The sequence below is a fragment of the Diceros bicornis genome, chromosome 27 (genome assembly GCF_020826845.1).
Source record: "Diceros bicornis minor isolate mBicDic1 chromosome 27, mDicBic1.mat.cur, whole genome shotgun sequence".
Taxonomy (NCBI): Eukaryota; Metazoa; Chordata; class Mammalia; order Perissodactyla; family Rhinocerotidae; genus Diceros; species Diceros bicornis.
This window is the reverse complement of record NC_080766.1, coordinates 7,247,440-7,535,797: the sequence shown is the minus strand read 5'-3', so window position 1 is coordinate 7,535,797 and position 288,358 is coordinate 7,247,440. Positions and strand designations below refer to the sequence as shown.

Genomic DNA, 288,358 nt, shown 5'->3' with positions numbered 1-288,358 from the left:
CTTGTTTTTCAAATTATTACTTCTTTAGAAGTCCTTGAGGGATACAAGATACATGTTTTTCCAGGAAGTTGACTACCTGTTATGTGTAAGCACTGGTCTAGCAGCAAGGAACATAAAGGGCTTCGGTATCTGACACTTTCTCATTTCCCATTACCTGATTATAGAATATAAGAACACACACTGACATTTTCATGAATTTTAAAATACGTATATTGTTATTTTATTTTCCTTGTTAGAGGCTTTGGCCATTGATCAGAACTAGCATTATGATAGTGTCATCTAGTGGTTCCAGTGCCAGGTTGAGGTGTTCTGTGGAGGTGTTCTTTTCCTTTCAGTGGGTGAATTTCACCTGATCAAGCATGCTATGGATGTTATGCATCCGTATCTTTCTACATATGTTAACTTTTCCTGGGACCTTGTATTGAAAGCCACCATAATGAAATATTCTCAGTAGGTGACTGAATATAAGGATCTTGTTGTATTTGCTAAGAAGCACATGATAAACCCTTAAGAAATAGATGATAAATTAAGTTGAATTGATATTTTTACATTAACTATCAATGACTTAAATTATAAATTTTATTTTCATTGCAGTTTTTATTGATAGTATTCTAGACAGTAATTATTTAGGAGCAGGAATAAAAACATAACCTGAGACATCATGAAAAATATGTTTGCAAAACAGATCCTTTGCAACAATGGTAGTTTCTCTCAGCAGCAGTTATGGCATGTCTGAAATCTTCTATTTGAAATTTTATCTTTCTCACATTAAAAATTACTCAACTACTGGTATAATTTTAGTGTTTCAGTGGGCAATCCTGCGACCCCCCTGACCCACAGACAGAGGCAGGCTACAGAACACGGATAAAACTGCAGATGGAGGCTTTCCGGAGCACTGCTCCAGTCCCAGCCCCGTCATTCTACGATCTGTTTTCTTTAAAAGAGAATATATTTTCATCTGCCGTTTTTCTCCTCCGACTAGTTGTTATATCCATACTTCACTGGTTTAGTTCTTTCTACTTTGTGAATGCATTTTTCTTTTTCTGAGTCTACAAATTTCTGCAAAGTTATGGCCTGAGCAGCTCGCATTACCCTCTGAGTGGTTTATGTAAATAATAATAAAACCCTCCGGAGCTTCATCCCTGTTCCCGGTGGTCTCCCACTGACCTCTGTTCAGCTTGAAAAGGCTCTGCCTGTGGCTGATTTTTTTTCCCTTCCCGCTGGCAATGTCCAGCCTACTGTGCTGCTTCATCTGATTTCTTGACTCTTTCTTGACTTAAGAATTAATTATTGAAATGTATCAGATGCACTCTGAAAATGTCAGTGTATTTGGTTGGATTTACTAAGAAGCACAGCTTTTCAGCCAACATGATATTGGAACTGAATTTCAAGTAGTGCCTTTCTCCACACATCCTTTTCATGGGCAACACAAAAACATAATGCAGATGATCTATACCATCTCTGAAAAGGTCTGTGTGGTAGAAGGCCATTTGTCTCTATCACTTTAAAGCAGAATGTTTACCTTGCATTTTAGTGCCTTTTTTCTTATTGAAACTTTAACAAACTCTTTGTATAGAACTACAAGAGACTCACAGAAGCTGTCCATCTATCCTCCTGCCTCCAAGCCAGCCTGTGGCTAATTTAGTCTGTCCAATTCAGATAGTTATTGATCCTGGTATAAAAGGAATTCACAACCTCCCTTGTATTTAGTGGAATGTTCTACAAGTCTTATTCTCACAAAGTCAGACACAGGAATTCATACACTGAATAGCACAACGAGGCAGCATGAGAGTAGAAGCAATTTAAACACAAAGATTAAAATCATCTGAAAAGAGATTCAAAAGCATTTATTAAAACATTCCAGGTATGAGTTTGAGAACAATTTAAGAAGAGAAGAGATGCTTTAAGACACAGGACATAATTTTTAAAAAATATTAATACAATAATATTTTTAAATAACTTAAATTCCGTACTTAACTCATTAACTGGTAAACCAGTTATGAGGCATCTACTGTAGGCCAAGATCTGTTTGGGTGCTTCCATTTCATTGGTGTAGACATCCAACAAAAGAGATGACATCCCTATTCTCACAGAGCCTATATCCTCATGGGGGAAGACAAACAACAATGTAGCAAAACAAGGAAACACTGTAGTTAACCTTTGAGGGTGATTAGTACTATGAGGAAAACACAGAGAATGGGGTTGGGACATGCCTGGAGGTGGGGGGATTGCTTTTACAATGAAGTAGTCAGGGTAAGGCCCTATTGAGAAAGAGACGTTTAGACAAACTGACAGTGGTGAGGGAGCAGGCCATGAGAACCTGGGGGGAAGAGTACTATGAGTGAGGAATAAGCCCAGGGCTGAAGGCCTGAGGCAGGAGTGTACTTGCATGCTAAAGAAAGAGCAAGGGGTCAGGAGTGGGTGGAGGCCACTGAGGCAGGAAAGAAAGGAAGTCAGAGGTGGGGAGGCGTCAGATGAATTCATGGGTAACAGGACCTGGTTGCACAGGGCCTTGTAGGCCATCTCATGGACTCAGCTTTTCCACTGAGTGCAGTGAGAAAGCACTGGAGGATTTCCAGCAGAGGATTGACATGATCGGCTTTATGCATTTAAAAGATAATTCTGGCTGCTGTATTGGGGAGTGCAGATGTTAATGTAATATTACAAGAAAGATAATGGTGGCTTTTATCATGTGCTAGCATGGAGTTGGTGAGAAGAAATTGCATTTGATTTGAAAGAATAGCCAGTGGAATTTTCTGATAGTTTGGAGGCAGAATGCAAGGGAAAGAACAGTCAAGGGTGTCCACAAGCCTTTAGCTTATGCCACGGGAGGAATGTCCTTCCCATTAACTGAGATGAGGAAGACTACAAGAAATAATGTACAAGTATATCTGGAACGGTTGCTAGTTTATATCCTATCTCCCCAGCTTAAGTAAATAGCTAATTGATGTATATTACAGACATCATTCATAGCTATCTATGTATATGTATAATGCAATATATATATAATATTCATGATATTATACAACTGCATAATATGAATAATCCAAAATATTTCCCAACTCATGGGGAAATTTATGTTTTTTCCTTCCTACCTGCCCCCATCATATAAGGTGCTTCAATAAACAAATTTTAGATGTGTTGTTGTACTCTGACTCTTTTATTTCTGTGGGATGAGTACCCAGAAGTTAGGCTGCTAGGTTAAATGACACAGTGATTTGTAAAATTTTCTTTTACCTTACTCCAGATTACTTCCATATAAGATTCACATTATTACCAATACAAATTCACAAATACAAGAGTTTCTACTTCCCTGAATCTTAGCCAGCATCAGATATAATCACTTTAGAAAAAGTATTTTGTCCAACTTGATAGCTAAATATTATTACATTCTTGCTTCTGAAATCTTCTTGACTAGTTGATATAATTATTTAACTGGAATTCCTCTATGCACTTCTGAACTTTCTGAAAATAAAGAGTGGTTATTCAACATATTCTTCTCTTAAATAAATATTTTAAATATCCCTTTTTTTCCCCAAAGTTATTTCAGAAAGACAATATCATTTGATAGAGTTCTGAGAACTTAGTAGGTACATTTTTTTTCTAATTTAATTTAATATAATCTTTAAAACTGATGTCAGAGAGTTTTATATTCAAAGATTAAGAAATTGAACTATAGGGGCCGGCCCGGTGGCGCAAGCGGTTGGGTGCGCGCGCTCCGCTGCTGCGGCCCGGGGTTCGCTGGTTCGGATCCTGGGCGCGCACCGACGCACTGCTTTGGCAAGCCATGCTGTGGCGGCGTCCCATATAAAGTGGAGGAGGATGGGCACGGATGTTAGCCCAGGGCCGTCTTCCTCGGCGAAAAAAAGAGGAGGATTGGCGGATGTTAGCACAGGGCTGATCTCCTCACAAAAAAAAAAAAAAAAAAAAGAAATTGAACTATAAATTATTTATCTGCTCAATTATACATTTATTGCTGCTTGACACTAGCTGATTTTGTGTTACACAGGATTAGCTGTAATAACAAATGATGGAAAATTTATATAAATTATTTTACATGAAAGTAATCCTGAGTGTGAAATAAAATTGGATAGTCAAATAGTTTCTTTCTGAGATTCCTCCATTGTTAATCTTTGTTTCTTTCACTTATTTTTCTTTCTCCATTTCTCCATGTTCTGTTTATTTTTCTGTTGGAATCAAAGCCCACCCCCAAGTTTACCCTGCCTGGCTCCAACACAACGAAATGATCACAACATTCACTGTCAATTAGCAAATACAGGGGATGTGTGTCAGGAAAATACAATGATCAAATGAAATAAACTTCCTGAATTATTAGTACTTTTTTCCAAGCACAAGATATTTTTATTTTAACCACTTTGATGGAAAACTTCCCCAAATTGTAACTAGGACATCATTACCAACACAGATCATTTCATGGCAATCCAGTGGCACCATCAGAGGCAACAGAGGTGGAAATTGCTTGGGTTTCTTGACAGGTATTACAGCTATTTAGAATTCCTTTCTGCTTATTTCCAGTTTCTAGAAATATACCAGTTGATAATTAGGATTATTTTATTATATAAATAAAACTGATGGATATTTGCGGGAACCCTGTGTCTTGTTCTCTAGCTCCTCATGTAAAACAAAGTATTTTAGAAGTGAAAATAAGGAGAATTCTTATCGTAACATCATGATTCTAATCATAAAGACAAGAGTACAATGTAACTTGAATTTTTCTAAATTCAACAAAATATCATTTTGTGCTCTCCTTTTGCCATGTGCCTTCCCTCCCCCTTCACACCCCCTTCATTCTCTCCCTTTCCCCATCTCTGCATTTTCCTCACCCCTCTCAGGCCTGTGGTTCCATCCTGCAGCTCTGAGCAGGCAGGGACCACAGAAACTCCGAAGGGCTGCTTGTCGCAGCCCCAGGAGCTGCTCAGGCAGAATTGCTCAAGGATCCCTCAGAACCATCTGAAGCTTCTGTTTCTTCTTGTGACTCAGAGGGTGACCAGCCCCCTGACTTCCAATCTCTATCCTACTCACAGAATTTTCTCCTGTGGATGTGTCCTATCTCCTCACTCCATTTCTATCATGTTTCTTTCCAAATCTTTTTTTTTTTTTTTTTTTGGTGAGGAAGATTAGCCAGATTAGCCCTGAGCTAACATCTGCCAATCCTGCTCTTTTTGCTGAAGAAGATTGGCCCTGGGTTAACATCTGTGCCCATCTTCCTCTACTTTATATGGGTCACTGCCACAGCATGGCCTGACAAGCAGTGCATCGGTGCGCACCCAGGACCCGAACCTGCGAACCCCGGGCCACTGAAGTGGAGCGTGCAAACTTTACTGTTATGCCACCAGGCCAGCTCCCTAAATCTTTTTTTTAAATACAAATTTTTTCTCCTAAGGCCTAGACTTTTAAAATCTGAAAACCAGGAAAACTTCATTTTTCTCTAATTTTTGAACAGGTATTTTTCCTTTATTGTGATACTGAATAGCCTAACTACTGCCTGATTTAGGAGGGTGGGGCAGGGTGAAGAGGAGACCTAAGTGGATCAGAAAATACAAGAAAGAAATGTAATAATATTTTGAAACTATGCCACCATATTACAATGACTACCAGAAGTACTACAAACAACATCCTATACCTGACCCTCAAATGTTTACCAAGCATTTTCACTTAGATTTAAAAAATTATCCTTTAGTCAACGTTGTGAGATAGTAGCTTTATAGATGAGGAATGTGCGACTAAAAAATATTACGTAATTTTAGGATCATTTATGAATAAATAGTTAATACATTCCTGAAACCCAAATCTTTATATTGCATGACAAATACTTTTCTACTTCATACTTCTTTAAATGTTTGTATATTAGTAGAAATGAATTGTCCTTCCTCCATTTAAAACGGAAGGAGAATATGACACTTGTAGGAAATAGTGAGATTGATAAGTGCTGGAGAAAGTGAAGGCGACATCAGTGGAAAGGAGAGGATGAGGGTCATAGGATTAACCCCAAACTTTTAGTCTTCTGTGATGTTCTAGTGCCTTAAAACTGAAACAAAGGATATTAAATACATATGGTGGCAGCAGTGCAATAAAAAATATAACTCAATGGTCCCAGATGTGATATGCAGACTTTTTCATTGTTTTAAATACAATGAAAACTTTGCAAATTTATGAAGACTTTGGACCCTGTTAGTTCCACAAATATTTAACCACTGTCTTGAGATCATCAAAATTGCTAGCATAATCAGTTTCTTGTTTGTTTTTATATATTACCTATTATGAGGAAAAGTTTTCTAATAGGTTATGTACTCTAGGATGACATTCTATGGAAAGGACAGGTAGTGTGGGCCCAGTGTAAAGAGGCACAGCAATGGATATATTAAAAAGCTGATATAAATGAGTTTCCTCCTTAAGATGTAATAGCATTTGAATTAAGGGAATATTATTAATTTTTAACATTTTGCTATAATATTGAATATCTTTTCAATGTGTTTTTAAAAATTCATGTATATGAAATTGTTTTATAAATTGAGAACTTTTTTTTCTTTTTCTGTTGAAGCATAACTCCATAAGTGGAAAAAGAGAACTCTTTTTGTAGATTTTTTTCTGTATGAAACTTTCAGGAATATTCCTTTTCTACACATCAAAGCCTTTCTCTTGTCATACCGCTCTTAATACGTCTCAATATTGTTAGCTTGTAAAATAAAAGCACTAAAAATCTCATTTATATTCTTCTTATAATCAACTTTATCTCACTTATGTCTAGACAACCATTAAAAAAACTAAGCACACAGCATTGCCAAAAGAAACTGAAGCAGACAAAATAGCCTAAATTGTCCTTGTCTCTCCTTTCTAGTCAATTTGTTTCTCTACCCAGGTTTCTGATGGGTATCTGTGTTTGTGCAGAACTCCGACTGTATCTACTCCAGCTGAATGCTCCCTTATCTGAGTCTAATAATATCAGGGCTCTAGATGCAAATGGGATGGAGAAGACCAGGGGAGAGAGAGATTGTGTGAGTCATACCCCATGTGGCTCAGTTTCACTTTGTCTGACAAGCCTTCCCTGCCCGGGACTCACTCTTTCCACAGCTGCTCTCCTCCCATCCCATCTGGGGGCTGTTCCTATATGTGGGGCAATGTACGTGCCTCTCTCATAACACTGCCACCCTTCATTGTCTTTATTTACGGGTCCCCTTATCGTCATCAACTGTAAGAACTTTATAGTCCCTAATACAGTGCCTGGTAATCCATAGGTGTTCACTGTATGTCTCTTGAATAAATGAATTATGAAAACATTCAAGCCATGCGCCTGGATGAAGGCAGGCAGCCCAAGATGTGCTGTAAATATAAGACCAAGAATAACAATACTGAAAATAACAGTGAACTCTAACTGAGCACTTACTAAGTGCAGAGGCTTTTCAACCATTATCTCGTTTCATCTTTGTTACAATCCTAGAAGAAATAGAATTGTATGGGCTTCATTGTTATGAAAATAATTTGCATGATAATTATTTTTCTGATATCTCCACTTTCCTAGTATAACTTATTTTTTTCCTACTTATCTCCACATTATTAAATGCTTTGATGAAGTGCAGGTCAATTTTGTTACATATTGCCAATCTAAAAAGAGGGTATTACCTGTTCTAAAATAGACACAGTTTAGGATATATCTGTATCTTAGAACAGTTGTGGTACATTACATAGAAAAAGTGCTAGCAGGACGGTCTGTGCAGTAGGTAAAAGGACGGACGTGTTTTGTGTATTTATGCCGTGTGACTACGCACAGGGGAGAAGACGCACGTGGTAGCAAAACCACTGTCACTAAGCCGAGAATATTGTCATTTGCAGATGTCCAGGAATCCATTTGGGATTGAAATAAATTAAATATGTCTACCTGATTTTACCATTCTTTTTTTCCATTTCAAGTCTAATATTTACTTCTTCTTAAATCATTTTTGTTTGTTTGCTTAGTTAGAAGGATTAGAGATACATTTGCTATAAATTTTTTATTGTTGTTGCTATTGTTTGTTTGCTCTCTTTATGGTGTTAGTTTCTTTTGCTTTAGTAATATATAACTGTTCTGTTTTCTGTTTGCTAATGATGAGGAGTCAAGTGCAAACCTGTTCCTTTAAGGTGATAGGATTTTTCCCATGTGTGACTCTTGTTATTCTCCGTTAGATATGAACATTGAGAACCATTATAAGCCCTCCTCTGAGAAGTCTGTTGAACTATCTGAAGATACTTTTTCTATTCCATTTCCACTTAATATCAAAAGTTCAACCTTGATCATACATTTTCATTTTGCTGAAAATGTCTAGTAATTTTCTTGCCAACTCCACATCATTTGGGACGTGTTTTCATCTTGAATGAGTTTATTTTGATGCCCAGTTAGCATTTTCTGAAATGTGAATGGTGTTTTCTCTGCTACTTAATTTTCTGAGGTCATCCCCCAACCTTTCTAAAATTTCCTATTTATCTTTCTGTCTTTAATCCTGCATTTGGCAACTTGGGAACAAAGCTAAATTTTTAGAGCTCGCAGGAGTGAACACCAAACACTCTTCCTCTTGATTTCTTGCCATGTTTGAAATGTCTGTGATTCACTGAAGAATACTGTGAGTTACAGCACCAGGCATTATGGGAAATATATCTAATATTTAATTTTTATGTTCTTTAAATACACGTGAAATACATATGGAAAATAAGATGAGAAAAGCATTTTTATTATCTCCTTTTCCAGTGGTAAGAAAAACTAAATTCTTTAGTTGGACAGTTTTATAGTTTAATAAAGCAATTTTATTAAACCCATTTTAAGGTTTTATTAAGCTATTTTACGAAAGAAAAAATGTCAAATGCCATGGTGCAAGATAATTAGAATTTCGGACTTCTGATGTTGCTCTGACACTGAAAGAAAAAATTTGAAGTTTATTTTATCAACTAATTCACTAAGCTAGGCTCCTCCATGCTCCAGTGTGCCTGTCCATGGGGGCACAAATAGAACTTCAAATGTGACACTATTTACCATATCTTATAATTTAGTAAGCTTCATAAGAACTTGATTCATGAAAAGTAAACACTCATAACTCTCTTTCTTAGAAGACTCATTAGAAAATTAGATATAAGTATTGGATATGGAATTCAGAGAAGAGAGGAATTCAATATTAACTAAAATAAATGCAATAGATCTTTTTAAAAAGTAATTAACCAGGAGTCTTTAGAACAGGAATGAGAGAATGTAGGTTTAAGTTGGAGCTGATAAAGCCTGGGGAGTCATCAGCTGAGGAGAAACCCTAGAGCTGAGGCAAGACAAGGACAGTGGCAGTCGTCAAGGAAGGGCATCTAACCCTTACCCTCACCCTGACCCCTCACCCCTAACCCTGACCCTCACACTAACCCCAACCCCTAACCCTCACCTTAACCCCTAACCCTCACCCTCACCCTAACCCCTACCCCTCACCCTAACCCCAAACCCTCACCCTAACCCTAACCCCTAACCCCTAACCCCTACCCCTCACCCTCACCATCACCCCTAACCCTCACCCTCACCCTAACCCCAACCCCTAACCCTCACCCTAACCCCAACCCCTAACCCTCATCCTCAACCTAACACCAACCCCTAGCCCTCACCCTAACCCAAACCCCTAACCCTCATCCTCACCCTAACACCAACCCCTAACACCCTCACCCTCACCCTAACCCCTAACCCTCACCCTCACCCTAACACCAACCCCTAACCCTTACCCTCACCCTAACACCAACCCCTAACCCTCACCCTAACCCCAACCCCTAACCCTCACCCTAACCCCTAACCCTCACCCTCACCCTAACCTCAACCCCTAACCCTCACCCTCAACCCTAATCCTAACCTCTAACCCTAACCTTAACCCTAACCCTAGTCTATGAGTCTCAAACACATTGAGGCAGTATGTTTGAGGAGGAAAAGAAATGCGTGTGCCTGATCATAAGTGAAACAGTTGTAAATTGAGCTTCATTTTTCCAATGGAAAATATTTTTCAAATGTTTTCACGATTTTGAACAAACTCTTAAAGATGATCTTGGCATAGTTAAATGTCATCTTACAGTATTTATTTATAAATTTAATAATACACATATTTAAATTAGTAGATTTTATAAAATCCATAAATTGAGAAATGGTACTTTATTTCTATTCTCATATTTCATGGAATTTTTCTTGGTTTTGTGTTTTTTTGAGGAAGATTTGCCCTCAGCTAACATCTGTGCTAGTCTTCCTCCACTTTTTGTATGTGAGATGCCACCACAGCATGACTTGATAGGCTGTGTATAGGGGTGTGCCCAGGATCTGAACCCGCGAATCCCGGGCCACTGAAGCAGAGCGTGCAAACTTAACCACTAGGCCACCAGGCCGGCCCCTTCGTGGATGTTTTATTCAAAGTTCTCACATGTATCTTTGTCATCAGAGTCTTGCCGTCACCAGAGCCACTGGCGTCACTTAACATGATTTTCCCAGAGCACATCTTCACATCTATTTAAGTTGTTTGAGATATGGCAGCACTTTTCGATTTGAGGCAGGCATTGGACATTTTAGTGCAAGCCTCACATATCCATTTACTATTCAAAATCTACACAAGGTAACCACTTAATATATTTCTTAAAGGATCTTTTAAAAACTTGACAGCCAACTCTTGCAATTATGAAGGCATATGTTATGACTAAGTCCATGTTAAATTCTGTTTGCTTTTATTGCTATGTTTGTAAAGATTCTATCAGGTGGCTTTTAGAAGTATTCAGAACTAGCACTAATCAAGGTCATTTGGTAAATGTGTAGAGTCTTTATAAGGACTAACATCTAGAGTAACTTTTCTCAGAAATAATTTTTAGATGGAATAAATCCCTCAGGGTCCCAGCAAGAAACATTCAACTTAAGATAATTTGAAGAGATTTTAACAAAGAAACTATTAACAAAAGAGTGGGCAGGGTATAGGAAAATCACAAGGTACAGTGCACCACCCCCTGGTTGGTAACCAGGAAGTAATTACCAAACTTCAGCCTGAAGATGCAAGAGGAGATGATGATTTCCAAGATAGGAAAGGCAGAGCAGTGCAGAGAGGTCCACTTTCAAAGGCGAGACCGAGGCAGCTTGATGGGACCCTACAGGAAGTGAGATTCTGACCTCTCTCTCCTTCTGTCCTCTGATCTCCTAAAAGGGGTCTGCACTTGCCTAACTTAAGCAGAAGCCAGAGCAAGAAAATCTATCCTGTAGGTCAGCCTCCCAGGGCAGAAGCTGGAGGAGAAGGGTAGAGTGTGGCACGTGGATCTGGACAGGCAAATGGAAGATATCGCAGGGAACGTTTTAGTCCCTGTCCTGTCCTGTCCTCTCCTCTTCTTATTTTACACATGTACACATATACACACATGTGTGTGGATGTCTGTGTGATAACAAACTAACAGGCTTTTCCAAAATCCATCGACATGAGGCATTTAGATTCTAGTTATATTAAAGGGTTAAACTTTTGAATTGTCAGCCAGGAAGAGGGAAGGCAAAGGGTTATCTGGAGAGAAGAGCATCCACTCTTACACCTCCTGTCTCATAAAGCCACTTTCAAGTCTCACTGCCAACTCCAAACACTAATAACCAGATCGCCCCATGTGTGTGAAAGGAAAAGAGCCCTGGATTTTTTATTCCGCAGGTAAATAAAGAAGTTTCATTATGCAAATATAGAGTTGAGGTCACAAAAAGAATTTTCTAGAAAGAATTTAATCATTCCATCATTGAATGTAAATAATAATCTGGAGAACACTGGCCAACTAAGGTGGATAAAGGAAAAGAATACCTAAAACAGAGGCTGAAAAACAAACCAAACTGAAAAAATGCTTAGTAGACTTTTTGGGATTGCCTGTGGTACCTGGGTAGGTACAAATAAAAGATGTGCCCAGAGATATTTTTGTCATGCAGCTGCAAAGGTAGGCAAGTTGGCTTCCTATGATTGATGATATTGTTTTTCCTTTTAATATGACAGAATTTGGTAAAAAACAAAAACAAAACAAAACAACTGTGCTCCCAGGGGTATTAGGAGCTGTGCTACATACAGCAGATGTATGGTGTGTATACAATATTCAAACCCATGAAACACTTTTCACATGCTGTGGCATTATTGGAAAGTGGTAAGACAGTCTGGGCTTTGGGTGAGGCAAGAAAAAGGGCACATATAAAGGGATGCTGGAGGAGACAAAAGGAGGAAGGAGGAAGGGGAAGGAAATGCAAGACAGAATAATTATGAGAAGGTGATTTTTGAGAAAGAAGAGCGTATAAAAGTAGAAACAGAAAAAAAATTGTGATTGGAAGGAGAAATAGGCAAAAAGCAGGACCCCTGAAATGCCACGTATAATTCTTTTTTTTTTTTTGTGAGGAAGATCAGCCCTGAGCTAACATCTATTGCCAATCCTCCTCCTTCTTTTCCCCCAAAGCCCCAATAGATAGTTGCATGTCATAGTTACACATCCTTCTAGTTGCTGTATGTGGGACGTGGCCTCAGCATGGCCGGAGAAGCGGTGTGTCGGTGCGCGCCCAGGATCCGAACCCAGGCCACCAGCAGCAGAGCCAGGGCACTTAACCACTAAGCCACGGGGCCGGCCCCACCACATATAATTCTAATGAGAGACAGTGGCATTTTTTCCTTTCATAACAGCCAATGGCTTAACAGGCACACACACACGTACATACACACACACTCTGTGTACCTGTTGGCATGATATAAAAAGTCTGACTCTTTCTAGACTACCTGCCCAGTGTTGCTCTCTGCCACCTCAGTGGAGGTGATCTAGGCTAGCAGGTAACAACCTGAGCAGAGAAAGTAGGAACTAGAACAGGTGAGTACAAAGTGTGAGGTAGGGGCAGTGAAATCATGAGGCATGCATGGGGGCAGCACCCACAGCCCAGAGCTTCGTTAGATACCATCTCCCATGGGAGTCGGTCCTACAAAGCTAGTTGAACAGTCTTTGATTTATCCTCTATGAAACCTTTTATACATTTTCATATGTTTTCCATATAGATCATTATCCATATAAGCCAAGCAACCTTGGGTCTTCACTTCCTTGTATTTGCCAGTCTGAGCATTTATTCCACTTGATCACTAAGTAATACAAATCAATTTCTCCCACTAAAGACAAAAAATATTCATGCCACTTGTTGAGGATGGCAAAGCAGACATTATTCAAGGTGGGCCTGGTAATCGGTGTAGGGACCACTGCAATGGAGCCTTTCAGTGGAGAAGACATATTGAACTCTTCCCCACTTACGCACAGGGAAGTGGGAATTTACATCCAAGGAGCAGGGTGGAGGTCAATGAAAGGAAAATTATGAAGAGGAAATATCAGAGGTAAGAGGGGATTCTGCTGAGGATTCTTGCCAAAGGCAGAACTGAATGAGCAGACACCACCTGGGGGATGGTGGAGGATGAGTATCTCGATTAGATATTGAGGGTGAGATATGGAGGATGAGAGATTCTGGCTAAACAGACTTAGCAGGATTCTTGCAAAAATTGGGCAATGCAGAGAACAACACAGAAGTCCAAAAGCAGTGCATGCGACCCTGAGTAGAGTTTGGTCAAGGAGAGAATTTTTGTCATCCAGAACAAGTTTTGTAAGAATGCAAAAACAAAACAACAACAACAAAATGTTACTGATAGTTGTCAATTTTTCTCAATAAAATGAACATTATTATCATCATGTCTTTCTAAATGTTTTTAAAAAGAGAAACTAACAGTTCAACAAAATTTTAAAAATATCGTTACAGGGCATTGACATTTTTTAAATAGTATGCAATTCAAAAGGGATCTTGGCTTATAGAAAGTTAAAATAGAAATACCCTTAGGAGAAAACACATGGCTGTAAATTAACAGTAAGTTATGAATGGTGAAGATTCACATTCTTTTTAGTTCCAAGCGACAGAGAGCCCAACTCTAACCGGTTAACTGTATGCGGCATTTTCAGCACCAATTCTCTGACACCAACTGGGTCCTACACTTTAACTCAGTTCTGACACTAACCATCTGGACTTAGCACAGATGCACAAGACACGGCTCAGTCCCACAAGACTGTCCCCGCTTCAGATGCCAGGCGAAAGTCTCAGGTACCCCCAAGTTACCCAGACTTCTGCCTGGCTGACTATAACCTTGGGGGCTCCCAAGACCCCCTGTCAGGTTAGAAAATTTGCTAGAATGAGTCACAGGACTCAGGAAAGCACTATACTCATGATTACAGTTTTATTATAAAGGTTACAACTCAAGAACAGCCAAATGAAAGAGATGCATAAAAAAAGGTGGGCAGTGGGTGGGCACAGAGCTTTCGTTCCTGCTTCTGACTTGCCATCATCCCAGCACATTGATGTGTTCACCCACACGGAAGCCCCCTGAACCTCTTTGTCCAAGAGTTTTTATTGTGACTTCATTACTTAGGCACGATTGATTAAATCATAGCCATGTGACTGAACTCCATCTCATGCTCTCCTCTCCTCCCTGGAGGTTGTGGGGTGGATGAAAGTTCCAGCCCTCTAATCTCTTGGACAGCACCTCCCTTGAAACTATCTAAGGGCCCACCGTAAGTGACTCTATTAGCATAAACTCAAGCATGGTTGAAAAGGGGCTTATTATGAATAACAAAAGACATGCATATCACTCAGGAAATTCCAAAGGTTTTTGAAGTTCTTGTGCCAGTATCCTGGAACAAAGACCAAATATATATTTTTTATTATACCACAGTATAAAAAGGGATTTTTTGGTTTAGATATCTGGAAAGTCCGAGGCGAAGCTGGCTTTAGACATGATTGGATGCAAGCGTTCAAGTAACATCCTCCTTATATCTCTTTCTTATCAACTGTGGCTTCACTTTCTTCTAACTTGGCTTTATTCTTAGGTGATCTTTGACCAGAGTGGACAGTGATGGATTCTAATAGTTCCAGATCTTCTTTATCTACTCATGTAGATGAATATCTACTTGTTTATCTACTCATTGACTCTCCCAGCGTCAGAATGAGAAAAAGACTTTGTGTGTGTGTTTGTATCAGTCCCTGAAAGCAGACAGTGACCAGTTTGAGTCATGTATCTGTTCTAGACTAATCACCATTTCAGAGGAATTGGGTACTTGGAGTAGCTGGTATGAGTCTTGTGTTCACCTTTATGATGAAGGAGTAGAACCAAATGATTGGCTGTTGCCACCCTCAACCCACCTGGCTGGAAGAAAGTCAGTTCCTGAAAGTAAAAGATGCTAGGCAGAACGGAAAGTAGTACATGTCTACTTCAAGCCTTTTGGAGGTATTTCCCTGAAGCATCGTTTTTAATGAAGAAGAGAAGGTAATATAAAGACACCGAGCATGATATACAACTTGAGGCAATTAAAGAAACAGAGTAAAGCCTGAAGTGTTAGAGTTAATCATTAAATATTAGTGAGAATAAATATTTCAGCAAATCTCTCTTATAGTTATTTTTATTAAAAGCCACAAAAAGTATGTTTTATTGCCTCTAACAGTCTTCCTCTGTCCAGAAATTTTTAAATGTGTTTGCAGAAATAAACTCAGGACGCGAAGTATCCAGTCACTCCAACTTCAAGATGAAGTTAATGTTGTGATTTTAAACTTTGCTTTAAAATTAGAAAATTAATTTCCCTCAACCCTTAAAAGGAATTGTTAATATATCACAATAATTGAACAAATTGAGAATTCTGTTTCAACTCAGCATGAGGTGTTTCTTGTTTATAAGTTTATTTTTAAGGATTTTTGAAGGAGTTGATTAATTTCAATAAAATCTGATGACTTGCTAAAAAGGCAGAAAGATGAATCTTTCCACAGGTCCTGCAATTTCTTATTTTGAAATGACATACATTTAATGGCTTTAAATGATTGGGTTTTCTTTTTCCTTTAAAAATAGATTTCCATGAAATTTGTTTAATAAGTGGAAAACAGAAAAGTATGTTATTACACTCATTATGGTTTGCCAATAAGAAACCATAAGTAATTTCTAAATGACAAGATTGTTATAGTAGATGATACATAATGATTGAAGACATTACTTATTGAATAGACATATAATTAGGTTATTCAACTACATTGGTCACAGTAGTTTTACTTCATATTGTATTTAAGCCAAGAATGATATTTGTAAAAAAAGATCTTGTGGTAATTGCTTGATATTGACATTATATGTTTTACATTTATTTTTCAGATATATAGACACCATATTAAATATGAAAACTATTTCTCAGACTGATGTCAAGTAATTGGTCTTCTTTCAAATTATTTCAGCATACATATTAGGATTATATTACTAATTTTTTAGTCTTCTCTTATTGTGATCCAATTAAACAATGTTGAATAGTCCTCTGTGATGGAAAATGGATTACCGTTTTATTTTCACTCTTTAACTCTATGATTTTAAGAACTCTTGATAGGGTTATTCCCTAAAGTTGAATATGTAAGATAGAGAAAAATTTTCTATAACTGAATCTCCTGCACAGTAGAAAGAGTAGAATAGCATGGTTTCAATAAAAGTATTATTTGAATTTTTGGCACAGAGAAGTAGACATTTCAGATAACTCATTGACGTCTATTTGGGTTGTCCGAGCTCAGGAGAGGAAGATTATCTTAAGTGGAAATTGCTGAATATTGTCTGTTTATGGCCTCAAAAAATATTAATGTTAAGTAAAGGAAAGTCTCCACTAATAAAATTTGCCATGTCCTTGGATTTAAATACCATAATGACAATTAGAAGAAAAAATTAACATGTGTAATGTACTTGGAAGATTATAGAAAAATAGAAAAGGGACTAAAGAAGAGTTTGGCTTGTAGATGCATATTTGCTCATCTTTTTATTGATTCATACATTCGTATACTTTTATTGAACACCTACTATATGAAGAGCAAATTGTGTTACATTCTCAGGTTATAGAAGTAAAGAAACACGGTTCGTATATTTCAGAAGCTTACAACTGAAGAGGCACAAAGACATAATTCCAAGAAAATGTGATAAATTTTAGGTATTTATTGTCACTGGATATTATGGGAATATAAGTGGAGGCATTTTTCATAAACTGGAGTAAGAGCTTGAATAGGAGGAGTGACAAAGGCTAAGTTTTGAAAGCTTAATAGAAATTGAGCCAGATGCTGAAGGGAAGGGCTAAAGCATGCAAATGCATTGATTGGGAAGGGTCATGGTATAGATCCTGGGGACTTGAAGTTTTTTATGGCGTAAGAGTATGGTACAGAGAATGGAGTGATGGGAAATGAAGCAGGGGAGTAGAGTGAGAGATGATTCAGATACCAAAGGAGGATTCTGAATTTAATTTTTATGATTCATTGAAGAATCTTTAATTAGTAAGTGACTTATTCAGATTTATGTTTTAAACAATTTTCTAGGTAGTAGTATAGAGGATTGCTTTCTCCTAGGCCAACTGAATTTAGTAACTAAGTGGAAGTTTTATAGATTTCACCAGGGTATGGAAAGGATATAAACTACCACAGACCAACAGATGGAAAAGTGTAAAGTTGGGTTGCTTTATTTGTTTTTTAATTACTCCAGATATATTATTGGCTTGGCAGTGCTCACTTAAAGACAAAAGGAGGTAGAAAAACAATAATGGGCAAGGATATATATAAACTGAGAAGGGTTTTGTTGGTAGCAGAGTTCAATAAATTAGCACTAGGTTGGTGCTGTCACATAATTTGCTGGTAGGAGCACAATAGAGCAGCTTGTAAGAACAGATGAGCCAGGGCACAAATAAAGCAATGAACATAAATCAGAGAAACTTAATGTAGCATTGGACATCTAGATGGCGGTCAGTGAGCGGATCATTATTACCATACTGCCAGGCACAGAGGAAACTCAAAAAATATTTGTTGATGGTAATTATAAACTCAAAAAAAACATGACTAGCATTTTTGCCCCAATTTAGACCATCTTTGCCCAGAAAACATTTAGATCTTCATTATAATTAGTCAAAAATGCCTTGCTGAGAAATATTTTCACCATTATCTGGACCTTAAGATATTTTTAAATATTATGTATTTCTTTCTAAAACAGAGGCAAATTTATTTACACATTGTATTCCATTTCCAGTAGAATGTCTCATCTGTGCGTGTTTCTGATGATTCAATATTTAGTTTGGTTTTATTTGAAACAGAGGTTTAAGTATATAATCCATTAAATTTTAAGGCAAATACAACTAAATATGACTGAGATTTTCAATGTAGCAGTAATCTCACCCTGCATTAATCTCTTTGACTATTATACAGATCTTCTTTGACTTACCATGGAGTTATGTCCCAATAAACCCATCTAAATTGAAAATATCATAAGTCAAAATGCATTTAATACACCTAACCTACGAAACATCATAGCTTAGTCTGGCCTGTCTTAAACATGCTCAGAACACTTCCATTAGCCTACAGTTGGGCAAAATCATCTACACGAAGGCTATTTTATAATAAAGTATTGAATATCTCATGTAATTTATTGAATATTATACTGAAAATGAAAAACAGAATAGTTGTTTGGGTGAAGAAATGTTCTAAGTGTATCAGTTGTTCACCCTCGTGATCACAGGGCTGACTGGGAGCTACGGCTCAGCTGCCCTGCTCAGCATCATGAAAGAGGATCGTACCACATATCACTAGCCTGGGAAAATAGCTAAATTCAAAATATGTTTCCTACTAAATGCATACCGCTTTCACACCATCATAAAGTCAAAAAGTCATTAGTCAAACCATGGTTAAGTAGAAGACCCTCTATATTGCCAATTTTATTTGAACTTGTCAGTGTCACGTTGATTTCTCATCTTTTTGTGTGCTGAAAGTCTCAGTGTTCTTGCTCGACTGTTGAAAAGCTTGCCTACATGTTTCTTTATTTTGCCAGGAAGAAAGAAAAATTATAAATATTATTTTTAATGCGTGGTCCTGAGCATCAGAAAAGGTGGAGTGGGACACAAAACCTAACATAAATTTATTCACTTCTGGTATACTACTCAAACCTAATCAAGTTCACTTCCTTAACAGGAATTAGAGAACACTATCGCACATGTAGCTCAGGCTATTGTTTGGGACAGATTGTCATTCTCTGTTCAGATTCTCATTTACTGTTTGAGCTGGGACTCAAACGGAAGCTGATTTCATTTTTTTTTTAAATTACATCAGTATACAATAAATGTTTTGACTTTGATCTTTCTTTTTGTTGTTGTTAGAAATTTTTACCTGAATATAAACAGCACTGTTTGAATTTCTCTGTTAGAGCTGTTCACTCCTGCCTAGTTCTCTTCTGCGTTGTTCCAATTATCCCCAAATACATTCATTTAAAGCATTTAAAATTCAAGCGGGGAAAGAAAGGCAACAAAACATTAAAATACTTTCACTTATGACAAAATACAACATAAATATAACACAATTCCACACAACATAATAAAATAACTTATGCCGTTTTATAAGCAATCAAGATCACTCCTACCAGGGCATTAAAAACACTGTTCTCTAGAATTTGTCTGCTTTCAATACCATCATTGTACTGTGGGGGAAGAAAATAATTTTCCCTGTATCCTTCTACGTCCTTGGCTGAGACACCCCTGTAATGAAAAGACAGATCAACAGGAGATAAAGAAAAGTTTGATTACATGTATGCCTTCTATACACATGGGAGAGACCCAGAAAAACTGAGTAACTCTCTGAAATGGCCCAGGCCACCACCTTAAGTCCCATCTCCAGCAAAGAGAAAAGCAGATGCTGTGAGGGGGAGGCAGTCACAGGAGATGACCTGGAAAAGCACAGTAAACAAGGGTGAGGTTGTTATGCAGATTTAAGTTGTTGCTTTTCCCATTTATAGAGTTTCTAGGATTTAGAGTCATCCTTCTCTTCCTGGCGCAGAGAGGGAGGCATCCTTACACATGGAGATTTCCCTTATAAATGTAAATGTGTTTTACACAAAAGTAACTTCCACTCGGTTTTCAGAGATTCTCCTGTGTCTGCTGTTTTATAAAAATACTCAGCCTAAAATAATCCGTATGCCAAAGTGACGTATTGTGGGGGCAAATTCTGCTCCTCTTCAGCAGATGGCAGCGGCAGCTTTTCTTTTAAGCGTGGCACAAGGGAAGGAGAAGCAGGAAACAGGAGGGGTCTATATCCTGTTTATTCCTAAGTTGCCGCATAGCACTTCTGCTTACATTCCATTGCTCATGACTTAGTTACATGGCTATACCTCGCTGCAAGAGAATCTGGAGCATAGTCTTTATTCTGGAAGTCACATGCCTGATAAAACTGGGGAAGGAGAGCGGTTACTGGGAAATGATTAACAGTCTCGACCACACTTGGGGATGTTAAGTTGTGTCCTCTCTCTATTTTGATGTTCACTTGCTGGTTTAAACAACAGAATTACAAACTCTTTTTCCATGAACTTTCTCCAAATTCTATTATAAATATTTTCTACGAAAATAAAAAATTTATTGTAGTAAATAAATGCACATGGTAAATATATATACTTGAAAAATAACACACAAATTTTTAAGAAAGAGACCCAAGTACTACTTTTCTTAGTGTTTTACCATTCTATAAAATATTAGAAAGACCTTTTGTGGTCTCTATTTGAGTGTTTTTATAATTTCATTTTTATAAATGAAATATCCATATATAATGTCAAACTTGCTAGAAATACAAAGTTTTCTGAATTCTCACTGCCCTGAAAGAAATGCTTTTCTAAAAATAAAATGTACATGTTGGGAGAATGTTCAAATCAATGTGCTATTGCTACGTTCAAAATTCCATTACTGTTAATGAGATTTGCAGGCATAACTTGCACAGCAAGTTATTCTGAAATTTTTCCCAGCTGTGTCCTTGAAAGATGGATACTTCTTTCTTTTTTTAAAGAAAATCATTTTATTGGAGCAGTTGCTTTTCAGTTTATCCATTTGTGTGTTGATGGCATTTATTCTTCACAAAATGTTGGACTTATATGTAAAGGAAAAAATAGGGTATTTGTCCACTACACTTGTGTGAGTCACAAACAACTCACTGACATGAACTTTAGCACTTAGCATAGTGCTGGTGTGAAACTGCTGCATAATTCATTATAAAAGAACACGAAGCACTCAGAAGTCAGTGTTCATTCAGCGATGTGGTGCAGTGTCAGTAGCACAAGGAAACATGCCTGTTTTATACATAATTTACACAAGGCAGCTGATAAGTATTACCATTTGTGGTAGAGTTATTTTGATCCCTTTATAGTTGTTTAGAAATGATTTAAAAATAATACATTAGGAGAAATTATATTAAAACCAATTTTCTCAGCATATTTTATTTTCTGTTTTGTGTACATATCCTTGGAAGACAATTAATAGTGATTAAATCCAGATCTCTAAAAAAATTTTATTTAAAAAATAGATAGGGGCCAGCCGGGTGGTGTAGCAGTTAAGTTCACGTGCTCCACTTCAGCGGCCAGGGTTTCGCAGGTTTGGATCCGGGTCACAGACCTACGCACTGCATATCAAGCCATGCTGTGGCAGGCATCCCACATATAAAGTAGAGGAAGATGGGCACGGTTGTTAAAGTCCAGGGCCAATCGTCCTCAGCAAAAAAGAGGAGGATTGGCAACAGATTTTAGCTCCGGGCTAATCTTCCACACCAAAAAAAAAAAAAAAGATAACATAGTCACATAATTCAGAAAACAAAACTGTAAAAGGGTATACACCCTTTAAAAATTGTTAACATGATTTTTATCTCATCACCTCTTACTTATACCTCACAGACTTGCTCCTCCCTAAGAAATAGAAAATTGATTTATATCATGCACAAGTCCTACAGGCAGTATTTTATATTATTAGAACTAATGCCTTTGGCCATTTGCTTTAGTTTGATTTTCCACAAGGCAGGAGAGGAAGTGCATATCAGGATCACCTGCAGACACATTTGCAAAACACACCCCACTACCAGCACCACCTCTCCAAATGCTGCCTCACTGAGCCACCAATTGTTATCATTGATTGGACTTTTTGTGTTCCTCTGTTTGGGACATAAATAGAGATGGAAACCCCTTTTTTAGAAACTCTAAAACACATGTATGTTACCCCTTTTTAAACATAATTACCAGTTTCTTTAGAGGAAAAAAATATGTAATTATCTGCCACGTATTGGTAGGGAAACACCCTAAATATACACAGTTAATCCCATGAATAAAAACTGTCGATACAGAATAAAAACTTACAGAGAAGGACGTTAACAGTAACAGGCTAATGAGATCAATCATCAGAAAAAGAGTAGTCACATTCTTGTCTGTTTATAGCATCAGTGAGCTGTCTTCCCTACAGATCCAGCTTATACTACCTATGAATTTTGCCCTCAAAGAGCTTACAATATTTAATGCTTTTGTGATGGACATCTAAAAATAAGTCAGACAATGAACATGCTCAGTAACCTATTTCATATGGCCAGAGAAGAATCTGGGAATGGTTATTCATTAAATAAATATTAGATAAAAGCAATGCAATAAGAATTAGAAAGTCATATATCCAGATAGAAAGGATCAATAAAATTTGCCTATTGTCCTAGGTGAGGTTCCCCAGGAAAAGACTGAGAGTGATTTGCATGTAAAGAAAGCAGGATTGGTCGGAAGTCAAAGTTGTGATGCAGTCACAGCGAAGGTCTCAGCGACCCCTCCAGGTCTGTGGAGCTGGGATGACTCATGAAAGTTGTCTCTCCTGAGGTACCACATGCTCTCAGGGGAGTGTGACACTGGTGACTTCGGTTTCTTCGGCTGAAGACAATTCTGGGAGAACGGCTCAGCTGAGAGTCATGCAGCTGCTGGGGAATGAGTGCCACAGCGAGAGGTGGGATGTGGGTGGTGCTGGTGCCCTTCCACATCCATTCTCCCTAATTTGCTTCAGATAGTGAGTTGCGAATGGATAACCTGAGCTTTGAAAAATTACTAACTGGAAGGAGGAAGACTTCTTGATTTGGATTGAGAAGATTATTCACATAAATAGGGCATAATTTTAAACTAACGCTGGGAGTCCCTGACGCAGGTAAGTGAACCAGGGCACAAGTAACGGGTGGTGGAAGAGGCTACGTCGTAGCGCAGTAGGAAACCCCCATTTCGTACAGGAAGGTTTGTGACACATGAAGGAAAGAAACCTGTTAATAGTGACATCATATTCCTCCTCGAGGCCCTTCACCATTTGGCACTAACCTCTCTTCTCCAATGTTACTTCTTTCGGCACAACTCCTAATTTGTTTCTTAAGTATTCACTATTTCCTGGAAAGAACACTAATTTCACAAATGTGAGAAGTTTCTCCAGCTGCTATCCCACCTCCCCTTGTCCATTTCAAGTCCTCCTGTCCTTAAAGCCCTATCTCAGTCCCCATGTTCCCCCAGGCCTTCCCTAGTTCCCTCCCTCCCTGGAACTCTCTCCTAGATGTTCCCGGTAATTCATTGCATGTTTTCTTTCCTCCCCTCCCCTCTCTCTTCCTCATGCCCTCTCTTTTCCTCTCCCTCTCTCTCTCTCGATTTTAACTTTACCATTCACATTTTTGTTCTTTCTACTTTTAGCATAAAAGCATAAATAATATACTATGTACATTTATACACTATATATATATATATACATACACATACTCACTATGTACAGTGTAGAAATGTATATAGCATATTATTTATTATATTGTAAACTATTCCTATACTTTGGTATTTATTTTTTTCCCATTTATCATAGTATCTTATGAGATTTATTAATATTAACACATTTAGATATGTTCATTTTAACAGCAATATAGCATAATATATGAATGAACTAGATTTTATTTATCAATATCTCCAATGATGGTTCTTTGAGTTATTTCTGATTTTTCATTACAAGAAAGCTATAATACATATCCCTAGATATTATTGACATGTGTTTGTTAGAGCTCCCTAACAAGAATATGAGTTCCTCGAAGGAATGAATACTTCTAATTCCCTATGATTTCCAGCACAGAGCTGACTGTGTGATTGTAATATCCTGCTGACAGATTGGATGGAGAGCAATGGCCTCAGATCTAGAAGCAGGAGCTTCTGTCCTACATGTAAAGAAGACTATTAAGCAAGCAGTGATCCCAGCTATGTTTTTTTGGTCTCATATACTAACTACTCATCATACAGGTTTTATCAACTAGGATTGTGTTGCTTTCTTCTTTATTTATGTAAGACTCACCCTGAGTCATTTCATTTAACTGCCGTATATCCATTTACTGATATATACACAATACTCAAGTTGTTTGAAAATAATGTCATCTTCTCCTATACAAATGTGGCTTTATATCAATTTCCTTTCTAGTGGCTCTTCGGTAGAAGTGCATGATTTATTGCCATCTTGCCAATTTATTCTGAGTGAGTCAACTGTGCCTTCTTAGAAACATTTCTTACAGCTATTTAAGTAGGTCAGTGATCTGGCCATCTCTCATTTGACCACTGCACAACTCCACCCTGGCCGGCCTGCTTTAAACACTGTCCTCCTCTAATCAGTTGCCAATTTGCAGATGCCAAGATGATCCTTTCCTCCCATAGCTTTGACTGTGACTCTTGTCTCATCTCTTTCTTCCTATAACGTCAAAATGCAGACATCAGGCTAGAGAATGGTAGCTTCTATCCCAAAACTTTTCATCAAAGAGCTTTACTTTTGTTTTCCCTGTCCACACCTGCCTCCTCATCACTAGGACTGCCTGGCAATCTTCCTCATCACATACCTTTTTACAATTGTCCTACTTTGCTTCCCTTTCTTTTTGATGCATTCTCTGGCTTAGCTTGCAAGAACTCTGTCCTCCTTTATTATATTCTTAATAGGCATTTTCTACGATTATGTAATTTATGAGATAAGAGAGAAATAAGAAAAAGAAGGAAGAAAAGAATCTCACCATCTAGGGATGTCTACTATTATCATGTTAGCATGTTTCTTTTCTTCTTTCTGAGTTACATTTAAAAAATCAGTCTCAACTGTATACTTAATTTGCATCATTTCTTTTCCTAGTATATCATGAACATTTTCCATATACTAAAAATACTTTTGAGCAGCATTTTTGCAGAAGGAAAAAACAGTACATGGAGATACACTATAAATAGAATATTCTACTCCATTCTAAAATATAAGTAAAAATGAAATAAGTAATGTGACTGAAAAATTCAGATAATCATTTAAAAGGAATTACTGATTATTAGTAACAAATGGAGTCATTGAGAGATAGGATATTTAAATCTATAAATACAAAAACATCGTGAAGGAACATGCTCTGTACAAGGAATGAGCGGATAAAGCATTCAGTAAGGAGCTGGATGGGAGCTTCATAGGAAGAAGCAAACAGGAATAATTGTAAATGCACAGGGTTGAGACAGACACGTCATGTTACAAGTCGTCTTTAGTACCAGGAAGTATTTGTTGTTACATAACCAAACCTAAAATTAGCATTTGAAAGACTTGACAAGGAATGTTTTCTTATGTGACATGCTTATTCATTCCAAATTCCTTATTCCTTAAGAGAGGTGTCATGTACTAGGAGTAGGGTCATCTCCAGAAAGGAATGTGAAAATGGCTGTTGTTCCTCTTAAAGAATTTGCAAGCCCTAAATGATTAATAGCAATTCCTTACATTTGTATAACAAAAGTTTTGTAAGTTCACTTTCATATTAATTATCTCCTTTTATGCTCAAAACAAAGTTGTGAAGCAGATATTATAATTATTCTATTTATAAATGGATAAACCAAGGTCAGAGAGGTTAAGTGATTTACTGAAGGTGGTACTGTTAGCAAAGGGTATCCAAACCTAGCCTTCTGATTCATCTTGGGTTTTTTTTTTTAAGTTATGTTTTTCTAATCATGTTAGGGAAGTGGACTTGGGTAAGGATGACAGAGAATGTCATCTTTTTATAACACAGAGACTTCAACCTTAAATCCTTAATATGTATTCCCTTCTTGATTGTTTGGTATATGCCCCAGTATGTAGGAAATAATACGTTTTCTAAGCTTTTACAAAGGAACAACTTTAGTGGATATAAAACATCTTCTCTGACTTACAGCTATTATTACTCTGATGTCCTCTGGCAATTACCACTGATTAGAGGTCATAATCCTGCTTCTTTTAAAAATTACCTACTTGGATGCTTCTAGGATTTTAAAATATATTCTTAAAATATTAAACATTTTTAGCATCTGCCTAAATGAGGTTTCATTAATATTGTCTATGAGGTGGTAGGGACATTCAATCTTCACGTAAAGCACATTTTTATTTCAAGATTTATTTTTAATCATCACAGCCCCAATTATGCTTAATTCTCCCTTAGATGCTCCTGAGGTTGTGTCCCAGCCCCATCTACCGTGTCTATCATTTTCTTTCCCTCTATTTTAATTTAGTTGTCATAGTATCTCTCCTGTCTCGGGAGCTTTCAATTTTTCCTCTAATCCCTTTATTTTGGTATCAAGATGCTCTGGATTACCTCCAATTCAGATTTTAGTTGTCCAGTTCCTTTTTAAAAGTTCCTTGCATTTATTTCTTATGTTCTTTCTTATATTCCTTTCATTATGTTTTTGATTTTTCATATAACCCTATTCATCATTCTTCTCTCATTTCATTGAGGCCATATTCCTTGTGTCCAGCAGAGTGTATTACTAAGAAATTGTCATTTATAGATGAGTTACTATGCATGGCAAGGCCCCACCAATATTTGTGTTTTGTTCACTCATCTGTGAATGAGGAAATTTTATCCAATAACTGTGCTTCCAACAGAGTACTCAGATTTTCTTTGATTCCACTTTCTTTCAGCATGAATATTGGATGAATATCCCTTATATACAAACTGGAGGGGAAAAGATGTGCATAGTTTCTGAACCAATTCATGGTGTCAAACTAGCATACAACTACCATAGACCTATTAGATTAAGATGCAGTCTTCTTCAATTCTCATGACCTTTTGGCCTGATACTCTGAACATAGGAAGTACATAAAGAATGATAATACTCAATAATCACAAGGGCAATTCCTGCATTAATTGTGTTTATTTTAATTTAAAACGTTGGCATTTCCATCCTGATTCTGCAGGCAACTGCCAATTTCCCACGTAACCAGCTGTATCATGTACATAGAGCATATATATTATAGGTGTGGTAAACTTACAAGTTATTGTCCAAAAAAGGAGAATCTGAGAGTGAAAGGGGGCTCTGTTAATAATCATGCCAGGGCACCAACATGTCCTAGGATTATCCCGGCAACTGGGAAGTATGGTCACCCTAATCCCAGGGTGTTCAGATGGATGTGGAAGAAGATGTACTGATTCAAGAATGAGGCAGCTGGAGTTCTGCTCGTGTTCTGCTCCTTGAAATGGCAGCCACCATCTAGTAGGAGGATGGACACTAGGACTTCAGAGCGGCACACACCTTGCACTTTTGGAGCAAAGAACAGACTCTTGCAGAAGTTCCAATTCTGTGATTCTGAGAGTTTACTCTTGTAATTACATAAAAGAGGGAAACAAACAATTCGTTATCTCAGTTCAGTTCTCTTGGCCTTGTAATTCACAGATATTTTCCTGAAATTCTTGCGATATATTGATGATTCCCATTGTTCAGTTTTGTCATGAGTTTTCATTTTTTTCTGTGTCTCTAAAATTATTTTGAGTGCTGGGAGAAAGTGAGTTGAGCAAGATTTAATTTAAATTTCTGTTCCTATTTCATACAAACTGATAATACGTGTCCTTATCAGTACATTAAAATGTACTCAACATTCTCGCTTTATGTCTTTACGTATTACATCTAACAAATATATGTTCAATATTTTTCCATCATCTTTTCTATAGATTAGCAACTTCTACAGAGTATGGAACAACAAATGGATTCAATAAATATTTATATTGAATATCTACTAGAGTATCATATTTTTTAACTTGCTTGGAATATATTTAACACTTTACCCCAACAAATAGGTATCAAACATTTTGCTGCTGGTAACAAAAAGTAAGCTCCATATAGTGAAAATTTTGTAATTATCATATTTAATTCTGTTAGTAACCACCTTAAAGCTTAATCTAGCGTTTTAAATATATTATCTGATTTACCTGGGTGTACTCTTAACTTCTGAATGGCTGACTGTGCTAATACTGAGCAAGAGCCCATAGGGCACCGCTCCCAATGTATAAATAACCTGGATGGCTGCTTTGAAGGCATTTAGTGAAAAGATAAAGTCTGCTTAAGCAAAAGAGGTTTTAAAATGTAAGATCCTGTCTTCATGCTCATGATCTAGCACTAAGTGATATATTTAGTTGCACGCTATATGCAGCCATGCCTATTGTTATTGATAAGAAGGAATAGAAGTTACAGAGTAGCCAGAATATTAGTGCATATTTAATTCATGAACTTTTCTGTCACTAAATTTCTTGCGGCAGGGTGGACTATTGTGATCTCTTATTCTATCGCCCAATGTCTAGTCTTCTCTGCAGTAGATGTCAGTTCTACCCGGGAGAGAGGTACCACCTCCAACCATGACCTTGTAGCACCTCCACTTCCCCCAAAAGTCATGTGACATTACAGAAACAGTTTGAATTTTTTAAAATTTCACAAGCACAAAAAAGCCTTTGGCCACATTGAGAAGCAGGTTGGAGGAAGAGAGACCCATGTGCCTTTCCTTCTTCATCCCTATGCCCTGCAGGAAGTCTCACCAAAGACAAAGCATAGGGCACGCCGGAAGAAGAGCTGTGCTGTTTGAGGAGTGGTCAGAACAGATGGTATTTTAGCATCCTAAACTGATATATGTTATTTAGACTTTCACATCTGGTTCTTTTAATAGTTTTATACAACAAAAGAAGTACAGTCTTGTATTTGTTGATTTTGTTGCTTATATTATAATTTATTATCGCCCAGAGGATCATGTGTCTTCTCGTTTTCAGTTCTTCTTTCTTATGGCTTCTATGATAATTCATCAATTAAGTCTCATATTCATTCATTTGCTGTAAGCTCGTTAACAAGTGGTTTTCAGGTAATATGAATATTTATTTAAAATATATTTTATCACTGAGGCAAATAAATCCCTTTCATGTGTAATTTAAACCATTAAAGCATCATTTTTGACAAGTGGAACATAAGATGAGAGTAGTTTAAATATTTTATTATTATACCCACCAACTGGTTTCATTCAGGCACACAAAAGAAAAATTGCATTTGTGGTTTGCTTTTCTTTTTCTCCAACTGGGAGCAGCTAGTATTTAGCAAATCTTCTTGACTAGGTTGAGAAACATACACAATAACAATCACTACTAAAATCTAACATGCATATTATAAAATTATATCTTAATTCCTAAATTGGAAATTATTTCTGGATATCTACATGCTACTGATGGAATATTTATAGGTAAAGAATCTTCCAGTTTCCATATATATGTATATAGAAATATGTATACATATATATCTATATAGAAATATAGATATATAAAATTTTTTTTCTCGTCCAGATAATCCTAGGCCATACAATTTATTATCCTATAAAAGTTATATAAAAATATCTTATTAAGGAAATGCTGTGCTTTCCATGCTTAGTTTGTTCGTCTATGTATTTTAGATACTAATTTGATATTTCACATGTTAAGAAGAAATGCTTCTTTTTCATTTTAATAGAAGATAATGCTTGTTTTTGTCTCATTTTATCTTATAAGTCAAAAATGCAGTATTTTATTATATCTACGTTGCAGTGCCCAGACTTCAATGAAAAGAAAATAGAAAAAAAGTAGCAATTAACTTTGTTCGCTATTTTGCTGCTAGAACGTAAAATATTGATAGCTCAATTAAAAATATGAGTTCAAATGAAATGTGCTTGCTCACTGCGAATTTATATGCAACTCATAAAAAACAGCTTTTCTGCAGGGGCTTTCAGTGGGAGGTTGCAGAAAGAGGATATTGGACTGGGAAGCAGGAGACCTGGTTCCTCTGACAACTCTTCCAGTAACTGGCTGTGTCATGGTGGCCATCACTTCACCTCTGGAGGCCTCAGTGTTCTTACCAGGAACATGACAAAGTAAAATTGCACTATCTTTAAATGCCACTTCTAAACAAAAAACTCAATTCCATGTGCTTATTTGGGAAGGTGGCTAAAATTTCAACTATCTTCACACTGTCGTATAAACCACTAAAACTGAAGCACAACTACCAACATATCCAAACATAATGATTTTATATGATAGTAAGGTGAAACATGAAGATTGCTTTATGATTGTTGTTCTAGAAATATATGAAAGTCCTAGCCAGATAAAAGTGACAAGGGATGGCAGCTAATGGGAAACATAAAACCATTGAACTGTAACATCTGGAGTATCCCTTCTAATTCTGTTTTCCTCTAAATGAGGTCATTTTCTTTTTGTTGATACCCTCATTTAAGGCCAGCAAATGGTTTTCCACTCTTCTAAATACAGACATGTTTTTCCACATACTTTGATAATTTTCTGCACAGCAAGAGGAGACATACAATGTTCTTAACTTTTGTATTTAGCAATGCAATGATGTAGTGTTTGGACTTCATGCTCTGTGATAGATTTCATCTACAATGTGTTCCTCTATGGCTCTGCTAACCCCTTTCTCATGTGGAGTGAGACAACCCTCTTATTTTTATGAATTAGAAAACAATAATTCTTCTAGCAAAGCTGTGTGAACCCTGGAAGTGAGCACTTTATCAATCTAAATTAGACCATAAGCATTTTGTTCAGTGAAGCATAGGCTACAGTTCATTGGTTCAGTAACATTAAATAATTATCATGTTAGAATAACAGCACTTCTTGAACTTCTTAAACTCATTGGTCAATCCAAGAATCAATCCATATCTCATTTCAGAGAAGTGGAATAAAAATTAATGTTCCTATGGATGCACTAGCAGAATATGTATTTGCTACCTTAAGTTTGAATGAACGGAAAAGATCCTTAAGGAATATTGTAGAATCCAGTATTTTCGTACTGTCTGGATGGGGGAATCATAGCTTGTTTATAAAACACTTAAGTTGCTTGAGTATAATATATATCTTTCCAATGTTATACTATACTTAACGTTATTAATCTGGCCTCAGGTTTTGAGTATAAACTTACATGTTACACTTTAAACATTGTTGATATATTTGAAGGAAATGTTTAGGAGAAATGAAAAGAGCTAGGTGAGAGTGAACAAAGGAATTCAAAAAAGCTCTCCCTTTGCAGGTAAATATTCAAAAAGATATGGAGGACAGGCCAGAAATTTGTGGCATGCTGACAGAGTTATTTCTGAAAAGCATTTTTTTCCAAAATGAAATATCTGTCTTTATGTTCCATATATCTAGATAGCTGATCTATAATGAGCTGAAGAAGAGATTTTGATCTTTCCTAAGAGTATTTTGTCAATGATCAGAAAGAACTGGTTCCATTTCTTTCCAAGTTGAACCAGAATGTCACAAATCAGGAAAGGTGAAGTTTTTCAGCAAAATGGGTAGTAAATGCATTGAACATTTACAAGCTGGTATAACATTGTATCTTTCTTTTTTTTTTTTTTTTGGTGTATGTGTAAAATGTATTGATAAAAGGATCTCTGCACCTCTGACACTATTGGAGGCAAATGGAAATATCATGGGGAGAGAGCCAAGTTGAGGTTAGCAGGATTATTCCTACCCAAAGCATTTATGAGACATAAAACAAGTTGGACCAGTTTTAAAACTGTGAGATAAGACACTCACATGCATTCATATGGAAAAAGAGAACTTGCATGGTGTTAACTGATCTTTCTGTTTTCATTAAAGCTCTTTCCAATCATTTTTAGTTTTGAAATTTTTGCGTATGAATATTGAAAGTTTCTTTGACTTACTTAATTCTATACTTAAGTGTATGTATATGGAAAGTATGTATAATTGTCTTTGTCTCATATGTCTATGTTTGTCTAAGCAGAATTTATGGACTACCTAAGTTCTTGAATATAAGCCATGAATGAAGATACAGACTGCTTTTCAGAAACAAAGTACATCTGTATATTTCTAACTCAGTTTCACTTCCTTTGGCCCTGGTGACCAATAACAAATATATAGTTCACTACAGAGTTCCAAAGTGCTCGTTAATAATTAGTCATCATTAGAGAATATTAACCTACCTTTTTTTCCAGCATCCAGGGGACTGGCCTCCAGGGTTAACTGAGTTTAGAGGAGGAGGAGGATACTTATTCGGACCTCAAAATACAAAATGCTATTGAGGGTCAACAAGCATCTGTCCGTATTTCACTTCTATCTTGGTCTAGTCTAGAGGCCAGATTTTGGGTTTTCCCTCACCTTTGCTGAGAGCAGTCTTTCATGTTCAGCAATTCAGGTCTCCTTCTGATCTGTTTTCATTTCCAGTTTTCTTCATTTCTTCACTCCAAATCCTCATCTTCCTTTTTGTTTCCAGCTAAAAATGTGCTCTTTTTGTTGGATGAGTGGTTTGATAAATATATTAATTAGGTAATGCTAGCTGCTATAACAAGTAAACCCCAGATTGTATGATGGTTTGAACATATTTGAGGTTTTTTTTTTCTTGTTCACTTATTGGTCTGAGGTGAGTGTTCCTGATCTGTGCTGTGCTCCACCTCAAAGAAACTCAGGGAAACAGGTTAAGGAGGGCTTTGTCATCTTCTAAAAAAAAAAAAAAAGCCCTTAGATTGCCATCCCTGTCAGCTGGAAGGGGAGGAAAATACAGCAGAGTGCTGTGGGACTTTTTAGTGGGTCAAGCCTACAAAATAAACAATCCCTTCCACTCACAATCCTTTGTGACTTCACGATGTGGTTAGACTTAATTGAAAAGTAAGATGGGCAAAGCAGTCTGGCTGTGAGGAAAAGAAAGGGAGAAAAAACATTTTCATGAATAGCAGCTGCACTTCAAAAGAAATTTGACACTAAAGGCTGCTTTTAGTCCATTTTACCCTGCTACAAAAACACCTATATCCCCAAATCTATCTTTTCAGATGAGAGAAATATTCACCTAAAAAATCTTTTACTTGTGTCAATATTCGAATATATCAATATTTTTTAACTTTACTGGTCAAATATGCACATGTATTAATCACTTACTTAGGATTTACTTAGTTGGATTATCACTTTTCTATCCAATGGTAATGCTTTCAGGCACATTGATGTCTGAGATTTGATCAATTACATAGGATATTGTTCAGAGAAAGACTGGAGATTGCTGCTTATTGGTTTAATGTCCTTGATTTTCCCATACTTTAAGTTGCTTGAGGGCTAGGGTCCATTTCACTCTTAATCATTCCTGATACCTAGTATTAAGAATAATGCATTGTTCATGGTAAGTACTAAAATAATATCTAGAAATATGTGTTGAATGAATAAAAAAGACTAAAAGTTCATGAGATGGTGTAATTTCTTTTAAGTAATAACTATATTATTAACTTCAATAGACTGGATATTTCTTTTTTAAAGGGAAGACGTTATACCTAGCCAGAAAAGCATAAAATTAGTTTTTGAGGCTGATACTTCTGTTTGGAAAGTTATCCCATAGTCGTGGAACTTGCCTTTGACTTCCCTTAGTAGATAGCTTTTGCACTTTCATTGGATTCTTTTCTTGTGTTTTTCAGCCTCACACCACTGTTTCCTCTACATCTTTTACTTTCTCCAAATAGGAATTTTATGTCTCTATCTGAAAACTTACCAGAGTCTGAGAACAAACATGATAGACACTGTCTATCAACAAACAAATGTATGGTCTCCTACTTTAGATGGACAAGAGAAAATATTATTCATTTGATTTCATATGCATATGGATGTTTTAAATTTAATGTGAGTAGCCTAAAGACATTTTATACATCATTATTCATGGTGGAATTTCTTGTCGAGAAAGAAGCAATTAATAACAGAAAGGCAATTATTTTCAGCAGTTTAAAGAGGAAGATTCTGTGAACATTTATATATGGTAGTGCAGTCACTATATGCACAACAGGATACACAAAGATGCATTTTAATGCAAAGATATTCAAGAAGTGGTTTTCATTTTTAAAAATAATTCTGTGGTATATTTTATTTAATGCCCATTCTTTATTTACTTCAGTTGCAAAAAATATTATCCTCATGAAACATTTTTATCAGTCTTTTGCAACAGACAGATTAATACGTCTTTTATACCGAGAAAAGCTCTGGAATTAGAAAAGTTGAAGTTTTTTTAAGGCTTAATTTTTTATCTTTATTTTCTTGAAAGATGATGAAGTCCGCCATCCTAATAGATCACCTGATTTAAGTCAAATATAACAGCATGTGGCACAGTTGCTCTGGATAACATTGGTGACTGTTGTTAGGATTGGGAAGACTATGAAAACATTGGGAAAGAAGCAGAGTTGTATAGTGTATATATAATAGCCAATAGGCCCACCAGGCTCAGTGTGATAAATCTTCATAATACTCAAAAATGATTTAAGAAGTTTCCATTCAATTTTTATGCATATGTAGCTAAATTATTACCAAGCAATTGAATCTAGAAACTACGCATACATACACACACAAAATTATATATATGTATATACACACACGTAAACATACAGCCATAATGATGAAGCTAAGTCCTTCACTATAGAAATTTGATGTGATTTTCATAAACTTACATCAAAAATAAGGTATAAACAAACTCAAATTTAGAAATAGGTAGAATGTTTAGCAGACATATACTTAAGGAGACATCTATGTAGAAAAGTAAGGAAACTTAGTGTCAAATATTAAGACCCAAGCCTTTAAATGCTCATTCACTTGGATTGTTTAGTAAACTTTACAATTATTTCAAATCTTAAAAAGGAGTACATTTGCATTTCTGCAAAACAATTAGAATTATCCTGTTTAAAAGCTTTTTGCCCTATAATCATATAATGGCATTACTACTGTTATCATTGGTTCTATTAATGCAGGAATTGGTAATATATTGGTACCTGGCTCAGGTCTTGAAGATATAGTTCAAGAATTTGCACAGCATTCAACAGATTGTGATGACTATATTGTAGCTTTATAAACCTGAAAAATAAAATTCATTTGGAATGCCTTATTAAGATAGCCATTTTTATTCAGAATTTTATAAACTGCTTTTTCCGTTTGTCCATGCTGACTTCTGTTTTTTAGCTCTTAGATAGTTTTGCTTCCTCCAAGTTCAGCTCTGTAAAATAGATTTCGTGCTACACCAGGTGAATTTGTGTATTACAAGATTACTAGAGGTTGATTTTCCATTATTTCAGTTACATACAATCTGATACAATAAACTTACTCACTGACACGCAAAACGAATTATACTCTCATTTATGAGAAAACTATGCTCCAACACACTGTTGCTATTCAGATAAATCCATTCACGTCTACATGTTATTAGGTACTAAATTACCTTTAAAATAATTCAGTAATTTAAAAAGTAGAAGATTTTTATTAAAGGATTTTTAGAGCAAAAGGAGAAATGTAATTTTGTACAGGCAACCATTTCTAACATGAATTCGCTGATCTAGAAAATTACTTTAATGCACATATCAATATATAAGCCAGTTGCTTATATTTCAGCAATTTAAAAAAAATCTATGATTTCTTTTTTTGTGTATAATAAAAATGCATAAGAACTTTTTATAGTAAAATAATAATTATGCATTCATTATTATTATCCCAGTAAAATAAAGTTTTAATTAATAACTTTTTAATTAATTAAAAATTAATAAAAATTAAAAATGGGAAAATAGTCATTCATTCTAGGTTTAGTATAGTCTTCCTATATTGAGAAAAATTAAATGTGTTGATAGAAAAATACGTCTTTAACTTTTTTATGATAAAAGAGACTTGGTAGCCCTTTAATTTAAGAATTGAAAATAAGTACATTGCAAATCTTAAGAATACGAGAGAGAGAGAGCTAGCATGAGCAAATTCTATTTTATTAAAAACCTCTACTTAGATGTCTCAAATTCATGTATACTACTGAACTCATATCATCATTTTCATTTTTAGTATTGTAAAACTCCATGCCTGCCATAATGTTCGGCATACAGTGGACACTGAAATAAATTGTTTTTGAATAGAAAATTATTTAATGTAAAATCTAGTTTGAAATTCCCATCTTGCCATGCCTTAGTTATTTACTTTTAGACATATTACTTGTCTTTATTTATATTGTTGATGACAATAATATACACTTTGAGATTATTTCTGCTCTTTAATTATAAAGGATTATATTTTTGTGCATTAGAGAAATGTAATATTTCTACAAAAGTGGTAAGGCATTTTTAACAAAATATTTGATTTCTCATATCTTAAATAAATAAACACTCATGGTAATTGTTCTTACTTACCAATCATGCTGATTATATCTATTTAACCAAAGATGCCCATGTTGAATGAGAATTATGAATCCCTTATAACTTTAGTTATATGGTAAGTATTTGAAAAACAGGATGTATCTCTGATATGCCTGGAAGTTCTGCTAAATAATACAACTTGATGTGATATGGTCCTTGAATCAGAATTTAATTCATTCCTGTTTGTTTATTCCTCTAGTATAAATCAGGTTATACATTATTTATTCATGTTTCCTTTTAAACCATCTCAAATTCATTGCTTATTATATTTCCAAAATGTACATAAATATGCATATATTTCTGTCTCTTACTTTCATCTACTTATGCAAATTTTTCATTTTGTATTTCAGCATTATCATTTTCATGAATACATTCTTTATGACATTCCTTTCGTGGCATTCCAGTGCATCTAGTTGCATAGAGCATATTTGCTATATTTTAAACTCACGTTTTCCTGGTTGGCTCTTCTCCTCTCATCAGTCCCATATTCTTTGCTATTCTTTTTACCTTCTTACCCTTGCTCATTTCAGTACGCCTGACAAAGTGAAATTCAATTTATGAAGAGTTTTCCCACAATTTACGTTATTTAGTATAAGTGTGTAAACTCAATGTTCAGTAAGAATACTTTATATCAAATTGTCTAACTTATGGGCAAACCAGTTTATAAAATAGCTTTTTTTTCTTTTTTTGTGAGGAAGATCAGCCCTGAGCTAACATCCATGCCAATCCTCCTCTTTTTTTGCTGAGGAAGACTGTCCCTGGGCTAACATCCATGCCCATCTTCCTCCACTTTGTATGGGACGCCGCCACAGTGTGGCTTGACAAGCGGTGTGTTGGCGCTCACCCAGGATCCGAACCTGAGCCGCCAGCTGCGGAGTGAGCACTTAACCACTATGCCACGGGGCCGGCCCCTAGAACAGCTTTTTAAGTGTCCCAGTTCAGAGCAGCAATAGAAGCCAGTCCAGAGGAACAATCTTTGCAATGCAAACTTTAAAATCAAAGTGGATGAACTCACCAATGTTACATCCTACCTCATTTAATATGCATATGTTGTACTTACGTACATAGGAATGCATGTTCCTATCATATATGTAAAGGAAATAGTACAACAGGCAGGTTAGCAATGATTGGACTGGTGAAGATGTAAAAGACAAAGTAACATCTGGTGGGCCAATGGCATTTTATCAACATACTATAAAGAGAAAAAGAAATATGTCTTGGGCTTCCACAGCACTTAGGAATTAATAATAATTTCAAAATAAAGACTAAGATTATTTAAGAGAAATCTGCAATGTGAGGTGAGGTGAGGTGAGTATTATTACCCTCATAATATTTTGTATTTTTATTTTAATGTAAGTTCTGTTATTGCTGCCATTAAAAAAAATAACAGTGTGACCATTAGTCCAACACATTGATTGCAGGAGGACTGTGCTGACTGGACATGTAACAATAATGCTACTGAACTAAAAATAGGGCATCTGTTTTAAGGCACCTTTTCTGAAGTAGGAAAATCCTGGTGCTGGGTACTCCCATTCTTAACAATCTGCCTGGGATCAAAGCAAAAGTCTGTGGAATAATTATCCGTAGAACAGACAGATGTCAACTGAGTCCCAATGAAGGTTATGCAGCATTATTGCTACTAAGTTATATGAGGAAGTAAACAATAAAACAACAAAAATCTCCCTCAAGTTCTATACTCTCTTTTGTCTTTTGTTAAATCTTGTTGTCAAGTTTCCTGAAAAGTGTTGGTTACACTCAACATCTTTATCTGATCACCTCTCATTCACTTCCTGAAATACTACACTCTGCTTTCTCTTTTCATTTTTTCAATTAATCTCTCCATAGCAAAGCTCGTAAAGACATTGGTGATCAGTCCCCTTGGACACGTTTATAAACTTAGTTTTCTGCAACATTTGAGGTATGAGAATCTCTTTCATTCTTAAATTTTTTTTTGCTTTGGGATCTACCACTCTCTCTCCAATAATCAACAACTTTAATCTCCTCCACAACCAATAGCTGCTGTTTTGTTCATGTTACCCTATATCTGTTCCCTGGGGCGGTCTCTTTCTACCTTGGCTCTGGGCTTGAGTCTGTGACTTGTTTTGGCCAATGGGACAACAACAAACTTAAAGCAAAAAGACACTTGGAAAGTGCTTGCTCTTTGGGCTGTACTCTTGGTACCCAAGCACCATGAAGTCAAGCCCAGTCACTGCCTGCCACGCCAGCTGACAGCCTGACTGTCCCCAGAAGCAGAGGCCCCCAAGCAGATGACCAGCAACTGACCATAGATGTCCTGGGGAGCACAGCCAAAATCAGAACTGCCCAGTGGAGCCCAGTACAAATTGTCGCTTCACAGAACTGTGAATTACAAAATGGTTGTTGATATCAGCCAATATGTTTTGGCGTGTTTTGCTAAACAGAAAAATTTAACAAATGCACTGCTTTTCCTTTTGTATCTAGATCTTAGTAAGTGGCCCCCTCATCTATTCCGTCATCTCTCTGGAGACTCAAGGTCATTTTCAATTGTTTTCATTCCATTCTGTCCTTCATCTGATTGGTCTTTAAGTCTTTTTTTTTTAATAATTTTATTTATTTATTTATTTTTTCCCCCCAAAGCCCCAGTAAATAGTTGTATGTCATAGCTGCACATCCTTCTAGTTGCTGTATGTGGGACGCGGCCTCAGCATGGCCGGAGAAGCGGTGCATCGGTGCGCGCCGGGATCAGAACCCGGGCCGCCAACAGCGGAGCGCGTGCACTTAACCGCTAAGCCACGGGGCCGGCCCATGGTCTTTAAGTCTTGCTGCTATTTTTAAACCTCAAATTATTTTAATACTAAAATAATTGCATATTTTATTAACAATATATATTTGTGATTATTTGACATATGCTAGAATTACTACGTCAGTAATTAGAGGTAGAATGATTTGTTCATTTTGGAATGTGGATTTAAACACCTCTCCCTCCATTAGGTTTTATATTCCACTGTCTCTTTCATAACACACAGTATTTCTGATTGTCTTATATGGTGCCGGTATGAGCCTATTGTTAATTCTTTTATTTTATTTGTTATCTAATTAATTCTGAGTTTTCTGAAAGGTTTCTGTAGTCTTCTTTTTAAAAGATAATATAGAGAATAAAAAGATATTCTATTTGTTGAGGTTTTTTTTTTCATTATAAAAACCAAAAGTTGTGTCTGTGGTTGTTTCACTGAGATGTAAAATCTCCAACATCTCGATTCTTTGTTTAACCAAAGACTGTTTGCACAGCTTGCAAAGAATACTTTTGTAGGAAATTAAATCTCTATAGTACCTCTGTCTCATGGCCATGTTTGCCAGCTTTCTAGACCAGAATTTCTATTCCAATTCACAAAGCTAAATAATACCCACAAAATCCTTGAAGGAATTTAAAATTAAGTTTCTAACAATTAGAATACAAGAGGGAAAAACTGGTAAATGCTTGGCACTGGAAATTTATATGAATGAACGTCTTTTCTAATCACACCCATCATAAGTGCTATGCACAGGAAGCATTTTAAAATATTGCCAACGTTTTTTTAGCTACTTATGCTTTGCTACTTCACTGGAAATGACGTGCCCTTTCTAAAGTAATCATGGAAACAAATGGAATCAAGGCTTCTGCCGAGCAGCCACTGGATATAGCTTTTGGAGTTGATTGAATGTGTTCTAGGACATTGTTAATGCTGACCTGCCTGAAACAACTCCTATCAATTCCTATGCTATGTAGGATGCTTAGGCATTTTGTTATTTCTTTTCATTTGCATTTAATGTGCTTTACTCATAGTAGGTGTTCAATAAATAATGTTAGAATAAATGAAAATTAGCAAACATTAAGTTATTTCTTTATTCAAATTTGTGCTCTAACTTTTTTATCGCTTTGTCAGCAGGAAATATGTCCTGTTGTGCTATAATAAATGGGTGAAATCCATAGTTTCAGAGTCTAGGAAACACGGTTCACCTCTTTTAAAAACATTGTCTCCCTTTAAATTAGTGTGTTGGTTAGAGGAGAAAACCTGTGTGGAGGCAATATAGAATATAGAATTCTAAAATATCGAGTTTGAAAATAGGTGATAAAAATCTAAATCTTACAAAATTGGATGTGCACTCCATTGGGTCAGTGTAATTGAGGGTGGGGAGAAAGAGGGAGAGATGAGGGACAGATACAGGAACTTAACCAGACTGCATTCTTCAGAAAGTATACTTAAAATTCAACTCAACAAGAATGATATTCAAAGAAGAGTGCTAAGCTTAACTCTTTAATTATTTTTTCCTTGGAAATTTTTATCAAAACTGGGCCTGTTATTGCTACTTTTTCACATCAGATCAATAAAACATAAATTAAGTCTAGAAAACTGCAGGGTGATGATTAAGTGGTTTTTCCATTCATTTAAGAAAAAATTTATTAGAAATAAACAATTTTCCTACTTTATATTTTCAAATTATTATTTTTTTTTTGGATTATATCTTGAAACAACTAGCATACACAAGGATGAGATTTATGTGTTTAGGATAAATGCTGTTATATAAGAACAGAAGGGCTTATAGGGGTTTGGTTAAATGGAGTAGCAAAAGCACAAAAATAAGCCATTGAAAAATGGCTTAATAGTCAATTCAAACCACTGATGACCACTATTTATGGATAAGAGTGTACCCTACTTTCTCACCAACCTTCTGCTTCCTATTTGGCATGCATCCACATTTCTGCTGTGTTAACATTTGCTCCTGGGAGGAGATGAAGAAAAAAAGGTTCATAAGGTTTCCATTGGCCCAGATAGTAGAAACATCTGCTGGATTCATGAGCAGCTTGCTGGCCCAAATCAGCAGAGAGAGCTGATGGTTATCAACCCCGCCATATGAGTCGATATTTCCTGTGCCCTGGGCTACACAAGCTTAATCAAGAGAAAATAAGGAAGCACATTAGGTGTCAAAATTCCCTCATTAGATAAGCATTATATATTTTTAAAGTAACTATCATGGCATTATAAATTGAGTTTAGGACTAATAAAATTCAAATTCTAACAAATAGCAGAGTTTATTGGATTATTTTATCATTAATTAGATAACTTTGAGTAATGATGGATTCCATGCATTTGGAACTTTGCTTAAAGAGATTTGACCCTTAAACTTGAAGCATTGGTTATTGCTGTTCATGGCAAGAAAAAGTTTGTCGGAAAAATATGTACCACTTTTCTTTCATAAGGTCATCTTTGTAGGTAATTTTAAGATTAGCTGGTCAATGATTTCAGTAGTGAGAGTTGGGATGTAGTCCTAAATGTGAACTTACTTAATGATTTGTTGCTAAATATAATTATTGATTTTTAACACACACACATATATTTGCCATTTCAAAAGTAGTTGCATTCAAAAGTGTATACTTTCCTGTGTTGCTGCCAATACTCCAAACGCTTGGAATATTTTTGCAATTGCCCTCTGAGTCTGTGGCTCATCCTATTCAGTGCCCTAAATTTGAAAAATCTGTACCTTCCAAGAATTTATTAAAATTTTTGAAAAACACAACCCTCGATAGATATCAAAATTTGAGCAATGAGATGTATCAGCTATTATTAATAATCTATATCAGAGTAGTATATAAATTTTATTTATATACAATATACATTGTATATAAAGATATCTATCTATCTAAATCTACCTATATCTATCTATCATCTATCTACCTATCTATCTATCAACATAGTACACATCTTTGGTTTCAGATCTATCAAAGCATATTAAGACTAGGATTTTGAAATGAACACCTGTTGTCCAAATTGTAGATAGAATTCAAGAAATATGTCATAATCTATTTAGTTCCAATCTGATATGGAAAGGAAACAAGACAAGAACAGTTTTGAGCATAAATAATGTGACTACTCTACTCTTCTTGGAAGAGCCTTTACTCTGCAGATAGACTATGTAGAAATGTTACTTTTTGTTTAACTGATATTATAGTTGCAACGCCCACTGCGCCAAAGCAGCAGCACAATTCTTGGTTTCATATATAGGATAATACCCATTAGACATAACAGGCTTGATCCAATATCAAGTTTACCTAAGGGTCACAAGACAAGTGATATGCAAGGATGTCCACAACTAGCAGAGGCCTTGTGACTCCCTGAAATGCTTCTGAATGTGGGCAGTCGCTCCTTACCCAAGACTAGGCTGAGTTGGTATGGGTACCTCACCTCAGAGAAGCCTCCGGCTCTGGGGTCCGTTCAGCTTTTTGCCTTCCTAGTCACACAGCTTTCTCAGACTTGTGTCATCAGTTCCCATTTTCTGGTACAACTACATCTAATCAACACTGATAACTTATTATTCAGTAAATAATCTCGATGATGAAATACAGGTGCTTAGTCTAGTACATAACAACCTCCCCAGTTCTCATTTACTTTGGATCCAGTATACACGTAGGAATTCTTCAAATAGCAAAGATGATTCAACCAACAGTCAACTTTTTAGGATTTCCTGAGACTAGAGAAAAGACCAAGAGCCAGCTGCTAACCTTTTCTTTCCAACACTGTAGTGAAGAGACCATCGGCTTTGCTACAGATATATTTTTTTTCCAGTTATCATTTTGTGACCATCTCTCCAGAACAAGCATTCTTCAAATTTAAGGAATCAGACGAGGTATGTTTTAATTTCACCTGAATTTATTTTATTGAAGTTTAATTTTAATAATGTCCATGAAAAACACTCCAATTCATTATAATTTTCTAATTAAGAGATTAAAAATGTAGTAACCTCAAAAAAGGATCTGAGAAGATGGTATTAATTCCTTCTCTGCCTTGTCAGAAGTATAATTCTTTGAGCTGACTTATCTGTACAAATCTATACAAAGTATCAAATTTCATTTTAATATTTTCGCACAGCAGTTTCCACTTGCTCTCATAGGGCATTGTTCTCCTGGATCTAACGTGGCACTACAAAGGACTTGAACATCAAAGCACGTAAACATGGACAAGATGGGTGAAATCAACATTAATGAAATCTTTGTGCGTTCAGAAATGATCAAACAGTGAAAAACACATCCCATTAACCGCTGTGTTATTCAAAAGGGAGCTTGTTTCTTAGGGAATATTCCAAGTTGATTCATAAGGTACTAGATATTGATCAACACTTAAATAATTAAGGTAATATTTTGAACACATGTTCATGTGTTCAAAAATTTGTGCCCACTATGGCCAAAGCAATTTCTTATGCCTGTTAGAGAACGAAAAGTGATGCATGTTTCTGCCTCTGCTGTCAAGGATTTCCCACATGTCTCAGGTTCATATACCAATGGTTACCTTGGGCATAAAAATTCTGTTATTGGGAAAGAAAACACTTATTTCTATGACATTAGTCAAAGGAGGAATCGTTTTATAAAGTTTACAAAATGTGCTCTTATACAGGGGAAAAACTCAAATGTTTTGTTACCTCACTTTTGTGAACTCATTTATTTGAAAGCATAGTATTGTTATCCACTCAGGGAAATATATCTTTGAAAAAGAAAACTGTTTTAAACTCAATGTTTACATCCACAGGTACGTTCACCAGCAATCCTTTCCTTTCTCCCAGATAACTACTGCAGTTTTAAAAACAAGCAACAAAATGGAAGTCCTCCATTAGTAATAGCAAGGGACTTCCCAAGGCAACGACATTTTAGAGTGGAAGTAAGGGATAAATTGTCTATCAAGGAGTAAGAGGTATATGGGAATACAGGTAACAATCTTGTTTTAGTACAAGCTCAAGTCAGTAAAATATGGGTTTCCATTTACTAGAAGGTTATTTACAGTGTAAAATAAAATTACCAAGAGATTAGCTGCCTTTATAAATAAATTATTCCATGATTTAATGGGTTCTTTGATATTTTCTCAATAAGGTTCTTGATTGTAAACATAATTTCTATAGTGATTCAACTCTGAGATTAAAAATTTTTGGTTTAGAGATAATTATTAATTAGCAGAAAAATAGTATCTTCTGAGAATGTACATTGTGTCTCGTTGCTTCCTTCAGTGCCTTGCCATTGGCACTGGAATAATGCCGTTGGCATGTGGAATAAATGTAAGCTCCTTATTATGACATAAATGCCCTGCATGATTCCGCCTTGACCTTGTTTTCTACCCTGTTTTGGGCCATCCCATCCTTTGCTTCTCGTGCTCCAGACTCATTGGATTGTTTTCAGTTCCTTCAAGACCCAACCACTTTCCTGCCTCTGGCTCAGGACTTTGACATCAGCTGATTTGCTTTTTGGAATACTGGCCCTCTGTCCAACATTCTTGTCCTCTGGCAATTTTTAAATGACTAGTTATTTCTCCCCATTTAGGTTTCAGCTGAAATGTCACCCCTCTCTGAGCCAGGCCTTTCCTTTATATATGTGTGTTTTCTTGTTTTACTGCCTGTCTTCAGGCTGTAAATTCTAAAGATAGGACTTGACATCATCTTTAGCTTGTTCACAGTTGTAACCCCAGCACCTACCATGTGAAGTACATTTTAGGCATAAAACATATATTTGTTGAATAAATTAATGTCATGGAAGTATATTTTATAGGCGAAATTCATTATAAATGTGAAAGATAAGTTTCAGAAAGTATTATTAACATTATATATGTCTAAATATATAGTTCATATACTTAACATACTGATTATACTTTATTAAATGGCATACGATTGATATTTTTTCTTACATGTATCTTGTAACTATGTCATCTTAAAATTTCTTATTACATCTCATAATCAAAAGAGTTATAAGCCAGACAGACATCTATGTTGCTCTTTTATGTGAATATCTCTATTCAATGCACCAATGCAATTATTTAAATTTTCTGCAGAAAATAACACATGAAAAGAGTATTAATGTATAGGCAACTTGAATAATAGTCAACATAATTTTATGCTTGCAGAGTATGCATATATACGGCATAATCCAAAAAAAAGATGTTACCAAAATATGTCTAGGACTTTCAAGTCAAATCATTAACTAGCAACAAAGTATTAGGCAATTAATAATTTGAGTCAGCATACATAATTTTTTCATTTGGAATTAGGGAAAATCAGCATGAAAATCAGATTGAAGTCCTAATATCTTCTCAATTTGTAACTTTCCTCATTAGCTTTATTTTACTAGTTGTATTTCGTATATTTGAAACAATTGTATATTTGAAATTAGGATTTAATGATACTTGCTTTATTTTCTTACTTTTTTTAATTTAGTTTGCTCCTAGAAATTTTATTAGGAATTTTAATTTTCCTTGAGGTTATTAAATATTTTAAAATGTTTTACCATTCAATATTGTTACTTTCTTTAAATATATTGACCTTCTAAACCTACTAGAAGAAACAGAAAATATATGTTTCACTATACCACTTTTTAGTCTTGGTTGAAGTTTTTCCGAGGGACTTCAATTTTAAACAGTTATGTCCCACCCAGTCCATTTTTTGCCTCCAGAAGATTAATTATTGTACGCTCAGCACTATATTCCTCACCCTGTCTTCGGAAGAGTCCGACCATCTGTGTGTTCCTTTCCAGAATATTTCCTCCAGGTTGACATCTCAATTTAGAATTTAGTTACGTGATTGAGCTTCACTGTGAACCAGACTGTGATTGCGGTCATAAATTTCTTTTTTCTGGAAGGCTGCCTCTCCAATATTCATCAGTTAGCAAGTAAAGCTAGTCAGTTCTAGGTCTTGTTCATTCACCCTGAAAACAGTATTCTAGAAAAATATAATGACTTTATGCACACATGATAATTACCATGTAAGCCTGTTTTGTAGTTACAGAAACAGTTTTAAAATCCTCTTATTCTTTTATAACGCCTTATAAGACATACAGTTTTCTTGTCATATAAAAATTCTTTCCTTTGCTTTTTATTCTTCTGTGTTACAATACTTGAAGATCTATTTGTATAGGAAGAAAAGTAGCCTTGTGAATATAAATGTGAATAATTCATCAAATTTACTTTTTCCTTGAAAAATTATATGATCTCATTCAATAAACTATTGTTTTGAATTCTTGAGAAAACTCAAAACACTTTAGAGTATGAATGAAATATAGATTAATGAAAACAAAGTATTTTTAATGTTTTTATTTCAAAAATCTATTTTAGTCGTAAAGCTAGATATATTTATATTTAATCTAGTTCACTAAGTCCATGGTACAGTAACAACTTTTTATTTATTATGAATTTTAGCAGAGTAATAAGCAGAAAAACTAAGCTAAGAATGAAAGATAAGCTAAATAAGCTAAGAATGAAAAAACTGATTTTGTGCAGATACGGGGTTAAAAAAATGTTGGGAATATTTTTTGAAATCAGATAATGTTTTAAAATGTGCTAAAGCAATACAACCACTAAGCAAGAACATAAAGCAGCCACAAAACAACATTTCCTAGGGTTTTATAAATATTCTCTGAAGCTTAGAATTGTGTAAATTAAGAAAAATACAAATTTTGTGATATGGCTGAGTAATATAAAATTGATGGAAGAAATGGGGAAATCTACTTTATGCAGAAAGAATATCTGTGCCGGGAACATTTATAATATAGAAGGCTGAGGTATACAATCGCACAAAAAACATTTTTGAAATGGACGGGAAGGCACTGATATTATTTTTCACCTACATTACAAATTTCTCCAGGGCCAGCGCTGATCCTGATAAGCAAGAATTAACTCTAATTATAAATCCTGTCACAGACACAGCAAATGGTAACTAGTTTTGATACAGCGTTAGTTAACTGGGTCGCCTACTCACAGTCACTGTGTAGGTCAATTGGAGACAATCCAATAGTTATCCCCTATCCAATAGGTCCCCTGGTCTGCTATGAGTGTCCAGGAAAACCTGTTATCACATTCTGGAAAAGAGAAAGAGAGGTGAAATTTCTACAGGAGAATTATCATTCTCTGGGTCAGGAGCTGTGGGAGCCACTGTAAATCTGAAAGAGCCTTTTGTCATGGATCAGAAGCCAACAAAGGACTAGGGCCAAGCTTTCGGTACACAGTTTCTGCTCCAGGAGATGGGAGAAGAATGGGTCTTTCACAAGGACCATAGTGAACACTAGGGGCTGGTCTACAGGATTGTAACTGCTGAAGCTGATAGTTTGGCACTGTTACACTCTGATATCAGCAGGAGAAAGCCCTTCCAACCTTTCCTGGCCTTGCAAGACCCACTGCCCGCCAGCTTTCCTTCTTCCCTGCCTTGGTCTGGCAGTTGAAATGGAACACAGGTCTCCAAAGTGCTTCCTGTCTCTATGGAAACTGGCAAGCAGCACTAGACTGATGGCCATGCTCCGTGGTGGCAGGGCAGAGGGGTGGCACAGAAGGTGGATACCAGGTGTTGTATTCTAAAAGGCAAGCTGAGTCATGAAAGGATGAAGTAGAATCAAAGAAAAATAAATTATATGTGGCAGCCTAAGAAAACAAGTAACTAAGTTTTTCAGACAAACTCAAAAGCAATGAAATGATGGGGAAAAACGACTACAGCATTCTAAGTATTTGAAAGAACAGAAGGGCATTCCAAAAGTGGAAACATTTTGCACTTAGTTATCAGTCTTAATTTTTTCTCCAATTTCCTTTCTTACATGATAGAGAATTCCTCACACTTCTCTTGAGAATTATAAGCTTGCATTAATGACATTTGTGCTTTTCAATCCAATAGGCTTTAGTATGCAATATGTGTTTCAGTCCACACAACTACTGAGCCACAACTTTCACATTAGAAGGTTCTTTGTTTAGAATGCCTTCAGTAATTTAGTGGAAGTAATAGCATGCTGTGTGTGCATTTAGATATATTTTTAGACTCTAATTTAAGCAACAAGAATGATCTTGAACTTTCTAAGATGCAGGTTCTTTGTATAAATACCCCAAACCAGTTGATGGAACAGATGAGAGAGAGAAGGAGAGAGAGAGAGATGCACAAAGCTGAGAACAGTTGAGGGGAAGACCCTCAAGAATAAATAGTAGGCTACCTTTGTATTTCATTTAACAATGAGTTGCCTATTTCTGTAATTTCCTATTGAGATTTGTATTTAAGAAACTTTAACTTATTTTATATCTACTGATCCATTTGGCATCTGTGCTTTTCATAACGAAAATATGAGAACCTTAATATAAGACCAGTATTTTGCATTTTAAATGAGGTTCTTGAGAGGGCAAAAAAAAAATTTAAAAACAAACCAGAACATTATGTACGCCATTTGATTCAGGTGCCAATAACTCTGTTGAATTAAATAATTTTGTAGACTAAGTTGACATTTTCACAAAGTATAAATATATTAAAAGGAAGGGTCAAAACTCATGGCATTGTTTATCTCATGAGAAGTTTACACCTTCTTATTGAAAAACTGTATATTAAATTCTCTTCACATTTTGTTTTTATTTGTTCTCCTCCACTATTTTTAAATCTGGTTCTTCCTTTGAGAAAGTTTTGCTCATTTTCAGAAAGAAAAAATAATGAGGGTCTTCAATTCCTTTTAAATAGCCCACAAAATTTGATCATTTACCCTGAAAAATCACAGACTGTAACTCACTCCCTCTCAGATGTGCAAAGCCTTAACCTCTGCCTGTCTGTCTACACATATCTCAGGTGATTATTCCTCTTAGTAAGTAAGCACTCATGCACAGTATGCACTGATCCACTGTTGTGGTCCTCACTTAATCTTTAGCACAAGAAGAGAGACGCAGAAAACCAATGCCTTCACTCATCCATTCAGGAGATAGCAAGGCTTGAATGACACCGTTTTTGGAAGCAGAGCCACGCTTTGGGACCAGTGATTAAACATGCATCTTCTCTGGTCTGCTTTCTTTCAACAATACTGCTGGCTTCAAAGATCTCTCTTCACTGTTTTACTTTTGCCTCTGTATGCTAATGGCACGTCACAGCCTGTCACCAAGGTCAGGTGGTCATAATCTTAGAATTTGCTTCTTTATGTCCTGTGTGACAGCGTGCTAGGTTCTGGGTGGTCAGATAGTGAAGCCATGCATGAATGTGTGAAAGAGGGACAACTCTTAACTAACTGAGGTCAACAGGAGTCAAGACTCAGTTCACTTGATTTTGAACTTAGTAATACCTAATCTAGACAAGGAAAGGTTTGAAACGTTCTTTCCCTAAGTACAGGACAGACAGAAATATTGAAAGAATAATGGCAGCTGCTTGGTCTGCTATTTAAAGACAGGGTCAGGAGAGCCATCTTTTCAGAATACTGAATAATTGCTCTTCATTAAAACGTCTTTCACAGCAATAAATTAACAAATTTTCTTTATATAACTACTGAAACTAACCTAAATACTTTTCAACCACTGATGTTAGTTAGAGAGAAATAAATTCAGCAGCCTAAGAAAAACTAGCGGTTCAAGATCATTGTCCACAGACTACAGAAAAAGGGAATATTTTGAAGAAGTTTTATTGGAGGAATAGTGGGTGGAAGGGAAAAAAGACTGTTGGAAAAATGATTTGAGGAAAAAGGGAAAAAAAAGATTGGGGAAGAGACTCAAAATGTGAAGAAATAACTACACTGTATTGGAAAGAGTTAATTGGTTTTCAGGTGAAAAAACTTATTTATGCTAAAAATGTAAGCAACAGCCTTAACAAGAGGCATCAAGAGGGGCTTTTTCAGTGGTGGGCTATAAATGTTTAACTGGGTCTGTGGAGAAAAACATTGACTGGAGGTGTTTGCCAATTTCGGTGGTGAAAATACTCCCACTGTGGTCAATTTCAAGCTCCCACCGCATGTCACTGAGCACGAAGTGAGAGGAGTTGTACTTAGTTGACTCTCAGTAGCTGGTGTGTGCTAGCTCTAGCACATCACTGCTTTTCCTTGCATTTAAAATGTTTCTTTACTTCTTAAAAATAGATGTAAAAGGTCGAAATGCACCTTTGAAATGTCTGACTGCAAGCTGTGTGCTTCTTTTATAACAGTTATTCAGTCAGAGTTAAGTTCACTTTATTTTCAGAGCAGCTCTGTGGTTAAGCACTTGAGGTCTGAAGACAGAGTGCAAGAGTTCAAACCCGGCTACTACACTTCCCAGTGATGTGACTGTGGGCATGTTATTTTAGGTCTCTTTGCATTGGTTGCATGTCAAGGTGGAGACAATGACAAAATTGGCGTGAGGATTAAATCATTGATAAAGGAAATGCACTTAGCATCATGCTTAGCACATCGTGAATGCTCAGTTAAGGCTGGCCGGCTTTTCATATATTTACCACTGGCTTAGTAATGTTGAGGGATGAGATAATGTAGGAATGGTCCTACTTAAAACGGTTGTTGATGCATGGGAAGTTGGACCAGGAAAGGAAGGTAAAATACTTTCAATCACAGAAGTCTATCTACCTAAGAGGGCTTAGGTAGGGTTATTATATTTAATATTCAAGAAAAGTTGTATTCTATGTTTTCTTTCCCCTTCTGGGGTATAAATTTAGCACAGTTCTGTCTTTTTGTGTCCCATTTTGGGGGCTAACAACGGTGCCAGATATGTCTGTTCTAGATCACCATCTGTTATATCTTCTCACACACACTCCCCATGTATTTCAAGTAGAATTAAAAAAAAAATCTTAAGACAATAAACTAATATATCTTTAGGCTCTCACAATTTAATTTTTCCATATTTTTTTTCTTGGTGAAGAATTAATCTCTACTTCTGCCCCTCCATTTTGGCTATGAACAAATGCAGCAGACTTGAGTTACTCTGGTCATTCTGCTGTTACAATTTCCCCTACAAATGCCAGTCACTGTTCTAAGAAGATGCTTCATTTTTGCAATGAGCACCTAGTAAGAGCCCCAATCCACAATACAGAATGTTAAGCAACATAGCTGATTCGAAGATAAGTAAGATGTTCTCATTTCCTGACTTTTAATTAGCTTAGAAACAAGTAAGGGAGACTGCTATTTTTACAAATAATAAAAGGAAGTAAATACAAGAAGAGGAGGAGGAAAATGATGGACATATGTTGCCTGGAAAAATAACCAACTTCTAAGATTCCAAATTGAAATTTTTATTTTCTTTAAATTTCATCATAAACTTGTTTGAGTAGAATGACTCCTCTGCAATCAAGGAGGGTGATGAGTTTAGCCAGAGGAAGGATCATTTTTAAATAAATGATATGACCAATGCATTTTCAAAATCCTTGTAGATAGTAAATGAATACTATACCACATCAAAACCACCTTCTCCCTTGCCATCATACTCTCTCCTATTTTCTGATTACTTTGCAGTCTCCTTAGCAAGTTTCTCTTCCTCTCTGCATCTTTCAGATGTTGATTCGCACAAGGCAAGACATGTAGTAGGTCCTCCAAAATATTTGTTTGATGGATGCATTGAGGATGAATCCTTAATTTGGTAGCATACAAATTGTGCTAATTGGGAAAACTAGTAATTTCTTTGGAAAGACTCTCTGAGATTGAATTAAATGATAACCTTGAGCCACCAGGAGTTAAAAGAGAAAAGTAGCAGCTAAGTTGATGTTCTCTCCAGGTTATAACCAGAAGTAAAAGGCAATTCAAAGCTTTGAGAAGAAGTTTGACTGCCTACAACACTGGCTTTCAAATTGATTTTGGAAACCACATATCCTAAGGGTATTTAGGATTAGTAAATTCTCCACATGAGTTTGCTCTCTATAGGGAAAAGCCAAATTATTTGACTGCAGGGATTTTATGCCACAGGTCCTAGGGAATTAAAATCATCATATTTTAAATTCAGAATCCATGTGGGGAGAAGATGGAGGGAAGCTATCCTCATCTCCTGCCTGGAAGGACAAGGTGTAGGTGTGTTAGTGTATATAGAGTACTTGGCATGTAGAAGACCCTAACAAATATTAGTTTCTTTCTTCTATAGGCCAGTAAGAAAAGATCGAAATAATTATGAAAAGTAAGTTCCGAATAGGATAGGATATTTAAGGGCAGTTAATACTGACATCCTCTCTTATATGATGTCGATGTTATAACTGAAATTTATGAGGACATAGTTCAGCTAGATATGCAATTTAAGGTTTCGTTGTTAAAAGAGTTACTCATTGTTTTTCATTGTTGTCTAATTCACATTTAAACAAATAGTGATAAAGTTACTGTGACCCAGCAGCCTTTGTGGAAAAATAAGAATAAAATTTTGAAATTGCAGAACAAACTCCGAATGGTTCATTGACTTTGTTTCACCATGGAAAAATCACTTAACGTCCCAGTGTCAGTTTACCCACCTGTGAAGTGAGAAGGATAATATTTTCTTATGGAGATGTTTTGAAAATTATGTTGCAAATGTGGTGGATGAAATTGTTGCAAGCATCACTGCTCTTTTTCCACTTCTTCAAAGAAGCAGACAGTATTATTTATGTACCTGTTGATGGTCAAATTGTCATCTGGAATGAACTATGTATATTTATTAACAGTTCTGTGCTTTTTATTACTTAAAAATCCCCTCCTCCCCCAGATTGCTCAAATTATGCATTACTTCAATACCTGGGAAACCGAGCAAAGTATCTTAGAATTGTTCTGAGCTTTGTATTTATGAGCTGTTAATCCCATATCTCTGGTAATTATTCCTTCTTTCTGTTGTAGCTCATGTTTTCTCTGATGTGGTTTTTTGCCTCACCTCACTTTACAAGATTGATAGTTCTCCATGTTTCCCTGCTAGAGGTCACCTCTGAGCTGAAGGCAAAACACATCCCACTCTGGCTCCTGTTGACTTTCAAGTCAACTATCAAAGAATTTATTCCAGACATCTCCTAACCTCAATTTAAAAACTCCACCCTAAAGATTATAGGGAGACATACTGGGGAGTTGCCATAGTGACTCTAAGAGGTTGGCATTGAGGAGACAAAGCTACTGGTATCAGATTTTTAGACTTGATAGGCTTAATTATATAACGTTGTCATGAACCTCTGTGCTTGTGTCATTTAGGTCTGGAAGGAAATTTTCCCCTTCAGGCTCTTCTGTCTCTTATGGTGCCAATCAACAGGCTTCTTGGTAATAAGATTCTTTATGCCAATAGCTCCCGTATAACCTCAAGTGGTGCTTGTAGTAATGATAGAATCATTACAAAACTAAAGAAGAAAAGGGAAATATATTTCATGGGTGTGATTAAGTCATCATAATGTTCTTGCGTATGTAAATTATCCTTGACTTAATGAACTATCTTGCTCACATAATAGTATTTTAACCTGGCTCTAGAAAGTCATTTTTTACCTATGTTGATAATTGTTACCAGACTTGGCAGAGCTCATCTCCAGATCATCTTGCTTAGGTGAAATTTATGCATTATGTTTCTGTGTGCATGAATTTTGTTTTAACTATTGGAAGTGCTCTTATTAAGTAAAGTTATTACATGAATTACTTTAATAAATTAGTATGATACTTAGGAAGATAGAAAACTTGATTACATTCTAATAATATCCAAATTGACAAGGGTCATTTAAAAATGTTTTTTCTTGACATAAAAGAAATATATATTCATTGGAGAAAATCAGGAAACTATAGGAAGGAGTAAAGAAGGATATTCTCTCTGTCTCCTGGGTTAGCGTAATCACTTTAAGGTTTTGGTGGATATTCTACAAGGTGAACACTTTTTGAAGAACACTTACATTGTTTTCTCCAACACATTTTGTATTTCTAAAAACAGCTACATCTGCAAGAAACCCTGGTCAAATAGAATTCTTTTTTTATTTCTTTTATCAGAAATTGAATCTCAAGTTCTAGTATCCATATTTCGTAGACTTTATTCAAGATGATAAAAGCTATCAGGGAAATATTTTATGTGTTTCCTCTGCTGCTGTAGAGGATTCAATTCATCCCAAATTATTCCAGTGCCTTATCTTCAAAGATGACCAGGTCTAGCACCATATAATTAATGCAAGGCCAAGGGAAACTAATGATAATCTTGTTGCTATTTGAATGTAAATCTTTATGTGTGCCCAGGAATAAATGAAGGTTTTCTGGAACATGTCAGGGAGTATCAAGGAGTCCTAATGGTATGTTGAAACTGTTTCCTCCAATTAAGGATTTTCAATTATTTTTCTCTCTTTTTGTAATATACAGTTTTGCTGCTGTTGTTTGATTGGTTTAATTTTATTTGGAGTGAGAAGTTAAGTCTAGTGTAGCTCTTGGAAAGTTAATCATTTTATAACTTTCATTTAATCAACATTTTCTTTAATCCCCCTTTAGGCAGCCAAGGGCAGTTTCCACTAACACAGAATGTAACGGTCGTGGAAGGCGGAACTGCAATTTTGACCTGCAGGGTTGATCAAAATGATAACACCTCCCTCCAGTGGTCAAATCCAGCTCAACAGACACTGTACTTTGATGACAAGAAAGGTGAATACATTTTCTTTTAAATGTTTTAATCATATTCTGAAATATCCTAATTATAATGAATTTATTTTTCTGAGATGATTCAAATTACTCTTTTTGATTATCAAACTGCTGCTGCTTGTATTTAAACATGTTAAATATTAAATACTTTAGTTTGTAAGTCATAAACACTAAAATAACCTATGTCAACTTTTTAATAAAATAAACAGTTCTAATTCTGTTTCAAAAATAGTTTTATGCCTTCTCTGAACAATCATCTTCTCTCCAGATACCATATTCTTTCTTTCTTGTAGCTGCCTTGTGTATGGATTGAATATTTTTTCCTCACTCCTGGTAATATGATATTTTATTAAACTTAGTTTAATATGTTTAGAAGATGCTATTTGATTTTGGAAAGTTTTGCAATTTTATTCTCATGAATTGGGTTTGAAAGTGAGTATTGCAGAAATGATACCCATAATAAGTTCGAATAACTCCATGTTTCTAAAATAAACTGAAATTAAATAAGAAGCTGTATTTACTTCGAGTTGAGTTGGACGTCATTGAGTTACTGAGCTTTCTAACTGGATGAGCGATTTTGATTTAACTTTTTTAGAGAAGTAAGGCAATTCATATTATATAACTCAAGCAAACAACTAAAAAGGTACAGTGAATTTCTAAGCCTTCATCCATTGTTATAAACATTGGGGGGGGAAGTGAGTTCATGAACTGTAATAAAAATATGGAGCTGTTGCTTTAGTTTAAATTATATAGGATATAAATATCTATTTTTATATTAGCTATTCAGCATGATCCTAATATCTGGATTTCCTATGAATCTATATGGATAATAGTAAGATAATTTGAAATCAGCTCCATTTTAATAATTAAAGTGTAGTCAAAGTAGTCCAATAAATATGCCCCTTCCACCTAAAACATGAATTCACTGTATTTTGTGCATTATTATAGTTTTTCCTCTTTGATGTACTCTATATTTAACATTAAATCTTTAGTGTATTTTAAACTTTAATGTATGATGAAGGATTGATTAAAAATCTAATTCATTGATTTGACAAAGTTTTTTGAGAGTTACTTTGTACAAGGCATTAGAGTTAGAAAACAGACAGATAAAATCCCTGCCCCTATAGGCCATGCAGTATAGTAGGGAAGACAGGCAATGAACAAACTCATGAACAAAATATATTGTAGAGTATGTCGGTGGGGGACAAAATTTCTCCCCTCTCTCTCGCGCGAGAGAGAGATAACTGATATATAGATGATAGATGGATATTAAGAGAGAGACTTTAAGAAATTCGCTCAAGTGAATGTGGAGGCTGGCAAGTCTGAAATCTGCAGGGCAGACCAGCAGACTGGAGATCCAGGGAAGAGCCTATATTGCAGCTAAAGTCTGAAGGCAATCTGGAGGCAGAATCCCTTCTTCTTCAGGGGACTTCAGTCTTTTTCTCTTAAGGATGATTCTCTCTCTCTCTCTCTCTTTTTTTTTTATAGATATACTTTATTTATTTATTTTTTTGAGGAAGATTGGCCCTGCGCTAACATCTGTTGCCAATCTTCCTCTTCTTCTTTTTTCTCTCCAAAGTCTCAATACATAGTTGTATATCATAGTTGTAGAGTTGTAGCTCTTCTGTATGGGACACCGCCTCAGCATGGCTTGATGAGCAGTGAGTAGGTCTGCACCCAGGATCTGAACCTGCAAAGCTCAGGCCGCAGAAGCGGAACTCCGGAACTTAACCGCTATGCCACCGGCACGGCCCTTGGGATGATTCTCTCTTAACTGATTGAATGAAGCCCACCCACATTATGCAGGGTAATCTGCTTTACTCAAAGTCTACTGATTTAAATGTAATCTCATCTAAAAATACCTTCACAGCAACATCCAGACTGGTGTTTGACCAAATATCTGGGTCGTGGCCTAATTGGTTGACACAAAATTAACTATCACAGAGGGTTGGAATGCTGGCATTTCTGTTGAACTTTATGATTTGGAAAGAGCTTTCATTTACACTGTTTTATTTTGCTGTGTAGGAGACAAGTAGAACAGATATCACTAATGGCCACACTTTCATAGGAGCGTATGGGAGGAAAGGGTTAAAATCTCACATTTGTGTGAGACTTAAAGCCAATAATGTAACTCAAATATTGGTCAGACTTAAAGCCAATATTGTGATTCCATACTTATGTTTTGATTGTTTTGATTAGAGTGTTTGATGTGTAATCATCCACATTTCACAAGACTTCCAGTCACAGAGATTTTTCTTTTTGTACTTCGAGAATATTTTAGAGTCTGAAAATGGATTTTAAAACTTTCATCTGCTAAACATTCATTATAGCTTATTAATGTAATTTTAATCCTTATTAATATTATTGATTATTTAATGCTTGTGATAAGGGCTTTTTTATCCCACCATAGAAATTGTTAAACATACATTATGAGACTGTAAAGTATCGCTTTGCACTTTGAGAAATAACTAAGGAATATCTAATGTAATATTTTTAAGCCTTTTTAAAGAAAGGATATTATTCAAGAGTAAAATGCTAATTTTATGAATTAACTGCTTTAAAATTTCCCAAATAGAACCCACATAAACTATATTTGATGGCAGTGAAAGTTGTATAGTAGAAAATGAAGTTTGAAGACTTCTTTTGATTTCACTGGTTTCTAACACAAATATACCTAAATTTTATCATGCTAATATTATGTAAGCTTTATGTTTTGATCTTCAATTTCCTAATGCTTTTGGAGTAGAGAAGGCATATCTCCTAAAAAAATGTTCTATCGTTGACTTTTCCTCGCTCCTTCATTGTTGGAGGAGTTTGTTGTCGTTGTTGTTTTAAATCACGTGATCTATGTTGCTTTTCAGAGAATGAAGTTCTATTAGTTACAAAAATTAAATGCATAAGCAAAAAGCCACCACAGAAATTTAAAAACCTCTTTTTGCTTTTACTATTAATTGATTATAAGTATTTGTAAATAAACATTTAAAACATTTATGCCCGCATATAAGGTGACTCCAATTTTAAGGAAATCTCTCATTTCCCCAATGATATAATGCAAAAGAAAATATTCTGGGGAAAAAAAGACTTTTAGGAATGTTCATGGAATAATTAAGCATAGAGTTATACTATTTAATTTATCAATTTGTTTGTATGTACATATTTAAACTAAAATAAAAACATATGTTAATTTAGAAATATTGCTTTTTTCCACCCCTGCATTGATTAAATAATCTTGCTTAGCAGCACTTTTTTGAAAGTGTAAGATACTATCAATGAGAAATTTGTCTTAAGCAACAACTGTAAATTTTTATAACATTAGAACAATTTTTTGTTATACATTAATCCTGCAGGAGGATAACAATGATCTCCACTATGTAACAACTTACTGCACTGCTTTTTAAGGAGATCTTGGAGAGTCATGTTTACAGTGACATCTACAATTGTGAGGTCAAATCCTCAGGCAGAAAAACAAAATCTATATCAAATGTCTTTGCTTCCTTTTTTAGTGATTCCATAAGTTATCCTCTGTAGAACATCTAAAACTAGAATTGATTCAGGGTATTTCAAGCTAGTGCATCTTTCCTGTAGAAAATAGCAATTTGTAATATGAAGTTTGCAAAGAATTGGAAATAAGGAAACTCTTATTTTCTGAGGAATAATTATGGTGACAAAAACCCATCATGTTATATTTGGGATATTTAGCAATATATTCCTGCATCTTTACAAAATACCAAATACAACTGATCATGTGAATTACTGAAGTATGCATTTGCTTTATTTCATTTTTCCTTTCCCAATTGCTATAATAGTTTAGAGTTATGTTGAAAAAAGCCAGTGAGTGTGTGTGTGTGTGTGTGTGTGTGTATGTGTGTGCACGTGTAGTATAGCAGGTTTCTGTTTTTGATATTAGACTTTTTCTAACTCTATTGTGGTTCTAATTGTCAGTTGCAACAGAATAATGAAAAGTATTGAATAAAGAACCCCTTTCATGAGCGACAATCTAACATGTCTATTCCCTCACAAGTCATTGCTTGGGTTCTTGTGTGACGCTATAGTGGAAGGGATCCTTGACAGGGATGTCCGTCAAATGCAAGGGTTTGAAAACGAAAGCGTTTTTTGAAGATTCCGTATCACAGTTTTTCCCACACTGTCTTTTTGTCTGCATTTACCTGCCTAGCCCTCCTCAATCCTTAAGGCTTACGTCGAGCCAACAAACATGCTACATTGTGCTACAACAAACATGCTAACCCAGCTAAGCATGGGTTAGCATGACTAGAGAAACCTGTACGTGTTGCGCAAGTGACAACTGCTCAGGAGAACAATAGAGAAAACAAGTGGGTTGTCTGTGTCATTGATTGCACCAGCTTCTACAGGTAGCTAAGGTTTTATCCACAGCACTATTCTTATTTCTGTCTCAGATTATGTTGCCAGTTCTTGGGAGCTTTCCGAACAGAATCCTTCAAGGGTGTGCAGTATCACAGCGTTTTAATTGCGTCTGAAATGAGTATAAAATGCAGCTGAGGTTGAGAAGCTTTGGGTTAAAGCAAGTCAGTTCTCACAAGAGTTCTGTATTCCTAAACTTAGATTTCTGTACTGACCTAGGTTATTGAGAAGGAGGGAAAGAAGGGGGGGGAGGGGAGAGGAAGGAAGGAAGGAGAGAAAGCTGCCCAGAAGAACAGAACCAATGTTTCTCATTAACATTGCTGCTGCCACTATGAGCTCAGAGAGGCCTCAGTAGCCTTTCCTGCTACCTGGAGACTGTGAAGGTTGAACAAAGATCTCAGGATGGCAGCCCATTGGTCCAGTTAGAATTGGAAAAGCCTTTCTTGTTTACTTGGAATTGTTAGCTAAAGAAAAGCATGCAATGAATGAGCAGTTGATAATCAGCTAAAGGAGAATTAAGCTGAGCCTCTTTTCCTACAGGTTTTTGTCAGGGGGGTTAAATGTGAGTATTCAGGAATCTCTTCACAAGGATGATAGGTGTCTGGGGAGAACTGGCTAAAGTGAAACTAATATTGTAATATTTTTCATTCAGGAGAAATAAAGAAGAGGACAGCAAATTTGGGCTTTTGCTACCTTGAGCACATATAATGTGATCAGTAGCTTACCCCATTTACAAACAGAGAAATTGAGGATCAAACACTGGAGGAAATTTGTCCACAGACATTCAGCTAATGACTCGTAATGAAGGGATTTGAATCCAGTTGTCGCCTCTGTGTTAGTTTTAACCAGAATGCCCCTGAGACAAAGTTGTCTGGGCACCAGGTCACTTTAGTACAACCCAGTGGCCTCTGCCATTGATCTTGGCAGCTGCCTTTTAGTTAAAGAGCAGCAGTTCCTTTCAAACTGTTGAAGACGCACATGAAGTAAGACAGAGGGCTACATGTAGTCAGGACTGTCCAATACAATTTTCCATGATGATGATGACGTTCTATATCCGTGTCGAACAATTCTGTAGCTAGCAGCCACATGCAGATATTTATGTCAATTATAATTAAATAGAATTAAAAATTTAGTTTCTCAGTCAGGCTAGCCATATTTCAAGTACTCAATAGCCATGTGTGGCCAGTGGTTACTATTTTGGAAAGCATAGTTCTAGATGCTGATTGGCTCTGTAGGTGCCATAATAGACCTTGTCCAATGCCAGCGTTGGCTTAGATTTTCCAACTGAGAAAACCCTAGATCATCATAAAAACATGTATCGAATATTAAATAAATGAAATTTTGCTATTTATATTGCACAGCTTTAATGGGGATATTGTAGCATAAGGGACAAAGAGTCAGATCTGACTTCTGATCTTTCCTCTAACACCAACTAGCAGAGTAATAAAAGGGGTTCATTGACACCTCACCAAATCAGATGTTCTGGTGGTTGGATCAGAACTGCATTTTTAACAATTTCCCTATCTACTTTGTGTGCACCCGAAAACCAGAAATTATTAACTTATGAAGTAGATATTCAATTACAATTTGATTTCATTTCTGCATAGAAATGCATACAGAAGCCTTTTTCTATAACACTCAAGAACCTGCAAATCTAAAGAGAACATAAAAATTAAGAGGAAAATTTACAGGTTCTTGTGGGTCAGAGGGACCTAGAACAGATGTAGCTGAGGCAACATTCACTAGTTATGGCCCTCTTCTTTTTCTTTTTTCACAAATCTTACATCTGTTATAAATAGTAGGTAAGCATTTGGAATAGAGCAAGTATAGGGAGACAGAGAGAGTAGGGGGTAGAGTTTGTTGAAACACCCATGAATGCTGTGTTGTATGTGGCGATAGAAATTAAAAACTCAATTAGATCATTGCGTCTGTTTCTCTGCAGGTGTGGGGAAAAAACAATTGAAGTAGTACAATTTGATCACTTAATGTTCAGGGAAGAACACTTCAGTTGCTTCCTATTATTGACAAAAATACTTTGGACAAACATCTCCAGGAGCGCATAGTGTACACATTCAACAGACATCTCTGTGTGTGCTTGTATTTGTCTTTATATAAAAATGTAAAATACGTTACTTTTTTGTGATATTTCTCTTCATAGTAGTTTTGCTTTTTTGAATTATGTTTCAGTGATTCCCAAAAATTTCCTGGAGGAAATTTCATTCCTGAAGGAATGAAAATAAAATTTTATTAAGAGCATAGCCAAAAATTGCTGGTGTTAATTATCCAATTATTCTGCTGCTAATTTTACATTAATACTGGGGACAATGGGAGGGAAAGAACATGAATAAAGTGCCCAGAACAAGGAGCGATAAAGAGAAGAAAAATGAGATGAACCTGAAATGAAGGTACAGGTTCTCCTGCCCACCAATGCCACCTGACAGTGTGCATCCCCACAGCTGGGTTCAATCAGTGTGACAGGCTGTAAAATATTAAAGATTGACTCAGTAAAGCTAGTATTAAAGCAGCCAATAATACTCTTCTTTGTGCTTTCTTAAAAAAATTCAGATATCATGTCTAAGTTACAACAAAGACATGAAGTTAACGATGATAACTTGCAGTTACACAATACTCTGCAATTTTTAAATAACTTTCCACATGTTTACCTTTTCTCATTGGATTCACAACCCTGACAGTAGACATTCCCATTTTATATGTGAAGTAATTGAGGTTTGCAGATTCAAATAACTTGAGTGGTAAATGACAAAACCATGATGAGACCTGAGTTTTCTTAGCCTAATCACTTCGTGCTAGGTCATTCTGCTAAGGACTTTATTTTATTGCTTTTTGGATTTTTTGTTTTTTACTTCTCCTGTGGAAATTATCACTTCTTTTAGATCCAAAGTCACCTTCTCAATGATAGATCTCCTGAATACATCTTATCTCATATTTCAACCCCATCATACCACAATAATTTCATCTGTATTAGCAGATTTCCTAGCAAATGAATACATATTAAATGAGTATGAATCACGTTCCCATTAGGAAATAAGTGATTCACTTGAGTTACTGAAGAATGAACACACTATTTACAGATGTACAGACATAATAAAGAGAACTAGCCAAGATGATGCAGCATCCAGGAGCTAGCAACAGCAGGAAACTGTTGAAAGGGTGACTGAGGGAGCTAAAGCTACAGTTGTGGGAGAAGGCTTCTGGTTAGCTGCTGTGATTGGTTGGGAAGGAGAGGGATGTGGAAATGTGTAAATTGACTTCTCTTTCCTCCCGCCTCTGATCATTTGTCAATGCCTTCCATGGGCTGAGCCCAAATGGAAAGCATAGGTGGAGGAATCCTGGATAGTTTTCTCTCTCAGGTCAAAGAGCAGGGAGGAGAATACATCTGGAAAGATAAGCAGACAATAACCAGCACATCTTACCATGAGTAAACAGATATTTCTCCCTACCCAATTTTAAGTGAAGGTAATTTCCATTGAAAACCTTGTATCATTCTATGTTCACAACTACCTACAACTGGATTGCTTCTTTTTGGGAGAGGTAATTTGCAACAATGCAGCACTTTTCCAAAACATATTAATTTTTTCAATGTTCTATTCCTCAAATTTAATATATATGTTAAGCTGTGTGCTAATAGATTCCTTAAAGAAATAATTGGCTTTCACATAATCTGCTACTGATAAAGCCATTATTGGAAATTCTTATTAAGCATAAGCAAAATCTTGAGTTGTACATTATATAATTACTACCTTTATCTCTTTATGCTAGTGTGGTTTAAGTCCAGCAACTTGGTGGAAAACATAAAGATAATCATATACACTATACATGTTATTGGTTATATGGTAGGTTAAGCTGTAACAGCATCAAGATTGGAATTTGGACATTCAAAGCCACATGTATGTGCTGAATTATTTCAGCAAATTTTAATTTTTGGACATTTTAGAATTCAGCATAATTTCCATACTTGATATTCACTATTTCACTAATTTTACTACATTCACTAATATTTCTACTTTTTGCAATACTTTTTTTGTTATTATTTAAAAATAAAAGTGAAATTTATCACAAGTAAGTCAAGTCATGGTGCCTCTGTGAAAATGACCAACCTCCTAAATTAACCTCCTACTTATTGCACATTGCTGTTCAACAACATTTTTTAGCAAAACCCAACAAAGAGAAAAATTATTTCTCCAACTCTGAAATATTTTATTCTACTATCTGATGATTAACTTATGTATTTATTTAATTATTAATTCAATAAATATTTGCTGACCATCTACTCTGTAATTAATAGGCACTGTGTTGTTTGCAGTTATTTTAGCTCGTTGATTTTTGACAAGTCCATTCCATGTTGAAGAGAGCTACTTAAAAGAAAGCTCATCCTGATTGAAATTAGATTTCCTTTATCTTCTAAGCATGTATGTTTCTGGGCATATATTTTATAAGTATGTTTGTATGTTGGTAAAACATACAGAGTGAGCAATTATTGGAAGGATCTTAAACCATCTGGGGAATGCCACTTTCTATAGTGATGGCAGTAGAAGTGGGGTGATAGCTAGAGTCAGCCTAGATGGATAGTAACCACATTGTGCCATCTGTTTCCATCTCCCAAAACAATTACAAAAAATGCAAATAATGACCAAACAGATTCTGGGGAAATGCCTCAATATCTTTTGTGATGTTTCAGATCCTCAATTTTGGGAATTAATAGTTATTAAAGAAAGCAAGCTTCACTAAGTATCCTTAATCTATAAACATCTAAGCATATTGGATATTTAAAGGACTTCCAAGTCACAATTTCAGTTCAATTCTGTGAATATTTGTGAAATATTGCTATGTTACCAGGAATTATGCTGAGCGTTGGGACTACTAAAATAAGTAAAACGTCGATTTTGCCTTCAAATAGCAAGTTGTCATGTATCACCTATATATAGGAATGATGGAGGATATAGGGGAAAAGTATTGGGTCAAGCATTCTACAGGTAGGTAACTGTAATTCTACTTGTTGCATAATAAGCCTCATTGTAGAGGATACAAAATGCCCAAATAATTGATAAATATATCCTCCATGAACCTAGGAAAAAATAATTTGACTTGAAAATATGCATGACTGAAAACATACTTTTTTGATGAAATGAATTTCTTTATAGAAACAATTATAGCTAAACTATTATATACCATTTGTCAAATATGAGAGGTAACAGTGTACTGCACAGGGACCTGATTTCTGGGTGACATACTGATATAGTCTCTATGCCGAATAGCCTTTTAATTGGGATCAGCACAGAGACCATGGAGAATTTAAGATATTCTAACATTTTGAAATTAAGTTTCAAAATTATCATTATCATTAAAGTTCTTTGATGAGTGTAAGAAAATCTTAACAGTATCAAAAACTACTGTCCATAATGTATAAATTTAGTTCGATTTTTAATTACATAATTTTGATTCATACCAATATAATTTGATTTTAGATAAAACATAGTGTTTAAAGTTTTACTATTTAATTTTTGGTGTTTTAGCTCATTCTGTGTTTTTCTTAATAATTTACACCAGATTTTGAGAGAGTGATATCCCCACTTATGGTGACTCTATGTTGTAGAAATGGTGCTAATTTTTTCGAGTTTGAGGCTGATGAAAACTTAACCCTAGAACACTGACATAAATGTTATTCTCCTCAAAAATTTAGACTCCACTGCATTTCTCTGTTCTAGTTTCAAAATCCCAGGAGAGAGAAATGGATTGGTTCAGCTTATACCAGGTGCCTCCACTGTGCTTTGGGGCATAACTAGGGGTGTGTGGCCACTGAGCCAGGCAATCACTATGATTGACAGCTTCTACATTCAGTGAAGGTCCCATTCAGTAGTCTCAGTGTATAGAATCTATGCAGAGTGTTCTCTCCTGACAGAATAAGTTTTTATGAAAATAACTTTAACGTGAAATACAAAATGAATAAGAAACCTCTATTTCAAATATTATTACTTAGATACCCCTAATGAGTAGAGCTGTGTTCTTTAATCCCAAGGAGTTGTTTTTGTAAGTACACTTGGAAACATTGGTCTAAGTACCAAAGGGTAGAAATAAAAACACAGTCATTCATTAATGGCAATATTAATTTAAAAACTATTAAATTATGAATTTGTTTTGCTTAAAAATGTTAATGAATATGATCTAATTTTCAATTTATTTGCTTGGTTTTCTTCAAGTATTTTGGATATTTCTCATATTTATAAATACTGAGTGTTTTTCCTCCCCCATGCTTCTTCAGGTAACATTTCTCCACTATTCAAACAAAATAATACAATTTAGAAATACCTTTTCCTGAATAAATATTTTTAATGTATTGTTTTGTAATGTGTGAGTGTGAAGAGCTATAAATTAGTACCAGTACTCTACTTTTCTAAATTTATTATTTCTTTAGTCTCAGCAGGCTCTTGTGAGTGATCCTTAGAAACAACAGTGAATGAGCATTTTGCACCACTGTGAAATGTAGGAGGCAGCGTTATTTTAGTACCCAAGTGTGGGTGTTTGTAAGAATTAAGTCTCCTGGTTTGACGCCTATTTATATTGAGATTAGTGAATAGACTCAAGTACAAACGGAAAATGTGGAGGGGAAATGCTGAGTGACTGGTCTGCATGTTCTGTAATACTCACTTTCACATTTTAGAAAGAATGGTAGTAGTTCGAATCTAGACATAACGTATTGTGTTTGGATTTTCAAAGCCCCTTCAAAAACATATAGCCCACCTTTCTTTTAATGCTGAAAGTTGCATGCCATGAGATTGAAGGGGCTATTTCCTAAATAGTGAATTGTGATAAAAATATCTTTTAAGGACCAGTAAGTATGTTCTCCTGTAGAGATGATCACCCGTCTTTAGTCACTTATTTCTTAGTAACTTAAAATCCTACCGCATGATCTTTTGCAAACATTATAGATGAATTGGTTGGTGGAAGTTTATAGGCTTGGTAGCCAGGGCAGCTGCATTTGAATTCCAGTTCCACCATGGAATTGTGCTTGATTCGTGAACAACCTTGACCAATTATAGTCTGCCCTCCTTATCTGTGGTTTGGCATTGCGGATTCAACCAACTGAATTGAAAGACCTATGATGGTTGCATCTATACTGAACATGTGCAGATTTTTTTTTTCTTGTCATTATTCCCTAAACAATACAGTATAACAACTATTTACATAGGATTTACATTGTGTCAGGTATTATAAGTAATCTAGAGATGATTTAAAGTATGCGGGAGGATGTGCATAGGATGCAAATCTACTTTATATAAGGGACTTGAGCATCCTCGGATATTGGTATCCAGGGGGTCCTGGGACCAATCCTCCACAGATATGGAGGGACGACTGTGTGTAAGTCGGTCTCAGTTCCAGCCTGTATGCCTCTTGAGGCCCTGGTTGTGCGGGAGCACTTGCTGCTATGTCTGGGTTTGCAGGCTGAAACTCCTCTTAGAATTTGTTTTGAGATTTTTGAAATGTTGGAAAATCAATGCTGCAACATCAGACAAAATAAACAGCAAAACAAAAGTCTACCATTGCAGTCTTAAGCAGATTCTATCTAAGAAGAAGTTGAGGTCTTAAATACACCCTTTAGACTGAGAGTGACTATGAAAGGGTAAATACCTGAAACGGGCCTTTATTTATATATTTATTTATATATTTAGCCCCCCAGTTTCCTAGGTGCTCTAACTATGTTGAAGGTGAATATACAATGAAGGTTTCTAATTTGGAGGCTGAGTTGCTCCTGTAAAGGCTCTGGGGGAAAGGACCTGAGTTAGGGCGAGAGAACTTAAGAGGTGAAGGTGAGTTCTCTCCCTCCCCTTCCTGCCTCTCTTCTTTCCCGTTGAGGGATGGTGAGCTCTTGCGGTGTGAGATCTTCATAAAGAGATGTTGAGACTCTCCCACCTCAGAGCTGTCGCTGAGTCCACGTGACCAAGGGTGGCAAACGAGAAGGAAAGCCAGTCCTGGTGCCCCGATCCTGGCCGCTACTTTAACTGATTTCTTTGTCCCTTTCTATATGTTGACTGGATATCTAGCAGGTCAAAATGCACGTTTCTATTTTGTTTATTACCTCTCACTAAATACTTTTTTTTTTTTACTAGTTCGAACAGCGTTTTGAACGTCTTTGGGGATTCTCATTGGACTACCCTGTATTGTCCAAAAACAACTGTTCTTTTGCCCTCAGTAGCCACAGCTCTACTCTAGCCAGCCCTCATGATCTAGTGATTAAGATTTGGGGCTCTCACCACCATGGCCCAGGTTCATTTCCAGTCAGGGAACCATACCACCTGTCTGTCGGTTGTCATACTGTGGCAGCTGTGTGTGGCTGTGATGCTGAAAGCTGTGCCACCTGGTATTTCAAATACCAGCAGGATCACCCACGGTGGACAGGTTTCAGTGTAGCTTCCAGATCAAGACAGACTAGGAAGAAGGACCTGGCCACCCACTACCGAAAAAACTGGCCATGAAAACCCTATCAATAGTAGCAGAGTGTTGTCTGATACAGTGTCAGAAGGTGAGAGGATGGTGCCAAAAGACAGGGCAGGGTTCTGCTCTGCTGTCCACAGGCCGTACAATTGACTATATTAACCCGCTACCATCTATTTATGTCAGAGAAGGTGTCATGAAGGAAATTAATATAATTCTCAGTTTCTAAGGGATCCTAGGATTATAGATTCAAAATAGTGAGTGGACGTTTCATTTCATTACTATGTCTTTACAGTTTGACACCACATGCATCTTAGAGTAATTAAGATTCAGTCATTCGTTCAATAACGCTTACTGAGCTGCCTTTTACCAGGAGTTGTTATAGGCACTTTGGCTATAGCAGAGGACAATACAGGCAAAACTCTGGCCTCATTCAACTTACATTCAAGTTGGAGGGAGCTGACCATAAGTAAAATAAATAAGGAAATATATAGTATGTCCAAGGGTGATGAATTCTGTGAAAAAAAAAAATGAAGGAAAGGGAGAGAGGACGTGCCATTTTAAATGAGGCAGGAGAGAAAGCCTCATTGAGAAAGCGACATTGAAACAAAAACCCAAAAGAGGATAAAGAGCTGGAAGGGGGCTCTCTGCGAGGACAGTGAGCCAAGCAGGGGAGCGGCCTGGCGTGGGAGCTCCCACAGGCTTGAGGAAGAGCTCAGCCAGTGTGTGCAGACCAGAGGGAGGGAGGAGAGAAGGATGAGGATGGAAAGGCGGGAGCCTGAGGAGTGCGAGCAGGTGAGGCCTTGTCGCCATCGAAGCGTTCTGGCTTTTTCTCTGATGAAGGTGAGAAACCGTTGGAGGGTGTTGAGCAGAGGAGTGAGGTGATCTTATGAACATTTTATCTGTATCACTCTGGCTGTTATGGGGAGGACAGACTAGGAGGTGTGGTGAGGATCGGAAGCAGAGACCAGTTAGCAGACTATGCAATAATTCAGGCAAAAGATGAAGCTGGTTTGGACCAGAGAGATAGCAATGAAGGTGATGAGAAGTGAAATTCTGTGTTTTGAAAGTATTTTGACCAGCTGATGGAAAGAATGTGGGGTAGAAAAGCGAAATAGGAATCATGAATGGCTTAAAGTCTTTTTGTTTGAACACCTGAAATAATGGACTTGAAAAGGAAATGGGCAAGATTGCAAGGGGTGGGGGTGGTGACTATTTTGGGGAAGTTTTGGATTTGGCCTCGTCACATTGGAGCTTCGTAAACATTCAAGAGGGGGTTATATAATAGGAAATTGAGTATAAGAGTCTGGAATCCAGGGACTGATTCAAGTTAAAGACCTTAAACGTAGAGTGAGCATGTGTCACCAGACTGGACAGTATTACCAAGAGGATCTAGACAGAAGTGGTCCCAGGAATGAGCCCTGGAATCCACTGCTAACAGCAGGTTAAGGAGATGAGGAGGAAACAGCATTTGAATCATGCATTTAAACACTTTTTTCCTTAAAAAAATAAGTTTACAAAACAGCTTTCCATATATTCTGACATTGAGCCTACAGAATAATTCTGAAAAGCATGTAGTGATAGAACTAGAGGTTGGTTAATATTTTTCCCGCAATTTACAAGTTGCAAACATTCTGATTCTCATTTTTTGCCTTTGATGCTTATGAACTTTCTCATTTACATCCAAAAAATAAATCAAAGTTTTTGTGGTTCTCTGCACACAGCATGTTTCTTCACACTTATAAGTGTGTTAGATGAGGGTCTCTCTCCCAAGGGTGCCCTTTTCTGTCTTGTTCACCCTCAAAATCTTGTATAGCCAGGCAGGAAAACTTTGTCCTCTTTCCCAGGGAGATGGCAAGGTCAGGGAGAGGAGGTTCAGACTTCAGTGACCCTACTGGGGCTGTGGCCTCCACCAGAGGGCCATGGGAGTGGCAGGAGGTCAACCTCACATCTACCCTAGGCATCTATGCAAACTTCTAAGAACACCTCCAACTTATTATGGGACTGAGCCATGCGCTTCATACTCTTATGCCGTTTAAGTTCCCTCCTGGCAGTGAAGAAAACAAAGTGAGAACAAGAGCCACTGAGAACACAGCAAAAGCCTCTCTAAATCCTAGTCTTCCCTTAGCTAACCCGGCGTTCCTCCAGGAGGTGGAAAGGATGGGAGCTGCTTGTTTCTGTTGCATGCGGGGGAGTTGGGATGTACCCGTCACACTTTGTGTGAATATTATACTTGTAATTTTTTTGTTATTCTGCAATCAAAACTAGAACAAAAAGTTATGAAATAAATAGTAACTGTTCATATTAAAAACCTACATGCACACTTTGAATGAACATCATATATATCAATTATTTAAATTTTAATGTGACATATGTGCTTGCTTCTTGCTTGTTAATATATCTAATCTCTGTGTATTGACTACAGCATTTCTTGCTGGGAATAATGTATAATCTAAACTGTTTCCACGTCTTATATTAATAGCAGTCATAGTAGAGAAATAAATCTCAGACAATTATGTTGACAGGAATGGAGAAAAAATTTTGAACTAATTTCATCAATCTTAAGATATTCATTTTTAACTTTTATCTAAAATGAGGAAAGTTTTGCTCAAAATTTTTCAAAATTCAGCTTCAATCCTTCAGAAGTAGCTACTTCTAGTATTTATCCTGTAAAGTAAAGTTAAATACATTTTTTGATGAAAGAAATTGATTCAGGATCCATGCATTTCTATATGTGGATCTTTTTTGATGGAATATATAATTCAGAATGTCCTATCAGTATCATAAGATGATCTGTGATAACTTTTTGCAAATGTGCAGTGTCAAGGTCATCGTATATTTTACTGATAATTATACTTAAATTATGGATCATGTCATAAATAATTGTAGAAACTCTGTTCCTCCAAGCTTCTAACTTTTGCTTCACTCCTTGATCTTACCTGCCATTGCAAAACATGTTGCTTTCTTTCCTTGCAAGAAGTATTAAGATCATTGAAAACACCAAACATATCAGATAAATAAGGAAGGCTTGCTCTCTAACTTACATATTTAAAACTTGGGAAAGGATTGCTTTCTTTTCTTGTAGAAACAAGAGCTTTTTGGTGTTCAAACATTCTCAACAGAGGTTTTCACATCTATAGCTTTTGTACCTCAGTATGCAGTAAAGTTATTTATCAGCAACTTCTATATTATCCTATAAAAAAGAGAATAATCTTGCATTAAAGCATTAGCTTTAATGTAATTCACAATTTTTGCTACATTTCTAAGAATCCTGATCTTTTTATTGTGTAGCGAGACTTTGTTGATGAAGGAAGCAGCACAATGGTTTATGGTCTGCATTAGCCCCTTCATCCAAGTCCTCCAAAATGTGTCCCTGCCATTGTAGCTTGCCAGTGTACTTCTACAAAAAACTTGAGCTACAAACCAAATTTTCTGACACAGATCACACACTTAGAAGTCATGACAACGTCAAATTGCCATAAAAGTTTCTAAGCATTTTGTTCTTAGCTTCTGTAGTTATCTTGTTTCAGGTCAGTAATAAACAGTTTGTGACTGGCACTTTGGGAAGCACTGTTGTGTATGAAGTGAAGAAAACGCCTACTTTGCAGAGGTGTGGTTAAGAGTACCAATAATCTTGGAAAAGTGCCTATCAAATAGTAGGCATTTGATTTAAAAGAGCTATTAAACTGCATTATACAATTATACTCTATTTTAAGCTAACCTGTAGTTGCAGGAAGGGATACATAAAACACTCGAACTGAAAAAGTGGACAGTCTTATAGAGAAATGTATCTGTCTATCTATACCTATGATCTACATATACATATGTAAAGGTAGAAATATATAGTGATTATAATATGAGTATCTTCTGTAAGAAAAATCTAACAAGCTGCTAGAGAGTGGTGAGAGCATAGGCAGAAAAATTATATCAAATTAGGGAGATTAGAAAAACTCAAAACAAGAGATGGATTTTGAGATGGCCTAAAAAGATGGCAGAGCAAGTCACTGCGGTTTAAGAGAGCGCTGAAAGCTTTCTCTGCGTTGTGCTGCTATGCTCCTTTCCTGGCATGGTTTTTCCACATAGGACATTCTGGGGAAATAGTGGATAGTCTCTTTGCCTGAGAGTGCCTGAAAAGCGTTAACTCATATAGTACTCACAATGGAGGTACTGTTGTGTGCAATTTACGTGTAAGAATACTGAAGCAGAGACAAATTCAGCAACTTGCTTAAGTCTGAAATATGGGCGGTGGTGTAAGGATATAATCCTAGGCAGTCTGCCTCACTCACAGCCTATGCTCACAGACAGATTACAGTGCCCTCTCACAGGGAATAAAAGGGCGCTAAGGACGGAAAGATTGGAGTGAATTTATGTGGGGAAGATAACGGACAGAGGGTTTTTCCAACAAAACTCAAGATGGGCTCAGAGTACAAAGAGTGAGCTGTGAAAAGCGACTGAGGGAAGGAGGCAGGACGGTCCTGTGCACGGGGAGCATTAAGCTGTGCATGAGGAATTAGAGCTCCAAGTGGGGCAGGAAGGAAGAACGAAAACAGGGTAGAGTCTCATTTAATTCTTGGGTTAGATCTAAAGACATCAAAGGTGTAAATTAATTGTAAAGTTTAAGTAGTTTGAAAGTGCCTAAAATCGTCCCTGAATGTGAGCAGCAAGACCAGCTGAATGAAGAGCAGCTGTGATCCCTCAGATCTCCCCTCCACTCCTGGGTATTTGCTTGCTGAGTGGAGTGGCAGTCTTTCCCACACGGAACAAGGCCACGTAATTCACCTGAGAAGCAGTTAGGACCCAAAACTAGAGTGTGGGAAAAGAAAAGAAAAGGCAACTCTGAGTGACATTGAGAACTTTGACTTTATATTGGCGGTGAACTGGCTGAATGTGTAATTTAGGGGGAGGCATGGGTAGGAGTCAGGGATAACTCAGGTCTCAAACCTCTGTGAATGTGGTGCCCTAAACAGAAATAGGGACGTGAGGAGGAGGAGAGGAAGGTAATGAGGAAGGGTTAAGTTGAAAATAGGGAGAATAATGAATGTTTTTGAAAACTTTTGAAAGGAAGAGTAATTTGTATTGAAAATTATGATTTGCATACATGAATGCATGTATAATATAAACTGAAATCTACTTGGTTTGAGTGTTTGAGAACAATTTAAAACTGAGAACCGTTTATAGTAAAATTACCATGAGAATATGTAGTTGGATCACAGCAGAAAACACACGGCACCTTCAAAAGGTTCAAGTTAAGAGGGTTTGGTGAAGGTCCTGTTACAATGGTGTGGGAAGGCTTTAGGGAACCAACAAAAGGCTAATGACTCAGGGACCAACAGTGTGAGAAGCTATTACTGTCCCTAAACCTGAAATACCTAAGCTGTAACCAAAACATGCAGCCACTAGCAGAGCCCACAGGAACATCCGACCTTGCCCTTCTCCTACCCTGCAGTATCCAGCCATTGCCTTTCCCTGGCTGAACCTAGTTGTCAGCCAGAGGACAGAGGTGCTGGGGAAAGGCATCCCATAGGGGTCAGCTGCTCAGGCCATATACAGTGAAGGGGTGAAAATGGTGGAAGCAGACACAAGCACAAAGAGGAACAGAATTATTCACTGAATAATCTTAAAAAGGACTATCTGCAGGATTTGGAATATATGGTTTATTAACATTTTCTAAATGAACTTTATCTTTTTTCAAGTCGCTCTGTGCAGATACTTTGAAGTATAGGTTAGGTATTAAAGCTTAGTCTCAATTCTATAATGCTTTTTAGATTCATTTTTGTTACTGATGAGAAATGTGGATTGTACTCAAGATGATTTCGGGTATTAACTATTTTAATTAATAATTTCTATGTTTCACAATTCCAGTAATATATCTTTGCAAGTGAAATAACATAGCTAAGAGATTACTTTTGTAGTTGTATCAAGACAGTATAATTACTGACCTTTAGTGTTATCGCATATTTTTATAGAAATTCAGTGTAATTAAAAAAAAACCCTCATTCTGATATGACTAATTAATTATAAATATCCCAAGTATATTATCAATCACTTTACTTGGAGCATTATATAGTACCAATGAGTTAATCATGGCATATGTGTAATTGTTGGCAAGCCTAACTCTACTTTTGTATAAAGGTGCCCACTGTACTATTTAATGAACAAATGCACTTAGACTTAATTATTACTTTGCACTATACTTCTGTTAAAATAATGAAAAATCTCATGTTCATATTTAAATCATTAAAATCACGATAATGAAATGAATGGTTTTCCTGATTGTAGGGGTTTGGTAGTTTTTAATTCCAAACAATTTTTTGTATCACTTATTCTTTCATGATTAGCATAAATGCATATAATAGGGATACTTTTAATAGGCAAAAATTGTTAAAGAATTTGTGAACTGCTTCCTCTTTCTCTTAATTGCAAGTTGAAAAGATTCCCCCTACAGTTACCAAATGATAGTGGGGAAATAAAGGATAGGGGGCACAGAAAAATAAACAATTTTCTTTGAATTGAACCATAGGGAATTTCTGGAAGATTTACAACTATATCGGTTCATTGATTACTCAGATGGCAGAAAGATATTCTCAGTGTGCACTCCTTTATCCTAATGAAAAAGACTATTAACCCACCTCAAAATGTATATTAAAAGTTTTGTTTTGGTTAAATGGAGAGCTCTGTTTAACCCATTTGGAGAATTGGGCCTCAATTTGAAAATTAGCAATCATTTTTGAAGAAATATCACTGCAATTACAAATCAAGTGGAAGTAAGAATTCAGATAGCGTTGTTATATTCTGATTGCAAGATAAATGTAGTCAGGAGCTATTGAGTTCTTCGTAGTCCAGAGATTATGCAGGAAATTCTAATTTCACTAAGTTACCCACATTGACCCCCAAATGGAAGGTCACATAAGCAGGCTAGAAATTGCATCAAGGATGCTGAAAAGCACCATTAATACTGCCTCTTTCAATGACCTTAAAGCGAGCGTATTACGGAAACCACAGTAGATTCCTTTGAGATCATTCTTTTCATTGAATAAAATTGAACATTTAAGTAAATGAATAATCATTTTTGGACAGTATAATATGAAAATATATGACCATAAAAAGTTGATAGCCCTCCAGCAGTGCTTGTGGAAATCGTAGTCTCTTACAAATGATATAGTGGGTGGTGACTCAGTAGAAAATTATAATGGCTGCCTAAATTCTACTACATTTCATAAAATATGCATTTTTATTACTTCTTCAGGTGCATGTAGTAGTGCATATACCCTGCACTGTGTAGTGGGCTGTGTAGATCCAAGGAAATACTATATTTTCTCTAGTATCAAAAAATTTCTCCAAGAAATTATAAAATTTTCTTTAGAAATTCAAGTGATTCTCAGTAAATTAGGCAAGGAGCAGATTATTTTATTTATAGAAAGCTTAATTGTTTTCAATCTGTTTTATCACTTTAGAGATTCCTTTTGTTTTATTGCGTAGGAGTCAAATGAGAGGCTGCTAAAGGGACAATTGATTAGAGAGGTTCACTTGAAATGCTTCACAAGGAAAGTCTTCCTGAGGCTTATTTTAATATAAGTGGTTAGAAAGAATAGTGAATGCTTCCATTCTGTATTTTCTCCAAATACATTTAACCATATAAAGAAATCTCCCTACATTTCTACCGGGAAATTTTATAGTATTTAACCTCCAACCAGCTATAAAATCTCTACTTTATTAAGAAAACAAAAGTCCAAAAATAGAGTTGCTAAGATTGTCAAAGATTTCTTAAAGCAAAGGAAAAAAATCACGCATCTAGTATTTACTTACATTTTTCCATTTGACTTTGAGAAAAATTCTTATTATATACTCACAAGTCTTTTAATGTTCATAAATGTCATGCTGTCTGTCCTTAAGAATTGTAAATCTGGGAAAAGCAAGCTAAAAACAAATACTATCCTATATGCAAATCAAAGATTGCATGGAGTTTTTAATTGGTTAGAGTTTTTAATTACCTGGCCTTAAGAAAATTGGCTATAGCACAGCCAAAAAACTGTAAAACACAGTTTATAATATAGAAGTTAAAAGTCGTCAACTAATGAGGTGGATTTGGGGACATAAACAGAAAAATCCACTTTCTACTTCTTAATCACATTTCATATTGTGGGTTTGTGTTATTTTGATATACTAAAGTCTTCTAATCTTTCTGTGTTGGGCAACTATCTTTCTAGAAATAATGATATATTTTTGCTCATCAGTACTTACTCCTTATTCAGTCCTATGGTCCATCTTTTGAGTTTGGCTTGTAGTTACATCCCCAGAGGTGATAGAACGTGATGAATCTACTGGACACATGGGGAGCAGAATGCTTACGATAGTGGCCTGGTTTCCAGGGTTAAGTACTTCTTCCTCAGTTTTCTCCATTTCTCTTCGGGGAAGAGAAGGTCGTCCTTGGCTGTATAGTAGTGGAATTAACATTCACTGGGTGGTTTCTGTATATCACACACAGTGTTGCGTCTTCATGGGTTACATCTTATTCAATCTCCTCAACCTGAGGAGACAGAGGCCCAGAGACGTTAAGTAAATTGTTGACAGTTACAGAACTCATAACTGACACAGCTGAAACCTAACAATATTTGCCAAGCAATTAAAATGAACTAATTGGATACTCATACAGTGTGTATGTGGGAGAATGTTTGCACATGCAGGTGCATGTGTGTGAATGTTGAAATCACGGGTGTGATGCCTTCTTGGTCCCACTGAGATGACAGAAATCAAAATTAAAGACGTATTTAGCTTCTTGAAGGACATCAAACCTGCAATGGCCAAAAAAAAGGAAAAACTTTGCTCTGCCCACAGCCCTACTAGTTTTGTTGAGTTTGCCTTTTTCTTCCCCTCATATACTTGTGATTAATGTTTTGATAGATGTATTTTGATAGTTTTTAAAAAGCTTGACTTTAAAATTTGAAATGTGTGAGAGGTAGCTACTATGAGAACGGTTTCTGCTTCGTTTTTTTCTGACTTATTGGCCTTATTCTGTTAATCACTGTTTACTTTGAGCTGTAGGGAAATAATCAAAGATTGGCTGGAACTCGAGCTCACAGGCGCATTCTTCATTTTGGAAACTTCGAAAAGCTGTGCTAGGGACTGTGAACCTGTAGGCAAAGCAAAGCCACAAAAACTTAGTCTGAATTCTGAATGAATTTTGCTTCCCCTGTAAATCAAGTATATTTTAAAGAATTGTGATGTATTTTGTTAGTTTATTTTGATTGCTTTTCTTTCCTAAGGATCCTTATGTACTTTGTCTTTTATTACTTTTCTTAGTAAAGGAACTTGCAATTTAATTCCCAAATGGAATCTTAGAGACCTTGTTTGTAACTACAGCAAGCGTCAGATAGATGGATAGATGGATGGATGGATAGATAGACAGATAGAATTTCTTGCTTACACAAAACAAATTTTATATAGACTGATTCTACTAAATCATATTCTCCCTGGCATCAAATTCTAACTAGTGAATTTTCCCTTTACTAGGTTTATTTCTACTGAAAGTCATCATATTTCTAGTTAAGTCCTGGCTATAAAGCACTGCATGTGTTTAAAAACTCTCAATGGAAACAAATATTTTCCTACTACTGTCGTATGGGCTGATATTTTAAATATCATAATTGCCCACAAATGTCAGTTTTGAAAAAGAGTTTTAGTTTTGAGGTGCCAAATGGAGTAAAAACGATGTTATTGACTTGTGATGAAGGGACTGATGCACATTGATAGCATGTGATCTTTTTTTGTTTTGGGAGATCAGCCCTGTGCTAACATCCGCCAATCCTCCTCTTTATTTGCTAAGGAAGACTGGCCCTGGGCTAACATCCGTGCCCATCTTCCTCCATATATGGGACGCCGCCACAGCATGGCCTGACAAGCGGTGCATCAGTTCACGCCCGAGATCCGAACCCGAGAACCCCGGGGCCGCCGCAGCGGAGCGCACGCACTTAACCGCTTTCGCCGCCAGGCTGGCCCCTAGCATCTGACCTTTTATCATCACTTCTTTAAAGAGGGACAAAGAGAAAACTCCCTTTAAAAAGTGTGGTAACTTGCTAGTGAAGTGCATTTTCTCTCACTGTAGTGAGCTGAGAATAGGCAAAGAAAAAAAGCCCAGATGGCATGTTTGTGAAAATGACCATTTGCCACTGGGTAGAAAATAATGTATTCCAGTGAAAGGAAGAAGATATTGTGGTCACATACGGCTTCGGGTTCTGATCCTTTCTACCTTCTGCTGACTGCTAACAATAATTAGAAATTTTTAGCGGCAAACTGAGCAAGGCTCCGATCAGGTTCCTTCTTCAAGAGTCAATAGGGGAGGTCACGATTAATTTGTTGCTTTAAAATGTGGAAATTACTCTCCGTGTTTGAGAGCAGTATGTGGCACCCCTTAACTATATGATAAAAAGGGCCTTGAATTTCACTGTCCATGTGTGACATAAAGGATATCTGTTTGGAAAGATTTAATGGGCCTGGAATAGAGGGTAATAGAAACGGAATTGGAGTAATTTATGTTGTGCACTGAAGAAGATGGCTAGGGAAACTTCAAAGACGATCCCTCCTGCATGACTAAAACTGAATAGGCATTTTAAAGCTATCCTCCTTTTGCATGAAACTAAGTATCAATCTATTGACTCCAGAGTTTATATCTATAAAGATTTTGAAATGAGCACAGTGGCATTGATATAGCCGTGTTGCAGCAGGCCCACTGAAGCGAGGGGAGCGGTATAGCTCAGATAATACACAAACTTATTTCAGGTGACTTCTAATTAACCATTTGAGAAAGAAATTGAACTTACTGATCATGGTTGTCATCGGAGAGACTGTCTTCCTCAGCTCTAAAAATGAAGGTCTCATTTTCCATATGGAATCATTCCATATGGAGTGAATTAAAAAAGAAAAAAAAAAGAAAACGGTAACAGTCTACTACTCCTGGGTTGGTTAATAAGGGACATTTTATGGTCTGAGATATGATGAGGAATATGTACAAATCATATTTATTTAAAAATATTCCTTGTGCTCCAAACAAGACAAATTAAAATTAGCATAGCTAACTACATTAGGAGCTTCTATGTTTACTGAGTTGAAGTTGGGGATCTCTGTCATTCAGTGGAGTGAACCAAGGCCATGACGTGAGGGAAAATAAGCAGGCTAGCTGTTTAATGGAATTATATAGCAGTTTCCTGCTTCAGAAACAGAAACCCATCTAGGCATTTATAATAGTCTTAAGTGACTGAAATATTAAAAATAATGATCTTTCTCCTTTTGCCTAAAATTCCATTAGGAAAAGAAATTCAGCTACAGATAAATTCCACAAACTTAAAGAGGAATAATTTACCATGGTAGGTTTAAATTGTTAGAATCGGGTTGGAGCAAAGGGTGCATGGGAAGGAGAGACACTTTTGTACACAGTGTTTTTTGTTTTTGTTTTTATTTTGCCAAGTGTGTGTCAGGCCTTATCATCATTCTTTGGAACTGACTGACATGCTTCAGCAATCATTTTTGAGGTTCTATACACATGAGAATCTTGGACTAGAACAGGAAGCATTTCTTAAAAATATCTAAGTGAACTCTGACAAACAATATACTATTTAACTAAAAAGTGCTCTACTCTGTTGCTACTCTGCAGGCACATCACCTTAGAGTTTGTTTTTACCATATCACATAACTTCTGAAATTAAACTCTACTAGAAGGTAACCATTTCAATCAAAATGTGCTGGCACCTTTCATAATATTAGGAAATTATTTAACAGAGATATTGTGATATAGATTGAAGTAGATCATCTTCATGATAGCTAATTATTCATATAGTTCCTCCCTCTCTAGCACTCATGAGATGTATCTTACTGGTATAAGGCACACAAGTACCAATTCACTGAGGCATTGTTATTGGTATATAAATCAGATGAAATGTTTGGTCATTTAGATAATCTTCAAGTCATTTTTTTTTGACAACCATATTTTATAGTAACCTCATCTACATGCTCAATTCAAATTTCAAGTGCCTATCTCATTTATAGTGGCTGAGGAACTAGTAATGGAGCTAAATGGTCAATGTGGGAATCACATTGCACCATTTAATAGCTATGTGAATTTGAACAAGAGCCTTGAAGTTTCTGCATCTTTAAAAAGAGATAAAAATCAGGGCCAGCCCTGGTGGCCTAGTGGTTAAGTTCGGCACGCTCCACTTCAGTGGCTGGGTTCGGTTCCCTGGCGCAGACCTACACCACTTGTCTGCCAGTGGCCATGCTGTGGCAGCGGCTCACAGACAAAAAGAAGAAGATTGGCAGTGGATGTTAGCTCAGGGAGAGTCTTCCTCAGCAAAAAAAAAAAGATAGAAATCAAACTTATGTCGTGGATCAACACCAGCTACTTAATCTGCAGTTCTCAGTGGAAAATAAAAATGCATGGCTCCTTATTCAAAATTCGTGACCAGCTTCAACGTGGCAGTAGCAGAGCATTAAACCAAACTATGGACAGCAGAGCCTCAGGCCAAGCATGGAGCCCTTCGAAACAAAGAGGCCCTGTGCAACCCAGTTTGAAATTGTGAAAGTTAAGTGAGTTTGTAAAGGGAAATTATATTGACTACTGGCTAGCACATACTAAAAACTCAAAAGTTTTAACAAATATTTTCCACAAAAGTTTTGTGTAAGGTCCTCTGGCTATATTACGTTTTTCTGAAAAAGAACTTTAGCCTAATAATCTATATTTTGTTTTTGTTTTGAAATTTTGAAGTGATTGTAAGTAACAACAGAATGTTGCCTCTGAAAAGCCAGGTGGTCCAAGGAGGGTGCTCCTCACCCCAATGAGGGCGCTCCTCACCCCAAGGAGGGTGCTCTTCACCCCAAAGAGGGCGCAGAGTAGGGGCGCTGAGAGGGAGGACAGAACACCGTCACACTGCGGGATTGTCCTCGGAAGACCTGCAGGGGGAGCAACCTGCTCATGGGATGCTGGGTTAACGGGAGATGCTGGGTTAGACCAAGATTCTCACATGCAGGACTGTTTTGGGCACAAGCAATGGGAGCTCAAGTTGATACAGGGTCACAAAATAAGGATATATTGGTAATTCAACTGTGATAAGGATTGGGATCAAGTAAGGTCTTAGAATCAACTGCAATCTTGGACTTGAATGCCACTGCTCTCTTGTTCTTATGTCATTGCTTTTTTCTGCTTATTGCCTTCATGCTCTCTGAATAGAGAATGGCTTGTTAAATCTGAAAACAAACAACAAAAATCTCCCAATGGCTTGTGATGTTTACATCATTTGATTTCTGAGAACAGAGAGGGACTTTTTTTGTCTTTTTTTTTGCGAGGAAGATCAGGCCTGAGCTAACATCCATGCCAATCCTCCTCTTTTTGCTGAGGAAGACTGGCCCTGGGCTAACATCCGTGCCCATCTTCCTCCACTTTATATGGGACGCCGCCACAGCATGGCTTGACGAGCGGTGCATCGGTGCGCGCCTGGGATCCGAACCTGGGCCACCAGCAGCGGAGCGCGCACACTTAACCACTATGCCACGGGGCCAACCCACAGAGAGGGACTTTTGTTTCCCATTTTTGCTTTATGAAAAATGTTCAAGGAAAGAGGTACAATTCTATTGTATTTGGTCACCGAAATCCTGCACCCCAGACTGCTAAATTATGGTTGGGTTGGGTATGAGTGCTCACAAAGTACAGACATGGTCAATGAGAGCCGAACTGTGTCTAGAATAGGGCAACCCCACATAGCCTAATGGATAAGGTGTCTGATTCCAGAATAGGGCAACCATTGTGAAGGCAGACATGATAATTAAGCTCTAAAGAGAAACCATATCTTCTCTGGAGAAGAGAGAAATTAACCTAGGGATTTAAAATTGCAATTGAGTAAAAATTGGAAAAAAAAATATGTCAGAGCCTTGCTATCATAGCATAGAATAGAGGCGAGGAATGGGCTAAAGCAGAGCGTACAGTAATTAAATGTATCAGAAATTTCAAGATTTCTTATTAGAAACTTATTACTGTTGATAAATTGCTCTACTCTACTGTCAGTGACTCAATTTCTACTGTGCCTCGGTATCACCTAGGGGAGATTTAAAAATACAGATGTACAAGGCCGACCCCTTGAGATTCTGATTCAATGGGTTTGGAGCCTGGCTCCAGCAACAATATTTTAAAGTTCCCCCTGGTGTGTCCGATGTGCAGCCAAGATTGAAAATCACCAGGTATTTAACTAAATTACTCATTGGCTCTGTACAATATTTTTATATTTGTACAATATATGTGACACCAGTCAAAGATTTAAAAAATTATTTTTGCCCAGTTACAATAATAGAATGGGGATGGGGTTATGAGGGTGACTAAGGTGACTGGGATGGTACAAAGGTAAATAAACAATTATTTTCCTTAAGGGACTTATAGCCTACAGCTCAAAATGTAATTGAAAGGACCTTACAGCAAATCCACTTGGGGTGCTTGTTAAAATTTCAGATGCCTTGGACTTACCTGACCTACCGAATCAGAGTCTCTGAGGGTGGCCCCCAGAACATACGTTTCACCAAGCTCCTCTCTTGAATATATGTGCATGGAAGTTTAAGAGCCATGGTCTAGTGCCACATGCCTACTTCTCACAGCTACTCTTTCCTGAAGCAAACCCAGCAGACAAGATTGTAATACCCTAATTAGCATTACTGCTCGCCTGGCGACTATAACTCATTGTGTAGCATAGTGCCTGGGAGGAATACAAAAATCTGCTTTGATTTTTTCTTCCTGACTGGCTGCATCAACTCTTTATTTAATTATTAAAATAGTACCATTTCCTCTTCATTCAGTTAAAGATGACTATTCTGGATTATGTGGAAATTGGCATATTTATATACCCTTGTCCCTTTTGTAATATTTGCTATAATTATTCTAAGGAGCTATATGTTTTTCTTCTCTGCACTTAGGTCTTATGAAGAAAGGCTAATAATAAATAATAATAAACAATAAAAACATGTGTTTATTAGTTATTCTTTGCCTTTTTTCTGGTTTAGCCTTGGGACTATTGCTTTATACTAGCTATTCTGTCCCCCATGCTATGGAGCTCAATGAATGCACACCACAATTGACATACTTACCTTATGTACAAAAGTCAGCTTTCTACATAATTGACATTAACCGAGATAAAGACAAGGGAGACTGAAAGAGTAAAGGCAATCATATCTCATAGTCACAAACATGGAAGTCAAGGTCACTCATTTCACAATGAGAAGAAAAACATCAAAATCCTATGTCCTTACATTACTCATTAGGGAAAAATATTGAATTTTGTTACCATCTCTTAGATTAAGTAAATGTCTCTGTACTCTTTATATATCTCATGAGATAGTTCATCCAGTAAAAAAGAACTAGTTTTTCATTGCCATTTGAGACTTATAAGTGACTGGAAGTAGAAAACGGGGGACAATAAAGATAGCATCATTTCTTGCCATCTCTTATTTCTCATGGAGGCGTGTCATTAACTAAAATCAAGATTCTACTAGGAATTGTATGTTTCCAATTTCTCTTTATTTGTATATACCAGTGCATTCTATGTTTTAACCTTTTTCTGTAATTACTTGCATTTTATTTCACGTGTCCCTTTTTTGACAGCCATGTTTCTTTAGTTCAGTAAATGTTATCAAGCATTCTTTGACTGTTCCTATTGCATCAACTTTAATTAGCTTTTGATTACTATTAATTTCACAGCATTTTCCCTTTAATAAGTTGCATCAAAATGCTTTCATTTCTGTTGCAGCAAGTTTAATTAGTTTTTGAGCCTTGTTTCTGTTTTCCTTCCATTTTTAGAAAAAAAATGACACCCACTTTCTTTGTTTCTATGAGGATATCCATGACTTACAACTTGATGTTCACCAGAAGCCCTCACCTAAAGCTTACAATACAAAATTATGGTAAACTTGTAGCCTTTTCATTTGTATTAGGAATGCTCTCATGTACTTACCTACTTATAGTTGCTTTGATTATTTAAAAAAAATAGTATAATTTGATTTTCAAGTTTTAAAAGGGAAAAATAACTTATTTAAAACAACTCAAATTCTTGTTGGTCCATCAATTTGGTTAAAGAAACTGATTCTTTAACCAATTGATTCTTTAATTAAGAACCAAACTGATTCTTTAACACGTGAAACACTGATTTCACGTGTTACATGACACAAAATATCTGCATTCTCTTTTAAGAAATTTATTGTGCATTTTGTCTTGGAGAACAAAACTGTTACTTATAATATCCCTTAGGATAAAATGATACCCAAGCTACTTTTTGTAACCCTATAATAATGAGTTATAATTTTAAACATACTGGATATAGTCACTGTTTTTTAAATATGTATAAAATTATAATAATACATTATATGTTTATATCATATATAATTATTAACTCTTTGATATTAACTTATGTGACTTGAACTATGAACTGGGTCATCTGTGGGGATTTAAAACTTTTAATTACTTCTCATCAAAAAAATTATTAAATAAGAGCAAAACAACTGTGCATATAGTGCATATTATTATTGAGTGACAACCATTCAAATCTCAATGATTCTAAATTGGTTTGTAATATTCTATATTACAATCAATATTGTAATGATTGTAATAATAATATACTAATCAATATTATATAATTATTGGGGTTCAATGAAAGAATAGTAAATGCCCAATTAGAGAATTGATTAAATTGAATGTTATGTTATGCGCACTTGATAACATGAAACTTTTGAGAGAGAAAATTGACAATTGCAAAAATTGAGCATTACATGTAACGATGTAATTTGGCACATATTTTAATGTATTTTCCAGTGCCAGGCTAGAACTACATATGAGGGAGAAAGGAGAGTAATGGAGCAAACAAGAGGTACAGAGAAGAGAAGTGGCTGCCTGCTGAGTGTCATATGAATTTGGTGTACCTTGCTTAGGAAATAGGAACCCTGGCATTTGAAGGAGTTTAAAGTTCATCTTGACATACAATCTTTCTGATGTTACCTTCATTTCCATATCATTCTTCCAAATGCTCATTCAAACTTTGTTTGACTATCTCTGTTAGAGGAAACTTCCTACTTTCAAAGGCAGTTAGTCCGTACTGTCTTCAACCAGTCCTAAATATTGGTTTTAAGATAAAATCTGTCATGTTGTTGTTTTAGCCTTGGGTTCTAATTCTACCCAATCAATCCATATGGGTGGTAGTGGCAGGGGGCAGTGGTTACATCTAATGTTTTTAGTACGTCTTACATAATTAAGGTTCAGAACAACATGATATTTGTTTGGATGAACAGATTTTATTAGTAACTATATGACAATAAATATTTTATACAGCAATAGAAACACATGCTTACAAAATTTTTCCTTGTTTCGTATTTTGGCAGAGAATCATAGAATCTGTCACAGCTTCCTTCTATTGACCTTAAAATTACTCTCGTCTCTCTAATTTCATTGATATGCTTTTATTAAGAAGCCCTTATAATAGTATTAGAAAATTTTCAGGGTATGTAGTTTGTAAAATCACAGTTTCTGTCTTATAACTAATTTTAATGTATGTTTATTTTCTATAATAAACCCTTCTATCATGCACACATTACTGGTATGTTATGCCTTTTACATGTTTTTTTTAATTTAATTGCTTTAATGCATATATTTTCCAATCCTGCAGCTGCTGCAGAGGTTAAAAAAAGTCTACCAAGAAAACATTCACGATGAACCATCATGATTAGTGCCTCTGCCTATTGCTCCAGAGAAAAACAAATTAGGACTAGAAGGAAAATCTGTTCTGGGAAGTCCCACATTGCTGGTGTAATGACCTATCCCCACAAGAGGATTGAATAGAATAGATCCATTGTGACTTCCCAAATGATCATGGCTGGCAGCCTCTTGAGATGAGGAACAACAGCTGAAGCGATAGAGAAAATAAAATGTTCTGCTTGAATGTAAGCTATATTTGCCTGCTTTCTCCAAGTCTCTTTCAGGAAATGTTGCCCTTTCAGACCAGGACACCTGCTATTTTTTTGTCAAAGCTTTGTGGCAAAAACTAGACTTGGATCAATGAGATATATCTTCTTGAGTCAAATAATTTCCTGTTCATGGTCACTTAAATTCATCTCAGACCTAAATTTCTTTCAGAAACCTTTCCTAAAGACTAGGCACCATCACAGGTCTTCTTGGCAAGATTAGGAGGCAGGAAAGCCACATCTCCACACCCCTTCTTTTGTGAGACCCGACCGAGGGATTGAGGATGAAGGGAGGGTGTCACATATGTTTTAATTCAGTCTCTCGGCTGTTCGTTGACCTCATCCTTATGTCTCTCTCTCAGTTGTCATGATTATGCCTTTACCGTTAACTTCTTGCAGGAGGCAGGATTATGACTCACAAATGATTATAGAGTAATTCAGTAGACATCAGGTTCACAAATTATTAGAGTAGATACTGCACACAAAGTTATTTACCATTGTTCCCTACACGTTAAATAGCAGATTAAAAATATAAAAGAGACATATAATTGTGGTCATGAATTCACATAGCCACCAGTTACAGGTGCTACCTGTAAGAGTAAACATAGTGGCTAGTTGTGATTCTACACTAGTAGTACCTGAGGACCCTAGCAGAGGAGTTAGGAAGGGGAAACCACACAACCGTGATGGAATTTTCAGCGTCATCATGGCTCTGGGAAGCTGCAATGATGTTTAGATACACTAGAAGCATCTTTTAAAAAATACATTTTGGAAAAACATGGAATAATAACCAAATATGCTATTCTTACGTTATATTTAGATCATGTTTATAAAACTGAGAAGTCTTGTATTTTGTTTAGATAATTTATTTTGTTTTCTCAGCTGATATTAAGTACATGGAATCAAAATAATAGCAGAACCATTGCTCCAACTCTAAAGGTATCTTAAGTCATAGGATATGGTCTATTGTTCGCCCTCTCTGTCCTTTTATTCTTCAGTGTATATTTATAATAGGATATATGGTAATTCTTTATATTTTTGTCATTAAGCAAAAGGTTAATTAACACTTTAAAAACTAATCCTATGTTGTTTTATTATTTAAAATAAGATACAACACAAATGCTTTTTTTAAATAACAAATACTTATATGAGATTTTCTAACCATTCCATTATCTTAATTTTAAAAGATAGTAAGTATCTAGTTTGTCTCTCATCAGTTTAATAAATATCAGGAAAATATTCTCACAGGATTGGGGGAGAAGTGTTAACTAACTATATGCAAGATTATCATCAATAGACGTTTAGGCTGGCTTTTCTCCCAAGCCCAGCAGTGCATCTGAAGATCACCCTAACACTCCCAGTAAAAGACAAAAGCTCCAACTCCAGGAGGAACTCGAATGCAAATCTGCTCTATAACTTCCCCAAAATTAGGCTTGAGCAAGAGTTTCTATGAAAATCTTTTCACAAAATGGTTCAGGGGTGTGTGTGTGTGTGTGTGTGTGTGTGTGTGTGTGTGTGTATCGAGGGCAGTTAATAAAAAACAAACCTGACGTTCTTAATTTAGATATTAACAGTACTCCCCCCACCCCCAGGAAGTGCAGGGTGGTTAAGGACTGGTTCTGCCTCCGACCCTCCGGTCCAGCCCCAGCGCCACCTCGTCACAGCTGCATAACCTTGGACAGGGTACTGAGGCTTTGCAAACGTCAGTGTCCTCATCCCTCTAAAGTGGGTCATAATGTTAATATCTTCCTCATAATAGAGTTCTTGAGAGGAATATCTGAGCTAATCCAGGCATCAGGGATTTTTGAACCTCAAAGAAATTTTTCTCTGTATAACAGAATAATAGCCAATTACAAAAGATCACTGAATTTGTTACCCTGAAGAACAGGTTGTGGCTTGATAGGGTGAGTTTAGAGTTCTCTATCTATGTTTTGGTGTCTTTTGGCAAATATTTCCTTTTTTAGCTCTTATGGAGTAAAGAGAAACACATTTTTTCATTTTGAGCAAGATTGGCCCTGAGCTAAGATCTGTTGCCAATCTCCCTCTTTTTTTCTTTTTTCTCCCCAAAGTCCCCAGTACATAGTCCTATGTCCTAGTTGTAGGTCTTTCCAGTTCTTCTATGTGGGACACCACCTCAGCATGGCTCCATGAGCTGTGAGTAGGTCCGCACCCAGGATCCCAACCCAGAACCCTGGGCCGCCGAAGTGGAACGCGCGAACTTAACTGCTGCTCCACCAGGCGCCCCGAGAAACACATTTTAAAAAATAGAGTGAAAGCCATGAAAAATATAAAAGGCATATTTGTTGCTGTAGCTTTAAGGGGATTGAGATAGTCACAATAAAAACTCCTAAAATGATGAAGGAAAAAAAAGAAAATGAGAGGACAGAATTGAAAATGAGTGCAATTTTCTTTTCAATTGTACTTGGAACAATGTTAAGTAGAAGATTTTCTGAAGTAACTTTCAGCTCAATGAATAAATGATTCAAATCAGCATTTGTTTTCCGTATATTGCTATATATAAAATGACCATAGTCGAAAACAGATCTAAAATGTATACCTTTAATGCTGAGAGCTTAATCTCCTACTCATTCCTGATTTATTAGGATACGTGTATACTGTATGTAATGAGAGATGGTAAAACAAATCTTAAGTAACATAGTTACTTTCACATTGTGGTCAGAAATTTGGATGGCATCTTCAAGGCTCTTCAGGAAAGCCTTATTGGTGGTGGCTCTGAGACTTGGTTCTGTCTTGGAATCAGGCTTCGCTGGCGGCCCTGGACTCCAACTGACCTCTTACAGCTGTAGAGCCAAGGTCCTGGTGGGGGTGGGGGTGGGGTTGCCTGGGCGATACCAGGTCCTGCCTCTGGGTCACTGGAAAGGGGAAGAGTCCAAGGGAAGAAGGAAATCTCAGTCCCTCCTTCCTGTAGGAGAGGTCAGAGGAGGACAGAAAAGGCATTTGAATTCTGAAGCTTTCCTATTACGCCTGCATTATTTTATATTAGGTGTCAAACTTAAGAACACAAAGAGTCATAAGATAGAACGTTTTTACTAACAAAGATATTCCTACATTTTTAGTGAAAAAAATATGACTTTGGAATTTTTTCTAGCCTTGCATTTTAGTTTCTATTTATAAATGCTTAATTTAGAAAAGTCAACATTCATTCATTTACTTAATCATCCAACCAGTATAAAAGAAGCACCTACGAACAACAGAGTCATAGAGGAGCAATTGGGGACAAGTAGATTTTTTGTTGTTTTAATTTCTAATATTCCTATTTGGTACTCTCCAAGTTGGAGATGTCCGAAATACACGTGTTGGAAATTTAAGAAACAGGATGTTCAGGGAATATTTTGCCAAAAACACTGAATTTTGAGGGTATATAAGTGTTTGTAATTAAACAAAAATGAAAATTGAATTCAAGATTATGTGCCTACTTTTCTCTTTGGCCATTGTCACATTGCCTGGGTATGAAAACAAATATGGAACCCTACCAGGGTGAATTTAGGATTAGAATGAGATCTGCTTGGTTAATATGATTGTTCAATTTTGTTGCCACAGCCCTGTGAGTCAGAATATTATTTACAAGTCGTAGTGTATTCCGTATCAGCACCGTGGTCTTCAAGGGACCTGTTCATGTCACTTAGGGGAAAAAACAGTATGACAGCTTGTTAATAACTTCCACTCTGGCATACTAACTTAAACATGATAGGATTGTTCAAAATGGTGATTGTTTCTCCTATGAAGAATTTTTCTCATTACATATTAGCTAAGCCCTACCCCAAAGCATTGTCTAGACTGGCTAAGGTAGTTAGTAAAAACTAAATAGATCCATTAGGAAAAGAATTTATCTCAGATCATTCTTCAGTATAAATAGAAGCATGGATTTTCAGTGTAGGCTCCAACTGAATTACCAATAATTTTTATCTCAGTATTTGATATATTAACTGTCATTTCTAATCTTATAGGTCAGAAGTTTAGGGAGTGACTTAACAAAGATTTTGCTAATTTCCTCTATTACCATGTTTAAGAAATACATCTTTGGGTAGATGCATTTTATGTCTTTCTTAGTTTTATGCAATATTTAACTTTCAGCATACAATATTTCCAGAAGAAAACTGAAACATAAAAAAAGAAATGAAAAAAATTAAAAAACCTGAATTTCATTTCTCAGTGCATTTTTTGAGCTAATACCATTTAAGATAAATATATATATATATTTTTTTTTTTGTGAGAAAGACTGGCTCTGGGCTAAAATCCATTGCCAATCCTCCTCTTTTTGCTGAGGAAGATTAGCTCTGAGCTGACATCTGGGCCCATCTTCCTCCATTTTGTACATGGGAGGCCACCACAGCATGGCTTGATGAGTGATGCGTTGGTCCACGCCCGGGATCCAAACCCTCGAACCCCAGGCCTCCGAAGCAGAGCACGCAAATTTAACCACTACGCTACTGAGCTGGCCCTTAAGATAAATATTTTAATGGAATGAAATATCTTTATAATAGTATTATATCTTCTGGCAATCGTTAATTACAGACACCTTTATTAGTAGATGTTGGCTTTGCCTCAAGTCCTTAACTTGAGTTCTTAACTTGAGTCATAATGAAAAAAATGTAGTTAATCTTATTTAATTATTTTTTCTAAATAATGTTTTTAAACAATTTTTCCCCCAGATTGGAACCTGAATTTAAGAAATATACATAATAGAATAACTGGAAGAAAATATGAATACCTTTTTTTAAATTGTGTTTAATGGACAGCTTCATTTGCTTACTGTGTGCCAGGCACCGGTCTACTTCATTTAATCCTCATGAGCAACCTAGAAGTGAGGTCTTTTGTTAGCCTCTAGTACAGATGAGGACACTGAGCCTCAGAGCATTTAAATAACTTGACTAAATTCACACCATTGATAGTTGGCAGAGTCAAGATGTGAATCCAGGCAGTCTGTACCTCTCATATTCCATTTAGAGAAAATTATTGAGCCATAATCATATGGCTCAAATTGATGAAAGGGGACTAGAGAATGTGGTTTCTGCCCCCCAGAGACAATTCCACAGAATGGTCGAAGGAACTGCATTTTGGCAGGATGGCCAGCCATCTGTATCCCGTTGTATTACCTAAACACAAGCCAATGCTTATTTATATACAGGGGAATGCTATTGGTCGGTTCATTGATTAGAGTCAGTCTCATAGGGTTATGAGGGATCAGTAAGATTGTATGCTTTCCTAGAACTGTATTGTTCAACAACTGTATTGTTTTAATTCCTTTAAATCAAAATCAACATTCTTGTCTTGTAAAACATATCTTGAATTTCAAAATAACCTTCTCCCAAAAGATACTTTCAGTTTCAGAATTTGCCAACAGTCACACTGGTTTAATAGCGTGAGTGGAATATATATATAACACACTCAGAAATGAACTCTGCTAAAACAGCTTTCTCTATTTCTTCTCTGGTTAGCTCACCAGGAGCACCATGTTTTGAGTCTCACTCATCATGTGTAATCCACTCCAGTTTAGGTATCTATTTAGCACCAGGATTTCCAAACTAGGGAAATTATTTGTTTGTTCGTTTGTTTAGTTTTTTTTATGTAGAACATTATTGTGCCTGACTTTAATAGATGCGCCCTGAGGTAAGATGTGTCCAAATTTAGTACATACTAGACTCAAGAGAGTACAGTGAATTTAGGAGGTGCAGGACTTCTCAGAGACTTTGCTCTCAGATGCCTTTGCACACACAGAATCACCAGGAAGTGGATTTATCAGGCAGATGTTTCAGTCTGGGACACACTAATCCACAGGAACATAACTGAAAGTATTTTAAATTCAGGATGTTGTGGAGAATGGTAAGGATGACTGAATCTGTAATAAGGAAGGAAAACTTTGTATATTTTACTGTCCATTAACTCAGTGCTTCCCAAGTGTTTTCATGTCTTGGCGCAGATAGAAAATGACAATATTTATATGGCCAACAAGAGTAAACAGACAAGGCTACTTGTGGCTGGAAGCTATAGGTCCAGAGGCTCTACTTCTGGAGGGCTGAGGGGATTATTGTCACTGTGCTGGTTAGTCAAAGAAACCAAGGCAGACTCTTGAACAGTGTGGCCACGTGACTGCTCTCTGTCCTGGTCTACTCGAATGTCACTTTCCTGGCACGCAATGTGTCAGTCCCAGGATGCTTCACCCTGTGCCTTGAGTGTAACTGTGGTGTCTCTGAATTATTTTGATTTGCATAAAGTTCTTACTTATTGCATCTTCAAATGCTGAAAGTTCATTTTAAATACAAATTTTATCTTAGTGTCTTGAAAAAGCTTCATGAAGCAAAAATTCCTTTCAATATGTCCTGCAGAAATGTGGTTGCCTGCTGTGTAACATTAGGAATGGAGGATGATCACTCTGTCTCACTAAACTGAACCATGGTGACATTTCCTTGGATGCTGAGGCCTCTAGCACATTGCAGCAAAGGGAGGGGAATTGGAAATCCTTTGTGGGGAAGAGTCTTACTTCTAATTTGATCTAGTTGAAAGTAGTCCTGTCTTGTGTAAAAACTTGGGTATAAAGGCACTTCCAATGAAACCTTCAATATCCTTCCTGCCCTGTAAACTTTTTAATCATTTTATGCCCAATATTTTATAGAATATACTAAAACATTTTGATTATGTCTGTTTAAAATAAAATTATGCTTTGGATTATTTTGTGCAAGAAAATTCATAATTGAATGAGCTGTCTATTTCATGTTTAAATTTAGTGTCTGGAGGACAGTTGTGACATTCTGCAATTGTTTCTCGTGATTAATTGAAATAAGCGTAGGAAGGTGAAGATTCTTTCCAGCTGTGACTTCTCTGTTGGAGTCATCTTTCTTAAATTGCTAACTGTTGTTCTACTATTTGTCTTCTCATGTAAAATCATTTTACAAACAAGGGTGAAAGTTCAGCCACTTACCATGTCCGCAGGTTGTAAAATAATTCCTGTCTCTATTTAGGAACCAGAATAGTTTTCAGGACCAAATCTTGTATCGCTTTGTAAAATCCAAAGGAAACAAATATACTTCTATCCTATTAATCTATTTACTTTATCATTTTCCAAATTATAAATTTGAATTTCTACTGTAAGCACAGCTTAACGTAAATTTCCTGAAATCAGCATCCTGCTATCAAATATTTTGTCATACAGGAAAATGCAAATTTTAAGTTAGATATCAGAAACTAAGTACATATTAGCAATATATACAAAGATATTTAGATCTGACAAAAATAATATTAAAAATTAAGTCTGTATATACCTCTGACTATAGAACTTCCAAACCAACCATCTGGTTTGTATAAATCCATGTTTACTCAAAATGATGTTATAATTAGCATGAACTATTTCTAACGTAAGCTGTTTAGCCAGTTAAAAAGTAAAAATAAAACAAAACAAATGATTCTGAAAGAGTTGGAGTTTTTAAATCATTCAGTTGCTACCAGTAAAGTATATATTTCCTATAGCCAAACCTATTTGTTCATTTCCAATGTCATCCTATGACTGTAGATAGTTTCTACTATCACTTCACCTCTTTCTACTGTGCTTTTATTTATCTCTTTATCAGGATTAGGTTAATCTTCCTAAAATATTTTTTCAGATTATTTCAACTTCCTCTAAAATCTCCAAAGCCTCCTTATCAACTGTTTGATAAGTGCTTCATTCTACTTCTCCAGATTCTTTTTTTCTTTTTTAAATCATTCTAGGTCTGTTTCCCACCGTTTCTCAAATAGGACTCTCCTTTGCTCTGCTAGGCTTGGACACCACAGGCATGCTGCAGCTGCTTATGGTTCTTCCAGCTGCCCACCACTTGAACACCTCTCCTGTGTTTGTCTCTCAGACCTCATTCCTTTCCAACACCCAAGGTGTGGACTCCCTTCTTGAAGTCATGACTACTGTGAAGAACATTGGCACACGTTCTCTGAGGTGCTATGAGAGTAAAAACTTTGCATTTTTTGCTTTAACGCCTAATTTCAAATATTGATGGCCATTTTTTCACTGAAAACATGTTTATCGAGTGCTGTTATGTACCAGGTCGTGTTTTTGGAACTGAGTACACAATTGTAATCAAAACAGTAGAGTTCTCTCCTTTCAACATGTTTACAGTCCAGTGAAAGGACAAACAATAAATGCTCGCCAGAAACCCTCCCAAATAAACTATAATTATAAATTGTGAGAAGTGCTATGTTAACAAAGAAAGGACTAGGTGTGATGAAAAAGGATAACAGGAAAAAACTAATTTAGATTAAGGGAGAATTTGGTAAGGGCAAGGCTTTCTTAAGAAATTACATTTACCTAAGACCAGAAAGATAAGTAATACCTAAGCCTGGAGCAAGGGGCAGCAGACGGGGTAATGAGAACTAGACAGAATCAAAGAAGATTTTGGCAATAGAGTGTATAAAATCTATACAATTTGATGTATGTAGGAGACGAAGAATAAAGAGAAATCAAGGATTTTTAGATTGAGCAACTTAGGTGGATGGATTGCTCTCTAGTGAGATAATAAAGAATGAAGAAGAACAGATGTGTGTCAGGGTCAGGGGGAGAGGCGAGGTTGAATAAGTAGGTGGTTCATTTTAGTTGTTTCTTAAGTTTGAGATTCCTGTAATATATCTGCATGGAAAATTCATATAGACACACAGGTCTGGAGGTTTGAAGCTTATCTGCATTACTGCAATAGACTTCAAAATCACTGGTCTTTCTCTGCAGGTGTAATCTTTTTTTTTTATTTAATTTAATTTATTTATTTATTTATTTTATTGATGTTTTAATGGTTTCTAACATTGTGAAATTTTGGGTTGTACATTTTTGTTTGTCCATCACCATATATATTACTCCCTTCACCCCTTGTGCCCACCCCCCACTCCCCTCCCCCCACCCCCACTGCCCCTGGTAACCACAGTCCAGTTTTCTCTGTCCATGTGTTGGTTTATATTCCACATATGAGTGAGATCATACAGTGTTTGTCTTTCTCTTTCTGGCTTATTTCACTTAACATAATACGCTCCAGGCCCATCCATGTTGTTGCAAATGGGACGATTTTGTCTTTTTTTATGGCTGAGTAGTATTCCATTGTATATATATACCACATTTTCTTAATCCAATCGTCAGTCGAGGGACATTTAGGTTGCTTCCACTTCTTGGCTATGGTGAATAATGCTGCAATGAACATAGGGGTGCATAAGCCTCTTTGGATTGTTGATTTCAGGTGCGTTGGATAGATTCCCAGTAGTGGGATGGCTGGATCATAGGGCACCTCTATTTTTAATTCTTTGAGGAATCTCCATACCGTTTTCCATAGAGGCTGCACCAATTTGCATTCCCACCAGCTGTGTATGAGGGTTCCTGTTTCTCCACATCCTCTCCAACATTTGTTGTTTTTTGTCTCGGTGATTATAGCCATTCTAACGGGCGTGAGGTGGTATCTTAGTGTTGTTTTGATTTGCATTTCCCTGATGATTAGTGATGTTGAGCATCTTTTCATGTGCCTATTGGTCATCTGTATATCTTCCTTGGAGAAGTGTTTCTTCATTTCCTCTGCCCATTTTTTGATCAGGTTGTTTGTTTTTTTTGTTGTTCAGTTGTGTGAGTTCTTTATATATTATGGAGATCAACCCCTTATGAGATGTATGTTTTGCAAATATTCTCTCCCAACTGGTTGGTTGTCTGTTCATCTTGATTCTGGTTTCATTTGTCTTATAAAAGCTCTTTAATCTGATAAAGTCCCACTTGTTTATTTTTTCTTTAGTTTCCCTAGTCTGTGTAGGCATGTCATCCGAAAAGATTCCTTTAAAACCAATGTCAAATAGTGTGTTGCCTATATTTTCTTCTATGAGTTTTATAGTTTCAGGTCTCACCTTCAGGTCTTTGATCCATTTTGAGTTAATTTTTGTGAATGGCGATAGCACATGGTCCACTTTCATTCTTTTGCCTGTGGCTGTCCAGTTTTCCCAGCACCATTTATTGAAGAGACTTTCCTTTTTCCATTGCATTTTCTTAGCATCTTTGTCAAAAATTAGCTGTCCGTATATGTGTGGTTTTATTTCTGGGCTTTCAATTCTGTTGCATTGATCTGTGTGTCTGTTTTTGTACCAGTACCATGCTGTTTTGATTACTATTGCTTTGTAGTACGTTTTGAAGTCAGGGATTGTGATGCCTCCTGCTTTGTTCTTTTTATTTAGGATTTCTTTAGCTATTCGGGGTCTTTTGTTGCCCCATATAAATTTTAGTATTCTTTTTTCTATTTCCTGCAGGTGTAATCTTTTGATCTCCTGTAATGAGTTGGATTTCCATTTCTTCTGTCCAGAGTGCACCAAGTGCTCACTGTGTTTGTTTGCTGGTTAAGTATGCTATCTATATATTGGTTGGCCCTTCTAACCTGTTTTCTTGGAAATAAAATACTGTGCCTGTAAGAGCTCCAGGTACATAATAGGTGCTCAATAAGTGTTTGTTGCATGCAGGAACAAGGGAATAGATAAATGGATTAGAGACTTCAGTGAGACGTGCATATTTGTCTTTTCTCTCTCCAAAAGACTGATAGCTGGTTGCAAAGATCTTGTCTTAATCTTCTTTCAGATCCATTACCACGTGTAACATACTAATGGACACTAAGTAAATACTCATTGATTCATGGATATTCAAGGTAGATACATTGGTTCAGTTGAACAATTCCAGAATCTGTCTGCAAAAAAGTCATCTAATTTATTTTTTTCGTATTTCATAGGAAATACGTAGAGAACAAAAATGTATCAATATACAGGGATAGGTTGAGGATAATAGAAAAGTGAAGATAATACAAATCTAGAAACTGGCAATGTTAAGGCATAAAGACAAAGGGAAGAAGCTTGTAATAACTTCCTATGTCTAAAGTTGTATCTTGTGACATTTTGTTTCAGCTAAAATAATCTAATTACCATTCTAATTTGCACATAATTTGGATATAACTAAACACTTTGTGTTGTACTTATTTGTTTACAGATGATTTGCCCACTGGAAAGCTCTCTAGTAGACCTGGGACATGGCACACTGCAGTCAATCAATGCTTTTTTGCTGAATGAGTTATTGAATGCATGCTGTCAATAATTTTTCCTTTTCAACCTAAAAAGTTAGCAAAACTCCTGGATGGGGGTAAAAACTCTTTTGAAATCTCAACTGGGCCAGTGATTTTAATTTTAAACAATCTTTCTAAAAATAATGTCTTTCTCTGCCAGCATTGTCATTAGAACATTAACAGTAATTAAAACCATAAGTGGAAGTTCTAGATGACTGGGCAGCTGAAAAAGAGCAATTAAGCATCATAGGCAGGAAGGAATTTACATTTTCTGCATAATCAGTTGTATAGGTATTAAAAGAGGCATTGGACACCAAGGGGAGCAAAAAACAAACAAAAAAATAGAGAAAAAAGCCAAAAAAAAAAAAAAGAAATAATGATAATGAGTAGGACATTTATTTGTCTTAAATTATTTCCATTTTTTCATTTTTCAAAATACAAAATCCAAAATTAAGACAATTAAGCAAATATTATATCAAAGCCTTAATATTATTAGATTATAAAACATAAGCTAGATAATTCTCTTACCCTTGTGGCTTATGAAATTGCTAGAATGACTTGATTAAAATGGCCTCGATATGCATAGTTACTTTCCTTTTATCCCTCTTGTAAATATGTAATACACCCAAAATGAGAGAAAAGAAAAACAGAGTGAGTTACTTACAGAAATATGAAATATTTTTTCACTGCAACAAAATTAGAAAGTATGCAGTGAGATTGAAAGAAATAATACTCATACGATTATTTAAGAGAAATCATGAGAAAATATGCAGTAGTTTAATATTTAGATCTCTTTAATAGAAAATTTAAAAAGAAGGAAACATTAAAATAATAGGTAAATGCTTTTGGTAATCAAAATAATATAGTGCTTGAAATTCCAGTTTTATAAAACAACAGAATAGACTTTTCTGGGTCATTGCTCAAGGACTGACTTTTCCAGGATCCTCCTTTATATTTATATTTAGCTCAGGTTTAAATGCATAAATGTAAAAGATATCATTCTAAGCTCTGTGGTGACCATTAAAGACCTTACATCCTAGTGAGGGAGACAGATGCACACATGGTCAGCTGACTGCAGAAGTACCTAGTTTCTAGGATATAGTAGTACATGATGTTGTGTTACGGGATTTAAATTTGAAAAAAAGCTCTGCAGAAAATCTTTGCCTGTTTATTTACCCTAGTCGTTCTATAAGCAGGTAATTAGAGTTTCCTTCCAGATGCCATATTCCACAATCACTCTGAGAGTGCTTATAAAATAATGTATGTGTGTATCATGTCTCTAACTCAGATATCCACCTCTAGTTCTTGTTTTTTTACCCCTTAGCAGTGTGAATACATCTTAGTAACTCTCCACATTGGCCCAGAATATTCTACTTTATGAATACATTATGTAGAATTTACCAGATTTTTGTAGTAAGAGGGAGATATTTATATCTTACGCCCATGGGAAACTTTGTATCAGACTCCATCAAAATCCCTTCCTTTCCATGCTGCCAGGAAAGGTTTTCTCCTGATTTCCGGTCTACTCTCCCCTCCCTCAACCATATCCTCTCCTCCACTATCCGGAGCTGCACAGTTTGTCCCATTAATGACCCTCCCACCCCAGTCAACTTGCTGCCCAGCAATTAACAGGGCCTGCGATGTGCAGAGAACCCTCTTCCCCAGAACACAGCAAAATCACTGCCTATTGCTTCTCAAGCTGGCCATGGGCTCTCTTTCCTCAGCCCAAGCTGCTCCCCAAACTGCGTCTTGAAGATAACTGAACTGCCCTTCCAAGGAGTCTGACAAATAAAATATTCACATGTCATGCTGATAATGTTGCACTTCCCTTGTTACTTTAAAATTGCGTATTAAAATTCCAGAGGGCTCTGATTTGGTAATATATAGATTTCCAACCTTCCCTTTTTGACAGAATGAGGGATTTGGCAAAATTTGTCATTTTTTCTTTTGGTAAAGACTTCAAAGATTTTTAAAAATGTTCTCTATTTGTTTTTTTCATTTTTAAGAAGCATTTTAATCTTGAGTAGCCGTACACTACTTACAGGCTGATTCAGAGAGAGATCAGTGGAACACATTATATTAGTTATACTTATCCTTCAGTTTCCTCCTCCTCTTTTACAATTATTGGAATTGAAACATTTTACTTACAGTAATGGAAATTCTCTTCTCTTTGCTATAGTCTAGTGGTCATTGGCAGTGAGAAAATATAAAGCTTGTGTAGATCCACTTAAGTGGATGTTACAAAAACAGTATCTTTTTTTTTGTGAGGAAGATCAGCCCTGAGCTAACATCCGATGCTGATCCTCCTCTTTTTTTTTTTTTTTTTTTTTGCTGAGGAAGATTGGACCTGAGCTAACATTCGTGCCCATCTTCCTCTACTTTATATGGGATGCCGCCACAGAATGGCTTGACAAGCGGTGTTTCGGTGTGCCCCGAGGATTTGAACCTGGGAACCTTGGCCGCAGTGGAGCACATACACTTAACCGCCTGCACCACTGGGCCAGCCCCCACAGAAATAGTATCTTTCTTTCTCAATATAACTTTTTGGCCTACTATTGCATCAATATTTTAGGTTTATTCCTCTCAGAAATCTATGTTAATCTATTTTATGTCCAAATACACAGATGATAAACCACATACTCCATAATTACAATAAAGGAAAATAGCACACATTCAGTTGAATACTCTGTACTCTTTCATAAAAGCTTTATTGTGTTTTGGCCACTTTCTCTAAACCTGCTGTAAGCATGACTTATTAAACCTGAGATGATGGAACGCTTTCCCCATAGGAAAAGTTTACAAACTGTATGCTACCCATTGTTTCCTCAGGGTCATCATGGAATATTTAAGATTTTCTTTTCTTTTCTGGTCTATATCACTAAATCACTATCAGAAACATAATTGAGGATTACAGGCATCAACATATTATGTTTAATCATGAACTGTTTGGAGATAGCAAGCGCAAAACTTGAGATATTGATTTAGGTTTTGATATTGAATAATATATTGAAAAAAGCTCAACTTAATTAACTCTTGGAACTCTGTAATACAAAATGAAGAATTATCTAAATTTGTTAGTCTTCATTAGTATAGTAAAAAATAAAATTTTGTCTATAAATCACATTTAGGAACAATGAAGAGTCAATGTGTGAGAAATGAAGAAAACTTTTCCCCCGCTTTACGTTGGGCTGAGATGGGCAAGGCAGTGCCCTGGGGTAGACCACACCAGACATTTTTTGAAAGATGTTGAGGTCAGAGACAGAGTAAAATAAACAAGCCAAGAGGCCAGATGCCCAAGAGTCAAGATCCCTAAAGCAAGGTAGGAAACTCCGGGGCACCGAGGAGTAAGCAGGAAGATTCGGAGAACACTTGCAGCAGAGTGCTCAGTGCCTACTATAAACTGTCTCATTTTTTTCCTTTATAAATCCCAGGCTCACTTGTGTAGGTGTGCCTGGCTAATTTAAAGGAGCAAAAAGGACAAACTGAATGAGAAGATGCACTCTGTTCTTATAGCAATAGTCCCAGAAACTTAGAGCTTAAGCATTTTGACACCGTTTTTGGGAGAAGATCCTGGCATCATTGTTTTCTTTATTATTAAAATATTTTAAATTCAATTAAATTTAATTTTTTCCATCATCAGCAATGCAGATTAAAGGAGAGGAAACACCTTTGTTTCCTGACACTCGCACTGTCAGCCAAAACAACACAAAATGAAAGTCAAATTTTAGTTCCCTTTTTTGAGAATTGTGTTAATCTTATACATTAATTAGGAAAGTATTGTCATATTTATAATATTCATTCTTTCCATTGTGTTAATGAATTTTCCATTCAATACACTTTCCATTTCCATTTAACCCACTCATGTACTAAATTTTGAAAACATATCCTGTTCCTCAGTGCTATTTTTATTAACATTTGAGTAAATCTTTTGTATGCTATATCTTCAGTTGGTTTGAATTGTTATATTGTGAATCTGTTGACATCTGTATATTTATTATAAAGTGTAGAAACTTTGTTGAACTCTATATAAATTGTAAGAGTTTCAACATAGACACTGTTTACATACTTAGTAGTATATTCATTTATTCATTCAAAAGTATTTCTTGATTACTTATTATGTGCCTTGCACTCCTTTGGATGCAGGAGGTACAGAAGGGTGATAAGTTATGAAGTGAAAAGAATAAACTTATTTATTGATCCTACCATCAACTTTCAGTCCTAATCATTTTACTTAGTTTTGTGTTAGCAATGGAAAAAAATCTGACAACCCATTGATGGGAAATAAACATGTTTCAGTTGAAAAATGATAGTCTGGAGCCTCACAATGTCTCTGCCTTTAGCTATGAGGGGTCTAGTGTGTTTTTCTAGAAGTGAAATCCTCTGATAAGTTGTGATGGCATATGCTTAACTGCTAATGAATAGAACCTCTGTGTCATGATATTGCAGTTGGTGAAATATGTTAAAGGAAAGATTGTTCATTAACCCCTGAGGAATTATAACTTTTGTTTATTCAATTATATTACATTTACTACCATTTTCTTGTTATAAAATGCTATCTGAACATCCATTATCATTCAGACATAAGCAATTTAGTAAGAACGCTAATGGGCTTAAATTAGTAAAAGTTGATGGCTTTCTAAAGTAAACTAACATTACAGAATTACTTTTCCAAAACATATAAAGCAGTTTTGTTAGAGCACATAACAGAAAAAAAATGAATAAAACTGTATTCAACTCACATATTTCATTCACATATTTTACTTGTATACTGCCCTGAGGAAGCCCAGATGGCTGGAATGTTGGCAGGTTTCTGCACCTGCAATGATAATAAACTACTCAGTTAGTACCTGAAGTACGTGAGTCGAATGCAGTTACACTTGACTGTGCAACTGGCTAGGCAACAGTTTATATTGCATTTTATAGGGTTGGCAAATGCGTCTTGCTGGATTTTGCTGAGTTCACCTTTAGCAATAGGATGGCAAAGTCCAGTAGAGCACCTTCACGCTGACACATTAATCACGTGCCAACGCCTGGCGTGGAGTGGATTATTACTGCTATACCATATAGAAAAAAACAACTAAATGGGCTATTTGATAGGTTAATAAACAAGAGTATGCTCCCGCTGCACCAAAGGAACGAGCTTAACTCAGTGTTAGTTACAGTTTTTATCAAATACCTGTGAACAAGAAGAACGTATTGGAAGGACTTGGCCCAAAACTTTCCATTTTGCAGCATTTTTAATGTAAAATGGAACCTAGTCATTGTATTACAGTTGAGAAGGATAGAAATGATGAAAAAGCAGTAAGCATCACTGACAATCCCGTCACTGACACAACCTCTCTCGGCATTTCAGTGTTTTTCTTGTTACATGTAAACATCACTGGGAATATATATAGGTTATAATGTGTTTTTCTGAGTAACATAAACATTTTCCTATGTCGTTAAACATTCCTGCAAATTCCTCTGACTAGGAATCGTCCTCTACCCCCAAACACTTTCGCCTCGTTGCCTCGTAGTCTTCTTTCTCTGCGTCTAAGTTCAGTCATCGCTGTCTCAGGAGTGCTCCTCCTCACTTCCCTTGCTGGAGCGGTTCCCCGTGTTAAATACCCTCACGGCACCTCACACATTGTCTTTGTACTTCTTATGCCAATTTTTATATTATTCCTATTCGTGTGAGTTTTTAAAAAAAAATCAGTGGGATTTTGGCTGGAATTGTGTTAAAATTATAAATTAATTAGGAAAGTATTGTCATATTTGCAATATTCACTCTTTCCATTCCATAAATAAATTTTCCATTCAATTCTCTTTCCATTTCCATTTAATCTACTCATATATTAAATTTAAAAAACATATCCTATTGCTAAGAGCCATTTTTATTAATATTTCAGTGGATCTTTTATCTGTTATATTTTGAGCTGGTTTGGATTGTTATGTTATGAATCTATTTACATCTATATATTTATTATGAAAGGTATAAATTTGGTTGAACTCTATATAATTTTAAGAGTTTCAATATATACTCTTGGACACTATTTACATTCTTAGTAGTAAATTCTTTCCTTCATTCAAAAATATTCTTGATTACTTATTGTTTGTCATGCACTTTTCTGAATGCAGGAGGTACATAAGGGAACAAAAATAACAAAAATCTTGGCTTGCATGGAGGTTACAGATTAGTGAAGATGTCAGATAATAAGGTAAATAAGTAATGTTTATATTATGTTATATGGTGTATGTTCCACGGAGAAAATAAAGCAGGAAAGAGGAATACATAATTTGGGGGGAATCAGATGGTCGGGAACTTCCTAAAGGAAGTGAGGGAACTTGTTTTGTGGATATCAGGGGAGAAGGCCGTACAGAACAGGACAGTGAGTGCAAAGCTCTCAGATGGGAACCTCTTCTTGGAACAGCAGCAAGACCAGTGTGGCTGAAACAGAGTGAGCAAGAGGGAGAGTAGTGTAATAGAAGATCACCGAAGTAACGGCAGGAGGGAGGCAGACTGTGTAGGGCCCGGTGGACACTGTAAGAATTTTGGGTTTTACTCTGAGTAGGATGGGAGGCCATTGGAAGGTTCTGAGCATAAGAATGACATGAGCTAATTTGGGCAGGATCACTCTGGCTGCTGTGTTAAGAATAGACTATAGGGAGTGTATTAGTCAGGGTTCTGTAGCAACAGGAGATATATACATATATATAAAAGAGATATATACATGTGTAAAATGAGATTTATTATAAGAAATTGGCTTCTGCGATTATGGAGGCTGAGAAATCCCAAGCTGGAGACCCAGAAAAGCTAGTGGTATAGTTTAAAGTCCTGACAACCAGGAAGCCAGTGATGTAGATTCCAGTCAGAGTCTGAAGGCCTGAGAACCAGGAGCGCTGAGGGTAAGAAAAGATCAGTGTCCAGCTCAAATAGTCAAGCAGAGAGCAAATTTCACCAATTCAAATGCTAATCTCTTCTGGACACACCCTCACAGACACACCCCGAAATGTTTAACCAGTTGTAGCATCCTGTAGCCCAGTCAAGTTGACACATAAAACTCACCATCATAGGGGGTAACCACAAGGATCAGTTAGGAGTCTCAGTAATCCAGGTGAGAGATGTCTGTGGCTTGAACTAGGGTGTTAGCAGTAGAGGTGGTAAGAAGTGGTGACTTCCTGATATAATTGGAAATAGAGCTAAAAGCATATGCTGATACTCGGATGTGGGATGTGAGCAAAAGAGAGGAGTTGAGCATGATTTCATGGTTTATGGCCTAAGCAAGGACGGAGTTGATTTAAATGAGATGAGGAAGTTTCTGGAGAAGTGTGGAGAGGAAGACCAAGAATTCTGTTTTGAACATGTGAAATTGGAAACACCTATTAGCATTCAACTGGAGATGTGGAGTGGGCAGTTGTATATATATCCTCTGGAGTTAGGGAATAGGTACAGGCTGCAGATATAAATTCTTGAAGAAATGGTTGTATATTCTTAAACATAGTAGGCTAGATTTCACTCATTAGATGTTTGTCCACGGTGGTGGTAATAAGAGAAATTCAACTTAACAAATATTTGTCAAGTGCTGAAATATAAAGATGAATAACAAACATGGTCCCTGCCCTTATCCATCTTTAAATATATTGGGGTGGATAGACCATTTAGCATTTGTTATAGTTTATATTTCTTCTAATAAGTGAGAATAATTCAAAGCTGATAATATCATAAATAAGTCAAATATAACTTGAAACAAATTTAATATAACATATCCTAGTACATTATTAAAAACATAGACGTTCAACTTCACCCCTCACCCCACTTTGACACTCTTTCCATCTGTCTGTTCAGTCTGTTCCATGCTCCACAAGAGCGATAATTTGTACTAATAAATAGCGTGAGGAAAAAATTAATTCTATAAGTTATTCATTGCTTGTCAGAGCTATTTTCAGTTTGGTCAGAGAAACAACTTTGATCATGATCTTGTGTATTTTAATCTCAAACTTTTCTTTAGCTGATGATGTTTCATGTTATTTCAGTGACTGCTTTTACTATTTTTATTTAGCAGTCAGAGACTAATGATTGTGGTCCTCACAATTAGGATATATCTTATTTTCCTTGTAATTACTTCACTGCTATTTATTTCTGAGTACTCATCAAGGAAATACAAGTTTATAATTACATAATAAAAGCAATACACAAAGTCTACCTAATTAGATAATTCTAAACTCTTGGCATCTTATATTTTGTATACTTTCCATGGGACACTGAAGTTAAAAACTTAGAGAAAGTTTTTGAGCCATGATAATTGAAATATATTTCCAGAACATTTCCAAGCTTGTGCCAACAGAGTCTACATAGTGGGCAATGGTGACAATATTAGTTTCCAAAATGAAATAATATAAATTTATACTAATTTTTATTTTATCTAGAATAATCATAGTAACTCACTTTTTTTTGCAATTTGTAATTATTACTTTCAGTTAATCTGTTAATTGTCACATATGAGCGATACAAGATTTTAACTTGATAGAAAGTAGATAGGAGCCACTTGATATCAAACTACTCTTTACAGATTATTTTGACTAGAAGATGAAATGCAAAATATTTAATTAACATATTTGAACTTGATTTGGTTTTTCAATAAATGAGAACCAATTTTCTCCTCTTTGTCTGCCTTTTTTTCTTACATATTTTTAACTGAGGCAAAATATTTATTATTTTATGTTGAAAATTGATCTTAGTTTATTGAAAGAATACATTCCATGTTGAACAAAAGAAATGTCTTTCAGAGGAGCCAGAAATCAAGAATAAATTATTTTTGATGACGAATTTAATTTCTAAAATACTTTTTATTTCATTGGAAATATTTTAAAAATACAAAAAAAGTATAGTGAATCATATAACAAACATCAGTGTTCGCCCTATCCAGCATCATAAAAATTGTGTCATTTTGCAATATTTGTTTCCAATTTTATATAAGATAATAAAACATCACAAAAAGAAGTCCCCTGTTTCCTCAGTCCTAGTCATGTTATTTTCATTCTCTCACAGAAATAGTCAACGCCCTTAATTTGGTGCTTATTATTTTCTTATGTGTTTTATATTGTTGCTACATATGTGTGTATCAATAAGCTATATTACTTTGCATCTTTCAAACATTGTAAGTAAAATCACATTGTATGTATCTTCCTGAAACTTGACTTTCTCAATTAGTGATGTTTTTGATATTTATCCACATTAATTCAGTGTTTACAGTCATTTATTTTCACTGCTGTGTACTATTCCTTTATAGAAAAATACCATAAGTTATGTACCAATTTTGTATCCATAGAAATTTTACATTTGTAAACAGTATTATAAGACATGTTCTTGTACACGTGAGAAGAATTTCTATAGCATATCTACTCGTATTTTAGAATGGCTGAGTTAAAGTGAGAATGTCTTCAACTTTTCTAGATATTCACCAGTTGTTCTCTAAAGTGTTTATACCAATTTATACTCCTACTAGCAAAGTATAAGAATCCCATGATTCCATACCTTTGTCATTGCTTGCTTATACTGTCAAACATTTAAATTATTGCCAATCCCAAAAATGTGAAATAGTTTACATTTTTTTGACTACAAACAAGTTTGACTATTTTTTTTACAAATCTTGGTTATTCTATTTGTCACTCTTGCCTGTTCATATTCTTTGCTCAGTTTTTTTTTTTTTTTTTGGTAAGATTGTTTGTCTTTTTCTGATGCATTTGTTTTTATGTGTCCTGGATACTAATCCTTTGTCAGTGATATGTTTTGATAGTATCTTATCTAGTTTGTACCTTGTCATTTATCATTTTTTTATTCAGTTTTGTTGAAATATAATTGGCATGTTATTGTCAGTGCCTCCAGTGGATTCTGATTCCCAGCTTCCCTGTGTACAGCAGAGTGGACCCTGCCCGGTGTTTTTGTTTTTGCGCCATTCTCTCACCTTACAGCACTGTATTAGACAATGTTGTGCTGCTAATCATAGTTTTCATGGCCAATTATTTCAAAGTGGGTGGCCAGGTCCTTCTTCCTAGTCTGTCTAATCTGGAAGCTGAAACTTGTCCACTATGGGTGACCCTGCTGGTATTTGAAATACCGGTGGCATAGCTTTCAGTGGCATAGCAACATGAAGCCACCACAGTATGACAACCAACAGGTGATTGGTGTCATTCCCTGACCAGGAAATGAACCTGGGCCATGGTGGTGAGAGCACCGAATCTTAACCACAGACCACCAACAATTAGCATACGACTGCCATTTATCATTTTTAATGTGTCTTTGCTTGAACTGAGGTTGTACATTTTAATGTAGTCAAATTTAGCAGTGGTCTCCTCTGGTTTGTGCTTTTGTATTTTGTTTAAGAAAAGTGTTTCTATTTTGAAGTTATAAAGATATATTCTACATTTTCTTCGAGAAAACTGTTTACCTGTAGACATTTTATTATTTATTTGTTTATACATAAATTACTTATGGGCACATCCTCTGCGTTAGGTGCTATTCTAGGTACTTAGGATACATCTGTGAATGTAAGAAAGATTCTGCCCTTTTAGAGCTTGAATTCTATTGGGTGGAGACAGAAAATGAGAGATAAGCAATTGAAAATAATGCTAAAGAAAAAAAATAGAACAGGGAAAGAGAATATGAAATGATAGGGAAGGGTTGAAATTTTGGAAATGGTGGCCAGAGAGGGCCTCACTGAATAGGTGCAATGTGAGTCAAGACTGGAGGGAGAGAAGGAGTTAACCATTTCCGGGGGGAGAGCTTCTAAGTGCGAGAGAAGGCCAAGTGGCTGCAGAATGAACAAAGATAAAGTAGCAAGAGAGTGGACAGTAGACAAATCATGAGGGCCTTGAAGATCAGAATAGGGCTTCTCATTTTACTCTCTGTGAAACGGGAATCACTGAAGGGTTGTGAACAAAAGAGTAACGTACTCTGACATGTTATAATAGGATCACTCGGGATGCTTTGTTGAGAATAGACTGAAGGGGGAGGGTAGAAGCAGAGATATGTGTTTCGTAATCCAGGTAAGATGTCAGGTTGGCTTGGTCTGTGGTGAAAACCACAGAGGGGGCGAGAGGTGGTGAATTCGGGACACATTTTGAATATAAAGCTGCCAGCATTTGCTGATAGATTTGATAGCTGGTAGGTGAAAAATAGAGGCATAAGAACAACTCAAAAATTTCTTTTGCCAGAGCAACTAGATGACTGGAGTTCTTAACTGAGATGTGAAGACTAAAGGAGCTGTTTTGGGGAGGAAAGGCTATCAAGAACTCTGCTTTAGACGTGTTAGTTCTGAGCAGCTTTTTTGGCATGCAGTAGACATGTCAAGTCAGTTAAATATATAGGTCATAAATTCAAGGAAAAGGTCCAGTCTGGAGTTATAAATATGGGAGTTGTCAGTATATGGATGGCATTGAAGGCATGAGACAAGATGTAATTATTTTATATGCAGATTAGAGGCATGAATAGGGGAGTAGACTGAATCCTCTTTAACTCAAGTGTGGTCTTCCCAGGAGAAGATATTGAGGTAAATAAGAGATGAGGAGGTTGCAAATGTGGCCCTAGGGACCCAAAACAGCACTTGATAATACATATTTGCTGAGTAAATAAATTTAAAAACTGACCATGAAATCCAAGCTGAATAAGATAGGAAGAGGGGCATGAAGAGACTGGGTAACAGTGCGAGTGTGATAGGATGAAAGGATTTAAGTTTCTGCTTAGATTAAAGGGGTCCCAGAGGATTCACTGGAGAAATGAGAGCTGGTGATCAGAAAGCAAATGTGTGGAAAATACAGATGAGCTGCACATGTAGCTTATGATAAAGTGAAGAGCACATCCACAGAGAGGGGCTGACGGAGGGTGGAGGATGAGACCTTCAGAGGGGAGGAAGTCAAGGAACGATGAGCATGATGCAATGATCCTCCACATGAAAGTTAAAATCACTAGTTCCCTTCCAATCCAAGATTTATATTAATAAATTTAATTTTATAAAATAGTTTAGTGTATCTTTTAAGATAATTATACGTTTTTCTTCCTTTATTTTTGTTGGTATGGCAAAATACATTGTTTTGTTTTTCTACATTTATGAACATCTTGCATTATTGGAATAAACTCAAATCAGAAGGATGTATCATCTCTTATATATACCAAAAATTCAGTTTGCTAAATATCATGTTTATTATTCTATGCATTTATGTTCATGAAAGATTAGCTTATACCTTTCCCTTTTAACGTATTTCTTCAGTTTTGGGAAAGTTTCAGCAATAATCTGTTCAAATAATACTGTTCCACCATTTAGTTTTTCTGGATATACTACAGTATTAGACATACGTTGGGGGCTCTCTGGTTGTTCAACTGCTGTCATTTATCTATATATGAATATAATAATATATAATCTAATATATAATAAATATATATCTTTGTCTTTTTGAGCTATTTGCCACTGAATCCCTCAAAAACAGCTACAAATTTGATAATTCTATTTTTAATTTCAGTGACTGTATTTTCTAACAATATTTAAAGTTACTTCTTCTCATGTTGACCTATGTCTTTTTTTTCTCATTTCTGTCTGTTTTTATTTTGTAATTTCTTACTTGATTTTAATGGACTTACTTTTTCATTTATTACTGGTGGCATCTTAAACATACCCATTTTATATTCTTAGTCCAACTGAGACATAGTAGTTATGCAGTTTTGTTTTGAATATTCTTAGGCAGTGGGGGAATTTTTTTTTCCTGCCTCCCTCCCTCTTTTCCTTCCCCCTCCCACCTTCCCACCTCCTGTGTGCACTCCTTCCTGTCTTGAGGTTGTGTGTTATCTTATCTCTTATCACTTAGCTCCCTAGGCCCCCAGCCCAGAACCACTTTTTTTTGTTAAGGCATTTCAGGGCATGATGATCTAGTTAGAGAGCCAGCTTGCTCAGTTCTTGAGAAAAAGGCTTCGTCTGTGTGCTCCCAGCCTTAGACCTGCAGGTTACTTGAAGCCACAGCCCAGATGGTGGTGAGTTTTATTTTTAGCTTCCTTCAGAGTTGGGGAGCCCTGGCTTCAAGAACTTTCTATTCCTGGTCCTATTTTTCTGAGAGCACTTTGTTACCCTCTCCACTGTTATATGCTCTTCTCTGCTTGTTTTATTTGGAGGGCCAGTTTGTATGTCTGTTGTTTTTTTCTTTATATTTTTACTATTATTATTATGTGTTTGCAATAAACGTGTTGAGTCAAAATATGAACCCCTGCACCCCCTGGAAACCCTGGTATATCTGAATCAGTTTTTCCTGATGGGCTACATATTTGTTGGTAAAATATAAAATGTGATACAAACAAGTAACTTTGTAGTGAATTACACTGGCATTCGAGGAAAAACTTTTTTGAAAATTTTGCAGTTGCATGTTGAAAGGAAAGTTTATTTCTTCCAAATGATAATAAGAATATAATATTTTCTAGTTGTTATAGCCATGTCTATTTTTTTCATGATTTTTAGTTAAGCTGTGAGGTGGATACATGAATCAGGTACATACACAGTATCACTCTTTTCTTTTTTTTTTCCCGCTGAGGAGGATTTGCCCTGAGCTACCACCTGTGCTAATCTTCCTCTATTTTGTATGTGGGTCACTGCCACAACATGGTTTCCAACGAGTGGTGTAGGTCCGCACCCAGGAACCAAACCTGGGCCACCAAAGCAGAGTGCGCTGAACTTAACCACTAGGCCACAGGGCTGGCCCCCCACGGTATTACTCTTAAGGAACTTAAAGTACAATAGAGACAATATTAACACAGATAATTGTAATATATCATAGAGATTGATAAATACCAAAAAAGAACTATATTTAAAGCATTCAGAGAAATGTGGCACCTTAATAAGGATGGAAAGCATGATTTCTATACAAGGGAATATGAGAGAGATAGCCTTTCAAAATAAAATGGATTTGGAACTGAGGGTTTGTAGGGGACACACCAGAAAGAGGGAGCCTTGAGAACAGAGGCCCAGAAGTGGGCAAGTTTGCAGGCATCTGGTCACTGCTTACACAGAGCTGAGAAAGGTCAAATAGTGTGGATGGGCAGGGACCAGAATATATTTGTGAATGTAAAAATACCTGCTATGTTTCTGGGCCCACTCACCCTGTTACTGAGACCATCCGTCCTTTTGCTGAAACAAATTCTCTGACCTTTTAGTCTCCTTTTGCTTGTAGCTGCCAGTCTATGGCCTAACTCCCTATTCAAAGTTTCCAAAATGGTTTTCTAAACTCATTAGATTCTTTTTTAATTCCTTTCTATCCCCAGCTCTGATTTAAGAATTTTATGCCGCATTATCATTCACTCGTTTTCATGTTGCTTTGCAATTATCACCTACGTATTTTATATCTGTATGTTTAATCTCCTCCAAATAAATTGCAAGCTCTTAAAAATCAGTACAGGCACTTACGATTTCTTTGGAACTTCCTCTATACATATTCAGTGTTTTGAACAAATGTTTTAATTAATAATTTATGTATTTGGAAGAAATATATATTAGAAAAAAGAAGCCACATTCTAGGTGTTCTCCTTTGTCTTGTTTTTCTCAATTTGTCTCAAGTTCTCTGTGCCTTCTTTCACTAGGACTCTCCTACTCTCTCTCTGCCTGAACATATAAATATGTATATATACATATACACACACATACACGAACACATATATAATCTGTACGAATAGTACACCAAGAAACAGTAGTTTCTAAGATGGGTATTGTATAGCTTTTCATACAATCAAACTATAAATTTCCTTATTTTTTTTAGGTAAACACAGCATTTTAGAAAGCTAGAAAAGTAAGATGTCCTTAAAACCATCGATACAGTGCTTTGATACATGTATAAAAGGTAATGACTATGTCTAAGACAGCATTTGTGTCTGTGTGCTGTCAATCACCTTCCTTCTTTTATTAGTCTCAGATAGAAGATAAACAATAAGACTGACAGTTTTGTGTCCTTTGCTGTTTTGTGTCACCATCATAGACAAGAGGGTATTATGTCATCACTCAAGTCTGTCACAGTTGGTGTATCCTTCTGTTTGGTGTGTCCTTCTGTTTTCTTCATAATCCTCATAAATAAATACAAAAACCACATATCGATTATATATTATTATATTATGAAAATATTTTCTCATAATATAATGTCCTCTACCACAAATAAGAATATTTATGCAGCTGCCAAAGCCTCCAGAATATAGAGATGTTTTGTTTTGAAGAAATATTTCTTCAATAAAAGAGTAAATATGGCAAGATATGTGGATTTTCTTTTTCAAAATACAGAGAAACTATAGAATTTCTACATCTGTGTAACATGGAAGTCAAACATAGTGAATTTTAATATTTTTAAAATATAAACTTTTTCTTTTCTTTTCTTTTCTGGAACTTCATCTACTTCCACATTGTCTATTTCCACATTTTAAATGAGATTTTTTGGTATGTTTATTGCTAAAAAGCAATCTAAATAAATGAAACAGCTCTATAGCTAGTTAATAATCAATTTCAATAACCATATAATAAGGTACCAAAAACATAATTTGCTATTTATTTGCCATTATGTTTGTAAAATAGATATATTGTAACTTAGCTAATGGAAATGAGAAAATTCAGAAAAGTACAAAGAAACAGGAAAAAAATTATCCCAAATTCCAAGACTCCATTAGGTATCTTTTCTACTTTATTGTAAAATCAATACCATACTGAACACTTAATTTTTGATCCTTCTGTTTTCAATTAGGGTTATTTCATTTCCCTATGTTAAAGGTCTTCATGCTTATAATATGAAGGCTTTTTAATATTCCATCCAAAAGTTTGTTTCCTAATATTGGATATTAAGTTTATTTATAATTTTTCCTTATTATAAATACTGTTATGTTGCCTATTTTTTGTGCATAAATTTTGGTTAAAATTGAAATGACTTCCACTCGGATGGAGAGACCATGTCACTGCTTCCTTATAACTGACAGCCTGTTCTCATCATTTTCTTTCTTTCTGCGGTAAAATATTTTCAAATGGTTTTCTTAAGAAAAGGAAATAGATGGTATTTTTCTGAGACCTTGCATATCTAACGATTTTTTTCTGTTGCAATATCATGTGGAAGATAAATTGGTTGTTTATAAATTTTTTGCCTGATAACCTTTCACCCTTAGAGTTGTGATGAAATTGCTCCTTTCATTTCAGGGATTTAATAAGTTTTAGAATGAAAACACAGATTAATTTTAGCTGTAAAAATCATTCTAGTGTCTTTAGTTTCCGTTGTCATGGTATTATTTTTCTCAGTAATTTCTATATGCATGTGTACATATAGACAAACTCACACGATACACACACACACACACACACACACACGCACTATAGTGGGGACATAGCTTCTCTTATTGCTGGTACTACCTTTTCTTCTGCATTGTGAGAGATCTCAATTGGTTATCTACATTGTTGTTTCCATTTTTCACTACATTTATCCGGCTTTGACTACTGCCTTTACTTTGGGCTTTAATTCTTTTGTATTTTTAATCGATCTTCCTCTCCATTTTTTATTGTATTCTGTTTTTGTGATATTTGAGATTATTTTTCCTACGTATCTTTCTGCTCTTTCTTTAATAGTGTTTGTATCTTCTTGTAGCCTACTGAGCGTTCCAGACACTCGTCTAATGGTTTTTCTGGTTCCTATAGCAAATCCTAAAGTAATTCTTTGGGATTATATCCCTTTCTTTTGATCAATAGTATTTTTCATAAGAGCCATAATATTTTTTATCTAACTCATTTTTGTTAGTTACAGTAACACTATCTTCATTAAGAAACTTGCAAATTTCAGGAATTAAAGGCAATGGAATTTTAATTGTTTCTGAAGTGTACCGTTCAATACAAAAGTTTTTAGCGTCTGTGGCCTGTCATTCTGCGGGGATTCAGGGAGCCAGAGTTCCTCAATTGTGTGACATTTTCATTGCCTAGATTTTTGGAGCCTCCACTTCAAAACAGGAGAAGGGAGAAGGGAAGGTGGACGAGCTCTGCCAGCTTCTTAAAAGCCTCAGCAGTGAAGTGGAATATGTCACCTTGACTACATTCCATTGGCTAAATCTAGTCACCTTGCTTTACTCCACAGTGCAGGGCTGCTGAGACAAGTAGAACTTCATTGGGCAACAACCTCTGGGATTTAGATATGGAAGGGAGAGGGCATTTTTTTATTTTGTAGAGAGCTAGTCATCTTAGCCCCTTTCATCCTTTAATAGGGAGAGATCTACCCAGATCTAATGCATGATAACGTTCCATATGTGAATATTACATTCAGTTCTCTTCTTATTCTACAACTGGATGGTACATAACTATGTTAGCTCCTAGCACAATCCCAAGTTTCTAGCTTGTTTAATCACAAGTAGCCCTGTAGATCTCAGACTGCATCTCTGAGAATTGTTCTAGAGTCTCAGGTATTTCTAAGAAATAAGAGTTCAGTACCACTGCAGTAATCATGGTGCTCCCAAAGCGCTCCCTGTTTGGATCTTCTGCCTACATTTTACTTGTGAATTCTGAACCACCTTGAATATAACATACCACTGCCGCTTCCAGATCCAATTTGGAAGGCAGGATATTTCTCTTATTTTGCCTAACTGGTTATTATAACATAAGATCTCTGGGGCTCAGTAAGGAACAGAATTCTGGTTGTTTTGAAAAGCAGCACTTATTTGGTATCTGAAGGCTTTTTGTGTGTGTGTGTGTGCAGTAGAGAAATCCTAGAAAGTATTTGCATAGTAGGGCTATTCTAAGTGTGTTGCAGAATGATTAAACGAAATACAGTTTTGTAGTAGATTATTTCTAAAACACGTATTTTTCTTATTCTCTCCTGCTATTTTATACGCACTTCCCTTTCATATGGTCCTCATTATATCAGTGAAATCAATCTAAGAGAGAGCCAGGGTCTTTTCCACAGCGTAGGCTGGTTGTTGGGCTGCCTCAGTCTCCCAGGCCAAGTCAAGCTCAAAGCCTGGACGTCCAGATCTCAGAGCTTCGTGTGAAAGCTGTGTAGTCAGCAAGTAGAGGAGCCTTTGAAACAGGCCGTATCACACTATGGTTCTCCCTCCTGAGAATTAGCAAGAGCAGTGTGTTCAGTGCTTTCTCTCTGGGTTTCAGAAGGCGCCTCCACAGTAGATCTCATTTCAACCCCGCTACAAAGCAGGAATTCAAGCTTACTGCCACACGTTTGTGTTTAAAGAAATGAAACGCAGTGTGCTCCTTTGTTATAGATTCCACTTGATGCGGCTAACTTGATGTATATTTTTTCTCATCTTTTCGGTAAGTTTTGGAATACTACTCATGTGAATTACTGAAAAAAAATCTCTTTCTGTACTCACTCCTAAAAGCCTTTTATCAAATTAGCTTTCATCAGTCACTCCGCATGTGTCCCAGGCTTCTCAGCTTCCGTCATCTTAGTTGCACATTGGATTTTTGTCCTACTTTATTTTAAATTGCCCCTCATTTATTTATTTATACAATTATTTACATATACAGCATATATACATCGAAGTGTATTTATATAAACTGTATGAACATATATACAATATAAATAATTGTACATATACTATTTATATATAATACTGTACTTATAGTATAATGGAAACATAAAAATTTTCTAAAATTTTGTACTTAAGTTGTAGTGACATATTAAGATCTGTTGCCTCTTCTTTTTTTACAGCCACTGAATTTATCTGCCTTTTGCTAAAATTTGTTATAGGCAAAATTTGAGTGCCATATATTTTTTACACAGTGAGAGACTTCTAAAAGTTAGCATACAATTTAATGTGAATTAGCACTTTTTAAAAACCAATTTAGATACTAAGGTAAAGAAAAATTAAATTATATAATGTAAAGAAAGAAAATTCAACCAGTATAGGAAATGCTTTAATTTAAATTTAGAAAGTAGGGGCCCGGCCCCATGGTGTAGCAGTTAAGTGCGCGCACTCCACTACTGGTGGCCCGGATTCGGATCCCAGGCGCGCACCGACACACCACTTGTCAGGCCATGCTGTGGCGGCGTCCCACATAAAGCGGAGGAAGATCGGCACAGATGTTAGCTCAGGGCCAGTCTTCCTCAGCAAAAAGAGGAGGATTGGCATGGATGTTAGCTCAGGGCTGATCTTCCTCGCAAAAAAATTAAAAAAAAATAAATTTAGAATGTAGGGTATCACCCTTCCAATTCTACATAGTACATTGTGATTTATTTATTTATTTTTCTGCTGGGATTGATTACATTCCCACTGAATGTTTGATTTATGCAAGAAGATATTTTAGAAACAGTATTCATGATCAATATTAATTTGCTGATTTTTCAGAGACAGTGTTTACTTTCTGGAAGATCCATACACACTTCCTCCCCACAAGAAAGGGAAAAATAGTAAGAAGTGGAGAAAAGGAGGGAAGGAAGCAAGATCAAGATTAAGTTGTTAAACGTTCAGTTACAAATGTGTATTGGCAATGAAAAACATTAGACACATTTCACAGAAACCTATGGACTATTATTAATGAAATCTGTATTATATTGATGTCTTCTATGGTTGTGTCTGAATTTCGAAAATGTAAAAATGATTTTCTTAAATGTATTAACAGGTCTCTAGATTTTTAAAGTTTGTATACTATAGAATTTATTTTACCTAATAATTATGTTGTCTCCTAAATGAAGGCAGAACTATGAAAATTTAATCCAAATTTCAGGCTGTAGGAGATGAGACTTTGCAATTACTAGAAATATACACAACATAGTCTTGAGTCATTTTCTCCTCCTGTTTTACAAATACCAATTCAAGGCTTTCACAGCATATGGGGCTGTGCAAAGTTACAGGATCACACATAGCAAAGGCTGGTTCCTCTATATAATGAAGGCAGATGTTTTTCATTCCCAATGTACCTTTGTTTATACATTTCCATAATAGCACGACATATAATCTTCTTGTCTCTTTGATATAAATGCTCGATGAGAGTTATACCACATGGGTACATATGGTGGTTTTATGGTGGGATGTAAAAAATGAATTTCATATGTCTATGAGGAGACCAATATATTGAAGGTTGTGGGAAAGAATGAGAGCTTACAGAAACTGTCTAGTTCAAATACCACATCATTTTCTTGTTCTGTGAATCCAGGAAAATAGTGAGCTGTATCAAATTGTGAACTGTATCAAATGCTGAAAGATTTTTTCTCAAGAAAAATAAGAAATAATATGACAAACACCTAGGTAAATATTGTTTTGAGAAGCAAACAAAATATTCACAAACTTTTGATTGTGGGAGATAGGGAAGAAAAGTTTTATGGTATAAGATCTTGGAAAATGTATATCAGAATTTTGTAGTTATTAAATTTTGATGATTATTAACAATCTTCCCTCATAAAACTACCCATATTAAATGTTGAACAGATATAATATATAGTAAATGTAATTGTGTGGTGGTATGTTAGGATGAGGCTTCTAGTAAACATGGTCTTGATTCTCCAAACAAGAATGTAGTTGTATATATAGCAACATTTGTGTATTTGGTATAAGTGATAAATCATAATTGACATTTTACATTTATAAATTATTTAAACTTTGAGGTATAAAGAAAATTTTAAAGACTAAAGTTGCTAAAATTGGACTTTCCTATTTTTTTTTTTTTGCAGGACACGTTTTGTTGATATATTACTACTAGTAATGGTATATTTATTTGATTTTTTTTCAAATCCAGAGTGTATCAAGTCACCAGATAGTTGATTCTTTTGGCATTTTAGGTCTGAATTTTATATGTTCTTATGCCATCTGACAAATGGTATATTCCTTTCTCTTTTACCTATTTTTTGAAGCGAGAGATACACCACTAATGAGAATCAAATGCATCTAATTTTTATCCAGGCAAGATGATATTGGGGAAAGAGAATCGTCTGATGTAAGATGTTTTATATGCGCGCACACACACACACACACACACACACACACACACAGTCATGCACTACTATTTTTCCAACTCGTCCAAAATGGATTTTGTCATTTAGGATTTCACCTTAAACTGGCCATGAGTGTGTGCTTTCCCATGACTTCACGTGTTGCTCTCCCTAAATACTTGATTTTGCATTCGTTTGATGAGAATACTGAAACCTAGGAGAAGGAGAAACCGTTTTGAGTGTACGCATACTAATTTTCTAAAGAGGAAATTTTGAAACACACTTGATTATCTGAGCAGTTCTTGTTGAATCATTAACTTGTAAGTGACAATATTTTCAGCATAAAATTCAGTCAAATTAGAGTTGCATATTGAGTGCAAAGTGTAATTCATATTAGATGATTTTAAAATATGGATGAATCATACTATTAATAAAATTAAGGTATAGCTCATTATTTGAAAATGCTGTAAAAATCTAGTGAAGTTTTTTAATAAATGAAAGCATACATAAAGTATACTATGCCATCGATTTAATGATTCCTGGTCACTGATATCAGGAATTATTTATGATAGAATAAATTTACGAATTGAATTTATGATTGGAAGTAATGTGTTACTCTTAAGTAAATTTCAAAGGTAGATTCCTGAAGTCATTGCAAGAGACTTCAAAAGTCACTTAGAACATATTCTCCTGCACTCAGTGTGAGAAAGACATTTAAACATTCCTACCAGGAAACCAGGTAGCCATCACTTAAACAACTTTTTTGACAGAGCTCACTATCTCATGAGCTTGTTCAATACAGTTGTGAAGAGCTCAATAAATAGAAAGACAGTCTCTAAATTAAACCCAAATCAATTTCTCACTAGCTTCTAACATTCAATAGATTTGAGCAGATTAAATATGATCTCCCATTCATGTGTCAGCAACCACTTCCTCTACTCTCAATGTTCTCTTGTCCAATGGAAACATTCCCAGATTTAAATATATATATATATATACTTAACATATATGGTTTATGGACTTGGAACAACTTTTACTCTTTCTTAAGATGTACTATGCAGATTGTGTGTCAGAGAGATGAACTTAGTATATGCTGATAATATATGGGTCGTGTGTGTCCGTGTGTATGCATGTGTGTGTGTGCATGTGTGTGTGGTAGCAGCAGCATTTTCCTTTTCCAACAGTCTTCTTACTGAGCCTTTATTTGGAATTCTCAAATGAGGATTTCACATTTTAGGGGATTACATCATTGTATAAAGAAATTGTAGAATTTTTTGGCAATTGAAGGAAAGTTATATTAGTTTAAGAAAATATACAGAATTTTATTTCAAATTGACATCAGAATTAAAATAAGTGAATATTGCATATTCTATTTGAAAAATGTACACATATATGTACATAATTAATACACATTTATAATTAATATAAACCATGCTGAATAATTTTTTATTCTAAAAATTTAATTTAGTAAATAATGAACAAAAATTTATCTCCTATTTTCTAAAACTAGGGTCATGCTCATAGCTTAGAGGATGACACAATCAATAGAAAATAACTATAGTGTTACTTCTATAGATATTTCTTCTTTGCTGAATCCAAGGCAGTATTGAGGAGAACATATGCACAATCAATAGGTTCATGATTATTTTTCATAATTTAGTAACTTACGTAGAATTTTTTGCGTCAAAACATACCAAATGATGACTCTTTTAGAGAAAGTAAGTTATCTACTGTTTTCCAGCATTCCTGGATATCTACATTAATTTGTATATGGAAGCATCAGTGCGTATATAGTGGCACAAATAAGCCTACAGTAGCGAGGCAGACACTGCTAGCTGCTCAGTAATATATCTCCAGCCTGTGCACACGCGAGACTGCCTTTGCCAGCCTCCCTTGAAGTATGGCCATGTGCCTGAGCATGGAATGGGACCTGAGGTATGTGTGTACTTCCAGGTCTCTGCCATTAAAATTTCTTATACAGGCTTCCCCAGGCTCACTTTCTCTCAGAAGACTTTCACAGTCACAAGTTGAAGATGGAGCTACGTCTCTGATGCTTCTACAGTCTACATTGCCCTGGAGTAGTCCTTTACTGCTACATGTTAAAGAAATTTCCAATACTTTAAGCCACTGAAATGCAACCCTACATCCAAAAGCAAATCCATGTTGTAAAATCAGTGGATATAATGATACTTAGATGGTTAGCTAGAGATATAAAGAACAGTTAAGTGTATTTTCTTTGGCTTACAAGGTTCTTTTTGCCATATGACGTTGCCAAAGTCAGAATAAGATAAAACTATTTACTATCTTGAAGAGAAGGAGTAAATTTTCAATGTTCGAATGCATAGATTTAGGTTTACAAGCATAGGCCACTGTAAGGTATAGGATGGCAACTCAACTGTCTTAGATTTTAAAAATTTCAGTTACATAATTCAAATTATATTAAAATGTAGAAAGAGATTAGAATGGGGTCTTATAAAAATGTTTTGTTTTGTTTGAATTTATTTTATTTTATTTTTTTCATTTTGATCTCTATTAATGATATTTTGGTACTATATAAGTAGGAAAAAATTAATCTAAAGATTTAGAACCTAAAATCAAAAGCTGCAAAATTCTTCTAAGTCAAATTTTACCAAATAAAAATTTATCAGGTACAAGGAATCTATTAGAACATAAAATTTTCAAAGTGATTGTCATGTTCAAATGTCGTTTTTTCTAGAGCATACTCTCCTTACTTATCTTATGCTATGAGATGATTCACCAAGTGCACCTGCCATTTTATTTACTCATTAGTGCTTTCACTTGTTTATTCACTCACTTATCCAATAGAGAGAAGGGGAATTATATTCAGAGCACTATGCTAAATACTGTGGGCCCTAGGAAGCACTCTCATCCACGGCTGGATGCTCCAGGAGATTACCATCTAATAAGATAAATGGTACATATCAGCATATAAATAATGGACCACATAATGTTCACTTTCAGTCTCCAATTAGCTCAACAAATGAGCTTCATGTATATTCCTGCCCTGGAAGCCTAAAGGAAGACATGAGTGTGGTTGGAGGTGGACAACATGGATGAATTTACCGAGAAAGCAATATGTTAATTAGGTTGAATGATAGGTATGATCTGGAGACATGCAGAGGGATTATATGCCTTTAGGTAAAGAGGCATGGATTACTCAAACAAATACCTGAGCAAACATTTGAACAAGTACTCACGTATTTCTAAATTATTAGGCATTTTGAGGAGGGATGTGAAAATAGACTAGGAAAGTAAATGTTTCAGATTGCTAAAGCCTTATATTACAGGACAAACAGTTTAAATGCTATTTTGTAGAAGAGATAATAGGATAGGAATATAGGTGTGTGTTGTAAGTGGTCTATGTTCAGGGCTTTAGGAACTTGATAAAGACTGGAGGGGTTTCCTTCAAGACAGATCATGAGGAGAACCCTCTGAGGAAGAAGGGAAGCCTTGGCAAAGACAAGAAGATTGCAAAGCAGAAATATCAGTTTACCTTCATTCTTCAAACATATTAATACATTTTCCATGCCCAATTTTGTTTTTAGTACATTTTAGGTGTGGTAACATTTTGCTCTTTCAAATGTTTCCTAATAACAGATTACAAATAAGGGATGAGAGTAGTGACTTTTTGTTTCCATGCATTTGAAGTAAGAAAAGCTGGGGTTTAAAAATTGAAATTCCACCACTGGAAAAATTTCTTTCAAAGAGTGACATGGTTTCCAGATTTATTGCTTGGGTTCTGTTTGCATTTCTGTTCTAAAACTCCATTTACTATGGTTTCAGTAAAAATTCATTCCAAGCCGAAACTTGGTATACCAAATATCAGCTCTGGAGCAATAGTTGTTTTTAGCAATTTTCCAGAAGATTGATTTAGAATGTTTTATGTTGTGTGAGTGTAAAAGAACAAAACAGAAAAGGATTCACTAGCTTGATATTTTATTCTGTCTGTGTGTGTTAACTCTTTATTTCTGGCAATCCATAGTACTGTTACAAATAACACATACTAATTATAATCAGTATATGATTCTACTATTAACAAATAAAGTTTTTGAGTTATTAACAAATAAAATAACACTTTTATCATGAGAATAAGAGGCTACATTTCCTTCTCTATCTTACCTCTTCTACAATATCTAGAGGCATATTTTGACCTCATACGTGTCAATAGACCAATTGTAAGGTCTGACAAGTTAAGCCTTGAATCTGTGGCCCCTTTGAAGCTTTATTAGAGCTTATTTGACTTTTTTCCCTTTCTGATTTATTAGAATACAGATTTAATTAGCAGAAAAATCCTTGTGGTATACCAAAACAAAGCTGACTTCCCCGAAGCTTTGACTCTTTGTCCTCATTCTTACCCTTGGGAACAGTAGAGATTTCAGCTGAAGAAACAGGGGCTAGCAGATTGCATGAGTAAATTTGGTTAGTGGTCAGTTCTAGAGAAATCAGAAGGGGCAAAGCAGAGTAGGCAATTAGCTCAGATCTAGGTGGACAGTGTGCAGAGAGCAGGCCTGTGGCAGAAGTTGGGAAACAAAGCAGTGTGCTGGTCTGGGCAACCTTTGGACAACAAAGTCAGGGTGGTGGGCAGGAGTCTATTGGCAGACAGCAGGCAGCAAAATAAAGCTGCTAGTGAAGCAAAGGCCATGGGCAGTTTTCTTAGACGCAGCTTTCCCATAGGCAGAACTTGGTTATTGTACTGACACATCCAAATTCCCTACAGGAATCAAGTGGGGACACCTGGGTGTGGGAACTTGAGCTGAGAACAAAGAGAATGAAGGACAACACATCTATGGTTCTTGAAATCCCATCACCTCAATGATGTTAAATTTACTTTACAAAATGGAACATATTGGTTGGATAATAACTGTATTTTAAAGTTTTAAATGTACGTAGTGATTGTTTTGGCTAAGGTCCTACAGGTATAGGATGGTGTGCTTTCAGAAACTTAGGCTTACCACTGAGAATTTAAGTAGCCAAGATGACACTTGAGATGACTTCTATCATCTTGATGCAGGTTTCTCCTTTCGTACTGTCTATAAAATATGGTGAATTATAATGACAGAATCATTTAGTGTATAATGTTCACTTAGATGAAATTTTCTAAAATGATGTTAATATGTACAGTTATAAAATATTGTATGCAAAAGAATGACAACCCACCTATTAAACTTAATTCAATAAATTACTAACAGGCATCCATATATGTATAAGGTCTTGTGAGAAATACAAAGAGATATAATTCTGATTGGGAGAAGTTTTAGGTCAAATAGGCGAACTAGGACAAAATGCGAAAGCAATAAAGTTGTTATTTGCTGCCTTTAGTAATCTCTTAAAAGTGATTACATAATGAAATATGTTTTTATCATTATTTAAGCACTCTAAGGTGTGACATGAATTATTACTCACTGGAAATCAATTTAAAGATATTTGGAAATGTTTCTGGCAAGAAGTTTGTGATCACCTTTATAAATATCCTAACACGTAAGGCAGGAAAACTATTAAAGCACGTATGCACAAATTGCTATTAGGTTCTTAAATGAATAACATCAGATAAATTCAGTAGTATTAATGTTGTTAAGTTAATTTGGTTTAAAACTATGTAATTAATATACAACTTATTAATTATGCCAGTAACTTTTGGTAGAAATGAGTATAAAATGTGACTCAAATCCTCCAAGTACTTGTCTTAGGAATTTTTATTTTACCCAGCCTGAATCCCAAATATGCATTTGTATGATTGATGAACCATTTAGAACCAACAGTATATTGGGAAAATAATTTTTATCCAGAGTGAAGTACTATTTAATAGATTCTTACTCATTGGTCAGTGCTTCTTATTTGCAGCTAGGATTAAATCCTCCAGAGCTCAGAGTTCTGAACCGTTAAATCCCCTCACCACTGGGTGGCAGGCACCTAAGAGCTGATAAGGCAGGACCTAGAGCAGCCTACTTAACCCATGAGCTCCTCTTTAATCTCTATGATGGGTGAGCAATTGCCTTTTGTTCTTTTGTTATACATACTCATTTCTTCTCTTCAATTATTGTGAGGGTAATGTTAAAATCTTTTTTTCAACAAAATTTTTGGGTTTTTATTTTTTCAAAAGATATTTAGAGGGGCTGGCCTAGTGGCATAGCGATGAACTTCACGTGCTCTGCTTCGATGGCCCAGGATTTGCAGGTTCAGATCTCGGGTGCGAACCTATACACTGCTCATTAACCCATGTTGTGGCGGCGTCCCATATACAAAATAGAGGAAGATGGGCACAGATGGTAGCTCAGGGCTAATCTTCCTCAGCAAAAAGAGGAGAATTGGCAGCAGATGATAGCTCAGGGCCGATCTTCCTCACACACACACACACACACACACACACAAGATATTTAGATAATAGTGAACATTCTGTGTTCTCAAAGGAAAACAATTTTTTTAAGATTGAATTCACTTCAACTGACGATATCACAATTCTTTATTTAGGTTCACTACATATCTGGGACTTACTATGTAGAAAATTTAAATAATACGGATTGTCTCTGATTAGCTCCTATCTTTTGTGTTCATTTGGAAACCGAAAGGTAACATGACAATAGCTTCAGAGGTCAGTCATTCAGTATTTCAAATCATTTTCCAATGAACTATCGCTTTGTTAAAAATTTTTGTAGCATGATGTTTCCAGCTCTTTTATGCTCAACAGTGTCTAAACAGGACACTTTTTTTCTTCTTTTTGTGACTTCTGTCCTGTGGGGGAGCCTGTGGAGATATATCGAAGAGGACTTCCTAGTTCAGTTCTTTTTCACTCTGCTCTTATTGTCTAAAGACAGAGTTTGGCTCTCAGTTTCAATTCAATAGCCCTTCACTGAATACCTCCTTGTGCAGATAGTGATGGTACAGGGTGCTGAGATGAGCAAGACAAGGATGCTGCTCACAGGGAACCTGTTGAGTTATATTGTATTCCACTTTGAACTATTAAAGTTTTTCCTTTATTCTTTCATACTTGAAATGCTATGATAAAGCAAACTGCAGATGACATCACAAGTATTTATAAACGTGAAAAGATAAATGCTGTGGATGTAAGATTTGTTTAAAATGTACAGTCCAGTGAGAATCTCCTCAGACAGCTCTTTTGTTTTGGCAAATGTATTATCGAAAAAATTTACACAATAAATAATCACTTTACTAATTGTGTCAATTCCCTGGTTCTTGGGAATATTTTTCAGGTTTCAAAAATATGTTCATATATTTCGGTTCTCTAAACCATATTTCTTATACTTTCACTCAGTTATCTCCACCTAACACTCAGCATACTGAGGCACACAGTATTTAAGTGACTTGCTAAGTTCATATGGTTAATCAATAATAGTGCTCACATTAAAATGCAGATATTCTGCTTTTCAGAGCCTAGTTTTTAGTCAGGGCTGGTAGTGATCATAAAAGAACTCAAAATATTATATGGTTTGGTAGGCTGAATCAACTGAGACATTAAGACACTAAAATATTAAGGTTCACCTCAGGATTCCAAACCTAAAATATTTTAATAATATCCTTGTAGATTTATTTTAAGGCACTTTCCATACTGCATGATATCATTCACTTCACTTCACAATCCAAGAAGGGAGATGAATCAAGAGTTATCATCCACGGGAAACCTGACGTCATGCAAATGCTGAGAGCAGGTCTTGGGATCCCAAAGTCAATACTTTTTGCTTTACTCCATGCAAGTGATTTAAATAGGAAAGTTTTATATTTGTAAGTGTTGAGTAATTGAGTTTGACTTCAGTGATATTGTATAGTTTCCACAAAATAATCTGACCAAAAGACGGTTAAATTCCTCTTGCCAGGATTCACTGAAAATTGTAAGTTCTGTCTCTGTCAGTGGGCCCTGTGTTAGAGGAAACGAAATTGAACACAGTGAGTGAGGAACATGTTTACCCATACAACATCACGGCAGAAACCTGAGGTTTTCTCTTTTGGTGATCTCTTTTTTTAAAAACCAAGAAATATATGATACATATTTTTTTTAAATAAATCATAGCTTTGAAAAGTGGTTGATATAGCATGATGTCCTATTGGGGAAATAACAAATCTGTGTCCCACTGTTTTCCTCTAGCAACTGAACAAGGCATATGTATTAGGGCATGTAGGAGATAGAATATGAAACATGCATTTAAAAAAAATGTATGCTGTATCCTGATGGAGTTACAAACAATTATAATCAGACTTGCCTTATTTTTTATATTCAGTAAAAATCACTTTCGAAAATATGTGCAAGTATATGTCTTCTTATGAAATTAGAGTTAACAGAGAATAGTAGCAGAGGGAGTACTATCATTAAGGTATGTGTTATTTGAACATGTAGGAGGATGATTTTTTAAAAATATATCTTAAATCATGACATTTAGAATTTTCCCAAATATTATATATTTTATAATTGCCTACTCCACTCACAAAGCATATAGGGAAGGAGCAGGCAATTTAAGAGTATATGGCACTTGGGATCCCCCTCTTGCTCTGTGGCAAATGTGTACATGCATTTTAAGCTTTGATATCCTAACCATTTCTCTACTCCATCAAATGTGCATAAATTTTTTTAAATGATTTTTTGTTGTAGATTTATACCCAGTTGTAAGAAATAATTCAGAGAGATCTTATGTACCCTTCACCCAAAGAGCATCTTGCAAAGATGTCACAACTAGGAAATTGACATTTAGTCACCAATCTTATTTGGGTTTCACCAGCTTTATGCATGCTCATTTGTGTATGTGTTTAGTTCTATACAGTTTTATTACACGTGTAGGTTCATGTTTCCATCACTACAGTCAAGATACAAAACAGTTCCAACACCACTAGGATCCCTTGTGCTGTCCTTTTATAACCACGCTCACGTCCTCCCAATCTCCTCCACTCCTTCCACCCTTAAACCTTGGTAAACGCTAGTCTCTTCTCCATCTCTATAATGTGTTTATTTCAAGACACTAAATAAATGGATTCCATCTTTATTTATAGAAGTTTTTTTTTTTTTTGCTGAGGAAAGTTGGTCCTGAGCTAACATCTGTGCCCACCTTCCTCTATTTTTTTGTATATGGGACGCCACCACAGCATGGCTGGTGAGGAGAGTAAGTCTGCACCCAGAATCCAAACCTGCAAAGCCAAAGTGGAGCCCATGGAACTTGAACCACTCCACCATGGGGCCAGGCCCTATTTATAGAGTTTTTGAGTGTATTGTTTTGTATATTTTCTTAGTAGTTGTTCTGGATATTGAAATATACATGCGACTTATCTGAGTCTACTAGTAGCAATGTTTTACCATTTCGAGTAAAGTATGGAAACCTCACTTCCATTAGGTTCCTTTGCCCTGCACACTTCTCACTTGTCTCCAGTAGTCCTTCTATATATGGTGAACAGTGCATCAGTTGTTACAATTTTTGTTTCAACCATCACGTAATCAAGAAAACTCAGGAGGAGAAAGGTAGTCTATGTTGTATTCACCCATATTTTATTTCAACCATCACATAATCAAGAAAACTCAGGAGGAGAAAGGTAGTCTATGTTGTATTCACCCATATTTTTGTTCTTTCAGTTGTTCTTTTTTCCTTCTCGATGCTCCAGGAATTCTTCTTTTCTGTTTGAAGAAACTTTCTTTAGCTTTTCTTTAAGACAGATCTGCTAGAGACAAATGTTCTGTTTTCCTTCTTCTAAGAATGTATTTATTTCCCCTGATTCCTGAAGGTTAATTTCACTGGATAAAAATTCATCATCGTTGACAATTCTTTTCTTTCAGTACTTGAAAAATGGGCTACTCCCTCTGGCCTCCGTGATGGCAAAGAGGAAATCTATTGTCATTTGAATTGGTGTTCTCTTATAGGCAGTATGTCTTTATCTCTGGCTGCTTTCAAGATATTTTTTCTTTGTTTTTGGATTTCAGAAGTTTAATTTTGATGTATCTTGATATGGACTTCTTTGAGTTTATCCTCTTTGAGCTTTGTTCGTCTTCTTGATTCTGTACATTTATTTATTTTGCCAAATTTGCAATATTTTCAACCATTATTTCTTCAAATTCTCATTCAGCTCCACTCTTTTTCCCTTCTTCTAGAACTCGTATGGTACCATGTCGGATATTTTGTTACTGCCCCACAGGTCCCTGCGGCTCTATTCCTTTTCTTTTTCTCCTATCTACTTTCTCTCTGTTGTTCAGATGGGGTGAATTCTGTTGCTCTGTCCTTGAGTTCGCTGATTCTATCCTTTGTCATCTGCACTGTACTGTTGAGCCAATCCAGTGAGTTTTTACTTTGGTTACTGTGTTTTTGACTTCTATAATTTCCATTTTGGTTCTTTTTTATAATTTTTTCTTTGGTGAGGTTTTCTATTTTTTATTTGTTTCAAGATAATTAGTAATTGCTTCTTAAAGTATTTTTATGATGTCTTCTTTAAATTCTTTGTCAGGTTATTCCAATATCCATTTCAACTCACTGTTGGCATCTGTTGATTATTTTTTCTCATTCAAGTTATGATTTTCCTAGTATTTGGTGTGACCAGTGATTTTTCTTTTAGTATATCCTGGACACTTTAGCTATAATGTTAGGAGACTCTGGATCCCATTTAAATCTTCTATTCTAGGAGGCAGTCATCCTGTTTAGGTTTAGCACACAGGTCCTAGCTTACGTTTGCAGGCCTGGTTCCACCAACAATTTAATTGTCAGAGCCTTTACGGTGCTTGTGGTCAGCTTGAGTCGTCTAGTTCCACTGAGGGTTACACTGATCTCTACTGGTACCTAAGGGGGCAGAGGAGCTTCCCCAGGCCAGGCTGCCTGTTGGCTCGAGGTAGGATAAGTGGTTCTCCAGCTGAAGGGAAAATCAATTCTAGGCCTGGCTACTTGTAAAGGGATCACCCAGCTGCCCATGCTGCCCAATACAGCAGTTTCTCTAGGTAGGGAAGGGGAGTCTCCAGCCCCACGGGAAAGAGATCGCTTTCCATGGACCCTTGTCAGTGATGCTTCCACTTGATTCTCCTTGCTGGTGGCCAGTCCTCCTGATGTTGCTGGTGGGGCTCCCATTTGTTAGCAATAAAAATGAGTCCACCTCAGCCTCCTTCTGTTGCTAGGTGGTGGTTGGGAGAAGCCGGGCCTGCATTGCCTTTTACTATTGTTTGGGGCACCACTGTGTTGTTCCTCAGGTCCTGGTGTCCCTAACCAGTCTTCTTCCTCTTTCTGCATTTCAGAGGAATTTTTTAGCTGTATCTTGCTTAATTTTAGGCTTTATAGCTGTACTTAGTGGGGTATATAATGATATTTAAACTTTTAAATGTTTTTTCCCAAAATGAGTCAAAAGGAGCATAAGTCATCAAGATACTAAGAATTCTTCTGTGAAAACACATGTGCTGTGATAGAAAAGGTTGTATGAACCAAAGAATATATTAAAAGTATTTAACAGGCAGTACAGCAGTGTCACCAACCAGTCAGAGCAAATTTAAACGTCGAGAACTTTGCAGGAGCTTTTCAGCTGAATGTCGGCTCTCGTTTAAATGGAGTTCAACAGGTGTCTTTTACTGCAGAGAGCTTTTAATATGCTGTGTTCATTGTGGTCTCTTGGAAGGAATACAGCAGTCATAGGTTCCCCAAATTTGTCTGTCCATAGACGTGAACCTTCTGTTTATAGTTTTTCTTGGCGCTAGCGTTCGGTGAAAGATGTGGAGGAAAGCCATTCTTATCACCACAAACATCTACATCATCCAAAATATTATACTAGATGCAATCATTTGGTTAAAAAGTTACTTCTGAGAACATTAAGGAGCACCTAATTCAACTCTGATTTTTTAAAAATCTGATAGAATATTTCAATATATGTAAACCATCCTTTAATAAGAAAATGGGAATTAGACGTATGGCCAAAGAAAATGTTTATTGTATTGTGCTAAAAATACATATCTAACAGTTCTGACTTTTTCTAACGTTATTTGCATTTTCAATATTTTCTCTTTCCAGCTTTAAGGGACAATAGAATTGAGCTGGTTCGGGCTTCCTGGCATGAGTTGAGTATCAGCGTCAGCGATGTGTCTCTCTCTGATGAAGGACAGTACACCTGTTCTTTATTTACAATGCCTGTCAAAACTTCCAAGGCCTATCTCACTGTTCTGGGTAAGTGCAAGGGACCCACACTATGTAATCACAAGCCAGAGAGATGCGTACTGCTACAGCAACATGATTCAATAGCACGTACACACTTTGAGATCATATTAGTAGATGTAGTTTAATCCCTTCCTGCTACATTATAACAAAAGGCGTTTAAAAATCGCTTAGTCACTTTCCCCATTTTATAAACAGACAAAGGGAAGTGTAAAGATTTGTATGCCTTCCTGAGAGCACACAGCCAAAATTGTTTCTTAGCCAGCAATAGGCACCGGATTTCTTGTTTTTCAACTAAATTCCTTTGTAGCAAATCATCTATAGATTGTGTATATGGTGATCCTTTTATGAAGTGATAGAATAATGAGCATAATGAATTCAACTTGTCTTACGAGGTGCTCCTCCATTTTGTCATGTTAGTCACCTGATGGGAGCCTTCCCTAATATCTTGTGGCTTTCAAATATGACCGCTTTGTGTATTTTAGTGCATTTAAATGACCCTGACATTTCTGTGTCTTCTCACCTTTTAACTTTGTAGTTTTCTAGATTCCTAAATGATGTACATAATGTCACTTGTGCATGCAGCTTGTAGCTTCTTTGTGCTTTTACTCTCTAAATATTGGGCCGTTTTCCGAAAGGTTAAAGTGACACAAAAAAGCAATATATTTATAGAGATTCCAAGGAAATAAAGTTGCAGCAGCTCAGAGCTCTCTGTGATTCCACAGACGTCAGCGGCCCAATCAGCTGAAATTACTGCTCTTCATTGAAACACACCTGTGGACTGAGCAACCTAGAGGAATTTCAAGATTGATTTTTTTTTTTTGCCCTTAGCTTGTCTTCCTTTTTTGATAGATAAAGGCATAACATTGCTTTTAAAAGAACTAGTGCATGCTATTCTTTTGGGTGGGACTATTAAAGTTAATCCAGCTAGTGAATTGGTTTTTGCATAGGCTATGGAATATGTTTCTTTGCAAGTCCCACTAGGACTATTTTATAAAAATCTTCACACGCTTGTCATTAAGGACAAAATTTACCCACTAAAAATGAAGTATTTCAGGATAACAATTGCCAAAAGTTAATGTATTGTTCTATAGAGAGCCACCTTGAGAGCCCAAGAACAGGCAACTGGCTAACTTTAGTTTGTTAAGTGATGATGTGGCATAGATTAAAAAAACAAAGGCAATATGAAGATGAATAGAAAAAAAAAACTAGCCAGCTAATCAGAGTATGTTGATCTGTTATTTATCTTTGCTATTGTTGTTTTAATTTGTATCTCTCTTATTGATGCTTTTCAACATTCTCACATTTTTATTCTTTTCAAACTGAATTAAGTAGTACAATAAAGAAGCTTTCAGTCTACCTTTATTATTGAATAATTTTAGAAGAAACTGTAATAAACCTCTAACATGACAACAGAATATTATTGCCCAAGAAATGTGTAATGTTCTGTTGTTTAAATCACCCATATACTATCTCTGCATATCAGTTGTCTGCTTATTCATTGGATGATTCGGACTAGAAAAGGTAATAAGTGGTTAGCATTAAAAATAATACATATCATGCTCCACAAAACTACAATTTCATTTCTAATACAAATGACAACAAGGACATTCTCTACTTTAGAAGAATAAGAAAAGTAACTATAGTTATGATTATTGATGAATATCTTATTCCAAAATGTATTTTCTTGAACAAAGTACACAGAGGATAATAATATCTTTTTAAGCTTTAAGAATTATGAAATCAGGAATAAAAGGTGCTATTTTAGTTAAATCACAATTTGCTAAAGAATAAAGAAATGTACTTTGTGAATTTTTTCCCCAGTGCAAACAATCTACCTTCTTAAATCTCTGTACTGGTAAATCTTAAGATATATTGAATGGTTGTTTTTAAGTCTTACAAAGAGTATTTTTGCAGGTAAAATTTAATTTAAAAAACTACTGTGAACTAAATGCATTTCAAATGCTTTCTGGATGAGATATAGATGTATATTCTACACACACACACACACACACACGTATATATATACATACACATGTATATATGCGTGTGTGTGGAGAATATACATCTATATCTATCTATATATTTATATGTTTTAAGCAGTTTATTTTATTATATAGCAGCTTATTATTCTTGGTTGAAGTTATTGTCATTTAACCACCCACGTTAGCTTTGTTTGTGAAAGTATAGTCATAGGAAGCCATCAGCCCTGGAGATTGACGTTCACTTCATTCATTTGCTTAAACTTCAGGTGTTCCTGAGAAGCCGCAAATCAGTGGATTTTCATCCCCAGTTATGGAGGGAGACTTGATGCAGCTGACTTGTAAAACATCTGGCAGTAAACCTGCAGCTGATATAAGATGGTTCAAAAATGACAAGGAGATTAAAGGTAAAGGACGAGGAAATGTCCCCAAATCAATGAATATGCTGAAATTAGTATAAAGGGCCACCTGGGCATTTTACATTTTCTTTTTCAAATCATACACTTCGTGATCAAGTATAATTTGAACCAGATTTACCAATTTTTTAAAATGAGATAATTTGCCAAGGTGTATTCATATAATCTCTGTGTGCCCCATTTTCCTCTTATGTAAAACAGGTCTAAAAATAATATATAACTCATCAGAAAGTTGAAGGAATAAATGAGTTAATATATAAAAAACACAGATTCATTTTATGATAGTAAGACTACATGTTAGATATTATTTCAGAATTCATCTATAGTATTTAGATTATAGACAGAGAAACTCCATGAATTATTTCTTCAACTCGTTGGTTTCTGGAATTACAAAGTTCTGGGAATAAAACTGGCTAAACATCAATAAATCTGATTCCAAGTAGCTCTCACAGAGGGCAAAAATATTATGCTTGTCTCTGCTTCATATACCTAAATGTAAACACACACACACTTTCACACATTCTTTTAGGGGGAAATAAGTTTATAGGGGAGATAATTAGTAGGTTAGTAGTGGGGTTTTTTTTTCTACCCCACATACAGATATCTGGGACCTGATGTCACATGTACATTAAAATCCAAGCATAAGAATTGTTTATGATTGTTAAAAATGTCTCCTATGTACATGGCAGTATGTATTATTCTTCAGGTAATCTTCTACAAGATAGGTTTATGAAACCATTCTGACTATTTTAACTTGTAATTCTAATATCTTATATTGGATTAACAATAATTCTTACTAATGTGCATACAGGCCCAACAGATAGGATTCCCTATATTACTAAAAAAGTATAACTTTATAATTCATACAACTATTCTGTCTCTTTTCTATTTTAATTAATCTTTCTCTGTATAATTTTTCCTCAAACAGGGACTTATCTATAATTTATTCCTAACCACTACCTTTTTGTTTCAGAACTTCTAATAAATACATTTTATTGGACAAAATTTGGAGAAATACAAGCTCCCAAGACACAAGTTAGACATCTTGCTAGGCTAAGTTAAACTTTCAGGTTACTGTGTAACTTGATCTGATATTCTGCCAGGGCTCAGAGAGGTCTCTGCAAATCTGCCTTCAGGATATGTGTGTTTAGGCATGTCTGGACTTGCTTAGATCGTCCCTACATGGACCCTCGACACAGCTTCCAGAGTTATCTTCCTAAGGCAAGGATCTGATCCTGCCACTTTTTCTGCTTAAGCATTTCTGATGGAAAACCCTAACCTGCAGGATAAATTTAAAATCTGATTTCCTTGGCCTATAAGAATGCTCCAGGCAGTGAATACTTATACATATGTCTTTCTGTGTGAAGGGTTTGGTTTCTTCTAGAATGCTCTTCTAAAATACTCTCCTCCAATTGAAATGTTGTATTACTTACATACATATCTTCCTTAATTTTGACATAATTAGTTGTTTAGTTGGTTAGTTAGTCAGTTTCTCTCAATTTCTTAGCACTTTATTTGTGTTTCAAGGGTTTGTCTCATATCCTCAGGGAGACTAACATGCTAGATACTTCCTTGATATTGATTGATTGTTCTTAACATTGCAGTCTTATGAGAAACCCATAATGTACCCATTTTTTTTTTTTTTTTTTTTTTGTGAGGAGGACCAGCCCTGAGCTAACATCCAATGCCAATCCTCCTCTTTTTGCTGAGGAAGACTGGCCCTGGGCTAACATCCATGCCCATCTTCCTCTACTTTATATGGGACGCCGCCACAGCATGGCTTAACAAGCGGTGCGTCGGTGCGCACCCGGGATCCGAACCGGCGAACCCCGGGCCGCCGCAGCAGAACGTGCGCACTTAACCGCTTGCGCCACCGGGCTGGCCCCTGTACCCATATTTTTATAAAATCTCTTAATTTTTGACAAATTTGGCTTCTGCTCTGAATGTCAAACAGATTTGATCATACATTAGGTAGGGAGGGGACTTTTGTTTATGTGTAAAAACATGAAAAGTTTGATCTTATAAACATCATATTTTAAAATCATCTAAAATCAAGACTAGAACAAAAATCAAGACAAAATCATATAGGGAATCAGCATATGGGTCTATGCTCTGTTTGTTACCGCCCAATGTGGGTCTTCTGTTTACCAAAGCAAGACATGCCAATAGTCAAGAGGCAAGTAGGTAAGAGAGAAAAGACTTTATTACAGCTTGCTAGCAAGGGGGAAGATGGCCGACTAATGTCTGAAAGAACCATCTTAAGGGAGGCACAGAATCTTGAAGCAGTTATATAGGCTGGTGGGTTATAAGGGAGGGGATTAGGAAATGTTGAACCCCCTTGTGTTGCAGACTGGGAGTTGCCACATCAGATCTTTCAGTTCATGGATATCAGCATAGAATCTCTGTCCAGAGGCTATCACCTTCCTAGAGAACTGAAAAGAACAAAGTTATCATTTTATGGCAGCTGGGAGGGACCATAAAGTCTACAGAGCCTGCCAATCCCCTGGAGACAGATCCTTACTTATCTAGGCAAACTAAAGCAAAGATTCAAAGAGGCTGGTGAGTCAGGGTTATTCATAGTTCCAACAAGGCTTTCTTCTATAAGATGGCTTCCCTTACACTAACTTTTGACTGTGCCTGTATCAGTTAACTCAGCAGCGCTAATGTGTTCAGAAACAGTGAAGCCTCCTTTTCCACTATGCTTTCCAATGCATGGCTATTGGTAGGGCATTTATTATCCCTACACTTGCTTTCATCTATATAGCTTTTTATTTGTTTATAACTCTTCTTTTGCATGTTTACATAGTTTGTCTTCACAACCAGATGGTGAACTTCCTGAGTGGTATAAACTTTACTTTATAAGCGTGTATGCAAATATGCTGAGTGCAGTGCTCTGTGCAGAGTGCACATTCATTTCTGTTGCTGTCCTCGGGATATGCTAAATGCAAGCTCACTCTCCAATCCCTCAGCAAACAGTCCTCAGTGAAAGGAGGGTGCCATACTTATCCTGCACTATTTTGTCTTTTCGGAGATCAAAATTTAACTTCCTATAACAATTTAACTATTTTTAATATCATATCACATGCCATTTTTTTTTATAATTTTATTTATTTATTTTTTCCCCCAAAGCCCCAGTAGATAGTTGTATGTCATAGCTGCACATCCTTCTAGTTGCTGCATGTGGGACACGGCCTCAGCATGGCCGGAGAAGTGGTGCGTCGGTGTGCGCCCGGGATCCGAACCCAGGCTGCCAGCAGCGGAGCGCGTGCACTTAACCACTAAGCCACGGGGCCGGCCCATCACATGCCATTTTTTTTTTTTTTTTTTTTTTTTTTTTTTTTTTTTTTTTTTTTTTTTGTGAGGAGATCAGCCCTGAGCTAACATCCGCCAATCCTCCTCTTTTTTTGCTGAGGAAGACGGCCCTGGGCTAACATCGGTGCCTATCTTCCTCCACTTTATATGGGACGCCGCCACAGCATGGCTTACCAAGCAGTGCGTCGGTGCGCGCCCGGGATCCGAACCAGCGAACCCCGGGCCGCCGCAGCGGAGCGCGCGCACTTAACCGCTTGCACCACCGGGCCGGCCCCTCACATGCCATTTTTTAAAAAGACAATCCCTAATATAAAGGAATGGGGAAAGATGGGCTAATTGAGTCCAATTCAATTCTGTTGAATAAGAACTTGTTAAAATGTCTCCCAATAGTACAGCGATCTATGCTTGAGGAAAGATCCAAATAAAGAAAACAAGACCCTTGACCTGGAGATGTTTAAGATGTCTTTGGGGTGATAAAACAAGTTATAGAGAATATTTTCTGATAAAGAGAAATGCATGACACGATGTAAATCCCAAAGTAGTTATTACCATCAAGGGAAAAGATTATTTTCCATCTATTTTAACTAAGCATTGGCCAGTTCATCATATTGACCCTGTGTTAAGTTTCATACTCTATATAATGGATGTATAGACCTTCAAAGTGACTTCTGATTTCACGATGAATCATTTTTCTGTACAAATCTTTGTTTTTTCTCCCTCATAATCTAGCATATGAATTTAGTTCCCAAGTTTCTGGTGAAGGTTGTTTGAAAGTCCTAGTTGATCCCATTTTCTTGGCCAGGGTGTTTCTATATCAGCTTACAGAGCAGTGGTTCTCAGACTTTGGCAGGTGTCAGTATCACATCCAGGACCTGTTAAATCTCAGATTATGGGTCCCTGACCTCAGAATTTCTGATTGAATAGTCTGGGGTGGAACCTGAGAACATGCGTGTTTAACATGGTGTTAAATGTGTGAGTGGTGCTGATGCGCCGGCCTGGGGACAACATTGGTATAGAGAACTCCTCCAGGCTGAGGAGTGTCAGTCATTTATATAAATGTCTTGCTTGGGGCCGGCCCTGTGGCACAGCGGTTGAGTTTGGCATGCTCCACATCCACGGCCTGGGTTCGTGCATTCCGATCCTGGGCACTGACCTACACCACTAGTCAGCCATGCTTGGGTGGTGAGCCACATACAAAATAGAGGAAGCCTGGCACAGATGTTTGCTCAGAGCTAATTTCTCTCAAGTGAAAAAAGAGGAAGATTGGCAACAGATGTTATCTCAGGGTGACTCTTCCTCACTAAAGAAAATACAAGTCTTGCTTCTGTCTCTGAACTTTAGTTTTCTCATTTACTAATTGAGGATTATAATACTTGCCTTACACTGCTGTTGCAAGGATTTTCGTATGAGCCAATATGTATAAAATGTTTTCACAGTACAAGGAATCACTGAATACATTTTAGGTGTTATTATTATTATTACTATTTTCAGCAAACCATGATTGATGAGTTGTAACAATCCCTGAAGTAGTCCTAGAAATATAAACAAATAAACCAGAATCCTTCCTTCAAGGTATTCACAATTGGGATATGAATGTATAAACATAAGATAACAGGCATAGATATAAATGAACTGGCTAAAGTTTTTATACAAAACAGAAAGCAGAGATCAGCCCTGCTTTATGGGAGAGGTGAAGGCTTAACAGTTCGTTGATGAATGTCGGCACTCAATAAATGTCTGTTAAATGAATAAATGGATCTTAAACAATGAATGGAATTCATCATGTGGGTTGAGGGTAAAAGTAGAGAATTGTAAAGAAAGGAACTTCATGTATCTATGCAAAGTAAAGTATGTGATTGTTTAAGGTAACTATAAAACTTTCTGTGAGATATAAACGTGAGAGGGAAACAGGAAGGCAGGGGCCAAAGAAGTGACAGAAGAGCTTTTATTCCAGACGAAGGGTTTTGGGATTTATTCTGTAAGCGATGGTGAGACATTTCTTTTTTCTGTAAGCTTTACACAGTAGAATGAAACAATCGTAATTTTCATCTAACTCTGTTCCCCCCACCCTCAAGAGCCTGACTCGGAAAACGATTTGGTGCCTCTGAGCAGCTCTGCATCCAAAACCTCAGGTGGTTTCACTGCAGCTTTTAATCTGCTGTGTAGCAAGGAAGTCCGAATATCTGCCGTTTAGTCTGTGTGACGTGGATGCGCATTGCCTTCCTAAGTCTATCAGCTCCCTGAGAATTTATACTTCTGTAAACTTTCCATTCCATGTGTAAGTTTGGTAATTTATAGTTTGAGCATTTACTATCATAAAATCTTAAGATTTTCTTTTCCAGCTAACTAGCTTTTACATTAATGTGTTAGGCAGAACTCTATGATAACCTTCTGTGACCCAAATCCTGTATAATCCCTTTCTCTTGAGTGTAGGAGGGACTTGTGAATATGATGTTACATTACTGCCTTGAACATGTTACCTTATATGGCAAAAGAGATTTTGCAGATATAACTATGGGTCCCTTTTGAGTTCATCAAAGGGAGATTATCAAAGCAGGCCTGACATAATGAGGTGAGGTCTTTAAAAAAGAATGAAGACTCAGAGAGACATTCTCCTCTTGGCCTGGAAGAAGGCCAACAGCTATCTCGTGAACTATCTATGCGGCCCATGTGGCAAAGAACTGTGGGTAACATCTAGGAGCTGAAAGCAGGTCCTAAGTGACAGCTCATGAGAAAATGGGGACCTCACATATACAGCCTCAAGAAAATGAATTTGCCAACAGCCAGTGAGCTTAAAGGGAATCCTAAAACTCTGATGGGAATCATAGCCCCGGCCAACATCTTGATTTCAGCCTGGTGACTCTGAGAGGAGGACCAGGATTTTCTGGATTCCTAATCCACAGAAATTGTGAGACAGTAAACGTGTGTTGCTTTAAGCCACTAAGCTTGTGATAATTTTTTATGTGGCAATAACAGGAAACTGAAATCTAGAGAGGCAGAATTGTGTTTCATGGTCTTTTAAATTTCTAGGTGGGACCAGAGCAATACTAATTCTAGGAATTACTTTTTTCTCACTGAGGTAAATCCTTCTGAGTGCCCAGTGTAAAAATTAGGTGGTTTTTCAGTTTCCAATTATGAAATTGGTTGGAACAGGCACTATTCTCAGCCCTGTGTGAGCATCATGTACAATCCTCTCGTCACTTTAGTTGGTTCTTGCCCCATCCTGAAGGAGTTCCCTCACACAGGTGCACCGATCGGTACTTACTTTGCTGAATACTGGAGGGGACACTGAAGATGTCTGGAGTTCTCTCTTTGTGCAGCTCTCTCCTCTTTGATGCTCTGCCCTGCAAACTTTAGCTGCTTTGGCCTTCTCAGACGCCCAACTCCATCAGCTTAACACAGGGAGGCAATCAGGTTCTGCAGGGGTTTCCCTCCAGGCACCGCAGCCTGGAACAATCTCTCAAGGCATTAAGCAAGGACAAATTTTTAGATTCACCTCATTTATTTTTCATCTCTTGGGGGTCACTGTCCATTATTATGATGTTCAATACCTTGAAAACTGTTATTTTCAGATGAGAGGTAAATCCAGCTTTGTTACTCTATCTAGGCTGGAAGCAGAAGTCTTTTTGTCTTTGTTTTTGAAATGTAGAGAAATAATACTTTTATGTCAACGGTAGTGTGTTTTAATTTTGTCTGTCTGCTTGTTTGTTTTAAGGTAATATAATGAATTTAAAAGGATAAACATGAATGAGAGTGAAATGTATCTATACTCACTTCCACAGAATATTTTAGATGAACAATTCTGCTAGTTTTAAAGCTTAGAAATTCTTTTATTTGGCCACAGAAATTCAGTGCTCTTATGGGTTCTTATACATGGTGAGAATGGAAAGGAAAGTTCTGGCGTGTATAAAATGAGATAAATAAATATAAGTTTTTGACTGGATTTCACTTATTGTCAGGAATGAGCATTCTATCACCAAAAAGCATTTTTTTTCTTTGTTTTTAATTTAAGAGTTAAAGCAAGTACACAGCTCAACCATTCTGGACTCATCAGTCTATGCAATCTTGAGATTATAATAGCATAAATATTCAAATTTGCTAGCTTTTTAGCGCTCATCTGCTAATGGAGGGACTCGATTGCTGCTCAAATTCTCTTTAGGTTATTTTCAAAAGATCATCTATGCCTTCTTCATGTGCTAAGAAAGGTGCCTCTCCCATTCTTTAGCTTCAGATTTTTCACGGAAATCCAGTTCTTCCTGGTTTTTGTGGGATGTGGAGAGAGAAGGTCTTTTTCCCATGAACTTGGGCTTATGATCTTCTTTGGACCCAGGAGGATAGTTTACAAAATTTGTGAATCAGATCTTTCTAAAAATCATCTTTTAATTCTTTGATCTAGTAAGTGATTAGATTCAAATATTTTTTCACAATATTATGTCTAATTGACATCTTAATGTAGCAGTTTTTAAGTGCATTGATAACCTTTCTTCCATTTCCATTTGTAGTGGGGAATTGATGGAGATAGATTATTTTACTGAGATTATTCTGTAGTAGTATAGATCAGAGTTGGATCATAAAGTTCCAAGAGCATTTTTTGTCTACTACATTATTTACTAGCTTGAATACTAAATGCTCTGATCCTTGAAAGTAGTCATTATATGAAGTCTTTATCTTCCAAGAGAGTGACAATCTTACTTTTCCTTTTCTTTTTTCTCTTCAGTCACTAACTTTTGAAAGTGTTCATTATTTGTATACCTCCTGAATTGAAGCCAAACATGATATTAGCCATTTTTATTTTATCTTTTATACAAGTTTTATTGAGATATAATTAATATACTATCAAATTCACTTAAAGTGTAGAATTCAATGCTTTTTAGTAAATTCACAGAATTATGTAACTCACCACAATCAGTTTTACATTTTTATAATCCTGAGGAAACTTCATACCTATTAGTGGTCACTCCCTATTTCTCCTTGATCTCCCCCTCCCCAGCTCTAGGCAACCATTAATCTACTTTCTTTTTTTATTTATTTTTTTCCCCCCAAAGCCCCAGTAGATAGTTGTGTGTCATAGCTGCACATCCTTCTAGTTGCCGTATGTGGGACGCGGCCTCAGCATGGCCAGAGAAGCAGTGTGTCGGTGCCCGCCCGGGATCCGAACCCAGGCCGCCAGCAGCGGAGCCCGCCCACTTAACCGCTAAGCCATGGGGCCAGTCCTAATCTACTTTCTATCTCTATAAATTTGCCCATTGTGGACATTTCACATAAATGAAATCATACCATATATGGTCTTTTGTGACTAACTTCTTAGCGTAGTGTGTTCAAGTTTCATCTATGTTATAACATATATCGGTGTTTCATTATTTTTCATCGCTGAATAATATTTCATTGCATGCACATGGTGAATGAATAACTCTGCTATGAAAATTTAGGTGCAAGATTTCGTGTAGAAGTATGCTTTCATTTCTCTTGGGTATGTACCTAGGAAAGGTATTGCTGGGTCATATGTTTTCTGCTTCATGTACTGTGAGTTCACTGTTTTAGATGTATATATGTTAGTAATTGTTAAATTTTTTCAATAATTGTTTCTTCATTTGCTGTATGCTCTTAGCACAGTTTTCAGAGATCTTAAATGTTTGTGCGTGTGCGTGTGCGTGTGTGTGTGTGTGTGTTTAAATAATTTCCACCAGTTCTGGTTGTTTAGCAGCAGAAAGAGTCTGCAGAGCTCCTTGTGCTAATACTCCAGAAGTTGCCCTCTGATTTTTTCTATACTCATGTATTTTCACAATATTGTCTCATAAATTATTCTAATATATTATCTTTCAAGTGTCTTCCTTCATTTATTCTTAAAAATTCTTTTATCTCTCATTTCCTGCTATTTTTTCCATAGAAGAAATCTGTATTTCTCTTCTTGACTATTTTATATTCAAAATTTCTTTATTTTTTGCCTCTATAGGAGATGGAACTATTTCATAATTTCCCTTTTTTAGTAATTATAGATGATTTTTAATTTTGTTCTTCCTTTTTTCTTTATGAACTTTATATGGAAAGATCATGTGTAAATTTAAAAACGATTTAATAGTTTGACTATATTTTTAATGTAGTTATTTTTAATTTAGTTTTTTTTCCCTTAATGATATACCCAATATCCTTTCTTCTCATTGTTTATCTATAGTTAAATATATCCGAACTCCAATCTTTAGGAAGTTCTGGCACATGGAACTCTGATCTTGTTGGGTTGCACTGGATAGTGAAGGGGATAAGTAAAAGACAAATACAGAGTAAATATGGATCTGAGTACAAGAAAAAAGTGATAATCCACAGTAGTCAAGAAGAATGGAAAAAAACACAACAAAACAATAGAATTAGTATATCTAATTCCCAATCTTTGATCATCTCTCTGCAGCTTTTGTACTCTCCCAAAACAGAAATTCCTCACTTATTCAGAGATCAGACTAATGACATCTTCAATTTTTTAGGAGAGTGATCATAGCACAATTTATAAAGAGATCTATTACAAAGAAAAACAATAACAAATTGACCACTGCCCCAAAATTACACACATCGACATGAAATGAGTCTGTTTACCAGAAGGAAAGGAATGCTTTACCTGACTGAAAATGGCCATTCAAAACATATTTATTAAGCATCTGCAATGTTCCAGACACTGTCCTAGGTCTGGGTATGAAAACTATAGAAGTATAAAAATTAAGACTGTGTGGAGAGAAAGGAAAGGAAAGAGAGATAAGAAGGGAGAGGAAGAATGGAAGAGAAAAAATAGTAAAAAAGCAGGAGAGAAACAAAATTAAAATTCCAAATTATCCTTTATTTTATGCCTGCACGCGTTATATAGAACCTTGTGAATGTCCTAGTGGGTGACTGGAATTTAAAAATGATATTTTGCTCAGAAGATAACTTGTTGAAAAATAATCAACAAAACTATGGTAGTGTATGGTAAAAAAAACATTATAACATATTCAGAAAGCTAATTTCTCAACACAGACATTTTACTGATGCAAATGATTCATTTTCACAATAGGTAGAAGAGGAGCAGGTCGGTTTTTCTCACATGTGCTGAATGCTACAAGACTCCATAAAATAAACTCTTAGATGACTAGAAAACTGCACCAGCATGGATGTTTCAAACGAGTCACACTTGCCTACTGCTTATAGAGTTTGCTCAAACGGATATTTTTATTTTCTCTCTTATAGAGTTTATTCTAATGGATGGGCTTTTGAAAATTTTTTCTGCCATCTTTTATCATCTTTTGGCCCTGCAATAAAACACCTTTTTCAATACAAAATAGAAGAAATCTTTCCGTCTTCAATAGAAGAAAGGACGTTATAATCCACACAAATATCGTGACCACCCTGAGGCATCGGGCTTAGAGTGAGGAAATATTTTTTTATATTTTTCAGTCAGATGATGTAATTTTTTGAGTCAGCCTAAGGAAAAGTAGTGCACAGAATGTGAAATCTTTTCTTAGAAGAGGTTACAAGTGAAAGTTGACTTCTCATGTCCAGACTTTTGGATAATGGCACTGAGGCTCACTCGACCTACTCTCAAGTGAAAAGAGGTTATTTTAAGGTTTTCCTGACTGTTGCCAAGTGAAAGGGGCATGAGGGAACCTAGTTATAACCATGAAGGTTTCTCCCTGGATATAAAGAGTTCACTGATGGACTGGCTGTATGAAGACTTAGCTTCTTTCTGTTTCCAACTGCAACCAGCTAACTGCTTCGTCCTCTATTTTGCACACCTGTTCTCTATCTCATGAACCTTGCTCTCTCATTACATTGGCTAAATCATGGCTTGCCTATAACCAGCTATGGGATGTGCGTGTGTGTGTGTTTGTGTGTGCATACACATGTGTGCTCAAGCATGTGTTTTTAGCTTCTGTCTCTTTGAATTCTTTAAGTTCTCTAATTCACATTAGGATATATGATCGAGAATCTGAAACAGGCTAGTTAGTTACATTGTTTCTCTTTGGGGGTAAATTTTCACGCTTGCCACCCCAGAGATTAGGCACCGTGGGGTCAGGTGCCTCTTCAAGTTTAATCACACCCGCCTGAAGTCACATGTTACAGAACATGGCAATTTATGGGCAAGGAATGTCTACAAAAGAAATTACATAAGAGAAGGATTTACGATTAAGGATTAAAAGGCAAACCTAGTTATGGCAGGCACTATGAATTCAAATTCCTCAAGTAGAGACACTATGGAGGATTACAAAGTTATTTTCACATTTAGATATAATTTTTAGATTTTATGACTGTAATATTGTTAGATATAAAATATTAAGGAGTCCCTAATAAAATATTGTGGTCTGGGATTAGATTTGCAAAAGGCTGCCATTTCCTCTCCTCCCTACCTCTTTTTGGGGTTTTGTATTTATGAATAATCGGTGGAGTATAAACTAAGGCCAAAGAGTCCAAGATAAATTTCACAAGTTATGCAGGACATAGCTTCACAGCTCATGAACAAGCATAAGAGAGAAAGAGGAAGACCTTGTGGAAACCGACAAATGCTGCCTCTTAGCACGTTATAGCAGTGGTGGAAGAAAAATAAATAATATTCATATTGCTGCTGATTATTCAAAGAAGGTGATAATAAAATAAAGAAGATGTTATTGAAGACAAGCTATTCTCTCTCGATCTATCACAATTATTAACTAATTTCCTGAGTAACCATTTTTCTCCAAAATAGTCTATCTCCCATACTCCTTTCAAAAGAGATATCTGATGGGGTGAGGATCAGAGAGGAGACCTGGTATTGTTAATACTTAAACTGTTATTCTCTTTGGTATTTTGAACATACCAATAGTCTTTTAAAAATATTTAAATAATATGTTTACATTTCTGTCTCCCTCACTGGGCTGAGATTTCTTTCTTCATTTAACTTTTTACACGCGGAATCTGGCGTGGTGACCAACACATGTTCGGAGCTCAAGGTTTTCATATATAGGATGAATGAATCACTTGAGTCAAAGTGGTCTAGACTGGACCTTAACAATTTTTAGAGGCAGTGGCTCTCTTCTTTACTGGATGTTCTCCTGGACTAGAAGCTCAGTTCTTAGTCTTCTTCTAAGGTGCAGAAAACTAAATATAGAATTAATCAGTCACTTGGGTGAAAGTGATCTAAGATTTTACCTCAATAATTTTCCAAGGGATTGACTCTACTCCTTACTGTTTGTTCTCCTGGACTAGGCAATATTGTTCTTAGTGTTCTTCTAAGGTACTAAATCTTAATGGATATTCGAATGTTGTTTCTGAGCCATCAAACAGAAATCGAACTGGGTCCAGTGTTTCTGAGGGAGAGTGACTCTCATAACTCATTTTGTTCTAAAAGGATTTGTGTAAATACAAAAATCACTGATTAAGATAAAAGGTAATGTTATTGAATATGGAACAGCAGCCAAATTAGTGTAGAACAAAAGATGAAACCTAAAGTGAGATTAGTAAACAAATTCTATTTATGAAGCCTTTCACATTTGTCAGTGGTAGATCAAAAACTTTTATTAGTACTTTTTAGCTACTGCAAAGAGAGAGACGAGATCAGTTAATTGTCATGTCCACAAACCAAAGAGGTCTAATGTTTCCTGGTACTGAGTAAGGAGAGAGAGAGAGTTCCTCTCTGAGTCCATGTTTTAGACAAATGTATAGGTATTGAATTGAGTTGGCCGTGGGGTACATACAGCAAGATTCGTACAGCGGGTTCTTATAGTACCTTTGAATGCAGACCCATGGGATAACACTTAAGAGAAACCTGATAAAAAGTATAACATTCTGCTTGTCTGAATAAATTGAAAGAGAGATTTTAGAATATTTAGATAAATGAAGTACTTCTCCTCTTCAATCTTCCATAAATATTTCACTCATCTGAGCTTTTGAAGTTTATTAATAAGAATTGAATTTCAATAAAATTTCTTGCCGAGTGAAAGAGTTATTCTATGTTGCCAGTTAATGGTGGAGCCATAGCTTGAAAACCCAGGATTATGACTGGCACCCTATATAAAAGAAGAGTATTATGAGAAGGATTTGTAAAAATCTACCCCTTTCAGATTGGAGTTGTATGAAGGAGTACTCATAGGCAATGATGAGATTTGCCTCAAGAATTTGTTTTGCAATCTCTCCAGTGAACAAGTGATAGTGCTTACCAGACTTTACAGTTTTACCATATAAGACATGGCCTCATTAATTTTGGTCTGGAGAAAGTTTAAAACAGAGATATAAAATTAAATTCTTACCTTGAATATTAAAGAAAAATGCTTTGTGAAATACCTTTGAACACTTAGCCTTAAGGAAAAAAAATACTGACATTCCCTCCAAGACAAACTGGCTTTAAAATGTATATCTAAGTTACTGAATGCGTTAACCAGACATAGTTCCTTTATGTCAAAAAAAAAATGATAGGAGAGTTGGCTGTCTTCTAAAAATGATGCAATTCATTTTAGAAATTTTTATCTATAAAACTTCTTTAATGCAGTAATTGTGCAACACATCCAGTTGTCCAATATGGTCACTCCAAATTTTTGACAATAAAGCCAAGTTATCTCATATAGTGCTCACAATTTCTCTTCTCTATGGCAAGTGGACATGCATCCAGCTTACTAACAATGGTGTCAAATCATCAAAATACCATTAAAACAGTGGTATGAATTCAGAATAAATTCCTTGAATCCTCCTACTGAAATTATCATCTGATCCATCAAAAACAAAATCCAGGGGCCGGCCCCGTGACTTAGTGGTTAAGTGCGCACGCTCCGCTATGGCATACAACTATCTACTGGGGCTTTGGGGATAAAAAGGGAAAAAAAAAAGGAGGAGGATTGGCAATAGATGTTAGCTCAGGGCTGATCTTCCTCACAAAAAAACAAAAACAAAAATCCATTTACAAACCCTGACTCTGAAAATAATAGTAAAATTCAAGTTCTATATAAGCATCAGTATCCAGGGTACACACTAAAACCATGCAGCTTTGCTCACAGCTAGAGAATGGGAGGCCCAAATAGGTCAGGAGAAAGCACGTAATGTCCTACCTGACTCCTAAGAGATATCTCTAAATGATGGGAACATATGGCACTTTCACGCTGGGAACAAGGCAGAAGTTGTATTGAAGTCCTTCCTTGTTTCCAATGTGGCCTATTGGCCTTGCAGTGGATTAAAAGGAAACTGGCCCACTTTATGTGGGTGTCTGATAGAGAGGGCTACCACAGGATGCAGGACAGGATTTGCTTTATGAAAATGGGACTATCTTCTTCTCAGGTCTGTTTAAATGGGATCAAAATCACAAAAGTGAAGAAGGCAAATCTATCAGAATAGTTCAGGCAGCACTGCTCGGGATGATTAGAACCACCGTAGAGACAAGGCAACTTCCCGTGGAACTTCACTTTAGAGGATTTTCTTTCTCAAAACCCAGTCCAAAGATGGAGAGAGACTACAGATATAGAGGCAGGTGACCTAATATTATAAATCTGAGTGATGGATGTGGAGGTATCTCCTGAGATCTGATATTTTATGAAAAGATTTGGATGTAAAAAAGTCCAGATGACTCTTTGCTTTGTCCCTTGGCTAATCTGACTCAGGAGTTTTAAACTTATTGATTTGGGGCCTCCAGCAGTCTAACTCACACTTCCGGCTGCCATTTTTTTCGCTCCTTAGTTCTTGATGAGATAAAAGATCTAAAGTCTCAAATACAAGCTGATTGCTATTCTATAATCCAAGTCTCGTAAAGATACATAATATAAAAACTGGTAGAAAATCCTTTACCTCGAGACTTCATAAAATGTTTAGGAAAATAACTTTTGTCGAGAGGCATGCTTAAGCAATTTTCCTAGGCAGACTTTCTTTTAACTTTTTTATTATAAAAAATTTCTGACATACACGATGTAAACACAACAGTGCAAAGAGACAATTACCAACCACCACCCACCCAAACCAATTACTGTTCTGATTATTTAAGAACAAGGGCTTAGATGTCCAGAAGGAAAGTCATCATACAAATTCCTCTGTTTATTGGTTGCCTTCAACTGGCTAGCCCTTGCTCCAATGCATTATGTAATACATGATGTGCATACTTTGAAAAATGTAAAAATAAGAAAAAATATATATATATATTTTAGAATATTAAAGGTAGAGTGGGAGCTTAGGAAGAGAGGCAATAAGGGGAGAGAGAGAGAGAGAAAGGTAGGTAGAGTAAGCCCCAATATTCTCTCTTCACTTTTGGTTATATCTCTGGTGTCAGTGTATCCACTATAACCTTCTCCCTCAACATATGGCCCATGGGCCAGCAGCAGACTCGTTAAGCACATTCCGTTTGAGAAACACGGCTGTAGATCACAATGTAATGTAGTGACATGACAGAGGAGAAAAAAATGGAAACTCTCTAAAACAAGACAGAACATGAAACAAGAATACACATGGAATCAGCAAATTATGTGATGTAAAGAAAATTTGATTCTATAACTGTGTAAATGCATCAGTTATTTTATATAACTAGAGAGTGAAAATAGAGATAAATTTTAAGTACTATTTCCTGTTTGGAGAGGAAGGGATCAGCATAAAATATGGAGAAAGATAATTATGATTGGCTCTTCTCAATGCTTCTTCCTGTTCATCTCATGCCTTCTAGTCATCCTGTAAACTGTCATATAAGCTAATATTAAAAACAACAAATTATACTTTTGTTTATTTTATTTGAATGATGCTCATTAAAATTTTATGTTATATACAATTGCTATCAGATTTTGTGTCCAATTAATATTACATTAAATGATACTGTTATAAAGGAAACAGCTAAAGGAAGCAGATGTTTGAGTTCTTAAAATGCAGCTGTTATTAGAATTAAACAATTAGCACAATATTTGGAATAATTCCTCATATATTATATAACATAATTATAAAAGAGGTTTGTCAAGAGATCTAAATTTTCTTTCACTGCCACTGCTTAGAGGTATGAACAAGAAAACATTAGACATAGATTTATAAGAAAGAATATAAAATGTAAAAATGAGGCAACATTTGTATAAATCTATGAGACATTGAAAAGGAAAAGAGCCTCATATTTTTTATAGCAAAGAACTATAAATGCATCTGTATTATCCTGACATACTTTGACTGAAGGCAATCATTCCATCGTTTACCCTAACATTTTTTTTAACTGGGGTTGAAACCAATTTTCAAATGCAAGAATCTCACAAATGACTTTGGTTAACAAAAATGAGATATTTCATAAGACACATGTTTATGAAACCCCTGTATCCTGTATGATTGATTTATAGTTAAAAGACAGAATTGAGATTTTTATGCTCTTCCTCCCTTCCCAAATGCTAGAGATTTTTCTTACTCTCATAAACGGCCTGAATTACATAAAACTTTTTGTGGTAAAAATTTTAATTAGGTAATTTTTTTCTAATTTCTGAACACAATCATAGACATACATTTTAAGGAAGAAGACATAGAACATTTATCTAGTTTTATTCTTTACTAGTATTATTTTATTTTTATTTTTAAGATCAATCAATAAGATAAAGTCATATTTCTCTGGAAATAAGTAAAACTCAATGGACCGTGCAAATATCTACCCCTCAAATATGCCAAATTCAATATTATTTTCAAAGTAAAATATTTTCATAGAGCACAAAAATGGAGACACTGAACTTACATTAATTTGTCATTAGTATATTTTTAAATGTTTTAAAAAAATTTAATACATGGTAAAATAAAATATTTTACACATTTAATGCAAAAGAACTCTTTTCCTGAAAATATCGTTATTCATTTGAAATGTAGGCATAAGAAAACAGAACAGCTTTTCCCCTCAACTATATTTAAGATTTTATTACAAGGATATCTTAACCTTACTCTATCATTTTGATTTCTAATCCATTAAAATTGCCCTCTTCTTATCAGCTACTTTAGGCTTGAGAAATATCAAGTTGAATGAAAATATTATTAAACCTCTTTTCCACAGAGAACAAATAATCCCTAAGTGCCCCACTTAGCAATGAATCCAAATCAGGCACAGTAAGTTTACATATCAATAGGGGAACTCACATCTTGAGGAGAGGGTTCTCCTTCATGCTGAAATGGATTCTTCAGCCAAGTGAAGAGCATTTATCTCGATGTAAATTTCCCTGCAAATATGTATATTTAAGTATTTGAAGTATTCAACTGACTGTCCTTCTTTTCTTTACCAAAAATGACGACTGTCTCACCTTAGATATTCTTTAACAATTATGTTCGCCTCGCACTGTTCATGTTAAAGTCATAGCTCAGATACATTGTGCTTCTTTTAGGCATAACCAGATAGTTGTGGATTTGCTTTTGCCAGCAGTGCTTGTGGCTCAGAGAATTGATTATCTTTTAGTAAAACTTAATTCTAAAAAGGGAGATTATTCTTGTAAAATGGCCCGATTTTTCAAATGGAGTATAAAAAATATCTTGCACTAAAGGAATAAAAGCACTGTGTCCTGCTCTTTTATTTTATTTCTATATTTAACTTTGAAAATTTATTTTTGAAGTAGTTGTATTTTTATTTGCTCAAGTTCAAATGAATTAAATGTCAAACCAGCAAATATTTGCTCTTTAAAAATTGATAAAGATAGGGAGAAGGTGCTTCCAGTAAGTGTCTCCAGTAAATGTTATAGGATTTTAAACTTTATATTTTATTTTTAGATGTAAAATATTTAAAAGAAGAGGATGCAAATCGCAAAACGTTCACTGTCAGCAGCACCCTGGATTTCCGAGTGGACAGGAGCGACGATGGCGTGGCGGTCATCTGCAGGGTGGACCACGAGTCCCTCAACGCCACCCCGCAGGTGGCCATGCAGGTGCTGGAAATACACTGTAAGTCGCCTGCTCCTCCCCTTCATCTCGCAGCGAATCTCGGCAACTACACTGAAAGTCATTTAAAATGACCTGACTTAGAGCAAATGTGCAGCAAAATCCACAGCAAAATGAAGTTAAGCTACCAGCATTAGTGTTAACCACAAAGGAAAGTAGTCCTTGCCTGAGTACATTATAGACAGGGGAGAAAAGTAAAGGAGATAGTAAACGGTTAAAACTCCTAATTATCTTCCAAATGGTGGCTTGATGTGTGTGTGTGTGCGCGTGGGCATGGGGCAGGAAGAATGGTAATTCTGGCGGATTCAGTGCGAGTTGGTAATCTGAGAAGGGCCTTGATGAACATTACTGTATGAAAGTAACTTTGTCATGTGTGAACATGGCTGCCCATCTGTGCTTTTAAAATTAGACTCTTTTTACCTTCCCTATGAGATATACTGTGTGGGAATGCAGGGCCTTATCCATTAGGTTTTCTTCATCAACATCATCATTATTTACAAGTGATGAGAGCAATATTAATTGGATGACTCCAGTCATCCAGACTGGCCAGAGGCAGAGCTACATGCTTTTGGCATTATCACATTTTATGTTATCTCGTGTTAGGGCATCAGCATACCAACCTGATGAGGAGTTACTCTCTTCAGTCACGACTTACAGATGCAGACTATGAAGATTATAGAGGTTGAGTTCACTTGGCCAGGTTCACACAACTAGCAAATGGTGGACTATAATTACAGCATTTTTTGTATTTAGCAGGGTCCTTGGGATATACTGTGCAATCTATAAATATTTATCAAAATGAAAGTGAATGAACAGAAATATGTAAGATAAAGTAGAAAAGAGTAGAACAGAGGAGATTATGTTTCTGAATTGGATTACTTGATTTGTCAAATATTGGAGATTGTTTGCTTTTGTTGTCTATGATAAAGTTATAGCTTGAGTTTAGCATTTGTGTGAGATGTAAAATTACATTAAATCCTAAAACGTTAAATCTAAGTACTGGTCTTCTAATATGCCTCATTGCATTTTATTTTCACTCATTTATTCAATAAGAAGTTATTGAGGGCTTACTAAGTAACAGGCATTGTTTTGGGTACTGGGGTTACATAAGTGACAAAAAAAAACAACAGTAAAACAAATTGAGATTGTCTCCAGGTGTCAAAATCACCACCTCTACCAACACAACAAACTCCAGCTCTCTTATAGCATCTATTCTAGGTAGGAATGGCAGAAAAGCAAAATAAATAAATACAACATATAGTGAGATATGTATTAAGTGCCATGGGAAAAATTAAGCAGGGGAAGTGATAAGGGGTACAATTGGAGAGGGAAATGGAGGTCAAGGAAAGTGAGTGTGTGTATATTATGTATATATAATATATATGTGTAACATATAGGTGTAATACATATTATATACGTATATTATATATGTATCGTAATACATATATATGTATTATATTATTATATATGTATACACATATGTACATATATGTGTTGTGTGTGTGTGTGTATACATATATGTGCACAGGGAAGAGCACATATAAAGGCCATGGGGTGGCAGCATGTCTATTATTTCTGTTCCTAGGAACAGCAAGAATACCAGTGAGACCAGAGTGGACTGGACTATGGGAAAAGTAGAGAGACTATTACAAGAAAAGCTCAAAGTACCAAGGGAACTAGATTTTTTTTTAAATTTTTAATAGAGAAAATGTCGATCTGCTTATGATTTTTAATTATTGCTCATGTGATTTAATTATTCTTAGTTTACTAGTTATTGAAATTATTATAATTTTTAAATACTTTCAATTGTATTACTTTAGCTTCATTAATTTTCCTCCTGTTCTCGTGGAAGCAGGTTCGGAAACAAGCACATTTTATAGCCCAAACTGAGATTATCTTCAAATTACTGCAACTTCAATTACTGAAACTGCTTGAGCTTTGAATGTAAGCTAGGGAGTTAATTTCTGTGAGGAGAAAACTGGACAACTTAAGTCAAATTCAAGGCATTCAATAAACTTTCAATAAATGTCAATGCCTTCTGTCTTAGACGGTTTAGGCTGCTGTAACAAAAGTACCACAGACTAGGTGCCTTATAAACAACAGAAATTTATTTCTCACAGTTCTGGGGCTGGAACTGCCAGGTCAGAGTGCAGGCACGTTTGGTGTCCAGTGAGTGTCCGCATGCTGGGTCACAGAGGACTGTCTTCTCTTTGTGTCGGCGCATGGAGGATGGGATGAAGGAGCTCTCTGGAGGCTCTTTGGTGAGGGCATTAGTCCCAGGCGTGACCTTCCGAAGACCTCACTTCCTGATACTTCATTGAGGATTAGGTTTCAATGTATGAACTTGGAGGAGACACAAACATTCAGTCTATAGGACCTTCCCTTTTCCATTTCTTTTTATTTGATCAATATGTCTTTCAAAATATGGAAAGTTGTATAGTTTGATATGTTGAGAGGATCCAGGTCGTCAGCATCTTAATTTAAATATTTTTAATTTACATATAAAGCCAAGAGTAAGACTGTTTAAAAATAATATTTGATTACTAATTTAACTGTAATTTTCAACGTGTAATAAAAGAAAACAATAAAAATTAAGACAAAAGTAATGTTGAAGATCACCAGCCAAATATCACCAGAAACCTACCAATAGTCTAGCAAAATTAGGTTTATTTAGTGTGCTATGGCAAAGGAGAAGGCATACCAGATGAATGTAAGTGAGGTGAGAAACAGCTAGGACAGGCTTGTAGTAAGGTTTGGGCCTGTCTTGAATATTCTGAAGAGGGTTCTGGATTGGATGCTGCCAGGATTTGGGCCCATCAATAATGGGTATGTTGGTAGGTTTTACCTAGAAAGCAAAAATATTAAAGCTGAACTAGATTTGCTATTATAACCATGGTTAATGGTGCTAATTTTTGAGGTTGCTAAGCGTCCTGGTCTCTGTCCTGTCCAGACCTGGTCCTGGATTAGACTCGCCTTTGTCTTGTTCCACCCCACAGTCAGAGTGGCTTCATCTGATTGTTGTTTAAACCCTAGAGAATTGTTTATGTTTGTTGAGAGTATTTCAGCTTAGCTGTGAGATGCCAATTGTCAGCTGCCAAAGTAATTTTCAGTTTCTTGGGAATCTAAAAGGGAACTATTATATAACTTCCTGGGCACTTTTAGCTGTTCACCATATTTCAATATGCATTATTAAGCAAACTTCATGGAGGAAGGCAATTGAATTGCCTAATTTTTTAGAAAGTTTTACATGAAAAAATGTTGTACTTGCTGGCCAATTAAAAATAACAACTCATTCTATCATGGTTTAATATGTAAGTGGCTAGAAGACAGAGACCAGATCTATTTAAATTATTTTTCCTAGCATCTAGCATACTATCATTCAAGTATGTGAAGTTAATTAAAACTAACTGATGATAATGCTGAATGTTCCTTTAGGGATACAGAACATTCCCCGGAGATTAAATGAGGAGTGGAGAGTACAGAGGGGACATTTAGCAACAGTCTGCATCAAAATTAGAGCAAATTGGATGTGGTCTTCATAAACACCTAAGAATAACGGCAGATCACCTCAGCGGCTGTTTTCAGAGACAGTAGATTGTGACCCCACATAGGTGCGCATGTGGAATAATACTCGATGTGGAAATTTTTGTGGATGCAAGTGGGCGAGAGTAGAAAGAACTGGAAAACTAAGAAATTGGTTCGTCTGGAATTTATGGAACATAAATTTAGGATTTCCACATTGTTTTACAACGTTCCTATCATGAATGACCACAAAGACTGGCCCAAATAGAGGAACATTTAACATTTTGGACCCCCAGAGCAGAAAAGATGCTATTATTTTCTGTTGTGAGTGACAAGAGTAAATATATATCCCAGCAATAATGGAAGTTATGGCTACACCTGAAATAAAAATCCTGTGTTATTATGGAAAGACACGTTTGATGAGAAATCAGAAATAAGTGTTGAATACATAGTGCCAAGGAGCATAATTAAAAAAAAAAATAGTGGGAGGAATTATATTTCTAGGGTTAAATCTTTTAAATCTGTAACTTTGTAATATACAATTTAGAAGCGCTCAGCCTATGAAATATATCACAGCAGCATTAATTTCTTTATAAAATATTAATTATAAATTTTATTACCACTATGATGGAAGAGAGTTTCTTTAATCTTGAAATTTAATAAATTTAAAGTAGACTTTTCACTGTGAACACAAATGCCTGTGAATTTCACTAATAGGTAACAAGCCTACTTTGCACCTAAACGGTGGAAAAAGCTTTCATAGGTGAAACTTCTAATTCATCTTCCTGTCTTTTACATAGATCTCTTTGAAACAGTAACGTCATTTGTCTGATTTAGTTTTCGGAAGAATAGATTGTATGAGTCATATTTTTTTTTAATTCTCAGTAAGAATGATGTATCTGCACTAACAGAAAGAACTATGCAAAAAACACAGAAAATAACTGAATATTTATTTTCTCTAGTGACCTTGACAAAATTACTTAAAAAATCAACTCATTGAAAATGAAAAACATACAAAAAACAGATTAGTAAAATATTTCAGAATGAGTGTTCTGAGAAAGCATTTTAGTACTATGACATTGAACTGCCAATATGGATAAATAAGAACCCAGATTTTAAGACTGCATGTGCGTGTGTGTTGTGAAGTACATTTTATATATAATTCATCAAGTCATGAAACCGTATGCTATCGTTAATGTGTGTTTAGTAGTTTCTATTTAGTAACAGTGCCATGCTTTGTGTATAAAAACACATGCACATCATAAGCATTTTAAAACAATATATAGTTAAAATAACTCATAGAAGAGAACTTGCTGTGAGCCTAAACAAATTCAGTGTGAGTAACCACAGAGAGAAAGAGAGAGAGGGAGGGAGAAAGGGTAGGAGGAGTATGGAAGCTGCATTGTTTAAATTGTGTGTTTAAATAAGATCAATTAGGTTAATGATCACTAAAAATAAGAAATGCATTATATACCTTTAAAATAACAGAAAAACTTCTGGATTCATTTATTACTATAATTATATCTTTATAAGGGGTTAAATGGTCAGTTTATAGTCCTGGTCTTTACCTTCTTGAGGCTTTTATTTCCATCCTAGTTAACAGGCAAATGAATAATACAATTAATCCATTTTTTCCTTAACAGCTTACATTAAAAAATTTATTTTTAAAGAAATTTCTTTCTTGTTTTGCTCTCTTTTAAACAGAATTACGTTACGCCTAGAGGAACTGAATTCCTGACTACATATTTGCTAGTTTTCCGGATCATCTAATGTACATTATTAGTTCTTCCTTTAGCTCTGCTCATTCCAATAAAATGCAATAAAAAATAAAATTCTGCTTATAATAGAAAAGATTCAGTACAGATAGGTTTAAGGGCTTCTAACTATTTTGTTTATGTCTTCGTTTCCACTGCAGATATACATGATACAGAACAGAAATATTTTCAAATGTAGGCAGAAATTCTTCGTTAAATGTAGTTTGGGGTTGTTTGTCTTTTTTCACTTGTAAAAAAATAATTAAGTTCCCACCTACTCAATCCTCCTACACAAACCTGTACACCTCTCCAGTCCAGGCAACGTCTTTTAAATTGTCCTGTGTTAGTTGAATTAACTATGCTTCCACTACATTTTTATTATACAAAGCACTTGATTAAACATTTCAGGCTATGTAGGTTTATTAGACAAAAAGGCAAATGTTACAGGTAGCATTTTAAAATAATGTATCTCACTTATCTGGTATCTCATTGTGAAATGCTGATTATCTAATTATCTTGTCTCCCACAAATTATCTGTGGTCCAGAGGCACAGAATTTAAAAGGAACCAGGAAAAGTGAAATGAAAACTATCTTTAGGTTAAATTTTCAGAAATTAAAATAAACTGTTCTTTTGACTAACAAAATGCCACATTTATGCCTGAGAGTTCTTTGGAAGGATTTTTTTTTTTTTTTTTTTTTTTGCTGAGGAAGATTCACCCTGAGCTCACATCCACTGCCAATCTTCCTCTTTTTTTTGTATGTGAGCTGCCACCACAGCATGGCCACCAACAGATGAGTGGTGCAGGTCAGCGCCCAGGAACCGGACCCGGGCCACCAAAGCAGAGCATGCCGAATTTAACTGCTAGGCCATCAGGGCTGGCCCAGAAGAATTTTTAGTAGAACCTAAAACATTTTGCAAAGCTCATGAAATATATATGTGCTAGAATCATAAAGTGATCTATGGCACTTAGCAGAAGATACATTTAACTGTAGCCTAATGTGCAACCTCTATTTGAGATCCCAATAGGTTTATAATTTTTTCCAAGCAAGATGCATTCATTTATTATATTACCATAGTAATGTATTACTGACACATTTTGATCATGAAATAAATATTTTTTTCTTCTATATGTATTGGGAATATTCAGTACTTGCAATATCAAATTGTTAAACATAACTGGATCACCAAATATTTTAAGCCATTTAAATGCTAGGATTCAAAATGTTACTGTAAGGTTTCTGTTATTAATAGAAGTTAAGATTTTTTGTGTTGTTAAGCTCAATGCAGAGGAGTATTTATGTTTATGAGTAGAGATTGCAAATTTTAAAAAGTAATAAATTCATATATTAAAATAACATAATGTACTCTCAACTGGCCTTTCCTAATCAAGCTTATCATAAAGCATGAGTTTATAAAACTTTTTAGAAGTTTAAGACTATGTTAAATATGCAAATTAATTTCATAGAAAGGCAGTCAAAAATAGCCCTCAAATGATGGAACGTATGTGTAGTACAGATGCCAATATAATTTTTGCAGTTAATTTTAATCCAATTTAATAGTGCATAAAAACTGGAAAAGAAAATGAGACAGAAATGGTTTTGACAAGTAAAACCTAACATTGAGAAAATAAGCATGCTATTAATATCTAGTATTTTTAACTTTTATATTAATAACATTCTATTTTATAAATCTACTTTAAAAAAATAGCTAAAAGCTGATTTCTTTTTTTCAAAGTGACTGCATATTTAATGTCCCAATATTTTCAAACTGTTCTAGTTCTGTTTTCAGAATGAACTATAATATATACATACACACAAACTTCTAAGAGAAAAATGTATGGTTAGAAAACTACTGTAATCAATAGATAAATTAAGCTTTAGTGGATTTGCTCTTAATATATTAGGAAAAATTGTGATTACAGTTTACCATCTGAATCCAATAGACTGTTTTTCTTTAATTAATAGGCTTTATTTTTTAGAACTGTTTTTAGTTTACAGAAAAATTGAGCAGAAAGTACAGAGTTCCCATGTATACCCTCATCCCACCCCCCTCGCAGTTTCCCCTATTATTTACATCTTGCATTATTGTGGTACATTTGTTACAGTTGATGAACTAATATTGATAGATAGTTTACATTAGAGTTCACTCTTTGCGTTGTATAGTTCTATGGGTTTTGATCAATGTATAATGTCATGTAGCCAATTAAATATCATACAGAATACTTTCACTGCCCTAAAATCCCCTGTGCTTCACTTCTTGATTGCTCCTTCCCTCCCCCCAGCTCCCTGACAGCCTTGATCTTTTCACTGACTGTATAGTTTTGCCTTTTCTAGGATGTCATATAGTTGGAATTATATAAGCTATAGCCTTTTCAGACTGTCCTCTTTCACTTAGCAATATGCACCTGAAGTTCTAACATGTCCTGTGTCTTTTCATCTGCTTATTTTCCATTTGTATATCTTCTTTGGTGAGTTGTCTGTTTAGATCTTTGCCAATTTTTTAATTGGGTTTTTCTTCTTACAGTTGAGTTTGAGGAGTTTTTTGTACGTTTTGCATACCAGTCCTTTATTAGATATGTCCTTGGCAAATACTTCCCCTGCGGTCTTTTCATTCTTTGAACAGTGTCTTTGTCAAGAGCAAACATATTTGATTTTAATGAAATCCAACTTATCAATTTTTTTTCTTTCATGGATTGTGCTTTTGGTGTTGTGTCTAAAAAGTTGTCACCAAATCCAAGGTCATCTAAATTTCTCCTATGTTGTCTTCTAGAAGTTTTATAGTTTTACATTACACATTTAGGTCTATGATCCATTTTGAGTTAATTCTTGTGGAAAGGGTAAGTCTGTGTTTAGATTCATGTTTTTGCATGTGGATGTTCCATTGTTCCAGCACCATTTCTTAAGAAGACTATCCTTTCTCCCTTGAATTGCCTTTGCTCCTTTGTTTAAGGATCAAAGGAGCAAAGAAAAAAAAATGACTGTATTTATGAGAGTTTCTTTCTAGGCTTTCTATTCTGTTCCATTGATCTATTTGTTTATTTTTTGATTATTGTAGCTGTGTCTTGATTACTGTAGCTTTATACTAAGTCTTGAAGTCAGGTAGTGTCAGTCCTCAGACTATTTCTCTTATTCAATATTATAACTTTGTTTATATTTGTAAATTTGTAATTACAAATTATTATAAATTTGATTACAATTGTAATTAAGACAAATGTAATCAACCAATACATTAAACTTTATTGTATTAATCCTTGATATATCAGGAAACAATGTAATTACCATTCACCATGTGGGTCCAATAGACATTTTATTTTTAGTTTTTTAGATTTTAAGTCATTTTTTGAATTATGTACAGATGTAATAAGAAAGAGTAGTGAAAAACTCTTATTAGGATTTCTAGTAAGAATTTAAATACAACAGACCTGAATTTCTTTCCGTATTTCCCTGGATTTATAATATATGTATCTGAAATGGGCAGCAGCTGTCGTGTGTGACCCTGGAGCGTATTCCTATTGTAAATATCTAGTCTGATTTCCGATACATCTCTAACGTGTCCAGCTAGTCACTGCTTCTGGCTCTTCTTGCACTTGCATTGCCAGAATGTAATACTTTAATAAACTTTGCAATTTCAGGAAAATAAAAACAATTTTTAAAATATTTTTTTTCTTTCCGTTAATAAAAGCTACAAATAAAATGTCCTCATCCTAAAGGAGAAATTTCATGGAGACAATCTACTATAACTATGCAATTATTTTTGATTTGACTTTTCTCAATTTAAATATATTTCAAAATATACTGCTAAATTTAAGGATTGTTATAATTATCTTTTGTTATTACTGTGATGATGATGATGGTTGAATGATGATGATGATTTTGACCTTTCTCATATTTACCAAAATGATATGTAAGGAGACATTTTAAAGCTTAAATAATGTATGAAATAAAAACAAACCTGATAGTTGACTAAATGGGTAACAAACAGAAAATGAGATATCAACTTCCTTACTGAGTTGTATAGTTTTATGTTGTCATCATATTTGACTTAACTATGCATCGTCTATTAATGTTTTTTTGTTAAATAAGCATTGAATGCTTAGGCCATCCCACGGCAGATTTATAAAACCTAAACCTTTACATTAATGTGACATTTCATTGTTTGCTATTTCTTTTTGTATCCTCATGATGAATCCTTTTCATGGTGCCTTTGATAAATTTTCTTTAGCATCAAAACGTAAACAGCTTGAAAATATTTAGAGATACAATGAGCTCTGATTTTTCATTTTCTCTTTTAAGTGATGATATGGAGCCTTTTTTTTCATTAAATAATCTTCCAGAAGTGTCAACATGTCCTATCAAGTGATGAAATTTGACAAGTGGCTTTCCTAAATAACCCATCTCCAGTGTTGAAGCTATTAACTAGTTGAATTTCTTTCTGCCCTCCAAAGCACAACTAACTCTATTAACAATATCAAAACTACATTTTATATCACCCCATATCAACTAATTAATACAGGGGAGTTTCATTTGATAAATTCCTAAATTTTATTTATTTTGTTATTTTAATTATCATAAATTCCTTCATTCCCTAAATATTTTAAAGTTATTCTAATAACTGGAATAAAATATTGCAGAAACAATTATTCCAAGCTAAAATGTAAGGATAAAAAATGAGATATAGAGAAAGTGCACTTAAAATAATGTGCTATAGAACCCACAGTTGTAGAAGTTTATGAATTAGAATATAAACAAAAATATTGATGTATTTGTTATCTGTGTTTTTACTGCCTTTTCTTCTCCTTGAGATCCTCCCTGTGGCTCAACTCTACAGTAGAGACGTTTTGCTCCTAGCCACGCCCTGATCCATTCAGTTTTACATGATGCCACAAGTGCTCCTAAAACCTGGTTCCGAGCCTGATGCTCACTTGATCACAAACTTAGGAGGTTTCTTATTGCCTCTAACATAATGCCCAAACTCGTCAGCCTTACGTTCAAGGCTTTGAAAATATAACCCCCTGTAAAAATGCTGTTCTCAGCACTGCTGTTCAGATAATGCATCCTACATTTGACAGTGTTTCTAGATGCCTCAGGTACAGCCTATAGTCTTCTCTATGTCTACCTTTTTTCCGACTATTTGCTGGAATTCTCCTCTTTTCTTTCCCGCTAGAGAAATTCTGCCAGTTCAAATACTGTGTATTCTTTGAATTGTTTTAAGTGCCACTTCTCTAGGTAACTTTTTTTTTTCTGACAAATATGTATAATCTCTTCCTCCATAGCTCCCATAATAATTTATCAGAGCACTATGTTGTTTTCCGTTTTGAACTTTACATTATTTTGAACTATGCATGATTTATCTTTCTTATTGGGAATAAATGCTTATGGGTCATGACATTTGTGGATATATAGCACTTAAATAGTAGTAGTAATGTGTCTTGCACACACAATAATTTATATACCTTTGTCAAATAAATAAACGATTGCCGCAAAAGTAATTTTTCACTCGAATTAAAAGGAATTTAACAGACTGTTGAAGGAAAAGTACCCGATAGTTTTGAGGTTATGGAAAGAATGTTATGAAATAAAGGAAAGTGAGGTTTGAGTTTTACTGCAAAATTACAAACAGGAAAAATAAATTGGACGTCTTAGAAAAAGTCAGTCTTACACAGAGGAAATGAGGAGAAGATGGGGGAGCAGCTAAAATGGTTCTGGTTAAGTCTGGGTATATCAACCCACTGCTCCTAGGAAAAAGTGGTGGACCTTGAACTATGGCTTGAGTTTGAGCTTTTTATTTCAGGAAAGATTCATAATGGCCTTACTTAGAGTGTTCACGATTTCCTTCATTTCAGAAGTAAACAGAGATATGAAAAAAAATCAAGCATCCCATAGAAATGCACACAATTTCCCAGTTCTCTAGTGGTTCCCAATCTGTTGTAACAAGGAAGAGATAAATAGGTAATTAATAGAGTAAATGTAAACATTTTAGACGAGGGCACTATTGACATTTGGGGCCAGATAATTCTTTGTTGTGGAGGGGCTGTCTTGTCCATTGTAAGATATTTAACAGCATTCCTGGCCAGTGGCATCCCTTCTACATCTCTCCCACACTGTAACAACCAGAAATGTCTCTAGACGTTGCCAGATGTCCTTGGGAGGCAAAATTGTCCCCAGTTGAGAACGACTATTTTGGAGTAAACCAAAAAATGGCTTCACAAAGGTGAATTGGTACATAATTTTCTTTAGTATTAATGTAGGTACCAAGAGATCTTTATAAGGGTACTGAATAAATCCTTCTGTTTAGAAACCTTTATGTAATAAAATTGCTATAAGGCAAAGAATCGTAACTCTTTCATCTGCAAAATACTTAAAAGTTTCTAAATTTCTCTTGATAGAAATTTGTTGTGGAGATATGTTTGTGTTATTCATGGATGAGAGGAATATATGGTGAGAAGGGTATTTTGTAATGAATAAGATAAGAGAATATATTTTATTTTTTACTTTGTAAAATATTTTTCCCAGTTTTATTGATATATAATTGACATATAATGTTGTATTAGTTTAAAGTGTACAACATAATGATTTGATATATGTGTATATTGTGAAACAATTACCACAACGTTCAGTTAACATCCATTATCTCACAGTTACAATTTTTTTCTGGTGATGAGAACTTTTAAGATTTACTCTCTTAGCAACTTTCAAATATACAGTACAGTATTATTAACTATAGTCATCATGCTATACATACATTCCCAGAACTTATTAATCTCATAACTGGAAGTTTGCACCTTTTAAGCACCTTCACCCAAGAGAATATTTTCATTTGTCAAAGAGGAAAAAGATGTTAGGGAGATGTGAAAGTTATGGGGGGAAAAAAAAACAAGGAGAGACAGACAGACAAGACAAACCAGTAGACAGGTTATACATAGAATTCAGTAATATTGCCAGATAGGTTTTACAACTTGTGGATCATATAGAGCCAAAGGCAAATCTTGGGCCAGGTTCCAATTCATCCAAATGAAGAAAGAGTTGATTCTGAAGAACAACAGAGGACACAGAACATACTACAAAGAGCACCAACTCCTAGTGTAGTCTAAGAGAGAACAGGAAACACAAATTTATTGATGTGTGATTACTATCACGGGAGAGGAGATCAAACTGCTTGGGGTGATTTATGATTGTGTAACTAGGCTAAGTCACTGCTCTGAGCTTAGTTTCATGTTTGATACAACAGATTCACAGCAGAATCTTCCTTGTATGCTGATGAAAGAATTCCATGAGCCAATGCATACAGAGCATTTACAACAATGACTGTCATTTACCAAGTATTTGATCAATGTTTACTTTTATTAGAAGATAGCTATGACAAATAAATTTAATTTTAACAAATTAGTGGTCCTAACCAGTAGTTGGACAAATTTACAAAAAGCATTACTCATTCATTTATTCAACAAATGTTTAATTGAGGTCCAGGTGTTATTCTACAACCAAGGATAAACCAGTGAGTAAAATAGAGATAATCTCTGCTCTGAGGAGCTTTCCTAAGAATATGCTAAGCACTCAGTGGCACCATTTATGAAAACTAACACTTGAGCTTTAGATATTACAATGTGAATATTACAACGCACGGTGTTATAATGTTACAATTCTAGTGAAACAATGGGTAAAAATGGGTAATGGTACTGTGCTTTGTATGTTTCAGGAACTATATCAATGTTTGTTAAATGAATCATTTGGGAGTACTCATAGGAAAAAACTTTTGTGGACAAATAAAATTATCAAGATAACATTTTCCTTTCAACCATGTAATGCCTTAAGCAATGTAAATGACTACTGCTTTACATTATAAACCATCTTTGTTCACTCAATATATTATAAAGTATGGAATGATACAGTAAACTAATATTAGATGTTAGTTTATTTTTACTTCTCTTATTTAGCAACTTGACTATCATCCGTAACAGGTTAGATGTTACTTTTATATAACCTTAAAGTCATGTTGTATTTCTTTGATTACAGAAGGGCTAAGGTTCTCTTTTTTTCTTTTGTTTGGTAAAACATTTGATTTAAAACTTCTTTTATTCACCTACAAAACCCTTGGTGATGGATTAAAAAAACCACTGACACTAAATACTTTAAGAGCTTGTGCCTTCAAGAATGTCCATTAGGTGGTTTAATAGTAGCTTCATCACAGATCTTTCTCTTTTCTACAATCTTTGTTAAGGATACAGAAAATCCATTCCACTGGATCAATATCTTTACTTTGATTCAAATCCTGAGTCATTCAAACAGAACAAGAGGTGTCCCTACTTCCCGAGTTCATAAAGCTTTTCAAATTTTGGATAAAAAAGTACAATCTTTTGTCTCTTAATAGTAATTGTGCTTCTTTCTAAATGAGCCCCAGAATTTGTCAGATAAGTAAAAGAAATAGTTAAGAAAAAGTGTGTCTTCATATTTTGATAATTTTAAAGAAGGATAAGAATAATATTTTTCCTACAAAAGCCTTAGAGAAGAAACATTATGCTTTTATAATATCTACATATTTTGCTTATTTGCTAGTAAGTACTGAAAATTATTTGTGGATATATGAATATATCCCTATTTTTTATACGCTTGTGCAAAATGTTCTCATTTGCTTGCATTTTGAGAGAAATAGGAAGTAACTCATTCATTTATTCATATACCATTTAAAGAACTCTTGCAATATGTCAGGCATTTTGTTAGGGTCTGAAGACACACAGTTGAATAGGTCAAGATTTTGCATCTTGAATGCTCAAAACGTAGTGGATGAAGCAGCAACGTTAGAAAAATATTTTACTAAATGCAGTGTTTTGTAATAACTGTATATATCCTGTATAATGAAATAATGTAAACCTAATTATTTACTCTTCTTTGTCATTCATATGTGTATACGTATTAATATATATTATAAACATCACATATTATGTATAGTATGTATTATATAAATACATTTATGTTCAATAAACACAGTGTTGTAGAGTTGACCTCATTGACACATTTTAAAACAGGCATAGAAATTGTTAGTTTTCAAAAAAAAAACCTCTGAGTTTGACTTATGGGACAAAGCAAATATAGATTAATAAAAATAACAATAGGGGCCGGCCTGGTGGCCTAGAGGTTAAGTGCACACGCTCCGCTGTGGCGGCTGGGTTTCCAGGTTCGGATCCCAGGTGCGCACCATCGCACTGCTTGTCAAGCCATGCTGTGGCTGCGTTCCATATAAAGTGGAGGAAGATGGGCTCGGATGTTAGCCCAGGGCCAGTCTTCCTCAGCAAAACAAGAGGAGGATAGGACACAGATGTTAGCTCAGGGCTGGTCTTCCTCACACACATACACACACACAAAAGTAATAATAATGCACTTTTACTAACCCCCCGTTTTTTTTCTGTCAATGGGTGCAACACAATACATTATAATAGAAATTAAAAAAGCAGAACGTGATACACATCCACAAAGTATTGAGGAAAGGTGTCGTTCTGTCTTGTGATGAAGCTGAGCAGGGTGACATGCAACTGGTATTGCATCCAGCCGGGAAAATAGAGGGATTATTTCCAAAACAGGCGTGGAATTACTATTTAAGTAAACTTTGGTTTCAGAAATATATTCTCAATCCTTGGAAATATATTTGAAATGAAAAACTACAATGAAGAAGAAAATCTACAAATAACTTGAGACAGTGAAAACGATCTTCTTATAATTCTTAGTAGATCACTTGGCAAAGGCATGCAATGAAAGGCTTGAATCATGCAGTATTTACATTCTCATTCCTATTCATATCTGGGTTAGTAAAAAATTAATAGCATAATGTATGCATAAATTTAAGATTATTTTATAAAATCATCATCCTAGTATTGTGCCATTCTTGAAAAATTCTCCATTCATTTTGATATATAACAAAATTAAAAATACAGAAAAATATGTTTACATTAGGGTTTCAATTATTAAAATATTTTGAAGAAATGGTAAATCAAAGACTCTTAAAATTAACTTGGGCTTTTAGATGACTACGATTTTTGTTTCATCTTTTTGTTGGCTAACTGAGATAACTGAGTAAGTATAGGAGATCTGTGCCAGTTTAAAAGTACTATTTCCAGAATGTCATTGATATTTCACTAAAATAATTCTTCCTAATTTTATCCTAAGAGAATGCTTGATCAGCTCCCTAATGTATACAACAAAGTGACCGATGGACATGAAATAGGAACGGTAATGACAGAGATCTTCACTATTAAGTAAAAACCTGTTAGAACCCAAACTACTTCCTGTGACCAAAAAATTCTTTGAGAAGGAGTCAAGTTGGGGGTAATAATCATATTACTGTAGTATTTGATGTGGTAAAAAATGTAATTTTGTGTATATTGCTAACATGGCATGTTTAAAGAGGAATGCTGACATTTCTTGGAACTAGAATTTTGGCTGAATATTTAAATAAATCTCTTCACAATTGAGTGCTTCCTCTGCCAAAATCAGATGAGGAGAGAGAAGTAATTCAGATGTATGGTATTTGTATTAAAAAACAAATTGCCATTTTTATAATCACGGAAAGTTGTTATCTAATGCAGAAAATTTGTAGTAAATAGAAAGCCAGCAATGGGCATTTAATTAAATTAAGTATGAGCTAAGAGTAAAAGTCAGTCTAAGGTTTGTGACATGAATATTTAAGATTAATTTTGCATACAGCAGATTCCAACAATATTTCAATTAAACGTTTTTAATATTTCAGAATTAATGTACTAAACTGATAATGAACTTAAAAAATTTAGTGTGTTCATTCATTTAATAATTTATTTATTAAGCCAGATTTGTATAAAGCACTATGCAGACACTGAGGATACATCGATGACTTTAAAGATTACACAACGGTGAAAAAGAGAGCATGCTGCAGAGGTATCTGACCAAATCTGAGGGTAATGAATGTTGGCCCTTAACAAATGACATTTGAGTAAGCTTTAAAAGAGTCAAATAAGCAACGGATCCTCCCAAAATGGAGCATTTCAGACAGTTTATGTAAAGGCAAGATGAAACATATTCATTAAAGGACCTGAAAGAAAGTATAATTACTAGAATTCAAAGAATGAAATTGAATGTTAGAAGGCAGGCGAGTAAAGTATACAGATCATGTAGGACTTAATGGCTATACTGATATTTTGTTTTCAACCCTAACAGCAAAGATTAACCAGGCAAGATTTTAACCAGAAGATTGATGTGATCAGATTTATGTTTTGAGAAGACAGTTTGGTTTAGTTCTAGGAGTGGGAGTTAGAAAGGTAAATGACACAAGAAAGACCATTCACTATTGTGGCAAACTAGATAGAAGAAGTGGTTGTGGAGCTGTAAAAAAGGAAATGAGTGGATTTGAAAATTACGCCAATTACTTGGTGATTGATTGATTATAGAAAAGATAAGGGGACAGGAGGTGTCTGGTGTGTATAGCTGGTTAAAGGCTGGAGAATCTGTAGGACTAGAGGTCGCTGGAGGAGGAACATGTAGAGGGAGGGTTGGAGACTTTGAGTTCGTTTTGGACACATCAAATATTGCGTGTCTTTTCGACATCCAAGTGGACATGTCGAGTAGGTGCCGCGCATGCGTGAGTGTAGCCTGTGGTACAGAAGCTCTAGGATGTAAACCTGGGAGCGATTGGTGAGCAGATGGAAACTGAAGAGATGCGTGTGGCTGAAAGGACCTGGAGAGAATTATGTGAGAACAGATAGTGAATCCCATTCTTGGTGATCTCAGTATTTAAAGGCTAAATACAAGAAGACAATCCAACAGAATCTGAGAAAGAGTAACCGGAGATGTAAGAGCTGAATCAGAAATGCGCGCGCGCGTGTGTGTGTGTGTGTGTGTGTGTGTGTGTGTGTGGTGGGAGGAGGGAAGGTGTTAAAGGAGCCTAGGGAAGATAATTCTTAGGAGCACAGACTAATCAGCATTTTGAGTAATTCCGAAGTCGAATAAAAGAGTATTGTTATTGTATTATATCCCTTGATTTTGGTCGCTCAGAGGTTATTTGGTGATCTTCCTGAAAGTTTCATAGAAATATATGTTAAGCATATTATATGCCTCGGCATTTGCTTATAATTGAAGTTCTGTGCTTTGGATCTAAAGGGAATGCTGAACCACGTTTCAGGGGGCCTCTTGTTACACAAATTCTCACCTCTGATAAACTACTTAAACTAAACAGGCAGAGCTAAGAGAAATCAGACCATATTCTGTTTTCCTCTCTTCTAACAGCTACCTGCCACCATCTGTTTTCACTCATTGAAGCAGATACTGTGGTGACTTGCCCATATCCCTTTGACACACACCCTTCCTGAGCACCGACTGGAGCAGGAGTGCCAGGGAAATGCTCCCCCTCCCTCCAGAGCAGTCCTCAACCACACACTCATGAGAGTTGGTAAATATCCCCTGAATACTCCTGTGCCTTGCCCGTCAGGTAAGATGGCTCTGAGGCATGTCCTGCATTGTCTCTCAGAGTTCCACAGCAGGAATGACCCTCAGTTGCCCGTGATGTAACCCATTTAATAACACACTCCCTATTTATTTCATTCCCTTCGTATCTCACTTCCCAATGCTTTCTGAGATCACCCCTCAGAAAAGATATGCCTCAGGTCTGTTGGTTAGGATTCTGTATTAATCAGCCTTCTCCAGAGAAACAGAACTAACAGGATGGAGATATATATTTATGTTATAAGGAATAGGCTCACACTGGTTGTGGAGGCTGGCAAGTCCCAAGATCTGTAGGCTGAGCTAGCAAGCTAGAGACCCAGAAGAGCCAGTGATTTAGTTCTGCTCTGAGGCCAAAGGCCCGAGAACCGGAACTGATGTAGGCCCAGTCTGAAGGCCAGCAGGCTCAAGACCCAGGAAGAGCAGATATTTCAGTTTGAGTCTAAAGGCAGGAAAAAGGCCAGTATTCCAGCTCAAAGGCCATCATACAGGAAGAATTCTCTCCTACTTGGGGGAGGGTCAGCCATTTTGCTCTATTCAAGCCTTCAACTGATTGGATGAGGCCCACGCACATTACGTAGAGCAATCTGCTTTATTCAGTCTGTCAATTTAAATATTAATCTCATCCAAAAATGCTCTCATAGAAACACTCAAAATAATGTTTGGCCAAATATCTGGGTGTTCCATGGTGCAGTCAAGCTGACACATAAAATTAAACATCACAGACACCCAAATCAACACACCTCTCTTTCCCAAAATCACACTTTTCTGATCTTTCTTCTTTTTTCTCTGGAAATGAAACTTTCTTTTATGTGTTGGGGGAAATTAAATTATGCTGTATATACATACAGCAAAATTTAGTTCAAAAGACCACAGAGATCAGTTTGCCCAGAATCATTCTAGTTTATGCTTGTTACCCTGCATAATTATTAATATTTCCCCTTCACTTTAAAAAATCTTCTTCTTTGAAGACAAATTATATTGATCATCCTAGTTAATAGATGTGATAATGATAATAGAAAAATTAGTGAAGTGTGTTTAAATCTTTTATTAAATTATTTTCTTCTATTAGTTAAAAAAGTATGATGAATATGTGTCATATTTCTTCAAGTTAATTTTTCTTCCTGGGTTATTTTACACTGCAGTTATTTACTATGATGTATACGGAATGCCTGTGTGGAACCAGGATATTGCTGTTGATTATCTTGAATGTACTTCTGTTTAAAGGTTGAGAAAGAATGCATTTGAAAAGTATAAATAATTTATAAGTATGATATAAGGTCTTCCACAGGGCCATAGTTTTTTGTTCTATATATGACAAATCTGAGTAATATTTTCATGAAATAAGACAACTAACCTAAAAATTACACAGTTGATTGATACTTATTTAATTGGCTTCAAGTCAGAGAGTGAGTATAACTCCAGGGTGGTTCAGTTCTTCCATCACAATTAAGGGAATGGTGAAGAGAATTGTGGCTTCTGGAGAGTTCAGAGCATCTTTTGTTTGTTGTTGAGGATGGGGACATAAGACGCAAAGGCAATTCCGTGTTGACTGTGGGCCACACAATGCCAGGACTAGAAAAAGTCTCATAAATGAATGAACGTATTTACATTGTCTCTTTTTTTTCAGTTTATTTTCCATTTCTTCTATGAAATATGTATCTTTGTGTTGATTGAAGAATATTACATACATAAAAGTTATAAACACAAATGTCTTAAAGTATACTTGGATCTTCTTCCATTAGGGATGATTTTATTGTTAAATGGAAATAATTTTATAACAATTATGTTGTAGCATATGTAACAGAATGTTAACTTTTAGTGGTATTCTAAATAACTATCTCAAATGATTTGCTAACTATGCTTTAGAGCAAGCAGCATGTGCTAAGTGCAGCATCACAGCATTTTCGAAAAGATTCTGCATAATGCTTGTGAGACAGTAGCTGATCTTGAGTTCTTTGTGGGTTCCTTATTGTGAGTCCCTGGTATTCCTGCAAAAAGTGTTGCTATTCAAATGCACGTAAATGTATTCAGTCCATAATAATAGTATTCATAGCCATCTATAAATAGTTGAAGAAACAATTGTATGAAATGCTTGATATTCATCTGAACCACTTTTTGCAATTTCGCTTTTAAATTCAGATTTCAGAAATAATACAACAATGGTGCTCATAAGATATTCAGAGATTTTTGTTAGCTTTTCATGGGTAGGATGGTAACTTCTTAAAATTACATACTCTGTTTCACCAAATCTAAGAAACCCCTCATAAATATGCACAATGGTAAGAAATGGCCTGAACATCCATCGTGAGGCACAATTATTAAATATATAGTTTTATGTATGTTTAATGACCTTTCTTAATATTCCTTTTCCTTTTTTTTCTAGATACACCATCAGTTAAGATTATACCATCCACTCCTTTTCCACAAGAAGGACAGCCTTTAATTTTGACTTGTGAATCCAAAGGAAAACCACTGTAAGTGATTTAATGATCAATAAAGTTTTTCACTTTTTCTTCTATTCTGACTTGATTGCAAGATTTAACTGCAGAAATCCACTTTTTGTTTGTTTTTTTTTGGTGGGCAAAATGATCTCTAGAACAGAAAACCCCCTGAACCATGTCTTCATTAAGTGTCTCTGGAAGATTGGTCTTTTACTTTGTCATCTAAGAAGTTTCTGGGAAGGTTTCCAGCTGTGATTTTTTTTTTCCAGTAAGATATTTCACCCTGAAAGGAGTGTGTGCTTAATCAGTCGCTGTTAACATCATCAGATTGATAGAAGTTACACATTGTTGAACTTAGTTCTCCCATGAAATACTTGGAAAATATTGAAGCATCCTCAAAATATGCCCAAGTTTGAAGTTACATGGGGAATCATGTTCATAATGAGGGGAATCAGGTCTACATTTCCTATGTAGCAGCACCCATGACACATCATTTGTTTTTGTTTTTGTTTTTTTGTGAGGAAGATCAGCCCTGAGCTAACATCCATGCCAATCCTCCTCTTTTTGCTGGGGAAGACTGGCCCTGAGCTAACATCCCTGCCGATCTTCCTCCACTTTATGTGGGACGCCACCACAGCATGGCCTGACAAGCAGTGCTCTGTGCGCGCCGGGGATCCGACCCCGGGCCGCCAGCAGCGGCGGGCGCGCACTTAACTGCTATGCCACAGAGCCGGCCCCACGTGACGTGCTTGGAGGTAATGTGAATAGAAGGGTCACAAGCTCAGTGTTTTCAGTTGTAAAGTGATTTCATTATTAGAATATATGAGTTCTAACATCACTTCACCTCTAAAATTATACTTTTTGACATTCATGTTTATAAATAGCTAACTCATAGAAAATCTATTTTTCTTACAGAATTCAAGTATGGATTATTCAAATATGGGTTATTTAAAAACTATTTGAAAGTGATTTGAGCATTCTAATATATAGTAACACTTTAGATCTAATGTAATTTATTTTATTATTAAAAAGCCTCCAATTGATTTGCATTTCTGTCTAAATTTTAATAAGAGAAATTATAGCTATATGAGATAGCTTCTGTGCAAATCAAGTTAAATTAATAAAAACTTGTTTCTAATAATATTTGCTGTTCAAGTGTAGATTTCATATTTTCCATGAGGAATTTTTAAAAGAATTTTAAGACAGAAGGCTATAATTTCAACTTCCTCAATTGTATGGTATGTATTATACTTTTTAACACACTAAGTGAATTCACACTTTATCATAGTTTTAATATTTTAAAACTGTTCTCTCTTCCAGTAATTATTTTCTAGAGATACAAATGTATTGATTTAAAGAGCATTTTGTGAATTAGTCCATTACTTTTCTTCTCTCTTTTAAGAAACATTTAAGGCATTTTAGACCTTAAAAGGAACAAATTTTTTCAGAGTAGTTTTACTACATATATCCTGCACAATTCACTTTCATAGTTTTTACCTTCTGATAAGCATAAACTGCTTATAGAAAACATTTTTCAACTTCAGTATGCTCTCTAAATACAACAGGGCATTTCAGTATTAAAGCTTCAACAGGAACTTGGGCTATAAATTCAGTACTTCAACTAGGGAGAGAAGTGTAATAGACTCTAGTTGGCTTTAGATATATTAAATCCTCATTTCTTCACTCCTGGTTTGTGTATCTAACACCAGAACCTTTACCTAACTTTCCCTTCCATCTGCACTCCTGTTCCTTTCACTTATTTTCCAACTCTGTCTGTTCCTCGTCTCTCTTTTTGTTTCTGTTTGTTTCTGATCTTTCTTATAACCTCAGGGGTCAGCATATGGTGATAAGAAGGAATAGGATCAGGATCAGGGCATAGCAAAGGATTTTTGCTTTTACTTTCTCTCTGTAGATCTGCCCCGAAGCACATCTTTGGAATGTGTGTACAACTCCTGCAATTAAATGAGGTGAAGATGAGAAATATATACACAGAACGCTTGGACATAAATACATCCCTGCTGAAAAAGCATCCAATTACTTGTCAGTGATCTTTGATTCCACATCCACTCCCAATGGTAGAAACAACATTTTATTTATGTGAATAATTAGATTGTGAGGTCTGTTTAATTAAGTATTTAAGCTGTCCATTTCCCTCAGCTCAGATCGGTTGAATAGATGCGCCTTGTTGTGGGTCTCTGTTTCGGTTACCTGGAAATAGCTTGGATGTGTAATAATCTTCTGCACTGCAGATGAATGAAAAGTACAATAATCTCTTATTTCTTTATTTTATGTAAGAATGCAAAGGTTCTAGAAGTTTAGAAAATAGAAAATGTCACCTTTCTCAGAAGGATCCTGATTCATATTGCTTTGCCAATAGGTAAAGGAAATAAGAAAGGCTTCTTATTTTACAGGAGAGAAAACTAAAGAAATCTCAACAATGTTAACCAAATTTTCCTTATGCACTTAAATTTAAAATGGATGAGTTAGGATTTAAACTCAGTTCAGTTATTGCCCAAAGCTTACATTCTTTTAGCTATTTTCTGCTACTTCACTTGCTGAGTCTAAATTGTCGCTTATGTTAGCCAGTCACTTTTGAGAAGCTGGGATGAGACCCACAATAATGCTCAGCACTGAAGTTGAGCCCCTGGGTGCTTTAAGGTGAAGAATGGCCTAGTCTCAAGACTTATTTTACTGTTGTCATCCTCTTTTATCAAGGTTTTATCTATATTTTTGCCTTTTTTGGAAACTTCACAAATTCCTACCAAACTGACCATTTCTAGCATGAGTTTATAGCCATATAAAAAAACCTCTAATTAGTATAGTATCTTCTGGCAATTAGCTCATAAGCTCCCTAAGGGTTAAAATGGTCATTAGTTCTGTCTTTATCCTTATAGGTCCCACTGTTGTATTCTATATGCTATGGTCCACAAATCAATGCGTATTAACTTATTCCCTTGCATTGTGCCTTCGTTCCCAGTTCCCTTTTTACCATTTTCTTTCTTTGTAGACTGCCAGGCCATTGGCATTAAAGGTATAGCCAACTTCTTTGATTCCATCCTGCCTTTAGATTACTGCCTTTCTTAGGTCCTTTCTAATCATCTTAAAATCCACTCTTCTGCATTTTCAAAGTAACTATCATTTCCAATAAAGGAAGGCACTAACTTCTTTAAAGACAGCCTATTTCCAGCCTCTCTTTAGTCTATATCATATCTCCAACAGAGCCAGATGAGGCACATAGGACAAAAAACATGGGAAGACTGAAAAGAAATCATTGGATTTTCCCAGAAGCAAATCTTACTGATCATAAAGAAAACAGTTTCACTAGAGCAAAGAGAACAGAAGGCAAATTGAAATGGATTAATCAGGGAATTAGCAGGCGATGGGGAAGTAAAGATAATGGGGAGACCACCCATTTCAGAAAATGAAACATGAAAAGTGGAAGAGGGGTGAGAAAAGAAATTACGTCAAACAGAAGTTTTAAAATGAAAAATAATAGAGAGACTATCCATATTTTAAGATAGGATCAAAAAAGCTTGTAAAGAGTGGAAGTAAAAATGAGGTATGTGAGGGGCCCGCCCGGTGGCGCAAGCAGTTAAGTGCGCGCACTCCGTTTGGGGCGGCCCAGGGTTCGCTGGTTCAGATTCCAGGCGCACACCAACTCACTGCTTGGCAGGCCATGCTGTGGCGGCGTCCCATATAAAGTGGAGGAAGATGGGCATGGATGTTAGCCCAGGGCTAGTCTTACTCAGCAAAAAAGGAGAAGGATTGGCAGATGTTAGCACAGGGCTGATCTTCCTTACGAAAAAAAAATGAGGTATGTGGTATCACATATACCCAAAGGGCAGGTTCCAATTTCCTATTTCACTGTCAAAGGTCCATCCATTACTTTGCAGCTTTTATACTTGACTCCCCGTTTTATTTTGGAACCACTGAGAAGTGACACTTTGGCTTAGCTTCTGATTGGCTCCTGAAACACGTAATTTCTATTATCTTTACCATTTACCTGATCCACTTTTAATGAGCAGGTGGGAATCAGAAATGGATGATGGATATATGATTCTTTTACATCCTGTAGCTGACATAAATAATATCTTTAATCTATGACCAGATCTTTATGGTTTCTCAAAAAATGCTTGACCAATTTATGATTTCTTGAGAGATGAGTTATTTATGGTTATTATGCATATTGATAGTACAAAATAGCACCACTATCTTTTGTATAAATTGCAAAATAATGGCGTGGCTTAACTTGTACTGAGACTCCTGTTCCTAAACCTGGCCTCGTATGTGCTAATGTTGTTTTCCTTGTTCTAAATGTGAGGGCCCCGGTGACTGTTTATGAACAATCATGCCTTATTTGCCTGCTTTGGACTGAGCCTTTTGCTATTTTCCTGTGGAACAGCTGCATAACTTGGGCCAGAACCAAATTGTTCCACTTATTACTATAGAGGCATTCTGTTCTTTCCTTAAAAGAGAGGTTACTGTACATGTCTGTCTATTGTTTTCATTTTAGTTTAAAGTGAGGACCGAGCTAACGCCATCTACTTTTCTTTCAAGTCCCCAGAGTTTTCCAGCCTTCTTTTTCCTTTGGCTGAATTCCCAGACAGCTTTCAAGCAGCAGAATTCTCTATTTATAGAAATAGAGAAAAAAAAAGCCATTACATTACATTAAAGTCATGACCTTAAAAGGTGTGGGGTTGCCCCCCACATGCTATAACTAAGGAGATATCATTCATTTTGGTCAAATGTTTAACACTTTGTCAATTTACTTCAGAAAAGCAATGAGATATTTCAGTCAAATAAATATGTATTTGGCATTTATTCTGTAAAAGAAAATAATTATAGGTATTGATAAATATTTCTGTGTATCCAGCATGTTGTTTATGTTGTACTTACTATTTTACCTTCTGATAACCACGATTTTTCTTATGTTCTTGGCATAAATCTAGTATACGTAATTGCATAACACATAACATCCCTATTCTGCACAGGAAGAAAGATTTTAATCTTTAGGAAGACAGATCACATACCATATAACAACTACTGAGGTCTTTTAGAGAAACAATTACACATCCATTTTTTAATTGATCAAGAATTTAAGAAGAAATCTGATGAGAACATATTGATGAATTTTCCTATTGGCATAAATAGACATTAAAAAATGAGATGGAAAACAGTTTTTAAGGCAAGACAGATTTATATCAAGTCAGTTTTCTCAGCCTAATGTGTAGCTTTTTACAAATCACGGGTTATTTACTAATTATCATACAATTCGATCACAGCCAGAAGAAATGACAAAACAAACCAGGAGTTAAAGACGGCAAGTTATCATCCAGAGTGAAGTATTTGAGGCAAAAACAGGACAAAATATTAATTTTGAAAAAAGAATGTTGATCTACAATAATAGCAATTTTATGATTTGACCTAACGCACAGCAGATGTTAATTACAGAATATTTGTCTCTCTCCTGCCATCTATGCCATAGAAAGCCACCTAAGTAATCATCAAGGTCTATGTTTATGTTCAGATATAACACCTAAGCTGTCATGTGCTTGGACACAAAAGGCACAGCTGGAAAGAAAAATACAGACCAAGGTTTGAATTATAAAATCTGTGGATATCTGTGGCCTGAGTGGTCTTAAGCAAGTCATTTAACCACACCAAGTATTTTTTTTTAATTAATAAACTTTATTTTTTAGACTACTTTTAGGTTCACAATGAAATTGAGTCAATAGTACCGAGTTCCCATATATACCCTGCCTGTCTCTACAGACATACAACCTCCCCCACTATCGACATCCCACACAACAGTGGTAGGTACATTTATTAAAAATTATAAACCTGCATGGACTCATCATTACCACTCCACACAGTTGACATTAGGGTTCACTCTTATACACCAAGTATTTTTTATTCTCTAAAATTAAGAAAATAAAACCTAGTAAACTAATTGTTTTAAAGATTAACGACAATATATATGAAATTTCTGCCTCCAAGTCACTTCACAGTAAATAATACCCATCGGGATGATGATAAATTATTATTTTGTCAAAGAATTACAGACAGTGTATCTCACCAAATTTTAAACTCAGAAGTCTTAATTGTATATTTAATACACATGCTGATAATGGGCTACCATGGCAACCTTGGAAACTGAGTTATTATCTCAGATTTCTTCCTTGTCTCTGAAATTCAAGGTTCCAAGCAGAATAAACGCATTCTAGTGTGACTATCTGTGACTTTTAAAAGCGTGTTTGAAGAGCAAAGGTATCCAGACTAAAGTCATGGCAAAACTGATAGAGAGACGTGGCTGTTTCAGTTGAGGCTAAATGATAATAATAAACTGCAGAGAAGAGAGGCAGAGGCATGAAGCCCTGTCGGGTAAAATATAATCTAGCTAGAAATGGGAAACTGGAAAATCCCGAGCCACAGGAATAGCCCCTTCATGGTGTTAAGGTAGAAAATTTTTTTAAACAATTGGAAAGGACTGAAAGGGATAGAGAATGAGTTCTGGTTCCACAAATGCGGAAAAGTCTACACTCTAGAGCAGTTCTGTGGAGATGAAACAGACTAACCAGTCAGTGGGTGTTGACAGAAAGCTGAAGCAGGAGATCTGGAAGACTTAGCCCAAACTGAGTGAGTGGCATGGCTCACGAGCAGGTGAGAACCCAGGGTCTGGGACATATAAGACCTCATTTGGGCATAGTTTTCCAAATTCTCTCATGCTTATTGTCTCATTTAGACCACACAACTATCCTGTTGTAAAAGATTTACAAAGACTCTTATAATTATTTCCATTTTGTAGATAAGGAAAACAAGTCTCGTGGAGGTTGTGTGACCTCTCTCGGTCACACAGCTGGTAAGTGGTAGAGCTGGGATTACAAACAAGCTTTTTAAAATGTTAACAACGCTGATGATTGTGTTTCCTTGTTTAGCCAGTGTTTTCAGTTCTCCTATCATATTGATTTTTCACAATAACCTGGTGAAGTTGGCAAGAATGAAAGGGTTCTCATAAACTACTAGGAAAGCCCATATTTCAATCAAATAGTTGTAAAAAATTACCAGTTACATAAGCTCAAACCTGTGTTAACATATCTAAATATTATCTAAAGAGTTTCTAAATATATCTAAATAGTTTCTGCCGAGGTTTTATGGTTAGGTATATAATAATTATTCTATTGTTACATATATTTGTTTTTAAAACAGATGATATTATATTCTTTGTTTTATACATCTTTGAGAAGATTAAGACTACAAGTTACAAACACAAAGCAATACCAATGAAATGCAATACCAATGCAAGGAATACAGTGGGAAGCCTTAGTAAAAAAAATAAGCAGGAAGTTAAAAGAAAACACTCCTCAAAAGTATGTCTTTCTTGTTGAATACTATGCTTAATATGTCACCAAAACAATTGGTGGAATAAATATAATAACGGTCTCCTTATCATATAGATACTCTCACATAGGCAGTCCTTGGACGGTAAAAATTACAGAACATTAGATTGTTTTTTTTTCCTTTGTTTCTGATATCTAGAAAGATGCAAAATTGTCTCAATTAATTAATTAAATCTTAAAGGCAACGTAGTCAGTTTCTTCTAAAATGTTTTCAAAGATGTAATAATTGGGAAATGAGCTCTAAGTCTCCATCATTTTTAGAAATATATCCATGTGCTGTCCTGCCCATCTGAGTTTCTTTCCTGAGGCCCATATGGTCTTTTGCTTCCATCTCATGGCTTCAAAATTTAATCACACGTTAACTTTCTGAAAACACACAAGTGGTTATCTCGGAAATGAAACCGAATATATTTGGTTTTGTTTTTGAAACAAGAAGCTGACTCTTGGTAATCTCCACTGCTGTTATTTAGACTGGGCATCTGTGGTGTGTTGGGCACTCAATCATTTTCAATTAAATGTTCCTGTGTCTTCTGAGAGTCCCTTAAGAGCTTGCAGAACCATGATTATAGCTCCATAGAGGAAATGTACTTTTTGAACATTTCCAGGTAAGCAGTTTTCTTGCAACAAAAAGCCAATTATTTTGAGGGATTATGTAAATATTCAGTGGGAAACAACACAAAAATGTCTCAATATGTTTAAGAAACCATTGTGGAATGATGCTGTCATATACATTGACTAGATTTTTAGGACATGTACTTTTAGGCTCATGGGTTTAAAAATGTGTAGTTTTTTATATATTAATTATGAGATTGCATCTAAGCATTTTACTCTTTATTTAAAAACCTGTAAACATTGCATTTGTGTTTTCACAAAAACAAAGTCATCAAAATGGTAATTTGAGGAAAATTGCAGAAACAAGAATCACTCATAACATTAAAAAAAGCTGAAATACTATACCTCATCTTGAATAAAGAAAATGGTAGCCCATTGTGCAACAAGTGCCGTTCAATAAGATTTGCTTTTTCTCTTTGCAATTTTTTTCTGTAATATGTGTCATAATGTTAGCACTAATCTCTTTCTGGTAGTCACCAGTCAACCTACCGAGAAGTGCATTATTCTGTCTGTAGTAAATATCTTGACTATCACTTTTGCATAATATATGGAGGAAACAAAATGTGAAAAATAAAATTAATTCAGAATCACTTGTAGATATTTGGTATTATTTCAATTGATGGTGAAACAGAAAATTTTTATTCCTGGAAAAGCTGTTTATTCAAACAATCTAAAGAAATTTTCTTGCATTGTATGTTTTTTACAATGTATGGTATATATTAATTCACTTTTCCAGGTATAACCTCAATCATACAGAATCTCCTAAGCTTCAAAGTTTGAAAAAAATTTAAACAGCAAACAATGCCCCAAATTGTAGAAAATATGAACATTTACAAATGTCTCCAATTAAAATAGAAGAATCTGTCAGTGGTTGATAATGGTCTTAAAGCCCAACTCTTGCAAATTCTTAGTACCAGAAATATCTGGGATGCTTCAGGAAAGGACAAAGAAGAGAAACAAACAAAATAAAAAAGGCAGGAGAAAAGACTGGCCACTACTCTGACTTGTGACCGTCCCTGAAATGGAGAGCTGTGATGGACTTCAGCGCCACCCGTCACGATTACCAGTACAGGGATGGACACACTGAGGTGACCATATAGAGACACAGCTGACAATACAGTAGTTTGTTAGTGTAGGGACAACAGAGCCGTGGGCCTCAGGAGCTCTCACTGTGGTTCACAAATGCAGTGTTGTTCAAATTGCTAGTTGTGGCTTATTAATGAGCCATAAGATCAATTTAAAACCCCTTTTTAAAAACCAAAATTAAAATAGAGAATAATAGAATAGGAAAGAAAAATATAGAGAATGAAAGAAGAAAAAGAAAAGTAATGAAAATATCACAGCACATTAGAAAGAGCAAGGGTTTATTTCCTGGGTGTACTTGTTTGTGCATTGTGTAAGGTTGTAAAGTATATGTTTTACTATAGGTCACACCTCAAAAGGTTTGAAAATCATTGCATTAAGACCAACTGTGGTGAAGCTGGCTCTTGGGGACATTCAGAGAAAAGGACATGCTAAGTCCCAATAACTTCATTTCCTCTAAAACCATCACTATACCAAAATATATGTTCAAACTGAGGAGTTCCTAGCTCCAAAAAAGCAATTGAATGATACTAAGAATGTTCTGGTTAATAATGCAGAAAAGTTTGATCCTTTGAGAAGGATTTCATCCAAATGATTAAAATATGCTTTCAAATTTTTGTCTTAAATTTCAATTATCTTCAGTGTTTACTTATATGGAGCATTTAATTCCCAGCTACCAGATAAATGATGTGCACTTTACTTTTACTTTTCCAAGACCATTTGTTTTACTATTGAGGAAACAAGCCAGGGAGCAGAAGCAGTTCGGTAATGGTGACACAGTGTTTAACATAAGTATTAGATCTTATAAGGTTAGTTAGCACTATTTTATAGTAGTAGAAGTAATAGATTTTGTAAAGTAACTCTTATATGGAAAATAGGACCCTGTCATTGTAAAGTGCCCTTGAACTGAATGGTTTTCAGGCATCTGACTGATTAGGATACTTGTAGATACATTTTATAGGGCATCAAATTGTCCTTATAATGTACACAGATTGATAAAGCGGCAGATGCTGAGAAACGTAGACTCATAAGTTCTTGATTTAAAAAACAAGAAAATGTTCCAAAGTCTAGCTTAGTCAAAGGAGGTTTTCAGGAGCTACTAAGTTTCAAATAAGTTAAAAAAATATTTTCCTAAGAAAGCATTTTTAAATATATCACAAGATTTTAAGCTTAATGTACATACACAGAGGGACTTATTGCTTGGATGAGGGAATGGATGTTTACTCAAGATTTCTTGATCTTTTAACCAGGAATTAATATTCTATGTTTACCAAAGAAGAGAAATGTTAAGTATAGATAAAGCATGGGTAATTGTTTTGCTTTAGCATAAAGTCCTTGGGAGATTGTTTGAGCATTTAAGCATTCACAGTCTTGAATAGTTTTCCTTCAGTGCTAAAATTTGTCATTCCTTCAGGATCATAGCAATCTTATCTTTTCTGGGGATAATCTTTTATTTGTTCTGCCATAAATTGGCTGGAATTATACAGTTTGTGTTATGACTGCTTCGTTTCTCAAAAGTGCTAAAATAATCATCAGTGAACACTGCCTTATCGGTAAAAAGTGGTCCAGGCTTTCATAGGCATTCTCCAAAATGCCATTATTTTCAAGTTGTCTAAAGAGCACTTACCTCTTGCATATAGATTATTTTCTGTTTCTACTATAAGCTTCTAAACTTGGAGGCAAGAAATGCCTGAACAAAGTCAGAATCAAGTAGCATATGCTCAGATTAATCAGGATAGAAGTCCATTTCTTATTTGCCATTGAGGTTTGAAATGTAGTGTTGAAGTTAACATTGATGTTGTTGTTCCGTCTAAATCTAACTTTCAGTGTAGTGGGACTCCTCCTACTGGACACTGCGCTGGTACAGTAGTGGATTTCAGGAATTTGCAAGAGTAGATAAACTCAGAGGTTCAACTTGCAATTTAATGGAATAAGTAGGCTTGAATTTTCCACTTCAAACTGATTTCATTTATTACTCCATTAAACACCTTTGACCCTGTCATATAGAAGTACTAATGGTGCTATTTGAATAGGGACTTTCCTTGTTGAGCCTTTCAACAGGAACCACTGGGATTCTCAAACTGCGAACAGAAAGAAAAAGGAAAGATTCATTGCTTTTCATAAAAAGAATTATGCAGGTATAGGAAATATCATATCTATGCTGAGCAAAGACTAACACATTAGAATTATGAGGTTAAAGCAAGAAATTGAAGAACACGTCCAGAAACCACTAAAAGCAGAAGGAAGTGGAGACCAATGAGGAAAAATGCTAGGGAATTATCTTACTTTTTCTATCTCACACACAAATACACAAAGACATACTGATTAAATGAGTCAATACAAGTAACTACAACAAGCTAGAAACACAACGGAAAATTATGTATTTAAAAGAGAAGCTGTTAAAGAATTTTCTTCATCTGGCTAATTTCCTCAAACCTCTTCTTCCTTTTTTTCCTCTTCATTTACTGTATTATTCCAGCCCTAAATATTTGAAATGTTAGGACAGAGTCAATTTAACAAATGATGATACTAGCTGTATCAAAATATAGATTTTGCAAAAATATATATTGTAAATATTATGTTAAAGAGCTAAGGGAGGCAGAAACGTGTAGATCTAATTATATATTCTAAATAACATTTATAATAATGAGGCATATTTCTACATGTCAGAAAAACAAAAACTTTTTTTTAAAAAAAACTCAAAGTCACAGTAATGAAATTTACTTTAAAATCACCTTTCTCATTGCTCTTCATGTGCACTCTTGCCTAATGACTTAAAGAAGAGTATTTTAAAAAAACAAATAAACAAGGCATATACCCTCTCTTCATTTTTGCTTCAATTTGTTTTGATGTTCTTGTAAAGACAGGGAGGAGATGAAAAAGTTGAGTTCATCAGGGCTGGGAATGAACGAGATAAGCACAATGGATGGGGCAAAGAAAAAATTATTGATTGCATTGTAAGACTGGATAAAGAGAGAAGTAAAGTAGGAGGGGATTGAAGAATAAAGGTGAGTAAATGGTGAGTTCATTAGATAGGATTGGAGGTTTTGATGAGGAGCCGATGAGTGAGCTGAAAAGATGGGAGTTTGTTGTTGGAAAAATTGAAAATTTTAAGGGAGTGAAATAATGACGATGACAAAGTTTAGTGTGTGGTCATGACTGCAATGGGGCTAGTAAAATAATTATTGGACATGAGAGGATCAGGGGGAGAGGTCAAGGTATTGAATGGGTTATAAATGTAAATATTTAGGTCAATGAATGTTTAAAGACATTCATTCTTGTTCCTATAGCATTAATTTCTTTTGACTTCTCTCAGGCCTCTTGGACTTCATTGTCTTTCTTTTCTCATCCCCTAAGTAAGAGTACTCCAAGATGTTTGGTAATCTGCTCTTTTGTTCTCTTTCTCTTTTTCTTCAGAGTTTGAACATCTGCTTGGCTCTAATCTCTCCCTTAAAAATTCCAGTCATGCCCTCTGCTTTTATTTCTAGTTTCTCATTTCCTTATTGCTGGATGGAGATGTGTTTCTTGATTTTCTTCTAGCACTTGAATTTAGCATTTCTCAAACTGAAATCACTGACTTTCCTTTTCTGCTGTAACAATTTGTTTTCCTCCTGGTTTCTGTTTTGTTTGTTTATTCATTTGTTTGTTTGTTTGGTTGGTTGGTTTTGCATTGCTATTTTTTTCCCTTTTAGGACTGAGATTGTTCCTACAATACGGACTGAATACCATAAAGAGAGTTTCTCGCTCTTCATTAACGTCATACATTTTCTGGCTCCAAAAAGTTGTGTTTACTTTCCCAAGAGCTCTTCTATTATCTTCTATTACTCTGTGCTTTCTTTATTACTCCAGCTGCACGTAGGGTCTTGTTTTCTCTCTTCAGAACTCTATATATGGTCTCTTCATTGAATTTCCTTTTTCAGATATTGCATATGGGTATACTTAGAGAAAACTCTGATCAGGAACACTCACTTCTTAAAAGCCTTAGCAAAGTATTTTTATTTTTCATGAAAGTCTGGATTTTTTAGCCTGGCACAAGTCCCAGGCTAGAAAACGTACAAGTTTAAGTGCACAGATTTGTATTTTTTCTCCCGCATCTCTACTCCAAACTTCCCCGTTTTGTTCATGCCCCTCTTCATGACCAGAATGTTCCCTTCCGCTTTTCATTCTCTCTTCCATATTCATAGCATCAGCAGTCTTCTGGTCTAATACCAAAATAAGACTTTTTATGTTCACTTTTTTGTCCTATAAACTTCGCCATAGACTAAACTCCTTATGAGCATAGTTGGTCCTGTTTCTTCATAGCAACTTATATCTTGGCTTTTGATTTGATTACTCCCAACTCAGTTATCGTATCAAGTGCTTTTAACTTGGCCCTTTCTTAATTTGTTTTCTTAGCCAATAACAATGTTACCTATTAACACTCTTCTCTTTTCTTGGCCCTCACCATATTTAAATTCATCTATTCAACAAAATGGCCTCTGGAGGCCAAGCATCCTGCCCAGAGTTCTGATTCCTCTTGAGTTGGCATTTCCATTTCTACCACTCAAATCCTACCACAATTAAAGACACTAATCGAGAGCTATATCGTTCATAAAGCATGTTGTGATGTCCCTAATATGGGTGTGATGAATCTTGATGACGTTTTATAACCCATTTATGCCACTTACCATGTCCTGCCAAATATTATGGTTGATGACTTATGTAAACTACTAAAGTATAATATCACAGAGGGCAGATATTTATTTTATTTTCCTTATATTTCTCTTAATTCCTGGTTCAAAAACTTGGGCAGATTGGTTTATAGATAACCATTAGATAATAATTGCGTAAACTCATGAAGTACCTAGTAAAGAATATATAGGTATGCTTTAACGAACAACAACCGAAAAGTTCATTGATCTCTTATCTGTCTTAAGATATAAGTGTAAGAGTAGAACATTTCCTGGTGATTAAACCCATTGAGACTCATTGAAGACTATTCTACTATAAATGTTTCTAAAGTTTTGTTTTCCCTTGAGCAAAACTATATCTATAAAGACAGACATAAATGTTTCATTATGTTTTAAAATGAACCTCAGTTGTGATAAGTAAAACATTCAAAGTTAACTTGGCTAATAGTAAAAGTTATTTGATGTGTTTTTAAGAATTGCTCTCATAAAAAGTATGCAATCAATATCATGAATAAAAGGAGAACAAGTTTCATTACAATTAAGTTGCACAACAATCAAATCTGAGGAAAAATCACGACTTGATGTACCCTCCAAGGGCCTCGATCAGTATTTTTTTAATAACTAAGAATATGACTTTGAATATACGTAGAATGCTATTTACAAACTATGTTCAGAAACATCTTGTTGGATCCTCAATGTCAAAATAACCCTTTGTGTATCTTTAAATTTGAAATGATCAGTGTAAAAAATAGCTCTACAAGTAATCCCTTTCTATTTCTTTGTGTTTAGCAACCACATCCTTTGCTTCCAAAAGAGACTCATTATAATATATTATACTATATATTTTATATATAGTATAATATATATATAATATATATAATATATATATTATATATATTTTATATATAATATATATTATATATATTACAATATATATTTTATATATATTATATATATATTTTATATATAGTATAATATATATAATATATATTATATATATTTTATATATAGTATAATATATATTTTATATATATTATATATATATTTTATATATATTATAAAATTAAAAAAATTTTTAATCTTAAAAATTATTGGTTTCACAGCTTTAAGAAAGGCTACTCCTTGAACTTGCTTTATATTTATATTTTAAATTTAAAAAAGGAGAAAGCAACTCTAGCTTCTAGTTTTTTTCCCTTTTTTTTTCTTCCTCACTCAGTTGGCAGTGTTTGGGCTGTGTTTTCTGGAGGCAATTGCCATGTACCCAGTGGAGAACTGCCAAGGCTAGAGTTTGCTCAAAATCTTTCTCCCTTAAAAACTAAAAATATTCTACTTGAACTCAATTTCAAACTCACTTGTCAATTAATTTGCATTTAATTTCCCTCCCTCCATTTCTCTAAAAATTTGATAGCATAAACACTGAGAATTTTACGCGCTAGCTCTATGGTATAATTTCTTGGTTTAAAACTTTTTGCTTAAAGCATAAAAAGGGATCCAAGAAGTTTACATAACTCCTACCACCTTCTTTCACTTTAGAATGGAAATGTCACAGGAAATTTAGAGAGGAATTAGGCTTTAAAAAAAAATTCCCTGGAATGAAAACTTCAATCACATCTGCTGCCTATGGAATTTCTAAACTGAAATAAAGGCATTAGTCATCTTCATGTGCGGTACAAGTACATAAGGCACCGAGTTATTAACCATAAGTTCCTGCTTTGTCTTATGTTAAAGGAAATGGAAGATGTGTATATTTGCAAATTTCTTTCTTTTTTCTTTGAGTCAGAACAAGATGTTTACTTGAATCCTATTACAATGACATTTTTTTTTCATCTAGGAAAAGTAAGTTTAATTTTCATAAGAGTAATTTTAGTATTAAAGCCCAACATGTACTGTGCTTATGAAGGAAAAGACACTGCAGAACTCAAAGAGGAGACAGCTATTTAGGAAAAGGGAGATACTAGAGAGTGTATCCATCCCAAACTTTGGAAGATCTTTTACTTCTGTCCATTTCTGCAAGGATACCAAGAGAATTCTTTCGTAGGAGACCTGCTGTATGGGACTGACTTCTCCATAACTGAACTGCTTATTCTTTATTCTTCTCAAGCATGAGTCTAAGAGAGGATAAGAGCTATGACACCAAAGCAAGATTCCATTCTATTCAGTATCTAAGGAGGCAGTGATCCCATATACTGCGAGAATGAGAAAGACGGTTACTATGGCATAACTTTACAGAATAAATGCCCCAACGACTAACTAAAGAGTTTCAGTGGAAGTTAGTAATCAGCTTCATATCTGGTTCAAGATATTAAATAGACTGGTAGTCTGAGAGAGTTGTGACAATTGTTTCTAACACTAATTTATAAATAAGGAGTTGTTAAAGATATCAGAGAATCTCCTATTAGATATGTACAAAACAAAACACTGAGTTAACAAAAGTTTTTAAAAAGTCTTTTAAGACAATAACAACTTCACCAAGACCTTAGAATGCAAGGGAATAAATGCATGAGCATATTTGGTTTCTTTTTTCACTTTTATTTTCTTTTTGTTTTCTGTTACCCTAGGAAGCAAGTGCTGTAAAAATGTCTCTAGGTGCACAGGAAAATAAAACATCTTTTTAGCCCTACAGATTTGGTAGACAGAAACGTAAATCAAATTTCATCCTATATGGAAGGTTTCCATATAGCTTCTAATTATCTGGCTTTTAGAGGGGAACTCTCTGGACTGCCTGATTAACCTTCTCACTGTGGAGTTAGACAGTGTTAGCTTGTGCTGGATGCTGGGTCACTGTCCTGTTACTCTGGTGTCCAGCTCCTACTCGTTTTCAGCCTTATCACATGGGAACTATAGACTGGAACCACTTTTTAAATGATCTCCTTTGGTTGAACAGCAGGGAAGATTGTTATTCATTTGCAGCAAGAAACTCAATCATTTCTGGGTTCCAATTAGAGAAAGCCTAGGGGCCCTCTTTATTAACATGAAGCACAAATTGTATCAAGACTTGCTAAACCACTTAATATTTTTATGGTGATATTAAGAAGCTTGAACATTTTAAGTACTAATTGGAATATGTGTAGGCTATTTTTAATCAATGCATAAACTCTAACCTTCATTTCATTAAAATTGCATCATTTTTTGCCACCTTGAAGATTTACCATACAGAATAGGATCAGGAATCCTGCAATGTTCAGTGTCAGCAGTGACTTGTATTGCCATAATCTCCTGCTAATTATTTTTACAGGTGTTCTTTTCATTATTTCCTAAAAAAGAGAATAATTTTTTTAGAAAAAAGAGTTTTTTAAATACAGACTGGCAACTTGATCTTTAACTTCATTTCTATACACACAATTTAAAAATATATATCAAAATTTAACTACATGTTTACAGAGCCATATGCTTTAAGATGTGACTGAAAGCTTATGAACATGAGCAGAGAAAAATTATGACAGTTTGGATTTTGGGGGTATAATTTTAAGTATGGAAATGTGTGAATACACACATATGATTATATCTGTGTGTGTTTAAAAATCCTGACTTATACATCAGAAAGTATTGCCTCTTAATATAATAAAATACTTGCAGTGAGTAGCATTTTAAGATGCACCTTCTAAATTCACCTTATGAATTTATGACTTCATGAATTATCCTTAATATAGCTGTTATTTTAATGTTGGCTTTATGTGGCTTTGTATAAAGGAAGGACACCATTTCTAATATTTTGGGTATACGCAGTAAGTCATGGTTTTATTGTACCAGTTTTGTCTCTTCAAAAGAGGTTAAGGATGTGCATGGTACAAGATTATTCAGGCTACCGGTGTTAGAACCGTAATGAGTAAATTCAAACAGCAACTAGCGGATGTGGAATGGACGAAGCCAGTTGAGATGCATTAATGGTTTGGTTTTTAAAAGAGATCCAATGAGAGTGAGCTGTCTATAAAGCTGTATGATATAAGTCATTGTATTTTTCCAATATTTTGGGTGACTAGCCTCTTCATTCTTTCATAGCTCTCTCTTTTAGCAGTTTCACGGGTCCAGTCCTGGTGACCTTGTCCTCTCTTTCTTCTCTCTCTAGTGCGTTTACTGCTACACTAAGAGATTCTTCCTTCACCTTGCCGATCTGCTTGTTTTGATACAATTTCCTACATTTATTATTATTTGATTCACAACTTGTATCTCTTTTACAAATTTTTTCAGGAAAACAAAAATTCTTTGTCTTAGGAAAGCTGGCATAGCCATAGACGTCACTTATCAAGACCTGTGTCCTAACTGTATTCACAATAACATAACATAAGCTTGATGTTTTCAACAAAATAAACAAATAATTAAAGCTTTTCATAAAATAATTTCCAATGATGTGATAAAATCACGTTTTAATTAGAAAATTTGGACATAGAAGAACTAGGAAAATATTCACCATGTTTGAAAGCATGAGGCAGTAGACAAAGAATTTACTATGGAGTCAGACCAGGGTTTGGCTACATCTCTGATCTTCTGTGTTCTTCTATGCATTACATTTTTAAAAATGATATTCACAAAATTTTATTGTGAGGATTATAGAAAATATGTGTAAAGGATAGCTACTATTATCAACACACGGTAGTAGATATTGTTAATAACCATTCTTATCATTAATAATTATAAAAGACTGAAATCTTTGAAGACAGAAATCCATGGTTCAGTTACCCTTTCTTCCCTAAGTGTAGGTTTTGAGATGGGGATTCTTTGCAAGTACTTAGTTAAAAGAGAAGTCAGTTTCTATGAGTTCAGGTTTTTTTGGATTCCACATACAAGTGAGATCATACAGTATTTGTCTTTCTCTGTCTGACTTATTTTGCTTAGCATATTGCTCTCAAGGTCACAAATGGAAGATTTCCTTCGTTTTTATGGCTGAGTAATATTCCATTATATTTGGAATATATTTTCTTTATCCATTCATTCATTAATGGACACTTAGGTTGTTTCCATGTCTTGGCTATTGTAAATAATGCTTCAATGAATAAGAGGGTGCAGATATCTTTTTGAAATAGTGATTTCATTTCTTTTGGATATAAACCCAGAAGTGGAATTGCTGGATCATATCATAGTTCTACTATTAATTTTTTGAGGCACCCCTATACTGTTTTCCGTAGTAGCTGTACCAATTTACATTCCCGCAAATAGTGCACGAAGTTTCCTTTTTCACACATCCTTCCCAACTCTTGTTATTTCTTGTTTTTTGGTGATGATCATTCTAACAGGTGTGAGGTGATATCACATTGTGGTTTTGATTTGTATTTTCATGACGGTTAGTGATTTTGAGTACCTTTTCATGTACCTGTTGGCCATTTGTATGTCCATTCAGATCCTCTGCCCATATTTTAATTGGATTGTTTGGTTTTCTTGCTTTTGAGTTATATGAGTTCTTTATATGTTTTGGATATTTACCCCTTATAAGATATATGATTTGCAAATATTTTCTCCCATTCTGTAGGTTGCCTTTTCATTTTGTTAATGGTTTCCTTTGCTGTGCAGAAGCTTTTTAGTTTGATATAGTCCCACTTATTTATTTTTGCTTTTGTTTCCTTTGCTTTTCGTGTCAAATCCAAATAATCATCACCAAGACCAATGTCAAAGAGCTTACTGCCTATGTTTTCTTCTAGAAGTTTTATGATTTCAGATGTTAAATCCAACTCTTTAATCCATTTTGAGTTAATTTTGTGTATGATGTAAGAGAGGGGTCCATTTCATTCTTTTCCAGGTGGCTGTCCAGTTTTCCCAACACCATGTATTGACGAGACTATCATTTCCCCATTGTATATTCTTAGCTCCTTTGTTGAAAATTAGTTGACCATATATGTGTGGGTTTATTTCAGGGCTCTCTATTCTGTTCCATTTATCTACGTCTGTATTTATGCCAATACCATCTTGTTTTATTACTATAGATTTGTAATATAGTTTGAACTCAGGAAATGTGATGCCTCCAGCTTTTTCTTGTTTCTCAGGATTGATTAGATATTTGGGGCCTTTTGTGGTTCCAAACAAATTTTAATATTGTTTGTTCTATTTTTTTAAAAATGCCATTGGAATTTTGATAGGGATTGCATTTAATCTGTAGATGGCTTTGGGTAGTATGGGCATTTTCACAATATTAATTCTTCCACTCCATGTGCACAGAATATCTTTCCATTTATATGTGTTCTCTTCAGTTTCTTTCATCAGTATCTTATAGTTTTCAGTGTACGGGTCTTTCACCTCCTTGGTTAAATTTTTTCGTAAGTATTTTATTCTTTTTAATGCAATAGTAAATGAATTGTTTTCTTAATTTGTCTTTCTGATAGTTCATTGTTAGGACATAGAAATGCAATTTATTTTTGTGTATTAATTTTGTATCCTGCAACTTTACTGAATTCATTTATTCTAGTAGTTTTTTGGTAGAATCTTTAGAGTTTTCTATATATACCATGCCATCTGCAAACGGACACAGTTTTACTTTTTCTTTTCCAATTTGGATATCTTTCATCTATTTTTCCTGCTTAATTGCTCTGGCTATTGTACTTAGGACTTTAAGTACAATGTTCAATAAAGGTGGCCAGAGGCAGGGTTTAGGAAGTAGGGGAAATGGGTGAAGGGGATCAAAAAGTACAAACTTCCAGTTATAAGATAAATAAATCCTGGGAATGTAAAGTACAGCATGGTGACTATAGTTAACAATACTGTATTGTATATTTGCAAGTTGCTAAGAGAGTAAATCTTCAGACTTCTCACAAGAAAAAAATTTATAACTATGTGAAGTAATGGATATTAATGAAACTTATTATAGTAATCATTTTGTGGCAATCATATTATGGCAATCATCAAATCATTTTTTTGTACACATTAAACTAATACAGTGTTATATGTCAATTATATCTCAATAAAACTAGGGAAAAAAGAGAGAACTGTCAGGAAAAATCTTTAGGGAGGATGAGAAAAGCAGGAGAAGTAAGGGGGAGAAGCTTCACATGGTTTCAGGCAAAGCTGTGCCACATAGATGGCCCCAAGAGCAAAGGTGTAATTCCAGGTGCCTCTGAGGAAGGCTACTCCAATAGCCCGAGGGCAGTCCTCCAGAGACCAGCAGGCAAGAGCCGTGAGCAGTAGGATCAGGGCCACAGGACCTGCTATAGTGTATCACTGACTGCTGTGATGACTCAACACATTGGTTCCTTAATACATGTCTTCTTAGTTAAGCAGAACAGAATTAACTTATATTTACCGTGCCACCAAATCTTCCCAGGGAGTGCATGATTGCTCTTTCGATAAGAAGTTAGCACATGGTTATGCACAAAATGGGTGTTAAAAATTTATAAATTGCTTGATTTACTTAATTCACAAAATATGTAAAATTTCTTATTGTTCCTATCTATATGCATGTTTAAATCCAATAGGCCAGAACCTGTTTTGTGGACAAAGGATGGCGGAGAATTACCAGATCCTGACCGAATGGTTGTGAGTGGTAGGGAGTTAAACATTCTTTTCCTGAACAAAACGGATAATGGTACCTATCGATGTGAAGCCACAAACACCATCGGCCAAAGCAGCGCAGAGTATGTTCTCATTGTACATGGTGAGTACCTTTTTGATATCATTATACGTGAAAGAATGAATGACCTGAAAAACTGTTTAAATTTACCAAAATATTTAGAATATTAACAAAATTAAACAGGTTTTCTTTTTCTTTCAGAAGGACTTCTCATAAGTGTAAATATTTGCAAGATTCACAATTAATATGTTCCAAGTCAAACTAATAAAATGAAATCACAACATACTAAGAATAAAAATTACTTTTGTGAAAAGTCTTTTTTTTTTTGAGAAAGATTGGCCCTGAGCTAACACCTGTTGCCAAACTTCCTCCTTTTTTCCTTTTATTCCCTAAAGCCCCAGTAGATAGTTGTGTGTCATAGTTGTACATCCTTCTAGTTGCTCCATGTGGGACGCCACCTCAGCATGGCGTGATGAGTGGTGCACAGGTCTGTGCCCAGGATCAGAACAGGCAGACCCCAGGCCGCCGAAGCACAGCGCGAGCTTAACCGCTACGCCATCGGGCCGGTCCCAAAAAACATTTTTTTATTACAAACATAGTGTATAATTTTTGATGGTGACTAGTAAATTATATTAATAGTTTTTTTTATTTTGCAAATAAATGCTTTTAGTTATAAATCAGAATTATGAAAACTATATTTCCCTTAAGCTAATTTTGTTATATTATCATAAAAACATACTTTATAATCAAAGCCCTGGAGACATGCCCTGCCACCCTTACTGCCAGAGAACATATAACAACCACTGGGGTGTGTCAAGAAGATAAGTTAGATGCTTAGCGCAGGATCCAGGAGGAGCTTTAGTTCATGCTGTCCTGGATGTTTAGCTCATGCGGTCGAGTAAGTGAAGCGAAGTCTGATTCACCCTTAACTTTCTAAGTGCTTCTCTCACCTAACAGTTTCTGGGCACCTGGGGGCATGTTGTATAGCATGTCACATTGTATCTAAAGCAATGTGGCATAAAAATATAGAGAATTAGAAGGGAAGTGACAGAAAAAATAATATATTTAGATGAAGAGTATGTCATTCATTTTTTTAAAGTAATTCAAGTGGGGAAAATTCATATGTTTTCCCAGTGTTTGCAAGCTAGCCAACAGCATGATTTCCTAAATAGCCAAGCTACCTTTAGGTAGTTGGCAGTTGACATATTTCTAGTAAATACTTCTCTAAGCACTTTGTAAGAAGTCATTTTTGGCTTTGCCTTTTGAACTACAATTCATCAAAAGCACCCCATAGATTAATGCTATTCATGCTGCTAGATAAATGCTGTGAAGTTCAACAGTAGTTTACCTAAGATTATTGACACAAGAAATGAGAGGCTCCATGAAACAGTGAAACCATATTACACTGTGTTTGAAAGGGCTCCAATTGGGTTCATTACAAAATAAAGGGTTTTTTCCCCCTTTGCACACAGGATATAATGTTTCATTAGTCACTGGTTGTATAAATGTAAAAAGCCGCTCTCTTCTGTTAATGGTTTGGCTGTTTCAAAACCCTACTAAATGATGAAATTTGAGTGGCATTTCGATCTGTAATGAATCCTGTATGCATTTCGGAATGGAGTGATAAGTGATCATTTGTGAGAACTTTACCCTTTTATCTTTTACACCCAGGCTGGTTTTACTTTAGCTGTGATAATTTAATATAGCTTCAGCACAGAGGGGCCTTTCATGAGCTGAGACGGTGTCTCTGACTCCACCACAGTTGCCTGGGTCCTATCGATTTTCAACTTGATGAGGTCTGAGCACTTTCCTGTGAAATCATCTACTATCTAGATGCCATCCTAATGGTTAGATTTTATTCTTTGGGTGTCAGTGGAAGTGTGTTATTTAAATGTTATCACATTTAATTGTTAACAGCACAGACATTTTGTGTTATGGACACTGGAGAGTTTTTTTCTCCCTCCTAATTACACCTTAGCAAATTTCAGCATTAGAACTACAGATGGTAATTGGAAACTGCCAGTCTAAAATACACCCTCAATGAAAGGTCTAACAAAATTCAGAGTACAAATACCTGTAGGATAAGACATTATACTCATGAAACATTTGCATTGTAGAGATTCCTTTAAGAAAGAAAGCAACATTTTCTATTAACAAGCTCAGCAATGGAAAAATTAATCTGTTAAATTGGTAGCCATAGTTATACTATTAATTCTGCACAGTAGTTTTTTGTTTTTTGCTTCTGTATAAAAATATTGGAATTATTCTCATGTTATTATTGGTATCATGCTATTTATTTTTTTAGAATGGCCCATTACCTCCGTATTAATAGTTTTGAAGTATGTTGTTCCATTGCTGCTTTTACTATTTGGAGAACATGGATCAAAAGGAATATTCATTGATTCACCAAATAGGTATTTGGTATCTATCCATTGAGTGCAAAGGCACTATAGAAGCAAAGGTGAATAGCACTCAAGAAGTTTAGAGTTTAACACGGAAGACAAGTTAAGCATTCAAGTAGTTGTAGTATAAACCCAGAAGAGCTATAGAAGAATGAACATATAATGTTCATTCAACATTCAGAGTCTACAAGAATGTGGTTCAAGTGTCTGGAATTTTAAAACATCGTAACACAGCACTCCTGGATTGTTCATTAAAAAATTGTGTACATCATAGATGGAAGTACCCAGCACAGTGCCAGATACATAGATATGCAATAAATCAGACTGTTATTGTTATGATATTACTAGTAGCCTTATGATACCAAGGCCAATCTCAATCCAATGCTCTGGTATGAAACTTACCCAGGAGTTGCATGCAGCTTACTGCCCATTGTCTTCTCTGAATGGTACCCAGAGCATAAATTAGGTTATCCCTATGGAAGAACAAGAAAATTCTAAATTCTTGCTAACTAAGCAATAGAGAAGATCTTAAAAATTCAACAGTATAGCAAATTAGTAATCTATAGAGAGCAGGATAAAATCTATAATCACTCTTGTTTCTCTGATGCAATGTCAAGTTTGGAGGGTTTAGGTACAATATCTTCTCCCCAAGGAAAGATTACCTGAATCTGCATCTCCCAGTGTAGAGAACATAGCAGACATCTATCTATCACACAAGGAATGGGTGCAGAATTTTACAGAGGACCTTAGGCTCATCTTATTTTGTGGTTGGAAGCAATCCAAGTTCTTTTTTTTTTTTTTTTTTAAGGGAAACCTCAGGATATATGGTTCTTTTTTTTTTTTAATTTTATTTATTTATTTTTCCCCCCAAGCCCCAGTAGATAGTTGTATGTCATAGTTGCACATCCTTCTAGTTGCTGTATGTGGGACGCGGCCTCAGCATGGCCAGAGAAGCGATGCGTCAGTGCACGCCAGGGATCCGAACTCACGCCGCCAACAGCGGAGCGCGCACTTAACCGCTAAGCCACGGGGCCGGCCCTCAAGTTCTTATAATTATTTGTCACCAACTGATTAAAAAAAATATTCTTTTAACAGTGTCAGAAACATATAGGGAAGTTTTGAGAGAACATCTATGGAGAATGAGAAACACAAATTACCACATCCCCCCAAATCCTAAACTTCTTCCTTCTTAACTTTCGCAATGCCTTTTATCTCCCTTCACACTCATGCTGGAGAAATTCGTAACCATTCCTCAAAATACAAATGGTAGATGGACGGAGATGCTGAAACTCTTTAGTATCATCTCTAGCCTCAAAGCCCTTGCTAGGATTTGGGAAGAAATACAGCAATAGATGTAGAAAAAATTAGTAACATTTCTTCTTCTACCAGTAGCTGCACTAGCTGTGACAGGTCCAGACTGTAGAAGAGAGTCACCGGCAGTCTGATTAGAGCTTCAGCGGAGAGCCCACCCCACTTAGGACCCAGCGCAGGGCTGTCTCAGACAGTCACACAAAGTTGAGATGCACTATTCCAGACAAGTTTTCATAATGGTACCCATCTCTCTTCAAATACACTCTTCCTATTACCATAGTAACCCTTATATGCAATTTAAAATTATTTTGCCATTACTCTAACTTACTCTATTATTTCAGTATTTTTCTACTTGTATGAATAAGCTTTTAAAACAATTCATTATTTCTTCATTATCTTAACTTTTGCTATTCTTATTTTGAATGAAATTGCCCATTATGCACCTTTCCACATTTTCACTTTTCTTTGTATGTACATATTTTGCTTTTCTAGCAAGTTTCATCTCTATGACCATATAAAAACAAGAAAAACTTGCCATAACTAGTATTATCATAGTAGAAAGTGAAAGAATAAAAAGGGGGTTTATATGTCTGTAATGCCAATCAGTTTACTGACAGTTGCTGCCTTGGTATTCCTGAGATATCACTTGACAGTTATGGTTTGTTCTGTTTATTTGTTCATGTATCTATTGGAGTGAATACTGATGAAAAATGTGATAGTACTTTTTGTTTGTTTCCAGGATAATTTACCTCAGAAATAACATATATAGAATAGGATCCATCACCTTTTATTGTTCGCTAGTAAGAACCATTATAAAAAGAGTGTTTCAGATTTTTAATTTTAATGGTGAGAAAGGATATTGCTGCTGGAAATGTCTATGTGTTTTGGTCTAGTGAAAAGTGTCAAGCGATTAAATCTGCCTCTCCAGCTTTAAAGAATCAATACAACTGCTGCTTTCATTTCGCTCTGCTTTTATTGTCAATAATAAATGTCAAAAATACTCAGAGACAGAAAGTTGTACACTGAGGTATTACAGACGGCCGTGTCCAGCCAATTGTCCAAGCTTTGTTGCTCATTTAGACATAGAATCAGCCCTCGGTATCTGCGGGTTCTGCATGCACGGGTGCAATCATCTATGGATTGAAAGGCGTAGGAGGGTTGCATCTCTACTGAACACGTACAGATTTTTTTTCTTGTCATTATTCCCTAAACAATATAGTATAACAATTATTTACATAGCATTTGCATTGTATTAGGTATTATAAGTAATCTAGAGATGATTTAAAATACACCAGAGGATGTGCGTAGGTTATATGCAAATACTACACCATTTTATATAAGGGACTTGAGCATCTGCGGATTGTGGTATCTGTTGGAGTCATGGATCTAATCCCACCAATACCGAGGGACGACTGTATATCTCTTTCAGAGACTGTAGGTAAATGCGGGTTCACTTTCCCTCCTGGGTGCTGATTCTCTATTTCAGCTGATTTGCTTACCATGGTAGAGAGAAAAATTGAGTCATGGAGGATAGCCTTTCTTTTTCTGTAGCAAACATTTCCAAGCCATCTATCACCTCTTTCAAATATTTAACTGGTGTGCAAAATATAAATTCAGTCACTTTAGGATTATTAGTACCTGAGCCTAATTTAGCAAAATAATTAATACATATATAAGTGAATGCAGTAATAATTATGAAACAGATTAGGAATATCATAAAGTAATATACTAAATTTGTTTTTAAGCTTATCTTACCCTAGAACTAAGCAAATATGATTATACTACATACTTTCCTAGTCTTACAGTATATATTTTACCTATTCATGTTATGATTATCAATGATTTGAAAGCTAATGAGGACTCTCATCACATTAAAGTGAAAAATGTACTTCTGTGCTTCATAGTAAATATGTAACCAAACTAAAATGTCGGCCGTCACGTGTACATTTACTATTACGATTATCCAGCAAGGAAACATTTAGAAACATTGAGAGGCTACATGAATTTGTTTGCTTAGTTGTACTGTTAGAAAATGCAATACAGATCAGGATGGGAGTGAGACAGTGAATCTTTGAGCTCAGATGAGCTGGTGGGGAGTGGGAAAGAGAAGCCTGGATTACGGACAGATGTACAGCCTAGCAAACATTAAAAAGGGATTCAGCTAAAATCTGTTCCCTCACATGGAAACAGACCTACCAGTTGGTAAATTAATTCTGCATACTCATAATGAGCATTTTTCCTTTGGAGAAGCTTTCTTTAGAAGCATAGATGGAAAAATGTACGGTGTAGAAAGAAAAGGATAGAAAAGACACCCATATGGAGCAGCAAACAGTGTGCTAATGGAGGAGCCCTATGGTGCTGCTCTCATCTCTGGGTGAGAGTTTCCAGGCAGTAAACTAGTTGGACGAGTTTTAAAATAGTACCTTCTTTAATCGCTGAGATAAAACATATCATTTCTGGACGTGAATAAGCAGGAAAAGCTGTGATGCCTGCGGGCAAGGCGCACCTCTGACTGCATGAATATGCTGTTGAACTCTGAAGAGAGGAGTGGAATGGGATCATATGGTGGAGACAGGAGCTCTGTTTCCATTATAAAATGTTTAAAAAGGCATATGTGTGCAGGCAGACTCAACACAGAGTTAAGGCTTAATTTCCATCTCTCTGTTTTAAGATGAACACGCGGTGGATAAATTAAGGTTTCATCTTTCAGAGTCAAAATTCCGTTCGGAGATACTACTCCGAAGTAAATGTTTCTATAGTACCTAGATGGACCACTGAGTAAAATGTCCCTCATTCCTGAAAACCCTCATTCCCGCTTTAAGGGAGGAAAGAATTCATCACTCAACAATTTCAACATTTTGAACATCTTTCTTACACTATTTCTATATAATCTTTTCTATCAGTTGCAGTAAGGTAAATAGAAGGATGGAACCTGTGGCACTCAGGTTTTCCAGACTTGTTTTTTAATATGCAAATAAGGCTAGGTTGTAGCTTTACAAAAATGGGCAGAGCTCTTCTACCTGAGTATATATACATTCATTTATTAGAGAAGTCAAGCGATACGCAATGGCTCCTGGGGGAAATTTTGGCGTTCGTTTTCAAAATAATGGTACGCCTAATTAGAAGAACAGATTTTATGTAAAATTTGCTTTGTAGCTTCTTTCAAATGTAGTTTTCACAAACATTGTAACAACTTATCATGTGCTTGTTCCAGAATCTAAGAATTATCCTTGATTCCTCTCTACGCCTCTCTCCAATTCATCAGCAAGTTCTGTCGACACTATTTCCAAACCATCTCCCAGTCTGTCCACTTCCCTCCATCATCTCTAGCCTAGACTATTGAAACATTGCCTAATGGGCTCCCTGCTTCCAAGCCTCCACCTCTCCAATCTATTTCCCACACAGCTGCAATATATAAATGTTTTAATGCGTATTCCTTCATGTCTTTCCCCCATTTAAATTTCCCCAAAGGCATTTCATCACGCTTAGCATAAACCCCAAATCCTTATTACCCTAGTTTACCAAACCTGGCGTGATATGCTGCTACCTACGTCTATGACACTTCCTCACTCTCTCCACAACCTCTTCTGTCTTCCTGGTCCTCTTTCAACTCCTCTCAGACATTGAACTCACTCTCTTCATTGGAACTTTGCCTCTGCCTGGAGTGCTTGTCCAGGAAGTGCGAGGAATGCTGTCATGAATGCTGGTCTTTTCAAGAGTGATTTCTTATTATTCAGATCTCAGATTAAATGAATCTTCTCAGAGAAGCCTTTCTTGTCCACTCCAATCTAAAGTGGCCCGCAGTCATGTATCACCTTATTTTAATTCTCTTCGGGGCATTGATCATTATTTGGTATTTTAATTGTTTATTTGGATATTTGATTTTGCATATAGATATAGATATATATGTGTATATGTATACATATGTAGACATACGTATGTGTGTGTATGTGTGTATATATGTATACATGGTACATATATTATATATGCATGCATTTATGTGCATATATTATATATGTATCTTTGCATGTTAATATATTCTATGTCCATCCAGTAGATTATTATTTCCTTGAAAGCAGAGATCTTATTCATCTTGTCTGTCTCTGTATCTCTAGCTCTTAGAACAATGCCTTCTAAATAGTAGGCAATCAATAAATATTTCGTTAATGATTAAATTTCTTTGTCTTTCTGTCTATTTATGTACATACATATATACACACTCATATCCACATACAAATACATATATACACATATGTAGATGTGTATGTGTGTATGTATTGTGTGTGTGTATATATATTGCCCTAACTTCTGAGCAAAATCAAGATAATTGATATTCATTCTTTTGTCACCAAAATCAAGACCTTTAACTTTCATCCCACATCGGGAAAAGAAGTGAGAGATATTTACTTGGCAATCCATATGTAAATGGTGCCTTACAGAGTTAAGTAGTGTACAATATTAGTAACTGTGTATAAAAGAATTAATGTTTCTAATAGCAATATTTGAAATTAAAGGAGTCATGCAATTGACTTCACATGTCAGTTCATATTTTGCATAATTCTGTAATTATTGCTAACTGAAAACTGGATTTGTTTGTCGGAAATATATATCACTCTTATAAAGATAACATTTATATCTAGCCAAATATAAAACTTCTCTGAGGCATGGCCTGAAAATACACATCACAATGCTATACTACCTAATATTTTACTATTCCAGGAAATCTTTCTTGAGTATCTGCTGTATACAAAGCGCTAGGCCAGGCAATGTGATTCCTGTGATGAATGGATAAGCACTCTCAATTATGCCTCTACTTCTTAGTAAAAATAAAACAGTGAAGTGTTTTCACTCATGTGTTGCACCAGGATGCAATTTCAGAGATGTTTTCAGGGTACCCTCAGTAGTTGTAATATTCCAGGAGATACATCCAGGAAAATATGAAATTCTGCAATTAGTAACATTTACTTTAGTAAAATGTTTATTTCCTTGATACCATATTTTAAATGTAAATAATTTGGGGAGGGATATCGATTTGTATTGCTCAATCCCATGTGGGAATCAGTGTATTAAATAACCTTTTCTAAGTTAGAAAGACCTTGCTTTGCATGAGAACTCTGAATGTTAGGGATGCAGGTGGTAGGAGGGGTTGTTAACAGTGAAGCCCAGAAGGTGTTTCTTCACAGTTCTGCCGAACATTATTCTTAGTGTCTATCAGGGATTATCTTCTATGGATACATCAACATGTATTTGTTAATATGCAACGTGTTTTTATTAATATACAAAAAGTACCTGCAGGGCCCAGCCCGGTGGCATAGTGGTTAAGTTGGCACACTCAGCTTCAGCAGGGGGCAGTTCAAGGGTTTGGATCCCGGGCGTGGACCGACGCACCGCACGGCTTGTCAAGCCACAGGCGGCGTCCCATATAAAGCAGAGGAGGATGGGCACGGATGTTAGCCCAGTGCCCATCTTCCTCGGCAAAAAGAGGAGGATTGGAGGGAGGAGGGTGAAAGGGATAATTCGGTACATGTGTGTGGTGATGGGTTGTAATTAGTATTTTGGTGGTGAACATGATGTAATCTATGCAGAAATAGAAGTATAATGATGTACACCTGAAATTTTTAGAATGTTGTAAACCAATGTTACTGCAATAAACAAAAAATTTAAAAAAAAAAGAGGAGGATTGGCAACAGATGTTAGCTCAGGGCTAATCATCCTCACAAAAAAAAAAAGAAAAAACATTAAAAAAAAAAACAGTACCTGCCAATGGCTGTTGTTTGTTTTGTTAAATTACAGGATAGCAAGTTTATAATAATAATATTTGAAACATTACCACATTCTCCTTTAATTTTTATTTAAATAACGTTTTATATTGCAATATTAAATGTTATATTTGGATGCATTTAACTACCTTTAAAAATTGTCAGACAACAGACGTATGTGAAAATTGGAATTCACTAAAATTAGTGCTGTGTAATAACTTCCAATTTAATGACAACATCTTTCAACTTGTATCTCTTTAGTAACATAGTACAGTAGAACAGTTTAGTTAAGCCTTGAGGATATTTGGTTTAGGATACTGGAACTCAGCGTTACTTCTATGGAATTTGTATATTAAGTAAACAGAGGAATCAAGATAAAAATGAGAAGCATTTCTATTAAGTTCACTGATGAGAAATCTATATAGCAACGTGAATATATAAGCTAGTATGAGTTAAGGAACTATTTTGTACAATTAAAAATGAACATTAGAAAAAATAAGATCAAGCAGAGAAAGTTAAGAGAGATTTTAATCATAATCATGACATATTTAAATATGGGTGGCTTCACATGAAGAGTGATTTTTGTCTCCTAAAAACTTCACCAACATTAACATTTCTTATTATCACATTATCATTAATTTTTCAAGTACACATGAGACTGTCTTGAGGTTGAGTGAGTTATATGATTTATACTATCAGGCATCGTATGAGCTTACCTCATTGAATTTTTAAATCTGAATCAACACTTTTAGGGACTCTAGGCATCTCCTGAAGTCATATGCCAAAATTTTTTCATTTATAAGTTTCTTGAGTGAAGATGTTTTGCTTTTAGAAGATCAACTGCGATCCATCACTAATTGAGAACCAGGCCCAAAAGGACTCATATAAATGACCAGGTCCAAACACTTCATTTTTTAGATGAGGAAGCATAGATGCATAGAGGTTAAATTATATGCAAAATATCCGTCAGCTATTTTATCACAGAATCTAGAGGAAAAATCCAAATATCTGGATTTCTCAGTCAGTATTTTTCTACTGCATCACATGTCCTCTTTTGTATATTCATATCTGATTTGTTTTTCTTTTAATGGGGGACAGTACTATTCTCCCATAGGAAACTGACATCCTCACAGAACTTAAAATATTTGACCAAATCACCTGATTTACTTTTTGATGAAGCACTTTTCGGGAAGAGCCCGCGGTACTGACGTAGGTGGAGCCCTAGTATTGAACCTGTAGAAGCAGCTGCTTCAAAGGCATTTTTCTCTACTTTAAATTGCACTTGACTTTTGTCAGTTTAGAATATAAAGAAGTATTTTAAAAGAGAAAAATGCATACATTTTTTCAAATAACAGACTGATTTTATTCATAAACTTTTCTTGTAATTACAGAGGACTGTTGGTTACCACCTACAGTTTAAAATTGCTGTACTTTTCATTTTTCAAGAACAGCTTTTTTTTGGTTATTGTATAAGGATTCCATTTAGTATGTGAAGCCAGTGGAAGCTATCAGAGGGATGAAAAGGTATTCACTCAAATCTAATTTTTAAAAGGGTTCCTTTTTATGAAGCAGATGAGATTACCATGTGACTCTGGAGGAGAAGGCATGGGCTGGCACGCTGAGGCCTGTCAATATGGTGGCTATCAGTGAAGTCAGATCCTAGGAGCTGTTATCCATTCTTATGCTATAATCCAAAGAGGCTGCTCCTGTAGCCGAACATAATGGGGATAGATAAACGTCCTTCTCTGCACAGGCAGAAAAGCAAATAGTAAACTTTTCCTCTTACAATTGCTTCCAATGGCAGTGCAATTATCAGTAAGAAGGTTAAGGATGCCCTATTATTTTTTAAGGTTAGGAAATGTGAATAGCTTCTATCAAAAAGACACTTCTTACCTTAATACTTCTGACATACGTCGAGTTCTGATCCTTCTGTATCTCCACTAATAATCCTTGGTTTGGACTCACTCTTGATTATCCTGGGACCACACTGGGGAGTTAGTGACATAAAGCAGGAAGGAAGTAGACATGTGGAGCCCAGACTAAATCGTAGCAGTTTTTCTCCCCATTGAACACCAGTCCTTGGAGAGAAACAAGCAGCCTGGGCTTCTGGGACTTTTTAGACTTAATTTTGTTTCTAAAATCCATTCTGAATGGGCCTGAATGCCATTGTTAAAAAGAGAAACTGCCAAAACCAAAACAGGTTGACAAGTTAGAAATTATTGTACACTGCATTTGTGGAGAACAGAACATACCTTTCACCTGAAAAGCTCATTAGTGGGAAAAAGGTGATGTAGCCTCCCCGGTTTATTGTACACAGTGCCTGTCGGAACTGATCTCATTCTGACAGGGTTACGCAGGATTTGGTGTGCTCTAATAAGCTCCAATAACAAAATGTGGTTGGTGTTTTTTTCAATTTCTTCATTAGGATGTGAAAAAAAGGTCACTTTTCTATTATTTTGATATTTGATATGATTCAGAGCTCTAACACTTTTAAAAACATTGAAAAGCCACATTCAGAATATAAGATTTTTCAGCGTGCTGCATTTTAATTTTTTTTAGTAATCTTTTACACTTGAAGACTTTTAGCAGGAATTCCTAAAAATCACCTTGTACCTGGTAAAGGGAGGGAGTAGCAATCTTTTTGCAAAGATTAATCATGTATGAGGCTCAATTACTGATTCATGTTATTAAAAATGATGCTATTCCTATCTGCTGACATCATTGTCATTATCACCAGTAGAGCATCACTTATAAAGTACCAATTGAATTCAAAACATACCTGAGTACCCTAAGGAAGCTCAGAATTATACTATGGAGTCTGTCTTCTCTGTTATCTTATCATCTTGTTGGTTCATGAAAAAAAAAAATACAAGCAATGCATATTAAGTGCCAAATGAATATTATAGCCTCCCAGTTTTCAACCACTAATTTCATGAAGAGCTTTTATGTATATTCTGTGTACTCTGTTCTTTATTATTAATAAGGGTTAGTATAGTAGAGTGTATTAATTGATAATGTAAATTAGAGAAAAGTTAAAAATGTTACCATAGCATCACACACATATGTTGATATGTATTCTCCACTGAGGGAGAGAGAGAGAGATGTGGAGCTAGTGAGAGGCACATAACTCTGGGTATGCCCATGATAGTGTTTAATGGATGTAAGCATCATTGGTCATGAAGGGTTTTGGAAATAAAGTGAGGGAAGCAACAGATATACCCAAAAAGCCTGATGGGTATTCAGAGAGAAGGGAAATCAGTTGGGATTTAGTTGGTCAAGGAAACCTTCACAGAGCTGGTGGGAATCAGGCTGAAACTTGAGAGTAGCATTTTACTAGGTACATCAAGAAAGAGAGGCTATGCTAAGATGGGGGTTGGTCTATACTGGGGGGTTGGGTCAGGATAAACTTTGGGACAGATTTACACTGATGATATTTTAATCATATTTTAATAGTTTAAATGATATTTTAAAAATAAAGACGTTGATTTATGAAGACTGAGGCTACAGTTTCTTGGAGAGATATATACGTAAATATAATAGCGATGTAACATATAATAATCATGGGTAAAGTGCTTGAAAGGGCATGGCAAGAAGATATTAACTTTGCAGAATTGAGGGCTGGTTTACAGATGAGATCATATTTAAACTAGACTTGAAGGACAAACAAGAAAGAGATAATAACTAATGTCGTTGAACAGTATGTGGCTATGTGAACACGGCAGCAAAGAGAAAACAGTGCTGAGTCTAGAACTTATGTCGGGGGTGGATGTCTTCTTGTGTGCTGGACTTCGGCTTCTTTGTGTATGATAACCTGGCACTATGAGAAATAAAGAAAAGAAGCCATGTGCTCTGAGGAACTCTAGTCCCTTTTGTTCCAGAAAACCTTACCATGTGCCACCTTAAAACAATGATGGATGCAGTTTGGAGTTCATATCAGGGTCCTGTGGGTTGAGCAGGAGAGACGATGGACTGATGAATTTATCATAACAAAGTGTAGCCACAGTCCCTAGACAGATTTTAGTTTTCTGATTCAATAGCTTTGTTGTTTGAGCCGAAATTGTGTTTCTGCAAATGAACAGGTTCTTATAGAAGTAACCCAGATTATTGTCATTGCATTTGTTTGTAACCCAACTTTTACAACCTACTTAGACTTTGTACTAATATACAATTGTACAATTGACTAGATTTGGGGTTCTGTCTGACATTATTGAAATACTCTTGAATTTTCCTTTTACATGAGAATAGTACTTTATATATAAGTGAAATGAAAAGTATAATTTATATAATTCACACTTTTATGTGTAGGAAAAGCTATAGGCAAATATTTTCATGTCTTGGAACCTTTACTTTTCTCAGTTTCCTATCAAGAAAAATGCTCGTATTTTCCCTTTAAAGGAAATCCCTGCATTTACTATGCCATATATATATATATTTATATATATACATAAAGTTTTAGATAATGAATCATAGACCTCTATGAATTCATTTTAATATCAAATTTAAACCATGAAGTTATTTTAGCAAGTTTTATCCATTTTAGTATATATTGAAAAAGTAGTCCCTTGAGATTGAATCTTCTAGCAAAAGATTTAAAACACATAATCATAATTTCAGAGAAATTTGTTACACATTACTATATATTGTGATCAAAAATTTTAACAGCTTAAAGATTTTGTTAGCGTTTGAACAAATTTCATTTTAATTAGAATATGTTTTAATTCTGATTTTGAAGAACTTTATTGAAATTTCTCTTGTTTCGATTTAAATTATATTTAAATAATTTATCCATATTTGCTAATTTCTCTGATCAAATCTTGACAAATAAAATCTAATTATTTTCGCTTTGTTTACTTCTCAAAATACCTTTTTTATCCACTACATATTTTATCAATTACTAACTCTTCATTCTTTATGCTTTAATCTAGAAAACAAAAAATGCAGTTAATTTCTTTTGTAAATTGTAAATGCCGAATTACTTATTTGCAACCACTTTGTTTTTTAGGCAAAATTCAATAGTATTTAATTAAATTAACATACTTTTCAAGGAAAAAAACAATAAAAAATTCCTATCTTTTGTATTGTGAAAATCACAGATGAAAAATCAGGTAATTAATTGTTTGACCTATTAGATAGTTTTAGATATTTCTGAATTTTAATATTCATAAATTATATATCACATACCACTAATTTGTCTATTTTTTATTTATAGTTGTCTTAGTGTCCATGTTCAAATATCTTTTGCTTCATCATAGGATGTTAACCTCTAAGGCATATATTAAGATGTTCTAAAATTGACAAGTCATATTCAGCAAATTACTTGCAGCATTAATATGACTGCAGATTATCTTTCTTTATGAACAGAATTAGTAAATTAATGTTGAACCAGGATTTAGTTATTTTTATTATGTGTATGCATGTGTATAATTCTTCCCTATATGAATTAGTGTATTTTTATTCTTGAGAAAAATAAAAATGAATGTCTTAGAAAAAAATAACGTGCATTTTCTATCCTGTACTGTATTTGATTGAGTATTCTTTGTATTAACAGTATAATGGTTTGAAAAATGTACAGAATTCTAGATAACTCAAAAATGAGGCAAATGATTAGTACTAGTGTTTCTAATTGTATATTTTCTTTTGAAAATGTAGCTCCATTTTCACAATCAGTGTCTAAATAAAAGGCCAAAAGTGAATGCACCAAACCAGGACCTTTTAAACAATTGGTTGGTGATGCCAAATGTTGCCACTCACTTGTCCGAGTGAAAACCAGGTTGTGTTTGGTTTGCTGTTTAGGAAGACAGCTCAGAATATTTTACTTATTTCTGCTTTGACAAGAGTTACAATCAGGGAGTTAAAATGAATGAGATGGACTTGTTGGAGAAAATTCCCCATTACACTCATATTAAATAAAATATTATCTCTGTAACATAACATATATATTCATATATATATATATATATATAAAATTTTAGGGACAAGTTCTCTCATCCATTAAGTGAGGATGATAATAGACAACTCATAAACATGTTGTGATCATTCACCACTGATCACAATAGGAGCAACTTAGTGAGCCCTCCTGGTCTTTCACCCTTTCTCTGAAAGCCTCAAATTAGGTGAAAATGGAGAGAGTTTATAAGGAGACATGGAGGACATGAATCTCAGGTCAGGGTCACGCTGCTGTCAAAGTAGCAGAAAATGTGGGCAAAGATTCATTTTGTTAGTAAGGAAATTTGTTGAAGAAAGAAGTTGTAAGTTATCTTGAAAATTCAGAAAATAACAATTGTCTATCTATATTGAAGACAGAGAAGGATTTTTTTGAGGAGAAATAATGAAATCTTTTAGTTCTTACTAACTAGTTGACCTTGTCAAAAAATTGGACTTTTCTAGATCCCCTAAAATATGTTATATGTTTATAATGCTATGAATGAATTCATTTAATAAATATTTATTGACCTAAATTGTCCCAACAAAAAAGTAGGCAGAGTTCTTCCCTTCAAGGATTAATTGTCAAGTGGAGAGACTGACACCAGTAAGATCAGAGCAGATAGAAAGTTGAGGTAGAAGAGAGAAGTATCATACAATTTTCTTGGTCTTTCTGAGAATTCCAACTAACCTTACATTGTTGAATTTTAGTTAATTCTGATTAATCTTCTGGTATTGAATATTTAGGTTATTTAAACTTTTGCTACTTCACAATAGGGGTGAGATAATTGGATGGACATGAATGTACAATAAAAACAAAGAACAGAATGAAGAAACACTCAACAATTTTGAAAAAATGAAAATATTTCAAATGTTTCAGAACACACAGGAAGAAATAAGGTTAGTAGTGATTAAAAACACGTGACAGTGAGTGGAAGAGATGTCCTATTGGACAGGTCATTTTCTTGACCCAATTGTCATCTTGGCCAAGGTGCTTTCCATCAAATTGCCTTGAGTGCATTTGCTTTTAGGTTCATATGAAGTTCAGAGGAGAGGATGAGACAGGATGATGAGCAGAAAAGCGAGAGATAGACTATGAGTCAATAATGATTTGTAGTGTTATGTCCTCTATCTGGACACTTTAAAAGACTCTAGGGCAGTTCTCTTGAACTGGGTTAACAATTATTAAAACTACCCATTGTTCTTTAGTTCTTTGAATATTAGCCTAAGAAAAAACGCTACGTTACATGGATTTTCACAATTATAGGAAATAGGATATTGTTTGGTTTATATGAGAATGCTCATAGTACCTGAAAATATATAGACTCTCTCTAAAGCAAATCAGGATTTATTATTGCCCATTTTTGTTGATATGGAATAAGGAAAAAAATCCAAATAATGTTTTTTTTGGCTAAACTAAAAAAACATAATAATAAGACCTGTTATTTGTGTTTCAATTTTTAAGAATCAAATGATGTATCTGATTTTGAAAAGCTGCTTTTCAGATCCAATAGAATCTTATTCTAACCCATTGTCTGATAGCAAATAACCTAATATTTTATAATCTGTAATAGGTTTGGTAATATCAGATTCTTTACAGGGAGTTTTAAAGGACTAATATTATTGTGTGTTCTTATATTTGATAACCCTGGAAGATATTTGCCTTTGTATTAATTAAATACATATATTTTGAGATCCTACTGAGCAAATTATTTTGCTAACAAAGAATGTATTATTTTCTATTTTCGATATTTGTGAAAATTAAAATTGCAGACTTTTTTTTAATTTATAAAATGTCTTGCATTTACCTCTAGCCTGCCTAAACTATTTAGGAAAGCCTACCATGAAAATAAGAAGGTATTATAAAAATTAGTCAACAAGAAGTGTGTGTGCATATATACATATTATTTATTCATTTATAAGGTTGTTAAAGTCAGTTCTGCTTTATGATCATGATAATCGCACTCCAGGCAAGACCCATTTTCGCTAGTGATTAATGTAGCACCACTGAGTTTTCGGAAGGTTGTTTTCTTAATTTGACTGGCCAGGAAGCATTTTTCCTGTTGAAAAACAGGTGTAAACATCAATACCCAAGATAAGAGAGTGATCTCACACTGTGTTCTGAAGTCTCCAGTGTAGAGAATTCAGCAGGTTAAAGTCTCAGGATTGAGTAGGGCTATTTATCAGAAGTAAAGAACTACAAAATTTTTGGTGTGACTCAAAGACTTTGAGAGACTGACAGGAAGCCTTTTAAGAGCAAGATAATCTGTCAAATGCTCTGAATATTTAGGGACTGTGTGGCAAACATGTGAATCAAACCCCACCACAGTAATTACAGGTAATTTGTGAACTGTTTCTAATCTCCTCACTGTGTAAATTGTATGCCTAGCCACGTGAGACAAGATTTGACTCCCTAAGGATCTTACTGAGGTTTTCATAGCTTGACACAGGCTGTATTGTTTCAGTGTTCTCTATGCTGCTCTTCGTATTTCCAGCTGGTTTTGAGTGAAAGGAAGGAAGATTTTGGTGTTAAACTCTAAGCTGTTCTTTTTGTTATTATGTTCTCTACATTTGATTCTACTGTTAATTTTCGGCCATTTTGCCTAATTATGGGTTAGGGGTTGAATGTCATGGTTCAAGTCTATGTTCAATAACCTCTCCTAGATATGCCAAATAAAATAAATCATAAGCCTTTCAGAATATTGAGTTCGTGCTAGTTGACTCAATACTTGTTAAAGACTTCTAGGAACAGCAAAATTGTTAGAAGGCGTTACCAGCTAACCAGGGTAAGAACTGAAAGACTCTAAGCTGTCCATTAACATCATTTGTGAGAAAGGGAAAAGCAAGATAATATTAATAACAATTGGCTTCTTTTTTTTTGTCTGTTTCTAAAGATTGCTCTCATCCTATTTCCTACCATTACGTTTTCCTAAAAGACAAAATCAAAAAAGCATTTAACATGTATATACTCATCCATTGTTATCATTTCTTTAATCTCGTATGGTGGTGTGATTTGTGTTTATTTCTGTTGTGTTGTTTCTTTGTTTCCTTCTTTGACAAAGCATGTCATTTTTCGTTTTACCTATCTGTATTTTGCTACTGCATGTCAAACTTTTTAAATGACTCAGTGAACGAATGAATTCTTGTCATTTTAAATGTCACTTTAAATATTGTGAACAATCTGCTTATTCTCAAGCATTGCTCTAAGTTTTGCTTTGTGTTGGAGCATGAAAAACAGGTGAACAAAAAAATGACAAGAACTGTGTGGTCCAGCCAGCTTTGTACCTGATAGTCTGTTTAAGCCTGTTAAAGTTAAACCTAAATAAGATGTATGTATTTGTAATTTGAATCATTTGTGTTTCTCTTTTGTTTGCATGATATGATTTTGTTTTGTATTTTGTTTTTTTCCACTCACCAGATGTTCCCAACACTTTGCTTCCCACTACTATCATCCCCTCCCTTACCACTGCAACAGTCACAACCACTGTAGCCATAACAACCAGCCCAACCACATCTGCAAGCACCAGCAGCACAGGAGGTACAGTATGCTTCTTTGTTACGGCCGGAAAACACAGTAAGTGGAGCTTTAGAGGACTTTCTAAAGAGTAGAAAGATTGAGATCCAATTTTACTTAATTATAAAAAGTAATTAACTCACCTAAATTACTATCAATTAGAGTTATTGGAATAGAATATGAGACAAGATGGTACATCTTAATTTTATTTTAGTGTCATTTATGACTATTATGAAAATATTTCAGAATATAGGTTAAAAATATATGGAGCTCTACAGCATTGAGCAAATTTAAAATGTGAACATGGGACGCGGTTTTTTTGCCTTGCCTTGTAAATGCAAACAAAGAAACAAGACGTTCAAGGATGCAGAGGTGGCTTTTGCTTTTTAAAGATCCTAGTTTAATGTTAATGACCTGTTATTCCTCTGCAACTAGATTAAAATATCTACAGTGTTGAATTTTTACTAAAATTGAAATAATCTATGGGGTCATTATAAATATTCACCACATAGAACTTTTAAGTAAATGTTCAACTTGTCATGCTAAAGTTATTTGCTGAGTGGATCTACATATTCTACTAAAAGAATGTTCTAAAAGCAAATATTCTAGAGTTGTCCAGGATGATAGGAACTGATATGTGACCCCATGGGTAATTTCTGGTATCGGTTTACTAATAAGCATTTTTGCCTCAAGGAGAGCAACCTTGAAGAAGTTGAAATAATCATTAAGGGCAAAAAATCAATTACATTATGGTTCAGAAATATAAAAAAGCATTTCTGAGCAGTCATTAAGTTGTTAGTAGATGATGAAGAAATAAAAAGAGTTGTTTGAGTGCGTTACAGAAAAACACATTTTAAACAGTTTCTGCATAAGCAATGTTCAGAGAGAATTTGTCCTATTTAAGTCTGTCTTTTTCTACTTATATGTGTTTTGTGTCATGTTGGCTATACTAATATGTGTTAAAATTAACAATTTAACTTGAAATCATGAGGACTTGATGTTAATATATAGGTAATTAAAGTAGTACCAAGGACAGGATTAACATTATTTTCCTTCATTTGTAAAAGTGTTCAATTAAAATATCTGTTTTTCTTGGGAATTTTATTAATTCTCAATATTAATTGAGTTTCTAGCTTTGACTTCACAGTTATCATAGTATTTCTTTCTCCGGTTCCAGAAAAAAATATTCTAATATCGATAATTATTGATTTTTAATAATCAGGTCAATTACTGTGCAAGGTTGATAGCTAAAGTTTAATAATAGTAGCAGTAAGAATTTCTCAAAAAAATCTAGGTTTATTTCAGTATTACTAAACAACTATGTTAGAGCTAAATCCACAAGTGAGAAGAGTTAATGATCGTTTTCATAACAATTTATATAAAAATGGAAAGAAAAATAATAAAAATGAAGACAAAGGTAAAAAACTACCTTATGATATTATATGAAATGAAGGACATTTAAAGTTCTACTTTGCTTTAATTTATTATTTTTCCAAAGATTTTTGCAAACAGTAATTTAAATGAAATGTAATTATTGCATGCTAACAAAATTTCTATGATAATGTTAAGTTCTGGCTGTACAAACAAATCACATTGATGAAAAAGGGAGGAGATATATTGACTTAAATTTTATTTTAGAAGCCTGCTTTAGGTCTTTACAAAAAAGCCTAATAATCAATTATTTTTCCTTCTTCGGTAAATATTTATTGAGTACCTGCTATGTAAATGGGACTATGCCAGGCCCTAAAATTAGGGAAATTAAATATATTGTATCAAAAATCACTAGCAATTAAATTAATTCATTTCCCCCCAAATAACCATTGTCAGTGCTTAATTAGTGAAAAGTATTTGTGTTCTTTGTGAGTATATATTTGAATATCAGATTAAAATAAGAGAAAAATGTTTTATTCCAAAGTGAAGCGTTTAACAATATTCTTTTATACTCATTCATGTACATCTTAAGGGAAATCTTACTTATTGCATTTTAACCAGCCTGTTATAATGAAATCAATTTTCTACTTTTTCAAGTAAATTCACTTTTTTACAGAGTTCCTAAGATATTTTGTGAACTTTATACAATGGAGTTTAAAAGTGTGAAAATAATTAATCTTTCCCTCAGACGAACCCACAAGTAAACAAAACTCAGGGAAGACACACACACACACACCATTCTCCTTCTTTTACTTAACAGTTGACAGATAATATTTTTCAAATGGCACCAAGATATATAGAAAGAAAAATGTATTTTGTTAGGCAATTCATAGTATCTATTTTATATGGAAAAACAGCAGCACTGACATTGAATGTTAGTCTAAAGCCTATTTTTCCCTGCTGTCTTCAACAAACAGCTGGGGACTAGGGAGTCACCAAGCTCACGTGCATCGTTCATGTTCTAGTACATTTTGATGGAGTGGGGGATTCAGTCAGCACATAAACATTGTGATGATTTTTGTACTCTCTCTCTCTTAAGTTACATGATATTCCTTTATTTGTGCATTACCTATTAAATTAGACCTTTCAGATTCAATTATGTTTTAAATGGAATTCATTTATTTATAAATTAGTGAAAGATGGTTCAAAATCATGGTTAAGGGATCATAATAAGAATATGTCACCTAAGAAAAGCTGAGGACTCAAGAGAACGCAATATTTTCAGCTTGTGAATTTTTTTGTTTACTTGTTTCATCCCTTTCTCTCATTCAATAATCTGAAGTAAACTAACTATATTTGATTTTATTATGTTTAAATGACATTTCTTCAAATTTCATAAACTGTAACATTTATCTATATATATTTAATAAATGACCACAAATGCACCACTGTTCATATCTCCATTTACACTCTTTCACCACTCCTATTATTGCTGAGTTTTCCATCCTGAGACATGATAAAACGTCCAATTTAAAATAAATTTGAAGAATCACAGCTGTAACTCTATTAGAAATCAAGATGAAATAGAGCAAAGGAAACTACTCAAATCGTCAGTCATAACCTTGAGAATGTGCACGTCTCTTCAGTTTGTACATGAAATGCATTCCTATTTGGAGGAAGAGGAGCCTGAACCATATGGAAGAAAAGCTGGCAATTAGCAGTATCTTGTTACAAATAAGGGTGTTAAAACACAGAGAAGGGAGCAAACTTGGGCAGTCATGGGAAAGACAGAGAATAAGTGAGCCCTGAGGACATCTTTGGGTGTGAATTTTGGTTCTTCTGTTTACAAGGTCTTTGGCCTTGGACAGTGAACCAAATTGAGCTTCAGTATTTTTGTCAGAAAAATGAGAAACACTTAATAGATGCACTTAATTCCCAGGTTGTCTTGAGGATTGGATAATAGAGTTCTGGAAATATAATCAGCGCTCGATGTATGACAGGATTATTGCTCAGTTCTTTGTAGTAAAACAAATGTGTTTACATGTAGTTGCATCTTATAATTAATGAAATGGCATATTTTTCCTATAGGATTATAGTTTCAATTCTGGCAAAATTTTTGGTGTTAGTGCACTGATTACTTTTTAATTTCAAACCTATTTTTTATTTATTGCACGAAAAAATACATAAAAAGAGTACTAGAGCATGTGGAACTTATCTATCTATCCTTGAATTTAACAACAGTTTATAAACTTTCCGTGGAATTTATAGTATTCTTGATTTATATCATAAATCTAAAATCTGAACATTTTATAGATCTCTTAAAAATTTTCCATTACAAAAAAATCTTTGCTACAACCCATTTTAATTTCTGCTTTTAGAAATTGCAGTTTTTTAAGAGCAGTGGCCTGACTAGCCCTATCATTCAGAAGGCATATATATACTCTCTTACAAATGTTTCTTTAGTTCACTGTAATAAATTTTACTGAGTTAAATATGAAGATTATAAAATAGTTCCCAATAACCTGATGTGATTTCTAGTGTTAATATTTATTATTTTAGCCTGATGTGTTTAATTTGAAAGCATTTTTAATTGTTATTATAGCATGTAATTTTAATTTCATAGTAACTATGTCATAATCTAGGAATCTTTAATAGTTCCCTCATTTTACAAATGACAATATAAAGATTGAAAAGTCAGGAAATATACATGAGACATAGTGACATATATCAGTGCTTATGTCTATTTATCATGATTTTTTAAATTAGAATTCGCAACTGAGTTCTTTTTTTTTATACTTATAGAGACAGAAAAACTCCTAAACTCCTAATGGTTATCTGTTTTTGCCTCTGCAAGAATATAAATACCCTACAAGTGTAGAAATGAGATGATAGATATGGACAGAGATGTAAAATATCTGATATACTCCCTGTCCTAATACTGGGTCTGCTCAAATACTCCATGCATTTTAATATATCAGATAGGGAAAAAAAACCCAAAAGAGATGATGAAATGGTTTATACAATCTATGTAAAAATCCCAATGTATTATTGGTTCAAATATAGATTTGGTTTTACATCAGACTTTAAAATGGTAAAATAATTTTATATTAATAAAAATGACATCATTTGTCTAGTAATCTCCAACAGTTTATTAACTACAATGAGGCTAATTGCAATGGAAACTTATTTCCGGACCACACTGCAAAGCAAAAACAAAGGACATTTTTTTAAATTTAAGAAATCAACCATCATCAAACTGTCTACAACCAGAGTAACAGTGACCAAACTCACAGAATTTGGAGATGGGTGCTGTTGGGTGCGTCCCAGCCTATTGATAGTGATGCTCTCAGCTAGGAATGCTCATGGCACTTGGCTGGGCCCCTGTTACTTGTAGGAGCCGCCGCAGATGTTTCCTCCACCGAGGCCAATGTTGTGGTTCTTGCTATGATTTGAGGATGCACTTCAGCAAGAAACCGTCAGGGAACTTGGAGGAACAAGATATATTATTCATAGGTCCTGAAGGTCGCACTGTAAAGACACAGGTAGAAAGAGAAAGAGTGCATGGACCAGGGGTTCTGCCTTTATTAGGGTCCATGGTGGGGTGTCTAGGGTTTCATGGGTTCTCTCTTTATTGGTGAATTTAAAGCATAAGTGGGGGAATTAGGGCACAGGCAGAGAGAAGCGAGGTTACTCAAAGAGATCAGTCATCTAGGTCACCCAGGGCTTTCTGAAGGAGGGCATTTTAGAGGTAGGGCAACCTAGTTCCTTTCCTGGCTGTTTTGCTGGTAGCTGTATCATACTGCTGGCAATATGTTTATTCAGGATGGATACCTTTTGAAATGGATACCTCCCCAATCAAAAGCTTAATGCTCAGCACTTACACTGTGGGTACTCGATTCTTCACAATTAAATTACACACTAATTTTGTTACTTATGTTTAAAAATGTAATATTAAATGAAATAATTAAAATCATCCATGGGGAATAGAATGAATTTTAGCATACATCTAGAATGAATATAGCTACAGTCCTGAATTATAGGCCTGTAATTTTTAGCCCGAATGCTTTCATTTTATTATAAACCGTGTGAATCATCAAACTTAATAATTTAAATGTAAGCGAACTTAGGGACCTGTGTGACCATTAAGTATAATCCTAAAACATTGCTATTTGAGAGATCTTAATAAATAACTATTTTCCTTCCCTAAATATTTCTTAAAGCAATCTTCATGACTTGTAAAAAAAAATCATATACACAAAGTTAAGCTATAACAAATGAAAATAAGAGTGAAATTGAGATGAATTGTAAAATTCTACTATTATTTAATATGGACATTTTTAATGAACTACACTGCTTAAAATGTTGATTATGAAATAGTATTTTTGTATGCAGATTCCTTTACTTCAATTGTTGTTTCATTTCTGACTTCGATATACAAAAAGCTAAAGCAAAATAAACACAAAATGTGCATGTGCACTTCAAGCCACTGTCTGAAGCATCTGTTTAATTAAATCAGGTTAAAAAGCAATAACGATCTGGCTCATGTTTCTATTCTCTATCTCCTTCATATCGAAAGAAACTCCAGTCTATCGTTATTTTTATTCGGTTTCATTAATGTGTCCCCTCCTTCCCTTTTTGGTGTGGATACTTTAAAAAAATAGAATACAAAGAGATAAACACTTATCAGAATAAAAGAAAAATAAAGCCAGAACTGAGAAAGAATGAATCAAGTAAAATCATGACAGCTCTGAGTTAGTCACTATAACGTACTCAAGCAGAGCATTCTTGATGGTAAATATATCATCTCGACACAGTTAAATTTCAAAGTGTGCAAATCAAGAAGTTGTTTATGAGCTTGTATTATGAGTGTTTAGCTATTAAAAATGTTTCTGGTTTTATTTGTGGTAATAAAACACAATTTGCATAGTGTTGTGAGCTTTTAAAAATTAAGTGTCAATATGTTGGTTTTTTTTCACTTGCCAAAAATTAAGTAATAATTCAGTTTCCAGATGGTCCATATAGAGAGACCTACTTATCTGCAAAAAGACAGGTTTCCACACTTAGGCTATAAGTGTAGCCAAATTTCCATTAGTCTTTTTAAAAACAGCAATTATTATATGAAGTTGACTCAGTTTTAAAATTAAATCTGTGAAACATAGTTCATAATGAAAATAAGATACTAAAATTGCTTCTTCCTTGGAAATACCAAGCAACACATGTGCTGTATAGTCAGAGGCACTTTCAACCTTGCTACAAGTACCATTTTGTTACCGCTGAAGGGAGTGGTTACAGGCTGGAGGTGGGTGGGAATACTGAGTGGGGGTCCTGGTCTTTTAGTCAGCTGTGGACCCACACATTTGAATAATGGCAATGTTGCAGATTAGGTTATTCCGAAGTAGCATAGAATGCTAAAGTTATTCTTTCTATTCTAATAGATCATATTTGGAATAAGAGTACATTGTAGATAACCATTTCCAAAACAAAATGGAGCATTTGCCTCTGACTTTTATGAAGTTGAACTCTGGCAAAGTTTGCAAATCTTTAAATATTTACCTAGTTCTTTATGGCATCTGGGAAATATTTGAGGAAAACTGGTATTCATAGTTTTTTCCCAATACTACCTGTTAAGGAAAGCAGAAGGCTTACGCTCTATTTCATTTTCTGAGGGCGCTTTTGTGGCTTGTGCAATTTAAAACATCAAACATTTTTAAGAGTTTCATTTTAAGCTTGTTTATTTCTTTAGCTTAGATAAATTTAAACAAAAATCTTTGTTCCATTAGTTTACATTTCTTTTAAGTAAACAGTTCTACTAATATTGTTTTTACTTCTATAAGTGTAGGAGTGTCTTAATTGATTTTATGGTAATAATCCTAGATTTAATATAACCTAATAATATAAACATTTCTTGCAAAACAACCTCAAGAAATAAAAGAAAATGTTCCCTAGTAGACTGTGTGTCATTTTCTTGAATTGGTTTTTATATAATATGCATATACATATAAATATTAAATTTAAAATTTTCCGTAATTATTATATTCCAGAAAACACATCACTTTTAAAATATCAAGACTAAATGAGTTACTTATTATTAGGATGATAATCTGTTTTATATTTTAAAAGCTAGGCTTACATATATGAATAAATGTATTTCCAGAACATCTCTAAGTTTATTTTTAAAATCATTAATAAACTAAACTGGTTGTATCTTTCTTACTAACCAACGAATTAAATTTATGAGCTGTTCCTTTGAAGCTGAAAAGATCGCCGGCTCTGCCCTTGCTTCTTTGACACTCCACACGAAACACAGTTAATAACCTCCTGTGTAAGCTTGGTGAACACCAAATTGATACTAATTATACCAACTTTGGGATAGAAGGTGACCTTGACTTCAGCTGGAACTTTCTGCCAGGACAATAAATAAGAGCAGATGCCACAAAGCATGACTCCTGAGAAGGGTCTAATACAATCTATTAACTTGGGGGAGTTCGTGGAATTGCAATACGTGCTTCAGTAATTGTAATACGTGCTTCAGTAATTGTAATATTTTAAAACATCTCTTGCTTCAATAATACAGTAGTTTCTTATTTCTCTAGATTTCAAATAATCTCCCATTAGCTTTCTGTACTCATTTAAATTAACCTGTGGCCAGAAAATTAAAAGCTACTTGATGCAAAGTGTGTATAAGGTGATTTCAAGGCAAGGAGACAGATTTTTCCAAATGACTTCTCAAATCCGTACATAGTATTTATGCAATTTTTGTATCGGAGCTGCTTATGCTGAAGCTGCAATCACACTCACTCTTAAGGAAAGAGATATAAAATGATTAAGAAAAATGACTAAGAAAAAGCAATTGTCCCAGTAGCTACACAGGTTTAAACTATTGCAAGAAAACCTGTCAAGGTTTTCTATTGCTATACAATGCTATACATTGTATAGCAATGCTATACATTGCTATACAATGATGTATAGCAGTTTCACAGTTAAAAATTTGAGTTTAATAGTGTTAAATAACAGTCAATAAAGTTACTGTAACAGCTAACTGGTGAGTAAGAACAGAAACTAAATTTTCTTCACCAATAGTGTTTAAAGAATTACATTAGTATAAAGGGAATTCTGTTCAAAATATTCAGTATAATAAATGAAAATACCTAATTTTAGTCTAGTTATTTTTCACGTTAGAAAAAAGAGATGAACTCAAATATCCCAGAGTTATTTTATTTAGCCCACTAGCAAGCAAAGAATGCTAAGAATGAGTGTTTAAATGGAGAAGGAGAAAGCAACTTTGAACTAACACAAGGAATTATGTGATTCATTGAGAAACATGGTTTTTCAAAAGCATTTGAACCAAGTTTAACATCTAAGAACCAGGTTCCGTAATAAAGAAGCACGATGCTCTTCTAGAGTAGTTGGTATTAGACTAGGAAAGTTACAGTGGTCTTAATACAATTTTTTTTCCTTTTCCTTGAAGTTATGCTCTTTAAATATTGATTATAAGCTTCCCCACTCCCCCCACCCCTGGTTTAGATAGTGTGTTACTCAGGATATCAGCAGCAACTGATGGCGGTCTCGAAGGGGTGTGACTAAAGGGTTTTTAATGAGGAGGCTTTCACAGAAGTATGGGCAGAGTTTGAGGAACTAATAAGGGATGGAGTAGCACAGGCGAACCCACAAAAGCAAGATGCCGTTCCCAGCACTGGACCTGAAGGACCAAAGGGCATGAACAGGATTATCCCCGTGAAAGAAGAACGGGAGCCAGAAAAGGGGCAGGTTGAAAAGAGCAGTAGGCCGAGAAGGACATGCCCGTGTCCGAACCTCAGTCAGGTTGGGACACTGGCGGAGGAGGAATCAGACCTCTTTCTTGTCCTGCCTTCCAATATCATTTCGTTAACTGAATCCTGATGAAAATCAGAGGTTAAGGAATCTGAGTGAAGTAGTGTGGGGAAGTCAGACTCACAGAGCACAGAGCAAGGCAAAGAAGGATGGAAGATGGATTTGGGGACCGAATGGAGAATGAAGAGCCAAGACACATGTTTCGAATGTCATCTAATTTGTTTTCTCAGGGTGATTAGATGTCAGATTTTATTTTAGTTTTATATTTCTCTCATAGACGCACATATTACAAGTCTATAATAGAAAACTAGTAACAGAGCTACTAATGGTGGTGAAACAGCAGCCCTCCCCACTGACTTTAATCTATAATTTACCTTTCCAGGCTACATATGGAAAGGGACAAACTCTCTAGATGATGGAGGGCAGATTATGAAGCTTGATAGGGCTGGCTTTGTTATTAGATACAAATAAATATAAAAAACATTATTTTTATCATGTAAATAATCTACTTTGCAAGAGAAAACCATTTTGAACCTTGGTGTGAGGAATACCCATCTAATTCATTGCATAGTAAGAGATTCCTCATTTGAAATATTCTCAAATCTGCTTGTATGGATGCAAACTCTTTCTTTTATTTGAATTAAGTGCTTTGAAAATCTTGGTTGCAGGGGAAAAAAATCTCTAAAAATGAGCTAGCTGTAAACTGATACAGATATGTCTTATTAACTTTCTATTAAAGGAATTTTTGTGTCACATAGACAAATAATTTTCAGTCCTGAGATAATAGCTTTTCTGAAAAGAAAATCATTTTCTTGAGAGAAGATTTCAGAAACAGCAATCATAGTCTTTAGTGTATAACATGATATATCTGCCTTTGATGTTTTTAAAGTGTGTGTCCATTATTAATTCAGTTAGACTGGCGGATGGGAAACGTAAAATAAAAACAATTCAACTGTTTTCACTCTGAAGACGCCTGATTGTCTACAGTACAGCTTGTGTTCCTTGCATTTTACCGCTGTCGGGCCAGAACGTTTTGTTAAGAGTGGATATTGGGATAATTTTTTAAAGGACTAAGACCAGATATAGTTTTCTGGTTTTTCTATGTATCCTATCCCCTACTTCTGAGAGTTAGCTGGAAATTGAGCACTGCATCTCAAAACGCTGTTTTAGGGAATTAACAACAAATCCTTGGGACTGGCCTGGTGGCACAGCAGTTAGGTGCGCATGCTCCACTTTGGCGACCCGAGGGTTCGAGGGTTCGGATCCTGGGCGCGCGCTGACCCACCGCTTGTCGGGCCATGCTGTGGCGGCGTCCTATATAAAGTAGAGGAAGATGGGCACAGACGTTAGCCCAGGGCCAATCTTCCTCAGCAAAAAGAGGAGGACTGGCAACAGATGTTAGCTCAGGGCTGATCTTCCTCACAAAAAAAAACAAAAACAAAAAAACAAATCCTCATACACTTTTCTCTTAGTCCTGCCAGTTTAAATCCAGATATATTCCATCTTAAATCTAAGTCAAAAGAAAAGAATGTGTAAATGAGAAGGAAGTTCTAATGGTTCATTTTACTATTTCATATTCATATTTCTAATTTCTCTAATATATGGCAATATATCAATGTAGAATTTTTCTATGATAATATATCAATATGGGATTTTTAAAGTAACTTTTTTTTTTGCTGAGGAAGATTCATCCTGAGCTAACATCTGTTGTCAATCTTCCTTTTTTTTGCTTGAGGAAGATTAGCCCTGAGCTAACATCTGTGCCAGTCTTCCTCTATTATTTATGTATGTGGGTCACTGCCACTGCACGGCAGATGAGTGGTGTAGGTCCGCACCCAGATCTGACCCCATGAATCTAGGCCACTGAAGCAGAGCATGCTGAACTTAACCACTATGCCATGAGGCTGGTCCCTAAAGTAACTTTTAAAATGAAACGGGGCTTTCCTAAAAACTAAAAATAGCATACAGCACGGAATGGTTATTGTTTCACTGGGTTAACAATGAACACCATGTCTGGACTCAGCGTGAGAGGGTGGAAGTTATTGCCAAGGCCAGGATATTTCAGCGTCATCCTGATTTGGCCTCTCAAGGTGTGATCTTAGGCAAGGTAGTTCATTTCCCTTTACCCCAGGAGGCTATATGAATTCCAGGGTGTTTCTCCACTCTTGAATTCTGTGAAATATGATCTGCATATCTGAGTCCTCCACCAGGATTCAGAGACTAGTACAGTTCCTGGTGTTTTTCAACCAGAACTTGTGGATAAAAATCTCTTTGCCATTTGAAATAATTTGAATAATATCCTTAACATAATTCCACACCTCCAACTCATTTATATTTGAATGTTCTGAAAAGCTAAAAGATTAAAAATGAATTATTAGACTCTGACCGCAATATTTGGCCTCTTGGTCACTGCGTCCCAGCCATATGCCCCTCTCTTGTTCCATCACTTCTATTTGCACACTCATTTCCCTCCAGTGCTTTCTCTTACAAACCTCTATATATCTAAATATGATTCTATCTGTAAAATTTCCAACCTCATGTTATGATAATAAAATAAATACAGAATTCCGGTTGTGATGTTCATAAAACTAACGTATATGGTCCATTTTCACAGTTCTGTAATCGAATCCAAGTCTGTGCTGATCAACCACTTTGTAGCTAAAGTCCACAGCTTATACAAACTTTCTGATTGTTTTCTGTTGGAATTTAAGACTGATCCAATTCGACTGGATTAAAATGGTTATAGAAAAATAAAATGGTGAAGAGCATGGCTTCTGAATTTCATATTATCTGGGCTCTTTTTTCTACTTCACCATGCATAATCTTTGTGACCTTCTTGAAACTCTCTGTGCCTCAGTTTCCTGATCTAAAAAGTGCAGATAGTAATAATAGTATCAATCTTATAATGAGTTTTTAAAATTAAATATATTTATACATTTAACTTTCTTAGAACAGTACATTGCTCACAATAAATACTTAATAAGTATTAGTTTTTATAATAATTATTAACAATTTTATTAAAATTAACCATCTAAACAATATAGGGTAAAAATGACTATTCTTTTATGACTATGAATAAGATTAACTGGCAATTGCTGGATGAAGGCTACAGTGTATGGTAGGTAGACCATCCTTTAAAATCATGTAAGTACTCTTCAAAATCTAGAACTTAGGGACTTTGTCATGTGATTTAAAGTGAGTAGGATAAAGCAAAGAGTCTCATTGCAATTCCTAATTATCCATTTCAGTCTGATAAATTATCAAATGTCAGAAACATAATTTTTAAACAAAAGTAATCCATTTTATAACCAGTTTTTCTTACCAAATATTAACAGGCATTTAAACGGTCTTCAGTAGCAGAAATATCTAGTTTGAATCCCAGGTGCGTCATACGCAAGGTATACTTTAAGCTCTAAAATGATTATATTAATTTACTTATAGGGTTATTCTAAGCATTAAAACAAGTACTGATTCAAATTTTCTGTCATTGTCATAATATGGGTGATTTTCTAAATATGGGGGAGCTGTTATTATAAAATATATTGAAGCTACACCGATTAATCATTTTTTAAATTTGGTCTTGTTAATATCAAATGACACCATTTTAATGTTAAAACATTTCATGTTCATTAATTAGTACAACTTAATATTCATCTTTGATGTATTGACCTAATGAAGCTGCTTACTCAGCTTAAAATAACCTATTAGTAATTCAGTTGATTAAAATTTATTTCAACTCCTCCAGTAAATTAAAGAACTCTATGAATATTTGGGAAATTATCTAAACACATTCAAAATTTGGCAGGCTTATTTCTCAATGATTGGTTAAATTTCAAAATATTTTAGCTTCCTAGTAATTTTTAACGTTTTCTATATTTCTCGTTTTAAATAAGCTCATCACAGATAAATCAGTTTAAAAAAATGCTAAGTAAAATGAAGAAAAAGATTGTTTCTCATCCCATACTCTTGAGATAAAATGTTACATTTTGGGACTATTATCCTAGAGATTTTATTTTAAATATATGTATGTGTAGCGTTCATACAAAAAATTATTGATATGAAATACTACTTTGCATTTTTCTTTACTTTTCTATCATAATTATCTTACTATGTCAATGATTATAATTCCACATCTCTTTTGATGTTTTCTTGAGTTTAAATGACCTTCTTCAAATGTGAAAGGACTAATATAAAGGAGTCATTTTATTTCTTCAAATGTATAAGAATTATAATTTTCATAATAATGTTTTGAACTTATTCAGCATAAATTTAATAACAATGAAACATTAAAATATAGATAAGTTTATGGTTCCAAGCATATATTCAAAATATAAACAGACAACAACTGTTGTAGTTTTTTAAAGTCCAAAACAATTAAGAGACCCAATGAATATTGTGGTAAAATAGCGTTTTACCTATTTACTCAGTGGAGTAATTTAATCAAAACTCCATATTTTTATAAGATCTAAATATCTTAATAATTCACTATTCAATATATGACAGAATATACCTATTTTGAAAAGTTATTTTTTTAAAGTCACTCTAGTATTGATTTAAAAATAAAATGAGAAGTCTGCATTATTGTGACAGACAGTATTAATGATCTTCTACCTAATACTAAATAATTCAACTTGAAGCTTTATTCTTGCTGACGTGACACTCAAGATAACATAATGATATACTTATCTCATGCTAAGTTTATCTGCCACAACATCCCTGAAAGATTTTTACTTTTATTTGGAAATTTAAAAACAATAGTAGAATCATAGAATGATAGAAACAACCTTCAGAACCATGCAGCCTACATTATCCTTCATTTTCTACGTGAGGAAATGAAATCCCACAGACAAGAAGAGATTTATTTATGACTCTACACCATTCGATGTTATAACCAGGCCTATAACTATGTTCTTTTGAATCATTTTTTTTTTCCAGAATGATCCATGCTAGGTATTATTTTCCTATATACAGAGACATTGGTTTACAATATCTAATTTTATATCTAGTCCAAATTACATGATTTGGGAAGAGGAAATGGAGAAAAGATAGGTTTTTAAATAATAAAATATTATAAGATCTTACACATCTGCAATACCTTAATACTGTAAAACAGAATGGGGGGAATCAAAATTGGAGAATGTATATTCTTTCAAACAATGCCGCTAAGAATCATTGATTATAAACCTGGAAGGTCCTTTCAAGGTTAAAAGTTTCCACTTCACTTTACTGATGATCACAAGGTTAGTTTCAAAATTAGAACTAAAATTGACAAACACACAATTCTATTTACTACACTGTGATTCCTTCCAAATAGTACAACAGTTAATTTAGAGAATCAAGTCAAGAAAAACAATACATAAACTCTATTTTTGTTGAAACACCTATGAATGTGCAAAGGTCTTGCTAATATTCTTTTAGGAATATATAGATGACAGACTCAATCTAGTTAAACCTTGATTGTTCTGAAATATTCTGAGAAACATTATGTTGCTTCTGCATAAAATTCAGCAAATACATTTTATACATTATTTTCTACATATCTCCACACCCACCTGGTGGGAAGCTCATTTTTAAATCTGAAAAATGGTTATTGGGATTAGTTATTTTACTGGCTTTTCCTAAACATCCAGTTTTAGCAATTCATTAACTAAGTCTCGAAACAAGATAAAGGATTCCTAATTTCAATACCTCTGCAAATCCTGTCCTTACACCTCTTGATCATTCTTCCTATTTTAGTAACTTTCTCTCCTACCCCATCCTAGCCCTGAAATCCTCATCTTGTTATCAGAAGTGCTAAGTGATACATCTGCCGCCATGGAGCTGTAATTGCTTTGTCTTCCTTATAAATGACTTCTCTGGAGTCTGTCTGAGGTCAAGCCTGTCACTTTTTTCTCTCCGTGCAGTTTGGCTTTAAAATGAAAGTGTTTTATTTAAATTACACCTGAAGGTTTAGGTGTTCAAAAACTAAAGGGAATCACTTTGAAAGTTTGATCTATGAGACACAAAGAAAATAAAGCAACGTAAACATAATTATCTGAGGAAAGAATTAATTTAAGCCTCCAGAATGAACTCCCAATGAAAGCTCATTGTACCATTTGCATAAGTATAACTTAGTTTTGTTATTAGAACCATTAACTTTAATAACATCTCCTTAATTATTTATCCATAAACTATAAACTGGGGTCATAATTATGGATGTGGGAGCTATTTGGAAATTGTAAAGTACGACAGATATATGTTTCTCATCCCTGTTCTTTTTTTTTAACCCTTTTCTCAAACTGCTACTGGACAGGAATCAATATTTTTTTTTAACTGGGAAAAGAAAAATATTATTATTCTAAGAAAATTCCAAATACAAAATAATTATTTCTTTTTTTTAAGTGGTCTATTTTTAAAATTTAGTCCATTGAATTTCTACCCCACTAATGTTTGAATAACATTAGAAGTCATTTATGTAATTGTGTAGTTGTGATATAATAATGTAAAATGGAGAGAAGGTAATGTTTTCATATTCCTTAAACAATTCATCTTTAGTGTTTTTGCTTTTCATGCACTTTTTAGGGAGCCCTTCTTGCCTTTAGCAGATGAGATGAACATGCATTCTAGGAAAGCAAACCAACTTTGGAGCAGGGTCTCAGTAGGAACAGAACTTTAAAATAGTCACCAAATTCCATGGTCTGGTCTTCATTTTGGTCAATAGGAAACTTAATATATCAATGAATCCAATGAGATCAGGCTCTTAGAAGAAACAAATATATCGTTTATCATCAATTCATTCTGTAAAGATTTATTTAAGCCTTTATTTTGCACTTAAGTATTCAGTATGATAAGCAGCATACAAGGTTCACATTTCATTGAGAAAGACCACCCAACCTAAAAGGAGAGAAAGGTGAAGAGAATATTAGGAGGAGGTTTCTTAACTGAGTGATCCCTCCAGATATAGACAGTGTTAGCATAATTGAAACACTTAGGAAATGGGGATAGAGAAGCATAGATGCATAGTTCTTGGATGTGGTGTGTATATTTTTCATTTCTGTTTTGAAGAATGCCTGTTTTCATACTAGGATAAAACAAATAAAATTATAACTTATGTTTTATCATTTCTGCAGCTAATTTTCTAAATTTTGACACTTTTGTGACATTTCTGGCAGGTGCAGTTTTACCCTCTCCGGGAGCCTGGGGAATAGGGCTTCCCCAGTTCCTTCCACACTGTTTTTATCTGCAAGAAGTGTGTCTTCAAACACAACTAGGAACTGGATCTGTAAGCCATGAAGGGAAGAGCAGGATGTGCAAAGCAGCAGTATATAAAGAGAGCATTACACAGTCAGTCTCGCTAGAATTAAACATGAAAGAGAAGCAATAGTGAAAGATAAATCTTCATATATCCATCCATGCATTTACTGATTCAATAAGTACTCAGTTATTCTATGAATAGGAAGGAGCAAATTATAAGAAATTTGGTAGGTCACACTTAAAAGTTTAGAGTTTATTCAGGAGGTGATGAGAAATAACAAGTAAAATGATGAAAGCTTAGATTGTGCTTTTGACAGATCCCTCTGTAGTGGTGTGATGGATGGCAGATTGAGGAAGACAGGAATGACAGGAAGCCATTGAAGACGTCTAGGTAATTGATGATGAGGACTAGGAGAAGGGCAGTACCCAAAGGCGTGGAGAAGAGGGAATGGTTTCAGAGGTCTGGGAAAGTAAATTTGACAGATTTTGTAGTGATTAGGCAAGAGATTTTAGTTTAAAGAGTGAGAAATACCAAAGTGACTGCCAGGATTTTAGCCTGGGTTCCAGGGTGTTTGGTGCACTTTATCAGAATAAAGAATATAAAAGGTAGGTGTTTTAGGGGGAAAAAAGTGATATATTCCATTTTAAACATATAGAGTTTAAAATATCTTTGCAAGAGCCAAGTGAAGATGTTTAATTAATAACTAGAACATAGGATATACCATCTAGGATAGAAATACAGATTTTTGACAGACTTTTCTACAGATGAAAGGTAAGCAATAGAGGAGAAATATAACTTTAATAGAATATGTAAATTAAGAGAAGAATGCTAAAGTTTATACTCTGAAATTAAACAAAAATCATCTGAGGGTCATGTTGAGGAATGCAAAGGTGCAAAGATGTGAGATGACAGCCAAGAGAAAGAGTGTCATGTGAGGCTAGGGTGGGAAATTCTTAGGAATTACAGGGAGATCCATAGTGCCAGAGGGCTCAGAGAGGCCAAGTGTGATAACATGTGAAAAGGATGTATTTATTTGATTTTCATACTGGGAGTATTTGATGAAATTTATAAAAAGTATTTTTAATGAAATGATTGGATAAGAGTCAGACTGCAGGACTGGGAAATGAATGGGGGGTGGAATGCAGAGGAAGTCAGTGCAATCTGTTATTTCAAGAATGTTGTTTGAGAAGAAAAGGAGAGATACAAAGCAACATAAAGTCAATTAACATTTGTGAAAAATGGTATAAACAGTGTTTCTTTTTAATGCTGTGAGAAGAGAGCTAGGAATAACAGAGGTTAAAAATAAAAATATTGTTTAAAAAGGAGATAAACTAATAGAATAAAGCCCCAAAATATTCAAGAAGGCATGGAATCCATATTTTTTTGTGTGCAAGCATTAGCCTTGAACACGTGGGGACGCTCTCTGCTCAATGAGACTGAGGAGAGAAGATACTAAGAGCAATGGACAAAGACCAGTTTGCCAGCAACAGGAAGTGTGTTCAGGAAATTAGGAGAGCTTTTACCTGATGGCCTGTGTCTTCTCTGTGAAGTAGGATAGATAATTTTCCAAGATAGATAATTTTCCTATATGGAAAATTAGCATGGAAGGGATCTTTGAGAAAGTGGTAAGGTTTTGAAATAGTTGCTGTGCAAATGAAAAAGGGGGCTGAGGAAGAACACGTTGTAATTTCTGGGAAAGATTTCTTCTTTCACTCCACAAATAATTATCATCTCCTTCTATCAGGCACTGTGGTAAACTCTGGGGAGAGAATGAAGAGAGAAATAGATATAGTCAATGCCTTCATGGGGAGTAGAAGAGATAAATGCCATTTAAAATATGTACAACATTCTCTGATTTGCTCTAGGAGGTCATCACAGGGGACCTTCCTAAGGGACTGATATTTGCTAGATATGAAGGATTTGTGCAAGATGTGAGGTTGGGGAGTGGGGAGATGGGAGGAGGACAGAGCATTTCAGGGACAGGAAGCAGCAAATGCGAAGGTCCTGAAGTGAAAAGGAGAGTTGCCATTTAAAAATCCAGAAAGAGGGGCGGGCCCAGTGGCGCAGCAGTTGAGTTCACCCACTCCGCTTCAGTGGCCTGGGGTTCGCAGGTTCCGATCCTGGGCGAGGATCTACACACCGCTTATCAAGTCATGCTGTGGCAGGCATCCCACATAAAATGGAGGAAGATGATCACAGATGTTAGCTTGGGGCCAATCTTCCTCAGCAAAAATAGGAGGATTGGCAAGAGATGTGAGCTCAGGGCTAATCTTCCTCACCAAAAAAAAAAAAAAAAATCCAGGAAGAGCTCCATTGAGCCTGGAATGCAGATTGTCAAGAGAATGGTATGAAAGGATGTGGTAGTTAGTTGGATTAGATCCTGCAGAACCTTAACCTTATTTTAAGGGTTTGGGCTATTATGCCCAAATAATTGAAGAGGAAAGAAATGCAGGAGGGAAAGAAGGAAGGAAAAAGGAAACTCTAATTGATTTTAGCAAAAGAATACTATAACCAGATTTGGACTTAAAAATATATTTCTGGGTGTAAGGGAGCAAATGTATAAGAGACAGGCAAGAGAGGATGGTGGGAGAAAGGTTAGGAAGCTATTGAATAATTCTAGTAAGAGATGATAATGGTTTAGACTAGGGTGTTAGAACTGCTGACAGAAACGTGGAATAATTTAACATGTAAAATCTGTAGTTTTCCTGATTTTGGTTATATGGATTAAAGAACAAGAAGACATCACAAACTAGCTTACCAAACTTACACAGGTTTCTAGTTTACCAAACTTAATAGATAGTGCCATTCACTGAGATAAGAAACACTGGTGGTAGAAGTAGAATTATGAATTTGTTTTGAACATATTAAGCTTGTTGTGTATTTGATATTTTTAAATAGAAATTTAATATCGAATAGATAGTTGGATATGCAGATCTAGAGCTCAGAATAGTCATTGAGCATAGAATTGGTTGAAGCCAAGCTTGGGATCATGCAGGGAGAGTATATTATGAACAGAAAATTCAGGCTTTAACTGAGGTTGGAGACCATGAACTTGTAGTAGTGCAAATTTGCAATGTTTTCTGATTATTTTCTGTTTTCTGAATAGCCCACATTTTAAATGGATGTACAGATGCTTTGAATGAAGAATAAATGGCATCGTGATTAGGCAAATATAGTGAGAGGAAAAGATCAAGGGTTCTAGGGAGTGATGGTTTTTAATCTAAAAAAGACAATAATTAACTGGACAAATGCAGACGAATTTAATAGAGCAGAGAGTGAGAGGAAAGGAGTATAAGATCTAGAAAGCTAAGAGTTTGTTGCCAAATAAAAGAATATTAGAGTTCAAAATTCTGAGGTAGAAAACTTCTAGGTGATCAGAGGGTGGCCGTGTGAATGCTTCGCCCAACTGCTGTGAGGTCAGAATGGGAAAGGTTTTAAAATGGCCTGATAATGGTGAGAGTAGAATTTAATGTAATAGAATACACAAGGCTGGATCTATGAATTTGGAAGCCATTGGTATATCGTTGTAGGTGTATGAGTGTCTCTTTCATTTGGATATTGGAGTTGCCCAGGGTCATTACAGGATTTAGGTTGGAGAAGAACACTGTGAACCTGATAGGAAAATTGGTCAAGAAAACTGTAAGATTATCAGTGCCTTGGGAACAGAGAAGAGGGGATGGCAGCATGAGTCACCAGGAAGAAGAGAAAGAATGTAACATATTGGTGGACTTTGGATTCCTTGTTCAATCCAGAACACTTCCTTCTTAATGTCAAAGTACCAGAGATAATTATTAATTACACGAACATAGATGCAAAGTAGGGAGATACATAAATGTAAGGGGTAAAAATTTCATCAAGCCTGTATTTGCCTGGTGAGCTGCCTGTACCCTTCCATATCTACATTTTGTGAATGAGCAAACCCTTGAGTCCACAAGAATCAATGTTACTCTTTGTTAGAGTTCTGAATTAACATGTAAGATTCTTATTCTCTGACCTCCCCATCCATTGACACCATTTTGACAGTGCACTATTTGTTAACACGTGATTGTCAGAGTGGAAAGCTGTATTAGTTTTATACTTTTTTAAGTACAATCATGATTCCACTGTGCCTCCTGGAGGTGATACCCAAGTCACCTTGATTCCAGGCCAGTTGTGAAAGGCCTCAACAATCTACCTGGAGATCATCCATTCGAGCTGCATGATCTCCAGGCTCTGTAAAGACTGCACCTCAGATTCTCCAGGGGAAATTTCTAAAATTAAATTTCCTTACCGTTATTTTAATACTATCCCTAGAGATTCTGACACATAGGTCTAAGGCTGATCCATAGAATCTATGATTTTTAAAGCTCCCTGGAAGAGAAAGATTTAGAAACTACTGGTTCAAATTTGGTTCTTAAATAGGACCTTTTAAAATTGTGTTTCAATATTTTCTTATTCTCAGAGTTTAGGTTTCGGTTAAATTTTATGGCTACCTTGTTCTCACCTCCATCTGGTACACATACTTTCTGGTTATCATTTGTCATCAAATTTCTAATGTTATAATTATCTAGTGTGAGAAAATTGAAATGTTATTTAAAAACAAAAAGTTTAAATCGGTGTATTATTCTTTATTTATCCCTCCTCTTTCTCTCAGACCATTGTGAAAAGGCAATCCTTCTTCCACTTTAAGGATGTTTGCTTAGCAAACAGCCTTAGAAGATAGAGATAATATCGCCTCCTTGACAGAGGACCAGTTTACTGCCCAGCTTAATAAGGATGATGTCTCCCTCCAGGGCAAATGGCAAATGTGGAACAGGTTTTCTTACAGTTCATTATAAAATATTGGGCATCTCTAAACTCAGCAGTTCCTCAGCTGATAAAAACCTAGTGTGCAGCAGCGTCCACTAGTTTACCTCTCCTTTCCCCCAGGGAACTTGGGGTGTAAGGGGAATAATGCAAACTGAAGGGCATAATAGTTGCTATAAGGCAGTACATTCCTTTGTCTCTAACCCAAGAGTCTCTTGTCTTCTGCCAGCGTCTGTGAAGGCAGACGCTGTGCCAGGTTACCTTGTTAGCTTGTAAGCAGGGCAAAACCTGAGAACATTCACAGTTCTTGACACATCTGTGACTGAAAATTAAGAACACTCACCTCATAATATGTCTGTGATGGTGATACTGCTGTGAAGATGCTGAAATTGTAAATGTACAGTGTTTAGAATAATGCTTGTTATCTATGGAATAATTTCCAAAAATATGTATCTATTAATGGAACTAGTATTAGTAGCTGTAGAAATACTTCCACTCTCTGCATCACTCACAGATACATGGCATAAACACACTAAAACTTCATACCTTAAATAACAAATCCCTAACTTAAAACTATTCATCACGTTAAATTAGGGACAAACTCAAATGACGACTGGGATCAAACAGAGAAAGTAAATTAGCAGGAACTGGGCCAGAGTGAAGAGAAAAGATTTCTTCAGAAGAGAGCAGCCTTAGGGGTTTCCTGCTGACTGTTGCTACATGGGAAACCTGTGGGTCCAGTGTTGCCAAATTATCTGATTTTAAAAGGGAATCTGTAATATAACAGTATGCAATTTTGATGATTAAGTATACATTCATATGTATTTTTTGAGCTCAGGGTTCAAAATAAAATAAGTGTATGGACCAGATGCAGACCATGGATCCTTTGCTCTAACAGGAATGATAAGGAGTATCCAAATTCTCTTATAACTGCACCACTGAGAAAGGACGGTGGATGGTGGATTGATGGAGGAGAATGATCTTGCAACAAAACAAAACAGAACAAAATGAAACAAAAAAACAAAATGAGTTCCTTTATATTTTTATTTTTTAATATGAAAATAAATAAGATTTCAGAAAAAGTGGCATACGAATTACACATTGATATCCACATGGTACTTACTTTTTATCACAGCAAACACTGAAACCCCAGATTTGCAAATCACGGGAAGGAATTTGGTGCTATCTAATGTTGAAGCCCTGAACTGTCACTGGGTAGTGGTTCATGTGTTTGACAAATATTGCTGTGTTTCCCTCAAAAATTTGTTACATTCCATAGTGCTCTTATGAGGTCGTTGTGGTGCCATGGGGTGCTTCAGCTCACAGTTGGAAAACCAAACCATAACACTGTGCCATACTCCACAGTATAGAGAGCATAGGATGCAAGATGAATGCTGTGCTTCATCAAGGATTAAATCTTTACCTAACACTTGCCTGCAGTTAAATCTACAGGTTTATTTTGTCCTATTCATAAAATGAGCCTAGTTAATTCTTAGCAAAATAATAATAAATATAGAGGAAAAATTATTCCTGCTCTTGGCTATTTCTGCAATAGCTACTTAGCTTTTTTTCCTTATTCCAATTTTATTTCTTCTTTTTCATTCTCTGCGCAGCATCTAGACCCCTCTCCATAAAATGGAAATTCAAGCAAAACCATCAAGGTCTCACCATCACCCTTGGGCTGATGCAAGTTATGACTCCCTGTCCGGGCTTTTCTGCCCCCGGGCATTGCCCACTGCTGACTGAGCTAGAGCACCTTTCCTGGCTCTTGATTCGCAGAAGAACTTGCAGTTTCTCCCCAAAGCCGCTCTCCTTCCTGAGCTGCATGCTTTCCTCTGCAGGGAAAGTTCTTCTCCCCTCTCTTGCTAACTCCTCAAAGAAGCAGGAATCCTGTCTTGCTCCATCTACTGTCACCCCTCCCTCCAGCACCGCAATTGGGACGCCACCTGGTATATCCGTGGGAATAGGATTTGGAAGCGGTCATAAATGGTTGCTACTTGTAGCTTTGCTTTTAATAACTTGTGACTAACGCTTGGTTCGGTACCTATGTTTGGTTCAGTACCAAATCATCTAATCTCCCGGGAATTATTTCAATACACAACTTTTACAAATTTTTGAAAGCAATACTATCTGGTAAACTAACACACTACAAGGCATTAATGTGGAATGTTGCTTTGCCAAAATGTGTCCCCTTAAAGAGGCCAATCACAAACCTCAGTGCACTGACGCAAAAGTTTTCACCTCTGATGACAGAATTGTCAGCATGGGGGCAGGAATCAGGGGAGAGGGTCTGAGTTTAGAAGTCCATACCCCATCCACTACATGGGTGGTCCCTTCGCCACCAACACGTAAGCTCTGTCTGATGGGATGAAGTTGTGGAACAGCACTTGACCTGCTGAGTGCTTGATTTCTCCCTATACTGGAGAGTAATGAATGAGAATAGGATGAGATTCGAGAACCGTGAAAGCAAGTGTATGTTCAGTCTTGAATTTTTTTTCCCACTAAGAGTAAACTGCCAGATGTAACAAGTGAGGATTCGCTAGACGTTCAGGAGACCCTGGTATGGGCTTCATAATAGACTTCAAAATGGACCTCAGTGAAGTCCTGAGTAGGGGTTTTAAGGACCGTTCTGCTTTAGAAATTCCTTTGGTGGGATCTTTGTACAGCAGTGAGTCTCATTAATTTGAGAACATGAGCAGACCTCTTGGCCCTGGTCCCCCTGTCATCCTTCTGCTGCACTCTTCATCCCCCAAATCTTTATGTCCTGCTAACATGCGAGGGACAGGCTGAGCTTCACTACATCCCAGATTTGAGCAATTTAGTAGTGTTTTCTTAAACTCTGCCTGTATTCGAAGTGGATTTGACAAGGCTTATCAAATACATATAGTACAAGTAGTAATAGCAATAATATCAATGATAAATATTAGTAGCAAGTGAGGATATACTGGGGCAGGGAAAAGAAGAAAAGGAAGAATAAAATGACACTGGGGATAATGTTAATAGGTTGCTCTTTGCATGTTCCAAGATTCTGCACACTGTGTAGTCATGGAACACACATTTAAACTGAGCCTTCTAGCAGCCAAGGCCAAGAAAGAAATAGAGTTGTGGAGTTTGTCCTGTGGAAGGCATTACCAGTTTGTTCTATTGCATCAGGCATGGAAGTACCAGATATACCTCTTTTTGCCTATTCTACACTAATCTTTTGCCAAGCAAATGACACTTGGAAGAGATGCAGACTTTCTTTTTCTTTTTTTTTTAATTTTTTGTTTTTTGCAGTAACATTGGTTTATAACACTGTATAAATTTCGGGTGTACATCATTATACGTCTATTTCTGCATAGATTACATCAAGTTCACCACCCAAATACTAATTACAACCCATCACCACACACATGTGCCAAATTATCCCTCTCGCCCTCCTCCCTCCCCCCTTCCCCTCTGGTAACCACCAATCCAATCTCTGTCTCTATGGGTTTGTTTATTGTTGTTATTATCTACTACTTAATGAAGGAAATCATACGGTATTTGGCCTTCTCCCTCTGACTTATTTCACTTTGCATTATACCCTCAATGTCCATCCATGTTGTCACAAAAGGCTGGATTTCATCGTTTCTTATGGCTGAGTAGTATTCCATTGTGTATATATACACATCTTCTTTATCCATTCGTCCCTTGATGGGCACTTAGGTTGCTTCCAAGTCTTGGCTATTGGGAATAACGCTGCAATGAACACAGGGGTGCATGTATCTTTATGCATTGGTGTTTTCAAGTTCTTTGGATAAATACCCAGCAGTGGAACAGCTGGATCATATGGTAGTTCTATCCTTGATTTTTTGAGGAATCTCCATACTGTTTTCCATAGTGGCTGCACCAGTTTGCACTCCCACCAGCAGTGTATGAGAGTTCCCTTCTCTCCACATCCTCTCCAACACGTGTAGTTTCCTGTCTTGTTAATTATAGCCATTCTGATGGGCGTGAGGTGATATCTCATTGTAGTTTTGATTTGCATTTCCCTGATAGTTAATGATTTTGAACATCTTTTCATGTGTCTGTTGGTCATCTGTATATCTTCTTTGGAGAAATGTCTGTTCAGGTCTTTTGCCCATTTTTTAATTGGGTTGCTAGTTTTTTTTGTGGTTGAGATGCATGAGTTCTTTATATATTTTAGAGATTAACCCCTTATCAGATGTATGGTTTGCAAATATCTTCTCCCAATTGTTAGGTTGTCTTTTTGTTTTGTTGATGGTTTCCTTTGCTGTGCCGAAGATTTTAGTTTGATGTAGTCCCATTTGTTTATTTTTTCTATTGTTTCTCTTGCCCGGTCAGACATGGTGCTTGAAAAGATATTGCTAAGACCGATATCAAAGAGCATACTGCCTATGTTTTCTTCTAGAAGTTTCATAGTTTCAGGTCTTACATTCAAGTCTTTAATCCATTTGAAGTTAATTTTTGTGTATGGTGTAAGGTAAGGGTCTACTTTCATTTTTTTGCATGTGGCTATCCAGTTTTCCCAACACCATTTGTTGAAGAGACTTTCTTTTCTCCATTGTATGTTCTTGGCTCCTTGGTCAAAGATTAGCTGTCCATAGATGTGTGGGTTTATTTCTAGGCTTTTGATTCTATTCCATTGATCTGTGTGTCTGTTTTTGTGCCAGTACCATATTGTTTAGGTTACTATAGCTTTGTAGTCTATTTTGAAATCAGAGAGTGATACCTCCAGCTTCGTTCTTTTTTCTCAGGATCCCTTTAGCTATTTGGTGTCTTTTGTTGTTCCATATAAATGTTAGGATTCTTTGTTCTATTTCTGAGAAAAATGTTGTTGGAACTTTGATAGGGATTGCATTGAATCTATAGATGGCTTTATGAACTATGGACATCTTAACTATGTTAATTATTCCAATCCAAGAGCACGGAATATCTTTCCATTTCTTTGTGTCTTCTTCAATTTCTTTCAGCAGTGTTTTATAGTCTGCAGTGTGCAGATCTTTCTACTCTTTGGTTAAGTTCCTAGGTATTTTATTCTTTTTGTTGCAATTGTAAATGGGATGGTATTCTTAATTTCTCTTTCTGCTACTTCGTTGTTAGTGTATAGAAATGCAACTGATTTTTGTATGTTGATTTTGTATCCTGCAACTTTACCATATTTGCTTATTACTTCTAAAAGTTTTCTGGTGGATTCTTTAGGGTTTTCTACATATAAAATCATGTCATCTGCAAATAGTGACAGTTTCACTTCTTCCTTTCCAATTTGGATCTCTTTTATTTCTTTCTCTTGCCTGATTGCTCTGGCTAGGACTTCCAGTACTATGTTAAATGGGAGTGGTGACAGTGGGCATCCTTGTCTGGTTCCTGTTCTTAGAGGGATAGCTTTCAGTTTTTCACCATTGAGGATGATATTAGCTGTGGGTTTGTCATATATGGCCTTTATTATGTTGAGGTACTTTCCTTCTATATCCATTTTATTCAGAGTTTTTATCATAAATGGATGCTGTATCTTGTCAAATGCTTTCTCTGCATCTATTGAAATGATCATGTGATTTTTATTCTTCATTTTATTAATGTGGTGTATCACGTTGATTGATTTGCGAATGTTAAACTATCCCTGCATACCTGGAATAAATCCCACTTGATCATGGTGTATAATCTTTTTAACATATTGTTGTATGCGATTTGCTAGTATTTTGTTGAGGATTTTTGCATCAGTGATATTGGCCTGTAATTTTCTTTTTTTGTGTTGTCCTTGTCTGGTTTTGGTATCAGGGTAATGTCAGCTTCGTAGAATGAGTTAGGGAGCTCCCCCCCTCCTCAATTTTTTGGAAGAGTTTGAGAAGGATAGGTATTAAGTCTTCTTTGAATGTCTGGTAGAATTCACCAGGGAAGCCGTCTGGTCCTGGAGTTTTATTTTTGGGGAGGTTTTTGATTACTGTTTCAATCTCCCTACTCGTGATTTGTCTATTCAAATTCTCTATTTCTTCTTGATGCAGTTTTGGAAGTTGTATGATTCTAAGAATTTATCTATTTCTTCCAGATTGTCAAATTGGTTGTTATATAGCTTTTCATAGTATTCTCTTATAATCTTTTGTATTTCTGAGATGTCTGTTGTAATTTCTCCTCTTTCATTTCTGATTTTACTTATTTGTGCCTTCTCTCTTTTGTTCCTGGTGAGTCTAGCTAAAGGTTTGTCAATTTTGTTTATCTTTTCAAAGAACCAGCTCTTGGTTTTATTAATTTTTTCTATTTATTTTTGGTCACTATTTCATTTATTTCTGCTCTGATTTTTATTATTTCCCTTCCTCTACTGATTTTGGGCTTTGTTTGTTCTTCTTTTTCCAATGCCTTTAGGTGCATTGTTAGATTGTTTATTTGAGATTTTTCTTCTTTGTTGAGATAGGCCTGTATTGCTGTAAACTTCCCTCTTAGAACTGTTTTTGCTGTATCTCATAAATTCTGGCATGTCGTATTTTCATTTTCATTTGTCTCCAGGTATTTTTTGATTTCTTCTTTGATTTCTTCGTTAACCCAGTCGTTGTTCAGTAGCATTTTGTTTAATCTCCACGTATTCGTGGCTTTTCTGATTTTCTTCCTATAGTTGATTTCTAGTTTCATACCGTTGTGGTCAGAAAAGATGCTTGGTATTATTTCAATCTTCTTAAATTTATGGAGACTCGTTTTGTGGCCTAATATGTGATCAATCCTGGAGAATGTTCCATGTGCATTTGAAAAGAACGTGTATTCTTCGGTTTTTGGATGGAATGCTCTGTATATATCTACTAGGTCCATCTGTTCTAGTGTATCATTTAAGGCCAATATTTCCTTATTGATCTTCTGTATGGATGATCTATCTATTGGTGTAAGTGGAGTGTTAAAGTCCCCTACTATTATTGTGTTACTATCTATTTCTGTTTTTATGTCTGTTAATAATTGCTTTATATATTTAGGTGCACCTACATTGGGTGCGTAGATATTTACAAGTGTTATATCCTCTTGTTGGATTGTTCCCTTGATCATTATGTAATGCCCTTCTTTGTCTCTTTTTACATTATTTGTTTTAAAGTCTATTTTGTCTGATATGAGTACTGCTACCCCAGATTTCTTTTCATTGCCATTTGCATGGAGTATCTTTTTCCATCCCTTCACTTTCAGTTTGTGAGTGTCTTTAGGTCTGAAGTGTGTCTCTTGTATGCAGCATATATATGGGTCTTGTTTTTTTTATCCATTCAGCCACCCTATGCCTTTTAATTGGAGCATTTAGTCCATTGACGTTTAAAGTAGCTATTGATAAGTAAGTACTTACTGTCATTTTTTAACTTTTTTTTTCCTCAGTGTTTTAGTAGTCCTTCTCTATTCCTTTCTTCTTCTATACAGAATTGATGGTCTCTATAGTTTGACATCTGTCTGAAAGCTCTACTCTTTAACTCCCCTCCTCCCTCCTTTTGTTGATGTTTTTGATATCATATCTAACCTCTTTTTTGTACATTTGTCTCCATTAGCCTCCTATCATGGAAATAGATAATTTTTCCTATTTGTAGTCTTCTCTTTTCCCCTTAAATCAGTCCCTTTAACATTTCTTGTAGCACTGGTTTCTTGGTGAGAAACTCCTAATTTTTTGCTTGTCTGGGAAATTTTTGATCTCTCCTTCCATTTTGAATGATAACCTTGCTGGGTAGAGTATTCTTGGCTGTAAGTTTTTTCCTTTTAGCACTTTAAATATATCGTGCCACTCTCTTCTAGCCTGTAAGGTTTCTGCTGAGAAGTCAGCTGATAGCCTTATGGGGTTTCCTTTGTATGTAACTTGACTTTCTCTTGTGGCTTTTAGGATTCTCTCTTTATCTTTAATTCTGGACATTTTGATTATGATGTGTCTTGGTGTGGGCCTCTTTGGGTTTATCTTGTTTGGGGCTCTCTGTGCTTCCTGTACCTGGATGTCTGTTTCCTTCCTTAGGTTAGGGAGGTTTTCATCTATTATTTCTTGAAATAGATTCTCTGCCCCTTTGTCTTGCTCTTCTCCTTCTGGGACACTTACAACATGGATGTTAGCGCGCTTGATGTTGTCCCAGAGGTCCCTTAGACTGTCCTCACTCTTTTTAATTCTTTTCTCTTTCACCTGTTCAGCTTGGGTAATTTCTTCTAGTCTTTCATCCAGCTCACAGATCCGTTCTTCTGTATTCTCTACTCTACTTTTGAGTCCCTCTAATGAATTTTTCATTTCTAGTATTGTATTCTTCATTTCTGATTGGTTCTTTTTTATATCTTCCCTTTCTTTGCTGACATTCTCACTGAGTTCATCTATTCTTCTCCCCAGATCAGTGAGCATCCTTAACACTCTTTGTTTGAACTCTCTGTCGGGTAGGTTGCTCATTTCTGTTTCACTTAGTTCCTTTTCTGGGCTTTTGTCCTGTTCCCTTACTTGGAATGTATTCCTTTGCCTCCTCATTTTGCCTCTTTCCCTGTGCTTGTGTCTACGTATTAGGTAGACCAGCTACGTGTCCTGCTCTTGGATAGGTGACCTTATGTAAGTGATGGCTTAGGAGGCCTGCAGTGTGCTTCCCTCAGTTCTCAATGTTCCAGGGGTGACCCCTATGTGGGCTACGTGTGTCCTTCTGTTGTGGCCTGTTTGCTCTCCCTGTAGGCGCCCAGGGATGCCGAGTTATGCTCCTGGCCAGTGGTTGTAGTGCTCAGCTGCTGTAGTTGTTGTGGGCCCTTCAGTCTCTTTATCAGGTGTGGGGAGCCCCAGCACAGTTGACTGCAAGTTCTGATACCACATTTGTGTTGCAGTATTTCTCTTAAGTGAGTAGGCCCCCAGCGAGGCAGGTTGTTAGGCTTAGGGCCTTACAAATGCTATAAGCCTCCAGCCTTTAGGTCTCTTGTCAGCTCTCTGAGGATTGCAGCCAGGTGGGGCTGGCCTCAGGCACAGGAGCACCCAATTGTTTCAGGCTTTGGAAGGTGGGGCAAACCCCCTATGTGGGTCTTTAAGAAACACAAGTGTTCTGCAGCTGACAAGCCCTGCCACCCTCAGGTCCACACACACGGTCAACACAGTCTTGCCCGTGTGCATGCCCCGACCTCCCGAAGCAGACCCAGTCTCTCCATGGTGGAATCACACACACTCCACCACTGCCCCACACTCTCCACCCGATCCTTGTGCACACCCTGCCCCACTGAAGTGGGCTCAGTTGCCAGGCTGCAGAAAATCCTGTCACCAATCTATGCAGGCCCACAAGTTGCCTGAGGGCTTGTTGTTGGGTGGGGCCAGTCTCTAGGGTGGGCTGCCTGCCCTGGCTGAGAGCTGGATTACATCGGTGCTCTAGTGCATGGGGCAGACCCTGGGCTAGCAGGCCTCAGGGAGAACTCCAATGGCGTCTGTGTCTGCAAGACCACACCAGGCCACAACAATGGCCGCCGCCAATGTCCCAGTCCCTGGAGAGGTCTCACCTCTCACCGAGATGCACTCAGGGCCTATCAGGTGAGTCTCTTTTCACCAAAGCACTGTGCACCTTTCTTTCTGGTGATTTTAGGATTCTTTCTGAAACGGGTGAGTTTGTGCCTGGGCCCTTTAAGAGCCAGTTTTAATTTCTTTGTGAACCAGCTTTTCTGGGGGTACTCCCCAATGGTTTAGTAGCAGCAAAGTCAGATATTCTGCCACTCGTCTGGATTGTGCTGGGTCCACACAATGCCCACAGCGGGGGCGCTCCCGGCTCGGGGTCCTGTTCCTCCAGGGAGGCTGCGGACCTGTGGGCTGTTCCCTGGCGGCCGTGAGGCGCTGCGCAGCTTGTGAAGGTGGCGTTTTTCCTCTCCAGAAGGGAGTCTCTGCCTCTTCCACCTCAGTTAGGATTGTCCTTGTTGCAGGAGTTCCTCTTATCCAGTTTTCAGTTCTGTCTCAGGGGTAAATTTTCCACGAGTAGTTGTAAATTGGCTGTGTCCGCGGGAGGAGGTGAGTTCAGAGTCCGCCTACACCGCCATCTTGACTTCCTCCAATGCAGACTTTCTTAAAAGGGCAAATAAGAGAGAATTTAACAGACTATCGAACTGTGGATTGTGATTTGAATCTCTCCAGTTTACATACTCCTAAAGAGCATAATACTATCAAGCACAAGGAAATGTTTGAATTTCTACAAAGAATTTTTGCCTCCTTTGAGACGTTCTATTTTCATGTCCTGTTCAATAAGTGTGGGAAAAGAATGAAAGACCATGGCATTGTTACACCAAACTGCAAAAAAAAAGACTTTTTTATCTTGAATTTCAGGTGAATAATGTCTTGCTCTTCTTTCTATTGAACATCTCCTGCAAATTAATCTCTGACAGGCCACGACAGAGCTAAGAGGAAATTGTGAACGTAGCTCAAGTAATTGGAAGCAGATTTTGCTAACAGGGGTAGGTGGTTTATGACTTGGGAGTCCCAGGTTCATCATATCATGAAATTCCAGCTAACCATGGCATTTTAAAACATCATGTGTAATATAGTTTTGGATTTGAGAATCAATTTTGTTTTCCAAAAATTGAGGATCATTTCAAAGGGCAGCATACCAAAATGTAAAAATCAATATCTTTCCTAGTCAAGGTACATCTTACTTTGCAGACTGGGAATGAAAGAGATGTGCAACTCTTTTTCACCTTCAGATTAGCAGCATAAAGCAAACTGGCTGTGATTTTTAGCAGTTACATATCCATACAGAAGAACAACAGGGAATCTTTAGTTCATTTACACAGAACATTTGAACATCATACACATCTGATTGCAAACCATAAAAAATCAACCATTGTAGAATCATTCTACTGTATTATGTAATTTTCAAAAATGAAATTGAGACTCTCATAGTTACATTCTATCTGCATAAATGTTATTTTCAAACAAAAATTACCTACCTTATGTGATGCTTAATCCAATGCTTGGGTGAGGCAGAAGAAGGCAATGTGTAATCCATGCAAAATAGAATGACACTTTCAGAGGATAGTGAAAATCCTTAGTCATCCAAGAGGATTTAACGGGCTATGTTTTAATTTGCGATCTTGATCCATAATAATTAAAAGGCAAGAGGTTCTTTTTAATGTTTTTTCTAGTTCAAGGACAATTTGGTTGTAAATTGACCCAGATGAATTTTACGTAATTTGATTAATAAGGTTATCTTCTCACAAATTTATGAGGATTATGCTTTGAAAATGCTATTAATTTTGATCTTTTTTTTCGAGTTTTCAATTATATGGAGTATCACCTACAAATAAATGTTAAATTAACTAGTATCTTCTCAATACATCAAGGCATGTGAAATAAAATATTCTTTCTTTTCCCCAAATGTTCTCTTCAATATGAGAAAAAGAACAATTAATATAGCAATATAGGGTATTTGGCAGTAATGGCTCTCAGTAAAAATAAACATGTAATGATATTTATTGCATATTGAAGGCTAAAGAGCTTGAACCCTAGCAGTTTAAGAAATGCAGACTTGGTGCTATATCATTTGTATTCTTCCTAGTATCAGAACAATCAAAATCAAAATGGTATACCTGCAATATGCATACACTGTGGTAATGACATTACCTGTGCACATGAATGGTAGAAAATGTTTGTTTTTCTAGAACCTGATCCTCAGTTATTTCAGAAGTTTAGAAAACCTGTCTTGAAGGCTTTAACAAATTTTTTATTCATTTATTTTGTTTGTTTGTTTTCTTACTATTGTTTTTTTTCACGTAAGAAGGTAACTGTATTTTTGGAGTACACGCACCCTTTACTTCAGATAGATTGTTAATTGTATTTTTAAAAGGGAAGGTTTAAATGATATTTTGTTAAATCTCTAACTTATTTTTATGTCGAGGAGGGGAAAATTTCCCCCTACTCCTCTTGGTTCCTTTGGCTGGCCTAATAATTAAAATGACCTGAGACATATAACAGGAGAAAAACAAATTTAACTACACACATACGTGAGCACATAAAAATATGATGCTCAAGGAAGTGACCAAAGCAGGCAGCTTTTATACTTTTTAGACAAAGAAATAATATGTTTCTGAAGAATTGACAAGACTAAGAGGTTTGGGCTTGAGGTAGCAAATTAGTAAAGAGGTAACAGGGGTTGTTTATACAGCCCTCTCAGCCCTGAATTCCCTATCTCTGGTGATAAGGATGCCTTCTACTCTCCTGCTACAGGAAGGGTACTTTTCACATGGGAGATTTATCTCCTGCTTTCGGGGGGACAAAAGAGGGTCAGAATGTCCTTCCTGCACTGGCTGTTTCTTAAGTAACTTTAATTCAAAATAATCAATATGTCAAAGTGGAATATTTGGGGACAGCCTGCCCTGAACTCCATCATTTATATGACTTATTTTTGTAAATTTTAGTCTACTTTAGCATTTTCATTATATGAAGTAATTGACAATGCAACTCCTTAATTACATAAGCTGATGCTTCTTTCACACAATATAAAAGCTAATTTTTTTTCAAGAGCTGTTCAGAAACTGTTAATTTTTTATAGTCACATAAGGATTTTGAGACAAGTTCCTAATTGGATTTCATTTATATTGCTTTTGAATTTTACATTGTCTCATTGATATTTTATATTTGATGCCCTAAATGTTACTTTGTTACTTGTTGATTGTCTTTGTAAAAGTTGCTTGAGACTTGGTGAATCTTGCTTTTCCTTTTAAGACTACCTGGGAAATATCTCATTAACTTCTACTCTATTTAATCCTTCCGTGCCCTTAATTTGAATTAATGTAAACAGCAATAAATGAAATAAAAATGGCCACTTCATATTGATAATAATATGAATTACAAAAATAATTATATTGAAACCACATATGTAATATTACATATTGTAGAAACATGTAAGGAATTGCAATCCTTGACAGGTCAAATAATAGTAAGAATATAAATAAACGGAATAATAACAAAAACAGAGTTGATCTCATAGACATACATCAAATTATGCTCTACAAATAAGGAATATAATTTTTTTCTCATGTATGGATAAGCCTACTTTTTTTTTTTTTTGTGAGGAAGACTGGCCCTGAGCTAACATCCGATGCCAATCCTCCTCTTTTTGCTGAGGAAGATTGACCTTGGACTAACAACCATGCCCATCTTCGTCTACTTTATATGGCACGCCGCCACAGCATGGCTTGACAAGCGGTGGATTGGTGTGCACCCGGCATCCGAACCTGCAAACCCTGGGCCGCCGCAGCAAAGTGCGCACACTTAACCTCTGTGCCAATGGACTGGCCAGGATAAGCCTACTTTTTAAAATCAATCATCTATTGGGTAGCAAAGAAAACAGCAGGCAACAAAAGAGAATGCAAAAGAATTATTACACATTATTTTCTTTAGCATTAGTTCTATAATCCTAGAATATACTGACAATACAAGATTTTTTTTTTTTTTGATAAGGAAGATTGTCCCTGAGCTAACATCTCTGCCCATCCTCCTCTATTTTGCATGTGAGATGCCACCACAGCATGGCTTGATGAGCAGTGTGTAGGTAGGTCCACGCCCAGGATCCAAACCTGCAAACCCTGGGCTGCCAAAGTGGAGCATGCGAACTTAACCACTATGTCACTGGGCCAGCCCCCCCAAAATTTTTAAGCGGCAATATAAACAATATTTGGAAATAAACTTGTGATTCAAACATAATAAGTAAACCTTCAGTTAAAAACTACCTAGAAAACAGCAAACGTATAAAATATATGAGCTCTGAAACCTTATTAATAGAAAATTCAAAGCACTAAATATTTTCATTGGAAGAAAGAGAGAGAGAAAGAAGGAAAGAAAGAAAAGAAAGAAAGAAACAAAGATAAAGAGAGAAAGACAGACAGACAAGCAAGTACAAATCTTAAGAAAAGTATAATCAGAAAAATTTCAACATAAAGAAAGCAGAAGAAGGGAAATAAAGATAAAAGCCAAAATTAATTAGAAACCAGACTATAGAATTGATAAATTCAGTAAAGAAATCACTAAGGTTTTTGAACCACTAATTAATCTTTTCAAGAAAAAGAAAGAAATCATTAATATATAAAATTAATCAAGAGAATAAAGGTTTCCAATAATGAAGAAATTAAAATAATTAAAAGAAAATGCTTTTCATAACTCTAGGCATAAAGATTTGAAAACTTGTATATAATAGATATGTTTCCAGGAAAAAATACATTATAAAAATTTATTTAGTAGAAAACACAAATAGACAAAATTAGAGAGACTGTGAAAGGATATGCTTTTTGTTATATACTTGCCTACTATATCAAAACTTAAAGAAATAGATGCTATTTTAAAACTGATCCCTGACACAGAGAAAAAAACAAAGTTTCCCATGTCTTTTTATAATGCCAGCAAAACCTCAATAGCAAAATCTTATACAATAGCACAGAGAAAGAACATTGAAGATCACTTTTACTTTGTAAATATTGATGCAAAAGTTCTAAATGAAATACTAGCAAATATAATCCAGTAACATATTAAATGAATCATGTGCTTTAACAAAGTTAATTTATCCACAGTAATTCAACTTTGGTTTAATGTTAAGAAATCCATTTATGTAATTAACCATATTAATAGATCCCTTACCTATTAATATTGCGTCTGAATAGATATTAAGTAGATACTTGAAAATCAGAAACCCATATTCTAATTAAAAAAGAAACAAATCAAAATCTGTATAAGGGGCCAGCCCCATGGCTTAGTGGTTAAGTGTGCGTGCTCCACTGCTGGTGGCCGGGGTTCGGATCCCGGGCGCGCACTGACGCACTGCTTCTCCGGCCATGCTGAGGCCGCGTCCCACATACAGCAACTAGAAGGATGTGCAACTATGACATACAACTATCTACTGGGGCTTTGGGGAATAAAAAGGAGGAGGATTGACAATAGATGTTAGCCCAGAGCCGATCTTCCTCAACAAAAAAAAGAGGAGGATTAGCATGGATGTTCAGGGCTGATCTTCCTCATAAAAAAAAAAATCTGTATAAGCATATACATGCAAAGGCTAGTGCCGTGTTTAGTGGCAACACCCTAGAAACCTCCCTATTAAAATCAGGGGAGGGTGGGGAGATAAGAAGAAGGAGAAGTAGAAAAAAAGGGCAAAGAAGAGAAGAAAGAAGAGGAAGAGGAGAAGGAGAAAATAGCACGAGGTCCTGAATTGCACAACTCTGTGTGCAATCTGTGCAGCCAATTATACTGTAAAAGAAGTGAATCTGTCATTCTATCTTGGTGATGTGATTGCAAACAAGAGTGTCCAAGAGAAATATGTAAAAAAAACCAAAAATCATAAACAGTGAGAGATTCAGTAAAGTGGGAGATTACAAGCACAAATTCAGAATTTAATAGCTTAGAAAATATTAGGAAAATGCAACGGTCTTTTCATTGTAAGAAAAACTCCATAGAATCTTAGAGAGAAATATTAATGCAGTATACACTTTAGAGGAACCCAAACGTAGAATTGAATAAACAGGAAGATGTGCTTTAATGTTGGATAGAAATATAAAATATTACAATATATAAATGTGTATATGCAATTATTTTTATTTTTGGTTTATTGCTAAAGAACATAGCAATTAGCATTCTTAAAAGACGTATTCTCTCCACATAACTCATACTAAAATAAAATATATAATTTTAGTTTATAAAATAGAGAGCTGAAATGTTCTCTATTTTCATGTATTAGTAGATCATTATCAATATACATTGTCTTCTCTTTTAAGCATTGATATATATTATGTAATACATTTAAATTTATTATAAACAAATATGACTAAATTATAATATACTTTAATATAATTACACATTATATATATAATAAATTTAGTACTGTGTATTGTTGTTAATGAATCAGTGGAATGAAATGCATACTGTAACAGAACAACAGATGTGGAAAGCTCCTGGGAGCCATCTTGTTCCCTATGCTTGACTTCAGTTCTCATTCACACTCATGTTGCTTAAGCCTTTTGCAGCTGTGGTCACACACAATGAATTACATCTTTAAGAAAAGTTAATTTTATTTTCTAAGTGAAAAAAATCATTTTATAAGCACCTTGAAATTTTCTTAACATGTAACTAACTCATGTCAATCTAGGTAGACGTTACTTGTTAATTAAGTAAGTTCTGTTACTTCATAGTAGGTGGTAATTTATGTCATATTGAGGTGAAAGAAATAAACAAAGGGAAATAATATATAAAACATGAATACATTGGAAGCTATTGCTTATATATGTATGCAAACATTTACTTATGTATAGTTTTATTTTTTCTATTTCATTATTAAAAGTATCTGGTAGGAGATAAACTGTTAGAACTCCTCTCTGTGTACTAATCTATCATTCGAAAAGTTTCTAAATAACACGAGTGGGAGAAAATTATGCTACATATTTTCTCGTTTTACTCTTATTATTTTGAGTTAGAGGTTAATGACAGATAAGGTAAAATTTCTGGTGAAAGAAGAAGAAAATATCATTAAATGGTGGTATGTGCTACCAGTTGTAACTCATTTCTTCTTTCCTTCAAGCACAAAAGCTAGCACAAGTTTTGTTAATCACATCCCGCCAAATTATCCTCCCCATCAACTTGGAGTTCCAAATGTGAGGAGGGGAGGAAAACTTAAATTTACCCTTTTATTGTCTCGGAAAATAATTTCTAAAATCAGTCTCTGGCATTTTATGATAATGTTAACACTTAGGGGAATCATTATGTTTTATTCATATTTAATGATGATTAATATGTCTTTGCTATATAATCAAGATAAAATAGTACAGTTCCTGAAAATTGCTCTTTTTTATGATAAAGAAAACAGAAATTACTAGGGACTCAATTAGGGATTTAAAATAAATTTAAATGTAACAAAAGGATATATTTAAAAACTTTCACCCATTTCTTTTGAAGAGGTGAACTTAGAATGAGAATATTTAGATAGAAAAACAAGGTTACTTTTTTTTTCAGAAAAAAGTCAACTCAAGAGAAATAGTACATAATTATTTTCTAAGCACTGTATATCAAGCATTAGTGCTGATTGCTGTCAGCTGTCCTGCAGGCCCATTTCTATCCCTCAAGATAATGTGGGTTCATACCAGTCTGAACAAGCTGTAGAGAAATCATTTTGAAGACTCGGACCTAAATTAAACTTAGTTTTCAGTTTGGAGTAACTTATAAAGACAACATTTTTACAATAACGTAAGTATAACACAATCTAGAAAAGATGCCCTTTGAGTCCTTAGATTCCTATGATTTGATCAAACAGTTATTATTCCCTGTTCTTATTCTAGACATTTTGCTAATTTATTGCGTGATATCTCAAAATTGTCTTTTGATTTCTGAAAGAAAATTGCAAAATATTTTTAATTGGTCATATAATATTTGTCAAGTACTGTTACAGAAAAAAATATTTCTTCTGTGTATTAAATTGCAATTGGCTCTGGGAAAAATCATGGTATGTGTACCCTAAAAAACTGTTTCTTATGTCAATCCACTTCAATTCCTCTTTGAAAATCTTTAATGTTATTTAATTATGTTTCTCCACAGAGCAACATATTTCTTCCTATCATATCTCAGTAATGTACCCTGGCTTAAAATAAGGTATAAATTCGTCATTGTAGATGTGGATCAGGTAGTCTAGATATTATGTTTTTAAACACTATCTCATTACTTCTTATATTTACAAAAATATCTGTGGAAAACATCTTTACTTGGACCAAAGAGAGATTCCACTTAGGTCAAGATGTGAATTCAAATAAATGAGGTGCCACGTTAGGTGTAAACATTTCTCATGTGAAAATATCACGTTAGATTTAATAGGCCTGAATAGTGCATTTTTCTCTCTCTTTCTCTCCAAAGCTTTTTTGTAATAACTGAAAATTTAGAGGACTTCCTGACAATGTAGCAATGCCTGAAAAACTTGGCCATTAAATAGCATTAGGATTGGCACGAAAGCTTAAACTTGTTTGCAATATTCAACTATTTTGTGCTTTTCATCATTATACCTTACTTTTGTCAAAAATGTAAATGATGACCTAGTACTACAACTTGAATAAAAGCTGATACCTTTACAAATATGCATAACAGTCATTTTAATTTTTTCCATTATACATATGTGTACATACACACACACACACACACACACACAGATAGTGTGCATGTCCTCATTTTCTGAACTACAAATGGTTATTTAACAAATATAACCTAGACAGTTCACTTTGAAATAACTGTAGGCCTCAGTCATATTCCTGGCCCTTACTTAAGAATTCAGTTTTCCCTATCATTTTGGCTCACTTTTGCAGAAAGTATGTATAAAAGTGTGCAGACTCAAAACGTAATATTCACTTTCTGTTGCCTTCCTTTTTCAGTGACATTGATGGAAATGTTCGCCTATAGGCTTCTCTTCCGAGTCCTGCGCAACTGAAGCTATGCTTCAAGGAGATGGAAAACTTGACAAAACCCAAGAAAGTCATTCCTCTGATTGAGATCTTTAGGGTGTTGACTTTTTACTCTTTATTTTGTCCCCATTCCCTTTTTTCTAGTTTGTGTGCAATCAAAACCAGGCTATGGCAAATAGTATAAAAGGGAAAAAAAAGCAAAATCCCAAAAACCCAACATGCTACATGCATTTAAACCAATATTGGCAGGTATTGAGAAAACTTTTCTCTTTCAAATCCCAACATATGTTTAAACATAGTTAACACATCTAGGTTTGTACACACTATCATGTGAGTGGCAATATTCTTCCTGTGGCCAGTTCCACCATGGAAAAACATGTAACTCAAAAAGACAATTATCCCGGATGGGTTTTTAGCTCTTTTTTAATACCTTTGAGAGAAGGACTTGCCTCTCTGCTTTACTTCTGAAAGGAATGTGACACCTATCTTCCAGGCTGCAGTTCTTCTAAGGGTCTACGTCCCACTTGTAAACGATACTGTCCATCTAGAAGCAACTAGGTGTCAGAACTACCAACTCTCCCTTAATTTCAGGCCCAATCTCCAAGTTTCGCTATGAATGAATCTGTATTAAGGATAATTATGAAGAATTCAAGGTTTGATTTAGTTCTTTCTCTCCCTTTATTTCCTACTAAATCTTGGGGTGACCAAATGCATAGGCACACCTCATATGCTGCTCCTCTCTTGTCCATGTTTCTATTTCAGTCAAAATTTGCCCTGATTTTCCTCACCAACCCCAAACTCTACTTGCCGCTTACCAATTACCAATGTAATATTCACACAGTTTGATGAACAAATCACATTAATATGTAAATGGGACACTGTTCACCTTAGGGTCTTCTTTTTCCCGAATAGCTTCAGTAAGATGCAGCTTTGCTAACCATGCCCCCTTTTCATTGTCTAGTTGACCCTATTATGTTAGGTTGGCCCCTTTAACAGGTCTAAACCTTACTACTAAGTTCTGACCTACTTTTCGCTTAACACAGGATAGACTATGTCTCTGATTTTATCACCTCGATGCATATTCTTATTCTGAACTTTATTATTTTTTACTTGTCCTGACCTAAAGGGTCATTAATTTGAATCTCTACAGCTGGGTTATACATTAGAATTTTCATAGTGTACAGTAATTGAAATAAAGGAAGATTGTATTCCTTCCAAAAGATACTTTATAAAGCATTAATGTATCACATCTTCAGGTAAAAATTGAAATTTTCTTAGGACTGAGGTCTGCACAAATTAGGACATTGCTAGTAATTGTAAGAAATTACACGTTACTTTGACATTAGTACTAGAATAGCTGTCCATGTTCTGTAACAACAACAAACACAAAACAAAACAACAACAAAAGCAAAAATTGGCCTCATTTGATGCCAGCAAAACTTTGATCACATTAGATGTTTTGCAAATATTTCTGCCGTTGAGCATGTTTGGGATTACTTCAGAGATCTTGCAAAACTGACTATATATTTAAGAGTCAGAACAAAAATGAATGATGCTCTATTAATGTCAGTTTTCTTAACATGGGTCTAGAATATTTGCCTTGACTAGGAGCTTACATAAGCATCTTTACTTTTTTTGGCAAAGTAGTTTCTTGACAATAATATTTTGTTATAATAAAAGCTATGAAAAAATAAATATTTTCTAGGGATTTAAAAATGTTTTTTATTTTTTACCTAAACTTCAAGTTGTACTTATTTTTTAGATCTTTATGCAAATGATTGTACCATATCTTCCTTTCAGTCTTCATCTGATAAACACTTTCTTCTCTGGTACGGAAAGATTTGGGATGAGGGTAGACGCTATAGTGAGACAATTTGCTTTTTAGGAGAAGGGCAGGTAAATATTAGATTTTAAGCTCATAAAGTAATTTATCATCTAAATTAAAAATTAAATATAACAAATATGATTTATATAGCGCAGTTATTATATGACAAGGTTTTTTTATTCCTTGCATTTATTTTACCTCACCCTGGCAGTAACTGTAGAACTAAGCATCAGGAGTATAGAAATAAGTGATTACTAACTTTTAAAGAATTTAAAGGCTAATTATAGAGGAGACGTTAATTTAAACAGATAAATGCATTAAAATGTAGCTCGCAGGAGATTTGAAAATGTTTCTTAGCAACTCAAAAGAGAAAGTGATTCACTGTCTGAATGATATGCATATGTTCATATGAAATAAAAATAATACTGATAGTGATAATCAAATACCAATAGCTGCCATTAATTGAGTATTTATTATGTACTAGGGAATGTGCGATTTTATAAGATTGTAAGTCAGAGGTACTCTCTTCACTGAGTGGCATTAGAAACAGTTTCCAAGAAGTGAAGTAATATGTTCACGGTTTCTCAACGAGGGCAAATCTGTGATTCAAATCCAGGTCAGCCTGACTCCAGAATTTCCTTGCCTTTCGTTAGATTGCATCACTGTGTCTGCATTTAAAACATGTTAGAATAAGGACTAGAGCAGAACATTGTTGTAGAAAAAGAGCCAGACTGAGAGTCAGGACACCTGAGGTTTGTCCTCAATTATGCTGTTTGCTTGCTGGATAAATCACGATTTTCACTGACCTTGATAAATTACAGATAATCATACCTGTACCACTGTTTCATGGATTTTTTGGCAGACGAATAGAAACCATGGTGTAAGCAATAAAGTCCTATAGAAATTAAGACCTTCCACAACCTCAGCTATGATCACTCTCTTACAGACATCTTTGGTTGGCAGTTTATGGAATATTCTATGCTTTGTTAAATGGTGCTATTGAGTTGGCCTTTTCTCTACCTTGCTATCTGGAACGTTTCTACTTATGCTTCAAACCTCCTGAAGATGTCAGTTCCTCTGATACGCCTCCTCCATCCTCGTCTTGTGCGTTCTCATAGCACTCGGCACAAGAGAGAACTACAGCACTTAACTCTCTGTGCTGTGATTGTTCTTGGTCTGCCAGATTCTGCCACTAGAACGTGAGCTGCTTAATGTCTCCTCAGTGACTGGAAAATAGTAGATGCTCCATAAGTTTCTATCCATACGAAATCAAGATATTAAAATTATAAACATTAGTTCAAATACGTGCATTCTTATGGTTAACTTGGTTAAGCAAGGACCTTGTATTACAGTTTGTAAACAATGAGAATATCTTGCAAGAGGAGAAAATAGCCTCTGATAGATTCTTAGATTCTTCTCAATAGGATATTAGATTTGTAGTAATCAAGGAAAAAAAAAAATCCAAAAGAAAGAATAGGATTCTGACTCTCTGGTCTGAAAAAGAGATTGAATTAATAATAATTCTGGTAAAAGGATTGATATCATTCATTGTTAAGTGTAAGAGATTTTTCAATTTAATTCCCCAGTGTAGTTCCCTTATCTTGCTCCTCACATTTCACTCCTCTTTCCAAAGCATTAGTTTACTCTCTTAGATTTTCTTGGATAAACCAGAAATATTCATACACAGTATACCTCTTTCTGTTGAGTTTAAAGCATCTTCCTAGCAATGTATGCCCCATATCAGAATGCAAGAATGTTTTTCTAGGATGTGATGTTATTTATAATCCAGGTAAAATGAGGGGGGGGGCTCACACCCATAGTAGAGGGGAGATGATAATTTTTCATTCGTCTTTTCTGTATGTTTTATCATAAATCATCTGAGGACACACCTTTTCAGTGCTTAGCTGCTCTTAATTAGTGTTGTCATAGGAAGTGTGATTTTCTTTTTGAGTGTTGCTACCAGCAGCAAAACACCCATTTTCTTATAATTGATTTTCAAATTTATGTAAAATGCTCCATGAAGCATAGCCTATTCAAATGACTCATCATGTTTATGGGAGTATCTAGAGGATAAAAGTTAACTTTGAATGATTTTAGCGTATTAAATGTAGAATAGAAACATAGTTCTTTGAAAATTATTTTCAAATAGTTTTTACTATACAGTTTTTAAATTAATTTTTTTTCAGTTGTAAAATTACTGCTCTTTATAAGAATATGAGTAGTCAATTCCAAAAGTATCAGTGAGAAGGTCTACATGAACTAAGTACTAAGCTAGGCTTTAGGAATATACGAGAAAATGAAAACTTGCTTGTTCTCTCAGGAGCATTCCCAAAGCAGGTCAGTAACTATCCATATTGTCATATTATTGCACAGAGGTTCAAAAGACCCAGGATACAGATCATTTCTTCTAACTTATTTTAGAAAATTATGATTCCACTGTTCTTTGAGCAAAGAACTCACAGTCCATTTTGAAAAGTTAACATCTAGTGTCTGTTTATAATCCAATGAATTTCTTTCCTAGAGGTACTGGGTAGTTTTGAGTTGAATTTCATTTCATTGACTTCCTATAAAAGTGTGTTACGCACTCTATTTTCAGCCACAAAATAACATTCTATGATTGACTCATGTGAGTGAATTTGGAGAAGCAACCTATAGAACTACATGTGAAGAATAAAGGGTGATGATACTATTTGAGTTTATATAATTCCTTTCTTTAATGTTACATACATGCATATAAGGGTAGATTCATGTATTCATTTACCAAAAACAGTTGAGTTGCCAGTATTATGAACAACACAAAAATGAGTAAGGCATTAATTATTAATTACTTTCAATTAGTTTCTAGTCTAATAAAAAGAATGGCTAGCAATTACTATAAAAGAGAATTTTAAAATATCAAGAGCCATAAGATAAATGTTTGCAAAATGCATAGTAAGTCAAACAAAAGAGCTTCAGACGTTTTTCAAAAATCTTTTCTCAAATATATTTTTCTCTTTTATCCTCCTTCTCCCTTTTAAGAGAAAATCTTCTCTTTGGAACCAAGGTAGTGAGGCTTACAACCTGCGTATTTCACTTCCTCCTACCCTATAGGATACACCTAAACTACCTCCTGGTATTTTCAAAGCTGTTAAACAGTTTGAAAACAACTGCTATAAAGGGAAGAACATCAGCTTTGAAGCCTAACACAGCTGGATTAAAATCTTCACTTTTATATTCTAGCTGAGTGAGCAAGTTATGCGATTTTCTTAACCATCAGTATTCTCATCTGTAAAATGGGATGATAGTACCTCACCCAGCCTGGATTACATTATAGAATGCACCTATAGTACCTAGTAAAATATTCCAGTACATTAATGGCTGCTCTTTTATAGCATGATTTCTACCCAGGGACATGAAGAAAGGATTGATAGAGTACTTAGAACTACAATGGGACTAGCTATGGATGGATAGAGATACAATGAATTGTGGGAGCCATGGTGAAAAACATGAGAGAAGAGCTAGAAGGTGAAATCCTCCTACTCTAGTTAGACTGGAAGATAAAAACTTTGATGTGGAGTAGAGAGAAACAAGCCTGGAGAGTATGAGTAGGAATATTCTTGTAGCGAGTCTTAAATGCCACGCTGAGGAGAGGTACTTAACTTCCTGGGCAACAGAGAACTGTTGAACAGTTTTGGATGGAGGAGTGACGTGATCATAATTGTGCTCAAAGCACGTTAAAGTTGTAACTGGCCTTTGAACAAAGGAGAGTGGAGAGAGTCTAGAGGCTGAGAGGCAATTTAAGAGATGATTGTTCAAGTCAAATAAAATGAGGATCTGGCACAGACCGGGGGCATACCAGAAAGGTGGAAGTTGATAGTATGGGAATGAATTGGAAGGGTTTAATAGGTTATTATTTGTGGGCAACAAAGGAAAAGGAATACTTTTTTTAAAAAGGTCAGAAGTGGGGCTGGCCCGGTGGCGCAAGCGGTTAAGTGCACACGCTCTGCTGCAGTGGCCCAGGGTTCGCCTCTTCCAATCCCAGGCACGCACCCATGCGCTGCTTGTCAGGCCATGCTGTGGCAGCATCCCATATAAAGTAGAGGAACATGGGCATGGATGTTAGCCCAGGACCAATCTTCCTCGGCAAAAAGAGGAAGATTGGCATCGGATCTTAGCTCAGGGCTGATCTTCTTCACAAAAAAAAAAACAGGTGAGAAGAAGCAGGAGAGAGCATGCATTATAAGATAACAGGATTTATTTTGGAAAAATATTTAAATAGTGATTTACACTTTTTTTCTCTTTTCATCTCTTTTCCTGGTTCAGGGATAATGGGATTAGGAAAAAGCTTCTTTGTCTCAATTTATCAACTCATCAATGAGTAAATAAAGGTTAAGTGGATAAGTGACTTGCCCATGATCCCTCAGCTAGTAAAAAGATTTTGGATTTCTGTCTCCTAGACCGCAGCTGTATTCACCACTCTATGTTGGGTATTAACATTTCGGGGAACATCTTGAGAGAAAATGCCCAGCGTTAGACTGACTTTTGACACTGGTGTTTGGACTTTTGAGAGGTAAATTGTTATATGAGTCACCAACAGGGAATCAACATGGAGTCTTAGGAATAACACTGCTAAAACAATGAATACCGAGAGAGAAGTAATTTGAAGTTAGTCAAGCCCTTGAGGAATATGTACTTTTAGAAAGTAGTAAGAGGAGAAACAAAGAAGAAAAAGAATTTGATCTGGTTGATAAAAGGTAATTTAAAATAAGGCAGAGGTCTGTAGATTAAGGATGGAGAAAACCTAAAAAAAGAAAATAAAAGTAATATAGAGAGGTTTAATGGATAAGAGTTAAGAAATACCACTTGTTTTGGACTAGCTAATCCACCAAGACCATCGAGAGGGTGGAAGATAAAAACAAAACTAAGGTTCTATTGAAATGGCTTGAAACCTGGAGACAGAGAATACCAGCCTGAGTTTAGTGACACTTATTTGAATTTAGAGTTGCTATTTGTAGGCACTGTAAGAGAGATTTGAATGATCTTACAGTACAAAGAAAGAAAAAATGTCACTTTTGAAATCTTGGACCACTAACAAAAATAGCAATTTCATTTTTTCTCTTTTCTGGATAAACACCAGGGCTCTTAAGGACATTTCTAGCGCTGAAATTCAGTATGGACTCTCTTTCATGTTATAATATTTGTGATTTACTGTGCTTTTCTGCCAAAGAATTTCCTATTTGCTGTTCCTTACAACATTCGTCTGTATCACATGATGTGGTATTTAAATACCAATGTCAAAGAGATTGGCTGACTGGCTTTCAGATTTGGCCACGCGGGTGAGCAAGAGTTCAGTCACCGAGCTCTTGCTTTATAAGCCCAGAAACTCTGTTTTATCACATCGGCCATAGTTGATAAAACTGACTTTATGAGGTAAACACTCTAAGAGTTGAGACCATGTCTTCTTTGACTTTAAACCTAGCCCAGGGTCTTGATAGAGCAGGTGTGAATGAATGAGTGAATAAAGACATAGAATGTATGCTAACCTGTGACCTAGTGCACCGGGCAATCATTCTTTTTAAAAAATCATATAAGGAAACTAGTATTTTGGATTTCAAATCTTTAGAAAGTACATTCAACCAGTGATGTGGTCAATAAAGCAAGAGTTATGGTACTGGTATAAATGTCCTTCTAGGCATATTGAATGAACATTTTAAGAAAAATAATAAAGATATACATAACTGCACTAGAAAAATCATTAATTACCCTAAATCATAACAGAGAACTTATTCTGGACAATTTCTTAAATGAGAAAGGGAAGAAATTGTAATAATAGATGAAACTTTTGGAGTGGGGGGAGATTTGGCTGATAAGAAGAGTAAATTTAATTTAAACAATTTATTAACTTAGATATTGTCTTCTTCTCTGTATGTGAAGGAATAATCATTCCTCCCTTGTTAGTGGTTTTGACTGAATTTATAATTTTGGGATGGACACTCATTAAAATTCACCAACCAAATGAGTATCGTGTAGGCACTATGACATTATGGTTTCATATATTTCACAAAGAAAGCTCAAGTATCCCTTCCATCCAATTTGAGATATAGAAGGCCATTTTTTTTTCCTGAATACAGCTGTTGATAATTTGTCTGCCAGTTATCAAACAGGTACATAAAGTTTAAAAACAGCTGGTATTTCCAAGGACATCTGTGTTATGCCTGGAATAGACATTAAGCATTCAGTAAACAATGCTATAAAATATAAACTAGGCTTTTAATGGATAAAGGTTCTTCCTTGTCTTACCAAATTGCTATAATAAAATGTATCAGACAGCAATAACTAAAAGGAAACTTTTTAATGCTTTTCAGATGTGCCTTTTCTTATGTAGCTATAAAGTATATTAATAGCTTTGAAGAAATTAAAGTCAATGAACTATATATATACACACATATATATATAATCTTGTAGTAAAAGCATAAGCTGGAATTATTTTAACTCTATACTTGTACCTATAAATGATAAAAATTTGTCATGAGATAATTCAGATGTGACCAAAAGATGATATTCTGATCAATTACTGTTTTGGAGCTACATTTTGAAATGAAGTCCTTATGCAGTCAATTTTACATTTAGAACTTACAATTTGACAGAACACTAACTGGGCAATTAAATCTATTCAAATATTTTGTGAACCATTTGTTCAGAGCTAACTTCAATTTGTATAAAATAAAGAATTTTTTCCAAAATCACCTTAAAACCAACCCTGCTTTTCTCATTTTCTGCGGATTACCTCTTCTCTTATTTTCCTGAAAATGAAAATCTTAGACGAAAGATTTCTTTATTTTCTTTGTATTTTAAGATCATACTATATCAATCTCTTTCTTTTTATTTGATCTTATCTCTTGTTTAAAAGTAAAAACCTTCTCCCCACAAAATCCCTCTTTTGACTCTTTCTACCCTTACATCCGCTGCCATCTTACCTTTTCTCTCCATTCTCAGAGCACAACATTCTCACCTTGTACTCGCCTCTGAACTCAGAAGTTCAGGAGAGACTGGGGAACCACTCCACAGAACCAACTCACCCATCACAGTCACCAAGGATTCCCATGCTCCTACGTTTTATGGTCCTTACCCCGCAATTCTTGTCAAACTTTTCTAAGTATCTAAGTATGTATAAACTTGTCTAAGCGTGTATACATGTATCAGGTTGCTCTTTGGACATAGGCTAAAAAATGCTATTGTAAGAACAAAACTTTTTTTTGAACATTTGGTTTTGATTGTATTTTTATATATAACACGGCATTCTTTCTTCTGAATTGTTGAACTGATCAGGTGATGATCCAGGAACATATTTTTCTCCTGGCAGACTCCGTACTGAAGGTTGATGAATGTATTTACGTAAATTTGGGAAGTTTTGTTTTGGCTGATCTCTCTTTGACATTCTTAAATAGTCTTGAAATATTCTGCACCTGTGTTTTGTGAAAAAACATTCTTTTAGTTTTTGTCTTCCAATCTGTCTAGCATCTCTCTTAGTCTTCCTTGTGGGCTTCTGGTCCATTTCAGATCTGCAAGTTGCTGCTTTTGTCCTTCCCTTTTCACTTCTTCCTGGTGGATCTCATCTAGTTAGTGGTTTCAGTAAGAATCCCTATATTGATTGCCTTAGCTCTCTGTCTCCAATGTAGGGCTCAGTTGAGCTCCAGCTTTGTATGTTCAATTGCTTGATGGAAATCTATGCCGTTCTCTAGAGAGATACGTCACACTCAGTATGTCCTAAAACAAACTCATTTATCTTGCCCCAAACTTACTCCACCTCTTATATTGTCTTTAGTGAGTGGTGATCCCTTTCTCTTTATCTCCATCAACCAGACACTAAACCTTCTCAATCCTTGTTCTTTAAAATCCCCGAATCTTTTCACTTCTCTCCACCTTTACTACCACTGTTTTATTTCAAGGTGCCTTTACCTCTCACCTAGATGACTGCAAAACCTTCTTAAATGGCATCCTTGCCTCCAATTTTGTTTCCTTGTAGTCTCCATATTGTAGACAGAGTAGTATTTAAATTGCGATTATGATCATTTTTTATCGTCATGGAATAAAATCCAAACTCTTTAACCTGGCATATGAAGTCATTCACAGCACGGCCTCTGTTCATTTCTTGTCACAACAAACTCGCATTTTGTGTTCCAGATATTCTGAGCTACTCTGGTTCTTCTACAGAGGCCGTGGTTTCTCTTGAACTGGGACTTTTCACATGATGCTATTATCCTAATTTCCCCCTTCCCACCTCTTGTATTCTCTTTCTCCTTTTTTTAAAAAATTTAGGTTAAAAAGTCCAAACAGCATCTCCTGATTTCCTCAGGCTTAGATATTTGTTCTACTGCTTCTCTTCATCTTCTCATTGCAGTTCCTCGCATATCTGTCTATGTTCCTCTTCTCCCTTATCTGCTCTGAGTTCAGGTCTTTTATTTGAAAAATAAAGGTAATAAAACCCCCTCACACAAATGTTCTAAATGAGGAAATATACATAGTGTATTTTGCAGCGTTTGGCAGATATTAAGTACTCAAGTAGTTGTTATCTTGTTAATATTATCATTAATTGCAGGGACTATATCTTGTGTATCACCAAGCCAAACATGCTGCCTGATACAGGTTAAGTTCTCCATAAATATTATTAGAGTGAATAACAGTGAATAAATGAATTAATACTGGTCTGAGGAAAAACTACAAGAACCAAATATTTTCTTTTCTAACATTAAGCCCAAGATCTCTACTCCTGATGGAATCCCTTTAGAGTTTCTCTCAGACACTGACCCCTTAATCATCCCCTTTACAGCTCTCCTTAATAACTAGCTCCTTTAGTGTTAGCCTCAAATTATCCTCTGATTCCTCCTACGCCAATTCATTGTAAGTCAACCTAGCAATCTTCCCAACCATCATGCTATATTTACCATGCCCTTGAAAAGCCTTAATATATCAAGTCTACACCCACTGAAAACTTGTTTGTCACCCACACGTTTTCGCTTCCTTGTAATCAACTTTGCACCCCCACTTCTCATCCCCAGTTCACTGTAGAATCCACTGTAGTTTTTAATTTTGCAGTTAATGTCCTTGCCCATTCAGTATTATCTGATAACTTTTGAAAAGCACTTCTATTGTGTACCGTTCTTCTAGGTAGAGTTCTAAGCATCTTCCTGGGTTTCTTACTAAGGTTCTGACCACTGTATTATCATCTTTTCCTCCTCCCTCTCGCAAAATCTCTTCTGTATTTCCTCTCTACAATCTCTCCTTTAGTTTCAACTACCATGACAATGGGACGTCCTTTTCTTTAGTCTAAATCTCTCTCCAAAGTGTTGGATTCAACTGCCACATCTCTGGCTGGATGACCTCCAGAACTCCAAGGTCAGCATGGCCAAAATTGATGTCAAGTTCTTCCTCCATCAGCCAGATCCAACTTATAAATTCCTTGACTAATTTTGTGACCAGCAGAAAGTTACTTAACCCCTCAATGTCTCTGTATCCTCATCTGTAAAATGAGAATAAAATAGTACCTACTCATAAACTGTTGTGAGGATTAAAGGAGTCACTACATGTGACATGCATAGAGCAGCACTCTGAACGTAGAAGAGAAGGCACATGTTAGTTATTTTTAGCTATTGCCTTTTGCTTTTAAGGGTAATTCCTTTTTCCTTTTCTTTTTTTTTTTGGGGCCACTGGCTCAAATATACAATATTCAGTTCTTTCTAAAGTCAGTTCTGGTTCTTCTGTTCTCCACTTCATTACTATTTCTCTTAATGCCCTTAACTCGTCTCTTTGTTGTTAGCTACTACTCTTTTCCACAAGAACTGTCTAACTTATCTTTTCGTGTTTCTTATACATTTAATAGACAGATTTTAAGTTGATATAGAATTATTCACTTCCAGTAATATTGCCTATACATTCTTTGGTGTAATTAAATATTTCTTGGTTTCCATTTTCTCTACCAAGTAGTTAATTTAATGATTTAACTTCAACTTCTCCCATCCCCACCCCTTGCTACTTTTGTTAAGCACAAACATGTTACCATAATGACAGCAGATAACGTGAAAATCTAAGTACAAGAAGAAAGGTTGGCAATATTTATTACAGTCTATATTTATTACAGCCTATATTAAGCATTGAGTGTCATGGGTGTGTAATAGAAAAAGTTAATCATGGTTTTTCTCCATGTGCAATTTAACACTTCAGAAGTGATAGTAGTGCCTTTTAAAGAAAAAGAGGTAAATTATAATAAAGGAGAATGGAAATACAATTATGGACACCTTTTCTTGGGAAAAAGAAAGTTACCAAAAATGTATTGAATAAGGCATTGAGAGATGGAATTTCTCTGGTTAGAATCTGTAAAAAGATATCCATAACATATAAGCATACCTCAAGAGGCTAGATTTTAAATGAACAATAAATTATTGTGAAGTTCTTAGAAATATATTTTACTTATTTCTTTTTAAGATTTAAAAAAATTATATTCTTTACTAGAATACCTTCAAGCAGAAACTAAAGAAAAATACAACATATACAAAACATACACTTCCAGGAACTACTAGAAAGCAATCATTTAGGGCTAAGATTTTTATTAGGTTGTGGAGTTTTTTCCTGTTGTGAATAAAGAGAAAGTTTTAGGAGAAAAAAAAAACTACACTGTTTTCTCAACTTTTTCTTAATGTGTTAAATCCACCAAGTGGGGTCTTTTAGCTACCAGAGACTTCTAGGAAATGAAGACATCAAGTGAGCCTGGAATTCTGAGAACAATGAGCTTCAGTTGCCTCTCAGAAGTTGCTGGAGAAATTCCATGCCCAAGGAGACATTGGGGACATTTTTGCTTGTCTCTGAAGCTCTTGCTGACCCAATGACAGTTAGTCTTCTGATTCTGAATCTTCCTTAACCTGGCTTCTTCAGACCTCGCCCTCTAAACTCTGATTAATCCTCATGCTGGCTACTTCCTTTGAAACTCGTCCTGCTTGACCACAGCCTGATTTCAATTATAGTCGTTCTCCCCATCTCCCCTCACCAGCACGCCCATGGTCTGGTTCTCCAAACCACGTTCTCAAGGATAAATTCCTTACAATTCTAAATTCTCTGACTTTTTTTCTAAGCTTGAGTAAGAAAGTAGACCAGTATTGGTTACCGCTTTTCATAATTTAACTTAAATGACTTAATCTAATTGGTGCCTACCTCCCCTCCACACCCCTTCACCCCCCTGCCCAATCTCCTGAAGTAAATGTCACTATCTTTATTTTACACTCGAGGGAACCTAAATATAGCATTGTTAAGCAATTTGCCTGAGGCTATACAGTTAGCAAATTGCCTAGGTGAGATTTAACCCACACCTGTATGAAATTTCCATCATATTTTCCTGCCTCTAGTGATGAGTATTTGGAAATCAGTGTTAGAATAAGTATTTAGAAGGAGAATCTGGAAGGTAGAACAGCAGTGGAAATTGTTCTTTGCTCTCCACTATAATTGTCAATGCTTTCATAAGCCCCTATGAGGCTCTTTCCATCACCATATTAAGATAATGTAAGTGTACATATATGTGCAGCAAATGTACATATTATTTCCATAGGAACTGTCATTATTGGGAGGGGAAGGATAGCTAATAAGCTTCTGTGCTGTTCTTGGTGATTTAAATTGATTGGCTAATTTGTTCTACCAGTCTTCCTGGAAATTGAAGATAATAATACTGGTCTTTAACATCTAGAATCACACCTTTCCTTTTTCTTTTATAAAGGCAGGCATTGTTTCCAGGGATTCTGAGTTATTGAAAATAGTTGATGAATGCATTCATAATCCAGTTCTCCACTACCTTGACGTATATCACCATGTGCTGCTAAATTGGGCCACACAGGCAGATATTCCTTGAAACTGCCCTTCCTGCTTTGTTTCAGTGGAACATTTTCTTTGCTGTCCCTTCCCATCTATCAGAAAAGAAACATTTTGTTAGATTTTCACTTTTGTTATGTGTAACTGGCGTTCTTTTCTCTATACTTTAAGGTTTTTTTTCCTTAGACCAAGACATTTTCTTCTCTGTAATAACAATAACCATAATAGTATATACAAAGTTCTTTTAATGTGCTAGGCATTGTTAAGTCCTTTATATAGGTAAGTCTATTAAATTCTAATAGTAATCCTATACAGTAAATACTATTTTTGTCCTCCTTTTGCACTTAAGGATTCTCAGGGACAGAGAAGCTATTGATCCTAATTCACAGCTTGAAAGTGAAAAAGTCAAATTCTCACTCCAAAAGTCTGAGTCCAGAACCCACAGTCAACCATTAGGCTATTCTTTCTTGCCCGAAGTTCAACTTAATGCAAAAAATGTAATTCAGTTCACTTCAATAAATATTTGTTAAGGACTATTATATTAAATTTTTTTTAAAAAAGCCAGTTTTACACCCTAACATTCTGTGTTTTATGTACCTACTTAACCTAGATGACGTAGTTTTTCTTTCTCCTTTAGCTTTCCTATATGTATCCCGATTATATATTTTGTTTACATCTGACCTTTATACGCATATTTTTCTGAAATTTAGTGGTATCTTCAATCATGATCATTTATTTTTAAAATATGTAATATCTATATATGTCATCTACATAAATTGTCAAGGACCTTAATAGTTGCTAATTTATTGTATTTTCTTTCTTATCCTTATAGAACTTCTGCTTCTATTGAGCAAATTTACCTCGATGATTCGTTCTTGAGCACCAGACATTTAGCCCCTAGGGAATATTTGGCAATGTCTGGGGACATTTTTCATTGTAGCCACTTGGGGAACACTGGTATCTATTGGATAGAATCCAGGGATGCTGCTAAATATCGTATAATACACAGGAGAGCACCCCACAACAAAAAATTACCCAGCTCAAAAAATGTCAGTAACGATAAGATTGAGAAATCCTGAGTCCTAGATTATCCCTGGGGACTTTTTCCTTAACATAAAAACTGGGAATGGACTGTGCATTTTTCCTTGTAGGCAAATGACAGTGGTTTGATTGTCTTTATTTTTACCCTACTCCAAAACAGCACCCCCCCTCCCCAGGAAAATTCTCTCACCATTCCTACTGTTTACCAGTATTTTAATTAGAAGCCAATATGTTAGTTTTTTTTTTCCTTTAAAACATAAATATATTGATGATAACAGTGACAGACATAACATCTGTGAAATTTTTGACCAAAAATTTGCTCAGCTCTCAATGCTTTTACTACGCTATTGATGTTGTTTGCTAAAGTAAATATCCAGATTTCATTCATTTATCAAAATTTGGGCATTCTATAATACAACCAAACATTTATCTAGTATCTTAATTTCCAGTCCCTTTAGATGTATTCTTCTGTCATCAAGAACAAGTTTCTGGCTGCTATGAAATTGAGTTTGCCTTTTTCAAATAGTTTGAGCACAACTGTCATTTAGTAAAATAAACATGGTTCCATTATTTCTTAATGTCTTCCTTAACAAGTATAAGATTAGACTACATCTCGCAAACTCCCATTGGGCAGCACTTAAGAAGTGAGTAATATTTCTGTCTGCTAAGTCAAGTAATCCCAAATGTAAGTAATTTACAGAAAGGCATCCGGGACTGTTACAATAGACATGTTGCACTGTGTCACTGGAAATCAGCATCTCCCCACATGTTTGATCAACAGCCAGATGGAAGCTTTTATCACATTTATTTAATCTGAAATACACATGGTAATTACACTGGACCTTTGGTTCCGGGCCTTATTAGTGTCTCAAGAGAAGTCAGGAAATGAGTTTGTCAGTTGCAAACTGATGTATTCATGACCCTCTGGGTAGAATTTACATCTATCACTGCCTAGACTAGAGTATTGCTACAAATCACATTGTACCTCAAGGAAGTAAGAAAAAGTAAAAGCTTTGTTAACCTCTGTAAGAGAAGAAAGGGGCTCCTGATCAGTCCCAAATATTGCTTATTCTTTTATTCACTTATGTTACTCCATTTGGTCTCCCTCCAACGAGTGGTGAGTGAATAAAGTGCAGCATGAATTATCTGGCCAATGTCTCACAAAATACAATTAAACAAAACACCAACAAAAGCACATTGAAGTGAAATACTCCCACATTTCTAGTCTGAAACCCAGAATCCTGGATACCTGTTATTCTTAAATTTAGTGGAAGTGAATGTATGTGAGGTTTTCCTGGATTAGTGATGGGAAAAGAAAGATAACACAAAGGTCACTTGTCTGAATTTTCCAGTTAGGAAAATGCTGGATAGCAAAACTTTATTTAATATTGGATAATTGAGTCTTGACTATTCTACTTCAATATTTTTACATAATACTAAAACATGAATAAGCAAAGCTGCAACATGTTAGTATGTATAAAAACAATGAAATGATATTCCTATCAAAAGTAGATGGAAGTTATCTCTTGAAGATGAGAGTAATAGAAGACTTCATCTTAATTTACATATTTCTTTAACATTTGCAAATTTGTTATGATTATGTCATTTTATTTTCAAAGTCAGAAAAAAGAATTTAAAAAAAGAAATATGCACACACACATATAGCCTTCCAAAAGTGTTCACAAAAATATGGCATTTTCTGATATGGTGTTGATATATTTCAAGGGAAAAATGCATTGTCTTTGAAATCCATAAAGCAGATGATTACTAAAAAAAGAAAAATAATAGGTTTCTATTAATATAGGATGATATAGCTAATGAGAAATAATTAAATCACATGCACATTCTGAAATGACTTCAAAAATTTTATTGCTTGATCAAAATTCTATTAATGATTATTACTGTTGTCCTAATAAACTTGCATAGGATATTTTATTCTAATTAAAATGCTAATTAAAAAGCATAAAATCATCCTATCAATAATTTATCTTTTTTTTCTTTTTACTTTAAGCCAATATGGTATACACTACAGCTATTTTGTGGCTATCTCACATCTCAGTTGAGAATGTCTTTAAGTTTGGAGACCTCTTTATTTCTATTGACATCACTACTATCATCTCAAATTAGGATAGACCTTGAAAAGTGTCAATTATATAAACAAACATAACACATATTGACCATCTACTCTGTGCCTGGCACCATGCTAAGAACTTTCCATGTCAGATTCCATTTCACCTTCAAAGCAATTCTATAAGACAGATGATCAGTAAAGACAACATTTTACAGAAGAGTTAACGAAGCCTCAGTGAGAGTAAAGTAAATTGTTCAGGGTCATTGAATTCATACTTGGTTGAGTCCGGTTTGAGCCTTTCTGACTATAAGAGAAGATTTAATTGAGTCTATGATTCATTTAGTGTCACATTTTTATGGTGAGTCGTTTTTCCAAAATAGGCAAGTTTTTAAATTCTTCTTTGGTAAAGAACTGTTTTAAGACTCATTTTGTTTTTTCTGCTTTATGCTTACAATGACAACAGAAAATCTTACAGGTAATATAGTACTTAAAATTCCTTTCATGTATAAAGTTAAAATAAACAATTAGAAATCAATGAATAAAATGGAGAAGCAGATACTAACATTTCTGGTGCTGAGCTGTAGCCTTACAATACGACCTTGAGAACATAACTTAATTCTCTGTTATTTTATTGATGTGTTATCTTGCAAGACAATTTACTCTTGGTGAATGATAGAGTCTAGGAAAAAAACGCAGAAAAGTGATTTTATGTGGGGATAGGAAAAGGGGAAAAGAAGGAGACTAACCAACGTTCCACTTATTATAGAAAAAGAAATAAACAATTATGCTAAATTTGGAGGAATGATTATGACTACATTAGGTTTCCAGTCACAATTAGAATATGATTATTTTAGGTTATATATTTAATGATACCTGTGAAGGACATAATCTCTCTCTCTAAATTGTGTGTGTTGCTTAAGTACAGGAAAGATATGAGGCTTTGTCATTAAAATTCTAGGACATTCTTGGGTAGTAGGTACCACTTCAAAAGGTTTTAGAAATCTGCTTTTATGACTATAAGACAGTTTAGAATATAGAGTAGAGGTACGTTAATGTTGCCATTTAAATGTTTCTTCAGTTTAGTTTAAATGACCTTAGTGAACGCACCTCAGAGCTTTCAGGTAGGTCTTTTCTTTGGTGTGCTGAGACTGAAAGTGCTGGGTAATAACGGTTAAAATGAAAATTATATGTTATGCATAACAGGAATTTAGGCCCAGTGCTTTTCAACAGTGATGTAGGACAAAACTTTACATATAATCATACTTCATATTAACTTGTGAGGGCAGAATTATTGTATAGGTGTATCTGCCACTCATTAACATTTAAGTCAATTTCCTCTGAAGAATTTGTTACAGGCTTAGTTAGTTGCATTTTGCATACTTATTTCTTCAATTAAAAAAAAACAGTGTATTAATTCATGAAATATGCAAATTTCATATATGCTTAAATTGAAAGCATTGTTATAATTTCAGTATGGTATATTTCCTGCAAACTTTCTTTTCACTTGTTTTGGGAACAGTGGAGTTTATTTTATACTCTCAAACATGCACACAATTACTTCTGTCATTATATTCAGTGTCTATAGCTGCAAGCTAACTATCTGATCATTAAATTCTTAATGAAAGTGAGGATATAGCAGCTCCTGACAGATACTAAATACATAAGTCATATACAATGGAACCAGATCTCCTAGAGTTAACTACACTAGAGTTTTACACTAATATTTTCCTCAAAGTTCATGTCATAAATAATCACTAAATTTGATATAGGCTTCTTTCAAAGTTCTTTTTATAGTTGGGTAAATAAATCTACTCAATAGATCCAAGAATAACAAGTGACATTCTGAATTGCTTTCTATAATATAGTATTGGAGTTATCCTAATGCATTTTTTCATTATAACTCACCAATTAAATTGAGACTCAATTTTGTTTGTAAGTTAATAATTAGAACTCTAAACATATCTTTCTACATTACCTTTTGGATCTAAATAGATTTATTTGTGAACTTGCCAAATCTAGCCACCGTTTACAGCTTTGGCCATTTGGGGAAATAAGTTCTGGATTACGGGGTGAGGAGAAAACTTGGAGATGCCTGATCTTTGACTCTTTTCTTCCAACCTTCTCCTTGAACGGTCTCAGAAGAGAACATAACACAGAGAGAGCCAAGAGGACAGAAATCCTTCTGAGACCTGGGAAAGTTGTTCCCAAGAACATTTCTGTTCGGGCGTCCGTAAGTCAGGCAGCTACTGTTTAATGCACATTAGTCATGCTTTGTCCTCTTGACAGCTCCTTTCCTCCTGTGAAAATACTCTCCTGCCAGTCTAACTCTGCTTACATTAGCTTCTGTTTCCAGTCTGGATCTCGTACCTAAGTTACAATGAAAAAAGCATATATTAAATATTTACTTTAAAAATATCCTAAATTTTGTGTGAAAATCGTATGTGGCAAGACTGACACAGATAAAATGGGTTAATATGCATTTAATAAATTGAATAAGGTGATAAGAATGATGCTTTTAATAAACATTAACCATTACTGTTATTATCTTTTATGGGACAGATGTTGTACTAAGACCTTTGTATGTATTACCTCATCTGATCCTCACAAAAGTTCCTTGTGGCTCATACTATCATCCTGTGTTGTATGTGGAAACTGAGGCAGGGAGAGGTTAAGTAACATATTGGTCATAGAGCTAGTGTACAAAGGACCAGTAAGGGCAAAATAGGAGAGGTTTACTTTCTATTTCAACATAATTTAGTATATGAAAATATAATAAAGGAAGATTCTGGTGAGCTTAAGATTTTAATATTTAAAACATGCACAGGCCTTTCCCACTGGTATGAGATGGTCTCTTCTAAATGGTGCATAGAGAGGACATGTACACTATATTCTTCTGAATATACTCATTATTGTAACTGGGGAATGGGTTCAGTGGCGATTCACAGTGGTTTTAAAAACTTATATGAACATAGTTAATATAACTATAATTATCACTAGAATAGTCAATTCAAAAACAATAATACAAAGGAATTTGTTTAACTGAATTGACTAGTGATATAGCACACATTTCAGAGCTGACTGGTTTATAAAGGGAAATGATTTTAGTAGCAATGGTATTGCATTTCTAGTGTATTAGCCCATAAAAAAACGCACATGTTTCTACAGGTGATCTTTCCCCACCATTTTATTCTGCCATAACAATCATTTCTGAATATGGACAGACATCATAAACACTTGGTACAGACTAAACTTTTTAGAATAATGTTGAACATTATAAATATTCTCACTGTCAAATATGTATTCTCTATATTTTCTAAGTATTTTAAAAATAAATCTGTCCTATTTTATTGTTGTTGCCTCTGAAATCATACTTAATTTAATTACTATCCTGTCTCTTTTTTTAGTTTAGTTTAAAAAGAAATGTGCTTAAATCTAGATTTTACTCTTCTGCAGAAATCATTGCATATGATTTATTTAACCTCTAGTCTGCTTAAAAATACTTTAATTCATCTTTTTAGATTTGCACAAAATACATTGCCAAAGCAGACATATGGCAATGTCATATACTAGTCATTTGTCTTCCCTCTTAATGATTGTTCCCATTTATTCATTTTATGTGTGTAGGCTGAGACCAGTGATGTGCTAAGAGTTAGGTATTGTTGACATTGAAGGCAGAACAGTTCTAATTAGAAAGACATGAGGCAACAGAAAACAAGACAGCAGCTTCTACAGATTACACAAATATATAAGATATTGGGCACTGTAGAATGAATTTGAGTCTATTTTTCCTGAAAAAATCAACACAAAACTACAAAATACAGATTTGTGTATAGTCCCTACTCTTACAAAGCCCATTATTTTATTCACATCATATTTATCAAGCAACTATTAGATGTGATTTATATGCACAGATTCCATATAATCTGATTTTAACAATAACTCTTTGAAATAGGCAGAGCAGGTATATATCCTTATTTATAGATGTAGAAATTGAAACTCGAAGAAGGTCAAACTGAAACTAGTACTTGAGTTTTATGGTTCTGAGTGTGATGCTACTTCAGGTCTTCTCTGATCTTAAAGAGAGACGATTGTTTAATGCAGGAAAATTACATTCTAAGCCAGATGCCCGGTGGATAATGTAGCTGACTTTTCCAAGCAGCAAATAACCCCATGGTGACCCAAACACTTACTCTGTTCTCCTTTTGATCACGCAGATAACCTTAAAAACCATCCCTTTCTTTCACCTTCTCCTGTTATCACACAGGTAATCTCCTCTGGCAATTCTCTGCCCTTCTAGATATCTGCTCAGGGAGGTGAAGCGTTTTGTGAGGGGCCCTCAGTCCTACTAGCTACGCTACACTGCTGGGCGAGAGTCCTCTCTGGGTTGTTGGCGTTCTTCGTAGCTGAAGCGTTCCCTCATTTCAGCAGTCAAGGAGATATTGTCTGAAGTTCACCAGAGAGAGCAAGACCAGTGAAATGAAGAGAATTATGCTAGAATTTACTTTATCTGAAAATAAGAACACGTTTTTGGGAGAAATTTTCCACTTAAATTTTTGTTCTGAAGGACAGATAGAGTCATCTGATTCAAGTATATATTTTGTTTGGGCCCAGCACAATATTAACTATTTATTATGTAAGTTAATAAAGTCAATTCTTATATAATTAGGAAACCTTGAAGTCACAAAAATTGATGAACAGACCCTGAGAAGGGACAGCTGTCAGAAGCCGGAACCTGTGGCCAGGGCGTGAATTAGCGTGAGATGCAGCAGCTCCTCACTTGCCCCTCTGGCAATCACACTTCACTTGCTGAAACATTTTATAAATTGATTATGTCTCTAACTTAAACAACCTTGAAACACTAAATTCAAAACAAACAAACAAAAGTGATTTTATAGTTATTGTCAATATCTTTCTGAATAGGAAAACTGTACTATTTTACATAGAAACATGTGGCGCATTTGTTGGTTATGAGCCTGACGTGGAAACAGATTTACAGTACAATAAATACATTTTCGAGAGGAAAAGCTAAGTTTGTGCATGCTGGGATTTTTTTTCTATTATTGAAAACCTGTTGTATGATGTAGCCTTAATTTAGAACCCACAGATTTAGAGTCCCTGCACACATGGTTTATAGTTAAAGTTATGTGTAAATCACTGTACACACACAAAGAACAATATATTTTCATGTTTTCTTTCCTTTAGAGATTGTTCTTAAGTATTTTTGTGAGAAATAGTAATTGTACATAAAATTAGAAGATAATAGATGACCCTTGAGTGAATGTGGTGATGTGTTTCTCTCCAGGGACTTGGCTAATGTCATATCATGACAAAGGACAGTATGTTTTTCTCCATGAATCACATATAACTATTTCTCATGTTTTACCGGAGTGACCCTCTTTCTGAAGCATTACTCTATTTAAAGAGGGGAAATTAGGCTCTTAACTACATTAAAAAAAATTCAAATTTAATGTTAGAATCAAATTATAGGAAGCATTAAGTACAAATCTGGATGAGTCATTTCTACTTAGCACTAATTGCTAAAATATTTAGATAGTAACAGTATTATTATATTTTAACAAATACTTTAACACCATGAAGGAGCAGCGATCCATTGCTCAGCACAGCAAATTAGCATCTAAAGATCCATGTCTGGAATTCAGCATGAGAATTTAATATTATCCTTTCACTCACTCAATTTGCTTGTTCTAAGAACTATGTGAAAGTACTCTTGCAGCTGTATTACAAGTGTAAGACACAACTATTACCTTCAAGAAAACTTATATTGATGGGGGAAGATAAAACTAAAGCAAGTGAATTAATTCAAGAGAAAAAACTTCTGAATGAAATAATCCAGGGCTAATTGACATGGAGAGACTGATCCCTGTTATTTGGAGTCTGCGTGCACAGAGGGAAAGAAGAATGTCTTACAGGCTGAAGAAACAGCACTGACAGGAGGTTATTTAGCATGGAAGGGCATTGAATTCCTCTTCATCCGAGAAGAAAAGAGAACACAATTATGTGAAAAGATAGAATGCTAGAAATTACCTCGACAAACTCTTGTTCTCAAAATAGGAGTCACCTGATGCATCCTAAAATTTGACTTTCATAATTATTTTAAAGCTTTTCAAAAATTATTCCAAAAACTTGCTTAAGCAAGCTGTCCCACAGTTTATCAATTTTTATATTAACAATAATTATGATTTTCTGAGTTAACACTTTACATGCATTGAATAAAATAAGTCATTTATAATACAGAACCTGGCACAGATTAAATACTCAATAAATTATTCTCATTTAATCCTCATCCATCAGACTCCCACCAGATTCATTTTATCCAATCTCATGTTATGCAAATCTTCCTCTACTAATATTTCCCCCATTTTTCAAATGTCCAGACACTTAGAAGACTTCACCATTGCCAAATAGAGTAAAAGTCCTAAATGAGACTTTTAAAAAGTTGAAAAAGGAAGCCTATATTTTTCTAGACAGCAGTTTACTCTTTTCACCTTTTTCCCCCCATATAGTTAACTTCTGGATAGTGCTTACATTACATTGCATCAGACATTCTTCTAAGCCCTTTATGGATGGTACCACATGTAGTCTTTGACAACCCTGGGAAATAAGTCTTCATGTTCTAAAGATCAATAAGAAGGTGAAGAAACTTGCCCAAAGTCAAACCAAAAGCAGTAAGTGGTTTAAGGTTTAGTATAAACAATTTGTAAATCCAAGATTTTGTAAGCAATTTCTTTCACTTGAAAAACTTTTACTGACTTTCTGCTTCATTCTACCACTTTCCTTCTATTTACATACGTAACACGATAGTTTCATCCCAAAATTGATTTCATCTGATGCTCCTGGCATCAATCATTACATCTTAACCACTATGAAACATTGGTATGTGAGTGGAGAGAGGGCAGAGGTTTGCAGTGTAACTCACTATGGTACCTCATACAATGCACAACTCAATTACAGGTAACTCATTAAAAGGAATTGATCTGTGCAGTCTTGGGTGTTCTGTTTGTCAACAGATCATTGGCTGGGGATGAGTATGGATTATTCAGACTTCCAAAAATCTATTTTCCATTGCCTTAAATTTTTGTATAATTCAAGTGAGATAATACATCAAAAAGATTATACTATGTTATAGTTAATTAGTTAGTTCAGGCTGCCATAACAAAATACCACAGACAGAGTCACTTAAACAACACAAATTTATTTGTTGTAGTTCTGCAGGCTAGAAGACCAAGATCAGAGTGTCAGAATGGTCAGGTTCTGGTGAAAACTCTCTTCCTGGCTTGCAGACAGCTGCCCTCAAGCTGTGTCCTTACACGGCAGAGAGAGAGAGCGAGCGAGCTCTGGTACCTTTTCTTATAAGGGCACTAATCTCATCATAAGGGCCCCATCATCATGACCTCATTTAAACCTAGTTTTCTCCCAAAAGCCCCATCTCCAAACACCATCACATTAGGAGTTAGGGCTTCAACATATGAATTTGGGGGGCAGGGAGGGCTACACATTTCAGTACACAGCAGTTTCTTAAAAAAGAAAATCCTATTTTCCAAACTCTTAAATATGCTACATAAGCACATTCCCAGCAAAGAGATAGAGAATTAACTAAAAATGCTAAATATCATTTGTAATGCAGAATAAGTTATATAGGGAAACTAAACTTGAAAAATCATCTATGCTTTGTGCTCCTAAAGGTAATAATCCCAGTTTTACACTTATTTTTCTGAGTTTAATTTCATAATTTTGAACCATTTTATTGTTAAAATGAAATTTCTCCAAGAGTTTTCAATCACTTCTAAAAAAAACCCATAAACTCCAAAATGGGCACAGGAGATCAATATAAGTGGCTTTATTGTTTAAGTGGCTCTTATCATACATTCTAACATCATGTTTGGTCCGCGTTTATTCTACTCTACTCTTTATTCATTTAACTCTGATGGTAGTTACTAGCAAACTATGTTTGGTGACTTTTGTGTTGAGGAGCACTGCTTCTCTTCACTAATTCTTCTTCTATTCATTCCAGCTTTTCCTTACTCTTCTATTGACATTGAATGCTATTCCTAGATTTATCAAAGATTTCTCTTAACTTGACTTTAACCTCAGACTTAATTAGCAATTTTCTAGTCTACTATTTAGTTCACTATTCCATATTTATTTCTGAATTAATGCTGAACTATTGATAATGAACCTGTTGTCTGAACCCTGACATTTAAATGGTTTTGTAGATAATTTTTATTAGATTTTAGTAAGAACACAGTAAATATTTCTTATCAACCTCCTGAATAGGTAAATCTGTATGCTTTATATGGTGCATGTCCTTAGAGTTTTATCATTGCTTTAAAAAAATTATAATTATTAATCCAAATTTGGCTTTGAAAACATATTTATTTTAATATATATTGGCAATCATTTTCTTTAAAAAATTGTCTTGGAAACTAATTTTAAAATATTTAAATAAAATGATTTTAATTTCAAATCTTACCTACCATTTTATTCAAACTGTAACTCATATATGATAATTTAATAAAAATATTTATTGTAAAGTAATTCTAACATGAATTAAAAACTATTAGCATTTATGATTTCTGCATGCTGTGATCCTAGAAAGTCGGATATTCTTTCTTTAGAGTTTGTACTTCTTATTTTAAGGGGAAAAAACACAATAGACTAACCACTTGATAGAAATCCCCTACAATGATTTCAGAGAGAGAATTATATAATCTAGGATTTCTCCACATAAAGATTTTAAATAAAACTATACTTTAAGGTTATTTTCTACTCTTCTAAATATCAGAAATTACTAATCCTAAATATTATTATTGGACATAATTTTCTCTTTGGAGTTCTTTTTATTTATTTATTTATCTATTTTTTCCCCCCAAAGCCCCAGTAGATAGTTATATGTCATAGCTGCACATCCTTCTAGTTGCTGTATGTGGGACGCGGCCTCAGCATGGCCGGAGAAGCGGTGCCTTGGTGCGCGCCCAGTTTCCGAACCCGGGCCGCCAGCAGCAGAGCGTGCGCACTTAACTGCTAAGCCACGGGCCCGGCCCTCTCTTTGGAGTTCTTTATTAAGGATCCAGTAACCCTAACTGAAAGATGTTAAACTCAGAAAGTTTTAATTCTGCAATATTCTTTCTGTTTTGTGCACTATCAAGTGAAAGAGACTGCCAGTACATCACTCACTCCAGTGTTAACAGGCTAACTCCAGCAAATCAGGGCTAACACTTGAGAATGAATAATGGTCTTTAAAGATACCTGATATGTTTATCTGAATAATAATACAGACTCGGCTATCTGGAAAGAAACTGCAGAAGGCTGTGCTTCATCTTTTTATTGCTGTGACAGTAGGACAGGAATGAGAGAAAGGACATATGAGAGAGTCCCACTGGGACTTAGCCGTTTAAATTATATATGCTGTCTGCATTGCTCAGGGGATACTTACCTGCTCCTCAAGCTCAATCACTTGTTTTAGTAATTAAGAATAGAAATTAAGGATCGACTTTTAGTTTTAACAGTTATGGGGGGAAATAAAAAGCATAACCAACTGTGCTAGTTTTTTAAAAAATACATTTACAAGTAGATGAACAAAGTAGCATTCTCTATACCCATGTTATCTTTGAAATCTTAAAAATCCTGGAACTATATGTTGATTTATTTTGTTGATGAGATGAAGGCTAAAGGTTGTTTCCTTCATAGATTGTAAGAGTGCATGTAGAACATTCATGAAAAGGGTCAAACAAATATAAGTGTTAACAGATTACTTTCACTGTAAGTCATTAATATATCTATAAATGCACCTGAAACCAAGTGAAAATATGTGCAGTGATGAACATGATAAATTTGAAATGATCTAAAACAAATTCTAAAACATCAAATTGTCTTAATATATATATATAAAAAAAGGGAGATGACCTACATATTATCTGAGATTCTACTGTGAAAGTGAAGGTTATAGGCAAAAATATATGAAATCAACGAAATTTATCACCAATAATGATTTACATCCAAAGGTTCTTTCTCCAGTCCAGCCACTATGTACAGATGTCACATGATCTGTATTTCAGTTACAAGGATAGTTTCTGTAGGTGGATTGATCTGCAGCATTACAGCTGAGCAGGAATAACACCAGCATCAGAACAGAGAATCCTTCAAAACATCTCAACATCAAGAATGAAAATAAGAAAAGAAAATGGAAGGATGTGTAAACAGAATTAAAAAATATTCAATTTTCATCCAATAAAAAATGTTTGCAATAAAAGAAGAGAAATAATGTATGCTCACCAGGGAAAAACATTTCCCCAGATGTTTAAATGGAATTATTATACTAAAATGAAGGAAATATTATAAAGCTACCACTTTTTATTGTCAATACTATAAAACTATTTAAAACATCTACTAAGTGAGTATGGATTGGGATTAAATAGAGACTGTAGTTAAACCAAAGTCACAATTGATAACAAAATCCTTTTGGAAGAAATAGTAAGAAAAATGTATGATAGAAAATCAAATCAATTAAAGAGAAATAAACTTGGGAAATATAACTAAAACAAGATGTAAAATAGTAAAAGGATTATAAAAGTAGGAAAGAGGGAATGACATATATGCAACATTAAATATGGAGTTTCTACCAGTGCATAATTGGATTTTCCTAGAAAGAAGAATAATTATTAATCAAAAGTAGAGTAAAAAAAGAGTTCATAAGCCAAAAACAAATGAACTAATCTGATTTTAATAAAAATGTAGGTTTGCCAATGATGCAAAATTCTGACTAAAGATAAACTACAATATATAGCTAGGTAAAATATCAAAATATGATGGAGGAAAAAATAAAGAATCTGATAGCAACCATGCAGAGAAAGCAGGTCACTTAAAAAAAGAATGGAAAGCAAAACCCTGACTGTTTGCAGTTTATTTGGGGGGAGAGGGGAGGCAAAACAAATAGTCAAAACCCTGACACATTGTTCTAAATTATTAAGTCAAAAAGATAAAAATCAGGGATTCTTTAGCCAGTTGAGCATTTATTCACAGCAAAATAATACTTAGATAGTCGAGGTTCAACGATGTTGTTATCATGAAATTTTCTTTTGACAAGATGTGTGCTGCATATCATCAAGGGATGAATATCTTTGCTATCAAATTTCAGATGAATAGGAACTATAAAAGTAACTCTAGCTATTGAGATAAGTACAGTGACCAACCACTGTCAAAAGGAGGATTGTGGCTAGTCCATTTAGAGTTTTGATGCAATTCTGAGATCATCAGAATCAGGATGATATTGTCATTATTGTTCACAAAGCACTAACTAGTGCAGTAGAAAAAAAAGGAAAATATAATACTGATATCAATAATAGAAAGAAAAACTTTAAGGGAACAACTGAAACAATGTTTAAACTAGTAGGAAAATTAAGTAAATTTGATGGTCAGGAAATAAAAATAACAAATATAATCTCGACAAATACTAGACATAATGCTTTAGAAAATAAAGTAAGAAAAGGAAAAAGTGAATGGAAATATAAGAAAAATTAACAAAAAGGCAATAATATTTTAAAATATTTTTAAAACAATATTAAAATGTTTCAAAATATTAAATATTAAAAATATTATTTTAAAATGGGAAATAGCATTAATGAAAATATGTGAGCCTGTATCAGAAAGCTATGTAACTTAATAAAAGGCACTAAAGATTTGAGTAATTGAAGAATCATACTGTGATCCTGGAAAAGGAACTATATAAAAGAAACCTCATGTATATATTAGTATAATCCTAGGTTGTTTAATCTGTTGTATTTTTGTTGCTTGCACAATTATTCTAAACCTGATCTAAACTTCTGCTCCAAGACATTAAAATGATTTTTAAACTACAGTGCTAGTTGCCCAATAAATGGAGATTTTCAGCAAACTGAAGAATGATTTTTCCAAACGTGGTCTCCACACCCCAGAGAGGGTTGTTCCTACTGGAGGGTGAAGAGGAAGCAGGCAGAGCAGAGGCCTTGTGAAGGGGACCCACTGCTCTGGGGAAGTGGAGGGGGAAAACGGTGGCCTTGAGAGCACCCGGCTGGTGGCCCTGATGGAGAGGAGCTGGGTCACCTTGGTCTCCGTCTCCCCATCTGCAGCACTCAGATTCCCCTCAAAACTCCAGCAAGCCTCTGGAAGAAAAACGATTTCATTTTGCCATAGGCTATTTTTTTTTTTTTTCTATTCATCCCTTCACTTTGACCAAAAGGAACACAGCTTAGGTTTTCAAAGTTCCCAATGCCTTTATTTTGAGAAACATAAAAATTGAAAACATAAGTTCAAGATTATTTCTAGTCTATTCTTTTTTTTTAGTCAAAGTTAATTCTTCAGTTTCAGTCAGAATCAGAACTTATACAGCAACTGGAGATATCAAATCTATATTATAATTAAAAAAAAAATCTACAGTACTAGCATAGGATTGCATATATAGATCCCTCACATAAAATAGACTAAAATATACAGAAACACATAAAATATGTAGACATTTAGTTTATGGTAAGTGATAAATGCTATTGATGAAAGTAATAGTGTGGGGGACACCTGGCTGTCAAATAAGAATTAAAGATATATTTTATACTTTAGCCTCAAACCACAGACCAAAATACAGTTTAGGTGGATTAAAATATAATAATAAATGTGTTAGATGACAACATCAATCTATATGTGTATAATCTTATCATGGCAAAAGCATTTCAAATCATGACCCACAAGTCAGACATCACAACGTAACTGTTTGACAGATTTGATTACATAAAATTGTAAGATTTATCTATGGCTGAGAAGACCAAAATGAAGAATAAATTTAAAAATATTACTAAAAGTGTTCATCTTTTTATGAAGAGAGCTGTTAAAACAGGAACTTTGAGTGGAAAAATGGTCAAACTTCATAAAAAGCATTTCAAAATTAACGAATTAATATGGGCAAAGGTATTTAGATACATTTATGTAAACTTATCATTTAATAAATACAAAATATTTAACACTTTTCAATAGAAGATTGGCAAAAAATTTTTTAATTATAATATCTAATGTTAGTACTATATGGGGAAAAAGAATCTCTCAGGTGCAGTTGGTAGGGGGTGAATTTGTACAATCTTTCTGCAATATAATTTGGCAATATTCATCAAAAGTCCTTACTCTTTGGGCCAGCAATACCACTTCTCAGAATTTACCTTCAGGAAATAAGACAGGTACAGAGATGTATGAACAAGAGTGATTTCCCAGTTCCCAAGAAGAGTACTCAGTTCTGAGAGATATTCAGCAAGTAAAATGGATGTGATTTATGGTGGTCTGTACTTGGGGACTGGAGCAGGAGGCAGGAGTTGAAACTGATTCCGAAGCGTCTAAGCAAGGAAGAGGAATAGAGAATTCAGAGGCATGGAAAATTTACTTATTTATTTTGGAGAGAAAGATTGTTGCTGAGCTATTAGCTGTGCCCATTTCCCTCTATTTTGTATGTGGGACACTGCCACAGCATGGCTTGATGAGTGGTGCATCAGTCTGCTGCCAGGAATCAAACCAGTGAACCCTGGGCCACTGAAGCAGAGTGTGCCAACTTAACCACTGCACCACTGGGCTGGCCTCCCAAATTTACTTTGTGCTTTTTCTTTTCTTTGAGATTTATAGTCAATGCCAGAAATTAAGGGAAATACAAAAAATGTATAATAGAAAACTAAACATAGCTGCTGTAACAGATTAACTTTAATACTCAGTGTTTTGAAAATAAAGCTTTTATTTTTCCTGAAGCTGTCCAATACATGTATTCCTAGTTGGGCGATTTTCTTCCAGGTGGAGATTCAGTAACTCATAGCCTGACTTATTCTTGTGGCTCTCTCGTTTTCAACCTGTATCTCCTGAGATCACCTGCAGGGCTACATGTGGAAGGTTTTCATTGGCTTGGCCTTCACTCAGTTATCTAGAATACAAATCACATGTTACATCCAACTGCAAGTGACGCTGGAAAATGTTCAGCTCTGTGCACTGAAAGAAAAGGAAACAAGTTTGTCCTCAGCTAGAAATCTCTGCCCCAATACACCCTTCTGATCACCAGATATTTTTTCACCTCTTTTCCCTCCACAAACCACTACCACACCCTCTCGAAAGAGAACACCTAAAGTCCATCAAGTCAGTGTACCGAACTCAAAGACCAAGATCCTCAGGTATGCACAATCCTCTTCCTCATATCTGGATGCATTAGTCCAGGCACAAATGACCCAAAAGACAAGTTGTTAATGCTCCTCCCCACCCAGACACAAAACATGACGATAGAACAGAGCCAGGAGAACTACTCCTTAATATAAATGAGCTGATTTGGAAATAAAAGAAGATTGGGAAACACTGAGTAGTTACTTATCCATAGCAATTATGAAAACATGCCAGACTGGCATCAAAAGATCCCTCTGCCTTGACAATAGTTGTAGTTCCTTGAAGAAACTGGGTTCTCCTCTGTCCATTCTTTTTTACTTTCCTCAATTCTACCTACAGGAAGTTCAACCTTGTCAGTCATACTCCATGGCCACATCTAAAGTGGGTGTTTGGGAATATGGCCTCCATGGGGACTACACAGCTTTTATAGTCCACTCCTTGCTTTTACCAAGTTTGAATATCCAAAGGTTATTTGAAGTTTCAAATAGTCAGACTTTTATTTTCTATCCGGACATATGCTTCTTTGACACAACAGTTCCATTAAAAACACAGTAGACTTCTAATCTATTTGTCATATTCACGTACCTATAACTATACTTCAAGATCTTTTCTTGTGTATGTGTGAAGAAGATTGGCCCTGAGCTAACATCAGTTGCCAATCCTCCCCTTTTTGCTTGAGGAAGATTGTCACTTAGCTGAATCTGTGCCAGTCTTCTTTTATTTTATATGTGGGACACCACCACAGCATGGCTTGATGAGTGGTGTGCAGGTCCGCACCCAGGATCTGAATCTGCGAACCCCAGGCCACCAAAGCAGAGCCCATGTATTTAATCACTACACCACCACGCTGGCCCCCTAAGATCTTTTGAAGGCATAATTGCCAAGCCTAATTTATTTCTTTACTTTCTCCCTCCTCTAAGTCCCTCTTTTAGACTATAAACAGCTACCACGAGGCTATCTGCAACAGTGGGCTTTGGAAGATAGGCAGTACGCACAATCTGATCTTTGCCATAGGGCTGAGCCTTAGTGGATTTTGTTGCTCAAAACTTCACTCAGTTTTATCCCTTATGGTGCAACTTCTACAAACAGTTGATTTTCCAAACTTTTGAGCTCACAAATGTGTGGGACTTCTTTTGATATTTTTGTTTCTGCTTGAAAACAGGCTATCCTTTACTGGACTCACTTCTTTCCTGTAATATCTTACTAAAGGCAGAATGTAAAAGTATATTATTAATCTATATCTTTCCAACCACTTTCTCTAAAGCTACAAATCCAACAGGAACTTAATCTTCAACATTGAGTTTTCATTTTCCTCCTTCTATTAATAACACAACACAGTTTGTATCACCCTCCTCTCATTGAAATATATTCTTCCCTTTGACCAACTACAGTCTGCTCTCCAGGATCTTTTCCTACCTCACTCTTCTCTCCTTCTCCATCTGCTCTGCTGGAATCACTTCCTCTTCCTAAACTGTAAATATGGGAGTTCTTCGTGGCTCAGTTTTCAGATCTCTTCTTCTCTCTATCTACACTCACTCCCTTGGGGAGTTCATCAATTTCCAAAGCTTTAAATAATGTTTATATAATGATAAATCCCAAGTTATCATCTCCAGCTCCAGCGTTTGCCATGACGTAATTTTATTTAGAAAATGGCATAGTTGTCTTCATCACACAAAAATACACAGACACACACACACACATATTTTCAGATGGAGGAGAAGAGGAAGGAAAGGCATAAAACTATGCAAAATCATATATGTGTATTTGTTTATCCAGGCTGTCTAGTTTAAAATGTAAACTCAATGGCAACAGTGATTGATATGGCGAATGTTACATCCACAGGTATCTTGTATGTTATAGCTACACAATAAATATTTGTTGACTGGATGATTGCTGTAATACACATTAATGAAATTTTATTTTAATAGAAATGTGCTAATTTTCAAAGTAACTCATTTTAATGCAGATATGTACTCTATGACTAAATAACACACTAACTTGAGCAATATTTTCTTCTCTTCTCTAGATCCCAATGCTCTGGCTGGCCAGACTGGCCCTGATCATGCTCTTATAGGAGGAATAGTGGCTGTAGTTGTATTTGTCACGCTGTGTTCTATATTTCTGCTCGGTCGATATCTTGCAAGACATAAAGGTAGGTTATTTAGTAAAGTATTCTTACCTTTGGCAAAAAAATTCTAAAAACTAGCTTTATCATGAAATATTATATGCATGTGTTTGTGTGACAGAGAGAGAGAGGGAGGGAGAGAGTGAACTAAATACTCAATTATTTCAGGGAGTTCTTGATTGTTTTATTCAACTTTAAAGTTGGATTGCCTTAACAAAATAATGTTTAGCCAATGGCAAAGGTCACAGAATGAGTCATTGGCTCAGAAAGAAAATAGAAGCAAGTTTGTAATTTATCTCTAGGGCTGAAATTCAACTATAACATTAAGCATGTGGACAATGTTTTTGTTTGTAGGTTTATGGCCACACATGTGGCCATATTAGTGAGGAAAATATGTGACTTTTTTGGAATGGCCTAGGTAGTAAACTATTGATATAATCTACTTTTAAATGGAGTTACCAAAATGAATGGTGACACATTTGATGTGATCATTATCAACATCTTAACAAAGGACCCTGATTGCTGCAGCTGCATGGATCACATGGTCTGTATGCATCATTAAAGAAATCAAAGTACTCCCTACCCATTCCAGTTTGGCTGTTGCCTCTAGTTAACATGGCTACAGCTTTATCTACGGCATATACCTGAAAACTGAAAGAAAGTATGCAACTTCAGAAGGGTGAATTGGGTGGTTCATTTATGCCCCAGAATATGTTCCAACATATAAGAAATCTGGCATAAGTTCCTTCCCAAATGCATGTAGCTTTCATGCTGGTTATCTTACCAGTCTCATAGAACTAACATATTGTTCCTCCAATACCCACAGGAACATATTTAACAAATGAAGCTAAAGGGGCTGAAGATGCACCAGATGCTGACACAGCCATTATCAATGCTGAAGGCAGCCAAGTCAACGCTGAAGAGAAAAAAGAGTATTTCATTTAAAATGCAGGCCAACGTTCTGAGTTTTACTTACCAGGCTGGCTGCTGGAGAAAACTGGCTATCATCTTTCAGAATTCATTTCTACCATCTTCTGCTACCTTTATTAACTTCCATACCGTACTGCTATCAGTAGCCAGTGTATACCAACAATCAGCTGTCAAAAGCATCATTCTTTAATTACTGTACCATCCATAATGCAGGACATTCCTTACTGCCTAAACCCCACACCATTGCTCTTTTAACATACAGTGCTTGAATATACAGCCTTAACAATGTTAATCATCTCCTTGGATCATGATATCAAATTGTTTTTATACATTGAAAAGATGTATGCAGAGTTTTTTCCCCTCATTTTTTTCCCTTGAAATCATAGACATTTTCAGTTTGCCATTGAACAGCTTTCACAAGGAACAGGATTAGGTAATGGCCTAATGTGCTTCAGTTTAATCAGAGATTAGAGGTTTACAATGTTTTCTACGTGTCTGTCTTCAAAGGCACGTTCGGAAACACACGCCCTAGAAAACACTGTAGTATAGATTCTGGAATGTTTGAAATATACTGGTCAAGCTGTATCAACTTGCTATTTAAAAATATAGTCTTTGATACAGGAGCCATGTGTATGAATTGCAATCATGACATAACATCTTATATAATTATATAGATCCCACCACTAGGTTATTTTAGCTTCATTTACCAATAAATTCTTACAAACATTTTACTGCTTGAAGAGTCACAAAAATTTCATTCATTTCTCTAATTTGATTTGTAATTTATTTGCTCCACAAGGACTCACCTGCCTAAAAAAAATTGAAGTATCCATAGGGCACAATTTTGAGACATTTTAGTATCTGTATATAGTGCATATAATAAATCCAATTAAACATTATTTGATACATATTTAACTTTTTTGGCTGTAGGTAATTCAGTCATAAGTAAGCATTTTCTAATGTCCATTATATCCCTCTAGATATTACTTAAACCAATATTATAAGTAGATAACATGTATTAGTATTTTTGTCTGTATGTCCTAGCACTGTTCAACAACAAATTTTTCTAGTTCTTGTTAATTTTTATTTGTTATACAATGGAAGCACAATGTTATAAGGAAAGGTAATTTTAAGCTAACAACCAGTGCACAGCCTCAGGTTTTAAATTACAACCACAGTTGAAATAATAACCTAAAAATAAACTCTTAGTTTGCTAAAAATTTACAAATTTTAATTTGGCAGTTCCAGAGCTGCTCACCTAAGTTTGTTTGCCAAAAAGAAGTGTTTAAGATATGTTTTCTGTATAAATGAACTAATTCTTTATATTAAATTCCTGTCTATGCATTTTGTGAGGTACAAACTTATGAAACAGTGAGTGATAGAGAATTTCTGCCATGCTTTTAACTCCAAGGTGAAAGTCTCTTTCTCTGGATTATTTCTGAAATTTTGGTGTATTTAACCATTAAGAAATGCTGTATTCTTAAATATGACACAGAGTCAATCTAAAGTCATATTATTTCTTCTAGTCAAATACAATATTGCTAGATTAGTTCTCATTAAATTTATTATATGCTAAAGATTAAAAGTCCAGTTAGATAAAAATTATTTTCCCATTCACAAGCATTGCACCTTTAAGAAGAAAATAAATATGACGATACGGTAGCTATACTTGTGATGTCTAAAAGCATGATGGCCTATGGTTTAAAAAATATCTTGGAATTTATTTTTGGGAAATGAGAATGGTTGAGTATGACATCATGTGTTAATATCAAATGAAAGACAAGGGTGCTGTTATCAGATTATTTATCAGAAAAGTATAAATCTTTTAAAGACAATGTTAGAATTTTTAAATTGTTTTTTTTGATTGTTGAAGCATTTATCTTGTTGATTTCTTACAAAAGCAAAAGGACGATGTCAGTCAAGCAGCACTTTTTCAGAATATACAGAACATAAATAATATGATGTGGTTGAGTGTTAACATAATAAATCATATACAGTATGACATTTTAAGGAAATAAGTCTGCATTGATGTGATTGCATGCTTGTTTTTACAGTTCACTCCATACCATCTGTGGAAAAATGCAATAATATGTTAATATAGTATGGTAGTTTGAGAGAATCAGGTAGGTGCTACTAGACACATTGAAACTAGAATAGGTTTATAAACTGTTCATATCTTTCAATACCTAATCTTTAGAAAGACTCCACAAAGCAAAACTCATCCTGTTAGTACAAAATGGAAAGGTTCTTATTACAGAAGTAGGTTATATAAACTGCATCATCTTACTATTTAAAGCCTAATTTCAGGATGCACTTACAAAATTGCTACTCTTCATCGATGCTGTATTTACATCCCTCTTCATTTCGTCTATATTCTACTTGGCTCCAATGGCTAAATTGTTGCTTAAATAACTCAATCATTATTTATAACACTGTAAAATTAGAGATTCAAAATTGGTTGCATTTCAAAATTTCTGACTCTTTTAATCCTTTAGAGTAAAATAAAAACTCATTAGAACTCTTTTAAAGAAACTACCGGTATATTACGTGATTTGTGTGCTCTAATCAAATGTTTTGCCAGTTAAAATAGATAGATTTGTATTGGGTACCATTTTAGTTAATGAACAAAAATAGCAATGGAATTATATTTTCCTATTTTTAGAAAATATTTGATTTTGACCAAACAAGAAAATAAATTGTAAATATTCTGCTCATTTCTATAAAATCAGAAAAAAAATATGAGATAACATTTCTAAATGGAACCATGTCAATTGCAGTGTCTGCAATGTGCACACTTGTATGCACAGGGAGCCAAGTTCTGTCTCTGCTTAGTGAGCATGGTAGCTATGGAACTCAATGGAAGGAGTGTGCACACACATACACACCCCTAGTACAATATGGAACGTTGTTCTTTACCCAAAGTAGCTATTCTCTGCCAGTGTACTGTTTACAGTGTAAATTGATTGTCCTCCATCAAAAAAGTGTAAACAGCATTCTTCTTTTCCTTTTTTCCATTTTTGAGTGTCCTAAATAGAACAATTATCAAAATTAGGAAGAAAAAGGAAAGTTTGTGTGTGCAAGAGCAAAGATAGCATGAGCAGAGTATTGAGATGTCCGTGCGCGCACGTGTGTGTGTGTGTGTGTGTGTGTGTGTGTTTGTGTGTGTAAGCGAAAAAGAGAGAGAGAGAGATTTCAACTTGTTTTCTTTTACCAGAGAATCCAAGAAGCAGTTTAAGGAACCTGATATTGGAGTTTATCTAGAAACTGGATGAGCTCACATTGATTCAAGATGCTTAATCTTGCATTGAAACCCCACAATTAAAATAACAAATAGAGAAAGAAAACTAACATTCCTAAATATGGCAAAGAAGTTAACACCTCATTTATTTTTATTTCTTTGTAAAAATATAAATATCTCAATTAAAAGGACAGGCTCACTTGTAATTATGTACTCATGGTTGTAACAGCGTTGAGATTCCATATAGGCACATGTACAGCAGCTGTCTGAGGTGATGGTTCTTCCATGTAACATAGCAGTTATCGTGTAATTTAGTGCCACTTATTGCAAAGTGTTACCAAGGGGAACATTTAAAATACTTTTCCTTTTTCTTTGGACATCAAGACAATTTAATGAATGATAAATATGAAGTTTCATGTTATGCTTTTAAATTGTGGAGAAAATGCAAAACCTCATATCTTATTGCAACTTCTCATATCGCTAATTACTTAGAACCCTCTAAAAATGCCCAGTATTATCCCCCTTTGCAAATGGTAATCTGTGATGAATATGCAAAACAAAACAAACAAACAAACAACTGGCAACCACAGCTGAAATACATGAAACATATGATGAGAATTACTGAGTAATGCTTTTTATTAAGTGGCACAAAGTACACACTAAAAACTATGCAAAATATAGGTAACTACAGTGTATGTACATGTAAGTATCTTGTACTTGCTGTGTATGGATGTTGGAAACCCATGTAATTATAATATGCATTTTGAATATTGGGAAAGAGGAAATCTTAGTGTAGATAATAGAATTTGTTTTGAAATATACACTGGCAATATTGAAATATACTCAGTGCAATATCTGCAATTCTATTGCTGGATACTTAATGCAAGGGGATTTTAAAGAATTCTTCAACAAAATCCATGAAGTTGCTAATCTTCACCTCCCATATACTAAAACATTAATTAAAAAGACAACTGACTCAACAACATGTTCAGTTTTTCTTACTTAATCATTAACGTGACACAATAAAATTATTTGGCCTAGTTTTTAGCATTACTGGAGAGAAAGAAATAACCTGAGTTTTAAACTTTGATTCATATCTAATTGAATTTGGAATTCTTAAACTTTCTTTGAAATGTGTGTATGTTTTAATGGATTGTGGTACTTTTGTTACAGGTAAAAATTTAT

At 35.4% G+C, this 288,358-nt stretch overlaps 1 protein-coding gene across 1 annotated transcript; it reads left to right on the top strand.

Moving 5' to 3' along the window:
* The first annotated feature begins 54,220 nt into the window (after positions 1-54,220).
* CADM2 (cell adhesion molecule 2) lies at positions 54,221-286,357 on the top strand. Its single transcript, XM_058570612.1, has 10 exons — positions 54,221-54,230; positions 54,443-54,592; positions 129,354-129,506; positions 131,746-131,883; positions 149,875-150,045; positions 170,164-170,254; positions 191,381-191,559; positions 210,288-210,407; positions 282,907-283,032; positions 283,832-286,357. The coding sequence occupies exons 1-10, from the start codon at positions 54,221-54,223 to the stop codon at positions 283,948-283,950; spliced, it is 1,257 nt and encodes a 418-aa protein (XP_058426595.1). The 3' UTR covers positions 283,951-286,357.
* Positions 286,358-288,358: the final 2,001 nt, after the last annotated feature.

Coding starts and splice junctions, on each gene's coding strand:
- CADM2 (XM_058570612.1), top strand. Junction 131,884..149,874: donor AAATGACAAGGAGATTAAAG/GTAAAGGACGAG, acceptor TTTTATTTTTAG/ATGTAAAATATTTAAAAGAA. Junction 283,033..283,831: donor ATATCTTGCAAGACATAAAG/GTAGGTTATTTA, acceptor CAATACCCACAG/GAACATATTTAACAAATGAA.